Source organism: Heterodontus francisci, chromosome 36 (assembly GCF_036365525.1).
Source record: "Heterodontus francisci isolate sHetFra1 chromosome 36, sHetFra1.hap1, whole genome shotgun sequence".
Lineage (NCBI taxonomy): Eukaryota > Metazoa > Chordata > Chondrichthyes > Heterodontiformes > Heterodontidae > Heterodontus > Heterodontus francisci.
The window spans coordinates 21,708,105-21,996,462 of record NC_090406.1 but is presented as its reverse complement, the minus strand read 5'-3'; the positions used below and the strand labels follow the sequence as shown (position 1 = coordinate 21,996,462).

At 43.1% G+C, this 288,358-nt stretch overlaps 1 protein-coding gene across 4 annotated transcripts; it reads left to right on the top strand.

Annotated features, from left to right (window-relative positions):
• The first annotated feature begins 163,387 nt into the window (after positions 1 to 163,387).
• On the top strand, positions 163,388 to 288,144 carry ap3d1 (adaptor related protein complex 3 subunit delta 1). 4 transcript variants are annotated; one of them, XM_068016310.1, is made up of 34 exons: positions 163,388 to 163,702; positions 193,629 to 193,724; positions 194,531 to 194,611; positions 202,769 to 202,849; positions 202,992 to 203,099; positions 203,201 to 203,330; positions 204,019 to 204,158; positions 205,719 to 205,792; positions 212,396 to 212,445; positions 217,160 to 217,209; positions 217,659 to 217,707; positions 219,881 to 220,026; positions 225,280 to 225,428; positions 225,615 to 225,845; positions 226,559 to 226,790; positions 228,784 to 228,929; positions 234,761 to 234,905; positions 238,212 to 238,283; positions 239,405 to 239,480; positions 244,100 to 244,147; positions 244,874 to 245,070; positions 246,737 to 246,810; positions 250,030 to 250,183; positions 251,578 to 251,709; positions 253,425 to 253,478; positions 256,568 to 256,636; positions 269,330 to 269,470; positions 275,587 to 275,634; positions 278,335 to 278,524; positions 279,536 to 279,624; positions 279,711 to 279,796; positions 282,342 to 282,463; positions 284,760 to 284,839; positions 287,444 to 288,144. In XM_068016310.1, the coding sequence occupies exons 1-34, from the start codon at positions 163,607 to 163,609 to the stop codon at positions 287,540 to 287,542; spliced, it is 3,735 nt and encodes a 1,244-aa protein (XP_067872411.1). In that variant the 5' UTR covers positions 163,388 to 163,606; the 3' UTR covers positions 287,543 to 288,144. The 4 variants fall into 4 exon arrangements, with proteins under 4 accessions (XP_067872411.1, XP_067872413.1, XP_067872412.1 ...); XM_068016312.1 differs by lacking the exon at positions 244,100 to 244,147 and having other exon boundaries at positions 244,889 to 245,070; XM_068016311.1 differs by lacking the exon at positions 244,100 to 244,147.
• The last annotated feature ends 214 nt before the right edge of the window (positions 288,145 to 288,358 follow it).

The following is a 288,358-nucleotide window of genomic DNA, read 5'->3' as shown; positions in this document are numbered from 1 at the left end:
GCAGGCGTATTATTCACAGAATTGCTTGGGCATCTTTTGCACTCTGCGCCCCATCTGAACAATGGGCTACCCAATGTGATATGCTGGCTGCCACCAAGTGTGCTCCTATGGCTCTTTGCAGTTCATGGGGATCTTGACAGCATTGATTGACAGAAAAAAGGAGCATTAATTCTGGTTGTTGTATCCAGCGCTTTCCAGTTTCCTTCTACCAATGTTCAAGATCCAGATCCATGCTATGAGGTAGGTTTATGGAAAGAAGTGCGTTAGATGTGCGTATCTTGTATCCACATACTTCTTTATAACATGTAAATACCTATGCTGATCTTCATAAGCATTGAAAAGACAAGAAGGCCAATGGACTTGGACCTTGCCTAGTCAGAAAGGAAACAGGTGTGATATGCACACAATCACATGATAATTAAGTAAATTCTACATCATTGTAATCATCCTATTTTTAATTGTGTAGACTGCTGCAACTTAGCGAATAAATAAGGCAAAACATAAATGTTATCATATCTCCTTTATTCTGTGAATGATAATATTTGGCAGAATCTCCATTGTACTTCCTATTATTACGAACATGTTAAATGCTAATTATATCTGTTTGCAAAATAGAAATTCTTCCCTTAAAAGCAATAAGGTGCATTTGCTTTTAGGTTAATTTTAGGCTTTTCGACCACTGCATTGATATTTTTGGCAAATCAAGAAAGAAAGAACTTGAATTTACCTTTCATGGCCCTAGCAGAAGTCCCAAAGCACTTCATATCCAATTTTTAAAAATTTTGAAAATTTTTAAAATTATAATCGCTGTTGTAATGTAGACAAATGCAGCAACCAATTTTCACATAGCAAGGGCCAACAATATTTTAAATGATCAGCTGATCTGTTTTGTTGAGGGATAAATATTGGCCAAGACATCAAGAGAACTCCCCTGCTCGTCTTCAAATAATACCATAGGATCTTTTAGATCCGCCTGAGAGGGAAGTTGGGACTTCAGTTTAATGTTTTATCTGAAAGAGGCTGAATGGCCTATGTCCTGTTTCTATACCCTTGTGTACCTCTGATAGTGCATTATTCTGTCTGTCATTCTTCTTTGGGCCTCCTTATCTCGAGAGACAATGGATACGCGCCTGGAGGTGGTCAGTGGTTTGTGAAGCAGCGCCTGGAGTGGCTATACAGGCCAATTCTGGAGTGACAGGCTCTTCCACAGGTGCTGCAGAGAAATTTGTTTGTTGGGGCTGTTGCACAGTTGGCTCTCCCCTTGCGCCTCTGTCTTTTTTCCTGCCAACTACTAAGTCTCTTCGACTCGCCACAATTTAGCCCTGTCTTTATGGCTGCCCGCCAGCTCTGGCGAATGCTGGCAACTGACTCCCACGACTTGTGATCAATGTCACACGATTTCATGTCGCGTTTGCAGACGTCTTTATAACGGAGACATGGACGGCCGGTGGGTCTGATACCAGTGGCGAGCTCGCTGTACAATGTGTCTTTGGGGATCCTGCCATCTTCCATGCGGCTCACATGGCCAAGCCATCTCAAGCGCCGCTGACTCAGTAGTGTGTATAAGCTGGGGGTGTTGGCCGCTTCAAGGACTTCTGTGTTGGAGATATAGTCCTGCCACCCGATGCCAAGTATTCTCCGAAGGCAGCGAAGATGGAATGAATTGAGACGTCGCTCTTGGCTGGCATACGTTGTCCAGGCCTCGCTGCCGTAGAGCAAGGTACTGAGGACACAGGCCTGATACACTCGGACTTTTGTGTTCCGTGTCAGTGCGCCATTTTCCCACACTCTCTTGGCCAGTCTGAACATAGCAGTGGAAGCCTTACCCATGCGCTTGTTGATTTCTGCATCTAGAGACAGGTTACTGGTGATAGTTGAGCCTAGGTAGGTGAACTCTTGAACCACTTCCAGAGCGTGGTCGCCAATATTGATGGATGGAGCATTTCTGACATCCTGCCCCATGATGTTCGTTTTCTTGAGGCTGATGGTTAGGCCAAATTCATTGCAGGCAGACGCAAACCTGTCGATGAGACTCTGCAGGCATTCTTCAGTGTGAGATGTTAAAGCAGCATCGTCAGCAAAGAGGAGTTCTCTGATGAGGACTTTCCGTACTTTGGACTTCGCTCTTAGACGGGCAAGGTTGAACAACCTGCCCCCTGATCTTGTGTGGAGGAAAATTCCTTCTTCAGAGGATTTGAACGCATGTGAAAGCAGCAGGGAGAAGAAAATCCCAAAAAGTGTGGGTGCGAGAACACAGCCCTGTTTCACACCACTCAGGATAGGAAAGGGCTCTGATGAGGAGCCACCATGTTGAATTGTGCCTTTCATATTATCATGGAATGAGGTGATGATACTTAGTAGCTTTGGTGGACATCCGATCTTTTCTAGTAGTCTGAAGAGACCACGTCTGCTGACGAGGTCAAAGGCTTTGGTGAGATCAATGAAAGCAATGTAGAGGGGCATCTGTTGTTCACGGCATTTCTCCTGTATCTGACGAAGGGAGAACAGCATGTCAATAGTCGATCTCTCTGCACGAAAGCCACACTGTGCCTCAGGGTAGACGCGCTCGGCCAGCTTCTGGAGCCTGTTCAGAGCGACTCGAGCAAAGACTTTCCCCACTATGCTGAGCAGGGAGATTCCACGGTAGTTGTTGCAGTCACCGCGGTCACCTTTGTTTTTATATTGTTTTTCTGTCTGTACTGCACAGAAATGTCAGTCTAGATCATGTGCTTGTCTCTGTGCTTGTCCTATGACCTTCTGACTTAAGGCAAGAATGCTACTTCTGAGCCAAGGCTGACATCTGAAGTGCAATAGAAATATTTGGTGAAAATTAAGAACTGTATTATTTTTATACCTACCTCGGCTCAACTATCACCAGTAACTTGTCTCTCGACGCAGAAATCAACAAGCGCATGGGAAAGCCATCCGCTGCTATGTCCAGACTGGCCAAGAGGGTGTGGGAAAGTGGCGCACTGACACGGAACACAAAAGTCCGAGTGCATCAAGCTTGTATCCTCAGTACCTTGCTATAAGGCAGTGAGGCCTGGACAACGTATGTCAGCCAAGAGCGACTTCTCAACTCATTCCATCTTCGTTGCCTCCAGAAAATTCTTGGCATCAGGTGGCAGGACCGTATCTCCAACGCAGAGGTCCTTGAGGCAGCCAACATCCCCAGCATATACACCCTACTGAGCCAGCGGCGCTTGAGATGGCTTGGCCATGTGAGCCACATGGAAGATGGCAGGATCCCCAAGGACGCATTGTACAGCGAGCTCATCACTGGTATAGGATCCACCAGCCGTCCATGTCTCCGCCTTAAAGACGTCTGCAAACACGACATGAAGTCCTATGACATTGATCACAAGTCGTGGGAGTCAGTTGCCAGCAATCGCCGGAGCTGGCAGACAGCCTCAAAGGCGGGGCTAAAGAGTGGCGAGTCGAAGAGACTTAGCAGTTGGCAGGAAAAAAGACAGAAGTGCAAGGAGAGAGCCAACTGCGTAACAACCCCGACAACCAATTATATCTGCAGCGCCTGTGGAAGAGTCTGTCACTCTAGAATTGGCCTTTATAGCCACTCCAGGCACTGCTCCACAAACCACTGACCACCTCCAGGCACTTACCCATTGTCTCTTGAGACAAGGAGGCCAAAGAAGAAGAAGATTATTTTTGAGTTACTTCTTTTCTAAGGGTACAAACCCCTTGTATCTTTCTCTGAGCTCCCTAGTTCACACACTAACTGCAAGTGATGGGACTGGTGAACAACTTTCTCCTGGGTTGCCACAGTGCTGTCCTGATCAAATTAATTGGAATTACATTGAAACGGCCTGATGATGACTCTAATGTTTGCTGTACTGTGGCCATGTATCTACTCTGTGCTCAGCACTGCCTTACAATAAGCACCTAAGATCAGAAGTGCAGCAGTGTAGGAGATTGAGTATGAACTAATGGCCCACTAATCCATGTGGTCCAAGTTACTGTGCTGATACATTATTTATTTGGTATATTTGCACCGTCTCCATAAAAACCTCAGTAAACTGACTAAAATATCAAAAGCTGCGAGGAGGAATGTTTTCCATTGGATCAAATGCTCCTTTCTAATTCTTATTGCAATATTCAAAGAGTGTCCAGGCTGTAGTAAATAGCATCACAAATGACATAACCACAGCAGTTTGTAGTAACTGAGTAAATCATAATTTCCGGATATAGGGATCAAAAGGAACTTGTATGTTTGTTAAACAGATTCCAGCATGTTTAAGCTTTCTATACAAACGTGACTTGCAAATTTTTTCTATTAATTCAATAACATAAAAATAATTAGGGCACTCAAAAACAAAATATTGAGATTGACATGTTCAATCTGTGCCCCCTAGTTCTTGTACCATGAGTTAGTGGGAAGCTTTTCCTTGTCTCACTTATCTAAGCCTGTCATAATCTTGTACACCTCTATTAAGTCTCCCTCAATCTCCTTTGTTCTAAGGACAACAACTCCAGCTTTTCCAACCTAACCTTGTAATTAAAATTCCCCATCCCTGGAACCATTCTGGTAAATCTCTTCCTCACCCTATCAAGGACCCTCACATCCTTCCTGATGTGTGGTGACCAGAACTGGATGCAATCCTCCAGTTGGGGCCTAACCAGAGCTTTATAAAGGTTTAGCATAACTTCCCTGCCTCAATGTTCTTAATGTCTATATTTCTGAAGCCCAAGATCCTAACTCAATATGTCCCGTCACCTTCAAACTTCAATGCACATGCACCCCCAGGTCCTTCAGTTCCTGCACACTCTTTGGGACTGTGCCATTAAGTATATATTGCCAATCCCTATTCCTTCTACCAAAATGTATCACCTCACACTTTTCAGTATTAAATTCCATTATTTCGTATTAAGTGTATGATGTAAAAAAAAATGACAAAAAATTCCAGTGCTGTCCGTGATATATAATTGTGAGACGTGCTGTATGTGGTCTAACCTGCTAACGTCATGGGTATGAAAACCACATCCACCTTAACTAGTGAATATGTACATTCTTGATAATCAACTTAAAAAACATACCAGTTATTCTTGGATTATGAAGGGAAATTTACCAGTCGAAGGATGAATATTTAACTCGTGAAAATCAAAAGTGAAAATACATGCATGTGAGATCAGGATTAGTAGTTCGCAGCAGTATGCGGGATTAATCCTGGATTTCTTTGAGAGATCTCTTTGAAGTTTTTATCAAGAGCAAAATGTCCATAAAATAAATGGAATATCTCAGCAATTAAGTTAGGCCCAGCCATCCTTTCGTTCACAGGGAAAATAATATAACTCTCATGCCTCTACTGCTCATGAACATGTAACCTTTCATAACTGAAAAACTCAGAAACCTTCATACATTTTGGCTATTTAGGGTAGTCAGATTATTGTAAAATAATTTTGAAACTTTCATACTTGTAAGATTATTTACTATTGTTTATGACAGTTTTTAAGTTCAGTCAGATGCTGCAGAAAGGCATCACCTTGATATTTACAAAACGGTATCATTTTGATTAGGATGAGTCAAATGTTTGTTTTATCACTGATTCATCTGTCTTTCAGATATTATCTTTCTCAGCAATTACCGTGATTCAAAGGTGTGGGAGTTTTGGTGTTGTTATTATGACAATGTGATTCTCCTTAACCTGAATCATAGTTTAGCTCCCTACCCACACAAAAAGTGTTGCTTATGACACGTCGATAGACATTGCTCAAGAAAATCTTCCTTTCAGTCAGCTCATATTTTCCGCTTGCAGTTCTTGATCATCTAAGATTCAACATAAATGTAATACAACAGTGATGCCCCACAAAGACCCAAATACCACGGCAGATGATGAAATTTGAATTCAATTAATAAATTTGGAATTTTTTTAAAAAGCTAGTCTAATGGTGACCATGAAACCATTGTCGATTGTTGTAAAAACCCATCTGGAAACATCGTCCCAGCATCTCCCCTGTTAAACCCCATTAGAATTTTTAAAGTTTCAATGAGATCACCTCTCATTTGTCTAAACTCTAGGGAATATAGACCTAGTCTACTCAATCTCTCTTCATAGGACAATCCCCTCAGCCCAGGAATCAGTCTAGTGAATCTTTATTGTACTCCCTCTAAGGCAAGTATATCCTACTTCAGGTAAGGAGACCAAAACTGTACACAGTGATCCAGGTGTGATCTCACCAAGGCCCGATATAATTGCAGTAAGACTTCATTACTCTTGTACTCTAGTCCCTTTATAATAAAGGCTAACATAGCATTTGCCTTCCTAATTGCTTTCTTTATCTGCATGTTAACTTTCTGTCATTCATGTACAAGAACCCTCAGGTCCCTCTGAATACCAACATTTCCCAGTCTCACACCATTTAAAAATATTCTGCTTTTCTATTTTTTCCTCCCAAAGTTGATAATTTCACGCTTCTCCACATGATTTTTTTCATTTATGAAAGCAAATTTTTGAAACTAAGTGAAGAAATTGGTGACAGAATAGAAACATATTGTTAAATGTAAAACATTGCTGACAAATAAATATAGCTTAAACTAGACCTTTCACACAGCATGATAATTACTGTCGAATGAAAATAATAAAACTGCAAACTCTGGAAGCTTGAAATAAAAAGAGAAAATTGTAGAATTACACCAGTGCATTGGTGCCCATAGAGTCAGTAGGCTTCTTAATGCTTCAGATGTACATCATTCATTGGAACTGGAGACTGGAAGATAAGTGAGACCCTTAAAAGGGCGAAAGAAAAAAATGGGAATGAAGCGAACAAGTAAAAGTCACTCATCAGAAATGCAGATTCCTGTCTTGGAAAGGAATTCGTAGGCTAAATAGCCAGCAAAAGAAATATTTGAAGAGTTGTAAAGAGGTGAAATCTGGTTGCATTAAAAGCCATTCAAAGCAAAAAATCACATGAAAATAGTGGGGCAGGGACTTCAAGAGGGCTGTTACGAACTCACAGGACACCATTTTGGTGTGTATGGAGTCTTTAATGAAAACTCTGTAATGGCTGTCTGCAGTCAGAATGCCTCATGGTAGAGGTCACATCACTATGGCAAGCCAGGAGGCATTTTGGTACAGTGTTGCATTTCTATCCCAAACATCCTCCTTTTCATACAAAACAAACAAAAAATATTGCATGCAATATCATTGATACTGTGATTTGTCCAAGTTACCCACTGTTACACAACTGTTCTCTTGCATTAGTAGTTCGTCATTCTTGTCAGTTTCTGCACATGCATTGCACACAGTCATTAAATCGTGCCACTCTCTAATGGTGCGTGTGTGTGTTGTCATTGGTTATTCATCTCGTTGATTTTCCTTCTCCGGCGAGTGTCGTTCCCATGTCACTTGTCGCCATGGTAACTGTTGTTGTTCCATTTCCATTGTTGGGGTACTGTGGACCTCTGGAGCTGATGGTTGTTCTGTGGTCTGTGCACTTGGTGAGTTCTTATCTTCCTGATTGGCCGCCTGCTTTGACAGAACAGCTTCTCCAGTTGTGCGTATGTGTCTGTGGTTGCGGCGGTATATCTTGTTGTTCACTTCCACAACATATGATCGAGGTGACAACTGCTCTACACAGGTCCCAAGTTGCCACTTGGGCTGACTCTTGTTGAGAGCACTGAAAGTCTGTACCCTTACTGGCTCCCCAATGCTCAATTCTGGTAATGGTTTGGCAGTTTTGTCAAAGTGAACTTTGGCTTTCTGCCATTTCACCTTGATATTGTCACTCACACCTGTTACTACTTCTGGCTTCAATGGCTTGTTTGCTATTGGAAGTGTAGTTTAGTTGCGGCGTGACATTAGTCTTTGTACCGAATTACTTTCCATGCCTTTGGTAAATGTGTTTCTCCACTCGAGGATTGCTTTGTATACATCTGTGCCAGATTTGCTCGATTTCTTTATGATTCCTTTGGTGATTTTCACTGTCACCTCAGCCTTTCCATTGGACTGGGGATAGTATGGAGATGATGTATGGTGTTGAATTTCCCAATCCTTTATGAAGCGGCTGAATTCTTTGCTCGTGAACTGCGGGCCATTGTCGGTCATCACAATGTCTGGAATGCTGTAATAACCGAAGTGTGCTTTCAGGCATTCTGCAATCTCACCGGTAGTCATTGAGGTCAGCTGGTCCACCTCCCAGTAATCAGAATAGTAGTCTACGGTGAAAAGATAATCAGTTCCTGTGAGAGCGAAGAGGTCTACTCCCAGGTGCATCCAAGGTGTGTCTGGGATGTCATGTGTCATCAGCAGCTCTTTAGTTTGCTCAGCTTGGTACTCGGTGCACGCACTGCACTGGCTGATGTGGTCCTTGATTTAATTGCTCATGTTTGGCCAGTTGAGCACTTCTCTTGCCTTCCTCAGACTCGACTCAATTCCTTGGTGGCTTGCATGAATGCGCTTTAGCATCTCTCCTCTCAACACTTTAAGGATAATGATTTTATTTCCTTTGTACAAGATACCATCTTGGGCTGTCAATTCATCTCTGTAAGCCCAGTATGCTCTTGTGGCCAGAGGAGTGTCCGTGATGCTGTCAGGCCGTTACTTCTTGCAACACTTGTAGAGTTGCATCTTGTTGGGTAGTTCGCTTGATTTGAGCAAGGCGCTTGTCTGTCAGATTTAATGTCTCTGCTGGGTTGATGACTTCCAGAGCATGTCGAGCTGCAGCTTCACGTTGGATCTGGATGATTTCACACTGTCTAGCATCCTCTACTTTCTTCATAGGGAATGCTGCTCTCGACAGCATGTCAGTGATGTACATCTGTTTCCCTTGCTTGTATGTCACATCCAGATGATAGCTCTGTAACCGGAGTAACATCCTTTGGAGCGATAGTAGCAGCTTGAGGAAAATGCTTTGAGGTGGCTTGTGATCAGACTCGACTGTCACTTTGTCTCTTCCAAGTAAGTATTGATGAAAATGTTCGCAAGCAAAGACAATGGCCAGGCACTCTTTCTCGATCTGACTGTAGCGTCATTCCATTTGCGTTAATGCCCTGGATGCAAATGCAGCCGGTTGTTCTTGCTGCATTGGGGTTGCTCCAAGTCCTGTCTCACTAGCATCACACTGCAGGGTAACTTCATCTTTTATGTCATAATATTTCAGCACTGGCATTGCAGTCACTAGTTGCTTGATTTTAGTGAACGCTGCTTCTTGTTCTGTGCCCCAATACCACTGCACGTCCTTGGCAGTGAGTTAGCGCAATAGTTCATACTCCACCAACAAATTGGGCAAGAATTTTGCTAAATAGTTAACAAATCCAACAAACCGTTGAACTGCTTTTACATCTGTTGGTCGCCACATCGCTGCTACTGCTCTCACCTTTTCGGGACCTGGGCGAAGACATTTTGCTGTCAGTACATGACCTGTGTACTTGACCTCAGGCATCGTTAATTGCAATTTTGTCTTGTTTCGCTTCAGGTTTATCTGACGAGCTCTGTCCAGCAGTCGCACTAGATTTTGATCATGGTCAGCAATGGCTTCTTCCATTGAGTCTCTGCATCCATAAACTAGCAGATCATCCATTATAGCTTCCACTCCGGGACGATCACTAACTATCTCATGCTGTCTGCGTTGATACTCCCCTGGAGCCATGGAAATGCCAAATGGCATGTACAACCATCTGTATTTCCCGAACGGCGTCCAGAATATAATTAGAAAGCTGCTGCTTTCATTCAGCTTCAGTAACCATCCTTCGCATCTAGGGTAGTGAAGAATTTTGCCTTTGCAAGTTGTGGCTAAATTCCTTCAATGGTTGGCGTGGGGTAGTGTGATCTCTTCAGAGCTTTATTTAGATCCTTTGGGTTGATGCAAACTCTCAGCTTTCCATGTTGTTTCACTGCTACCATTGAATATTTTTAAGGCAAAGGTAGATAGATTCTTGATAAGCAAGGGGCTGGAAGATTATTAGGGGTAGGTGGAAATGTTTAGTAATCAGTTCAGCTATGAACTTATTGAATGGCGGAGCAGGCTTGAAGGGCCGAGTGGCCTACCCCTGCTCCTAACTCGTACATTCATATGTTGCTAATCCATTCTGTAGGGGTTGTCACTTTGTTGATTACTCTCTTCTTTTCCAGCTCTTGTATCTTGTCTTTCAGGCTGGCCTTGAGGGCAGCTGGAACCTTCCTCGGCAGATGCTGAATTGGTCTTACCCTCTCATCTACTTCGAGATGATATTCTCCAGGAAGACATCCTAAATCTGTAAACACATCATTGTACTCCTCTAGGATCTGTTCTGCGGTCAGTGATTTAGTGTGCTGCGACATGTTGCAAATCTCTTCACAGAATGAAGGTTATCAATCCAAGCTTTAGACTTACTTCGACTGAGATGAGTGGCTTTTGCTTTCCATCTATGATCTGGAATTCCAGATCATTGTTCTTGTCATTGCAATAGGTTCTCAGAGTAATTTGTCCTCTTGGCACTAGTATGATGCCATCATATAACCTCAACATTACTTTCGAGGGCTTCCTTTTTGGATCGCCATGTTGAGCCACTTTGCACAGGTCTGTGAAGATCATGATGTTGCATGACGCACTGGTGTCTATATGACACTTTATGTTGACTTGATATTCTCCTTCTGCAGTCATCATTCCAACAATCACAATCCATTTATCACCTATCGACCTGACTGAACTAACATGTTGTATGGTGTGTAGTGATTCATCAGAATCTTCAGCTGGCATCTCTCCAGTGGTCATCTGTACCTGCTTGTTGTGCTTCCTTCTAGCCAAACACTTGTGTGCAGAATGATTCAGCTTCTTGCAGTGAGAACACTGCTTTCCCACACTGGACATGCTTTCTTTTCCTGTGCATGATGTCCTTTTCATCCTGCCCTTTGTCTGTGATCTTTCTGTCCTTTCGGCCTGGAATGTCAATCAGCATAATGCAAGGTCTGGTCTGTTCTGCCATGAATATGGTCTAGCTGCTGATTTACAACCTCAGTGCTTCTGCACATGTCAATCACTTTCCTGAGAGTAAGGTTGTCTTCTCTCAGTAGATGTGCTCTCACTCCAGGATATCTTATGCCTGATACAATCCTATCTTCAATTAGATCATCTTTTAGTTGCACAAGTTCACAGGATTCAGCGAGCTGTGTTCATGCAGTCACATATTGATCAATGGACTCTTTTTCACCTTGGGCCCTAATAATAATATTGAACACATAGCGTTCATAGGTTACTTTCACTTGGGGTTCAAAGCATGCCTTCAAGGTATTCAAAATTTCTGCTGTCCATTTTTTTGTTCGTCAGAGAGATTTAGGGTGGTAAACACTTTGTAACAGTCTCTCCCCAACAATGATAAAAGTGTAGCAACTCACAGCCACTTTAGTTTGTTATTAAATCTGTTGCAATTTCATAATTCTGCCATTGCGAGTGGAAAAACTGCCAGTTTTGCTTCATAACACCTTTCCTTTCTACTGGCGCAGCAGAGGAAAATGTGCAGCCATTGCCTTACCCTGTGCTTTCAGCTGTTTCTTTGTTCCTTTTCTGTGGCTTCCTGTGGCTTTTAGCAGTTGTAACCATTCCTGTGGCCTTTGGTCCATAGCTGTGTTTCTTCACTCACTCTCAGCTCCACTCTGACACCATGCTATGAGCTCACAGGACACCAGTCTGGTGTGTACTGAGTCTTTAATGAAAACTCTGTAATGGCTGCCTGCAGTCAGAATGCCTCATGGTAGAGGTCACATGACTACAGCAAGCCAGGAGGCACATTGCTGCAGTATTGCATTTCTTTCCCAAACAAGGGCAGAACATAGTTGCTGAACAAACAAAAGATACGGAGAAGCCTAACATTAGTGAAGTGAAGGATGTACAAAGAGGCATCAGACAGAAAGCGATCGCTAAAGTCAGGCAAGGAAAGGATATGCAATGATTTATAACCAAAGATGAGAATTAAAAGGTTCAATTGCTTCGATTTTGAGAGTCAGTGATACATGAGGAGGACAAGGCTGGAAGGACTTTTGGACTTCAGGCGGGTAAGGGTATTGTTGGTATGTAGCATAATGGCTCTGTTACTGGCCTAGTAATTCAGAGGCTTGGACTAATGATGCAATGACATGAGTTCAAATCCCACCATGGCAGCTAGCAAATTTAAATTTAGTTAATTAAACAAATCTGGAATAAATTAATGGCAGCCATGAAACTACCAGCTTGTTGCAAAAACAAATCTGGTTCAATAATGTCCTTTCAGAAAGGAGATCTGGTTTACCTGGTCTGACCTATATCTGACTCTAGATGTACAGCAATGTGATTGACTCTTAACTGCCTCTGAAATGGCCAAGAAAGCCACTGAGTTGTATTGAACCACTATAATTACAGTCCATCCAGTGTTAACCAAGGCAGTGGACACAACAAATACACAGTCAACCCTGCAAAGTCCTCCTCTCTAAAATCTAGAGACTTGTGCTAAAATTGGGAGAGCTGGTCCACAGACTGGCTAAGCAATAGCCTGACGTAGTCATACTCACCGAATCATACCTTACAGCCAATGTCCCAGACTCCTTCAACACTGTCCCTGTGTTTGTCCATTCCCACCGGCAGGGCAGACCCACCAGAGGTGGTGGCACAGTTGTATACAGTTGGGAGGGAATAGCCCTGGGAGTCCTCGACATTGACTCTGGACCTAATGAAGCCTCAGGTCAAACATGGGGACAACCTAACGATTACCACTTACTGCCCTCCCTCAACTGATGAATCAGTATTTCTCCATATTGAAGATCATTCGGAAGAAGCACCGAGGGTAGCAAGGGCACAAAATGTACTCTGTTCGGGGTACTTCATTGTTCAAGTCAAGAGTGACTCAGTGGCATCGCTACTGACTAAATTGGCTGAGCTCTAAAGCATGTAACTGCCCGACTGTGCCTGTGGCAGGTAGTGAAAGAACCAACACAAGGGAAAAACCTACTCGATCTTGCCGTCACCAATCTACCAGTTGCAGATGCATCTGCCCATGACAGTTTGGTAGGAGTGACCACCCCACAGTCCTTATCAAGATGAAGTCCCATCTTCACACTGACAACACCCTCCATTGTGTTGTGTGGCACTACCATTGTGCTAAATGGAATAGATGAATAACAAATGAAACAGCTCAGAATTGGGCATCCATGAAGCACTGTGGGACAGCAGCAGAATTGTATGCCATCACAATCTGTGCACGCATGGCCTGGCATATCCCTCAATCCACCATTACCATCAAGCCAGGGGACCAACCTTGGTTCAATGAGGAGTGCAGCACAGCATGCCAGGAGCAGCACCAGATGCACCTAAAAATGAGGTGCCAATCTGGTAAGACTATAATACAGGGCTACATGTATGCTAAACAGTGCAAGCATCAGGTTTTAGACAGATATGCGATCCCACAACCAATGGATCAGATCAAAGCTCTGCAGTCCTGCCACATCCAGTTGTGAATGGAGATGGACAATTAAACAACTGATAAAAGGAAGAGGTTCCACAAACATCCCTATCCCCAATGATGGCAGAGCCCAAAACGTAAGTGCAAAACACAGGGCCGAAGTGTTTACAACTATCTTCAGCCAGAAGTATCCAGTGGATGATCCATCTTGACCTCTTCTTGAGGTCTCAACGATCACAGCCAGCTCAATTCACTCCACATGATATCAAGAAATGGCTGAGTGTATTGGATACAGCAAAGGCTATCGGCCCTGTCAACATCCCAGTTGTAATGCTGGACTTGTGCTCCAAACAAGTTGCAGCACGAGCCAAGTTGTTCCAGTACAGCTACAACACTGGCATCTACCCAACAAAGTGAAAAATTGCCCAGATATGTCCTGTCTACAAAAAGCAGGAAAAATCCAATCTGGCCTGTTACCACCTCATCATTTGACTCTCAATCATCAGCAGAGTGATGGAAGTTATTGTTGACAGTAGTATTGTAGTTGCACATACTCACCAATAACTTGCTCACAGTTCTGCCAGGATCAATCGGCTTCAGAACTCTTTAGAGCTTTGGTCCAAACATAGATAAAAGCATTGAATTTCAGAGGTGAGGTGAGAGTGATTGCCTTTGACATCAAGGCAGCATTTGACCGACTATAGCATCAAGGATCCCTAGCAAAATTTAAGTCAATAGGAATCAGGGGAAAACTCTCCACTGGCTGGAGTCATATCTAGAGCAAAGGAAGATTGTTGTGGTTGTTGGAGGCCATTCATCTCAGGGTCAGGACATTGCTATTTGAGTTCCTCAGGGTAGTGGTCCTAGGCCCACCACCTTCAGCTTCTTCATGAATGACCTTCTCTCCACCATAAGGTCAGAAGTAGGGACGTTCGCCGATGATTGCACAATGTTCAGTTCCATTTGCAATTCCTCAGATAATGAAGCAGTCTATGCCCACATGCAGCAAAACATGGACAACCTTCAGGCTTGAGCTAATAAGTGGTAAGTAACATTCACACCATGCCATTGCCAGGCAATGATCATCTCCAATGAGAAAGTGTCTAGCCACCTCCCCTTGACATTGGAGAATTCCCCACCATCTACATTCAGGGGGTCACCACTGAGCAGAAACTCAACTGGATCAGCCACATAAATACTGCGGCTACACGAACAGGTCAGAGTCTAGGCACTCTGTGTTGAATGACTCCTCAAAGCCTGTCCACCATCTAATGGATGGAATACCCTCCACTTAACTGGATGACTCAAGAAGCTCTACAGCATTCAGGTCAAAGCAGCCTGCTTAATTGGTACCCCATCCACCATCTTAAACATTCACTCCTTCTACCACCAACACAGTGTGGCTGCAGTGCGTGCCATTTACAAGATGCACTGCAGCAACTCGCCAACTTCTTCGACAGCACCTCCTAAACCCACAAAGAAAAAGAGCAGCAGGCACATGGAAACACCGCCACCTGTGAGTTCCCCTCCAAGTCACACACCATCCTCACTAGGAAATATTTGGGCTGGATTTTAAAAGCCCACCGCCGATTTTGGCGGTGAACTCAAAAAATGGCAGCCCGCCTGTGCGGGCCGTATGCCAAAGAGTCCCCGCATCGTTTAAATAGCCAGGGCGGCCCGCACCCTCCACCCCACCAATCCCATGGAGGGGGCAGGCTGTCCATTCCCAGCAATGGCGTCAGCTGCCTGTGCACAGGCTCTGGCACCATTTTCAAAGGACAGCTAGTCCTGCCAGTATATTTAAATGTTTAAAGAAGTATCCCCCCAAAATTAAATGAATAAATTTCTTATGCCCCTTTCCCATCCCCACAGTAACAATTATAATAAGTAAGTGCCCTACTGCCCTCAAAAACACTCACCTTTTAAATGTGACCTTTCCCCCACCCCCAGACTGCACAAAGGTTAAGGTTCAACACTTCCCACCATCTCCTACAATCATTACGTGTATTTGACCCCATTCCCCTCCCCACTCCCGCACTGAAAATCCTACCTCCTTCCCCCTCCCCACCAGTGTCAGACGGGAAATGGAAGGTGCAGGAATGCTGGCCGCCGTGCCGAAGTTCGCAGTGGGCCCTCAAGATTGCAGGTGAGTGTATTGTAATTTATTCATTCACTTGATTAACATATATGTTAAGTAGTTTCTGATCACCCAGCGGTGGGGGGGCTGCCATGGATCCTCACCGCCACCTGAAGGATCGGACCGGTCCCTGCCGATGTCAAGGTCCATGGTGGACCTCATCCAGAGCCATTTTCAGGCCCCGCCCCGCCACAGATTACAACGTCGAGGGCTTGTTAAAATCCAGCCCATGGTCTTTCCTTCATCATCACTTGGTCAAAATCCTGGAACTCCCTACCTAACAGCTATGTGGGGAAAGTTACACCACACAGTCTGCAGCAGTTCAAGAAGGTAGCTCATCACCACCTTCTCAAGGGCAATTAGGGATGAGCCATAAATGCTGGCCTTGTCAGCAACACCCACATGCCATGAATTTAAAAAAAATGAGCTGCAGCATTTTGAAGAAGTTGAAGGTTGTGGAAGGTTGACACAGGGAAACCAGAAAGGAGAACTTTAGAGAAGGCGATTAAGGCAATGATAAGGCTTTCAGCAGGTAGGGGAGAGGTGGGGTGTTGGCAACCCATTCCATTGCATTTTCACATTTCAAGGAAATTTTCAGCGATGGTAGGTACAGCCATCAAAGTGTCCATCACAATGGATTTGGACAATGTGGGGCAAAGTTTCAAAATAAGGGGTCTCCCTTTTAAGGTTGAGATGAGGAGGAATTTCTTCTTTCAGTGGGTCATTAATCTTTGGAATTCTCTTCCCCAGAGAGCAGTGGAGGCTGGCTCATTGAATATATTCAAGCTGAGTTTGTCAGATTTTTGATCTACTATGGAGTCAAGGGTTATGGGGGGGCAGGCAGAAAAGTGGAGTTAGGCCACAATCAGATCAGTTCTGATCTTATTGAATGGTGGAGCAGGCTTGAGTGGCCAATTAGCCTACTCATGCCCCTAATTCTTATGATCTTATGATCTGTGCCTCCTAAAACAAAAGTGCATTGTGTCTGAAATTCCAGCTAGGTCTTGGATCCACTTCCTTGCTGTAGCAGATCTATGCATGATGAAGTAGAAAAGGGGTCAAACTCTATGCTGCTTGGATTTTCTTCAGTTTCTCCTCAGTAGGTCTCAGCAGAATTCACACCAGTTGAAAACTAGTGTGAGTCCCATTTAGGCCTCACAAAACACCCAAACGTCCTGCAGAAGGGATTGATTAATTTCAAAAATGGCTCTGCTGGCTCCTATTTGAGCTGAAAAGTCACTCACCTCAAGTATTCTTGAGCTGTTCCAGGCCTCTCCTGTGCCCTCAGTGAGGTGCCCTGCCAATCTTTCTGGCGGCTGATTGGGAACGGCAGCGCGATGCACTCTTACTGGCGTGATGCATCTGTCCCACATATGTAAATCATAGGAAACATAAAATTCAGAGAAAATTTACGACAGAGAAGGAGGCCATTCGGCCCATCATGTCTGTGCCAGTCGACAAAGAGCTAACCAGCTTCCTGTACAAGGTCTATAGCCCTGCAGTCACGGCTGTTCAAGTAGACATCCATGTACTTTGAATATGTGGTGAGAGTTTCTGCTTCTACCATGCTATCAGGCATTGAGTTCCATATCCCTACTACCCGCTGAGTGAAAAAATGTTTCATCATCTCCCCTCTAATCCTTCTACCAATTACTTTAAATCTATGCCGCCTGGTTTTTGACCCCTCTGCTAAGGTAAATGGGTTGTCCTATTTATTCTATGTTGGCCCCTCATAATTTTATACACCTCAATTAAGTCACCCCTCAGCCTTCTCGGTTCCAAGGAAAATAACCTCAATCTATCCAATCCTTCCTCATAGCTAAAATTTTCCAGTCCTGGCAATATCCTAGTAAATCTCTTCTGCACCGTCTCCAGTGTAATCACGTCTTTCCTGTAATGTGAACTGTATTCAGAACTCAAGCTGTGACCTAGCTCGTGTTGTGTACAGTTCGAGCATAACCTCCCTGCATTTATATTCTATGCCTCAGCTAATAAAGGAGAGCATGACATATGCCTTCTTAAGCACCTTATCGATCTATCCTGCTCCCTTTAAGGATCTGTGGACATCTACTCTGTTTCTCCACACCACTCAGTATCCTCCCATTTATTGTCTATTCCCTTGCCTTATTGCACTTCCCAAAATGCATGAACCTACCCTTCTCTGTATTGAATTCCATTTTCCACTTTTCTGCCCAACTGACCAGACTACCTATATTTTCCTGCAGTCTAAAGCTTTCCTCTACACTGCCAACCACATGGTCAATTTGTGTATCACTTGCAAACTTCTTTGTCATACCCCCTACATTTGAGCCTAAATCATTAATATAAACTGCAAAAAGCAAGGGACCGAGTGCTGAGCCCTGCAGAGCCCCATCGCTAATAACCTTCCAGTCGCAACAACACCCATTAATTATTACCCTTTGCTTCCTGCCACTAAGCTAATTTTGGATCCAATTTTCCTCTTCCCTTGGACCCCAAGGACTTGTACTTTATTGACTCACCTGCCACTTGGGATCTTGTCAAAAATGTTGCCAAAATCCATATAGACCACATCCACTGCACTGCCTCATCAACCCAACTTGCCACCTCCTCAAAAAATTCAATCAAGTTAGTCAGACATGACCTTCCCTTAACAAATCCATTCTGATTTTCCTTGATTAATCTAGTCCTTTCTAAATGAAGGTTTGCTCTGTCCCTCAGAATTGATTCCAATAATTTGCCCTCTACCGAAGTTAAGCTAACTGGCCTATAATTACTTGGATTATCCTTTCCTACCTTTTTAAACAATGGTACAATGTTGGCAATCCTCCAATCCTCTGGAACCACTCCTGTAGTCAGGGAGGATTGAAATATGACAGTCAGAGCCTCTGCAATTTCCTCCTTTGTTTATTTTATCAACCTGGGATATATTTCATCTGGGCCTGGCGATTTATCTACTTTCAAAGACATCAAGCCTTTTAGTACTTGCTGTTACAATGTTTATCCCATTCAATATTTCACACTCTTCCTCATTAACTACGATGTCATCATCGGCTGTCTTTTGTGAAGACAGGTGCAAAATATTTATTAAGATCCTTACCCTTAATGACCCTGTCCCCATAATTTGGAACATGTGTTTGGGTGGCTTTAGGATCTGCTCTGCCAGTCTTCTACTGACAGACTGACTCAACTACAATTTCTGGCCTATGTTTTTGAACTCTGCAGAGGCACAGTGATGAATTGCATAGTGATGGCACAGCTCATGAAAATAGTCAGCACCCCCAATCTCTTGGTTGTTGTAGAGAAAATCATAACCTGAAGGGAAAGATTCGCAAGTAGTAGTGGCGGTGCACCCAATCACCAGCTGCAGAGCTGCCTGGAAGACCTTACTTTGAAACTAGTGGGCCATCGCTCCATAGCACCCATTGGAGAGAGTCATTCAAGGGCCAATCCCCATTTAAGTCCGGAAGCTGATGGCTGAGCAGCAGTGGGAAGTGGATCCTGAAGGAATGGCATCCGAGAATTTGTCCAAGACTGGAGAGGTCTAGGCAATGTCATCAAACGGGCTTTGAGGCTGGGCGTCTCAGTGGAGCAGGCATCTGAACAAGTAAGTGTGAAATACTGCACATGCTGGAATGTGACCATGGGCTCACTAGTTAAAGTAAAATGGATGATATTATGGAGTATACTGTCACAGCACCGTGTAGCTTCTGGAGAAGTGAAACATAAGAATTATGGTAAGTACAGAAAGCTGTATAAATGACCAATGAAAATTAATTCTTGACATTACAGCCAGGTGTGGCTGCCAGGCATGACAAAATCATCAGACAGGAAGTAAGTGTGTGCTAGCTGCAAAGCTTTTAACGATACAATATAGTTATATAGATACAGATTGATGGTCATTGAGTTTTTCAAGTATGTCGCTGCTTCAAAACAACACAATCTTCAGGCAGTTTATATGATTTAATATGTTATGACCGACTGCTTAAGACAAAGCCCTCAATCAAAATATATTCTGACTGCAGTGAGAGCAACGCACTGTCAATTCAGTCCTGTCCCTTCACAGATCACCTAACATATCACTTTAAACTTTCCAAATTAAAGAAATTCACAGCCGAATTGAACCATCTATTAACCCCCAAATGAGGCAAACCAAACCAGGTATCTTTAGATCAACAAATTAATTGTTTATTAGAAAAACTAAACTCTTAAACACTACTAAGATATAAACAACATTAAAAAAAAGTGTCCTTTCAGATTTACACTTCCCAATGAACAATGTTCTGATTAAAGTCCACTCGCAGTCTTTCAGGGTCCGATGAGGGAAGAAAAATGTCCAACATCCGAATTTTCAACTCCTCTTTCATCCACCGATGACCTCAGCAGATCAACAACTCACAACCACTTTTCAATGAATCAATTTGGCTTTTGGATTTTGAGGGGTGAAAAAGTGATCAGTCTAAAATTCATCTTCCTTCAGTTTAAATTATCATAGATCTTTGTTCCATTCATGCTGGTCCAGCTGTCTGTGTCTGTGTCTCAACAAACCAGTTAGCCAGTTTTTCAAAAGGCAATCGGCAACATTGTATCTCGTGTCCTTGGTCTCTGAATGGTTGTTGCCGAGTAACCAAAAATGCACTTTGGCTCACAGTCCCTGGGGCTTGTTGCCTTAGCAATGTTGATCCTTTGCTGACTTGATTGGCTAGGGGCGGGCAGACCAAAACGCGCCCTTCACCGAGTTGATGGTCCTCCAGCAACAGTTGATATTTATCTCAGTGTGCATCCCTGGGAACAGCCCTTGGGGTACAGAATCCTGTGTTACAGAGCTGCTTGGGATGAACCTTGACAAAAACCACTGCATCTCTTTCCACACCTGCTTTGCAAAGGCACATTCAAGTGCAGCAGAAGAAGTCAGTGGCTAAGAGTCTTGCGAGCTGCAGATGTTTCCAGGAACAGCGTTCACATTTACTTTGCCCAGACCACAGTTCCTTAGCCAATCATAATTAACTGAAGATGGTGTGGTAGATTTTATGCTGATGTTTATAAGGAAGGTCTGCTTTTTTCAGCATCAGTGGTTCTTAAACAGTTTTCAGCCCAGCTTGCACCTAATTAAAATGTATTGATAACTTATGAATTAAAAAGGCAGGTTTGCTGACAATTTAAAAATAATGGTATTGGTTCACTGCAGTATATTATTTTATGTGAACTCCTGAATGGAAGAAAGTGCTGCTAACAGATTGGTAATTTAAGTAAAATTAGCAATATTTTTATGGATAACTCAAACCCATTATTGTTCAATTTACTGTGTTAATTTATATTTATTGGCAATTTAGAAATATTTATAAAAGCTTTTTATACAATAATAGCATGGTTAATAATAGCTCCAACAGCTCCTAACTGTGGGCAATGATGTTTTGGTGGCAAAAATGTACTCTGAGTTTATTCAGCATACAGGAACTATTGATATCTTTGTATAATAAAAGCAAAATACTGCGGATGCTGAAATCTGAAATAAAAACAAGAAATGCTGGAATCACTCAGCAGGTCTGGCAGCATCTGTGAAAAGAGAAGCAGAGTTAATGTTTTGGGTCAGTGACCCTTCTTCGGAACTAACAAATATTAGAAAAGTCACAGATTATAAGCAAGTGAGGTGGGGGTGGGGCAAGAGATAACAAAGGAGAAGGTGCAGATTGGACAAGGCCACATAGCTGACCAAAAGGTCATGGAGCAAAGGCAAACAATATGTTAATGGTGTGTTGAAAGACAAAGCATTAGTACAGATTAGGTGTTAATACACTGAATATTGAACAGCAGCAAGTGCAAACCTGAAAAAAAACAGTGGGTAAGCAAACTGAACAAACTAAGATGAAATGAAATAAATGCAGAAAAAAATGTAAAAAAGAATGTAAAAAAAGGAAGAAAAAATAACTAAAAATGAAAGTAAAATGGGGGGCTGTCATGCTCTGATATCTTTGTATACTTCGTTTCCTACCTAACAACAGTGGCTATACTTCAAAAGTACGTCATTGGCTGTAAAGCGCTTTGAAACGTCCAGTGGTCATGAAAAGCATTACATACATGCAAATCTTTCTTTCTTTTTTGAGGTTACAATGTTTTTCATTAAAGTATAATATATGAACTGGATTACCTACAGTTGACATAAAAAAATCTAAAACCTTGGTCAGTTATAGCTTTAGTTTTAGATATGCTCTAAGTACTCAAAGTATTATATTCTTATCAAAACTAATTCAGAAACATACATCCATTAAGCCTGTGTGCTATAAATCCAATTCAGGTAACATAAATTCTACATTGAACAATGTGCAGCCTGATTGTTGATCATGATCCTCCAAGCAATCTGTTCAGTTTGTGGTGTTCAAGCTCAGCACCCAATGGAACGGTTCATTTGACTGAGGGAATAATATAAATGAAAGGAAGGAATTTAAGCTTTATATTTTAAACATCAATGGCTTTAATAACCTACGTTTGTCAGCAATTAAAACAGTTTTCTTTGGAATTTGCTTTAGTAAATTAAATTCAAATGGTCATTTCAACAAAATAACATGCTTATCTAATGATTATACAACAGTCATAACATAGAGAGTACTCAGTGAAGGCTACAAGATTAACCTCAATCTGATAAATCTCCCTGTACCACATCTGTTTTACTGTGTGACTTTATAAAATTAATAGTTAACTATCGTGCATTAATTTGATCTCTTTTCATCTAGAAAATAAGATCTTGTTTTGCTTTGTCTTTTTCATTTAAATTCAGTCAGCAGACGTTTAATGGCTTTAAAATGATTAATGGCTGTATTTATAATTGCTTGGATGAAACAGTCTGCCTATTGAGGGGCTAATCATTATCCCAACTCTGTTAAGTGCTACTGCCTTGGAACACATTCCAGATTTTATTCTTTTCAATATATGAAACTCAAGTATTTTGACTGTTTTCTGTTTACAATTGTGCCAGGGAGGTATGCAAAAAGCTTGTTACCATGTAAGTTAATAAGCATTCATACTAAGATTTATTTAACTTCACTGGGGAATATCATAGATTGCTTCTAACATTGTAAGCAATATTAAAACAAATGAAGTCTGGCATGCAATTTTGATTTTCCTTATTTTTTTAGTATTTATTTTTACAAGAACCTGCAGGTGAGCTCTGTGTCCTTTCATTTCAGAATGGATGCCTCTATATGGCAGAGGACAAAGTGACTACTTTGAGTGTGTCCATTCGCAGCATTAGGAAGAGTATTTATAATCAGTGAACAGGCATATACCCAAACTATTTTTCTTCTTGCTCTCTGTCCTTAATACTCTTTGTTATATTCTTGCAATTAATTTTTAGGATCTGTAAATTAAAGAAGTAAACAGACTAAGAACAGACCATACAGATTACAAGCACACAGTTGGCCAATATTACAGAGCACTTAGCCCAACATTAAAGTTCCTCTTTAAGTGGCTCAAATTACATCCAAACCTCACATATGATTTTATTTTAACTGCAAGACTGCACAGCTACTGCTCCCAAACCAATATCTGTGGAGTGTCATGTGCTGTCAGCAGACCAAAGTTAAACTGCTGACCGTACATCATTGCAAGTTGCACTTAGGTCGATGACAAAGAATCACCATCATTTCGTAGTTGGAACTCCGTGTCTGTTAGGGAAGTGACTGGGAGTGACAGACCACTACGAACATTAAAATTCTTGAAGAGCAAATTTTTGCATTTCCCAGGAGGCCCAGTGATCTATTTGGGAACTTTCAAAATGTATCTTCAACCAGGGTGAAATAATATTACATGCAGTCAGATTCAAACTACTGTAAATAGCCTTTTGGCAGGAGTCTTGAATAGATTGGCTTTAGTCCATTCAAGGGTTAGGTCAGGTCCTAATTCCTGCCATTTTCATGTCGATGCTTTCCAGAATCCGTTTCTCAGCAGCTAAAAAGTGGCAGAATAACTGTATCCTAAAATCTGGCAAAGCATATAGGAGAAAAGGGTAACAGTTTATATGACCAACTTAGCAAAGGCCACTTTCAAGTAAGATGAAGGACAAAATTAAATCTTTAGCCCTTGATACACAGCAAGTGGGTCCCGAGGTGGTGACGTCCGGGAATTGGAACAAGCCTAATTCAAGCTTACAGTGATTATATTACTAGACCAATAATCTAGCAAGACTAGACAAATAATCCCATGACATGAGTTCAAATCCCACCACGGTAGCTAAGGGATTTAATTTCAATTAATTAAATAAAAAATTAGTATCAGTTATGGTGACCATGAAACTGCAGGATTGTTATAGAAACCCATCTGGTTCACAGTGACCCTTAGGGAAGGCAATCTGTTGTCCTTACCTGGTCTGGCCTATATGTGACTCCAGACCCACAGCAAATGTGGTTGACTGAAAACTCTGAAATGGCCTCGCAAGCCATTCAGTTGTGTACAAGAAGGTGTCCTACCACCACCTTCTCAAGGGATAGGCAATAAATTCGTTGAAAAGGATTTGAGTGGGATTTATAGTAAATAACTTAAGAAGGGTTAAAATCAAGCTTGCAGCACGGGCTGAAGAGAAAAAGAGATATGTAATAAATCTATTCAAACCAACCTTTAAGCTGTTATTCTTGGCAATTTGGAACAATGGAAGTAACCACTGAATCATCTGTGCCACCTATCTCATCATAGAATATTATGGAGGCCATTTGATCCATTGGGCCCACACTGGCTCTTCGATAAATCTTTCCAATTTGTCCCAATCCCCTACTCTTTCCCTGTCAAATCTGCAAATTTTCCTTTGCAAGTCTATATCTAATTCCCTTTTAAAAGTTACTGCTGAATCCGTTTCCACCACCCTTTCAGGTAGTGCATTCCAACATTATTAGGTCTAGATAACAGTATTAACAATATTCTTTCTGAAAACAACAGGAGTTATGTGTCTAGGAACTCACATCTGGGTGTGTCAGGGGTAGGATGGAGTGGTGGGGTGAGAGATGGATTAATTTTCGCTCTTCTGGCTAGGCCTTGGCCAAGGATGGAGTCCTGGAAGGCCTCAAATAGATCAAAGAGATGTATGTTCAAGGTCAATTCTAACAAAAGCTGCAAGATGCAGCTTAGGCCTAGACTTGAAATTAAAGTGTTAACCAGTCAGATTAAAATGGGGGCTAATGAGCAGGAAAATAAAACAAAGGTGAGTATCCTGTCTGCTAACCAGGATAAAATAGTGTGCTTTCTGGCATTATATGTTATTTGAAGCACTATGGAAGAAATTTAAAAAGTCCGAAATTACTATCCTGTTCTGAATCCTGAATTCTGTAGAATAAATCAGTTTACATTGACGTCATCTCACCAGAGCGTTCATCAGTTTCACCTACTGGATGATTGGACAAGTGCGGGTGAGGATATGTGTAAAGATCACAATGGGGAGAACATATAATCAGGTGGAATGGTGGCGGGGGTGTTCCTGCCACCATCCGCCTCCGCCAAAATTTAGTCCGGGGCAGGGAAGCCTGTGAACAGCCTGCTGCCCCGCCACCATTGAGGATCTTAACTGGGCAATTAATCCCCAATTAAGGGCCTCTTCCTGTTGCAGCCGCAATTGGCCATGCGGAGGGCGCCACACAGGAAGCATGGCTCGAGAAACCGTGCGGACTGCTTCCTGGCTCTGGAGGGGTCTCGAGACACTTGGTGCCTGAAAAAGAGATGGCATCGGGATGGGGGAGGGGGGGGCTTCTGAGAGCCCCCCGCCCTTGCTACCAACCCCACTACACACCTTCCCCCATGACCCCCACCCCACGAGACTCCTCCCGCCCTGACCTACTTGAGGCCTAGGTCCAGCAACGCTCCTTAGCCTCCGGCAGGTGCTCCTCCAGCAGCAGCCACCGGTTCGCAGTGGCGCTGCCGCTCCTGGCCTCTGTTTGGCCAGCAGCTCTCCAAGGGCGGGCCATCCGGCGACAGGGTCCTTGATCCAGTGGAAGGCTCACTAGTGTCCACTTAAGTGCCTGATTGGCACTAGATTTGGCGGGCCTTCCGGAGAAGAGGCGACACAGGGATCTCGGTATCGCTTTTTCCGAGTGTCGAGACTCCCGTCACCAGAATAAAATCCCAGCCAATGTCCAGCTCATCGAATGAGGGGTGCCTTATTGTTATATCCAACTCCCAGCAACCCCCAACCAACTGCCATGTTTTGCTTTCAGCCATCCAGGGATTAGGTAGCTGATTGTGAGGGACAAAGCAGAAACCACTGACGCTAACCCGAGAAAATATCTACACCACACCTGAAGTTTGTAACAAGGATTGTTAGACTGCATTTACAACTGTAGTGCCACTGTAAAACAATTTCACTTTGCACTGACTTGAAGAAGTTCAATTGTAAGAACTCTTTCTCCAGGTAGTATTACACTACTGTGTTCCAGTCTGATCTACCCTGACTCCAGAATTACACTGCATGGTTCATTTTCCAAGGCTCGACTGATGGCTTGTGAAGCTTCAATGATTGGGAGGCAGGTCATGAAGTGTGCACATCCCCTTGAATTTGATCCTGGCCAGATTTTGAGAATTCTCCATCAGGCTAGCTGCCAGTGTCAGGCTAAAACTCTGCTGGGAGCTTATAGTAATTGTTAAAATTAACTGACCTCAGAAAATTGGGCATCATTACTTCAGTGTGATGAGAGCTGGCTTTGTCCAGCGAGCCATTATTAGCTCAGATTTTGCTAGTCTCACAAAAGTAGGACTTACAACCTTAGCATTGGTGTGAAGCTTAGCATTGGCACAACACTTGTAAAGGTAACTGTAAAAGCCATCTGTCTACAGTAGATTCAAAGCCAAGTTGTTGGACTTTCTTGAGGAGACTTAAAAAAAGATTATACGTTTAATAAACAATGCTGCTAACAATAATGTTTATAATTTAGGATTGGCTCACAATAAAGTTCACAGTTTATAGATGTAATTCATTGTTAACCTTTGGATTTTGCCTGAGTTTATAACAGCCCTGCCTTATTAAAATTATTATATTGGCTCAGAACCCGCTTGGGCCTCCTGGTGTAGTTTCACAGTAACTCTGACAAGAGTACAATGGAAAGCCCTGGAATTCAGGAGTTCACTTGGAGTTTCTTGGGAAGCATTTCCTGGGGGCAAACCTCCGCCTGCCTCCAAATATGGTCCCCTGTCTCAAAATAGGTCCCACAAGAAGGACATATTTTTAAAAAAAGAAAATTTTCTCAGCTCAGCAATGCTTCTCAGCAAAGTAGGGTCAGTGGGAGGGCACCTCATTTGAAATGGCCTGCTGGGAGCTGAAGAGGTGGAAAAATAATTTCTTTGGGCGGTAGAGGGGCAGTGCTGGGCACCCCCACCAGACAGTAACGGGCACTGGAGATTCCAGGTTATGTGGGCTGGTGAGCACTTGGGATGCATCTGTTATGTCATGACCACGTGCAATGGGATACCCTCACATTGACATTCCATACTCTACTGGGATCAGCACTGGATGTCGTTACTGGGGACGATCGCGACACAAGTGTCAGGATTACTGCCCGTGGAAATTCAGCACCATTAAGCCTTGTCACACTCATACAAGCAAAATGCAAAAACTGCTTCAATACAGAACTAATTTAAGTTTAACCAGAACAACTAAACCAAATATCCTTCATTTTGATTAAAATGTACCAGCAGCAATATTTGTTAGCTGTTAGTATGCTGAAGTTACTACTTGGCTATCAAGGAAAGTGGCCAGCAGCTGGCAACTTGGTAATCCAAACAAAATTTAGTCTTTCACGTTGATAGAAAGGTTAATTTTAACCTTCAACTTTCTGTGATGACATCACCACAAGCACAATAAGATGCTTTGATTTGTTTCAGTTTTGTGGGGTTTGGGTGTGTCTGACTTTTTGTTTTGTAAACATAAAAATATAGTGTGATAAATCTTACGGCTGGGATTTGAAGCCCCCTCCCCACCCCACCCCACCCCACCCAGTGACAGTGGTGTGTGGAAGGGATTAAAATTAGAAAACTTTAGCTCCTGGCTCCAACCAGCTGGTTTTCTGGTCACAGCGGTTTTTAAGATGGTGAATCAGGCCATTGTCAAGGCTCTCGTAAAAGGCAGGCAGGGGCCTACTTAACATTCAGAAATTGTGGTCTAATGGCATTATCACTACACCAACATAATATTAACATTTTTTACCAAGCCATCGACGTCAGGCTCCATGGCGGGCGAGGGGGTGCTGAAAGATGGGGCCGGCAGCGGTCCGCCACGGAGGCCAATGCCAGGAGGGCGCAGCCGATCCTCCCGGCGGCAGCGAGGCTGCATGGTGGCCCACCCCCACCCCACCCCCTCCCCCGCTGAACAACGGGACCCAGATTGAAATATTTAAATTAATTAAATGCATAAATTTAAATGGACTTACCTGCGATCTTGAGGGCCCACCTCGATCTTTGGCGCGATGACCGGCACTCCCGCGCCTTCAAATCCACATCCGGGGAACGGTGATGTGACACTGGTTATGAAGGGGAGGAGCGAAGATTTTTAGTGCTGGAGGGGGAGGACGGGATCGAATAAACATAATGTAGGAGATGGTTTAAGGGGTGAACTCTAAACTTTGTGCAGTCTGGGGTGGGGGTGTGGAGAAGGTCACATTTAAAAGGTAAGTGTTTTTGGTGGGGGAAAGGGCAAATAATTAATGTAATTGTTTTGGAGGGCGGGAAAGGAGTGTTTAAAATTTATTGGATAAACTTTGGGGGCATTCTTCTTTAAAAGTTAAAATGATCTGGCAGAACTGGCTTCCCTTTAAAAATGGCACCAGCGCCTGCGCACAGGCAGCTGACGCCATTGCCAGAATAGACAGCCCACCCCCTCCACATGATTGCGGGTTTGTGGGGTGGGGGGGGGGGGGGTGCTGTCCCTGCTATATAAATGAGCCACTGTGGGGGAAATTGTGGCGATTCTTCAGTGTGCGGCCTGCATGAGTGGGCTGCCATTTTTTGAGCTCGCCACCGAGATCGATGGCGGGCTCTTAATATCCAGCCCAGTTTGTAGCCTAGCAGCAGAATCACAGTGGAAGGAGCTGATTGGCCAGAAGAGACCAGTGTAAGTTTAAGCAATCTGCTTCTGTTTCAACGCCATGGGCTGAATTCTCTTGGCCCCGTGGTGGCGGGCTTGGAGACGGTGGGTGCGGCAATATAGGGCGAAGCCGCGTTGGGAGGGCTCCCCAACGCATTCCCGCTGTTGTGGGACATTCCCAGGGTTGGCTAGGTAGCGGATTGGCTGCCTGCTCCACGGAGGCAGGCAGCCAATTTACATTTTTAAGGCCCCGATTAAGGGTGATTTTGTAGCCTCGCCGGCATTTTGCGTGCACGGTTGCTTTCCCCCAGTAAAAAGATCGAGGCCTTCATTTATGACTGCTAATTGTACCTGTTTACTGGAAGAGGGAAAGAAGTAAAATAATACAAATTTTGGCAGAACATACGATTGAAAGAGTTCCCAGAGTTAGAATAGTATGGCAGTGCTCTTTATAATGGCAGCACTTCATCATTCAGTGATCTTGTCATGAAATTATGGCTTAGATTAATTAAACAGTGTATTTAAAATAGATCCTGTTTCATTCCTATTTGTTTCTTGTATTGCATTCGCTATATTTACACCAGCTGAGAAGCTGGCAGATTCTAAGCAACAGATGCATGTAGCCACATTCACTACTGGGTGTGGCCACAGAGTTTTGGGATACTGCCAATTTGTTATAATTACAGTCATACATAGCTTGGAGAGAGTGGTGACATGAGTCACATTGGCTGCACACCATCCTGTTTCTTATTTTATGTTTGATAGGTCACAGAGAACATACCGATAAAAGAGTACATTTATAAAAACCCTTGGAGATATTTATAGCTTTCTGGTTTTTTTGACAAATTCTGTGACATTTTCATGAACAAATAAATGCTGAGGCAATCTTGTTACTATTTATAGATTTTAATAGGATTAAATAAGGTAAACTCTAAATTCTTTCAGCCCAGACATTTCTGAAAAAATATTGGGCTGAATTTTTCGAAAAGGTAAGTTGTAAAGCGGGTCCACCCCCACGCGTATGGGCAGCAGGACCTTGGGAGGCATTTTACCAGCAGCAGCCAATTAACAGGCTGCCCACCGCCACTCTGCCCGCCTCCCAGAGCTGCTGACCCAATCAGAGGACCGACAGCTTGGCAACCTCGACAGCACCACCAGTACAGATGGCTGCTGCTGAGGCTGCAGGAAGAAGGGATTGCCCCCATGCTGAAGAGCCCTCAAAGGCAAGGTAAGTTTTTGTTAACCGAGCCGAGGCTAGACACAGGCTCCGGTGATCGGTGGGATGCAACCTCCAGTAGTGGCTCTGAGGGGCCCCTCTGTTTACCATGGAGTGGCCATAAAGGAGGGCACCCCCCACCCCCCCCACCCCCATCTCGGGATCCCGCTGGGAGGCTGCCAGGATTTACCTGGCAGTCTTCCCACTCAGCAACCGCCACTCCCGACGCTGGTAAAAGACCGGCAGGGTTGGGAAGTTGCCGATAATTGGCTAATTAATTGGTTTAATTGGCTGCCCACCTCCAGTCAATTTCTGGCCATTTTCTGAGGTCTCCTGCCTCCCAGCTCATCTCCAGGGGGCTGGTAAAATCCAGCCCATTGTGTCTGAATGATGCACGCTGTTATTAACATGTAAATCAGCCATCAACTCGTGATGAAGAAGTTACCCCATGAATTGTGAATTGCCAAGAATTGCTGGCAACTTGTGCCACTCCGCTGTTAGCTTTGTTAATAACAGCATTTCACCTTTAACCTTCCTTTGATTTTCATGAAGTCGCTGTATTTGCACATTTATTGCACATTGAGCGTGCTACAGAAAATTAAGGCTAGTAATTAACAACGTAATTACTCTTTTAGCAATGTGACAATTGTAACTGACTGCCAATCAACCTCACTTGCCAAGAAAGTGATCAGTTGTAAATGTAGAGTCACACTCGTTCAGATTGTGAATTGTTGATGGAGATTTTTACAATGCCATATTTTAAATTTTTTTTTTAATTCTTAGTTTTCCTTTCTGTCTTTTTTCTCTCTCTTTCTTAGTCCAATCTTTTTTTCCATCTCCTTATTTTTCTTTTTGTACCTGAGTTGACATTGAATTCACCTACTCTAATTTGCTCTCCTTCTCAATCCATTTTTCAATTCTTTAATCTCATTGGTTAGGGAGATAGACTGTTTGTCCCGGTGTTCCCCAAGGGCACGGATATCCTGTTGCTTTTGCTGTGCCATTATCAGTTCACACTTCCAGGAACATTGTGAGAATTTCTTTGGAAAACATAAATGTTCAAGAAAAAGTTTAACAAACAGGGCACACGGTGAGATGGCTGGCTCCAAAATAATCTGGGTGTTTGATTTCCTGGTATGAAATCAGACTTAACTGATAAAAAATTTGCATTTCATGCTGACTGAGCCAAGGAGGAGGGGCAAGAAATACAGGAAACCATCTTTATTACTTTGTAATAAAAACAGAAAGTGCTGGAAATACTCAACAGATCTGGCAGCATCTGTGAAGAGAGAAACAGACTTGATGTTTTGCATCGGAACTGACTCTGCTGTTTTTATTTCAGATTTCCAGCATTCGCAGTATTTTGCTTTTATTACTTTGTAACTGTTTTAGAAATCTTGTTTCCATTTTAATTAACATTTAAATATCCTGCCAGCTATTGCTTCTCTAACTTGGGTGGAAGAGGAGTACTGCCTCTGGCTACACTCTAACATGACCCCCAGCATGAATAACCTCACATCTATTATTATGCCTGTTAATAACATTGCTGTGGGAAAACAGAAGGTAAATCCTGTGCTGAATTTCTTCCACTCAATGCCATCAATGCTAAACATACAGATTTATTCCATGATTGTAACTATAATAGATAAGGGGAACCTGTGGATGTGGTATATTTAGATTTTCAGAAAACTTTTGATAAGATCCCACACAGGAGGTTAGTAAACAAAATTTGAGCATATGGAAGTGTGGGAAGATATTGACACAGATTGAGAACTGGTTAATGGATAGAAAACAGAGAGTAGAAGTAAATGGGTCATTTTCGGATTGGCAGGCTGTGACTAGTGGGGTACCACAAAGATCAGTGCTTGGGCCCCAGCTATTCACAATCTATATCAATGATTTGGATGTGGGGATTAAATGTAATACTTCCAAGTTTGCAGGTGCCACAAAACTAGGTGGAAGTGTGAGTTATGAGGAGAATGCAAAGACACTTCAAGGGGATTTGGAGAGGCTAAGCGAGTCGGCAAAGATTTGGCATATGGAATACAATGTGGAGAAATGTGAGGTTATCCATTTTGGTAGGAAAAACAGAAATACAGAGCATTTCTTAAATGGTGAGAGGCTGAGAAATGTTGAACTTCAAAGGGACTTGGGTGTCCTAACATACAGGTACAGCATGCAATTAAGAAGGCAAATGGTAGGTTGGCCTTTATTACAAGAGGATTTGAATATAGGAGTAAGGATGTCTTACTGCAATTATGTAGAGTCTTGGTGAGACCGCACCTGTGTGCAGTTTTGGTCTCCTTACTTAAGGAAATATATAATAGCCATAGAGGGAATACAATGAAGGTTCACCAAACTAATTCCTGGGATGGAGGGATTGTCCTCTGTGGAAAGAGTAAGTAACTGGGCTTTTATTCTCTGGATTTTAGTAGAATGAGAGGTGATCTCATTCAAACATACAAAATTCTTACAGGACTCAACCGGGTAGATGCAGGAAGGATGTTTCCCCTGACTGGGAGTCTAGAACCAGGGGACACAGTGTCAGAATAAGGGGCAGGCCATTTAGGACTGAGATGAGGAGGAAATTCTTCAGTCAGAGGGTGGTGAATCTTTGGAATTCTCTGCCCTAGAGGGAGGATCAGTCATTGAGTATGTTCAAGACTGAGATTGATAGATTTCTACATATTAAAAATATCAAGGGATACAGGAATAGTGCAGGAAAATGATGTTGAAGTAGAAGATCAGCCATAATCTCATTGAATCGCAGCAATAAATGTTGGCCCAGCCAGTGAGACCAACATCTCCTAAAGGAAATGATCCTATTTCTTATATTCTTATAAAAGTTTCTTGTAGTAATAAAACAAACATGATATTTGCACAGGGAAGCAAATCTTTTTCAATGCATCACAAAGCATCTCCAGTGGCTTTCCCAGTGTGTTATGTGATCCCTCAGCATATACAGAATTGGATTCTCAATGGGACAACATCAAATGTTCCCTTTAAAATGGCAATGTCCAACTTGTATATGACTCTTAAGGTACTTCATTCTCAAGCTTTTCAAGTTTCATCCAATAAATTTCCAGACGTTAAAATTATTCCCAATTTTGTCTGGTAATTGAGAGATTCAGCAAACTATTGATTCTCTACGTCACATTTTTGTGAATTTCAAAAGAATTGTTTTTGTGCTACTTTTTCACTTAGTGCCTGGTATTTTCTGAAATGTTTCTCTTGTTTTACCAGAACACCATCAACAGTAGAAAAAAAAAAGTTAGATAAATATATGTTGAATATATTTTTTTTCTATTCCTTTATGAGATGTTGGTCTCGCTGGCTGGGCTAGAATATATTACCCAACCCTAATTGCTCTTAGGAAGGTGGTGGTGAGCCACCTTCTTAAACCACTATAGTCCATGTGATAAAGGTACTCTCACAGTGCTGTTAGGGATCAAGTTCCAGGATTTTGACCCTGCGACAATGAAGGAATAGCGATATATTTCCAAGTAAGAATGGTGAGTGACTTGGAGAGGAACTTGCAGGTGATGTTCCCATGCACCTGGTGCCCTTGTCCTTATAGACAGTAGAGGTCGTGGGTTTGGTGGGGGGTGTTGTCAAAGAAAATCTTCAAAAGATTAAAATCTTGCCATAGAAATTGGTTCAGGCCAGCCTGCCAGGGAGAACTGGGCATAGAGAACAGTCCCTACATTGGAATGGATAGGCCTGAGACCCAGAATCGAGGGTTCCTCGGGCCTCATTTAAATTAGAATGGTGAGTTACGGAAGCATTCTGGGCATCACCAGCAGCCTGCCGCTGAATCGGCATTGGATTTTGGGCCATTGCATTGCTGGCAGTAACTCCCAGGCACGACTTGAGAAGCAGGAGGAAGGGTCTCAGGAAGGGGGAAAGTGATTGGGAAGGAGGCTGGTGATCAGAATGAGATGGTGGGAGAGAGCCTAGGGGGAGGCAGCAATAGTCTTCGGCACTTCAGTGGAGCTGATAGAATCACACCTTCTCATACCACATTCAGCTTAGTATTTATTAACGAACTTACCCTCATGGTGGTGTTCTCCAGTGGTTCCTTTGAGGATTGCTGGTTAGGCAGCATGTTGACCAGGTCCAATTGTGCTGTAATCGAACTGAACCTGAACACAAGCTCGAGGAACAGCATCTCATTTACCGATTAGGCATGCTACAACCTGCCGGACTGAACATTGAGTTCAATAATTTCAGAGCATGAGGGGCCCCCCCTTTTTATGTTTAGTTATTTTTTCTTTTTTTCCTTTTTCTTTTTAATTTGGTTATTTTATTTTAGTTTTTTTAGTTTGTTTCTACTGTGCCTACCCACTGTTTCCGTTTTTAAAATTTTTTTAATGTTTGTACTTGGAGTGCTTTGTGCTTTACAGTCAATTCACACCCTCTCTGTACTAACACCTTGTCTTTCACCACACCATTAACATACCATTTGCCTTTGTTCCATGACCTTCTGGTCAGTTATTTTCTGTGACCTTGTCCTATCAACACCTTCTCTTTTGTTATCTCTTGCCCCACCGCCCGGTTCACTTGCTTAAAACGTTTTACATTTCTAAAATTTGTCAGTTCTGGTCACTGACCTGAAATGTTAACTCTGCTTCTCGCTCCACAGATGCTGCCAGACCTGCTGAGTATTTCGAACATTTCTTGTTTTTATTTCAGATTTCCAGCATCTGCAGTATTTTGCTTTTATTAACCTGAAGGCCATCTTTGGTCTTGACTTTGCCTATATAAAATAAGAAGCGGGTAAAGATTAATGATAAAGTAGATATGACCAAATAGGTGAGTGAGAGAAATAGATTAGAAGTCTTTATTTGGTGGCTAAAGTTAAATAAAAGTTTATGTGAGTAAGTAAGTAAGAAAGTAGTAACAGATTTTTCAGCTTTAATTGCTGTGATTTAGTTTTGGTCCCGTACTGAAATGTGTTTCCAAAATACAGCTCACAAAAAAAGGCTTGTTCAGCGCTGTTGCTCATTAAAGAGCAATCAAGCCAAATTTGCAGAGTTTTGTTCAGGTTGGGGTAAATACAAGTTAGTTTATGAAGGGCAGGAAATTAAAGTTTAAGCAGGGTACTGGAGAATTAAGGGGAAAAAACAAAGGATGCATATAAATAAATCAACTTGAGTTGACAGAGTCAATCTCACATTTGATGGCAGCTCTCACACTCCAATGAATGAGCTGATAGCTAACAATTTTAGAAAAGCAAAATACTGCAGATGCTGGAAATCTGAAATATAAACAGAAAGTGCTGGAAATCCTCAGCAGGTCAGGCAGCATCTGTGGAGAAAGAAGCAGAGTTAACACTTCAGGTCTGTGATCTTTCATTGGAACTGGAAAAAGTTTTTTTTTTATTTCCAAAATATACTTTATTCATAAAAATATGTAAGAAAAATACATTACCAAACAGTTTCAAACAGCACCAAGTCAAAAAATACAAACAGTGCAAAGGAGATCAGTTTCCTTCAATTCAATCATGAGTTGCCTCACAACCCTTTCATTTCATTTGTCATACCATATACATTTTTACATTTCACACCAAATGAAAATTTTTCCGAGACAGTTCGAGGGGTTTTCCATGGATCCAGCCCCTCCATTCAGCTTGGTGGGGGGACCTTACACAGTGGTCTTTCCCCATTGAGCCTTTGCTGCGGCTGCCCCAAGCTTTAGTGCGTCTCTCAGCGCGTAGTCCTGGACCTTGGAATGTGCCAGTCTGCAACATTCGGTCATGGACAACTCTTTGTGCTGGAAGACCAGCAAGTTTCGGGCAGACCAAAGGGCATCTTTTACCGAATTGATAGTCCTCCAGCAGCAGTTGATGTTTGTGTCGGTGTGCGTCCCTGGGAACAGCCCGTAGAGCACAGACTCCTGTGTTACAGAGCTGCTTGGAATGAACCTCGACAAAAACCGCTGCATTTCTTTCCAGACCTGCTTTCCAAAGACACATTCCAGAAGGAGGTGGCCAACCGTCTCTTTCCCACCACAGCCACCGCGGGGGCATTGTGCGGAGGGGGTGAGACTTCGGGTGTGCAGGAAGGATCTGATGGGGAGGGCCCTTCTCACCACCAGCCAAGCTACATCTTGGTGCTTGTTTGAAAGTTCTGGTGATAAGGCATTCCACCAAATGACTTTGGCGGTCTTTTCGGGGAACCATCCGACACGATCCACCGTCTCCTTTTCCCGTAAGGCCTTGAGGACATTCCGTGCAGTCCACTGCCTGATGGATCGGTGGTCAAAGGTGTTTTTCTGCAGAAACTGCTCCACAAAGGATAGGTGGTACGGCACGGCCCAACTGCATGGAGCGTTCCGCAGCAATGTGACCAGGCCCATCCTTTGCAACACCGGGGACAGATAGAACCTCAGCATGCAGTGACACTTGGAGTTTGCGTACTGGAGGTCTACACACAGCTTGATGCAGCCGCACATGAAGGTGGTCACCAGGATGAGGGTGAGGTTGGGTACATTTTTCCCGCCCTTATCCAGAGGTTTGAACATCGTGTCCCTCCGGACCCGGTCCATTTTAGATCCCCAGATGAAGCGGAAAATGGCACGGGTGACCGCCACAGCGTAGGAGTGGGGTATGGGCCAGATCTGTGCCACGTACAGCAACAACGTGAGCGCCTCGCACCTGATGACCAGGTTCTTACCCACAATGGAGAGATATCGCTGCCCCCACATGCTCAACTTGTGTTGTACCTTGGCTACTCGCTCATTCCAGGTTTTGGTACACGCCCCGGCCCTTCCGAACCATATCCCCAGCACCTTCAGGTTGTCTGACCTGACGGTGAAGGGGACAAAGGATCGGTCAGCCCAGTTCCCAAAGAACATGGCCTCGCTCTTGCCATGGTTAACTTTGACTCCCGAGGCCAGTTCGAACTGGTCGCAGATGCTCATCAGTCTGCGAATGGACAGCGGATCTGAACAGAAGACTGTGACGTCATCCATATACAGGGAGGTTTTCACCTGAGTGCCTCCGCTGCCTGGGATTGTCACCCCTCTTATGCTCACATCCTTCCTAATAGACTCAGCAAAGGGTTCAATACAGCAAACAAACAAGACCGGGGAGAGAGGACAGCCCTGTCTTACTCCAGATTGGATCGGGAAACTTTCCGATTCCCACCCATTGATTGAGACTGCGCTACTGATGTTTGTGTAGAGCAGTTTGATCCAATTGCAGATTCCCTCCCCAAACCCCATTTTGGAAAGCACGTCCATCATGTAGGTGTACGATATCCTGTCAAAAGCCTTCTCCTGGTCCAGGCTGATGAGGCAGGTGTTCACCCTCCTGTCCTGCACGTAGGCGATCGTATCCCTGAGTAGCGCGAGGCTATCGGAGATTTTCCTGCCGGGTACAGTACAGGTCTGATCGCGGTGGATCACCAACTCCAGAGCAGACTTGCCTCAACTGGCTATGACTTTGGACAGAATCTTGTAGTCAACATTAAGCAGTGAGATGGGCTGCCAATTTCTGATTTCTGCCCTCTCCCCCTTCGGCTTGTAGATGAGGGTGATGATGCCTTTCATCATGGATTCTGACATGCTGCCGGCCAGGAGCATACTCTCGAATACTTCCAGCAGGTCCGGGCCGACCCAGTCCCACAGGGCTGAGTACAACTCAACCGGTAAGCCATCGCTTCCGGGAGTTTTACTCGTCTCAAAGGACTCGACGGCCTTTGTCAGCTCGTCCAGAGTTAGCGGCTTGTCCAGTCTCTCCCTCGTGCTGTCATCTAAGACCTCTGTGACAGATGACAGGAAGGACTGGGAGGCTCTGTTGTCTGTGGGCTTCGTGTCCTACAGCCCAGCATAAAAGGATTTGCTGATCCTTAGTATGTCGGACTGCGAAGACGTTACTGAGCCATCCTCTTCCTTCAGGCTGCTGATCACAGAGCTCTGTCTGTGTACCTTTTGGAAGAAGTAACACGAGCACTCATCCTGCTCAATGGAGCGGACTCTGGACCGGAAGATGATCTTGGAGGCCTCCGTGGCAAAGAGCAAGGCCTGATGGCTCTTCACCTCTTGGAGGTCCTCCTTGACCTCGACCCCCATCGACTGCAGCCGGAGCAGATTTTGCATACTTTTCTGGAGTCGGGACATTTCCCTCTGTCTCTCTCTCACCCTCTGAACACCTTTGAGGATAAAGAACCTCTTGATGTTCTCCTTGATCGCTTCCCACCAGTGAACTGGACACTCAAAGAGGGGTTTCATGGTCCTCCAACCTTTGTAATCCCTTTTGAGTTCCTCAACGTTCTCTGGGGTTAGCAGTGTAGCATTGGAACTGGAAAAAGTTAAAGATATAACAAGTTTTATGCAAGGACAGAGGCACAGAAAGTGGGGAGGGGGAAAGAACCTTTATCATAACCTTTGGTTGTAAGGTACCTCCAAGCACTTTACAACCAATTGGTTACTTTGGTAATGACATCATTGTTATGTTAGTAAATGTAGCACCCAATTTGCATATAGCTGGTTTTCACAGCCAGCAAATGAATGAATGAATGACTAAGTAATTTGTTTTCAAGTCGTTGGGTTGGGTGAGGCAGGAATTTTGATCAGGATTTTTAGATACAACACTGAAACAGGTCCTTCGGCCCACCGAGTCTGTGCCGACCATTAACCACCCATTTCTACTAATCCTACACTAATCCCATATTCCTACCACATCCTCACCTGTCCCTATATTCCCCTACCTATACTAGGGGCAATTTATAATGGCCAATTTACCTATCAACCTGCAAGTCTTTTGGCTTGTGGGAGGAAACCGGAGCACCCAGAGGAAACCCACGCAGACACAGGGAAAACTTACAAACTCCACACAGGCAGTACCCAGAATTGAACCTGGGTCGCTGGAGCTGTTAGGCTGCGGTGCTAACCACTGCACCACTGTGTCAGAAGGACTCCCTGTTTTTCTTTGAAGAGTGACATGGGATCTTTTACACCCACTGAGGTTTAACATCTCATCTGAAAGATGGCACCTTTGACAATGCAGCTAAGTGTCAGTGTAGATTACAACCTTGCAACATTCCTACATAACAACAGTGAGTAATAAACTTTAAAATAAGTTTATTAGCTGTAAAGCATGTTGGAACATTGTGAGGTTGTGAAAGGTGCTATATAATTGCAAGTCTTTCTTCCTTTGTTTAGATTATGTGCTCAAGTCTGTACTTGGTCAATTAGACCACAACTTCTGACTGGCAAGCGTTAGCGTTACTCAGTGAGCCAAGCTGACACAGTTAAGTCTGTAATGTTGTAATGTCAATTCACGTCATTTACGCAAGGCATGAATTTCTTAACAGCTCATCAGCCATATAAATACTACAAGAGAAGGTCAAAGGCTGGGGATTCTGCAGTGTGTAACTCACCTCCTGACTCCTCAAAGTCTGTCTGCCATCTACAAGGTACAGTCAGGAGTATGATGGAATACTCTCCACTTGCCTAGATGAGTGCACCTCTAACAACACTCAAGAAGCTCGACACCATCCAAGACAAAGCAGGCCACTTTTTTTATTTTATTTTGGGGGATGTGGATGTTGCTGGCTAGGCCAGCATTTATTGGTCATTCCTAATTGCCCTTGAGAAGGTGGTGGTGAGCTGCCTTCTTGAACTGCTGCAGTCCTTGGGGTGTAGGTGCACCAACAGTGCTGTTAGGAAGGGAGTTCCTGGATTTTGACCCAACAACAGTGAAGGAATGGCGATATAGTTCAGTGGTGGAGGGAGTGAATTTTGAAAGTGGTGGATGGGATGCCTTGTCCTGGATGGTGTCGAGCTTCTTGAGTGTTGTTGGAGTTGCACCCATCCAGGCAAGTGGAGACTATTCCCTCACGTTCCTGACTTGTGCCTTGTAGATGGTAGACAGGCATTGGGGAGACAGCAAGTGAGGTACTTGTCACAGAATTCCTAGTCTCTGACCTGCTCTTATAGCCACAGCATATATGTGGCTGGTTCAGTTCAATTTCTGGTCAATGGCGACCCCCAGGATGTTGATATTGGGAGATTCAGCAATGGTAATGCCATTGAATGTCAAGGGGAAATGGTTAGGTTCTCTTGTTTGCGATAGTCATTGCCTGGCGCTTGTGTGGCATGAATGTTACTTGCCACTTATCAGCCCAAGCCTGAATGTTGTCCGGGTCTTACTGCATATGGACATGGGCTGCTTCAGTATCTGAGGGGTTGCAAATGGTGCTGAACATTGTGCACTCATCAGCGAACATCCCCACTTCTGATCTTCTGATGGAGGGAAGGTCATTGATGAAGCAGCTGAAGATGGTTGGGCCGAGGACACTACCCTGAGGAACTCCTGCAGTTTTGTCCTGGAACTGAGATGATTGATCTCCAAGAACCACAACTATCTTCCTTTGTGCTAGGTATGACTTCAAACAACAAAGAGTTTTCCCCCTGATTCCCACTGACTCCAGTTTTGCTAGGGCTCAGTCAAATGCTGTCTTGATCTCAAGGGCAGTCACTCTCACCGCACCTCTTGAGTTCAGCTCTTTCATCCATGTTTGGACCAACGCTGTAATGAGGTCAGGAACTGCGTGGCCCTGGTGGAACCAAAACTGAGCGTCACTGAGCAGGTTATTGCTGAGCAAGTGCCACTTGATAGCACTGTCGACGTCCCCTTACATCACTTTGCTGATGATCAGGAGTAGACCGATAGGGCGGTAATTGGCCGGGTTGGATTTGTCTTGCTTTTTGTGCACAAGACATACCTGCGCAGTTTTCCACATTGCCAGGTAGATGCCAGCGTTGTAGATGTACTGGAACAGCTTGGCTAGGGGTGCAGCTAGTTCTGGAGCACAGGTCTTCAGAACTGTTGCCAGAACATTGTCAGGGCCCATAGCCTTTGCAGTATCCATTGCCTTCAGTCATTTCTTGCTATCATGTGAAGTGAATCGGATTGGCTGAAGGCTGGCATCTGTGATGCTGGGGACCTCAGGCCGATGAATCATCCACTCGGCACTTCTGGCTGAAGATGAATGCAAATGTTTCAGCCTTGTCTTTTTGCACTGATGTGCTGGGCACCCCATCATTGAGGATAGGGATGTTTTGGAGCCACCTCCTCCTGTCAGTTGTTCAGTTGTCCACCACCATTCATGACTGGATATGGCAGGACTGTAGAGCTTAGATTTGATCCATTGGTTGTGGGATCACTTATACCTGTCTATTGCATGCTGCTTCCGCTTTATGGCATGCAAGTAGTCCTGGGTTGTGGCTTCACCAGGCTAACACATCATTTTTAGGTATGCCTAGTGCTGCTCCTGGCATGCCCTCCTGCACTCTTCATTGAACCAGGGTTGATCCCCCAGCTTGATGTTAATGGTAGAGTGGGCGATATGCTAGGCCATGAGGTTACAGATTGTGGCTTAATACAATTCTGCTGCTGTTCATGGCCCACAGCACCTCACGGATGCCCAGTTTTGATGTGCTAGATCTGTTCGAAATCTATCCCACTTAGCACAGTGGTAGTGCCACATAATACGAAGGAGGGTACCCTCTGTGTGAAGATGGGACTTCGGTCTCCACAAGGTGGTGTGGTGGTCACTCCTACCAATACCCATAGAGTTGTAGTCAAAGAGTTATACAGCACAGAAATAGGTCCTTCGGCCCATCGTGCCCGTGCCAGCCATCAAGCACCTATCTATTCTAATCCCATTTTCCAGCAATTGGCCTGTAGCCTTATATGCTATGGCATTTCAAGTGCTCATCTAAATACTTCTTAAATGTTGTGAGCGTCCCTGCCTCTATCACCCTTTCAGGCAGTTTGTTCCAGATTCCAACCACGCTCTGGATGAAAAAAAATTTCCTCAAATCCCTTCTAAACCTCCTGCCCCTTATTTTAAATCCATGCCCCCGGTTATTGACACCTCCGCTCAGGGAAAAGTTTCCTCCTATCTACCTTATCTATGTCCTTCATTATTTCATATACCTCAATCAGGTCCCTTTCAGCCTTCCCTGCTCTAACGAAAACAACCCTAGCCTATCCAGTCTTTCTTCATAGCAGAAATGCTCCAGCCCAGGAAACATCCTGGTGAATCTCCTCTGTGCCCTCTCCAGTGCAATCACATCCTTCCGATAGTATGGTGACCAGAACTGTACACAGTACTCCAGTTGTAGCCTAACTAGCGTTTTATACAGCTCCATCATAACTTCCCTGCTCATATTCTATGCCCCAGCAAAAAAGGCAAGTATCCCATATACCTTCATAACCACCTTATCTACCTGTACTGCTGTCATCAACAGACGCATCTGCCAGAGGTAGATTGGTGAGGACAAGGTCAAGTATGTTTTTCCCTCTTGTTGGGTCCCTCACCACCTGCCACAGACCCAGTCTAGCAGCTCTTTCCTTTAGGACTCAGCCAGCCCTGTCAGTAGTGGTGATACCCAGCCACTCTTGGTGATGGATATTGAAGTCCACCACTCAGAGTATATTCTGTGCCCCGCTACCCTCAGTGTTTCTTCCAATTGGTGTTCAACATGGAGAAACACTGATTCATCAACCAAGGGGTGGGGTTGGGGGGGGGTGGGGTGCTGCGGGGGAGGCGGTAGGTCATAATCAGCAAGAGGTTTCCTTGCCCATGTTTGACCTGATGCCATGCGAGCTCTAGGGGTCCAGAGTCAATGTCGAGACCTCCCAGGGAAACTCCCTCCCAACTGTACGTCACTGTGCTGCCACCTCTGGTGGGCCTGTCCTACCAGTGGGACAGGACATACCCAGAGATGCTGATGGTGGTGTCTGGGACATTGTCTGAAAGTTATGATACCGTGAGTATGACTACGTCAGGCTGCTGCTTGACTAGTCTGTGAGCCAGCTCTCCCAATTATGGCACAAGCCCCCAAATGTTAATAAGGAGAACTTTGCAGGGTTGACTGGGCTGGGTTTGCCGTTGTCATTTTCGGTGCCTTGGTCAATGCCGGGTGGTTGGTCCATTGAAGTAAAATGGACTCATTATAGGCCTTGGGAATTGGGACGGTGTTTGGAAGAACATTGGTGCTATATGGAATACTGAAAATTGAATTGCCTTTCACATAAAAGCAAGTCATAATGTACACCAATATGTGTAATGACGTTGCTAACTGTGCACATAGAAAAGCACGCATGCTGATATGTGGGTAAATGCAAAATAGTTTGAATATAAATATGTGGTACATATGTGGATTTATTCCTTGTCAGTTACTCTTTGTGGTTAATTTTTCTGCTTTTCCCTGCTGCGTAAGACACCTGGTACAATTTTGCATACATTAACAATCGCAGGTAAACACATAGTACTATCATTCACCAGTTTGGTGCCTCACTAAATAATAAAGTAAATACTTTCTTTCAAGCATCTCTCTCCCACTGGTCTGGCCCTTTCTCCTGGCCTCTTTAACAGCACCAAGTGGTTCCTGCATTCTGTCACCCTGACAGCTTTCAGCATTTCTCAAAAAGCCAGTCTTGTAACAATCTACAAATACTGTGGGCTGGATTTTCAAAGCGCTGCGGGGATTGGCACGAATTGAAGATTGCGTTCCCGTAAGACGTCTCTGGATCCTGACTCCTCTGGAACGTGCTGCGATTTTCAAAGAGAGGACGGTGGTGGTTGTGTGGGGGGGAGGGGGGAGTGGTGAGGAGCCAGGAGCCCATTCACCTCCAATTAAAGGCCTGTTAAGCTCAGTGAGGAGTTTGTTAACAGGCTATGAAGGGCCAAAAGGGAATTTTCAAAGAGGAGAGCAGAAGGACCGAACAGTCACAGAATCACAGAATAATACAGTGCAGAAGAGGCCCTTCAGCCCATCGAGTCTGCACTGATGCATTAAAACACCTGACCTGTCTACCTAATCCCATTTTCCAGCACTTGGCCCATAGCCTTGAATGCTATGATGTGCCAAATGCTCATCCAGGTCCTTTTTAAAGGATGTGAGGCAACCTGCATCTACCACCCTCTCAGGCAGGGCATTCCAGACCGTCACGACCCTCTGGGTAGAAAAGTTTTTCCTCAAGTCCCCCTTAAACCTCCCGCCCCTCACCTTAAACTGTGGCCCCTCATAACTGACCCTTCAACTAAGGGGAACAGCTGCTCCCTATCCACCTTGTCCATGCCCCTCATAATCTTGTACACCTCGATCAGGTCACCCCTCAGTCTTCTCTGCTCCAGCGAAAACAAACCAAGCCTATCCAACCTCTCTTCATAGCTTAAATGTTCCATCCCAGGCAACATCCTGGTGAATCGCCTCTGCACCCCCTCCAATGCAATCACACCTTTCCTATAATGTGGCGACCAGAATTGCACACAGTACTCCAGCTGTGGCCTTACCAAAGTTCTGTACAACTCCAACATGACCTCCCTGCTTTTGTAATCTATGCCTCAATTGATAAAGGCAAGTGTCCCATATGCCTTTTTCACCACCCTATTAAGCTGCCCTTCTGCCTTCAGAGATCTATGGACAAACATGCCAAGGTCCCTTTGTTCCTCGGAACTTCCCAGCGTCAGGCCATTCATTGAATACTTCCATGTCACATTACTCCTTCCAAAGTGTATCACCTCACACTTTTCAGCGTTAAATCCCATCTGCCACTTATCTGCCATTTGACCATCCCGTCTATATCTTCCTGTAACCTAAGACACTCCACCTCACTGTTAACCACTTGGCCAATTTTTGTGTCATCCGCAAACTTACTGATCCTACCCCCCACATAGTCATCTATGTCGTTTATATAAATGACAAACAATAGGGGACCCAGCACAGATCCCTGTGGTACGCCACTGGACACTGGCTTCCAGTCGCTAAAACAGCCGTCTGTCATCACTCTCTGTCTCCTACAGCTATGCTAATTTTGAATCCATCTTATCAAGTTACCTTGTATCCCATATGCATTTGCTTTCTTGATAAGTCTCCCATGTGGGACCTTGTCAAAGGCTTTGCTGAAATCCATGTAAGCTACATCAACTGCACTACCCTCGTCTACACACCTGGTCACATGCTCAAAAAATTCAATCAAATTTGTTAGGCATGACCTCCCTCTGACAAAGCCATGCTGACTATTCCTAATCAAATTTTGCCTCTCCAAGTGGAGATAGATTCACTCCTTCAGAATTTTCTCCAATAATTTCCCTACCACTGACATGAGACTCACTGGTCTGTAGTTCCCTGGCTTATCTCTACAGCCTTTCTTAAATAGTGGGACCACATTAGCTGTTCTCTAGTCCTCTGGCACCTCCCCCATGGCCAGAGAGGAATTAAAAGTTAGGGTCAGAGCCCCTGCAATCTCCACCCTCACCTCACACAGCATCCTGGGACACAAATTGCCCGGACCTGGAGATTTGTCCACTTTTAAGTCTTTCAAAACCTCCAATACCTTGTCACTCCCCATGACAATTTGCTCAAGAAGCTCACAGTCTCTCTCTCTAAGTTCCATATCTACATCCTCATTCTCTTGGGTGAAGACAAATGTGAAGTATTCATTCAACACCCTACCAATGTCCTCTGGCTCCACCCACAAATTTCCCCCTTGGTCCCTGATGGGTCCTACTCTTTCCCTGGTTATCCTCTTCCCATTGATATACTTATAGAATATCTTGGGATTTTCCCTACTTTTACCAGCCAGAGCTTTCTCATATCCCCTCTTTGCTCTCCTAATTGCTTTCTTAAGCTCCATCCTACACTTTCTGTATTCCACTAATGCTTCCATTGATTTGCTCTCCTTGTATTTGCTAAAAGCCTCTCTTTTCCTTCTCATCGTACCCTGAATGTTTCTGGTCATCCATGGTTCTCTGCATGTAAGTGATTAGCTGTTGGGAGCAATGTGGTTGGACATTGTTTGATGTCGATAATTGTTCAAATTGAAAAAAAGTGTGATTGAAACATAGCGCTTCCCCTGCCTTCCTGTCCACCGTTTGGCCATTTGTTTGCCCTGTAATGCTGATGTCCCTCTGATCCACTGCCTGCACCATTCTGCAAGGCAATGGTGAGCACTGTCATGGCTGCTGTCTGCCTTTCAACACAGCAGCCTGGAGCCGCTTCCTACCTCCATGCCAGTCCCAGAACCGCTGATTGTGCTCCACACATGCCCCCGGCCTAATTAGCGTCGCATCGTGGGGTTGGGACGGACCCTGCAATTATCCCGGTGGCAGGGTGCCCACCCCAGAATGAAAATCCAGCCCTGTGTGTCAGAATTAGGAGGCCTGACATATTTCTATCTCGGAATCAACTACAGATTTGCTGTACCACAAACATTACTTTTTTTAACAAAATGGTTAAAAATCAAGCAATTATGTCTTATTATGATAAAGCCAAAGGGACCCTGAACTTAATTACATTCACGCCACACAAGTGCCAGGCAATGACCATCTCCAACAAGAGAGAATCCAACCTTCTCCCCTTGACATTCAATGGCATTACCATTGCTGAATCCCCCACTATCAACATCCTGGGGGTTACCATTGATCAGAAATTGAACTGGACCAGCCATATAAGTACTGTAGCTGCAAGAGCAGGTCAGAGGCTGGGAATTCTGGGAAAGCCTGTTCACCATCTACAAGGCACAAGTCAGGAGTGTGATGGAATACTCTCCACTTGCTTGGATGGGTGCAGCTCCAACAACACTCAAGAAGCTTGACACCATCCAGGATAAAGCAGCCCGCTTGATTGGTACCCCATCCACCACATTTAACATTCACTCTCTTCACCACCGATGCACAGTGTGTACCATCTACAAGATGCACTGCAGCAACTCACCAAAGCTCCTTCGACAGCAGCTTCCAAACCCGTGACCTCAGCCACCTAGAAGAACAAGGACAGCAGATGCATGGGAACACTACCACCTGCAAGTTCCCCTCCCCAGCCACAAACCATCCTGACTTGGAACTGTATTGTCAATCCTTCACTGTCGCTGGGTCAAAATCCTGGAACTCACTAACTAACAGCACTGTTGGTGTAACTACACCCCATGGACTGCAATAGTTCTAGAAGGTGGCTCACCACCACCTTCTCAAGGGTAGTTTGGGATGGGCAATAAATGCTGGCCTGGCCAGGGATGCCCACATCCTGTGAAAAGAATAATAAAATAAATGTTGGTTTCTCAATTTTAAAATCCTCCCTAAATAGCTGCCTGGTTGGTGCATTTGCTTGCATCATTTTATACCACATGACTTTCGGGAAGTCATACCATTTTCCAGTATTAAACTGTGCACCCTGCAAATTTGGTTTGGATCTTTGAAATGCAAAGCTGGATCATCAAGATGAGTACCGCCTGCGCTGGGAATTGGAACAATTTCCAATTAAGGCACTCAGTGTCAGCATCAAGCATTCACAGGTCAGATATAGCACAGTCACCTGCAGAATATTCAACTCCAATAATCGGCCTCAGTAACATTTTCAGAAGAAAGCCATCTAGTGCTCCAGTGCAACGCTTTCCATTCTCACATCACTATTATACTCATCCCTTGCAAGCCCTTGCGTATGTGGGAGTAAGTTTTGTTGGAAAGTTGTATGAAATCTGCTCCTACAGTGCTGTGATATGTCAATGGCAACTCTCCCTGCTGACCCAGTCCAGGCTCTTGCTGCTAATTTTAAACCTCATCCCTGTATCCATGCTGGCAACCTGTCTCTGATTTCAAATCAGAATCAAGTCAACAGGATGGATACAGGGAGAGAAGGTTTTGGAACAGCAGTGAGAGCCAGGAGTGATGTGGGGAAGGAAAGTGGCCATTTAAATATCACAGTGCTGGAGGAGTGGAGAAACAGTGACAGTAACAGCAGGTAAGGGGAGCACTCCGGGACATGTACATTCTTGAGAAGAAAACAAAATAGTTTTTCTTTTCCCGCTGATCCAGTTTTGTGCAGAGGCCTTTCTAAAGTCCAAGTATATCCATGCCCCAAGCATTTTGTGGCCTCTCTGAATAGTATTCACAATTAATATTGGTTCTGTACATATAGTCAAAGAAGATCGAGACTACCAAGCACATATCACATTGTGAGTTTATGTTGAAACATGGAAAAGATGTTCTCAGTCTGGGCTGGATTGAAATCGAGGTCCCAGGGGTGAAAAGCAAGCTGTGCTAATGCACTGCACCACCCAGTCCCCCTTGCCTTCTTGGAATTGAAAACAGTGAGCATCATACAAACCTTCAGTCCCAGATAGATAACAGTCAGTTGTGCCAGGATAATCTAAATATTGTCCTCTAGGGTTTATGTGTAGGGCTATACTGATTTAGTTCTTCACCGGGAGTTACTAAATTACCTGCCTAACGCATGCACATGTTTTCTCAAGAGATTCATTGTTGCTGTTTTACACAATCTGATTTAAACCCTCTGCTTCTTAACCCCAGCCATCTGCAATGTCAAGTGGTCGGATGTTTTACTCTGAACTGCCATTAGAAGACATAATTCAACATGATTTATAATTAACTAGTCTCTGCAATTAAGTTACAAATTTGTAGCAAAAGGATTACTTGCTTTTCAGAAAAAGATGTGTTAAAAAAAATCTTTTGTGGTGGGGGTGGGTAGTTGAGACGGGTGGGATGTGTCAGGTCGCATCCCAAAAGTAGCTGATCATTTCATCAGTGGCCACGTGTTAAAAACATTTTCCTCAAACTGTGACCTTCAGGGATCCAGATCACAACCCAAGCGTAGACCCAAAGGTGGGTTCCACATTCACCAGTTTCTACAAAGTACGTCTGGTTAGAACAAGAGTACTTACGCTGATGTGGCATCAGTTCCCAACTGAGGGTCAAGGAGCAGGAATTTCCAACTTAGGTTGAAATGCCTTTGATTTATACTCTCTGTTACCTCCCATCTAAACAGTGTTTAATTCAATTTGCTACCCTTCTCCTAATTAAGTACCTGTTAATCTTCTCCATAGTCAGTTGTGTTGTACTTAAGGACTTCTAAAAGTGTATGTCCATCATATCCACTGCATTTCCCCCATCTATCATATCTGTCATGTCCTTAAAAACCTTTAGCAGTTTTGTCAAGCATTTGCCTTTTACATGCTAGTTGTCCTTAATTGACGCATGTTAATTTTATCCCATAGTATGGCTTTAGAAGCTTAGTCATTACTGATGTAAGATTGACTGCTCTGTAATTATCTGATCTATCCCTTATGCCCTACTTGAACAGAGATTCTACATTGGAAACTTTCCAGTCTTCTGGCATAACTTCCATTTCTAAGGCTGTTTGAAAGGTTGCATTTGAGCAACTTTTAGCTCAGTTTAAAACACTGCAAATTATTTTTAAAAAGTTTATGCTGTAAAAATAAAATCCTCATGTAAATTCACAATGATCATAAAGTAACACTATTATCTTATTGATGCTTGGCTGGTAAATCAGCATTGAGCTCAACTTTCACTTGTACTTTACAACAATCGGGCAAAGGAATCTCACATCCTCCGCACAATGCCCTCAAGGTGGCTGTGGTGGGGAAGAGATGGTTGCCCACCTCTTTCTGGAATGTGTCTTTGCAAAACAGGTGTGGAAAGAAATGCAGTGGTGTTTGTCGAGGTTCATCCCAAGCAGCTCTGTAACACAGGAGTCTGTGCTCTACGGGCTATTCCCCGGGACGCATACCGAGATAAACATCAACTGCTGCTGGAGGACTATCAATTCGGTTAAAGACGCCCTTTGGTCTGCCTGAAATTTGCTGATCTTCCAGCGCAAAGAGTTGTCCACGACTGAATGTTGCAGACTGGCACATTCCAAGGTCCAGGACTACGTGTTGAAGGACGCACGAAAGCTTGGGGCAGCCGCGGCAAAGGATCAATGGGGAAAGACCACTGTGTAAGGCCCCGCCACCAAGGTAAACTGAGGGGCTGGATCCATGGAAAACCCCTCGAACTGTATCCAGAAAATATTTGTTTGCTGTAAAATGTACATGGCATGTAAAATGAAATGGAAGGGTTGTGAGGCAACTCACTCCTGTATTGAAGGAAACTGATCTCCTTTGCAGTCTTGGTATTGTTTGACTTGGTGCTTTTTGGAACTGTTTTGTAATGTATTTTTTACAGATTTTTATGAATAAATTATATTTGGGGGGAAAAAAAACAATCGGGCTAAGGTTTCCAGGGATAAAAGTAGAGAACAAGAAGTATGTGATACATGATCAGACATTTTCTGTGATGGATACTGATTTAGTTTGTTGGTATGCTGCACAGATCTCCCACCTGGTGCAGCCTCAATTTCAGATGGATCTTCTGAGGGAAAGCATCATGCTGGAAGAATGGGATTGTATTTCTAAATCCGCAGTTATCATTGCCTTTTGAAATACAACAGGGTCTGCCGCCGTGCTGCCTTCCAATGTGTGTGATAAATGATGGATTTAAGTACTACTTTTACCATAATGATATTTCACACCTAAGATATTGTTCAGCCCAGGAGCTAAGTACAAGGTGAATTTTCAATTAGATTTTACACCAGATTGCAGTGAATTTACATGGCTAGAGCCAAAGAAAAAAGCCCTACAATGTGATGAATCATGACCTCAAAAAAGCACTCGACAAAGTTGCACACAAGACGCCAGTATTTATGTTTAAAACAGTGAGGGTTCAAGATAAAACCTGGAGTTGATAAAAAAAAAAGCTGAAGCATAGTAAGCAGCAGGTACTTGTTAGAGGAGTTATGTCAGTGGGGGAGGAGGGATGTTGAGTGGAGTATCATCGAGATTAGTGTTGGGAGTATCTGTTTCTACTTTACATTAATGACGTAAACTGCTTGCATTCTGGTTCCCAAAGCATGGGTCACTACCAGAAACTCCAATGTTAACCTGTTGGATCTGTTAAGGCCAGCACGTAGGAAGACTCAGTAAAAACAAAACACCAGTCTGGCTAATTTATATTGCAGTTGCTGCTGTCGTCGGAAACTGGAAGCAAAAATGTCCCCTGACACCAATATAGAAGCAGCTTTAGATTCAGAAATTCAATGCAAATTGGTCAATTTGCAAATAATATCAGAGTAGGAGGGACAGTTGAATCTGAGGAGGTAGCCTGGGAAATTCAAAATGAGATGCCAAAACACAGAAGTGGAAAATAGATGATGGAATTTAATAAAGCACATGTAAAATTTTACACTGAGGATCAAAAAAATGCACAATGTGAGTGTTGAATTAGCTAAATGTGAAGTTAAAAGAGATCTAGAACTATTAACAGCTTTGACACTGAATATGTCCAAGCAATAGCAATCTATGAAGCAAACAAATACTGAATTATATATATTTTTTTTATTTCCAAAATATACTTTATTCATAAAAATCTGTGAAAAATACATTGCCAAACAGTTTCAAACAGCACCAAGTCAAAAATACAAACAGTGCAAAGGCGGTCAGTTTGCTTCATTACAATCATAAGTTGCCTCACAACCCTTCCATTTCATTTGTCATGCCATTAACATTTTTACATCTTACAGCAAATGAAAATTTTTCCGATACAGTTCGAGGGGTTTCCCATGGATCCTGCCCCTCAGTTCAGCTTGGTGGGGGGACCTTACACTGTGGTCTTTCCCCATTGAGCCTTTGCTGCGGCTGCCCCAAGCTTTAGTGCGTCCCTCAGCACGTAGTCCTGGACCTTGGAATGTGCCAGTCGGCAACATTCGGTGGTGGACAACTCTTTGTGCTGGAAGACCAGCACTTTTCAGGCAGACCAAAGGGCGTCTTTAACCGAATTGATAGTCCTCCAGCAGCAGTTGATGTTTGTCTCGGTGTGCGTCCCTGGGAACAGCCCGTAGAGCACAGACTCCTGTGTTACAGAGCTGCTTGGGATGAACCTCGACAAAAACCACTGCATCTCTTTCCACACCTGCTTCGCAAAGACACATTCCAGGAGGAGGTGGGCAACCGTCTCTTCCCCACCACAGCCACCGCGGAGGCATTGCGCGGAGGGGGCGAGACTTCGGGCGTGCAGGAAGGATCTGACGGGGAGGGCCCTTCTCACCACCAGCCAAGCTACATCTTGGTGCTTGTTTGAAAGTTCTGGTGATGAGGCATTCCGCCAAATGACTTTGGCGGTCTGCTCGGGGAACCATCCGACAGGATCCCCCGTCTCCTTTTCCCGTAGGGCCTTGAGGACATTCCGTGCAGACCACTGCCTGATGGACCGGTGGTCAAAGGTGTTTTCCCGCAGAAACTGCTCCACGAAGGATAGGTGGTACGGCACGGTCCAACTGCATGGAGCGTTCCGCGGCAATGTGACCAGGCCCATCCTTCGCAACACCGGGGACAGATAGAACCTCAGCATGTGACACTTGGAGTTTGCGTACTGGAGGTCTACACACAGTTTGATGCAGCCGCACACGAAGATGGTCATCAGGATGAGGGCCACGTTGGGTACATTTTTCCCGCCCTTATCCAGAGATTTGAACATCGTGTCCCTCCGGATCCGGTCCATTTTAGATCCCCAGATGAAGCGGAGTGTGGCTCGGGTGACTGCCACAGCGCAGGAGTGGGGTATGGGCCAGACCTGCGCCACGTACAGCAACAACGTGAGCGCCTCGCACCTGATGACCAGGTTCTTACCCACAATGGAGAGAGATCGCTGCCCCCACATGCTCAACTTTTGTTGTACCTTGGCTACTCGCTCCTCCCAGGTTTTGATGCACGCCCCGGCCCTTCCGAACCATATCCCCAGCACCTTCAGGTTGTCTGACCTGACGGTGAAGGGGACAAAGGATCGGTCAGCCCAGTTCCCAAAGAACATGGCCTCGCTCTTGCCGTAGTTAACTTTGGCTCCCGAGGCCAGTTCGAACTGGTCGCAGATGTTCATTAGTCTGCGCACGGACAGCGGATCCGAGCAGAAGATGGCGACGTCATCCATGTACAGGGAGGTTTTCACCTGAGTGCCTCCGCTGCCTGGGATTGTCACCCCTCTTATGCTCACATCCTTCCTAATAGACTCAGCAAAGGGTTTAATACAGCAAACAAACAAGACCGGGGAGAGAGGACAGCCCTGTCTGACTCCAGATTGGATCGGGAAACTTTCCGATTCCCACCCATTGATTGAGACTGCGCTACTGATGTTTGTGTAGAGCAGTTTGATCCAATTGCAGATTCCCTCCCCAAACCCCATTTTGGAAAGTACGTCCATCATGTAGGTGTGCGATATCCTGTCAAAAGCCTTCTCCTGGTCCAGGCTGATGAGGCAGGTGTCCACCCTCCTGTCCCGCACGTCGGCGAATGTATCCCTGAGTAGCGCGAGGCTATCAGAGATCTTCCTGCCGGGTACAGTACAGGTCCGATCGGGGTGGATCACCAACTCCAGAGCAGACTTGACTCGACTGGCTATGACTTTGGACAGAATCTTGTGGTCAACATTAAGCAGTGAGATGGGCTGCCAATTTCTGATTTCTGCCCTCTCCCCCTTCGGCTTGTAGATGAGGGTGATGATGCCTTTCCTCATGGATTCTGACATGCTGCCGGCCAGGAGCATACTCTCGTATACTTCCAGCAGGTCCGGGCTGACCCAGTCCCACAGGGCCGAGTACAACTCGACCGGTAAGCCGTCGCTGAATTATATAGCTAAACCAGTAGAATACACACTAGAGGAAGTGATGCTTGAACATTCAGAGCTGGTGAGACCACATCTTGAGTACAGCATCCAGTCCTGGTCACCAGGGTACAAGGGAGGCATTCCACCTCAGCAGAGCAGTGAACAACAAACCTGATCTGCAGCGTCAGAGGATAAAGTAATTAAGAGAGTGAAGGATTTTTTAGCTTTGAAATGCTATCAGTGGCTGCCCCTTATAGAGGTAGATAAGGTGTTAAGTGGCATTGAAAATAGTGGTCTGGAATACTGCTTCATTATAAACAGTGGCATTAGGACAGGGGCAATGGACTTCCAGGCAGGATAGTGGACTCATTTAACAAGCAGTTGGAGACTGTGATTGGGAACTATAGGGTCTGGATTGAAAATCTTCTTGATTTTGGATGTGAGGGATTTTAATTTCAGAAAAATATTGTCTGGACTAGCACTTAACAACTTTGCAGTTGCAAGATTTAAGATTCTGCTGACCCATTGTATTGCATGCAGGAGCAGTATTTGTATTGCTGTGGACAGATGTGCTGGGTGAAGAGTTGGTTTCGCACAACCGTATGAGGAAGAGGCAATAGGGAAAGTGACAATCTGCAAACAATCTTGTGATATTTTCCTACAGGCCAGTACATTTGTGAGACTAAGTCGACCTCGTTCATGGGTCCTGGGAACAGGCCAACTGAAGCCCACCCCAACACACACACTCCCACACCACCACCCCCACCAGTCCTGTCAAGAAATGTTATATGGGGCTGGCAGAGTCATATAAGGTGGGAGGAAGGAAGTTTTAAGATGGAATGCAAAATAAATTTTTTAAATCCTGCAATCACCATAAATGGTAATATAGATCAAAAGAAAAAAAACTTAGTTTTGAAAATATAAAATAAAAATGCAAAATGCTTAAAATACACAGCAGGATGGAGCGTCTTCATCATAATGCCAATATTAAATGTATCAAAATAATAAAAATGAAATTCAGTGCATTATACACAGTGCCACTGTTACACAATCACAATATAACTTGTTCATAATGAATCTCCTGTAGCCCAAAGAAACATAATATGACATTGTTAATCTTTCAGATATTCTTTCTTTATTGCAAGTTATACATCTGAGATGTTCCTAGAAGCCTATTTTGATACTGGGGATAGAAACTGAAACCACAGTTGTTGATTAGTGCTGCTGATTTGCAATTTTGGACTGAAGCCAGAGACTTGCAGTGGCTGACATCAGTCTGTCGTCCTCCATTTTAAAGTCGATGCAACAGCTGTTTGACTGTCTTTTTTCAAATGGATTGCCTTGGCGCTATTCAATTGCCAAACTCAAATCCAGTCCTCTGTAACACAAATGTTATATTTGAAATAAAGAGTAAGGTCACCCTCAGTTCACTGCATGATATTTCCAAGAATAAGAAACATGCCGATGTCTGTTTAAAGGACATGATATTCTGTAGTTGCCAAGAATACAATCTAGTGTGAGAAAATGACGGTGTTAATCTAGGGATTAATCATATCTAACAAATTTAATCTGTTTGAAACGAAAACTATTCGGCAATTTTGAGACAATCATGCAGATGAAAGTTTGAAACTTGTTTCTTTGAATTTTTTTAATTAAATATTATGACTATTTGACTATGCATACCCTCTCTAGCTACTGCTCCATCTCTATCCCTCCTTTCCTCACTAAGGTCCTTGAACATTTTGTTGCTTCCCAGCTTCGTGCTTACCTCTTCCAGAATTCCTTGATTGAATCCCTTCAGCTGGCTTTCCACCCCTGCTACAGCATAGAGGCTGCCATAGTCAAAATCACCAATGATCTCTGTGTCTGAAATCGAGGCACTTTGTCCATATTTGTCCTCCTTGATATCTTTGCGGCATTCAACGCATTCAACCATACTATCCCAGCCAACCACCATATCTGGTCCTCTGTACCTTCCATGGCATCATCCTCATTGGCCAACATTGTAGTATGTCTGCTAGGAGGTCAAGTCAAGTTCCGAACCACAGTTGATCATGTTTGATGGTGGATGTGGCAGCCCATGCTTCATAGTAGTTGCAGCAGCTGGCGTCTAATGACCTGCACTCTGTGAAGACAATTCACCATGGTCATTATGTGTGCCAAGGCCCAGAGATAATGTTGGTGACATGTTTGTAGGTACAGTCAGTCCAGGTAGGTTGTTGACCACCCTGGCATGGCTCCTTTCATGAAGTGGCAATGAAAGCATGACACTGTAACTATAGTGCTTCTCAGGGACAATTTACTAGTACAGTTGGTTGGCCTTCACGTAATGCAATGGTGCCAGTGGGTCCTTCAGCTTCTATTGGGAAGAGGAGCCTCTGTGTGCTTTAATTGGCTGCCAAAGAATGGTGTGCTCAGCACTGTCTACAGATGTGGGGGTGTAAGTAGTGACAGGCAGCATGACCTGCCTGCCATTATTTCTTTGGTTCTCATCTTCTTCCAAGTATCTCAGATTGGAGAGGGCAGCCACAGTGTAAAAACCATTGTTTTCCTGGGAGGCAAGTTTCTTTTTTTGTATTCTTTCATGAATGTGAGTGTCGCTAGCAAGGCCAGCATTTGTTGCCCATCCCTAATTGTCCTTGAGAAGGTAATGGTGTGCCACCTTCTTGAACTGCTGTAGTCCATCTGATGTAGGTACACCCACAGTGCTTAAGGAAGGGAGTTCCAGGTTCTTGACCCAGCAATAGGGAAGGAACGGCGATTTAGACCCTAATCAGAATGATGTGTGATTGGAGGGAAACTTGCAGGTGTTGGTGTTCCTATGCGTCTGCTGCCCTTGTACTTGCAGGTGGTAGAGATCGCCGATTTGGAAGGTGCTGTCAAGGGAACCTTGGTAAGTTGCAGCACTGCTACCATTGTGTGCCGCTGGTGGAGTAAGTGAATGTTTAAGGTGATGGATGGGTTCCAGATCAAGCAGGCTGCTTTGTCTTGGATGGTGTCGAGCTTCTTCAGTGTTGTTGGAGCTGCACTCATCTGGACAATTGGAGAATATTCCATCACATTCTGACTTGTGCCTTGTAGATGGTGGACAGGCTTTGGGGAGTCAGGAGGTGAGTTACTCACGGCAGAATTCCCTGCCTCTGACCTGCTCTTGCAGCCACAGTATTTATGTAGTTGATCCAGTTAAGTTTCTGGTCAATGATAACCGCCAGGATGTTGATGGTGGGGGATTCAGTGATGGTAATGCAGTTGAATGTTGAGGGGAGATGGTTAGATTCTCTTTTGTTGGAGATGGTCAATACCTGGCACTTGTGTGGCACAAATGTTACTTGCCGATCTTTTACCACATCTTTTACAACAATTAGCACAAAGGCTCATGAGAACCAGTGTACCAGGAGGAAAAATAGACAAAGAGGTTAATACATACTTACCATAATTTAACTGTGCACTCTTTTTCCATCCATTCCATTCCGGTTCAAGAAGGCAGCTCACCACCACCTTCTCAAGGGCAATTAGAGATGGGCAATAAATGCTGGCCTAGCCAGTGATGCCCACATCCCATGAACAAGTAGAAAAAACCCCACAATGTCCGGCAGTAATAAAATAAAAGAGAAAATATGACCTAGGGTTTATAGCTTGAGGAATAGAGCACAGGTGGCAGGGATTGGCAGTTAATTTTCAAAAAGCTCTGCACCACCCCCACCTTGAGTATTGTGTACAATTCTGAGCATGACAACACCTGAGCACATCCTGGCCTTGGAGAGAGTGCCAGGAAGGGTAACTCGGCTGATAAACATAATTGAGCATCTGAGCTATGAGGAGAGACTAAGGGTATTGTGGGTGTTTATGTACACTGAAAAAAAATGTTATAAAGGTGAGCTTATCGCCTCCAAAACAATAGGGTCGCTGTTAATGGATAGCCTGTGTGCCTGCACAATGCAGCACTTGTACTTGTACACATGACAGTGTCCAAACGTCAACTCAATGTATAATTTATATCCCAGCAATTCAATGCACAAGCAAGATGTATCACGATTGAATCATTGTAAAATGATTATTTTCCAGTCGTCAGCAGTTGTGTCATACGTGGCTTCCTGAGTCAGCCCTGTGCATTAATCAAACAAACCAGCCCAGAAATGCAAACAAGTTTTAAAGCCTGAAATTTAGAATGATCCCACCTATTAAATTCTGACACGCTCTCTAAAGGGATTATGGGCTCTTGAGTCTTTAAGTTGCAAACTGTAGAAACTACAGGGATTTGCCCCTGCAATTCATTGTCCTGGATGATCATCATGGAAAACAACCTGAACAATCGGTCTCACATTTCAAATCTGTGGGAGGTGTGCTGTGGGCGTAAAGTGGGAGCATCATAACCACAGTGAGAGGGTTTATTTTAATCATTTCTAATAAAATCAGCAGTTAAGAAAAGCAGAAGATTCAGATTTGGCCTGATCTTTAACTCTTAGAAAGCCACTACAGTTTTAAAAATAACCTGATTTCAGTCAAACATTTCTTGCCATGGTTTATACTGATTCATGTTGGTTTAAAACCAGGTAATTAGTAGTTTGTGTTTTTTAGTTTGTCCAAATGGTTAACTGCATCAATGAGCTACACTCTTGCCTCTGAGTAAGAGTGTTGTATGTTCAAGTCCCACTCCAGAGGTTTGAGCATATAATCTAGGCTGAAATGTCAGTGTAGTACTGAGGGAGTGCTGTACTGTCTGAGGTGCAGTCTTTCGGAAGAGACATTAACCTGAGGCCTCAGCTGTCCCCTCAAATAAATATAAAAGATTCCATGGCACTAGTCCAAATAACAGCAGGGCTGTTCTCCCTGGTGTTCTGGCCAATATTTATCCCTGCACCAATATCACTGAAAACAGATTATCTGATTGCTTGTTGGATCTTGCTGTGTGCAAATATGGGGAGGCGGTGGCGTAGTGGTATTGTCACTGGGCTAGTAACCCAGAGACCCAGGGTATTGCCCTGGGGACATGGGTTCAAATCCCACCACAGCAGAAGGTAGAATTTGAATTCAATTAATAAATCTGGAATTAAAAAGCTAGTCTAATGAAGGCCATGAAACCATTGTCAATTGTTGTAAAAAGCATCTGGTTCACTAATGTCCTTTAGGAAGGAAATCTGCTGTCCTTACCTGGTCTGGCCTACATGTAACTCCAGACCCACAGCAATGTGGTTGACTCTTACATGCCCTCTGAAATGGCCTAGCAAGCCACTCAGCTGTATCTAACCACTACGAAGTCAATAAAAAGGAATGAAATCGGACGGACCACCCAGCATCGACCAAGGCACTGGAAACGACAATGGCAAATCCAGCCCTGTTGACCCTGCAAAGTCCTCCTTACTAACATCTGGGGGCTTGTGCCAAAGTTGGGAGAGTTGTCCCACAGACTAGTCAAGCAACAGCCTGACATAGTCATACTCAAGGAATTGTACCTGACAGACAATGTCCCAGACTCTGCCATCACTATCCCCGGGTATGTCCTGTCCCACCGGCAGGACAAATCCAGCAGAGGTGGCAGCACAATGGTATACAGTAGGGAGGGAGTTGCTCCGGGAGTCCTCAACATCGACTCTGGACCCCATGAAGTCTCATAGCATCAGGTCAAACATGGACAATGAAACCTCCTGCTGATTACCACCTACCGCCCTCCCTCGGCTGATGAGTCAGTACTCCTCCATGTTGAACAGCACTTGGAGGAAGCACTGAGGGTGGCAAGGGCACAAAATGTACTCTGGGTGGGGGACTTCAATGTCCACCAAGAGTGGCTTAGTAGCACCACTACTGACCGAGCTGGCGGAGTCCTAAAGGACAGATCTGCTAGACTGGGTATGCAGCAGGTGGTGAGGGAACTGACAAGAAGGGAAAACATACTTGACCTCGTCCTCACCAATCTGCCTGCCACAGATGCATCTGTCCATGACAGTATTGGTAGGAGTGACCACCACACAGTTGTTGTGGAGACGAAGTCCCGCCTTCACATTGAGGATACCCTCCTTCGTGTTGTGTGGCACTACCACCGTGCTAAATGGGATAGATTTCGAACAGATCTAGCAATGCAAAACTGGGCATCCATGAGGCGCTGTGGGCCATCAGCAGCAGCAGAATTGTACTCAACCACAATCTGTAACCTCATGGCCCGGCATATCCCCCACTCTACCATTACCATCAAGCCAGGAGACCAATCCTGGTTCAATGAAGAGTGCAGGAGAGCATGCCAGGAGCAGCACCGGGCATACCTCAAAATGAGGTGTCAACCTGTTGAAGCTACAACACAGGACTATCTGCATGCCAAACTGCGTAAGCAGCATGCGATAGACAGAGCTAAGCATTCCATAACCAACTGATTAGATCTAAGCTCTGCAGTCCTGCCACATCCAGTCGTGAATGGTGGTGGACAATTAAACAACTAACTGGAGGAGGTGGCTCCACAAATATCCCCATCCTCAATGATGGGGGAGCCTAGCACATCAGTACGAAAGATAAGGCTGAAGAATTTGCAACAATCTTCAGCCAGAAATGCCAAGTTGGTGATCCATCTCGGCCTCCTCCTGACGTCCCCAGCATCACAGATGCTAGACTTCAGGCAATTCGATTCACTCCGCATGATATCAAGAAACGACTGAAGACAATGGATACTGCAAAGGCTGTGGGCCCTGACAATACTCCGGCAATAGTACTGAAGACCTGTGCTCCAGAACTTGCCACGCCCCTAGCCAAGCTGTTCCAGTACAGCTACAACACTGGCATCTACCATGCAATGTGGAAAATTGCCCAGGTATGTCCTGTACACAAAAAGCAGGACAAGTCCAACCCAGCCAATTACCGCCCCATCAGTCGACTCTCAATCATCAGTAAAGTGATGGAAGGTGTCATCGACAGTGCCATCAAGCGGCACTTGCTTAGCAATAACCTGCTCAGTGACGCTCAGTTCGGGTTCCGCCAGGGCTACTCAGCTCCTGACCTCATTACAGCCTTGGTTCTAACATGGACAAAAGAGCTGAACTCAAGAGGTGAGGTGAGAGTGACAGCCCTTGACATCAAGGTAGCATTTGACCGAGTATGGTATCAAGGAGCCCTAGCAAAACTGAGGTCAATGGGAATCAGGGGGAAAACCCTCCGCTGGCTGGAGTCATAACTAGCGCAAAGGAAGATGGTTGTGGTTGTTGGAGGTCAATCATCTGAGCTCCAGGACATCACTGCAGGAGTTCCTCAGGCTAGTGTCCTCAGCCCAACCATCTTCAGCTGCTTCATCAATGACCTTCCTTCAATCATAAGGTCAGAAGTGGGGATGTTCGCTGATGATTGCACAATGTTCAGCACCATTCGTGACTCCTCAGATACTGAAGCAGTCCGTGTAAAAATGCAGCAAGTCTTGGACAATATTCAGGCTTGGGCTGATAAGTGGCAAGTAACATTCGCGCCATCTCCAACAAAAGAGAATCTAACCATCTCCCCTTGACATTCAATGGCATTACTATTGCTCAATCCCCCACTATCAACATCCCAGGGGCTACCATTGACCAGAAACTGAACTGGAGTAGCCATATAAATACCATAGCTACAAGAGCAGGTCAGAGGCTAGGAATCCTGCGGCGAGTAACTCACCTCCTGACTCCCCAAAGCCTGTCCACCATCTACAAGGCACAAGTCAGGAGTGTGATGGAACACTCTCCACTTACCTGGATGGGTGCAGCTCCAACAACACTCAAGAAGCTCGACACCATCCAGGACAAAGCAGTCTGCTTGATTGGCACCCCGTCCACAAACATTCACACCCTCTACCACCAACTCACAGTGGCAGCAGTGTGTACCATCTACAAGATGCACTGCAGTAACGCACCAAGGCTCCTTAGACAGCACCTTCCAAACCCGCGACCTCTACCAACTAGAAGGACAAGGGCAGCAAATGCATGGGAACACCACCACCTGCAAGTTCCCCTCTAAGTCACACACCATCCTGACTTGGAACTATATCGCCGTTCCTTCACTGTTGCTGGGTCAAAATCCTGGAACTCCCTTCCTAACAGCACTGTGGGTGTACCTATCCCACATGGACTGCAGCGATTCAAGAAGGCAGCTCACCATTACCTTCTCAAGGGCAATTAGGGATGGGTAATAAATGCTGGCCTGGCCAGTGATGCCCACATCCCATGAATGAATAAAAAAAAAATGGTAGCAGTGACTACGCTTTAAAGGTTGTGAAAGACACAATATAAATGCACCTCTTTCTTTGGACTAAGTGGTGGACTAATCACCTTCAACTCAGCAAATGAGGAAGCTATCACTTGGCTCTGGGGAATCGCATTCGCTAAATAAATAAATTAAAATATAAAATTTAAGGAATTTCTTTCAATAGTTTCCAACACAGGACCACACTGAGATTCATAAACATTGGTTTATTAGGATTAATCTATTCTAGTACATACAAATGTCGAAATTTGAGATGTATTTTGGGACATTTTACATTAAAGATGCTATATAAATGCAAATTGTTGTTGTTAAGTTTGGTTGATTTGTTTTCTGTGCGTAATTATTCCTGTTTCATCCCATCTTTCCAGTTTTTCTGTCATCACACTGGTCATTTTCATCTGGGAAGATGGGATATTCTGAGCACTTCAAACTTCATTCTGATTTAATTTATGCAAGAACTGTCCTTTGTGGGTTGGCAGCAATTTTCCAGCTGAGTTTTCCTCCACCTGGGGTGGAACACATCTCTTGTGTGTGGCACTCCTATTAATAGCCTCAAGGTATAACAAGATCATTCTCTGGCATGAAACAGTTTTTAAGGTAGACAATGGTGAGATTCAAAGCATGTTTTCCAACAAAGGGTGGGTGAGCAACTGTAATTTGTATTGAAGATAAATATTGTGAAACAATGGTTCTTCATCTAGCTAGTTGATCTTGAGTCGGACAGTAGGAAGGTATGACATATGGCCATACTTCTGGGCTAACCAGAGGGCAAAATCAGCCAGGGTTCCTACTCTTATTTGCTATCCAGTGAATCCTGTTGGTACACGAATGCTGGATGATGACTGGATGGGGCTCAACTGTGATGCCTCCACTGCCAAAGTTAGCTTCCTACAGTCATTGTAGAGCCTACACATCTGCACTTGGGTGTGTAAGATTATAACCAGTGCAGGACAAACCTTGGACATGCAATTTCTCAGTGCAACTCAATTCATGTCCCAGAAGCGGTAACTCTCCTCGCTTGCTCTAAGGTGAGACCCATGATCCCCACTACTCAGTGGCTTCATCTACATACATGCACATTATCTGTCAGCTGTGGCTCAGTTGGGAGCACTCTCACTTTTGAATCAGAAGGTTGTGGGATCCAGGACTTGAGCACAAAATTCTAGACTGACACACCAGTGCAGCTCTGAGGGAGTGCTACACTGGTGGAGGTGCCATCTTTTGGATGAGACTTTATACTGAGGTTCCATCTGCCCCTCTGGTGGATGTAAAAAATCATTTGGCACTGATACCTTGGCCAATATTTATCCTCAATCAAATCACAGGTTATCTAGTCATTCTCACATTGCTGTTTGTGGGAGCTTACTGTGCACAAATTGCCTGCCGTATTTCCTACATTACAACAGTGATGACACTTCAAAAGTACTTCATTGACTGTAAAATGCTTTGGGATGTCCTGAGGTTGTGAAAGGTGCAATTTAAATGCAAGTCTTCCTTTTGCCTTGAGGTTCTGCATCTCTTTAGTTTCCCATTCCTAGTATTGGCCGAGATCTTCTTCCATAATCATTTTCAAGCTCATCTTATCCATAACCCCAAGCCACAAAACACTCACCTTACCAGAAAAGTGTAAGAAATTCTTAATTGTTCCCTCCATTTTGTATAGCTGGAGAGCAGTGATAGCTGCTCATGATTGAGCCGAACAAAACTCCTGACCTTGGGTTCAGAGTCATTGAGTATCGCAGGTTGATAGGGTCAAATGTCTTTCAGCATTATGTGTTAAACTTGAGATGAGGTGAATATAGTTATTTTCTTGCCTAATAGGGCTTGCAAGATGCTATCTCAATGCTTCAAATTAAACAGGCATCATTCTGGTTCCTCGTTGCATAAGCACTCAGTTTGATTCTGAAGTATTGCTTTGAATTGAGGCATGCAAGTTGGTAAAATCAGTGAATCCTTTATGTCCCTTCAATGGTTTATGTTATTATTTATACTTAAGCATTTTGGAATGAACCAAAGATATTAATGTTCTTTTATATTTAATTAGACCGATGGGTTTATTGTTAGCCAACAGCCAATTGGCAATCATGAAGGGGGTTTCAAGCTTGTCGTGATCCAAGCTCTGATGTCTGACGAGGATAGGTTTCCTTTCCATACTCTCAATAATAATTAAGGCTTAGTGAAATATGTTTAATGCTGACTACCGTTTTTGGGCACAAGTTCATCAAGTTCGGATGATAAATTCAATTTGAGCTAACTGCTGCTGTCCAATCTGATTATGGGACCAAATCCAACTCGAAATTTCCATTCAAAGTGAGAACTCATCATTAAGGTGATTCATTTACTGAAACTACTTTTAGTAACTAGAAATTTCTTCCTGTTTTTGCCATCTGCATAATCTTTGCCACTGTGCTTACATTAAGTTGTTAGTCACGCTGATTTGTGCTCATACATGCTGCCTGTGGACAGTGGGATCTGACTGCAATTACAATGTGTAAGTCAGCATATTGCATTCAGGGATTGTTCCACATCACGATGCTGCCTCAGCATGAATCACTGTGTTCCGGATAGGTGAGAAGAAAATTGGATAAAAGAACATTGTGGGTAGTGTACCATATTGGTTTAGCAATGTATTGTATCATCAACCTGAAGCATGCAGCTTCATGTCCATGAGTCACCATGCAATGAGCTTTCAATTTTGCTTAAAAGTTGAAGAGAAGGGTTGTTAGCTAACTGCATCTAGGTTGTTCTTGTATACTTCCTAGTAGCTGGTCACAAAGCAATGATTTGAGAGCAGTTGCCTGCCACTCTTCTGGCAGGGGGATACTGTACAGTGTGGCAAGGCGCAAAAGAAAAGAGAAAATAATAAACATAAAGTACAATGTGGAACCTTGCTGGACCCAAGCACAGGTTGGTGTTAGGGCTATAACACTGCAATCCAGTTCTTTGCCCTGTGTCTGTTGGTAGTGCGGTCTTGCAAAATTACCCTTGAGTGTTAACATCAAACACTTGGAGGTCGGGCGTGGATTGCCAAAGATCTCCCTGCTCTGCCCCAACTATATGTCTCAGCTGCAACCTCAGAAGCAACTTTCCTCCTGTATCAGTATGACAATTTTCCATTTCTTACATTAGCCGTCCTGTGACCTCTCTGAGTGAGATTGCTAATTGTCAATTAAGGGGCATTTTTGTGGCCTGGATAAATACCCATAGGAATTAGATTGAGTGCTCAAACCCAATTCAGGTAGGATTCTACAGTTGCCAAACAGGGAAGACTTTCATCACAGCACCCTGGGCTGTATTTTAATGCAGATCATTGTCTAAGTCATAGCTTACTCCTTCTATTTTAATAATTGCATGTGTAACTACATAAAGTATTACATTTTAGTGAGACTGTGGTAAAGGGGAGATTTGCCTGAGTCTGTGTAATGGAGGACAAGATGAATTCCTTTACAGGTGTGTGCTCCAAACTGCCCAATTTTTTGAGCTTTTTTTTTAGTTCTTTTTGGTTCATTTCAATCAGGTTTCCACCCCTGCCACAGTACCAAAACACCTATTATCTAAGTCACAAATAACATCCGAGATGACTGTGATGAGGGCAAACTATCCCTCCTCATCCTTCTCCATTTGTCTGCAACCATCCTCCTCCAACACCTTTCCACGGTTGTCCAGCTGAATGGGATTCCACTCGCCTGGTTCCATTCTTATCTATCTAATCATTGCCAGAGAATCACCTTCAATGGATTCTATTCCCATGCCTCACAGGGATTTATCCTTGGACGCATCCTGTTTCTCATCTACATGCTGCCCCTTTGTGACATGATCCAAAAACACAATTTCACTTTCCACATGATGCTGATGACACCCAGCTTTACCTCACCACTACCTTTCTCAACCCCTCCACTGTCTCTAAATTGTCAGACTGTTATCTGACATCCAGTACTGGATGAGCAGACATTTCCTCCAATTAAATATTGGGAAGACTAAAGCCATTGTTTTTGGCCCCCACCATAATGTCCATTCCCTCGCCGTCGACTCCATCCCTGTCCCTGGCAACCATCTGATGCTCAATCAGACAGTTCGTAACTTTGGTGTCACATTTGACCCTGAGATGAGCTTTAAACCACATCTCCATGGCATCACTAAGACCACCTATTTCCACCTCTGTAATATCGCCTGTCTCTGCCCCTGCCTCAGCTCTTCTGCTGCTGAAACACTCATCCATGCTTTTGTTACTTCCATACTTGACTATTCTAACATTCGAACGCACTCCTGGCCAGCCTCCCACATTCTAACATCTGTAAACCTGAGGTCATCCAAAACTCTGCTGCCCATGTTCTAACTCACACCAAATCCTGTTCACCTATCACCCCGTGCTCACTGAAGTACATTGGCTCCTACTTAAACAACGCCTCAATTTTTAAAATTCTCATCCTGGTTTTCAAATCCCTCCATAGCCTCACCCCTCCCTATCTCTGTAATCTCCTCAAGCCCTATAAACCTCCAAGATATGTCATGTACCCCTCAACATTCAGGACCCAATCCTTGTCATCCTGCAGCCACGTCTCCGTAATGTCTATCAGATCATATTTATTTACTTCAGTGTGCTCTATCAGTTCATCTACTTTGTTATGAATGTTACGTGCACTCAGATACAGAGCCTTTAGTTTTGTCTTGTTATCTCGTAACATCTCGTCTTGACTGTTTGTTCTTAGGTATTTTCTCTCTGTCCCTTCCTGCAATTCTCTGACCTTTAATTTCCCATATTACTATTCTGCTCTCCTGCCTTGACTCTACCCCTTGGTTTGCCACAACTACCCAGGCTTGATCCCTCACCCCGCCACCCCCCCGCCCCCCCGCCTTGTTTAGTTTAAATCCCTCTCTACTTCCCTAGTAATACAGTTTACTGGAACACTGGTCCCAGCATGGTTCAGGTGCAGACCGTCCCAACGGTACAGCCCCCACATTCCCCAGTACTGGTGCCAGTGCCCTATGAACCGTGAACCACAACCCACTTCTCCCACACCAGTCTTTGAGCCACGTATTAATTTCACTAATCTTGTTTCTCAAAATGGAGACGTGTGACCAGTGGTGTTCCACAGGGATCCGTGCTGGGACCACTGTTGTTTGTGATATACATAAATGATTTGGAGGAAAGTATAGGTGGTCTGATTAGCAAGTTTGCAGACGACACTAAGATTGGTGGAGTAGCAGATAGTGAAGGGGACTGTCAGAGAATACAGCAGAATATAGATAGACTGGAGAGTTGGGCAGAGAAATGGCAGATGGAGTTCAATCAGGGCAAATGCGAGGTGATGCATTTTGCAAGATCCAATTCAAGAGTGAACTATACAGTAAATGGAAAAGTCCTGGGGAAAATTGATGTACAGAGAGATTTGGGTGTTCAGGTCCATTGTTCCCTGAAGGTGGCAACGCAGGTCAATAGAGTGGTCAAGAAGGCATACGGCATGCTTTCCTTCATCGGACGGGGTATTGAGTACAAGAGTTGGCAGGTCATGTTACAGTTGTATAGGACTTTGGTTCGGCCACATTTGGAATACTGCGTGCAGTTCTGGTCGCCACATTACCAAAAGGATGTGGATGCTTTGGAGAGGGTGCAGAGGAGGTTCACCAGGATGTTGCCTGGTATGGAGGGCGCTAGCTATGAAGAGAGGTTGAGTAGATTAGGATTATTTTCATTAGAAAGACGGAGGTTGAGGGGGGACCTGATTGAGGTGTACAAAATCATGAGGGGTATAGACAGGGTGGATAGCAAGAAGCTTTTTCCCAGAGTGGGGGATTCAATTACAAGGGGACACGAGCTCAAAGTGAAAGGGGAAAAGTTTAGGGGGGATATGCGTGGAAAGTTCTTTACGCAGAGGGTGGTGGGTGCATGGAACGCATTGCCAGCGGAGGTGGTAGACGCGGGCACGATAGCATCTTTTAAGATGTATCTAGACAGATACATGAATGGGCAGGAAGTAAAGAGATACAGACCCTTAGAAAATAGGCGACAGGTTTAGATAGAGGATTTGGATCGGCGCAGGCTTGGAGGGCCGAAGGGCCTGTTCCTGTGCTGTAATTTTCTTTGTTCTTTGTTCTTTGTTATATCAACATTCCTATAATTCTGGCCTCTTGAGCAGCCAAAGTTTTAAACTCTCCACCATTGGTGGCCGTGTCTCCAGCTGCCTATACTCTAAGCTCTGGAATTCTCTCCCTAAACTTTTGCACCTCTCTAACTCACTTTCTTCCCTTAAGACACGCCTTAAACCCTACTTCTTTGTCCAAGATTTTGGTCATCTACCCTAATATCTCCTTATGTGGCCTGGTGTCATGTTTTGTTTTATAATGCCTCTGTGAAGTGCCTTGGGGCGCCATATAAATACAAGTTGTCATTTTTGTTATCCATTCATGGGGTGTGGGCATTGCTGGCAAGGCTAGCATTTATTACCCATCCCTAGTTGCCCTTCAGAAGGTGGCAGTGAACCACCTTCTTAAATCACTAAAGTCCATGTGGTGAATTCCACAGTCCTGTTAGGTAGGGAGTTCTGGAATTTTGACCTAGCAACAATGAAGGAACAGTGATATATTTCCAGGTCAGGATTTTGTGTGACTTAGAGTGGAATATTTGCTGCACTTTGAGCATAGCCCTAGGAAAATCTCCACATAAAAGTTATCAACAATTCACAAATATCTTTGAAATATCCGTTCTATCTTGAGAGCCATTTGCAGAGCCAAAAACAGCCCTCCAAAAACATAAGAAAACCAAGCACCCATGGAGCCCTCACTTCATTATTTATTTCTGAATAATTAAGCCTTCCTTGCCTTTCCAAGTTCATACTGTCTTCAAGTTTAAACATGTTTCCTGAAATCCTTTGACATGTGGAAGTTAATCGTGTCCATTTGTAATTTTCTAATCGAGAATAAAGGAAATTACTGAACAGTACTCTGTGCCAGCATGTTTTTGTAAAATCACCAATAGTACTTCAGCTCCTCATCTGGAAGGGAAGTTCTTTTTTCCCTTATTCCCAGTCTTGGATTATAATCCTTCACAAGTTTTGATTGGCTCCTGCTATTTTCTTAAGCATCCAATAGTTAATTTGAACAGTAAGTCACAGTTGAGACATCTGAACTTTGATAATTTGTGCCCTGCTTTGTTATATTCCTAAACTACATTCCTTCACATGAAACAGCAGGCTATCCCTGTACTCAAAGATTACTCCTCTTACAGTTTTCCTCAGCATGTTGAGGCTGGTATCTTTGGGGTATCCCATACGATTTTCTCTGGCAGTTCAATACACAACCAATCCTCGGCATTTTAAATCATAGAACAACTTGCCAATGAAATGAAAGTAAAGTTGGCCATTAAAGTATGTGTTGGTGCCAGCACTACTAGTCAATCCAGACTGTTCACTTCCTGAAGATTTATTTCTGGGACAGATCCTTGTGTACTTCTTATGATGTCTGAATAAAGGTTCTCAAACTGATATTGAGAAAAACAGCAGAAAGAGATCCAAGGTTGGGGGAAAGAGGTACAACCACAGGTCACTAATCATTGAATTTTTGGAATGCAGTTTTCATCTTATGTAAATATGTGCAGGTAGAAGTAAAATTGTGCACATGCATGTGCACTGGTCAATAATCTACCACTGCCATTGTTTGTGGACAACCTTATTTTGCACTAGGTCACATAGTATCACCAAAACATTAATAAGAGACGTTGCTCATGGAAGAGTTACGTTCGAGCAACAACAACAACTTGCTTTTACATAGTGCTTTTAACGTAGTAAAACATCCAAGGCTCTTCAGAGGAGTGATTATCAGACAAAAATTTGACATCAAGCCACATAAGAAGATATTAGGACAGATGACCAAAAGCTTGGAAAAAGAGATAGGTTTTAAGGTGCGGCTTAAAGAAGGAGAGAGCGTAGAGAGGTGGAAAAGTTCAGGGAGGGAATTCCAGATCTTAGGACTTAGGTAGCTGAAGACACAGCCACCAATGATGAACCGATTAAAACTGGGAATGCACAAGCGGCTGGTGTTGATGGAGTGCAGAGATCTCAAAGAATTGTGGGGTTGGCAGATGTTGCAGAGATAGAGAGGAGCAAAGCCATGGAGGGATTTGAAAGCAAGGATGAGAATTTCAAAATTGAGGTATTTCTGGATCGGGATCCAATGTTGGTCAGTAAGCACAGGTTGGTGGATGAATGGAACTTGGTTCAGGTTAGGATACAGGCAGAGTTTTGGATCAGCTCAAGTTTATGGACAGTGGAAGAGGACAGGACGGCTAAGAGAGCATTGGAATAGTCAAGTCTAGGGGTAACAAAGGCATGTTTGAGAGTTTCAGCAGCAGATGAGCTGAGACAGAGTAGAGTCAGGCACTTTGGAAGACAGAGATAGAAGTAGATGGTCTTGTTGGCAGAATGGATATGTGGTCAGAGACTCATCTTAGTGTCAAATACAACACCAAGGGCACTAAGGTAATTAAGGGATATGGGGTTGGATGGGAAAGTGAAATTGATGTAGACAACAGGCCATGATCTGATTGAATGAAGGAGCAGACTCAAGGGGCCATATGACCTTCTCTTGCTTCTATAACTTATGTTCTTATAATACATAGTAGGTTATAATAATGTTGGGATGCACAAATATGTGCAATCATTGGACAAAGATTATGAAAAGTTAATTTTGCTGTGGGAACCAAAATATTTTGGACAGCATGAGAGAACAATGAAATGTCCTCTTCAGGACAAAAGAGCAAATACTAAATAAATCTTCTCTTAGGCAGTCCCTCGGATCGAGGATGACTTTCTTCCTCTCCGGTTCGATGGGTTCTGAGATGGCTGATAAGCCCAATGTGTGATCTGTAGATTCTGTCACTTGAGGGGTAGGTGGTGCTTGAAGGTTTAGGTAGCTGAGTAGTTTGGAGGTTTGTGCATTCCCTCCAACACCTCGATTTCGCCTCCACATGTTCCCGACGAAGTCCCTTCCCGAATGAGCTTTCTCCATCGAGGGTGGTCACGAGCCAGGAACTCCCATGAGTCGAGTGAGGTGTTTGTTCTCTTTAGCTCTAAAATACTCTAAAGCATTTCCGCTGTGCTCCTGGGAGTCTCCTGCTGCGACCACGTTCTGAGTAGAACAGCTGCTTCTGGAGTCTGGTGTCAGGCATGCGAACAACATGTAAATGCGTTGGAGGCAGTACAGAGAAGGTTGACTTGACGAATACCTGGAATGGGTGGGCTGTCTTATGAAGAAAGATTGGACAGGCTAGGCTTGTGTCCTCTGGAGTTTACAAGAGTAAGAGGTGACTTGATTGAAACATATAAGATCCTGAGGGGTCTTGACAGGGTGGATGTGGAAAGGATGTTTCCCCTTGTGGGAGAATCTCAAACTGGGGGTCACTGTTTAAAAATAAGGGGTCGCCCATTTAAGACGGAGATGAGGAGAAATTATTTCTTTCTGAGGGTTGTGAGTCTTTGGAATTCTCTTCCTCAAAAAGGCAGTGGAAGCAGTGTCTTTGAATATTTTTAAGGCAGAGGTAGATAGGTTCATGATAAGCAAGGAGGTGGAAGGTTATCGGGGTAGGTGGAAATGTGGAGTAATCAGTTCAGCCATGAACTTATTGAATGGAGGAGCAGGCTCAAGGGGCTGAATGGCCTACTCCTGCTCCTAATTGGTTTAGTCGTACGTTCGTATGTACTTATTTCCCACCCAACGGAGCTGGTTTTGGGTGATTAGTGCCCCAATACTGGGCAGGTTGGCTTGGGAGAGGACATTGCTGTTGGACCGCCTTTCTTGCCACTGGATTTGGAGGATCTTGCGGAGGCACCTCTGGTGATACTTTGCCAGTGCTTTGAGGTGCTTTCTGTAGGTTGTCTCCAAAGCATATAGGAGCACAGGGATCACTGCTGCCAAGTAAACCATGATCTTAGTCTCGGGTTTAAGATGCTGGTCTTCAAATACTTTCTTCCTCAGTCGTCCGAAGGCTGAGCTGGCACATTGGAGGCAATGATGAACCTCGTCATCTATGCCTGCCATCACCGAGATGGGAAATGGTCCATATTTTCCAGGATCTTGCCATTGATCTTGATTGATGCAGGGAGGAGTTGTGCTGTGGAAGCTGGTTGGAAGAGGACTTTCATTTTCTGAGTGTTTAGTGAAAGACCTATTTACTCATATGCTTCAGAGAAGGAGTCAATAATGATCATAATAATAATAATAATAATAATGCTCAGTTTCAGTGAGCACGCACATAAGCATATTCTGCATACGGAAGCTCGACAACTGAGGTTGTAGTGGATTTGATTTTGGATTGAAAGCGGTGTAAGTTGAACAGTTTCCCATCTGTTCTGTAGATTATCTCCATGCCTGCAGGTAGTTTGCTGGTGGTGAGGTGTAGTATTGCAGTGAGGAAAATGGAGAAGAGCGTTGGCACGATGACACAGCCTTGCTAGACTCAAGTCTTCACTGAGCTAGGGTCTGTGGTGGTTCCATTGGTGAGGATCAGTACTTGCATGTCATTGTGGAGCAGATGGAGGATGGTGACAAACTTCTGAGGGCAGCACAATTTGAGTTGGATGCTCCATAAGTCTTCACAGCTTTATTGACTTAAATAAGTACAAGGATCAGCAGGTGTGGGAAGCAAGTGCATGGAATACGTGCATTGAAGAATGTAAGGAATGTAAGGAAAAGGGTGACCAGTCCAAAGACAAATTCCAAAGTAATCAAGGAGGGCTTTTGTCAGCCATTTTCCAATGTTATATCTGGGTACCCAAGATGTCATATATACTTTCCTGAATAGTTTAACAAAAATATTGTGAACTGTAAATTAAACACGAAAAATGGTGACAGGATGCTTTGTAAATATTAGAGCATGGCCGAAAAGGGAAAGATGTAATGTTTAGCTAAAGAAGACTGTTGCATATTGTTATGTATATCCAGAATTGGGAAGATGAATATTGTCACTCTGCTTTTTTTAAATTCTCTCATGGGATGTGAGCATCGCTGGGAAGACCAGCATTTATTGCCCATCCCTAATTGCTCTTGAGAAGGTGGCGGTGAGCCACCTTCTTGAACTGCTGCAGTCCCTCTGGTGTAGGTACACCCACAGTGCTGTTAGGGAGGGAGTTCCAGGATTTTGACCCAGTGACAGTGAAGGAATGGCAATATAGTTCTAAGTCAGGATGGTGTGTGATTTGGAGGGGAACTTGCAGGTGGTGGTGTTTCCATGCATCTGCTGTCCTAGTCCTTCTAGGTGGTAGAGGTTGTGGGTTTGGAAGATGCTGTAAAGGAGTTTTACTGAGTTGCTGAGGTAGATGGTGCACACTGCTGCCACTGTGCACTGGTTGTGCAGGGACCGAATCTTTTGAGTGGCGGATGGGGTGCCGATCAAGCTGGCTGATTTGTCTTGGATGGTGTTCAGCTCCTGGAGTGTTGTGGGAGTTGCATTCATCCAGGCAAGTGGAGAGTATTTCATCACACTCCTGAGTTGTGTCTTGTAGATGGTGGATAATCTTTGAGGAGTCAGAAGGTGAGTTACTAGATGCAAAATTCCCAGCCTCTGGATTGGTCTTGTAGCCACAGTATTTATATGGCTGGTCCAGTTAAGCTTCTGGTCAATGATAACCCCCAGGATGTTGATCATTGGTGGGGAATTCAGCCATGGTAATGTCATTGGATGTCAAGAGCAGATGGTTAGATTCTCTATTGTTGGCGATAGTCATTGCCTGGCACGTGTGTGGCACGAATGTTGCTTGCCACTTATCAGCCAAACCTCAATGTTGTTCAGGTCTTGCTGCATACAGTCACAGACTGCTCTAGTATCTAAGGAGTTGCAAATGGTACTGAACATTGTGCGATCATCAATAAACATTGTCACTTCTGTCCTTATGATGGAGGGAAGGTCATTGATGAAACAGCTAAACATGGTTGGGCCCAGGATATAGCCCTGAGGAACCCTTGCAACAATGTCCCAGGACAACCATCTTCCTTTGTGCTAGGTATGACTCCAACCAGTGGAGAGTTTTCCCTCAATTCCCATGGACTTCAATTTTGCTAAGGCTCCTCGATGCCATACTCAGTCAACTGCTGCCTTGATGTCAAGGGCAGTCACTCTCACCTCACCTCTGGAATTCAGCTCTTTCATCCATGTTTGGACCAAGGCTTTAATGAGATCTGGAGCCAAGTGGTCCTGGTGAAAGCCAAATTGAGCATTGATGAGCAAGTGCCACTTGATAACACGATTGACGACACCTTCCATCACTTTGCTTATGATTGAGAGTAGACCGATGGGGTGGTAATTGGACAGATTGAATTTGCCCTGCTTTTGTGAACTAGTCAACAATGTGGGTAATTTTCCACATTGTTGACTAGATGCCAGTGTTGTAGCTGTACTGGAACAGCTTGGCTTGGGGCACAGCTGGTTTTGGAGTGCAAGTCTTCAGTACAACAGCTGAGATATTGTGAGGGCCCATAGACTTTGTTGTTCAGCTGTTTCTTGGTATCATGTGGAGTGAATTGAATTGGTTGAACACTGGCATCTGTGATGCTGAGGACTGCAGACAGAGGCTAAGATGGATCATCCATTCAGCATTTCTGGTTGAAGCTGGTTGCAAATACTTCAGTCTTGTCTTTTGCACTTTTTCACCAGCATTGAGAATGGGGATGTTTATGAAGCCTCCTCCTCCTGTTGGTTGTTTAATTGTCCACCACCATTCATAACTGGATGTGGAAGGCCTTCAGAATTTTCATCTGATACATTGGTTATAGTATCACTTAGCTCTATGTATCACATGCTGCTTCTGCTGTTTAGCATACATGTGGTCCTATCTTGTAGCTTCACCCAGTTGGCATTTAGGTGTGCCTAGTGCTATTCCTGGCATGTTCTCCAACATTCCCCAATGAATTAGGGTTGGTCCCTTGGCTTGATAGTAATGGTAGAGTGACGGTTATGCCAAACTATGAGGTTACAGATTGCGGTTGAGTATAATTCTGCTGATGATGATGGCCCACTGCGCCTCATAGATGCCCAGATTTGAGTTGAGAGATCTGTTCTGAATCTATTGCACTTAGCATGGAGATCGTGCCACACAACATGATGCAGGATGTCCTTAGTGTGACGATGGGACTTGTCTCTACAAGAATTGTGCAGTGGTCATTCCTACCGATTCTATCATGGACAAATGCATCTGCAACAGGTAGATTGGTGGGGAAGAGGTCAAGCAAGTTTTTGCCTCTTGTTGGTTCTCTCACCACCTGCCGCAGGCCCAGTCTGCCAGATATGTCCTTCAGAACTTGGTCAGTTGGTCAGTAGTGGTGTTACTGAGCCACTTTTGGTGATGGACATTAAAGTCCCCCACCCAGAGTACATTCTGTGCCCTTTCTACCATTAGTGCTTCTTCCAAGTGGTGTTCAAAATAGAGCAGCACTTATTCATCAGCTGAGGGAGGGCGGTAGGTACTAATCAGCAGGAGGTCTCCTTGCGAATTTTTAACCTGATGCCATGAGACTTCATGGGGCCTTCAAGCTTCAGCCAGTAAAAGTACCTCCTGTACTCCCAAATTGCTCTGCTGATCCACAGCAATGATCCTACTTTCAGTCAGAGTGTGATTACTGTTAGTTTATACCAAAATGCATCCTATCACACTTGACTGCTATTTACATCTTTTTATGCCAATTCCTCATCTTATCAATATCCTTTTGCAACTTCCTTGGTCTTCTAAGGAATTAACTGAACTTCCTATCAGCTGCAAATTTCAACATCACTCCCTTTAGATTTATATCCAAATTCTTAATTTCCCAGTGAACAGAAGTGGCCCCAGAATCAAACCCATTTCCAATCAGACTGAAAAATTGCCCCGAACTCCAACTGTGTTTTCTCCTTCCTAACTAACTTTTAATCCATTACGCTATCCTCCCCATATTTCCATCCTATTAATATTCTATTGTAATCTCCTATACAGCACCTGTCAAAGGTTTTTCTGAAGTCCATGCACAAAACTTTAACTGCATTCCCACTGTCTACCACATGTGATTCCTTCTTAAAGAATTCTTTGAAGTTTGTCAGGCCCGTTTATCCCTTTTAAGACCTGCGCTGGTTACTTCTATTTTCTCTTTACCTAGATACATGCTAATTTCATCCTTAATTAAAGACGCTCACATTTTCCCTACCGCAAACTTCCCTGTAATTACCCAGATCAGCTCTCCAGTCTTCCAACACAAGTCCACAATCAATTGATCCTGAAATGTCTGTGGCCTCGGCAACTTCCTTCCTCATCTCCCTCAGGATCCAGGAAACATTCCAACAGGCCACGGCATTTTGTCTTCCTTTAGCCAAATTAACTTATCTAAAGTATTTCTTTTATCCATCATAATGTCACCCATCCCAATCTCAGCCACTTCAGGATACACCTCCTCTCCGATATCCTTCTATTTAGTAAAGTCTGATGCATAGTCCTTATTAAATATCTCCACATATGTTCAATGTGGCAATGATTTTGGCATTCATTAAGTTGAAATCAGTATTTCCACTGTGCTGCAAAAGATCATATACTTCTGTGCAACACTTGTACGCATAACAATGGCTGTGTACCATGTTTTTTTAACCGAAACTGGAAGGTCACAAGCTACTGAGCCTCCTGTCACTGTCAATGAGCATTGAGAAGTCTGGCTCCAACTTGGCAGAGTGTATGGTGCAGAGCTTCCCTTCCCCACAGCCTCTGCTCCATCTCCCTGTTATCCTGCAGACCCAGAGGCACTGTAACTGCAACCCCCATACCTTCGTGTGGACCGGTCACCTAATCCACTGCCCTCCCTGCGAGATTGCAATAACACTCCCTGCCAAGTCAGCAACTCACCACAACACCTCCAGAAACACTCCAGAGTATTTCCAGGTCATAAAGTTTCCCCGTCATTGTCCAGCAATCTGTTCAATGATCTTAGGGTCATAAAACACCCAATAAAGCTGAACGCAGCAAGAACAATGAGATGGATATGAAACAAATATCTGAAGGAACTTTGACTACTTTCAAAATGAGGTAGCATGAACAGGCTTGGATAAGCAATGCTCACAATTCCCATTAAGTTCTTTACACGAAAGCTTTAGACATGGGTTAGGTTGTACTTCTCAGTATGAAGTCTTAAGATGAATGTTTTGGAACAATAAGTGAAGTTAATTAACAGGCATACTACTTAGTTTAGTGATACAGCACTGAAACAGGCCCTTCGGCCCACCGAGTCTGTGCTGACCATCAACCACCCATTTATACTAATCCTACACTAATTCCATATTCCTACCACATCCCCACCTGTCCCTATGTTTCCCTACCACCTACCTATACTAGGGGCAATTTATAATGGCCAATTTACCTATCAACCTGCAAGTCTTTGGCATGTGGGAGGAAACCGGAGCACCCGGAAGAAACCCACACAGACACAGGGAGAACTTGCAAACTCCACACAGGCAGTACCCAGAATTGAACCCGGGTCGCTGGAGCTGTGAGGCTGCAGTGCTAACCACTGCACCACTGTGCCACCCTGTCTCTAGCTTTTTAAATTTGCTGTGAAATAGAGTAAGGACGGCATTATCCAAAGGTGTGCCCGCTAACCCATCGGAGTTCTAATGTTTGCTATGCTGAGATGATGTCTGGGTGCAGACCTGGGAAAATCACCCCAAATAATCTCGATTACTTTTGTGTCTGATTTGAGTATCTCACTTATCAATGTATCGGCTTCCTTTACAAGCATATGTCATTGTTCCTATTAGATGCAGTCTCTAAGCATGGGACAACTTTCATAAAGCTACTGAAAACTGTGGCCATACTGTCACTCCTATATCTATAACTATAGATTCTTGCAGAATAGCTGGTGTCATTATGTAACAATAAATAAGTGAACAAGCAAACAAAACAAAACCCCAAAGCCAAAAAAAAAATGGAAACTGGTTAATCAAATAAATAACTTCAGTATAAATCCTTGAATTTTATTGTTGAATTAAAATTACAAATATTGAAAGCTAAAAATAAACTACGAACATCCCCAAATTCAGTTTAATGTATGACAAGGTCTTAGACTGGCATATTGTATACTTTCCATTCCAACAGAGCCCATCTGTATTATTCATAACCATCAGAGCAATCTCTGGGGATATCATCAGCATCCTGACAATATTAATTGTTACTATGGAGAAGTTCTTAGTGGAGGCCCAGAGGCTTCTCCGCAGGCAGGGCAAATTAATGGAAGGACTACCTCTGGGCCACTCACACACGTCAACCTCCTGTTCAAAGCTGCAAAGGTAGAGGATTTGTCACAGCAACAGATGCCATTTAGCAGACAAACAGGGAACAGGAGAAAATAATGGAGCAAAAATAGTGTTCAGCCAGTGCATAATCTTAACTGTTTTCCACTCCTTCCCCGTCTGGCCCCACAAAGAGAAGTAAAATCTTACTTTTCAGGGATATCACATCTTGATCCCCGTCTGGCTTGCTTTAGCCTTACAGGACTGTTGTAGTGGTTTCCCTATTGGAGCCTGAGCTAACATTCCATCAGACTCTGATTAGCATACGCAAAGAAGGATATCATTGGCTCAGAAAAATCAGATCCGATAGAATCCAGGAAATGTTCTAGCGGGTATGTAACCCAGGGCATTTTAACTGCCCGACCACCCAGTTTCTGTTGGGCAGGTAGGGTTAAATTCCCTGTCAATGGCAAAAAGAATAACATGAAGTGCCAACACAAAAAAGCTTAAGATCTCAATTCTCATATCGTGTTTTACACATAGTTCACTATAAAAAGGATGTTTCTTTGAAACTCCCAAAGGAAGACAGCAAATGAGAGAGCATGTGGGGTTATCATATGGAACAGATATTTTTTAAATGTTCATGCGACGTGACCATCACTGACAAGGCCAGCATTTGTTGCCCATCCCTAACTGCACTAGAGAAGGTGGTAGTGAGCTGCCATATTGAACTGCTGCAGTCCATGTGGTGTAGGCACACCCACAGTGCTGTTGGGAAGGGAGTTCCAGATTTTTGACCCAGTGACAGTGAGGGAGCGGCGATATAGTTCCAAGTCAGGACCGTGTGTGGCTTGGAGGGGAACTTGCAGGTGGTGGTGTTCCCATGCAGCTGTTGCCTTTGTCCGTCTAGGTGGTAGAGGTCACAGGTTTAGAAGGTGCTGTCAAAGGAGCATTGCTGAGTTGCTGCAGTGCATCTTGTGTGTGCTACACACTGCTGCCACTGTGTGCCAGTGGTGGAGTGAGTGAATGTAATGTTTAAGGTGGTGGTTGGGGTGATGATCAAGCGGACTGCTTTGTCCTGAATGGTGTGGAGCTTCTTGAGTGTTGTTGGAGTTGTACCCATCCAGGCAAGTGGAGAGTATTCCATTACACTCCTGGCTTGTGCCTTGTAGATGGTAGACAGGCCAAGGTGAATTACTCGCCAAAGAATTCCCAGCCTCTAAACTGTTCTTGTAGCCATTGTATTTGCATGACTGATCCAGTTAAGTTTCTGGTCAATGGTAACCCCCAGGATGTTGAAAACAGGAGATTCAGCAATGGTAATGCTGTTGAACATCAAGGGGAGATGGTTAGATGCTCTCTTGTCAGAGATGGTCATTGCCTGGTACTTGATATGTTACTTGTCACTTATCAGCCCAAGATTACATGTGTAATGATATAGTATTAGGATTATAAATGTTTCCTTACTTCAGTAAGTGTCATTGGGCCTGATAAATGCGAAGGCTGATGATACAGCATTGTGGTGTATTGTATTATTGGGCAAGGAGGGCCGAGGCACATTCTGCACCCTTTGTCCCTACCTTTTCTAAATGCAGCACTTGGATCCTCCACATTCTGCACAAGACTCATTCTAGCCTCCAAGTTCACTAAATGTAGGGACCTGAGACATAGGCAGAAAGAGGGATGAAGTCCTGCAGGCAGATTTTAGTGAGCGAGGAAAGAAACTAGCAAACAGGACTTTTTTTTAGATTTAGAGATACAGCACTGAAACAGGCCCTTCGGCCCACCGAGTCTGTGCCGACCATTAACCACCCATTTATACTAATCCTACACTACTCCCATATTCCTACCACATCCCCACCTGTCCCTATATTACCCTACCACCTACCTATACCAGGGGCAATTTATAATGACCAATTTACCTATCAACCTGCAAGTCTTTGGCATGTGGGAGGAAACCGGAGCACCCGGAGGAAACCCACGCAGACACAGGGAGAACTTGCAAACTCCACACAGGCAGTACCCAGAACTGAACCCGGATCGCTGGAGCTGTGAGGCTGCGGTGCTAACCACTGCACCACTGTGCCGCCCCCTTCAAAGATAGTAATCTCCAGATTATGCCCTGTGATACATGCTAGTGAGTAGAGAGATAGGAGGATTGAGAAGATGAATGTGTGGCTGAAGAGATGGTGCAGGACGGAGGGCTTTAGATTCCTGAGACACTGAGACTGGTTCTGGGGGAGATGGGACCTGTACAGACCAGACAGGTTGCAACTGAATAGATCTGGGACCAATGTCCTTGTGGAATGATTTGATAGTGCTCTTGGGGGAGGTTTAAACTAACATGGCAGGGAGGTGGAAACCACAAGGTAACATTAGAGAGGTGCACAAAGATTTGGGAGAGACAGATAGCACTAGAGTAATGGGGTCAGAGTAAAAGGGAATGCAATAAGGCCTAAATGGGGTTTACTGTGCACGTAAATGAATGTACAGAGTGTGGTAAATAAAGTTGGTGAGTTGCAGGTGCAGGTAGCCACAAGGGATTATGATGTTGTGGTGATACCAGAGACCTGGCACAAAAAGGGCAGGACTGTATATGAAATATTCCTGGATGCAAGAGTTTGAATTTTGTTCTCTTGTCGGAGGCGAGTTCTTTGGCGTGGGGGGCCGGAGAATCTCCGCGGAGCTGTCCGGCACGAAACCCGGCCCCGTACCACTGTTTGCCGATTTTGTCAGACATGGGGAATTACTGTGATGGCACTGACGACCCGACGCGACAGCATCATCATTTAAATGTTATAAATACCGCTTTAAATAAATGTGAATCTCATTCACAGCATTCCAACAAAGGGTTCTTAATTTTGTGGTTGACGTGTGGCACTCACATGCCTTCAGTTTCTCGACTTTCAAAAGCTGGCGCCACCGAGGTGAGAGTCCTCGGCGTGGCGAAAGGGGAGGTAACCTCACTGGAGTTTTTTTACGGGAAGTGGGGCTTACAGCACCATTGCCGTATGCTGAGTCTGGCAGGGGCTTGAGTCTGAATGGGGGGAAATCTGCAAGGGGCTCATGTGTGAATGGGGGGAAATCTGCAAGGCGCTCGTGTGTGAATGGGGGGATATCTGCAAGGGGCTTGTGTACACAGAGAGACTAGTGCAGGGCTTGCAGCCTTTTAAAGATGGTATCAGCACCTGCTCCAACATCAGTTGGCATTGAGAATGGCATCTCGATTGCCGCCCTCGCTACGTGATTGGGGGGTCTGACTGCTGCCATTATGCAAAATGCCACTGACCTCACAGGTGAGACCTCTGCCATTTTGCACATCTGCCGCTGCCCCAGGTGTTCAGGAAAGTTAGGGAAGGAAAGAAAGGAGGAGTGATGGCAGTATTGATTAAGGATAACATGACAGTCCTGAAGAGAAAGGATGTCCAAGACAGGTCAAGGACAGAATCTATTTGGTTCAAGCGAAGAATCAATAGTGGTACCATGACATACTACTGGCTGTATTCTAGAGGCCACCAAGTAGTGGGAAATATATAGAGGAACAAATTTTCAAAGAAATTGCAGAGAGGTGCAAAAACTAAAAGTAGTTATAATGGGGACTTTAATTATCCTAATATAGACTGGGGTAGTAATAGTGTTAAGGGCAGAGAAGGAGAAGAGTTTCTACATCAGTATGTTTCCAGTCCAATGAGGAAGGACGCATTACTGGATCTGCTTCAAGGGAATGAGGTGGGACATGTGGATCAAATGACAGTCGGGGAACATTTATGGGACAATGATCATAGTATCATAAGGTTTAAGTTAGCTATGGAAAAGGACAAGGAGAAATCAGTGTAAAAATAATTAATTGGGGATGGCCAATTTCACTGGGGTGAGAATGGATCTGGCCCAGGTAAAATGGAATCAAAGATTAGCAGGCAAAACTGTAATTGAACAAAGAGCAGCCTTTAAAGAGGAGATTGTAGTTCAGGTACAGTCGAGGTACATTCCCACGAGGTGGAACAGTAAAACAAACAAAGCCAGAGCTCCCTGGATGACGAAAGAGGTAGAGGGTTGAACTTTCGCCACAGGGCGGGAAACAGGAGCCGGGTTTGTTTTTGGCTCAGAAACCCACCTCCAGTGGGAAACTGATTATAGTTACGATTTTCACTGAAGTGAGCCCTGAATAGATATGGAGATTGGTTTCCTGTTCAATTAGAGCCAGTGGAGGTGGGAACATAGGCGGGCCAGATAACCTGTGGGAATGATTTAGACTCTCCTTGGCAGCCATCACTGAGTCTGCTGGTTGTCCAAAGGGAGAAATCTGCTGATTATACAAAAGCCTTCCCCAGCACCAGAGGGAAGTGAGATGTCACAAGAGAGCCAGAGGCCTGGCACCGGGGGCAGGGCTGCCCCTCGCTTCATCAAGGGCAACCAGGATCTAATATTGGAGGCCGAGAGGGAGAAGAGTGCGGTCCTCTTCCCGGAGGGTAGCAAGAGGAGGCCACCGCAAGACACTGGGGTGTCTTCTTACTCTCTGTTAATGCTTTCCTCTCTTTGCACTGTATAAATGATGGCACATTAAGCCACACATCTGGGACTCCTTTTATTGCTGCCATGACCGGAAAAGTGGTATGAGTTGGTGAAAGAGATAACTGGATCCTCCACGGTGAGGGCAAAGCCTCTGGACAGATGTGCTTCCTTCATTGGTGGTAAGTGATTAGATGTTACAGGCTGTGTCTTCCATGCACATATTAGCACAGGTATCTCAGACTCCCTTCCATGCCGTGCCCCTCAAACTGGATCGGAGGGGCTCAGTTGAAACATTCCTAGATCAGGAGAATCCTGGCATTCATGACATCCTCATAAGCCCTAAAAGCCCCAAGTTGTGCCTGGCCACCTCAATGTGCAGCCAGGGCACCTCTCTGTTCAGCGTCATCTCTCTCCACCACTTCCTCCTCCTTTCTCACCTCACTTCAGAAGCCCAATGGCCTGCTCAATGGTTTTCCTACTTAGCAGGTGGCATTGGTTGTATTGCCTCTGTGCCTCTGTCTGGGACTCCCATAGAGAGGTCAGTAGCAATCTCTTCAAGGGATATCACTTGTCCCCTTGGATCCATCCACAGACTTTGGGGGTTGGAGTGAAGATCCGAGGCAGCCTGGATTGGCGGAGGATGAAGGAGTCATGGCAGCTGTCAGGAAAGCGAGTGCACACTTGGAAGAAGCACTTGTTGTGGCCACAAACCAGTTGGACGTTGAGGGAGTGGAAGCCCTTCCTGTTGATGGATCTCACTGGCCGGTCACTTGGCGCCTTGATGGCCACATGGGCGTAATTGATGATGCCATGCACCTAGGGAAATCCAGTGATGGTGGGGAAAATCAATGCCCTCTGTCTCTGTGAAGCCTCTGTCATGAAATGAATATACTATCCAGCTCTGGCAAAGATGATATCAGTGGCTGGCAAGATGCAGTGGTGTGCAGCTGTTTACGAGATGATCCTTGGAAGGAGCCAGAGGTGGAGAAGTTCAAGGCCACAGTGACTTTGATGGCTACTGACAGGGCATGGTGGCCTGTGCTGTGGGTTGTGAGGTCTTCGGCGACGAGGTCAAAGATCTCTGTGACTATCTGCCTGCAGAGTCGCAGTCTCCTGCAGCACTGGGTCTCGGTCACCTTCAGGTAGCTCCATCTTCAGCGGTAGATTCTGTGAGGATATGACCTATGTTGCCTTCCTGCCCCTCTTTCATCTCCCGTGCCCTCCTGCTGCTCAGTGTTCTACCCTTCCTGCGCATTGTGTTGCCCCTCATCGCAATTGGGACAAAAATCTGACAGTCATGCCCCCATTGCCTTCCTTTTGGACATGTGGCTACCCTATTGTGATTGGCTGCCCTGCCCCCTGCTCTTCTGCCCCCACACTGCCAGGAGGATGATGACCCCATTCAATGCCTTTCAGCCCATCCAGTATCTCAACTACCTCCTCTTTCATCATAACTTTGAAAGCATCTTCTTCCTAGGTAAAGACAGATGCAAAGTACTCATTTAATACCACAGCTATGCCCTCTGCCTCCATGCGTAAATCCTCTTCTTTGACCCTAAACGGCCCTACTCCTCCTATTACCATTCTTTTCCTATTTACATGCCTACAGAAGACTTTTGGATTCCCTTTTATGTTAGCTGCCAGTCTCTTCTCCTACTCTCTTTTTGCACATGCTTCAAAAATTCCACCCTCCCCCTCCAACAAGCTCTTCACGTGCTTTTTAACTGCTTTAATTGGACTCAATGGGGAGGTGAGCAGGATGGCTGTCCCATACTACCCCCACCCCCCCACCCCCGCCCTGGTGATCATTGCCTGCACTGGGAACAGTGTCTTAAAACTGATATGCCAGCCAGCGCCGGTATTTTCGGGCCTCTCCCCACCTCCATTCCCTTGGGTTTAGAGGTTTACAAAGTTATGAGCGGCATGGACAGAGTGGATAGTCAGAAGCTTTTTCCCAGGGTGGAAGAGTCAGTTACTAGGGGACATAGGTTTAAGGTGCAAGGGGCAAAGTTTAGAGGGGATGTGCGAGGCAAGTTTTTTACACAGAGGGTGGTGAGTGCCTGGAACTTGCTGCCAGGGGAGGTGGTGGAAGCAGATACGATAGCGACGTTTAAGAGGCATCTTGACAAATATATGAATAGGAAGGGAATAGAGGGATATGGGCCCCGGAAGTGCAGAAGCTGTTAGTTTAGGTAGGCATCAAGATCGGCGCAGGCTTGGAGGGCCGAATGGGCTGTTCCTGTGCTGTACTTTTCTTTGTTCTTTGTTCTTTGATTGAGGTCTTTGATGAGATAGCAGTGAGGGCTGAAGAGGATAATACAATTGATGTGGTGTACATTGACTTTCAAAAGGTATTTGATAAAATGCCACAAAACAGGCTTGTCAGCAAAGTTGAAGCTCATGGAATAAGAGGGACAGTGACAGCATGGATGTGAAGTTGGCTGAGTAACAGAAAACAGTTGTTTTTTGGACTGGAGGAAGGTGTACAGTGGGGTTTCCCAGGGGTCTGTATTAGGACCACTGTTTTTCCTGATCTATATTAATGACGTAGACTTGGGTGTGCAAGGCACAATTTCAAAATTTGCAGATGACTTGTGAATTGAAAGGAGGATAGTAATAGATTTTAAGAGGACATGGACAAGTTAGTGGAATGGACAGACATGTGGCAGATGAAATTTAGTGCAGAGAAATGCGAAGTGATACATTTAGGTAGGAAGAATGAGGAAAGGCAATATAAAATAAAGGATACAATTCTAAAGGGAGCACAGGATTAAAGGGACCTAAGGGTATATTTGCACAAATCATTGAAGGAGACAGGGCAGGTTGCGAAAGTGGTTAATAAGGCATACGGGATCTTGGGCTTTATAAATGGAATCATAGGGTACAAAAGCTAGAAAGTTATGATGAACCTTTTTAAACATTGGTTTGGCCTAAACTGGAGTGTTGTGTTCAATTCTGGGCGTCATACCTTAGGAAGGATGTGAAGGTATTGGAAAGGGTGCAGAAAAGATTTACAAGAATGGTTCCAGGGATGAGAGATTTCAGTTATGTGGATAGATTGGAGAAGCTGGGGTTGTTCTCCTTAGAGAAAAGAAGACTGAGTGGAGATTTGATAGAGGTGCTCAAAACCATGAGGGGTGGGGAGAGAGTAGATAAGGAGAAACTGTTCCCATTGTCGGAAGAGTCAAAAACCAGAGGGCACCAATTTAAGATGATTGACAAAAGAACCAGAGGCGACGTGAGGAAAAATATTTTTACGCAGTGAATGGTTAGGATCTGGAATGTAATCCCCGAGAGTGTGGTGGTGGAAGATTCAATCGTGGCTTTCAAAAGGGTATTGGATAACTATGTGAACAGAAAAAAATTAACAGGGCTGCAGGGAAAGGACGGGGGACTAGCTGAGTTGTTCTCGCAGAGAGCTCGAACGGACATGACGGGCTGAATGGTCTCCTTCTGTGCTGTAACCATTCTATGATTCTATGGGCTGAATTGTATGGAGTCGGTGGGGGCTCTGACACCAAGCCTAAAAGGTGAGGGGAACCCCACCTCCACCCCTTGGAGACCCCCCGGCTCTATTTAGTGGCACTCAGGCAATTAACTGCCCAGCACTTTTGTCCTTTAAGGATGGGTATCCCACCACCTAGAGCTGCCAACCAATCAGAAGGCCGGCAGTTTAGTAGTATTGGCAGCACCACCAGGAATGGTTGCCACTGCTTGTAATTCCGGAGGCCTGGGACCAGCCCATCGCTGGAGCCCCGGACCTCAGGTAAGCGGGGCCAGTTCACAGGGCCCCATGAGGGAGGGAGGGTGGGCATTCAGGGCAGGTGGGAGGGTGTCTGCGGAGGGGCAGCCTTTGCCACTGGGGATCCTGGATAGGCCACAAATTGCCCACGGAGGAGGCCCCACCACCCAAGCCCACAGGGAGACCACCTTGTTTTACTGGGCGAACTCCCCACTTGGCAGACACTCCCAATAAAATGGCTATTAATTGGCAATTTAAGGGCCTCAATTGGCTTCTGGGCAGGAAGGCCGTCTTCAGCCTTTCCCACCCCCTACAAATTCACATGGAGACGGGAAGGCGACAGGCACTCTGTCCCCTGAACTTCTGTCACTATTTAATGGGCCTCCCTGCCTCCTATCCCATTTCCCAGAGGCCCATAAATTCCAGCCTTTGGTTCTATTCTATGACCTTGTTATAATGCAGTCAATGGGTGGGAACAGCACCCACTAGACTGCATTTCTCTTTATAGTGGGTCCTTCTATGTTGACCTGTTCCTTTGTTTTTAAAGGAGCATTGCTACTGTTGCTTTGATCATGAGCAGCTGATTGTTTTGGCACTGCTTTGGTACTGTAGCATAAATGATGATATTGAAACCTTCCTGATAGGTACTTAAATCTTTATTGCTTGACTGCACAACTATAACTGTTAGAGAGCTGATTACCATCTGGCTATGGGTATTCCTCTGGGCGCACCTCTCTCTACAGGTTCTGGAAGAAGAGAAGTATCAAAGGAGGCCTGCCAGTCATTTGGGATTGCAGCTTATAAATTCTATTTGGATACATTCTTACATTGACATTCATATATACAGGTCCAGGATTACTTAAATGAACCTGTATAAAGAAACCTGCCTGAGTTAACTATGTTCCTGTAGGAAGACATCACTGAACAAAATGTGCATTCCTGCAGGCTTGGAGCCTAGTTCCAGCACAGGGACAGCTTTGTCACTTCCTGTTAAGGTTACAAGTCCTTTGAACTTGTATACAGCAGCCTCATTCCAGGCCTGTGCGAGAAATCTCAGTGATATCTCAATCTTCAGTCCAAAATTGCCTCAAATATATAACTGCTTGCCAGGGCCAAGAATTATATAATTTTTCCTATGGAAAGCAGCCAACAGCAAGAAATAGTCCTACACTTATACCTCTATGGCTGGATCCCACGAGTGCATGGTATAAGTGACTACACATGTGGCCATAAGTGCTCCTAACTCCATTCATGAATAGAAAGGCTGATTGTTCCACCAATGTATAGATGGTCTGTGACCACAGGAACAGGACCATGATGTAAATCCACATTTTCTTGACAGCTAGGTTGGGTCTGTGTAGTTAGCTAGACATCTACTTCTCATGGGCACCAGCAGGAGTAGCAGAAGTGGAACTTGCAGGGAAACATTCTTTAAATAATAGCTGCACATGGCAAGGGATAACACTGAAATGCTGTAATGTAGTCCTGAATGTGAGGATATAAGTATTGAACAAGGAAAAGATACCAGTTATCAGCTTGGGGTAGGCCTTTCAGTTCAGCCCCCTTCATTCCTTCTATTGTCTCCATGATTTCGATGACCTTTCCCCCAGAAAGATATTTTGTGAATCCCAATCTGCTACCTCTGTTTTACGTGCACATGGGAGTCTGTGGGGTGGGGGAGGTGGGGGGGGCGGTGGTGGTGGTGGTTACTAAATCTTCAGACCTCCTCCTCAGGAGATCGACATTGAGGATCATGTTATATGCAGCCTTCTCTTGAAAGCAGATAGAAAAGGATTGTTTTTTTAAATTTGTTTATGGGGATGTGGGCATCACTGGCCAGGCCAGCATTTATTGTCTATCTCTAATTGCCCTTGAGAAGGTGGTGGTGAGATGCCTTCTCGAACCGCTGCAGTCCGTGTGAGGTACACTGCTGTTTGGAAGGGAGTTCCAGGATTTTGACCTAGTGACAGTGGAGGAATGGCGATATAGTTCCAAGTCAGGATGGTGTGTGACATGAATTGTACTGAAGTGCCTACATCAGCAGCTACTTGACTGTGGGAACATGTAAGGAAAATTGTGCTGGCATCGGCCTTGGTGCTGACTTAATGGCCAGTTGTGCTGGCACTGTGAAATGGTGATGTGGCCTTGTGAATCAAAGTGAAATGAGCTTGCCTATGCATTTATAAATTTCAGTAGTTGGCAACACTGCCTGCACTCTCCCTCTTTGAGGCTGTACCAACTTCAGTCAGAAGCAATAAAAAACCTTGGTTAGATAAACTACTAGCCTATTATTTTGTTACATGCATACTGACTTACCTTGGAAATGCTGTAGAAGCCATTAAATTAGTCTGCTCAGTCTCATGATTGTATGTGTGGGCTTGAGTATAAGAGAATATATGGTACTTGGAAGGGAAACTGAAAGTAGCTTTGTGCTTTGGGGAAGCACCTGACCTGGGGGTTGTTGTAAGGTCAGATAAGCTTATGCTGCTGTAGTGAGAACAGTGAACTGAACTCTACAGAAGTCTTTAATAAAATACTTGTTAAATCTTTGTTAAAGTTACAGCTGTGATTTCAGGTGTGATTCATTCCAGTCTGAGATCTGACACTCAGCTGCTCCCAAGTTTGGGCCATAGGTGAGACAAAGGGACATGTTACCCTGCTTCCTTCCATACTGCTCTGATGGTAGGTTTTATATTGCTGGGTGGCCCTCTCCCCAAATACGGGCAACCTTCACCACAGGACCTCCAGTAACTGATCTCTGAATGGTGTCATTCTGCAATAAGCCCATACAACCATAGAACCATACAACCCTAGAAAAATTATGGCACAGAAGGAGGCCATTCAGTCTGTTGTGTCCGTACCGGCCGAAAGAAAAAACATTATCCACCCAATCTAATCCCACCTTCCAGCACCTGGTCCACAGCCTCACAGGTTACAACACATCAAGTGCATGTCCAGGTACCTTTTAAAAGAATTGAGGGTTTCTGCCTCCACCACCATTCCTGGCAGTGAATTCCAGACACCCACCAACCTCTGGGTGAAAAAGTTTTTCCTCATGTCCCCTCTAATCCTTCTACCAATCACCTTAAATCTGTGCCCCCGGTAATTGACCTCTCCGCTAGGGGAAACAGGTCCTTCCTAACTATCTAAGCCCCTCATAATTTTGTACACCTATTAAGTCACCCCTCAGCCTCCTCTGTTCTAGGGAAAACAACCCTAGCCTATCCAATCTTTCCTCATAGCTGTAGCTTTCGAGTCCTGGCAACGTTAAGTCACTCTTGGTAATTAACTGTGATGTCAAGTGACTGGAGCTAGCAGTAATCAACTTAGCCTTCTGATAAGGGAAGGCAATTTCCACATTGTCTGCCTGCTCAGGTGATCGGGCCCTGACCTCAGATACTGTGATATAATCAGGAGAGCATCTCCCAGCCAACCTGGATCCCTGCTCTGCCCCACTTGCTGCAGCAGGGCGGGAGTAAGGAATTTCAGCCTCGGAGCCTTGCAATTAAAACCGAAACTCCTGAACACTACTGCACGTCATGTTTTAAAATCTGACTGACATTTTTATTTTCTCATTTATACCTGCATTGCTGGGTTTTGTAATTTCTTGCAAAAGAAAACAAAAATAAAGAAGTCAAAAAGTACATTTTAGATGAAATTAACAAAGCTTGAAAATTGGTTGGGTGTTAGCATTTTAAAGAAGTAGGCTTAGAAATTCAATGGCGTCCACTTGTTTTTCAGGCACCAAAATGCATCTATGCATTCAATATGGCAGGTAGGGCTCGAGTGCACATTGTGTGCTGGTAGTGCACTGCCCACCATATTGGTCAAGGCAGAAAAAGAGACATCCAGGGTCCATGCCTAAAACAAGCATTCAGCCCTTTGCCTATGTAAATATCCATTACCCCTGCTCTCTGCTTTCTATTTTCTTTAGCTAATTTGCTGCCCATTCAGCTATTTTCCTGTCTCCAAACACCTTAACTTTTGTCATGAGCGTATGGCACCTCATCAAAGGTCTTTTGAAAATCCAAGAATATGGCATTCACTGCATTACCCTGTCTACTCGTTCCATTACCTCTTCGTAGAAAGCATAACTTAACCTTTCAGAATCCACATTAACTTTTTTTTTGTTGTACTTTCTGTTTCGAGATGCTCCTCTATCACTCCTTTCAATATAGATTCCAATATCTTTCACTGATGTTAAGCTGACTGATCTATAGTTCCCAGGTTTTATTTGATCTCTCTTTTTGTATACAGGAACAACATTAGCTGTCCATCCCTCTTCTGATGCTACCCCACTCTTCTCTGGAACTTTTCTATGTAAACCAATGCCTCTGCTACCTCCTCCCTAGTTTCCTTGTGTGTGCTGGGGTGCATACATCCAGACCTGGGATTTTATCCTCTTTTAGTTTTGTCAGATTGTCAATTATCTTTTCCTTTTCTATCCCAACTGTATTAATATTTTTAAGCTCTCCCACTAGTGAGTTTTTATTTTATCATCTTCTTTAGTAAAAACAGAGGCAAAGTAGGTATTCGATACTTCTGCCATTTCTCTGCCATCTTATCTTACTCAACCTTTAGTGGCCTTATTCCTACTTTAATATTGCTTTTGTAATTTATGCATCTATAGAACATGATTATTTCTTTATACATTCCTTGATAATCTGATTTTGTAATTTCTCTTTGCCTTCTGTATTTTTTTAACTTCTCTCTTAAGTTTTTCATATTCCCTTTTGTCCCCTTTCCTTTTGTATCTAAATACTTCTGACATATCTTTTTCTTTAGATTCAATTTTTCCTTTAGTTATTCATCCTTCTTTGGCCTCCTTGTCTCGGGAGACAATGGGTAAGCGCCTGGAGGTGGTCAGTGGTTTGTGAAGCAGCGCCTGGAGTGGCTATAAAGGCCAATTGTAGAGTGACAGACTCTTCCACAGGTGCTGCAGATAAAATTGGTTGTCGGGGCTGTTACACAGTTGGCTCTCCCCTTGCGCTTCTGTCTTTTTTCCTGCCAACAGCTAAGTCTCTTCGACTCGCCACACTTTAGCCCCGCCTTTATGGCTGTCCGCCAATTCTGGCGATCACTGGCAACTGACTCCCACGACTTGTGATCAATGTCATAGGACTTCATGTCAAGTTTGCAAACGTCTTTAAAGTGGAGACATGGATGGTCGGTGGGTTAGATACCAGTGACGAGCTCGCTGTACAATGTGTCCTTGGGGATCCTACCATCTTCCATGCAGCTCACATGGCCAAGCCATCTCAAGCGCCGCTGGCTCAGTAGGGTGTATATGCTGGGGATGTTGGCCGCCTCGAGGACTTCTGTGTTGGAGATATGGTCCTGTCACCTGATGCCAAGGATTCTCCGGATGCAGTGAAGATGGAATGAATTGAGACGGCGCTCTTGGCTGACATACATTGTCCAGGCCTCACTACCGTAGAGCAAGGTACTGAGGACACAGGCTTGATACATTCGGACTTTTGTGTTCCGTGTCAGTGCGTCATTTTCCTACACTCTCTTGGCCAGTCTGGACATAGCAGTGGAAGCCTTTCCCATGTGCTTGTTGATTTCTGCATCGAGAGACAGGTTACTGGTGATAGTTGAGCCTAGATAGGTGAACTCTTGAACCACTTCCAGAGCGTGGTCGCCGATATTGATGGATGGAGCATTTCTGACGTCCAGTCCCATGATGTTCGTTTTCTTGAGGCTGATGGTTAGGCCAAATTCGTTGCAGGCAGCCGCAATCCTGTCGATGAGTCTCTGCAGACACTCTTCAGTGTGAGATGTTAATGCAGCATCGTCAGCAAAGAGGAGTTCCCTGATGAGGACTTTCCGTACTTTGGTCTTTGCCCTTAGACGGGCAAGGTTGAACAACCTGCCACCTGATCTTGTGTGGAGGAAAATTCCTTCTTCTGAAGACTTGAACGCATGTGAGAGCAGCAGGGAGAAGAAGATCCCAAACAGTGTAGGTGCGCGAACACAGCCCTGTTTCATGCCACTCAGGATAGGAAAGGGGTCTGATGAGGCGCCGCTATGCTGAATTGTGCCTTTCATATTGTCATGGAATGAGGTGATGATACTTAGTAGCTTTGGTAGCATGTCCTGTGGTACTGCTCCCTCTTCCCAGCACGGGCAAAGCAGTTCGTAGTGTGCTGAAAGTATAGCAGGCTTGGCACTCTTGATTATTTCAGTGGTAATGCCGTCCTTCCCAGGGGCTTTTCCACTGGCTAGAGAATCAATGGCATCACTGAGTTCCGATTTTGTTGGCCGTACGTCTACCTCATCCATGACTGGCAGAGACTGGGCTGCATTGAGGGTGGCATTGAAGGCATTGAGTTATTCATCCATGGTGCCCATAATTAACTTAGCTTGTTTTTGGCTTTCAGTGAAATACACTTTTTTTGAATTCTATTGATTACCCTTTTAAATATTTCCCACTATTTCTCTGTCTCTTTATTTTTCAAGATTTTCTTCCGGTTTACCATCTTCAGTTCTACCCTCATTTCATCATAATTTGCTCTTTCCAATCTATTATCTTAGTCAATCTTGATCCAAATCTCAAACCTTATGATGTTGTGATCAGTACTACTGAGATGCTCTCCCGCTGTTACTTCTCCGATCTGTTTGCTTCATTACCCATTACGCAATCCAGCAGTGATTCTCTTCTTACAGAAAATGCTGGAAATAGCATTTGTGGAGAGAGAAACAAAGTTAACATTTCAGGGCGTCAGCACTGGAAAAAGTTAGAGATGTAACAAGTTTTAAGCGAGTACAGAGGCAGGGAAAGGGGGGTACAGGGAGGAAAGAACAAAAGGGAAGGTCTGTGATAGGGTGGAAGACAGGAGAGATTAAATGACAAAAAGGATGATGGTGCAAGGCAAAAAGAGATGGTAATGGAACAAGATTATGAAAACCATCGCTCCCATTTTTTGGTAATGATTCTGCTATTGCCACTTACACCTCTCTAAACCCATCTTTTGTTTCTTTATTTGTCCCATTGTGTGATTATTCAGCTGGTCATGAGTATAAAGTTGACTGTACAATTACCTAACAGAGGCTTGATATTCCACAATGACTGCCATCCCTCTTAACTTCTCAAAGCCTCACCAGCACCTACAAGCCTCAAGTTAAGAACACGCTGAAATAATCACCACCCACCTAGATGGGTGCAGGTACAAAATCTTAACACCATCAGGACAAAGCGGTTCACTTGATCAGTGCCCCTGCCACTGGAGTCATTATCAACTCCCTCCACTATACGCACTGTGGCTGCAGTATATACAGTCTGTAGGAATCACTGCAGCAACTCATCAAGATTACTTCAATAGCTCCTCCCTCTAAGCCTGCATTTTTCTAAAAGAAACACAACTCATTTAAGCCTATCCTGATAATTGAGAACCCTGAGCCTGGGTATCATTTTGATCTCTCTGCTTTGTACCTTCTTCAGGACTCTAACAAAAACAGGACACAAAACTCCGTGTGGACCCTCAAGGACTTGTACAGCCTCAGTCTAGAGTTCTGATGAAAGGTCACAGACCTGAAATGTTAACTCTGTTTCTCTCTCCACAAATGCTGCCAGACCTGCTGAGTATTTCCAGCACTTTCTGTTTTTATTTCTGAGTATAGAGTTCTTGGTTTTTATATTATACTATCCTTGCAATTCAACCGAAAGCTCAATGTGACCTCCCAATGGCCTCATCACACTGCTTGTGGGCCTTCAGTAATTTAAATACCTCCATATCTTCCCTCAATCATCTCTTCTTCAGTGAGAAAAGTTCCAGTTTGACAAGTCTATCCTCATGCATTTTATTTTTTCGTCCACTAGTCATTTTGGTAGCTCATCTGTACACCTTTTGAACTCAGCTAAATCCTTTCTACAGTGAGAGTTCCTCAACTGCATACAATACTCCAGGTGTGGCCTAGATTCTATCATTCCTTGGGACAATGCATCAATACATCAACCCACTGTACATTCTTAAGGTTGTGCATTTATTGCATTGAACTTTGCACTCTAATTCCAAATCTTCTCACTTCCTCCTTGATACCAGGATTTGTTCTGCCAATTTAAGTATTGGAAACCAGTTAAGTGATTTGTTACGACGATGTTCAGGGAGGGCTAGATAAATTATGTGATTTGAGACTGAAAACGGCAACTAGAATGCATAACACAGGACCAGAAAAAGTTAAGAAATGGGAGAATTGTAGTTTTATTTTGGCCTGGAAACATTCATGCTGATATATTACTGCCTTCAAGATAAAGAGCAAAGAATGTAATCAAAAACTTCATGCATTTATAAATGTTAGTTGCACACAGCTGAAGTGGCAGTTTTGATAATGGCCTTAAATATGAGATTTCTATGGCACAGCCAACCATATAGAGACTTAAGTTATCCATTTATCAATGTCAATTAATTTTCACCAACTGCATGGGCTGTATGTTTCTTGTTAATGTTTCACCAATCATTGAAAAAGCAATTTCTGAGGGAAGGGGAAGGTGATAATTAAACTCTAGTGCATTTAGCAGTGCTGACATCACTGTGCATAAATTACACTGTTACAATGTGCTTGGAACACATAGGGAGGACAGCTTTCTGAAGAATTGCTTATCTAGGCACAAACAAATCAAAGCAATGCAAGACAGTAAGAATCTGTAACCTGACATTTCCTGACAATATTTTTTTGGCCAACTTTGAACTTTTTAAGTCCAAAGAATAAGCAGCTATACTGTGGGACAGGAAATCTGTTTCATTTAATGACATTGAGTAGAACAGGAGGGAAGGGAAATTAGACTAAACTATGCCATTAATCAAAACCAGAAGCACCAATAGTCAAACATAGCAGAGAATGGAGTAAGCATGCTGTGAATGTAAACAACACATGTATCCTAACAAGAAGCTTATGAATTATTATCTTAGAATGAAAGCATTATGACTGTTTAGTTTAGATTAGATTAGATTAGATTAGAGATACAGCACTGAAACAGGCCCTTCGGCCCACCGAGTCTGTGCCGAACATCAGCCACCCATTTATACTAATCCTACACTAATCCCATATTCCTACCAAACATCCCCACCTGTCCCTATATTTCCCTACCACCTACCTATACTAGTGACAATTTATAATGGCCAATTTACCTATCAATCTGCAAGTCTTTTGGCTTGTGGGAGGAAAGCGGAGCACCCGGAGAAAACCCACGCAGACACAGGGAGAACTTGCAAACTCCACACAGTTTAGAGATACAGCACTGAAACAGGCCCTTCGGCCCACCGTGTCTGTGCCGACCATCAACCACCCATTTATACTAATCCTACACTAATCCCATATTCCTACCACATCCCCACCTGTCCCTATATTTCCCTACCATCTACCTATACTAGGGGTAATTTATAATGGCCAATTAACCCATCAACCTTCAAGTTTTTGGCATGTGGGAGGAAACCCACGCAGACACAGGGAGAACTTGCAAACTCCACACAGGCAGTACCCAGAATTGAACCCAGGTCGCTGGAGCTGTGAGGCTGTGGTGCTAACCACTGCGCCACTGTGCTGCCTGGGAAGCAGGTATTGCCTTGCATAATCTTATGTTCCTGGTTGCTGACCAACATAACAACTCAGTCAGTTGATGTAGTCCACGGTGTTGTATCCAGAGCCTATAAGACCACATTCTATCACCAATGACTCCATGGATTTTTGGAAATCCAGCAATGCAATGAAACTGGCCAGCTGTGTGCTGTTGCTATTCATTGGGAAAGGAAATTATAGTGTTGACCTTGCTCAACAATGCATCAGTTACCTGTTTGATACAACTTTGGACAGAAAATTGGTTGATACTGCAGATGTAACCTGCGCGAGTGAGGAGGGAGATGGAGAAACTGATTTTAATTGCCATTGCCTTTCCGCTGTCACTGAAGTATAAGTGGTCTGATGTTGTCCTGATAGCAGATGGCACAATGCTGCTGTAAAGTTTTTAGTTCTTGTGTCAAAGGTCTTTGGTGATTCAGGAAACTCTGGTAAAGATTTAGGGTATGTCTGGAGTCTCCACCCACCTGCATGGCCTGGGATTACATGGAGCTTCCCCAGCAAGTGTAAATAGTCCTTTACCTGAAGCAGACCCAGTATACCTATTCTAATTAGGCAGGAGGAGCTATTCTTGGCCTCCTACCTTATTCTGTGATTCCATTGCTCATAGGAACATAAGACCAGGAGTAGGCCATTCAGCATATCGAGCCTGCCCTGCCATTCAATATGATCATGGCTGATCATCCACTTCAATGCCTTTTTCCCACATTATCCTCATATCCCCTTAGGTCATTTGTAGTTAGAAATCTGTTAATCTCTGCTTTAAACATACTCAATGACTGAGCTTCCACAGCCCTCTGGGGTAGAGAATTCCAAAGATTCACAACCTCTGAGTAAAGAAATTTCTCCTCATCTCTGTCCTAAGTGGTTTCCCCCTTATTTTGAAATTGTGTCCCCTGGTTCTAGACTCCCCAACCAGGGGAAACATCTTACCTGCATCTAACCTTCTATCCCTTTATGTATTTTGTAGGTATCATTGAGATCACCTCTCATTCTTCAAAACTCCAGATTACAGGCCCAGTTTCCCCAATCTCTCTTCAGAGGATAATTCTACCATCCCAGGAACAAGTCTGGTGAACCTTTGCTGCACTCCCTCTGTGGCAATAATATCCTTCCTAAGGTAAGGGGACCAAAACTGCACACAGCTCTCCAAGTGTGGTCTACTCATGGTTCTATACAATTGAAGCAAGACTTCACTACTCCTGTACTCAAATCCTCTTGCAATAAAGGCTAATGTACCATTATCCTTCCTAATTACTTGCTGCACCTGCATGTTAGCTTTCAGTGACTTATTGACAAGGACACCCAGGTCCCTTTGTACATCTATACTTTCTAATCTCTTACCATTTAAGAAATACTCTGTACATCTGTTCCTCCTACCAAAGTAGATAACCTCACATTTTTCCACATTATATTCCATCTGCCACGTACTTGCCCACTCACTAGGGCTGTCCAAATCCCCTTGAAGCCGTTTTGCATCTTCCTCACAACACACATTCCCATCTAGTGTTGTGTCATCGCGAACTTGGAAATACTACATTGGTCCCCACATCGTTGACATATATTGTGAACAGTTGGGGCCTAAGCACTGATCCCTGCGGTACTCCACTAGTCACAGACTGCCAACACGAGAATGACCTGTTTATTCCTACTCTCTGCTTTCTGCCTGTTAACTAATCCTTAATCCATGCCAGTATATTACCTCTTATCCCATGTGCTTTAATTTTGCTAACCAACCTCCTTGGGGGACTTAATCAGAAGGCTTCTGAAAATCCAAGTATACCATGTCCACCGATCCCCCTTTATCAATTCTGTTAGTAACATCCTCAAAAAACTCCAACAGGTTTGTCAAACATGATTTCCCATTCATAAATCCATGTTGACTATGCCCAATCAGATCATTATTCTCCAAGTGTCCATTTATCACATCCTTTAGAATAGATTCTCGCATTTTCTCAATGACTGATGTAAGGCTAACAGGTCTGTAATTCCCTGTTTTCTCTCTCCCTCCCTTCTTAAATAGTTATCTGACATTTGCAACCTTCCAATCGGCAGGAACTGCTCCGGAATCTATAGAATTTTGGAAGCTGATCACCAATGCATCCATTATTTCCATAGCTACCTCTTTCAACACTCTGGGATATAGAATATCAGGTCCTGGGGACTTATCAACCTTCAGCCCCATTAATTTCTCCGATACAACTGTCTTACTAATACTAATTTCCTTCAAGTCCTCATTCCCCCTAATCCCTTGGATCTCTAATTCTGGGCGATTTCTTGTCTCTTCCTCAGTGAAGACAGACACAAAGTAATCATTTAGCATCTCTGCCATTTCTCTATTCCCCATTATAAATTCTACTGACTCTGCCTGTAATGGACCCACATTTGTCTCAGCCAAACGTTTCCTTTTTACATATCTACAGAAGCTTTTACTGTCCATTTTTATCTTTTTTGCGAGCTTACATTCATATTCTATTCTCCCTTTCTTTATCAGTTTCTTCGTCCTCCTTTGCTGTATTCTAAAATCCTCCCAATCCTCAGGTTTACGACTATTTCTGGCAACCTTATAGGCTTTTTCTTTTAATCTTATACAGTCCTTAACTTCCTTTGATTTCCATGGTTGACTGCCTTTTCTTTTGGGGGTTTTGTGCCTTAAAGGAATGTATAGTTGCTGTAAATTATGTAATATTTCATTAAAGACTATCCATTGCCTATGTACTGTCATACCTTTTAATGTATTTTCCCAATCCAACTCAGCCAATTTGCCCCTCACACCTTCATAATTTCCTTTGTTCAAATTTAACACCCTGGCTTCAGATTGAACTACCTCACTTTCAAACATAATGTGAAATTCTACCATATTATGGTCACTCATCACTAAAGATTCTTTTACAACAAGATTATTAATTAGCCCTTTCTCATTACATAAAACTAGATCTAAAATAGCCTGTTCTCTAGTCAGTTCCTCAACATATTGCTCCAGAAAACTATCCCTAACACACTCCAGAAACTTGTCCTCCACAGCATTAGTGCTCATTAGATTTACCCAGTCTATATGCAGGTTGAATTCACCCATGATTACTGTATTGCCCATGCCACATGCTTCTCTAATCTCCTGATTAATACCATGCCCCACACTACCACTACTGTTTGGTGGCTTATAAACAACTCCTACCAATGTTTGCTGCCCCTTGCTGTTTCTTGGCTCCACCCAAACACATTCCACATTTTGTTCTTCCGATCTGAGATCCTCCCTTACTAATGTACTGATCCCATCCCTTATCAGCGCAACACCACCTCCTTTTCCTTTTTGCCTGTTCTACCTAAATGTCAAATATCCTTGAATATTCAGTTCGCAGTCTTGTTTACCCTGTAGCCACGTTTCTGTATTGGCAATTAGATCATACCCGTTTACCCTATTTGGGCCTTTAAATCATCTACCTTGTTGTGAATGCTGCATGCATTCAGGCAGAGTGCCCTTAACCTTGTCTTCTTTTTTATTCATTCAAGGGATGTGGGTGTCACTGGCTAGGCCAGCATCTATTGCCCATCTCTAATTGCCCTTGAGAAGGTGATGGTGAGCTGTCTAACAGTGCTGTTAGGAAGGGAGTTCCAGGATTTTGACCCAGCGACAGTGAAGGAACAGCGGTATAGTTCCAAGTCAGGATGGTGTGTGATGTGGAGGGGAACTTACTGGTGGTGGTGTTCCCATACATTTGCTGCCCTTGTCCTTCTAGTTGGTAGAGGTCGCGGGTTTGGAAGGTGCTGTCTAAGGAGCCTTGGTGCGTTACTGCAGTGCATCTTGTAGATGGTACACACTGCTGCCACTGTGAGTTGGTGGTAGAGGGTGTGAATGTTTGTGGACGGGGTGCCAATCAAGCAGACTGCTTTGTCCTGGATGGTGTCGAGCTTCTTGAGTGTTGTTGGAGCTGCACCCATCCAGGCAAGTGGAGAGTATTCCATCACACTCCTGACTTGTGCCTTGTAGATGGTGGACAGGCTTTGGGGAGTCAGGAGGTGAGTTACTCGCCGCAGGATTCCTAGCCTCTGACTTGCTCTTGTAGTCACAGTATTTATATGGCTACTCCAGTTCAGTTTCTGGTCAATGGTAGCTCCTAGGATGTTGATAGTGGGGGATTCAGTGATGGTAATGCCATTGAATGTCAAGGGGAGATGGTTAGATTCTCTTTTGTTGGAGATGGTCATTGTCTGGCACTTGTGTGGCGCGAATGTTACTTGCCACTTATCAGCCCAAGCCTGGATATTGTCCAGGTCTTGCTGCATTGCTACACGGACTGCTCCAGTATCTGAGGAGTCACGAATGGTGCTGAACATTGTGCAATCATCAGCGAACATCACTTCTGACCTTATGATTGAAGGAAGATGAAGATGGTTGGGCCTAGGACACTACCCTGAGGAACTCCTGCAGTGATGTCCTGGAGCTGAGATGATTGACCTCCAACAACCACAACTATCTTTCTTTGCGTTTGGTATGACTCCAACCAGCGGAGAGTTTTCCTCATGATTCCCATTGACTCCAGTTTTGCTAGGGCTCCTTGATGCCACACTCAGTCAAATGCTGCCTTGATGTCATGGGCAGTGACTCTCACCTCACCCCTTGTGTTCAGCTCTTTTGTCCATGTTTGAACCAGGGCTATAATGAGGAAAGGATCTGAGTGGCCCTGGCAGAACCCAAACTGAGCGTCACTGAGCAGGGTATTGCTAAGCAAGTGCTGCTTGATGGCACTGTTGATGACTCCTTCCATCACTTTACTGATGATTGAGAGTAGACTGATGGGGCGGTAATTGGCCGGGTTGGACTTGTCCTACTTTTTGTGTACAGGACATACCTGGGCAATTTTCCACATTGCAGGGTAGATGCCAGTGTTGTAGCTGTACTGGAACAGCTTGGCTAGGGACGCGGCAAGTTCTGGAGCACAAGTCTTCAGTACTATTGCCGGAATATTGTCAGGGCCCATAGCCTTTGCAGTATCCAGTGCCTTCACTCGTTTCTTGATATCACGCGGGGTGACTTGAATTGGCTGAAGACTGGCATCTGTGATGCTGGGAGCATCAGGAGGGGACCAAGATGGATCTTCAACTCGGTACTTCCGGCTGAAGATTGTTGCAAATTCTTCAGCCTTATCTTTCGTACTGATGTGCTGGGCTCCGCCATCATTGAGGTTGGGGATATTTGTGGAGCCACCTCCTCCAGTTAGTTGTTTAATTGTCCACCACCATTCACGGCTGGATGTGGCAGGACTGCAGAGCTTAGATCTGATCCATTGGTTATGGGATCGCTTAGCTCTGTCTATCGCATGCTGCTTACACAGTTTGGCATCCAGATAGTCCTGTGTTGTAGCTTCACCAGGTTGACACCTCATTTTGAGGTAAGCCTGGTGCTGCTCCTGGCATGCCCTCCTGCACTCTTCATTGAACTCGGGTTGGTCTCCTGGCTTGATGGTAATGATAGAGTGGGAGATATGCCGGGCCATGAGGCTTTAGATTGTGGTTGAGTAAAATTCTGCTGCTGCTAATGGCCCACAGCGCCTCATGGATGCCCAGTTTTGCATTGCTAGATCTGTTCGAAATCTATCCCATTTAGCACGGTGATAATACCACACAACACAATGGACAGTATCCTCAACGTGAAGGCGGGATTTCGTCTCCACAAGGACTGTGCGGTAGTCACTCCTACCAATATTGTCATAGACAGATGCATCTGCAGCAGGCAGATTGGTGAGGATGAGGTCAAGTATGTTTTCTTGACATTATTCTGCATTCTATGCCTAGTTGATGCTTGCCTTTGTTTTGCCTGCCTTCTAATGTCACTTGCTACTTTTCTACCTCCTGTTACCAGCTTTACTTCCTTCCAATTTGAGCTACCCCTCAGGTTCCCATCCCCCTGACAAGCTAGTTTAAACCCTCCCCAATAGCACTAGCAAATCTCCCTGCGAGGATTTTAGTCCCAGTCCTGTTAACGCGTAGCCCATCCATCTTGTTCAGGTCCCACCTGCCCCAGAACCAGTCCCAATGCCTCAGAATTCTGATGCCCTCCCTCCTACACCAATTCTCCAGCCATGTGTTCAATCGATCAATCCTCCTATTCCTCTGCTCACTTGCACATGGCACTAGGAGTAATCCTGAGATTTCTGCTTTGGAGGTCCTGGTTTGTAATTTCCTTCCTAACTCCCTAAAATCTGCTTTCGGGACTTCATCCCTCTTCCTACCTATGCCATTGGTACTAATGTGGACCATGACCTCTGGCTGTTCACCCTCCCCCAGAAGGATGTCCTGCAGCCGCTCCGTGACATCCTTGACGCTAGCACCAGGGAAACAACACATCATCCTGGAGTCACGTTTACTGCCGCAGAAATGCCAGTCTGATCCCCTATCATTGTTTCTCGTCCACTCTTCTTCCTCCCATTCTGTGCAGCTGAGGCACCCATGGTGCCACGGACTTTGCTCTGGCTGCACTCCCCCAAGGAACCATCGCTCTCACCAGTATCCAAAATGGAAAACCGATTAGCAAGCAAGATAGAGTCAGGACTCCTGCACTGCCTGCCTGGTTCTCAGCCTGCCTGGCGGTCACCCATTCCCTCTCTGCCTGCATGCTCCTAACCTAGGGTGTGACCACCTCCCTAAAGGTGCTATGCATGTAGTCCTCTGCCTCACGGATACACAACAGTGACTCCAGCCGCCGCTCGAGTTCCGAAACCCGGAGCTCAAGCTTCTGCAGCTGGTGACACTTCCTGCAGATGTGCTTGTCCAGGACACGTGGTGTGTCCAAGACTTCCCACATGCTACAGGCTGTACATTCCACTTGACCGAGCTGACCTGCCATACCGTAACTTTAAAAACTTTTTATTACAATGAGAAGTAAAATAACTTACCAGTTACTCACTAATCAACTTCTTCCCCTGTACCAAAGAGAGAGGCAGCTACTGGAGGCTGAAAGAAAGTAGAAGAAAGAAAGAAAGGAGCCCCTCCGTCACGCACCAAACTCCCACTTTACACTCTGTGCACTCAAATTTATTTTCTTCTTAATTTATAGTTCCCCTCCTTACCGAACTCCCTCAATTACCAAACTCCCTGCTTAATACTCTGTGCCCTCCAGCAGCACTCATTTAGCATCCCAGCATAGGGGGCACTTGTGGAAAGGTGGTACAAAGATTCATTCCAAAGAAACTGCAGTTGTCCTTAGGAAAACGCTTAGCAAATTAAAGATCTTTTTTCCATTCCCCCAATTGTACCCCCCTCCCCACCCCCACCCCCCCACCCCCAGTAACCACCACCACCTCCCAAGAATGATCCAAAGCACCTGGGACTTTCTGGCTGCTTGTCTGCAGCAAGGAGAAAGTCCCAATCCCAAAGGCCTATCCGAGAAGCCTGCAACTGCATTCACATTTTCTACTAGATTTTTGGTGTGAGGCCTAGCCAGGGGTTAGGACTGCAGCTAGACATCCCCCAGGACTTTCACATATCGCTGGGGAGGAAAAATGTGAGAAGCTTCCCTGTCACAGGTGTCCATTGGACAGAAAGGAAAATCTCCCCTAATAATTTCTGATTCGCATTAAAACAGTGACTATACTTGAAAAATATTTGGCTATAAAGTTCTCTGGGACTTCCTGAGGTCATGAAAGGCATGATATAAATGCAAGTTCTTTCGTCTTTCTTAATTTGGTCAGTGTATAGTACAACGAAACAACTTCAAAATTTTATTCTTCTTTCAGTCAGGGTTTGCCACTAAAAACATTCCAGTGGCTATTACTCAGTTATAGCAAGATGCCATCAGTGCCAAAGCAAACATTTTGGGCTATTCTCTGCCACTGGAGTGTTACATTAATAGCAATTTTAAAAACTTTTTGCAAGTTCTAACCTTTGAACTCAATAAGAATGCAATATAGTGCAATGTCAAGACAATGACTAATATCTCTCATGATTATTTGCTCCACTTACTCCATATTAAGTCTGTTTTTGGACACCACTAGTGAACATTGAAGTCTAGAATATCACTAGATTCTCTCTGCAGGAAGTGTGCCACCAAATTTGAATGTTTTATTCAGCTTAGTAAAAATGATGCACATGAAACTACTTTGCAGTTGTTGTTAACACAGCAATAATGTCTTACTGTCAAAGAAACAAGTGGATAATTAGGACCTGGTCAGTGGAACTACTCAGATGTCTCCCAATAGTTGACACATTTTTACATTGTTTTCTATGTTATTATGAGAGCTTTTTCTAGGTCTGTGAACATTGATTAACCTGATCAATGGAGAAAAATTGAGAGGCTACCTTTCCAGTCATGCACTCTGACCTACCTGATTTTTCAAGAATATCATACAATTCTAAAACATAAGGCGGGTACATGGAGTTGAGATGCAGGCCAGTCATGAATTAATTGAAAGGCAGAGCAGGCACAAAGGGCTGAATGGCCGACTGCTTTTCCTGTGTTACTAAGTTCCTGTTTTTCTCATATGCACTGCATCCAGGTATTCAAGTGCACCCCAGGTGCTGATCCAAGTAAATCCCCAGTAAGTCCAATATTCTGGATTCTTATCCTCCTGTGCTGTGGATTTCAGCCATGTGTCCAAATTAAAAAAGGTTAGATTGCTCTTTTCATCCAATTTACCATTCCCACCCTCTTTACCACTCAGGCAGATTCTATACCCGTTCCTTGTTGGGTGGGGGGCATATTGTTTGCGCTGGTATAATTTCCATTAGCAATAGTCGCAGAAATATAAATTGTACAGAGTATTCTGTAGACAGTTACTTCTGATAGGAAATCAGCACTATCCACCAAGAGGAACATCCAGGCAAATATAGTTAACAATTCAGTAGCTATAACAAATGCTCCATCCATTAGTTTTGGCGACCACGCTCTGGAAGTGGTTCAAGAGTTCACCTACCTAGGCTCAATTATCACCAGTAACCTGTCTCTAGATGCAGAAATCAACAAGTGCATGGGAAAGGCTTCTACTGCTATGTCCAGACTGGCCAAGAGAGTGTGGGAAAATGGCACACTGACACGGAACACAAAAGTCCGAGTGTATCAAGCCTGTGTCGTCAATACCTTGCTCTATGGCAGCGAGGCCTGGACAACGTATGTCAGCCAAGAGCGACGTCTCAATTCATTCCATCTTCGCTGCCTCTGGAGAATACTTGGCATCAGGTGGCAGGACCGTATCTCCAACACAGAAGTCCTCGAGGCGGCCAACATCCCCAGCTTATACACACTACTGAGTCATCGGCGCTTGAGATGGCTTGGCCATGTGAGCCGCATGGAAGATGGCAGGATCCCCAAAGACACATTGTACAGTGAGCTCGCCACTGGTATCAGACCCACCGGCCGTCCATGTCTCCGCTTTAAAGATGTCTGCAAACGCGACATGAAGTCCTGTGACATTGATCACAAGTCGTGGGAGTCAGTTGCCAGCGTTCGCCAGAGCTGGCAGGCAGCCATAAAGGCGGGGCTAAAGTGTGGCGAGTCGAAGAGACTTAGCAGTTGGCAGGAAAAAAGACAGAGGCGCAAGGGGAGAGCCAACTGTGTAACAGCCCCGACAAACAAATTTTTCTGCAGCACCTGTGGAAGAGCCTGTCACTCTAGAATTGGCCTTTATAGCCACTCCAGGCGCTGCTCCATACACCACTGACCACCTCCAGGCGCTCACCCATTGTCTCTCGAGACAAGGAGGCCAAAGAAGAGCTATAATAATAATACGTAGTTTTTGTTTGTCCACACTTTTCTGATTGGTCAGTGGGTTGATTTGGTGGGCAGAGCCTGCTGCGCACAGAAGTGCATAGGGTGCAAGGAGGTCTGGAGCATGTGAGGTACATATTGTATGAATTCAGGAGTCACAGAGAGCAGCTAAATTCAGACATTGCAAAGCAGCCCCATTGTTATATTTTTATTTGTTTCAAATAATTTTATTGTCTTTTTCTCTAGCTGGTCAAAAACTCTGCAGCTGACAGACCAGGCAAGCCTCAGACCTGGCTCCTCAGGCACGAACAAAGCCCCTGTGGCCAGGAAAGGCCAGAGCCTGCCTGATGTGACTCTCCCATCTGATTTTCCGCTCTCCCTGCCCCTTTTCATTCTCGCTCCATCCCACCTCCCCCCACAGATGGGAGACATTTCAACTTCTTCTGATGAATGTAGGCTGAGAGATCAGAAGCAGGGAGCAGGGCTCGAAGCTGTGGTTTTCCGCATGCTCTTTGGCAATCTTGCCAAAAAAAAAACTTACTTTTCTGTGAGCTTTAGTTAGTGGTTGTGGCTTTGAGGCATCGCTGCTCTGATGTGGTGTCGACTGGGCACATGTGGTTGCCAACGGTTGCTGGCAAAGGCAGCAGCAGCAGCGTTGTGGGGGATTGGTTGGTGAAGAAAAAGAGCAGCAGAAGGCAAGGGGAGCCCAACAACAAAGTTACCCTGGCTGGAGAGATTGGGGTGGGGGTTGGAAAATTACATGGGTGGGGTGGGGGGGGGGTGACGGCATGGTGGGGGTAATGGTATCATAGTTGGGGGGAAGGCATGGGGGGGAATGCATGGGAGGTATGGAATAGCATAGGAAGACAGGGTGGGATGGGGGATGGGATGGGCATTATATGAGAGGGATGAAAAGAATGCAATGGGTGTGGCATGAGAGGGATGGCATGGGATGGATAGAATGACATGGGATGGGGCCTTAAAGAGGTTCTGTTGCAATAAAGATACTAATTTCACCTCAAATGTTTTGCCAGTTTCTGCTTGTTTAATTTTAATTCACCTGTTTCTTATGTTCATTGAAGCTCTGTCTGGTCGTTGACATGGACATTTAAGATCCCTTGGAAATATTAGAAGAAGAGTTGGGAATTCTCTTGAATTTGGGCCAACAGTACTCCCGCAACTAACGGGTTAACAGGTTAATTGGTCAGTCATCTCACTGCTGTTTGTGGGATTTTGCTGTATACAAAATTATTTTTGTATTTTTCAATATAACAATCACTTCAAAACAGTTCATTGCATTTGAGACTTTGAGTGCTTTGAGACATGTAAAAAGCACTATGTAAAGGGAATTTTTTTTTCCAAATAGTTGTTTTTTCAGACAGCACAGATATATTGACAAATATTTACTTGATACATGAAAAATATGCAGAAATTTAAAAATTCTGACCAAAACTGAAAGACTGTTGAAGCCATTGCTGATCAAATGAACACAGCACCCCCTTGAGAATATTTCAACTGATAACATCAAGTAAACTCAGCCAAAATCTGACAGAGCACATATTGAAGTAGTTACACAACTTTTTAAATATTTGTGAGGTATTTGCTCCCTATCACAGAGTTACTATTATGTGATGATAGATCTGTAACATACAACATTAATGCTTTAACCAACTTTGACACTTAGCACCATTTTAATGCTGTTGTGTAAATGGCCAAGTTGGCTATTCAGATCTGAAGTTACACAACATAAGTATTTACAAGGTTTTATCAGCTGCTTTCCTTTTAAGTTTGATCAGTATATAATTCAAATTATAGAGCTATTAAACCCAATGATAAATTGGATCAAACAGAGTTTAGCTGTTTCAGCATAATGTGCTTTGGTATTTGCTGAGTAGACTAAGTGCTAGTTATGCAGCTTTCTGACGTATAAAAGAATGAATTAACGTACCTCCAAAACACTAGACAATATTCTCATCACCAAACAGGTCAGTTTGGGGAAAAAAGGTGGAATGCACATGACAAGAAGATGTACTTAATAGTTGTCATTAGTCTGTGCAATGTTTTCATTTCAACACACTTATTATTACTCTGATAACCGTGTGTAGATTTATGAATGTAAACTGATATCAGAATTATTTTTTATTTGTTCATGGGATGTGGCCATCGCTAGTAAGACCAGCATTTATTGCCCATCCCTAATTGCCCTTGAGAAGATAGTGGTGAGCTGCTTTCTTGAACCGCTACAGTCCTTGGGGTGTAGATACACCAACAGTGCTGTTAGGAAGGGAGTTCCAGGATTTTGACACAGCGACAGTGAAGGAATGGCGATATAGTTCCAAATCAGGATTGTGAGTGGCTTGGAGGGAAACTTGCAACTGGTGGTGTTCCCATGCAACTGCTGCCCTTGTCCTTCTAGGTGGTAGAGGTCACGGGTTTGAAAGGTGCTGTCGAAGGAGCCTTGGTGGGTTGCTGTAGTGCATCTTGTGAATGGTACACACTGCTGTCACTGTGCATCGGTGGTGAAAGTGTGAATGTTGAAGGTGGTAAATGGAGTGCCAATCAAGCAGGCTGCTCTGTGCTGGATAGTGTTGAGCTTCTTGAGTGTTGTTGGAGCTGCACCCATCCAGGCAAGTGGAGATTATTCCATCACACTCCTGACTTGTGCCTTGTAGATGGTGGACTGGCATGGGGAAGACAGCAGGTGAGTTACTCACTGCAGAATTCGCACTCTCTGACCTGCTCTTGTAGCCATGGTATTTATATGGCTGGTCCTGGCTCAGTTTCTGGCCAATGGTGGCCCCCACGATGTTGATAATGGGGATTCAGCGATGGTACTGTCATTGAACATTAAGGGGAGATTAGATTCTCTCATGATGGAGATGGTCATTGCCTGGCACTTGTGTGACATGAATGTTACTTACCACTTATTACTCCAAGCCTGGATGTTGTCCAGGTCTTACTGCATCTGGACACGGGCTGCTTCAGTATCTGAGGAATTGTGAATGCTGCTGAACATTGTGCAATCATCAGCGAACATCTCCACTTCTGACCTTATGATGGAGGGACGGTCATTGATGTAGCAGCTGAAGATGGTTGAGCCTAGGACATTACCCTGAGGAACTCCTGCAGTGATGTCCTGGACTGAGATGATTGACCTCCAACAGCCACAAACATCTTCCTTTGTGTTAGGTACGACTCCAACCAGTGGAGAGGTTTCCCCCTGATTCCCATTGACTCCAGTTTTGCTAGAGCTCCTTGATGCCATGCTCGGTCAAATGCTGCCTTGGTAGTCACTGTCACTTCACCTCTGGAGTTCAGCTCTTTCGTCGATGTTTGGACCAAGGCTGTAATGAGGTTATGGACTGAATGGCCCTGGCAGAACCCAAATTGAGCATCAGTGAGAAGGTTATTGCTGAGTAAATCTTCTTGATTGCACTGTCGACAACCCCTTCCATAACTTTGATGATCGAGAGTAGACTGATAGTGCGGTAATTGGCCGGGTTAGGTTTGTCCAGCTTTTTGTGGACAGGACATACCTGGGCAATTTTCCACTTTGCCAGGTATATGCCAGTGTTGTAGCTGGCCTGGAACAGCTTGGCTTGGGGTGCAGCTAGTTCTGGAGCACAGGTCTTCAGTACTATTACCAGAATATTGTCAGGGCCCAGAGCCTTTGTAGTATCCAGTGCCTTCTTGATGTCACATGGAGTGAATTGGATTGGCTGAAGACTGGCATCTGTGATGCTGGGGACTTCAGGAGGAGGGTGGGATGCAAATGCTTCAGCCTTATCTTTTGCACTGATGTGCTGGGTTCCCCCATTGCTGAGGATGGGGATATTTGTTGGGCCACCTCCTCCTGTTATTTGTTTAATCGCCCACCACCATTCACGACTGGATGTGGCAGGACAGCAGAGCTTAGATCTGATCCATTGGTTGTCTTTCACATGCTGCTTACACTGTTTGGCATGCAAGTAGTCCTGTGTTGTAGCTTCACCACGCTGACACCTCATTTTTAGGTATGCCTGGTGCTGCTTCTGGCATGTCCTCCTGCACTTTACATTAAACCAGGGTTGGTCCCCCGGCTTGATAATGATGGTAGAATGTTGATATGCTGGGCCATGAGGTTACAGATTGTGGTTGAATACAATTCTGCTGCTGCTGATGGCCCACTGCGCCTTATGGATGCCCGGTTTTGAGCTGTTAAATCTGTTCGAAATCTATCCCATTTAGCACGGTGGTAGTGCCATGCAACACGATGGTGGGTATACTCAGTGTGAAGAAAGGGCTTTGTCTCCACAAGGACTGTGCAGTAGTCACTCCTACCAATACTATCATCGACAGATGCACCTGCGACAGGTAGATTGGTGAGGACGAGGTCAAGTATGGTTTTCCCTCTTGTTGGTTCCTTCACCATCTGCTGCAGACCCGATCTAACAAATTTGTCCTTTAGGACTCGGCCAGCTTGGTCAGTAGTAGTGCTACTGAGCCACTCTTGGTAATGGTGATTGAAGTCTTCCACTCAGAGTACATTCTGTGCCCTTGCGACCCTCACTGCTTCTTTCATTTGGTGTTCAACATGGAGAAACACTGATCATCAGCCGGTGGGGGTGGGGGGGTCTGTAGGTGGTAATCAGCAGGAGGTTTCCTTGCCAGTTTTTGACCTGATGCCATGGGGCTACATGGGGTCTGGAATCAATGTTGAGGATTCCTGGGAAAACTCCCCCCCGAATGTATACCGTTGTGCCACCACCTCTGGTGGGTCTGTCCTAGCGGTGGGACAGGACATACCCAGGGATAGTGATGGTGGTGTCTGGTCTGGCCTACTTGTGACTCCTGACCCACAGCAATGTAGCTGACTCTTACATGCCCTCTTAAATGGCTGGGACATATTTTGTAAGGTATAATTCCTTGAGTATGACAATGTCAGGATGTTTCTTGTCTAGTCTGTGGGACAGCTCTCCCAATTTTGGCACAAGCCTCCAGATACTAGGAAGGAGTACTTTTCAGGATCGACAAGGCTGGTTTTGCCATTGTCGTTTCCAGTCCCTAGGTTGATGTCAGGTGGTCTGTCCGGTTTCATTCCTTTTCTTACACTTCATTGCGGTCTGATACAACTGAGTGGCTTGCTAGGCCATTTCAGAGTCAACCACGTTGCTGTGGGTCAGGAGTCACATGTAGGCCAGACCAGGAAAGGATGGAAGATTCCTTTCCCTAAAGGACATTAGTGAACCAGATGGGTTTTTACAACAATCAACAATGGTTTCATGGTCACTATTAGACTAGGTTTTAAATCCAAATTTATTAATTGAATTCAAATTTCACTGTGGTGGGATTCAAACTCATGTCCCCAAGGCATTAGCCTGGGCCTCTGAATTACTAGTCCAGTGACATAACCACTTCGTCACCGCTTCCCCTATTTAATATTGACAAAAAGCCACACACATTTTTAAAGCAGTTTGTTAAAGCTGTGATTGTTCATCCAACTTTTAACCTTAATCCAACTAAATCTAATGTAAATAATACATGGCCCAATGTTCTCCACATGGATGCCAACATTACTAACATGAGCATACAGCATCTTAATAGCTGACACAAACGAACATCTACTTCTGCACACTTTGTAATGAACATAAAGGGGCTTTATCATATCACACGACTCATGAAGGTTTGGGCCCAATCACTTTATTTCTTAAATTTAGTCTAGTTGGTTTAGATTTTGTTGTGAATCATCAATCAATTGTACAGCCTTTCATTGGCTGGTCACTTGACGTATCTCCATGTAATTTAATTATCATCATGCAATTCAGCAGTATTGCCATCAAGCAATTTGAAATGTTTCAATGTTTACATTAAAATTTTTCATAATTAAAATAATGCAGTTATACATTTTAAAAACTTTTGCTATCATTTTTACTTTTATGAATTTTTAAAATATCCATATTCAAACAGGTTTACTGATGGCGAGGAGTAAGTTTACATTACATTCATGGGCTCAATAAAGCCCTATTAATCATGATCAATAGTTTGATACCCAGGCCAAAGCTCTTTAGACCAGGAAGGATTCAGAGCTGAAGTGAGGAGGTCATGGTTGAGGTTATTCAATTGACATCAGCATTCCTGGGTTAAGGAAGGAAAATAAAAATCTACTAATGTTCCTAGTCTGGATCGATGTCCAGCAACGCCTCCTGGAAAGTGCACGTATGTGGATGCTGGGTGAAGATAGCATTGAGAAGAATGTGGTATCCCTGTAGTCAAAAGGCCTGCCAGCATTCACTGGATAGACTCGCAAAAGAAACCAGAGACTGAGTGACAGCCATTAAACCACTCCCAGTGTCTGAAACAGCCTTCAGGAGAGGGAAAAATTGAGAAAAAAAGAATTTATTGGTCTTGAAAGAAGAAAGAAAGGAATTTGCATTTATAAAGCACCTATCATAACTTCAAGACATCCCAGCTAATGAGGTACTTTGGAAGTGAAGTAGTTATTATAATGGAGGGAAACACAGCCACTAATTTGCACACAAGGTCCTACAAACAGCACTGAGACAAAATGTATCCCCGTGAGGATGCATCTTGGGCTCACTGATGGCTGGTAACAGCAGCTCAAGCTTCCCATTGTGGCTCAGCTGGTTAAGCCAGTGTGTAACTGAGCCATACAGACCAAAATGTGGCCGGGTGGGGACTCCCAATCTGAGCTGAGTTGGTTGATCTCAGCTGAAGTGGCAGGAAAATAGTCTGGAGTAGAATTGCCATCAGAGTTTGCTGAGGCCATCACAAAGGATAAGTAAAAGCAAAATACTGCAGATGCTGGAAATCTGAAATAAAAACAGAAAGTGCTGGAAATACTCAGCAGGTCTGGGAGCATCTGTGGAGAGAGAAGCAGAGTTAACATTTCAGGTCTGTGACCTTTCATCAGAACTGGCAAAGGTTCGAACTATAATAGGTTTTAAGCAAGTGAAGCAGGGGTTGGTGGGGGCGGAGGGGAAGAGAACAAAAGGGACAGTGTGTGATAGGGCAGGAGAGATTAACTGACAAGGAGGTCACGGGGCAAAGGCAAAGGGAATGTGCTAATTGTGTGGTGAAAGACAAAGCATTAGTGCAGAAAGAGCGTTAATAACAGAATAATGAACAGCTCTGCCCAAAAGCACAAACATGAAAAACCACGTTTAAGGCAGGCACATGGTAAAAACATGATAAAATAACATAAAATAATAATTGCGTTGATCCATCAGGAAGGATGCGAGCATAAGAGGGGTGACAATCCCAAACAGCGGAGGCACTCAGGTCAAAGCCTCCCTGTACATGACTGACGTCACCGTCTTCTGCTTGGATCCACTGTCTGTTTGCAGGCTGATGAGGATCTGCAACCAGTTCGAACTGTCCTCTGGAGCCAAAGTAAATCGTGGCAAGAGCGAGGCCATGTTCTTTGGGAACTGGGCCGACCGATCCTTTGTTCCCTTCGCCTTCAGGTCAGACTACCTGAAGGTGCTGGGGATATGGTTCAGTGGGGCTGGGGTGTGCACCAAAAGCTGGGAGGAGTGTGTAGCCATGGTAAACCGGGAACTGGGCATGTGGGAGTGACGCACCTCTCCATTGCAGGTAAGAACCTGGTCTTCAGGTGTTCACGGTGTTGCTGAACTTGGCGCAGGTCTGGCCCATACCCCACTCCTTCGCCGTGGTGGTTACTGGTGCCATATACCGCTTTATCTGGAGATCAAAAATGAACCATGTCCACAGGGACACACTGTTCAAACCTCTAGATAAAGGGGGAAAAAGGTACCCAACATCGCCCTCATCCTGATGACCACCTTTGTGTGCGGCTGCATCAAGCTGTGCGTAGTACCCCAGTACGCAAACACCAGGTGTCATGAAGTGCTGAGGTTCTATCTGTCCCCGGTGTTGCAAAGGATGGTCTGGCCACATTGCCGTGGAATGCTCCATTCCGTTGGACCATGCCGTACCACCTATCCCTTGTGGAAAAATTTGTACAGAGAAACATCTTTGAGCGCAAGTCCATCAGGCAGTGGTCTGCACGTAATGTCCTCGAGACCCTGCGGGAAAAGGAGATGGTGGATCCTGTTGGGTGATTCCCCAAGCAAACTGTCAAACCCATTTGGCAGAATGCGTCATCACCAGAACTTTCAAACAAGCACCAAGACGTAGCTTGGCTGGCGGTGAGAAGGGCCCTCCCTGTCAGATCCTTCCTGCATGCCCAGAGTCTCACCACCTCCACACGCTGCCCTTGAGGTGGCTGTGGTGGGGAAGAGACCATCGTCCACTTCCTTCTGGAATGTGCCTCTTTGCAAAGCACATCTGGAAAGAGATGCAGTGGTTTTTGTCAAGGCTAGTCCTGAGTCTGTGCTCTACGGTCTGTACCCGGGGACGCACACCGAGATAAAGATCAACTGCTGCTGGAGGACCATCAACTCGGTGAAAGACACTCTTTGGTCTGCCCAAAACTTGCTGATCTTCCAATGCAAAGGGTTGTCCACGATGGAGTGTTGCAGACTGGCACATTCCAAGGTCCAGGACTACATGTTGAGGGGTGCGCTAAAGCTTGGGGCAGCCGCCTCAAAGGCTCAATGGGGAAAGACCTCCCACTTTGCAAGCTCCTCCCACCATAGGGGCTGGAACCTGTGTAAAACCCCTCGGGCTCTATGCACCAAAAAATGTTTTTGCGATGTAACGCCAATGTACATTGTATATAAAATGGAATGGCAAGAGTTGTGAGGCACCTCACGTTCTGTATTGAAGGAATCTGGTCTCTATTGCACTTTCTGAAATATCAAATTTGAACTGTTTTATAATGAATTTTTTACAAATTTTTATGAATAAAGTATATTTTTGGGGGGGGAAAAGCCATCTGAGTGCTCCTGATCTCCTGCTGTAACTTTGATGGAAGATCTGCGGAAAGCCCAGAGAAACAGCTTTGTACTGATGTTCTGCCGAAGTTGTGGTGGGTGATTGGAAGAACCTTGTGAAAATTCTACTTCCCTGTCTCTTCTCTTTGCAGAGGCTGAGCTGACCTGCTGTGTATTTCTAGCAATTTTTGTTTTCAAATTTCTGGTATTTGTAGTTTTCTTTCTTATTATTTAGCTGAGGTGGCAGTAGAAGCCTCAGTGATAGGGAGGGGACAATCAACCATGAACATTAGGCGGCTGTATACTTTCACATACAAATTACTAAGTTAAGGTAGCAACTTACATATCAACTCTAAACTTGTTTAAATCACACATACTATGTAACTTTTCTGTTGCCCAAATGTTGCATTTACAAAACTTTGTTATCCAGTTGTGATTTTATCTTCTGTTGTGTTGCCTCAGCATTCTTTTGTCTATGTTCTTTTGTCAGTGTTTATGCTATGGGAGGATGTTACTATAATTAGATAACAATGGACCTCAAACCAATGAATTGTGAGCTTCGAACCCAGCCTCAACCGACAGTCAAGATCTCTTGACCTTTATTGAACAGTTTCTGTCAGTTCAGGGCTGAGTGGTGTGGCAGAAGCACCCTTCATCTGGGGGCTTGAGAAGAAAAACTGTCACAGTCTGTTGTACCCCACAGTAACACAGGTACTGCCAAGTGATTGTTGAATGGCATTAGAAAAGGCAGCATAGCAGGGAGGGTGGGATCAAACTCCAGCGAAAAGCGTAAGGAAGGAATAATACAATTCTAACTCTAAATATGGAATCTGATTTGTAACTTTTGATTGCTATTTCCAAACTGAGAGTAAAGAATAAAGTGGAATAAAAATATAGCTGCGCAGTTTAACCAGTGATGTTTGCTGCCCTCTAGTGAACAGAATAACTGCTGTTTCTTCCCGTGACATTAAAATTTCTGCTTATAACTCAGTGGACCCACAAGTCAGCAACACCCTGACTGGAGCCGCAATGTTGCCAGTGCTTCACGTCTTTGATGTCAGCTTTTCAACTCTGTTTCCATATTATGATTTCTACAGTACAGGTGGCCATCACAGTTGGTGAAGACAATGAAGACACTGTCAAAAATGTCTTTCACCAGTAGCGTGACTCGATGCAAACATCTGGAGAAACGTGGATCTGAACAGGCAATTCCAAGTAGCAGGAAGGTATATTAATGTGAGCCCAGAGGCATTTCTCTAAATTCTGCAAAGCAAGCTGACCTTTGGATGTAAAGCTACTGTGGACCGTTTGTTGACATTAACTACATCCATTTTGCACCAAACTGGCACCACCTTATTTTGACTCCTCTGGAGACCATTCAAACAGGAGATAGTTGGCATTATGATAAATTAACATGCGGAACCATACATTTGAGTCAGTTATCCTATACAGGGGTGTAAATGCACAGAAATGTGAGCAAAATGCGATACCGGAGGCTGTGCTTCAATGGTGTAGGGATGGCACTGAGGTCCTATATGAGCTTCAGTATTGTTTATGTAGGATCCTCTTAATGGGAGGATTGCAGATAATCACTGGACACATATTAATTGTTTCAAAAGGTTCACTGAAATTCTATGCAGAACGCATTATTTTCTTTATTAACTTTAAACTTGCCTCATCTATTTCAGACTCTGAAATGTTTCTAATGTTTCTCTTGACCGTGTACTTCTGTTAATAATAACAGTGACAGTGGTCACTATACTGCCGGATACTGCTATTACATTACAAGCCTCTTATTTGTGGGAGTATTTGTCGCAAGCTGAAGCAACTGGATTTGAATTCACCCATTGTCAGCCTCTTGTGGTTTTCTGTAATCGTTGACCTATTATCACTGTGTTTTTCTGTCGCTGTGTCTTCAATAAAGAACATTCTCTGCAATGATCGTTTTGTTTTCCCGGGGTTGCTGATGCTGCCTTTCAGAGCACTCCATGGGAATGTGTCAATATTTGCAGAGGTTGCCGACACAGAAACTTTGAAAACCACTGCTCCTAACCAATGTTCCCACTAAGCTACGCAGGTGCATGGCCACACAGCAGCCGGGAAGTAACCACACAGGCCTTGTTCCGTGATAAATACTGTGTTTGCATGGCGTGGCTGCACCTCAGTAAACTACATTTTAAAGGGAACATTGCTCTCAACTGAGATGTGCAAAATTGGAAGCTACATTGTCCACTATAATAGAGGGGAACCGACCACAACAACACCAACTTATATTTATATAATGGCCTTTAAAAGAATAAAACTTTCCAAGGCGTTTCATGGGAGCATTATAAAACAAAATATGACACTTAGCCACATAGGACATATTAGATTAGATGACCAAAGACTTGGTCAAAGAGATAGGTTTTAAGGAGTGTCCTAAAGGAGGAAAGTGAGTTGGAGAGGCAGGGAGGGTATTCTAGAGCTTGGGACTGAGGCAACTGAAGGCATGGCCACCAATGGTGAAACAATTGAACTCAGGGATGCTCAAGAGGCCAGAATTAAAGGAGTGCAGATATCTCGGAGGGTTGTGAGGTTGGAGGAGATTACAGCAATAGGCAGGAAGTGGGGGTGGGGGGGGTGGGGGTGGGTGTGGGTGTGGTGCAACCATGGAGGGATTTGAAAACAAGGCTGAGAATCATGATGTTGCTTGACTGGGAGCCAATGTAGGTCAGTGAGCACTGAGGTGATAGGGGAACAGGACTTGGTGCAAGTTAAGACATGGGCAGCAGAGTTTTGGATGACCTCAAGTTTAGAGAGGGTAGAATATGGGAGACCATCCAGGAGTGCGTTGAGATAGTCACCACATAGTGAGAAATAGAAATCAGTGGATAACCAAGAATCTCCAAAATTTGCTTTTGTACTTTATGTACCAGAACAAAGGCAAAAAAAACCAAGAACAACAAAATACACATGACACTGTTTTATTTACGAAGAAAAGTAAGTGAAATAAAATTTATAAAAGGAACACAGGCGCATAATGTGGTTCCATCTTGCACAAGATTTTGTCCTGGAAAAATCCCAGCAAATAAAGCCTTTGTGTATGCACAAAGTTTCCAGTTTAATCCTAAACTTAGCTGTGACCACCAGAGGGCACACTTTACATGACACATTTCAAAAACAAGAAAGCCATTTCAAATAAATTGCTGTGAAATTTGCAATGGAATGGTTTGCCTTTAAAGTGTTTTCTTCCTTTCTAATTACCCCACCAATGCACCACAACATTTTAAGTTTTACTTTGGACTTGGAGCAGATTTACAAACTCTGAACTGACACACGGACATAATTGGGTCGTATTTCCGCTTTGGGCGCAACCCAGTGTAAATTGAGACCAAAAATCACACCAGCTTTGAGAAGTGTTTGTTTCCTAAAGTTTCCACTCAAACTCATTTGCATAACGCCAAATGCAAAATCTGCCATGACCCAGCACAATTGGGCAACCTTTCAGAATGTAACTTCTTAAAAAAATTTATTCTGAAAAATACTCCTTGATATATTTAGGAGTGGTATCTAGGTGATACAACTGAAAATGGGTTTATCATAAAAAACAAGCATTTTTAATCACAGTGCCAATCCACCATCTGTGTGTAAGCCAATTTTGAATCACTGAAAATGACCTTTCAAAACTGTACAGAACAGTTTGCTAGTTATATTGGATCACAGTGGTCAGTTTTGTAGTCAATTAAAAAAAAGATTTTAAAATATGTCTGTTCGTGTCCTGGTGCCCCCCAAAACAGTTTATTTTTTAGAACCTCCTCAAATGCTTGCAAACAGGTGCAATTAGCAGAAACTCGCCAAGGTGATTAATGCCATCTGGGGTCATGGTTAATGTTGTGGGTGGGACTGGCTCCTAGCGCAATGCTTTTTAAACTAACTCAAATGATTGCTGAAACTCGAGTTCTGTTGAATGTAATCTGCAATTAAAATGCTGCACTCTTTTGCACTGGTTTGGCCAATTTTGGGTGAATTAAGCCAAAGAAATCAACAAAACCAAATGGAAACTCCAGACCATTCTCTGAATGAGGAACTGATTGCATGAAAAACTTTGTATGTTTGGAAAGAAAGGGATCCGGAAGAGTTGTGTATTCTGCTGTGGTGTTACTTACGAATTCTTTTCTAAGTCTGTCCGTATGCTTGTCATCCACGATTTATTTTTCCATTTTGCTCTCTTTCTTTAATTGTCCTACTTTTTCTGTATCTCTTTCTTTCTATAGTTTGCCGCTTTCTCTTGCTTTGTCTCATCATATATTTCTGGTCTATGACTATCTTCAGTTGTCTCCTTACTTTGTTTTTTTTGTATACTCCTTACTCTCTCCGCCACACTTCCTCTCTAAACGTCCTTTTTGCTCTATTTCTGTATCTGCACCACGCTGTACATTGTCATAGAGAGTCATAACGCCATTTATGGCACAGAAGGAGGCCATTCAGCCCATCGAGTCCATGCCAGCTCTCCACAGAGCTATGCTTTCAATCCCACTCCCTGGCTCAGTCCCCATAGCCCTGTAAGTCTCTTTCTCTCAGGTGGCCATCCAACTTCCTCTTGAAGTCATTGATCATCTCCACCTCCACCACCCTTGTGGGCAGCGAGTTCCAGGTCATTACCACCCGCTGTGTAAAAAAAGTGCTTCCTCACATGCCCCCTGCATCTTTTGCCCAAAACTTTCAATCTATGTAATGCATTTTCTCTCCCTGTTTTCTATGTCTCACACCGTCTCCTTTTCCTCTGACTTGTCAGGAGATCTGAAGGCTGAATTAGGTTCCAATCCTGTGATAAACAGAGAAAAGACCGCGGACCAGATTCTTGTCCTCTGTACTGCCCCTGAAGATGCCTCTTGTTATTTTCCTTCCCTCACTTATTTCAAGGAGAAGAGGTCAGATGTTTGACCCTCAATTGCCCTGCTACAGTAAAATGATGGCAGGGGATGGGGGCTAGAAAAACTGCACAGTTTCACTGCTTCCCCACTGAAATACTGCTGCCCTTAAGCAGCAGTCCTTGCTAAAAGAGCAGCAAGAATCATGCTGGTGGAAGAGGGCCTGATAGTGGTCATGTCTCCCCCTTTATGTCCCCATATCTGCAGCAAGTAGCTCAGGCAGGCCTTTCTTCCAAAATTTAAAAATAAATGTTTAGAGTCCTTCTGCCCGCTTTGATTGTTCTGGCATTTCTTTCTGGTGCTGCAGTGAGTGTCCTGCTCTAGTGCCACTGAGTTTTCTTAGCTGTGGCAATGACAGGTTTCCTCTGTGTGGTGAAAATACCACAAGAAGTGGGACTAAACGGACATCTCTTTGAAAGAGCCAGTACAGCCACGATGGGCCGAATGGCCACCTTCTGTGTTATAGGATTCGATGAGAAGCCTACAAATAGGACTGACCTCGCAAAATGGATGGGGTCACAGTGGGGCAGTGAGTGGGTGTCCTACCCTACCAGGCCCCCTAGACAAACGAGCCTCTTTCTGAGAATGGTTACTCCCTCCTCTCTTTCTGCTTGTCTCTCTTTCCCTTTGCTTTTCTATCTTCTCCTGCAATTCTGATCCTCTTTCCTAATTCACTACATTCCTTTTATTTTCTCCTTCACCCTGTTATCTCTATCTTCATTCAATTTTGTTTCACTTTCCTCCAGTTTCATTTTTTTCTCCCACTCCAGTCATTCCATCACCCATATTCTCTCCTTTACCTCTGTTTCTCTCCGCCCCTCCACTTCTTTTCTCCCTTTCCCCTCTTTCTTCTATTTTCCCTTTTTCTCTTCTATTTGTCTTAGCGACAATTTCTGCCTCTGTTTCCTGCCACATTCATATTGGCACAAATATAGAGGTGGGGAGTGGGCTGGGTTACTGAAGCAACTGAGAAACCAGGAAAATGTTCTCAGATGTAATTGGATGAGTGGGGAATGATCCATAGCTTTGGTCTCTCACTCTGTGATCTGATCAGGTTTTACAACAAAGCAGCGTTACTGTACTCTTGCTACATCCTTCTGCCTGGCCACTGTCCCAGACTGAACTGGATTGTTCATAACCTCAGCATACTATTTCATTCAAGTTGATCTTCAGAGCCCATATCCTCTCCATCATAAAAACATTGGGTTGGATTTTATTCCAGCGATGGGGGTCCTGGCAATGGGCCAGAAGGCAGGGGGAGACCCCACCTCAGCCCTCCAATGGACACCCATTGCAATTCCATGGCAAGCAGCCAATTAACTGTCCGCCATCAGGGATGCCGTCCCTTTAAGGGGCAACTCCCGCCTACAGAGCTGCTGGCCAATCAGAGGGCCGGCATCTCTGCAGACCAGCAACACCACAGGAAAGTGGGGCTAGGGTCGCTAGGGCCAGTCAGGCAAGCCCTGGTGACGGGGGGGGGGAGGGGAGCGGGGACAGAGTGGTGGGGGGGGGAGAGTGGGAGGGGTTAGTGAGGACAGTGGGGGCTTGGAAGGCCTTCCGGCAGCCATAGATTTCCCCCAAAGGAGGGACCCCGACCCCGCTAGGAGGCTGCCAGGTCTCACCTGGTGGCTGTTGTATTACCTCTTTCTAGATTAATACAAACAAAGCTGAAGCGCAGGCATAAAGGTTGAGCTTTAATGAAAACTTATTGCTGCTTCAGCTTACGCCTGCTAACTAATTGTGCAAGAGAACTGAATCACATGATATTGCATCACTTCCTGTGATGACATACATATTAGCATAAATATATATTTAAATGATTATATTGAGCATACTAATAAATACATTATCACAACAGCAGCGTTTCCACGTGGTGGCGGGCCCCTGCATCTTCCATAAAATTGGAGCTGAGACGGGAAGGGCCCCTTAAGTGGCCTTTAATTGGCCACTTAAGGGCCTCAAGTGGCCTGGGGTAGGAAGGTCGTCCTTTGCCTTCCCTGCCCCGGACAAAATGGAAGGGGTTAAGACAACATCGGTTACGGCACCCCTTGCCATTTTGTGAGCCCATCACCCCGCTTCCGTTCCTGTCTCCAAGCACGGGATAAAATCCTGACCATTATCATTGACTTATGTAACATCACTTTATCATTCGCCTTACCTCAGCCCATCTGCTACTGAAAACCTGTGGCACTGACAGATTTACTTACTTCAATTATTTCCTGTCCAGACTCTTATCCTCCACCGTCCATAAACTTTAGCAAATTGACCACTTTGCTGCCTCTATCTTAACCCACACCAAGTCTTGCTTTCCCATCATTCCTGTTCCAGCTGACCTTCATTGACTTCCAGTGCCTCAACAGTCTTAAGTTTAAAACTCTTATACTTGTGTTTAAGTTCCTCCATGGCCTTGTCCCTCACTATCTGTGTGACATCCTTCATCCCTACTTACTGCCTCCGCCACACTCACTGTTCCTAACTCAAGCCTTTTGTTTGCCACTTTTCTTTCACTAACCATTAACAGCTGTGGCTTCACCCTGGCTAGATCCAATTCTCTGAAATCCCCTTTGTAAACCCCTCTTCTTCTTTACTTCACTCCTTAAAAACCACCTCTGACCAAGCTTTTTGTCACCTTCCTGATTTCCCCTTTTTTGGCTTGGCATTCATTTTTCCTCAGGTCTGTGAAGCACCTTGGAATTTGTTTCTCTGCTGAGAGCACCATACAAATGCAGGATGTTGTTAAACATCATGGGTGGAATTTCCTGAATAGTCTCTGCTGAAACAGTAGGACCATTAGCAGGTCAGGAATCCATTGACAGCTGGTGCAGTCTGTGCCGAGGTTCTTTAACTGAGCCATAGCACCAGCAGCCTCCAGGTTCCCCATCCAATCAAAGAGGGCAAGAGGGATGACACTCTCGGGCCGGGATTTTATCCGGGCAACAGGGGTCTCAGCGTTCATCAAAAGCGCCGCCGAGAACCCCACATCACCCCTTCTGCGGGAGGCCTGCTGAATCAGTGTCAATTAGGCATTTAACTGGACAGCAGCGGGCCTTCCGTGGGATCAAGGACCCTGCGGACAGAGGTCCCGCCCTCTGAGAGCTGCCAGCCAATTGGAGACCAGCAGCTCTTTAACTTAGCATCGCATCCGCAGAGGCCTGAGTCCAAGGAGCGGCGCTGGACCCAGGCCACAGGTAGGTCAGGGCGGGCTGAGTCTCGTGGAGTAAGGGTCGTGAGGGAGGAGTTTGTAGGGGGTTCGGCAGCAAGGGCAGAGGGGTGGCTCTCAGCGGGTGCCCCCCTTCCCGATGCCGGGTTCCTTGTTCAGTCACTGTGTCTTTTAACGAGGTGCCCCACCCCCACCCAGAGCCAGCAAGCAATACGCATGGTTTTTCTTGCCGCGTTTCCGTGTGGCGACAGGCCTCCCAGCACTTGGCTAATTGCAGCAGCGGCAGGGTGAAACCCTTAATTGGGCTTTAATTGCCCACATAAGGGCCTCAATTGGTGGCAGGGTGGGAAGGTCATTCACAGGCCTTCCCGCCTCAGACCTAATTTCAGCAGAGGCGGGAAGGTGGCAGGATTTCCCCCCACCTGATTATATGCTTTCCCCACCCCCAAACCCACCATACAGGAAAGCATAAAATGCCCCCCCCACCCCCGCCCCCGGATCTGTCAAAGGTTGTAGACAGGTCAAAAAGGACAACGAGAGATCGCTTACCTTTGTCACGGTCACGTAGGATTTCATTGATAGAAATGATTCTTTAAATTGTGATTTTTGTTTATTATGTTTAGTGTTAATGGCCCTGAAATTCCATAGTGGTTTTACCACTCATTTCCTACCATAACTCTGCCAGGAGATCGATGGTGCTCCCAAGGATATTGTGTAAATTGCTGAAAACAAAGTTACTGCGGGAGACTCGTCAAACCCTAATGGAATTTAGGGCCAATATTATCGCATTAAAGCCAATCTACATAGGAATATATAAATTAGGAGCAGAAATAGGCCATTCAGCTGCTCGAGCTTGCTCTGCCATTCAACAAAAACATGGCTGATCTGATATAACCTCAACTCCACATTCCCGCCTACCCCCGATAACCTTCCACCCCCTTGCTTATCAACATTCTATCTACCTCTGCCTTTAAAATATTCAAAGACTCTGCTTCCACCCCCTTTTGAGGAAGAGAGTTCCAAAGACTCACGACCCTCAGAGAGAAAGAATTTCTCCTCATCGCTGTCTTAAATGGGTGACCCCTTATTTTTAAACAGTGACCCCGAATTCTAGATTCTCCCACAACAGGAAACATCCTTTCCACATCCACCCTGTCAAGACCCCTCAGAATCTTATATGTTTCAATCAAGTCGCCTCTTACTGTTCTAAACGCCAGCGGATATAAGCCTAGCCTGTCCAATCTTTCCTCATAAGACAACCCGTCCATTCTAGATATTGTCTAGTAAACCTTCTCTGATCTGCTTCCAACACATTTACATCCTTCTGTAATAAAAGCAAAATACTAAGGATGCTGGAAATCTGAAATAAAAACAAGAAATGCTGGAACCACTCAGCAGTTCTGGCAGCATCTGTGGAAAGAGAAGCAGAGTTAACGTTTCGGGTCCACCCGTTCGGATATTACATCCTTCTGTACACAGTTCTCCAGATGTGGTCTCACCAATGCCCTGTAGCATAACCTCCCTACTTTTGTATTCAGTGCCCCTTGCAATAAATGGTAACATTCTATTAGCTTTCCTAATTACATGCTGTACCTGCATACTAACCTTTTGTGATTCATGCACTAGGACACCCAGATCCCTCTGCATCTCAGAGCTCGGCAATCTCTCACCATTTAGATAATATGCTTCTTTTTTATTCTTCCTGCCAAAATGGACAATTTCACATTTTCCCACATTGTACTCCATTTGCCAGATCTTTGCCCATTCACTTAACCTATCTACATCCCTTTGTAAACTTCTTATGTCCTCTTCACAACATACTTTGCTACCTATCTTTGTGTCATCAGCAAATTTAGCAACCATACCTTTGCTCCCTTCATCCAAGTCATTTATATAAATTGTAAAACATTAAGGCCCCAACACTGATCCCTGTGGCACACTACTCATTACATCTTGCCAACCAGAAAATGACTCATTTATGCCTACTCTCTGCTTCCTGTTAGCTAGCCAGTCTTCTATCCATGGTCTGACATTTGGTGAGCTTTATTATTATAATGTCGATGCTATTTTCAGCATTACAGTGTGTGAGCTGAAAATAAACAAAATCACATGGCCCAGGGAGACTAGAACTCCCTGGAACTTTCAACAATCTAAGTGTTAAGCTGGTGCTATATTTGTTGCAGTATTGTGCATCTTTCAGCACTTCAGAAATTGTGTTATCTCTTCATAAAATGGCAGCCAGGTTTTCCAACAACTGCTGGATTCAATGACAAAACAAAATTATATTTTTGTATTTGATGTACAATTTAATTGCTACAAACTATTCAGCTTTAAAAAGTAGCCTCCTAAGTGAATTATTCTTCATTGTTATTTTCATCAGCTATGCTCATTTTCTCAAGTTCCTGATTTCCACGCCTTACAGCAATAAGTTTAAATAAGTCAAGTAAACATCTGATTGGATCTCCTAACTTACCACAGGCCTAAGGAGCGGAACGTGCAAAGTCAATGGCTTTCCATTAATTATATGTGGTTACCGAAATATTGTATTATATTAATTATATGTGGCTGTCGAAAGAGTCTTTATGCCCAACAGTCTGAAAATAGAAAAGTAAAATACTGTAGATGCTGGAAATCTGATATAAAAACAGAGAATGCTAGAAATACTCAGCAGGTCAAGCAGCTTCTGTGGAGGGGGAAACAGAGTTAACATTTCAGGTCAATAACCTTTCTTCAGAAAGTTCCGATGAAAGGTCATCAACTTAAATTGGTAACACTGTTTACAGATGCTGCTCGACCTGCTGACTCTGAAAATAGGCCTCTTTAAACGCTGCTGTGTGAAGCTAACATTTTTATTTTGCAGTGTTTTGAGATGTTTCTATGCAACATGAGTGAAGTGTAGCAGCTGCAACATATTTTTAGTTTTAATTATCACTTCTGTAAACTGTTATACACAGGATGTGTAAAGTCACAATCATTATCATTTTCAAATGAGTTCAAGCTGTGCATATATTTTCACTGGGTTTACAAAAACCTTTAGATTAGAAATCATTATAAATGAGTTTAAAATCTAATGTTTCATCAGTACACATAAGCTTCCTTTCCCCTCTGTTTAACCGTACTTCATTTCTGCTCTATGGCTTTTCCTCCTTCTCCCCTTCCTTTGATTTATTCTGAACTTTCCCTACTCTCTCCTTTTTCCTCTGGTCAACATACTATCTTCCTGCCAGTCTCAGAGTGTTAATGACAGAATAATGAGCAGCTCTGTCCACATGAAAAACAGGTAAAACAGGTATTAGATAGGCTGTCTATACTTAAAGTTGATAAAGCACCAGGACACATCCAAGAATACTAAGGGAAGTGAGAGTGGAAATTGCAGAAACACTGGCCATAATTTTCCAGTCATCCTTAGACTCGGGTGGTGCCAGAGGACTGGAGAATTGCAAATGTTACACCCTTGTTCAAAAAAGGGTGTAAAGATAAGCCCAGCAACTACAGGCTAGTCAGCTTAACTTCAGTGGTGGAGAAACTTCTAGAAACAATAATTTAGGACAAAATTAATAGGCACATGGACAAATGCAGGTTAATAAAGGAAGGCCAGCATGGATTTATCAAGGGAAAATCATATTTAACTAACTTACTGGAGTTTTTTTGAAGAGGTAACAGAGAGGATTGATGAGGGCAATGCTGTTGTATTACAGCATTGTGTACATGGACTTCCAGAAGGCATTTGATACAATGTTGCACAACAGACTTGTGAGCAAAGTTATAGCTCATGGAATAAAAGAGATAGTAGCAACATGGATACAAAATTGGCTGTGTGACAGGAAACAGAAAGTAGTGATTTTTGGATGTTTTTCAGGCTGAAGGAAGGTTTGTAGTGGAGTTCCCCAGGAGTCAATGTTGGGACCCTTGCTCTTCCTGATATATATTAATGAACTAGACCTTGGTGTACAGGGCACAATTTCAAAATTTGCGGATAATATGAAACTTGGAACCAATGTGAACTGTGAAGAGGATAGTGTAGAACTTCAAAAGGACATAGACGAGTTGGTGGAATGGGCGGACAAGTGGCAGATGAAATTCAATGTGGAGAAAAATAAAGGGTACAACTCTAAAGGGAGTGCAGGAGCAGAGGGACCTGTGTATATATGTGCATAAGTCATTGAAAGTGGCAGGACAGGTTGAGAGAGTGGTTAATAAAGCATACAGTATCCTAAGTTTTATTAATAGGGGCATAGAGTACAAGAGCAAGGAAATTTTGCTAAACTTGTATAAGAGTTCAACTTCAGCTGGAGTGTTGTGTCCAGTTCTGGGTGCCACACTTTAGGAAAGATGAGAAGGATTGGAGAGAGTGCAGAAAAGATTCACAAGAATTGTTCCAGGGAAGAGGAACTTAAGTTATGAAGATAGATTGGAGAAGTTGAGACTGTTTTCCTTGGAGAAGAGAAAGCTGAGAGGTGATATGATAGAGGTATTCAAAATCATGAGGGGTTTGGACAGAGTAGATAGAGAGAAAATGCTCCCACTCATGAAAGGATTGTGAACAAGTGGGCACAGATTTAAAGTAATTGGCAAAAGAAGCAAAAGTGACATGAGGAAAAACTTTTTCACAAAGCGAGTGGTTAGGATCTGGAATGCACTGCCTGAGAGTGTGGTGGAGGCAGATTCAATTGAAGCATTCAAAAGGGAATTAGACTGTAATCTAAAAATGAAGAATGTGCAGGGTTATGGGGCGAAGGCAGGGGAATGGCACTAAGTGAATTGCTCATTTGGAGAGCTGGTGCAGACACGATGGGCCAATGACCTCCTTCTGTGCTGTAACAGTTCTGTGATTCTGTTGTATGGTGTGAATGTTACTTTGGATGCTTTTGTAAACTAAAGAATGTGTAAATTGCATTAGAGATAGTCTTGACTATGAAGAATAGTGTTTAACAGGTGACAAAGTTTTGTGGTACTGTAAACCAGGGTTGTCCAATAAACAGCACTTGGGCCTGGATCCAGCCCACCAAAGGTTTCCATCTGGTTTGTGGGTGTGAACTGTACCCGGGGCCATCCTCATCCTCGCCAGGGCTCCGTGACTGGAGATGGGAAATTTCCAATTGTCTTCTTCTTGCAGACTGGCCTTTTTAAAAACATTGCACTGAGTTTCACAGCTGACAGCTACTGAAGCAGGAACGCACTTCTCAACTTTGACAGATTCAAGGTTTTCTGACTTTTTTTAAAGCCCACTGGAAAACCTCGAATCTGTCCAATGTTGGGAAGCACAGCTATCAGCTGTGAAACCCAGCGCAATGTTTTTAAACAAGTTGAGCAACCACAAAGCTGAATGCTTGCGTTCAATGCAACTCAGAGAGAGAGAGAGAGAAGGGTGAAACAAAGAGAGAGGGGAACGGGGGGTGGTGGGGGGGGTGCGATTGGTGAGGGTGCGGTGAACACAGAGAGAGCAAGGGAACAGAAAAAGAGAGAGGGGGGTAACAGAGCGGGGGGGAACAGAGAGAGAGTGGGCAACAAAGACAGAGGGGTAACAGAGAGAGAGGAGGGAGAACAAAGGGTAAGGGGGTGAAAGAGAGAGAGAGGGGAGAAAACAGAGAGAGAGAGAGGGCAACAGAGAGAGAGAGATAGGGAAAAACAGAGAGGGAGGGAACAGAGAGTGAGGGGGACAGAGAGTGAGGGGAACAGAGAGAGAGAGGCAGAGAGCAGGGGGGTGCTAGAGGAGGGGGGAACACAGAGAGCGAGGACAACACAGAGAGGGTGGGAACAACAGAGAGAGGGGGAACACAGGGAGAGAGAGAGAGACAGAGAAAGAAATCAAGATCAGTCCTGATGGATGGACATCTATCCAGAATACTCTGCATCGCTACATCAAGTGTGTGGACAGTGATTGACTACTTAAGCAAGCAAAAACAATCCCAGAAATGTCACTAAATCAATTTTCAATATCGTGACGAGAAAGTGAGTCAATAAATTAGTCTTCTCATTTAAAGCTTCTTCACAAAAATGCACATTTGTTGTTGTTTTTATTAGTAAGATCATTTTTAATGAACGCCTTTATCTTTCAAAATTTGCTCACCGGTCCCTGGGGCCGAGCCAAAATCGTAACGCGGCCCTTCGCCTAAAAAGGTTGGACAACTCTGTTGTAAATCATTGCACATCTCTTTTGACAGATGTCAATAAAAGTTAAAACCAGGAGAGATGTATGATGGGTAGCTGATTCGCTCTCACTTGTTTTTATACTATTGCCGAAAGTCAAAATGACCCCCATTGAGTTTGAATCCAGACCAGAATTATAGGATGACTATCATTTCCCACTGCTAATTGCCATGGATCATTTGACATGAAGCTGGGTAATTTCAGTCCAGTTTTTTGTATCTGTTGGTTCACAGCACAATGTTATTTTGTCACAAAGTTAGCAGTTTCAATCAGAAGCCAAAAATGTAAAGAGCATACAGGTTCATTTAAGGTTGGCCTTAAAGCAGCTTATTGGACAGTATTGCGGAACATTACTTTGCATTAAACTCATGCTGCACCAACCTGTGAGTGCAAAATGGTGAAAATGTTTGATTTCACAGTGCTAACTTAATTTTGTACATAGAGGACAGAATTCCCCTTCTCCAGTTCATTTCTCAATGAAAACTCACCATAAATACAATGACAATCTTGAGCAGAAATTTGTTCCTATCTTTTTCTGTACACAAGGTGATAATGGCAGCATATGTAAAATCTATTGATTTACCCCCATATTAATGTGGCATTTGCCTCTCTTGTTTTTATTTAGAGATACAGCACTGAAACAGGCCCTTCGGCCCACCGAGTCTGTGCCAACCATCAACCACCCATTTATACTAATCCTATTACCCTCTCACATCCCCACAATTCCCCTACCTATACTAGGGGCAATTTATAATGGACAATTTACCTATCAACCTGCAAGTCTTTGGCTGTGGGAGGAAACTGGAGCACCCGGCGAAAACCCACGCGGTCACAGGGAGAACTTGCAAACTCCGCACAGGCAGTACCCAGAATTGGACCCGGGTCGCTGGAGCTGTGAGGCTGTGGTGCTAACCACTGTGCCACTGTGCCGCCCCTAAAATTGTAATGACAGCAGTCCAAATATCCAATTTCCTTATCTTTCTGAATCACTCAGACGTTTACCATGAAACCTCAGGGGTCAAATGCAAAGTTTAAATCTCAGTTATCTTTAACTTGCTTATGTTTCAAGTTAATTTTCAGCACAGATCAAAGTGCTTTGATTTTGCATTACCCAACAATGAGGATACAAAGTTGGGAAAAACTTTCCAAACCTCATGGCCCACAAAATAAAAATAGAACAAGCCAATGAATAAAAGGTTTAAGCACAAATTGGATTATGCCTTTGGAGACCAAGTTAGCATGTAACCCTAGTGTTACAGTTTTGGCACCAGTAGATTATGCCACACCATCAAACACAAACTGTAACACAACAAATTAATAAATCTGAGCTTGAATTTAGATATTTGACTGAAAAAAACAAACCTGGTGGCAAGCACTTCAAAATGTAGGCAGCCATAAAAAAATCAAGAAATCCTGGAAGAAGAGAGATTTATGTTGTATAAAAATAGCATAAAACCATATCTGGTACCACACAAAGCCCTTCTAAACTGAAGGAGACAAGGAACTGAATCTAGAAAACCTTCTCCTTGAATATTTTAATAATGTAAAAATGTAGCTGTATTTCCATTACAAGATGGCACCCCTGTCCACTAGATTTCTGACCCTAGAACTTTCTTGGCTTTTCTCAGCTCCCAATACCAGCAGTGATCATTGAAGCCTCTCTTGATAAAAATGGTGAAGATGTTGGCACCGGCTGGAAGCCCACCACCTTTTTATGTAAATCATATGTGTTTCGAAAAACAAATTTTAAAAACACCATGCAGAGGAATATGTCAGACCATAAAGCTGCAGTCTAGATTAGCCTATTTAAAATTCATGATATTATCTTGCAACTTCTACCGTCATTCTCTGCTTCATAATGAGATTGATTTGTGTTGCAACACTAATGGTTACCAGCAGAGGCATTCCGGGGCTGCTGCACTTACTGCAGAGGTTTAATATCTATTGGCATAAACATAATGTTATATTTGAGAAAGCCAGTTGGTGAAGGAGCCAACCTTTACACACGTTTATAAGCATTTATTTACAAGAGTTACACATTACAAGCAGACACCTCCTAACCCAACAACCACAGTTCTAGGAGCACAAGCCAATCTCCAGTTAATGCCCACTACCTGCATACAATTAAACACAATCAATATACACTTAATACACTATGGCTTACATCTTGTGACAAGTCAAATGTTTCTACTTGCGATACCAGTCAAGGGGACAATTAAAATGGAGCGTGAGGACTTGCCACCTCCTTTCCTGCTTCGATCTGGCCAACTGCAATTTTAAACTGAAGGTGGAAAGGACACCCATTGTAAACTGGCAGAGTCCTCTTCAAATATGCATTGGGCTCTGATGATGGCATTGGGCTCTGATGATGTCATTGGGCCCAAATCTGCTAATTTGACTTGAGGCCTGAGCAGTGAAGAAGTGAAGAATTGGCGTCCTCACCAGGTAAAACCTGCTAAGAACCCAGATTGTAAGAGCTTTTATAAGTACATAAAAAGGAAGAGAGTAGCTAAAGTAGACATTGGTCACTTAGAGGCAGAGACAGGAGAAATCAACAGGGGGAATGAGGAAATGGCGTAGGCATTGAACAAATATTTTGTGTCTGTCTTCACAGTAGAAGACACAAATTACATTCCAGAAATAGGCAGTAACCTAGGGGCTAAAAAGAGTGAGGAAATTAAGGATGTTGATATCTGTCGAGAAAAAGTATTGGAGAAACTTGAGGGACTAAAATCTGACAAGTCCCCGGGAGCAGATGGCCTACATTCTAGGGTTCTAAAAGAGATAGCTACAGAGATAGTGGATGCGCTGGCTATGATTTTCCAGAATTCCTTAAGTTCAGGAATGGTCCCGTCAGATTAGAAATTGGCAAATGTTACGCCAGTTTTCAAGAAAGGAGGTAGAGAGAAAACAGGGAACTACAGGCCAGTTAGCCTAAAATCAGTTGTCAGGTAGATGCTGGAAACTATTATTAAAGAAGCCTTAACATTGCACTTGGAAAAGCAGAGTATGATTAGAACAAGTCAGCATGGTTTTATTAAAAGGAGATCCTGTTTGACAAATTTATTAGAGATTTTTGAGGATGTAACTATAGGGTAGATAAAGGGGAACCAGTAGATGTAGTATATCTGGATTTTCAAAAGGCTTTCGATAAGGTGGCACATGAAAGATTAATAGGCAAGATAAGGGCTCATGGTGTTGGGAGTAATATATTAATGTGGATAGAGGATTGGTTAACAGACAGGAAGCAGAGAGTGGGCATAAATAAGGCATTTTCAAGTTGGCAGGCAATGAACAGTGGAGTGCCGTAAGGATCAGTGCTGGAGCCTCAGCTATTTACACTCTATATTAATGACTTGGATGAAGAGACAGAGAGTAATGTCAATAAGTTTACTGATGATACAAAGCTCAGTGGAAAGATAAGCTGTAGGGAGGATGCAAAGAGGCTGCAAAGAGATATGGACAGATTAAGTGAGTGGGCAACAAGATGGCAAATGGAGTATAATGTAGGGAAGTGTGAAGTTGTTCACTTTGGTCATAAAAATCGAAAAGCAGAGTATTTTTAAAAGGTGTGAAACTGGTAAGTGTTGATGTTCAGAGCGACTTGGGGGTACTCGTACAAGGAACGCACAAAGTTAACATGCAGGTGCAGCAGGCTATTAGGAAGGCAAATGGCATGTTGGCCTTTATTTCAAGGGGGTTGGAGTACAGGAATAAAGAAATCTCACTAAAATTGTTCAGGGCTTTGGTGAGACTGCACCTGGAATACTGTGTGCAGTTTTGATCTCCACATTTAAGGAAGGATATACTTGCACTGGAGGCATTGCAGCAAAGATTTACTAAATTGGTCCCTGGGATGAGGGGGTTGTCCTATGATGAGAGGCTGAGTAAATTGGGCCTACATTCTCTGGAGTTTAGTAGAATGAGAGGCGATCTAATTGAGACTGATTCTGAAAAGGCTTGATAGGGTAGAAGCTGAGAGATTGTTCCCACTGATCATTCGAATGTAGAATATGGGGACACAGTCCCAGGTTAAGGGGTCAATCATTCAGGACTGAGATAAGGAGAAATTACTTCACTCAAAGGGTTGTGAATCTTTGGAATATGCTACCCCAGAGGGTTGTGGATACTCCATCATTGAATACATTTAAGGCTGGGATAGATAGATTTTTGGTCTCGTAGGATCAATGGATATGGGTAGTGGGCAGGCAAGTGGAATTAAGCCCAAGATCAGCCATGATCGTATTGAATGGCAGAGCAGGCTCGATGGGCCATATGGTCTACTTCTGCTCCTATTTCTTGTGTTCTTGTGTTTTTGTCAGCCATTCCCTTTGCCTCGTTTCTGCCCAGGAATCAAAATTGAGCCCAAAATTTTGCTCTTGAATGAAGCATATATGAAAAACCTTCTTACTTGCAGGTATACCTGCCCTGCTTTTTTACTTTCTCTTTTTCTAATTTCTGCCAAAATAATGAGAACCAAATTATCAATAAAGAAAGCAGGACAGCAGAAAATTCAGTTTGTTATGAGTGCTTCTATATTTTTAAGCTTTTTTTTTTGAGGACTCATGTATTTTAGAGCTGGACATTGGTTTATTTTGGGAAAACTGAAAAGACTTCATGGATGGGTTTTTACCAGGGCCACTGAGAGGTCTGGATTTGAAAACAAACACTTACTGAAAGGCACCTATTTTCAAATAATTACCCAGCAGTGGTTGTTTTTGACTTGGGGAAGATGTTTACAGTGAAGTGACAGGTCAAGATTCATAGAGATCAGGAGGCTAGTCTCCTGTGACATTGGTGCTGCTTCCATATATATAATGTATAGTACACCAAATCCATATCAAGTCCAGGTCTAATCATTGCCATATCAGAGTAAATATGATTGTGAGAGATGTTTAATGCTAGTGTGATAGTGAGTTCACCTTAATACCGCAAGTGTAGAATTCCGAATAAGTAACTTGTTAAGACCGAGGTGGGAGTGAGTTGGGATATGGACAATAGTTTGAAAAGACAGTTGGAGAAAACTTGCCAAGAAGAACAAACCACCCCAACTCAGTCTGTTCCAGCTCTTTGAAAAAAAACCTGCCAGTTTTCCATCTCGTGAGAAGCTGAGAAACAAGTGTAAGAAGACTGACATTGTTGCCACATTTCTGTTGTAAGGCCTGTTTGAAACCTCTGTTGCTGCAATTTTCCTGGAAAGCCTACCCAAACTGATCTTCAACATTGCCTGAAAAGAACTGTTGTAGGAAGATCCCAGTGACAGCCGTCTATACGCATTTGGGACACCAAAGCAAAACAAAGAACAACATTCCATATCTTCTCTTTCTTTTTCAAGAATTAGCAAGTATTTAACCCAAGGGTATTTTTGTCTTTTTTTTTTGTAATAGAGCTCTGACACGCAAATTCCTTTATTTTTCCAGTTAGGTGGTGTGTGTGTGTGTGTGTGTGTGTGTGTGTCTGTGTGTGTGTGTGTCTGTGTCTGTGTCTGTGTCTGTGTGTGTGTGTGTGTGTGTGTGTGTGTGTGTATGAGGAGCTAAGGTTAAAAAGGGAACTCTAATATATCAATCTGTGCTTTACTTCATTACTGGTTAAGACTTGTTTTGTAATAAACAGATAATTTTGTTGTTTATTAAAGAAACCTGGTTGGTGTGTTTTATTGTGGAAAAATAGTGTATATGGTTGACCATAAGTGGGAATATTTAAATATATGTTGTGACCTGTGGAGAAGTGGAACTAGAATAAACAGTGCACTCCTCCCGCCTCGGACATGACAAGTTACTTATTCAGAATTCTACACAAGTGGTATTAAGGTGAACTCAATATCACACAAGCGTTAGACTTCTCTCACAATCATATTTACTCTAATACAGCAATAATTAGACCTGGGCTTGATATGGATTTGGTGTACTATACATTATATATATGGAAGCAGCACCTGCCTCACAAATACTGTAAAATGGGAGAGGGAGGAGATTGAAAAATTACCCAGCCAGGAGAACTGATATGTTAAATTCCAATTATATCCTTTTATTCTGAAAGATAGCATCTGAGCAGAGTTAGGCTACGCAGACAGATGTTTACTGACCTAGAAACCATGTTAAAATTCAGAGTGATTTGAAAACTCATTCTGTAATGGCATCTGCATTAAACCTGGATGTTCACATTTTTCTGAGTGTATTCACCCTCAAATTTTTCTCCCATTTTACTCTGTTCAGCCTTCCTGGACCATGGTACATATGACCAAGAGGATCAGCAACTGATTCGCAGACCTCAAGGAATGACTCTTTAAAATTTGTTCCCTTTCTCCTGGCATCTGCTTTTCACCTGTTTAAAACAATACATAACATGGTAAAGCCACTGGAGTCAAGTAGCAGAGTTGGTGTTGGAAAAGCTGGGCCTCGCACACCAGCTGTTGTTTTCTCTGCTACGAAGAAATGTTGCATCTTTGCAATAGTAGGTGCTCTTCTGCGATTGGGACAGAGGCTTTTTTTTAATGGAGCAAGGTAGAAGAAGATTTGCTTGGCTCCTGGCCTTGTATAGCATTAGAGTGCTCGATGGCAATGAAGGGCAAGTGTTCCATTCCCCAGGAATGATGTTCCTTGCTTTAAGGAATTTATAAAAAATAATAAAAGCATGCTGTGATTATTTATTTGCTGTCAATAAAATATTACAGTCTGTTCCCTAAAAATGGCTCAACTATTTTTGTCAGAGCCATAGGGTCATGTGTTCAAGCCCTAAAACCCAAGCACATAATACAAGTTCACACTTCAATGCAGTGACTGAGCAAGTGTTGCACTGTCAGAGGTGTCATCTTTTGGATGAGATGTGAAACAAAAGTCCTGTCTGCCCTTTGAGGTGTTTGTAAAAGATCCTCTGGCAGTATTTTAAGGAAGAGCAGGGGAGTTCTCCCTGCATCCTGGCCAACATTTATCCTTCATCCAACATCACTAAAACAGATGATCTGGTTATTTTCTGTATGCAAATTGCTGAGGCTGCTCCTACATTAAAACAGTGTCCTAACTTCAAAAAGTACTAATCGGCTGGAATTTTACAGTGGGCATGGGTGCCCCATCCACTGGCCAGAAAGTCAGTGGTGAGCCTGCCTCTGCCAGGCCTGGGGATCCAGACTGGATTTTAGGCTCCCCAGGCCCTTAATTGGGGCAGGAAATCCCACCTAATGGAGTTGCCCTCCAATCAGCGGCCCGGCAGCTCTTAGTCCCAACAGTGCCAACGGGAGCGGTGGCCATTGCTGGGACTACACCCAGCTTCAGGACGAATATGAAGGACGGCCCCAGAAAAAAGGTAAGTTTTTAGGGCCTCGCTGGGGACTATCAGTCGAGCCCCTGCGAGGCAAGTGAGGTCGGTTAGGGTGCAGGGGGTGTGTTGTGCGTTGAGGCCGGTTGGGGCTTGGGGGTGGCCCTCCATGTGGCACAGGGTGCCCAATCAGGAGGACCTGCCCCCCAGTCCACAAGAAAGCCACCTAGTTTCATGAGGCGGGCTTTCTGAGGCCTCAGTCGCCCATCTGCCAAGCGTAAACTACCCGTGGTGGGGAGGCGGGGCCCTTAAGTGGCAGTTAACTGGCCACTTAAGGGCCTTGATTGGCCTGAGGCGGGCGGGCCGTTTCTCACTGCCGCCACCCTGTGTAAATTGGCAGTAGAGGTGGGAGCGGGTGAGGAAGGGCATCCCCAGCCTCCCACTCCATATTATGCCCCCCCAACCCCCCGCCAACAGCCCGCTCTTTTGGGGGGCATAAAATTTCGGCCTTCGACTCTGAAGTGCTTTGAGTCACCCTCAGGTCCTGAAAGATGATATATAAATGTAAATTCTATTTTTCTTTCTTTTGTCTTGTGTGTAGATCTACTAATCCCCATGCACTGCATATTATACATGTTAAATAAGTGTAAATGAGGTGCTGCCTTTGTTTGTCCAGCTTTTGATATAGTTCATTGTTTGCTTAGGTAAGGATCAGTCACTGAGGGTAAACGCTAGATCAAATGCTATTTTGTCTCACTTTTCAAATTGAGCTTTTTTTCCCTAAGAACAAAATTAGTCAAGGGTGATGGTTTGGCATTTTTTCCCCCAGCTGGCATTGAACAGTTCCTCACATTTATTTTCTTCACAAACTAAGGCCAACGGTCTGTATATACAGTCCTGTTACGACTATGCTGTTACTGTTCAGATACCAACACATGGCTTGTACTGAGATGGGAAAGATACTTAGTTCATGTACAGGATTCATGTGCCAACCTGATTCTAGCAGGCACTCCTCCAATACCCCCTGCCCCTCAGCCCATGTGCAAACATGTGCCCCTGCTGTGGAGGATTCCAGAATGTGTGTTCCCAAGCTTTATACTTTTCCATCTTACACTTGGAGTAATTCGTACCTTTCTTCTACTAGCTATCCTGAATATACCTTCAGCTTTTTTATGAAGAGTAATGAAAACTGCCCTTGCTTTGCAGAGCTTAATAATTGTATTTGAACAGTGTGTGTCATCTGTCAAAAGTCTGTAGAGCCACTGCCATTTTGTTTTTTATATATCTGAACAATCTTTAATATAAGCCAAGGGACAGCCGGTACCCTGATTAGATGATTCTTCTGCAGATAAGTGTTCAGATGTTGGTCGTTAATAACAGGGTTTTATTAAACATACAAAACCTATCTAGCAAAAGATTGAAAATGTTCTTGCAATTGAAATACTCTAAATATCTTACAATGTATAAAAATGCCTTTGATTTATACCAGAATAAAATAACACAATAACTCTATCAGATGGATTTCTATGTGCTCTTGTTGCATTATTTTAAAAATGTGGAATATTCTCACTGGCAAAAAAAAATCATGTGTAAAACCATAATTGATTGATATGGTATTTTAATAAAAAATGCAGCTGCCAAAATTGGATCCATATCACTTGCAGCTTTTATAGAAATAATACTCAACCAGACCTGGAACTGCATACTTTCATGGCAAGCTCAAACTCCTTACTCTTAGCAGTCTTTTCATTTCATCAAGATGTCCAGATTTAAACTGTAATTCACAATATTAGAAGTTAGAGATCTCACTTTATTCAATGAGGCACATCATTTTACAGTATGTAGTGAACAACACTTGAGTTGGAGCGACATCAAATCATTAATTTCTTGGCAAAGGACTGCTCAATTTCCAGGCACAAAGGTCGTTCTTTATTTCTGCCACTTAAAAGAAACTGACCCCTGGTTTTAACCTAATCCGCCTCATTTGCAGGTTCTGGTCGGATAATGCTTTTAAAACCTTTTTAAATGTTGCTATCCATTGCCTTAAATGGAGAGTAAAATTGGGTGCGTATTTAATTGGAGTCTAATCTGAAAGTCCACTGTAGTCTCCCGGTCAGTCAGGTTAAAATCAAGTCGCTAAAATAAAAGCAAAATACAGCAGAGGCTGGAAATCTGAAATAAAAACAAAAAATGCTGGAAATACTCAGCAGGTCTGCAGCATCTGTGGAGACAGAAGCAGAGTTAACCTTTCAGGTCAGTGACCCTTCATCAGAACTCACTTTAGTAACCCCCAGAATAAAACAGACCGAACCAGGTATCTTTAGACAACAACAAATTAACTATTTATTAATAAACTAAATCTTAACACTATTAAGATAAACCTATGTCTAAAGACCTTAAAACGTCTTACTAAACCTAAGCCTCCCCATGTACACGCACATACATTCAAAAACTAACAATGGTTAACCGGTTTTTAAAAGATTGTATTTTTTAGGAACAGAGTAAATATTTGGGCTGTAAGTCCTGGTGAGTTACAATCCTGGTTGGTCAGGTGTCCCAGATTAGAACAATCAGATGTCACTCGAAGTCTCCAGGTGAATTCGGTGAAACAGTCTTTCAATAGATAGGCATTTGAAGCACTTCAGTTGCAGCAGGCATCACAAAGTTCTTTTAACAAGGAGTATAGGCACAGGTCTATTTGGATTCTAAAATTGGTAGTTTTTCAGTAGAAGCTTTACTGAGAATTCTAACAAACACAAACAAACACCAGAGACTCTCTCTTGAAGGCAAATGTTCTTTTTCCAGGGTTTTGTTTCTCTCCTTAGGCAATAACACAGCCTGTAATTCAGTGTAGTTTTTCTGCTAAGAGAAATAGACAGCTTCTTCCTTCAGAGCACACTTCGCTGGACTCTAGTTCAGACCGGTTGAAACCAGTCTTTATCCAAGTCAAAGTGCACCATGTGACCTTCTCTCTCTCCTGCTGTGACCTAGGAAACTGGTACAGCTGCTAGCACACAGTTCTCAGTCTTCAAGGCACACTGTTTTTAAACAAAGTCTTAAAGGCACACAGTTTTAAACATATGAGAAAAAAAAGTTCTGTGACAGTTTCCCTTTCCTATTTTCTCCCCCCTGCTTTCAGAAGGTGCTTTCTGACCATATTTACTGCAACAGAACTACAAGCATTGACCAGAAGGCATCTTTTGGGCTTCTGGTTTTTCATCCAGTGGTGTAGCAGTAAATCTTGAAATACGTCTACTCTACATCATGTATGGGATTGTTTGCTTAGCAGCCTGGGGGGCAAATTTGCCACCTTTTCTCATCGCATTGTGACCTTCAACTTTCCATGTTTATTTACTTGCACACCATCTTCATCTCCTATCCCCGACCTGGATCTGTGAATAGTTATGCAAATGAGCTCACCGAGGAAATTTGAGTTCCGTCAGCACTTTACCATTCTGGCAGGAATAATACCAATTCTTAACCACTTAGAAATGACTTATACCAGTCGTCATAAGTTATCCCTTATGCATGGGAAAGCAGACAAATATTATGGAGAACTTTGATGACTTTATTTGGAATGTGGCTTGTAAGTTAGTTAAGTTTTATAACCTAGTGAATTCTGGTGCATTTATTGTTTCTTCTGCTGTATTAGCAGCCATCAAATGGGAATGGGTGCTGAGCTGCTCTGTAACTTGCTTGCAGACATCATACCTGCACATTTCTGAGACTGATGAATGGTTCTTCACAACAATCACATGCTGTAGCACTAAATCAAGCAGCAAGTCTGAAAAACACCACACTGACATAAAGCAATGCTGTTCCAGTGAAAATACTGCTTCCATTCTCCAGAGTACAGCAACAACAATGTATAGTAGGCATATGTGCCATATAGGACCCTCTTGTTAGTCATCATTAGTCTCAATTACATTATGTTACAGCAAATTCTTGAGGCAAACATGATGTGTAGACTGTAATCCATAAAGGGGCCAATAAGCAATCAGTAATAGTTGCTCCATGGGTTGGATTATATTTAGAAGTGGATTTGATTTGTTTTACAGCTAGATGTCAGACCCCACAGGAATAAACCATACTATTCTCTATGAATATTGAGCCATAAGGTGGATCCATTAACAAATAGGAGGATGTCACAGAATCATACAGTGTTCTAGAATTATAGGAAATGTATAGCACAGAAGGAAGCCATTTGGCCCATTGTGTCTGTGCTGGTCAAAAAGGAGCTATCCAGCCTAATCTCACTTTCCAGCTCTTGGTCCGGAGCTTTGTCGGTTACGTCACTTCAGGTGCATATCCAGGTTCTGCCTCTAGCACCCTTTCAAGGCAGTGAGTTCCAAACTCCCAGCGTTCTCTGGGTGAAAATGTTCTCCTCAACTCCCCTTGAATCCTTCTAACAGTTACTTTAAATCTATACTGCTGGTTATTGAGTTATCTGCTAAGGGAAATTGTTCCTTCTGTTCCGGCCAAGTGGTAAGGGATGTGGGTGGTTCCCACTGTTTAACTCCCAACTGACCGCAGCAAGTGTTTGGGTTACTAGAGTTCTAACCCCTTTGTGTTTTATTTGTCAAATAAACAGACAGCGACAGATTTTTTTGTAGGTTTAAAACAGAAGATTATTTATTGAGCAATATTAATTCCTGAAATGGTCACAATGGCACACACACACACACACACAAGAAGAGATTGGTAGAGAGGAAAAGGGTAAGTGGTTTGAAATGAGGTAGGTTTTTGGGATTCACGGTAAACCTGTTGAATCTTCTTGGAGGTCAATTTCTCTTTTAAAGCCGCAAGCCTGGGTGTTATAGATTTCTCTAGTAGCTGAGTCTTCAATCTAGAGATGGGGGATCACCTTCAGTTCTCTGCTGCACAAACTGAAGTATAGAATTCACAGCAGGGCACCTTCTTTTGGTTTTGTTGGATTTCTCCCAGCTCTCAGCTGGACAGGCTTTCGTGATGTTTGTCATGGTTCTCTCACTCTCTCTCTTTCTCTCTGGACGGCTACTTTTTAAGGTCAAAAATCTCTTACATCTTGCCTCTGTTGGGAGTCATAGATCCCTCTCTTTGTGGTGACTGACAATGGTTCAGGATGTGGCTACTTCACATTTTCTTTGTTTCAGAAGAACCCATTCAATTCAGAAATGGCTCTTGATGAGTTCAGGATGGGTGTTATTGACACCTCTTAGCTTAGAATGTATCCATTTGTCCTTACCAGACTGTAAGACAGTTTGAATATACAGGTTTGAGCTTCAGTGTCCATTTTGCAGCATATTGTCCACTTCTTAAATGAAATGTTAATTTTTATAACTCTTCAATTTGGGTTCGGTATTTCAATCGTTGCATGTCACATGAGCGTAACACTTCCTATCCACTCCATGTATTCCCCTCATAATGTTGTACACCTCAAATAAATCTCCCCTTAGCCTCCTCTGTTCCAATGACAACAACCCCAACGTATCCTTCATAGTTATATTTTTCCAGTCTTGGCAACGTCCTCATAAATCTCCTCTGTACCTCTCTAGTACGATCACACCTTTCCTGTGATGCGGTGACTAGAACTGCATGCAATACTCTAGTTGTGACCGAACTAGTCTTTTACACAGTTCTAGCATATCCTACCTGCTCTTATATTTTATGCCTCAGCTAATAAGGAAAATATTCCTTATGCCTTCTTAACCACCTGTCTACTTGTCCTGCTACCTCTAGGAATCTGTGGACAGGTACTCCAAAATCCCTCTGTTCCTCTACCATTCTCAGTGTACTATTGTTGTGCATTCCCTTGCCTTAATAGCCCTCCTCAAATGCAGTAGTTCACACTTCTCCGGATTGAACTCTATTTGCCACTTTTCTGCTCGTTTTCAGTCTGTTGATATCTTCCTGCAATCTGCAACTTTCTTCCTCATTAACAATTACATTTTTTGTATCATCTGCAAACTTCTTAATCATGCCCCCTACCTTTAAATCTAAATCATTGATATATACCACAAAAAGTACTGAGCCTTCCAGTCACATAAAAACCCATCAACAAGAGCTACTTGTCACTGATGCAATTTTGGATCCAACTTGCCACTTTTCGCTGGCTCCCGTGGGCTTTTACTTTTCTGGCCAGTCTTCCCCACGGGACCTTGTCAAAAGTCTTGCTAAAATCGATGTAGACTACATCAAACATGCTAGCTTCGACTCTCCTTTTTATCTCTTCAAAATATTCAATTAAGTTAATTGTCACAGACTTGAATCATTTTTTCTCCTCGGATTAAAAACTGTGCGTGTGCCTGTAAGACAGTTAAAAACAGTGCATATTTAAGGGAGAGAAGATTCTAGAAATCTGGAGACACAGTGTACCATACCTGCATTTTTGGTTACCCTGAGCAACAGCAGTAGAGAGAAAGGTCACATGGGATGATGTGTCCATTTGACTATGTGTGGAACTGGCAGGGACCGGTTTGAATCTGTTGGTTCTGAGAGACTTTTCCAGTGAGGTGATCTAAAGAAGGGAGCTATTTTATTCTCTCTAAAGAAAAATTCTACAAAGATACAAGCCAAGTTAATTCCCTGAGTAAGGAAGAAAAGCTTTTTTTTTTCAACAAATTATTTGGGTTGCTGTGCTCATCGTTGAAAGAACTGTTTAATGCGACTGCAGTTGAACTGTTAAATGCCTATCAAGAACAGAGTATTTTCATCAAATCCGGATGAAAACTCCAAGTGAATTTTGATTATCTTCACATCAGAAGACCTCATTCACCAGAAATGTAAAATCTTAAAAATTATACTTTTAAAAACCAATTAATTGTTAATGTTTTTAATGTATGTGCGTGAATGCGGGATTAAATTAATTAGATTAAATTAAGAAGTTATAAGAATTTTAGACATGGGTTTATCTTAATAGTGTTTAAGATTTAGTTTTCTTTTAATTAATAGATAATTTGTTGTTGTCTATAGATACCTGCTTTGGTCTGCTTCAGTGAGGGGATACTAGAGTGCTTAATTTGGCTGTTTTTTTTCCCGATTTGGTGAAAGTTTAATAATATGCTGTGACCTGTGGAGTGACGGGACTGAATTAACAGAGCGTTGCTCCCACCTCGGTCATAACATAGTGAAAGACAAATTTTCCTTAAGAAATCTGTCGGTGCCTTTCTAAATGATCAGTATAATACTGTCCCTCAGAATTTATTTCCAATAATTTGCCCACCACTGAGGTTAGGCTGAATAGCCTATAAGTACTTGGTTTATCCCTTTCTAGCTTTTTAATAAACATTACAACGCTAGAAATCTTCCAGTTCCCTGGCACCTTCCCTGTAGCTCGAGAGGACTGGAAAATGATGGTCACTATTTCCTCCCTTGCTTCTCTGAACAGCCTTGGATACATTTGATCTGGGCCTGGTATTTATTGACTTTCAAAGATGCTAAATCCCTTAATATTTCCTCTTTCACTATGTTTACCTCTCCAATATTAAACACTCCTCCACTTCATATTTACTGGTCATTTGTGGTCTTTCCTGGTAAATTTGTTGATAAATACAGATTCCAAATGACTCATTCGGGGCCTAATTTTTGCAATTATGCTTAACTCCATTTCACTTCAGTCACAAAGATCTGCTCGCTTATTTGAAAAGAATTGTTGTTGAATGAGCAGTTTGTCTGAACAGGGTATATGAGAGATGGACTATAGAATTAGTTTGAAGATATCTTTGATTGGTATTAATTATGTGTTTAATTGTATGCAGGTGGTAGGCATTAACTCGAGATTCACTTGAGTCCCTATAAATAGGAGTAGACTGAAACCATGCAGGTTGGGTATGAGTTGCATGTTTGTAATGTGTGGCCAGGATTTTACGGCCCCCAAACAAGTGGTCTGGTAGTGGGGAAGGGGGTAAAATTGAGTGGGAGGCGGGGGGGTGGGGGGCCATCCCCAACCCCTCCCACCCCCGCTGCAATTTTACGTGGGGCGGCGTGGCGAAAAATACCCTGCTTGCCCCAGGCCAATCATGTCCCTTAAGTGGCCAATTAACTGGCACTGAAGGGCCTCCTCCCACCGCCGCTGGTATTTTACTCTCGGTGGCCAGATGGCAAAAGCCTCAGGAACCCCGCCTGGTAAAACCTGCTGATTGGCCGGCAGCTCCATTAGGCAGGACTTCCTGCCTCAAGGAGGTGTAAGTCCAGCCAAGGCCAATAAAAGGCTGGGCGAGCGAAAAATTCCGGCTTCACAGAATTGAGTTTAACATACAAAATCAGCTGCTGTAAATTCCACTTTCATGTCCTGTGCAGAATAAAACAGGCAGGAGTCTGCTTTAAGGATAGTAATACTTCTTGTGGCTCAGAAGAGATATATATATATATACATTCTATTGTATCACATCCAGTCTATCTGTGATCCTTGATAAATATTTCACTTTGCAAGGTGAATATGACTCACCTTGACTTTGTAAGCCAGCCTCACCTGTAGAAATACCTAAAGGACACGGCTGACCATAACATATTGCAAAAGGGCACAGTCTTCATGAAGTGCTTGACAAACTCTTTTAGTTGTGTCATATTACAATAATATTGCTGGAATACAATTATACAACATTACATTTTTTTCTTTTAGTTTTAGTTATTAGCAAGAGAAAAACTGTTGATTTAATGTCTATGTAATGATGAGGGCTGCATTCATCACTCCGATCAACTGCTGAGGCTTTCGACTTGTGTGGCTCACGGCTCAGGAGGCTGTGCATAAGTTACAATTAAACTCAGACACCACATAGTTAGAGTCAGAACTGGTTACATTGTGCAATTAATTTTTTTTAGAGATACAGCACTGAAACAGGCCCTTCAGCCCACTGACCATCAACCACCCATTTATACTAATCCTGTATTAATCCCATATTCCCGACCACATCCCCACCTTCCCTCAATTCTCCTACCACCGACCTACACTAAGGACAATTTACAATGGCCCATTTACCTATCAACCTGCAAGTCTTTGGCTGCGGGAGTAAACTGGAGTACCCGGTTGAAACCCACGCAGTCACAGGGAGAACTTACAAACTCCGGACACGCAGTACCCAGAACCGAACCCAGGTTGCTGGAGCTATGAGGCAGCAGTGTTAACCACTGCACCACTATTTTCGAAGAGAACTCTCTCAGCTTTTGCACCCTGTGTTCACTGATTTCACAAAGTGTTGGATCTTCAGTTATTTCAGAATCATGGAATTGTTACAGCACAGAAGGAGGCCAGTCGGCCCATCGTGTCCGCACCAGCTCTCTGAAAGAACAACTCCCTCAGTTCCATTCCCCTGCCTTCTCCCTGTAACACTGCATATTCTTCCTTTTCATATAACAGTTTAATTTCCTGTTGAATGCTTCAATTGAACCTACCTCCACCACCTTCTCAGGCAGCGCGGTCCAGACCTGATCCACTCACTACATGAAAAGTTTTTCATCATGTCATTTTTGCTTCTCTTACCAAATACTTTAAATCTGTGCCTTCTAATTCTTGATCCTTTCACGAGTGGGAAGTTTCTCCCTATCTACTCTGTCCAGACCCCTCATGATTTTGAATACCACTATCAAATCACCTCTCAGCCTTCTCTTCTCCAAGAAAAACAGTCCTAACTTCTCCAATCTATCTTCATAACTGAAATTCCTCATCCCTGGAACAGTTTTCATGAATCTTTTCTGTACTTTCTTCAATGCCCTCACATCTTTCCTCAGAATTGGACGCAATACTCCAGCTGAGGCCAAACTAGCGTCTTATACAAGTTCAACATAACTTCCTTGCTCTTGTACTCTATGCCCCTATTAATAAAGCCCAGGATACTGTATGCTTTATTAACCGCTCTCTCAATGTTAGTTAGGCCACAGCTGGAGTACTGCATACAGTTCTGGTGGCCACACTATCGGAAGGATGTGATTGCACTGGAGAGGGTGCAGAGGAGAGTCACCAGGATGCTGCCTGGGCTGGAGCATTTCAGCTATGAAGAGAGACTGGATAGGCTAGGGTTGTTTTCCTTAGAGCATAGAAGACTGAGGGAAGAGGGTGGTTGAAATCTGGAACATACTGCCTGAAGCAGTGGTAGAGGCAGGAACCCTCACAACATTTAAGAAGTATCTAGATGAGCACTTGAAACGCCATAGCATACAAGGCTACAGGCCAAGTGCTGAAAAATGGGATTATAATAGATAGGTGCTTGATGGGGACACTGTGGAGCATCCACGAGTTGGTGAGTATCATGGACAGCACATATAGAGAGGTGGTCACACCGCAAGCTCAGATTCCACAGGCAGGAGGGGAATGTGTGACCACCAGGCAGAGCAAGAGGACTAGACAGGCAGTTCATGAATCTCCTGTGGCTATTCCCCTGCAAAACAGATATACTGCTTTGGATACTGTTGGGGGGAATGGCCTCTCAGGGGAAAGCAGCAACAGCCCAATTCATCGCACCATGGTTGGTTCTGCTGCACAGGGGAGGAGTAAAAAGTGTGGGAATGCAGTAGTTATAGGGGATTCAATTGTAAGGGGAAAAGATAGGCATTTCTAAGGCCGCAAAGGAGACTCCAGGATGGTATGTTGCCTCCCTGGTGCTAGGGTCAAGGATGTCTCAGAGCGGTTACAGGACATTCTGAAGGAGGAGAGTGAACAGCCAGTGGTCGTGGTGCACATTGGTACAAACGACATTGGTTAAAAAAAAAGGATGAGGTCCTAAAAGCAGAATATAGGGAACTAGGAAGTAAGTTGAAAAGCAGGACCTCAAATGTAGTGATCTCAGGATTACTACCAGTGCCACGTGCTAGTCAGAGTAGAAATAGTAGGATATATCGGATGAATACGTGGCTGAAGAGGTGGTGTGAGGGGGAGGGTTTTAGATTCCTGGGGCATTGGGACCAGTTCTGGGGGAGGTGGGACCAGTACAAACTGGACAGGTTACACCTGGGCAGGACTAGGACTGATGTCCTAGAGGGAGTATTTGCTAGAGTGGTTGGGGAGGGTTTAAACTAAAATGGCAGGGAGCTGGGAACCTTTGAAAGGAGTCAGAGGAGGGGGGATCAAAGACAAGAACAAAAGACACTAAGGGGAATAAGAAAAGTGATAGGCAGAGAAATCAAGGGCCAGAATCAAACAGGGCCACAGAGACAAATAGTGGGACGGGGACAAGTAATGTTAAAAAGACAAGCCTTAAGGGTGTGTGCTTTAACGCGCGGAGCATTCACAATAAAGTGGATGAATTAATCGCTCAAATAGATGTAAATGGGTATGATATAGTCGGAATTACGGAGACATGGCTACAAGGTGACCAGGGATGGGAATTGAATATCCAGGGATATTCAGTATTTGGAAGGATAGACAAAAAGCAAAAGGTGGTGGAGTTGCATTGCTGGTTAAAGAGGAAATTAACGCAATAGTGAGGAAAGATATTAGCTCTGATGATGTGGAAGCTGTATGGGTAGAGCTGAGAAACACTAAGGGGCAAAAAACGTTAGTGGGGGTTGTATATAGACCCCCAAACTGTAGTGGTGATGTTGGGAATGGCATTAAACAGGAAATTAGAGACGCATGTGATAAAGGAACATCTGTAATTATGGGTGACCTTGATCTGCATATAGATTGGACAAATCAAATTAGTCACAATACCTTAGAGGAGGAATTCTTGGAGTGTATACGGGATGGTTTTCTGGACCAATACATTGAGGAACCAGCTAGAGAACAGGCCATCCTAGACTGGGTTTTGTGCAATGAGAGAGGAATAATTGAAAATCTAGTGGTGCGAGACCCCTTGGGGATGAGCGACCATAATATAATAGAATTCTTCATCTAGATGGAAAGTGACATAGTTGATTCTGAGACAAGGGTTCTGAATCTTAGTAAAGGAAACTATGAAGGTATGAGGCGCGAGTTGGCTATGACGGATTGGGAAATGTTACTTAAAGGGATGACAGTGGATAGGCAATGGCAAACATTTAAAGAGCACGTGGATGAACTGCAACAATTGTTTATCCCTGTCTGGCGCAAAAGTAAAATGGGGAAGGTAGCCAAACCCTGGCTTACAAGGGAAATTAGAGATAGCATTAGATTCAAGAAAGAGGCATATAAATTTGCCACGAAAAACAACAGACCTGAGGATTGGATGCAGTTTAGAATTCAGCAAAGGAGGACCAAGAGATTGATTAAGAAGGGGAAAATAGAGTACGAGAGCAATCTTGTGGGGAACATAAAAACTGACTGTAAAAGTTTCTATAGGTATGTGAAGAGAAGAAGATTGGTGAAGACAAATGTAGGTCCCTTACAGTCAGAAACAGGGGAATTTATTATGGGGAATAAAGAAACGGCTGACCAACTAAATGCATACTTTGGTTCTGTCTTCACGAAGGAGGACATAAATATCATACCAGAAATGTTGGGGAACACAGGTCTTAGTGACAGAGAGGAACTGAAAGAATTCAGTATTAGTAGAGAAATGGTGTTGTGAAAATTGATGGGATTGGAGGCCAATAAATCCCCAGAGCCTGCTGGTATGCATCCCAGAGTACTTAAGGAAGTGGCCCGACAAATAGTGAATGCATTGGTGGTCATCTTCCAAGATTCTATTTACTCTGGAACAGGTCCTACAGATTGGAGGGTAGCTATTGTAACCCCACTATTTAAAAAGGGAGGCAGAGAGAAAGCAGGGAATTATAGACCAGTCAGTCTGACATCGGTAGTGAGGAAAATTCTAGAGTTCATTATCAAAGATTTTATAGCAGAGCACTTGGAGAACAGTGGTAGAATCGGGCAGAGTCAGCATGGATTTACGAAAGGGAAATCATGCTTGACAGGTAAATTGGCCATTGTAAATTGCCCCTAATATAGGTAGGTGGTAGGGGAATATAGGGACAGGTGAGGATGTGGTAGGAATATGGGATTAGTGTAGGATTAGTATAAATGGGTGGTCGGCACAGACTCGGTGGGCCGAAGGGCCTGTTTCAGTGCTGTATCTCTAAATCAAATCAAATCAAATCTATTAGAATTCTTCGAGGATGTAACTAGTAGAATTGATGAGGGGGAGCCAGTGGATGTGGTTTATTTGGACTTTCAGAAGGCTTTCGACAAAGTTCCACATAAGAGATTAGCGTGTAACGTGTAAAATTAAAGCGCATGGGACTGGGGTAGTGTATTGCAATGGATAGAAAATTGGTTGGCGGACAGGAAACAAAGAGTGGGCATAAATGAGTCTTTTTCCGAATGGCAGGCAGTGACTAGTGGGGTACCGCAGGGATCAGTGCTAGGACCCCAGCTATTCACAATATACATTAATGATTTAGATGAGGGAACTAAATGTAATATTTCCAAATTTGCTGTTGACACAAAACTGGGTGGGATGGTGAGTTGTGAGGAGGATGCAAAGAGGCTGCAGGGTGATTTGGACAAGTTGAGTGAGTGGGCTAATGCATGGCAGGTGCAGTATAATGTGGATAAATGTTAGGTTATCCACTTTGGTAGCAAAAACAGGAAGGCAGATTATTATTTGAATGGCTATAAACTGAGAGAGGGGATTATGCAGTGAAACCTGGGTGTTCTCGTACTCAAGTCGCTGAAGGTAAGCATGCAGGTGCAACAGGCGGTAAAAAAGGCAAATACTATGTTGGCCTTCATGGCGAGAGGATTCGAGTACAGGAGCAGGGATGTCTTGCTGCAATTATACAGGGCCTTGGTGAGACCACACTTGGCATATTGTGTGCAGTTTTGGTCTCCTTATCTGAGGAAGGATGTTCTTGCTATAGAGGGAATGCAGCGAAGGTTTACTAGACTGATTCCTGGGATGGCGAGACTGACGTATGAGGAGAGATTGAATCGGTTAGGATATTCGCTGGAGTTCAGAAGAGTGAGGGAGGATCTCATAGAAACCTATAAAATTCTGACAGGACATGACAGGGTAGATGCAGGAAGGATGTTCCCGATGGAGGGGGAGTCCAGAACCAGGGGTCATAGTCTAAGGATACAGGGTAAACCTTTCAGGATTGAGATGAGGAGAAATTTCTTCACCCAGAGAGTGGTGAGCCTGTGGAATTCGCTGCACAGAAAGCAGTTGAGGCTAAGACTTTGTATGTTTTCAAGGAGTTAGATATAGCACTTGGGTCTAAAGGGATCAAATGGTATGGGGAGAAAGCGGGAACAGGTTACTGATTTGGATGATCAGCCATGATCATAATGAATGGCGGAGCAGGCTCGAAGGGCCGAATGGCCTACTCCTGCTCCTATTTTCTATGTTTCTATGGCCGGCACAGACACAATAGGCCAAAGGACCAGTTTCTGTGCTGTATAACTCTATGAGTCTGTGACTCTAACCTGTCCTGCCACCTTCCATGACTTATGCTCATATGAAAGGCTTATTAAAGAGTGAAAAGATCAAGCTCCAATTCTATCCTTCACTGCCTGGCTTCACGGAACAGAACAATTAGCAGCTGTTTTTGAGTTTAACATGCAAAATCAGCTGCTGTAAATTCCACTTTCATGTACAATGTAGAATAAAACAGGCTGGAGTCTGCTTTCAGGATATTAATAGTTCTCGTGGCTCAGAAGACATTAATAGCTCCTGCACCCTCTTTTAGAATTGTACCCTTTATTCTATATTGTCTCTCCATGTTCTTCCTGCCAAAATGAATCACTTCACATTTCTCTGCATTAAACTTCATCTGTAACCTGTCTGCTCATTCCACCAACTTGTCTATGTCCTTTTGAAGTTCTACAGTATCCTCCTCACAGTTCACAATGCTTTCAAGTTTCATATCATCTGCAAAGTGTGAAATCGTGCCATGTCCACCAAGGTCTAGGTCATTAATATATATCAGGAAAAGCAAGGTTCCCAACACTGATCCCTGGAGAACTCCACTACAAACCTTCTTCCAGCCAATTTCGTATCCATATTGCTACTGTCTCTCTTACTCCATGAGCTACAAGTTTGCTCACAAGGCTGTTGTGTGGCATTTTATCAGATGCCTTTTGGATGTCAATGTACATCACATCAACTGCATTGTCCTCATCAACCCTCTCTGTTACCTCCTCAAAAAACTCCAGCAAGTTAAACATGATTTTCCCTTAAGAAATCCATGCTGGCTTTCTTTAATTAACTTTCATTTGTCCACGTGACCATTGATTTTGTCCCGAATTATTTTTTAAAGAAGTTTCCCCACCACCTAAGTGAAACTGACTGGCCTGTAGTTGCTGGGCTTATCTTTACACCCTTTTTTTGAACAAGGGTGAGACGTTTGCAATTCTCCAGTCCTCTGGCATCACCCCCTAGTCTAAGGAAGACTGAAAAATTATGGCCAGTACCTCTGCGATTTCCATCCTCACTTCCCTCAGTATCCTTGGATGCATCTCATCTGGCCCTGGGTGCTTTATTCATTTTAAGTACAGACAACCTGTCTAATAAATCCTCTTTATCAATTTTAAACTCCTCTTGTGTCTGACTTATCTCTTCTTTCAACATTACCTGGGTTGTATCTTCTTCCTTGGTAAAGACAGATGCAAAGTACTCATTTAATATCTCAGCTATGCCCTCTGCCTCCATGTGTTATCTGTTTTCTGGTCTCTAATTGGCCCCACTCCTCCTTTTACCACCCTTTTACTATTTATATGCCAAGAGAAAACTTTGGGATTTCCTTTAATGTTAGCTGCCAGTCTCTTTCTATGCTCTCTGCTCTCTCTTTGCTTCTCTTATTTGCTTTTTCACTTCCCCTCTGGACCTTCTATATTCAGCCTGGTTTTCAAATAGTATTTTCTACCTGGCATCTGTCATAAGCACATTTTTTCTTCTTTATCTTAATCTCTACCTCTTTTGTCATCCAGGGAGCTCTGGATGTGTTTCTCTATGTTTCTTCAAGGAATATACCTCGACTGTGCCCAACCTATCTCTTCTTTGAAGGTAGCCCATTGTTCAGCTACCGGTTTTCCTGACAGCTTTTGACTCCAATTTATTCACCCCAGCTCCATTCTTACCCCATTGAAGTTGACTTTCCCTCAGTTAATTATTCTTATCCTGGATTGCTCTTTGTTCTTTTCCATAGTCAGCCTAAACCTTAAGATACAATGATCACTATCTCCCCAGTGCTCTCCTACTAATACTTGATCCACTTGGCCCAGTTCATTTCCAAGAACCAGGTCTATCAGTGCCTCCATTTTGTTGTTCTAAGGAAAAGAGACAGAAAGAAAAATACATACAGCAAATGCCAGGGAAGATGATGGATATTTTGCCAACAGTTGTGTGTAATCAGAATTCCCCCTCCTCCCCAACTGAGCTTTAAAACTGGACTTTGTGGAGTATGTGGAAGGAACCCCAAACCCCCATGGACACTAGTACTGTGAATGAGAGCCAAACCGCAACACACACAGAGGCAGGCTGCATTCCAATGTGTCAATTTCAAATATTCCCACATCACAACAGAACTGATACTGTTTAAGAACCCAAATTTGGTACATTATCATAACAGTGACACAGGATAACTGCCATCATGTAACTCAATTAAGTAACTGGGGAGACCATTGTTACAACTAACCAGCCCAGACCACAGCATTCACTCCTGTCAAGACAGGAGAGAAACCTTTTCATGTATATCAGCTCTGGAGCCTGGAATACCTCACCTTGGTGGAGTTCATTGATCACGGTCATGGAAATAACATCAGCACTGAGTGTATCTGTCTGGACCAGACAGGTAACAGACAAAAGAGATTAAAAGCTGCTAAGCGCTGACCATCCTGCAGGATGGCTTCAGGAGATGTGTTTATGCTATTTCGATAAGGATCATTATAAAAAGGACAAGATTGAAGGGTTTGGCGCTGCAGTCAAGAAGGAGGGTCAGGAACGGTCAACCTGGCTCATGGACCTACAAATTCTCACTGAAAAGACCAACCGTGTGGAGGATTGTAAGTTATCAGCCAAATACAAGGGGTATTTGGGGCTGAGAGTTTAAAACAATTTTAAGTGTAACAACTAAATCCTGGGAGGATTTGGGTTTTGAATTGATTGAGTTTGGAGCAGGAACATGGAGATTTGCCTGTGATTTCTCGAAAAAGGTTTATCTTATAAGTCATGGTGACTTGTGTGTTTGGGTGGGAGCCGAGGTTAAATCGTGGAAGGATCTAAATCGGACTAACCAATCAAGGTGTTGTGTGGTGTCCTTTAAATTTGTTTAGAGGTCTTTGTATCAGGGTGTTAGGAGGGTTTTAATAAACATGTTTGTGGTTCAGCCCAACCCTGTGTCTGTGCAATTTGTCCTTTATAAAATCCTAAAGTCAAGAACCATCAGTAAGGGGGAAACGGGAGCAGGAAACTCTTACAGTAGAACTGCTGGAAATAGTTGTGCTGCTCATACTGACCCATTAGGGATGGAGGTTAAAAAACTGACATTCTTACAACATTTGAAACACGTTGGAAAAGTTCTCGCCAAACACCAATTAAATTCATTATCTGGAGGGGGCAATCCAATTAAAGTAGATTACAGGTAGGTTTCTATATTTTTCTTTCCCGTCTTTATGACATTGAGTCTTTCTCCAGCATGGTTCCATGGGTACCAATAGCACTCGAGTATATCACAAAAATCATAACTTTTCATGTGTAAGTCTCAGCAGTGAGTGTGGCATATTATTTGTCTATGGATGGTATCACAGCCGACCCTGATCTTGTCCTCACCTGCTATCCAAACAACAACAACTAGCATTTATGTGGAACTTTTAATGTAGGAAAAAGTGCCCTTCCCCACAAGGATCACTTGATAGGAAGTGGAAGAAGAAATCCTGCATTATTATTGGAATAGTGGCCTGCAGTGTCCAATCAGCTTATCATTATTAGTAAATAATTTGTTTGTAACATTATTGAAGAGGTTTATGCCGTGCTGTCAAGATGCTAAACTGTGACAATAACTGGTCTGCTATGATTGTTTCCATGCCGTTCTCTGAAATTCATCACCGGCAATCAATATGTGACTTGAGAGAAAATATCAGTATTCCCATGTGTTTGTACTTCTTCTCATTGTGCAACAAATAGTTCAGTGAGATGCAGAGGAATAGTTGATGGTATCCCAGAACTGCTTCCTTCTTCTTGTGTTTGCAATCTATGCCGTTCTTGTTGATTATAGATCAAGGCTGGCAAAACTGAGGAAATGTTGAGTGAAAATCATGTTAATAAAAAATACCACTGACGACAAACCCGTAAGCTTAAATGTGTTTACTTTTTAAGAAACACTGTTACCTTTTCAGGCTTTCACCAGATATTTCACTCGTGCAAAACATCATTCCTCGAAACCCAGAGTGTGACTTTATACACATAATATCTGTCTTGCATTATTGTGCAGGGGTTGTACAGAAACTCTTGTTCCTGTAATAGCTCACTGAAATTGACATGACTCCTTTTGTCTTCAGCTAGCAGATAATAACTACTCTGCCATACAGTATGACTTAAGCTATAAACAACGAAGCAGCTTTATTCAAAGTAATGGTTAAACAGAAGCATAAATTCACCCAGTAGATTTCATTCGATTAAACAATTTCTAACTTATTCCTCTTAACATCCATAATGTAATTTATACATCAACACAAAATCTCCACCATCTATCTTGATGGGCTCTGAAAGATTGGGAAAATTCTGCCTAGGATATACATCTCATACCCATTGTGTTCTTCATATTACTACCAGCATTACTACCTGAACAGCTGTGCATAATCGAGGTGACTAAATCTGAGGAGCTGGCTAAGATTCATCCAAGTATCCATAAGAAAATAAAGGGGGAAATTGCAGGAATTCTGGAACACATCTTCCAGAAATCACTGAATACTGGAGATGTGCCTGCTTCCACACAAACTTTCCCCATAACTCCGGCTCGGCTCCCGGATCCTGATTCCGATCCCAGCAGTAGTACACCATTGTAAAAGGAACAATGATGGGAGCTGATGCAATGTTTTATTACCTGCACCCCCTCCCCCGCCCCCGTCCCACTCCCAGCTCACCCCCTCGTACCCCCTTCCCAGCTCCCCACTAGCACCATCTTCCCCTCGCACCCCCTCCCCCTGCACCCCTCTCCCCTACCCCCTGCAGCCCCCCTCTCAGCTCCCCCCGCATCCCCTTCCCTTCCATCCACCTCCTCCCACCAGCATCCACCTACCCCTGTGTAGGAGCCCCAACAACCCCACTGCCTTGTGGGCGTCTCGGGAGAGATCAAGGCTAAGGGAGTAAACCCTAACAGAAAATCCGGAGCGGAACCCCGAAGGCGGTCGTGTGTCACCTTTGGCATGTTTCCGGCAGTTCCTGTAGCCATACTGGTGCCAAACGTCGTGCTCTGCACTCCCTTGGACCCCACCAGGAAGGCCGAGAGGGGGGTTTTGATGCTTGGGCAACTCACAACCTCCATACATCGGCCCAGGCATGCGCCATGGAGAGGTCACTCCATAGTCGCCTCACAGCGACCATATCAACACGGAAGGCAGCAGTTACGGGTTATAAGTCCAGCTCAATTGGCATAGAGATTGGGCGCCACGGGTTGCCTTTGTCGGCGGGAGAGGTCATCGCATCTCACTGAACAGCTACCGCCCACCTCAAATCGGGCAGCCCCCGGTCAGTAAGGTTCTGTCCCGCCACAGTCCACCTGCTTCAATGGGTACTTGGAGCTGAGGGTCATTGCCCGAAAAGTGGACTGTAACACCGCACCAAACAGCACGACCAAAAAAGTAAAGAAGGTACCAGCCCTTCATTTTGCAAGCTGGAATGTCAGAACTATGTGTCCTGGCCTGTCGGATGACTTTACACAAATCAACGATTCTCGGAAGACCGCCATCATCAACAACGAGCTCAGTAGACTCAATGTGGACATTGCAGCACTTCAGGAGACACGCCTCCCTGCGAGCGGATCTCTAAGAGAGCAAGACTACACCTTCTTCTGGCAGGGTAGGGATCCTGAAGAACCAAGACAGCATGGAGTGGGCTTCGCCATCAGAAACTCTTTGCTCAGTATGATAAAGCCACCCTCAAATGGCTCGGAACGCATACTGTCCATCCAACTATTCACCGCCTCTGGTATAGTACACCTACTCAGCATCTATGCTCCAACACTCTGCTCCCCACCTGAAGCTAAAGACCAGTTCTATGAGGAACTCCATAATATCATTAGTAGCATCCCCAACACCGAACACCTTTTCCTGCTGGGGGACTTTAATGCCAGGGTTGGGGCTGACCATGACTCATGGCCTTCCTGCCTTGGGCGCTTTGGCATTGGAAGGATGAATGAGAATGGACAGAGACTGCTTGAGTTGTGTACCTGTCGTAACCTCTACATCACCAACTCATTCTTTCACACTAAACCCTGTCACCAGGTTTCTTGGAGGCACCCAAGATCACGTTGTTGGCACCAGCTGGACCTCATCGTTACAAGGCGAGCCTCTTTAAACAGTGTTCAAATCACATGCAGCTTCCACAGTGTGGACTGCGACACTGACCACTCCCTGGTGTGCAGAAAGGTTAGCCTCAAACCAAAGAAGCTGCATCACTCCAAGCAGAAGGGCCGCCCGCGCATCAACACTAGCAGAATTTCTCATCCACAGCTGTTACGCAAGTTTCTAAATTCACTTGAAAAAGCCCTTCAAAACACTCCCACAGGGGATGCAGAGACCAAGTGGGCCCACATCAGAGACGCCATCTATGACTCAGCAATGACCACCTATGGCAATTGTGTGAAGCGGAATGCAGACTGGTTTCAATCTCACATTGAAGAGCTGGAACCTGTCACAGCCGCTAAGCGCATTGCACTGCTGAACTACAAGAAAGCCCCCAGCGAGTTAACATCCGTAGCACTTAAAGCTGCCAGAAGCGCTGCACAAAGAACAGCCAGGCGCTGTGCAAATGACTACTGGCAACACCTATGCAGTCATATCCAGCTGGCCTCTGACACAGGAAATATCAGAGGGATGTATGATAGCATTAAGAGAGCTTTTGGGCCAACCGTCAAGAAGATTGCCCCCCTCAAATCTAAATCGGGGACACAATCACTGACCAACGCAAACAAATGGACCGCTGGGTGAAGCACTACCTAGAACTGTACTCCAGGGAAAATGTTGTCACTGAGACTGCCCTCAATGCAACCCTGTCTCTGCCAGTCATGGATGAGCTGGATGAACAGCCAACAAAATCGGAACTCAGTGATGCCATTGACTCTCTAGCCAGCGGAAAAGCCCCTGAGAAGGATGGCATTACCCCTGAAACCATCAAGAGTGCCAAGCCTGCTATACTTTCAGCTCTGCACGAACTGCTTTGCCTTGCTGGGATGAGGGAGCAGCACCACAGGACATGCGCGATGCCAATATCATCACCCTCTATAAGAACAAGGGTGACCACGGTGACTGCAACAACTACCGTGGAATATCCCTGCTCAGTATAGTGGGGAAGGTCTTCGCTCGTGTCACTTTAAACAGGCTCCAGAAGCTGGCTGAGCGTGTCTATCCTGAGGCACAGTGTGGCTTTCGAGCAGAGAGATCCACCATTGACATGCTGTTCTCGCTTCGCCAGCTACAGGAGAAATGCCGTGAACAACAGATGCCCCTCTACGTTGCTTTCATTGATCTCACCAAAGCCTTTGACCTCGTCAGCAGAAGTGGTCTCTTCAGACTACTAGAAAAGATTGGATGCCCACCAAAGCTACTAAGGATCATCATCTCATTCCATGACAATATGAAAGGCACAATTCAGCATAGCGGCGGCACCTCATCAGACCCCTTTCCTATCCTGAGTGGCGTGAAACAGGGCTGTGTTCTCGCACCTACACTGTTTGGGATCTTCTTCTCCCTGCTGCTCTCACATGCGTTCAAGTCTTCAGAAGAAGGAATTTTCCTCCACTCAAGATCAGGTGGCAGGTTGTTCAACCTTGCCCGTCTAAAAGCGAAGACCAAAGTACGAAAAGTCCTGATCAGGGAACTCCTCTTTGTTGACGATGCTGCATTAACATCCCACACTGAAGAGTGTCTGCAGAGACTCATCGACAGGTTTGCGGCTGCCTGCAATGAATTTGGCCTAACCATCAGCCTCAAGAAAACGAACATCATGGGACAGGACGTCAGAAATGCCCCATCTATCAATATCGGCGATCACACTCTGGAAGTGGTTCAAGAGTTCACCTACCTAGGCTCAACTATCACCAGTAACCTGTCTCTCGATGCAGAATTAAACAAGCGCTTGGGAAAGGCTTCCTCTGCTATGTCCAGACTGGCCAAGAGAGTGTGGGAAAATGGCGCACTGACACAGAACACAAAAGTCCAAGTGTATCAAGCCTATGTCCTCAGTACCTTGCTCTATGGCAGCGAGGCCTGGACAACGTACGTCAGCCAAGAGCGACGTCTCAATTCATTCCATCTTCGCTGCCTCCGGAGAATCCTTGGCATCAGGTGGCAGGACCCTATCTCCAACACAGAAGTCCTCGAGGCGGCCAACCCTAACCCTACTAAGCCAGCAGCGCCTGAGATGGCTTGGCCATGTGAGCCGCATGGAAGATGGCAGGATCCCCAAGGACACATTGTACAGCGAGCTTGTCACTGGTACCAGACCCACCAGCCGTCAATGGCTCCGCTTTAAAGTCATCAGCAAACGTGACATGAAGTCCTGTGACATTGATCACAAGTCGTGGGAGTCAGTTGCCAGCGATCGCCAGAGCTGGCGGGCAACCATAAAGGCGGGGCTAAAGCGTGGCGGGTCGAAGAGACTTAGCAGTTGGCAGGAAAAAAGACAGAAGCGCAAGGAGAGAGCCAACTGTGTAACAGCCCCGACAACCAATTTTATCTGCAGCACCTGTGGAAGAGTCTGTCACTCTAGAATTGGCCTTTATAGCCACTCGAGGCGCTGCTCCACAAACCACTGACCACCTCCAGGCGCTTACCCATTGTCTCTCGAGACAAGGAGGCCAAAGACCCATTGTGTTATGACCTCGGTGGGAAGAGTGCACTGTCGTTTCTAGTTCCACTTCTCCACAGGTCACAACATATATTTAAATGTTTACCCAGATACCAAAGCGGTCAATCTACTCTTTATCCCAGAATAAAATACACCAACCAGGTTTTGTGAATAAACAACAAAATTCCCAGTTTATTATAAAACAAGACTTAACCAGCAACGAAGCAAAGCATTAACACACAGACTGAAATATGGAGGTTCCCTTTTTAAATTCCCCACACACAAACTCACACTGAAAAAAGTACAGAAATTCTCTCTCTGCATTGGTTTGTTACCAAAAAAAAAGACAAACAAGAATACTTTGGCCAAATACCTGCTAATTCTTAAAGAAAAAAGAGAAGATATGGAAAGATGTCAGTTGTCCCTTTTGGTCCGGTGTCCCAAATATGCGTAGACAGCTGTCATTGGGATCTTCCTAGAGCAGTTCTTTTCAGGCGATGTTGAGGATCAGTTTGGCAGGCTTTCAGGTGAAATTTGGCAACAGGGGTTTCTGGCAGGCCTTTCAGGAGGAATTCAGCATCAATTTCTCTATTTCATACGCTCGCTTCTAAGAGCTTCTCAAAGAGATGGAAAAGCTGGCAGGCTTTTCAAAGAGATGGAACGGGCTGAGCTCGGGTTTTGTCTTTGGCAGGTTGATTTTCAAAAAACTCCTTTCAAAACACAGTCCACACCCCAACTCACTGTCCAAAGTGAAACCAAAACAATATCTCAAGTGTCAGAGTAAACGTTTCGGGTCAGTGACCCTTCTTCGGAACTGACCCGAAACGTTAACTCTGCTTCTCTTTCCACAGATGCTGCCAGACCTGCTGAGTGATTCCAGCATTTCTTGTTTTTGTTTCAGATTTCCAGCATCCGCAGTATTTTGCTTTTATCTCAAGTGTCAGGCCTCCTGACCCTTCTAAATCTTGATCTGTTACTTCGCTGTAAACAGCTTTCCCAGGTCAAAAAGTCCCCGATGGGTACCTATCTGAAGACAGGTGACTTCAAGCAAGGGTTGTTTACAAACCAAGTCCAAAAGACCTTCCAATGACCTGTTAAAAAAAAACACAAATCCAGCATCTATGGAATCCTTTTCAGGTTTAAAACACAAGTCCTCAAAAAAATTTAACAAAAAATGGAAGCACTGTGTAAAAATGTTTTTGGGAGATCTCTGCCTGTTTTAGTAGTTTAGTGAGGTGTTCGGGCAGTGGAGGGATCTTGTATCGAACGTGACTACATACTGCTGGATGCCTCCTACTGAGTCATTGATATCGAGGTGGATAACCTTTACATTAACAATTGGAACTATCCTCTCATTAGCAATCTGGACCTCAGTGCTGGGTTTAAAGCAGAATGTCCGATCAGTCACAGGACACCAGGTGTCATAGTGAACCCCATACTGGTCCACCCCTGTGGTGACACAGTAGGTACCGTTACCGGAATATGCTGATGGCCGGCGGCCATCACCTCCATCGTGTAAATCATCGGCTCTGCCACTTCAGATCTGAGCCCACACACCGGTCGGTTAAACATGTTCAGATGCATACGGCATGCTTGCCTTCATCGGTCGGGGCATAGAGTATAAAAATTGGCAAGTCATGCTGCAGCTGTACAGAACCTTAGTTCGGCCACACTTAGAATATTGCGTGCAATTCTGGTCGCCACACTACCAGAAGGACGTGGAGGCTTTGGAGAGGGTGCAGGAGAGGTTTACCAGGATGTTTCCTGGTCTGGAGGGCATTAGCTATGAGGAGAGGTTGGATAAACTCGGATTGTTTTCACTGGAACGACGGAGGTGGAGGGGCGACATGATAGAGGTTTACAAAGTTATGAGTGGCATGGACAGAGTGGATAATCAGAAGCTTTTTCCCAGGGTGGGAAGAGTCAGTTACTTGGGGACATAGGTTTAAGGTGCGAGGGGATGTGTGAGGCAAGTTCTTTACACAGAGGGTGGTGAGTGCCTGGAACTTGCTGCCGGGGGAGGTGGTGGAAGCAGGTACGATAGCGACGTTTAAGAGGCATCTTGACAAATACATGAATAGGATGGGAATAGAGGGATACGGTCCCCGGAAGTGCAGAAGGTTTTAGTTTAGACAGGCATCAAGATCGGCGCAGGCTTGGAGGGCCGAATGGCCTGTTCCTGTGCTGTACTGTTCTTTGTTCTTTGTTCACTCTCGGAACAATTGAAGTCCAAAACTGAGATACAAGACACAAGAAGATATCTTCCATAGTTACACAAATCTTGGCAATTTAAAGTGATGGCCTGTTGAACTCTATCCAGATGCTCAATTCAAACCTATTTGCATGTCTTAACAAACCCTTTACTTAAATTAAAAGCAAAACAGTGCAAATGCTTGAAATCTAAAATAAAATTAGAAAGTGCTGGAAATAGTCAACAGGACACAGACCTGAAACGTTAACTTTGTTTCTCTCTCCACAGATGCTGTCAATCCTGCTAAGCATTTCCAGCACTTTCTGCCTTTACTTAAATTGATTGATTTCAGGACAAAGGAAAACATCTATGTGTTTAGTGGTTTCCCTCTGTATTTGCAATAAATATGTATCAACTAAAATAAGTTGGCAGAGATACTAAATTTAAAGTGACTAGTCACGTCTTGTAAAGAGATATTGGCCCATTTTGTGGTCAGTATTTCTTTTATTCATTCATGGGATGTGGGTGTCACTGGCCAGGCCAGCATTTATTGCCCATCCCTAATTGTCCTTGAGAAGGTGGTGGTGAACTGAGTGGCTTGCTAGACCATTTCAGAGAACATGTAAGAGTCAACCACATTGCAGTGGGTCTGGAATCATATGTAGGCCAGACCAGGTAAGGACAGCAGATTTCCTAAAGGACATTAGTGAACCAGATGGGTTTTTACAACAATTGACAATAGTTTCATAGCCATCATTAGACTAGCTTTTTAATTCCAGATTTATTAATTGAATTCAAATTCAACCATCTGCTGTGGTGGGATTCGAACCCATGTCCCCAGAGCAATAACTCTAGGTCTCTGGGTTACTAGTCCAGTGACAATACCACAACGCCACCACCTCCCCCTATGAAATGATGATACTCACCAAAGACCGCAAAGATAGATACCCCAAAGATCCAGCAGTCTCTGTGGCAAGGCCTTCACCTTTGCTAACATTACTTTGAATTTTGTCAAGCCAAGGGGATCTCTAGGCATGCAGCAACAGTGATATCATCAAGCAGGTTAAGCAGGCAATTACATTGAAATATTCTCACGGACGGCAGATCGAGAAATAAAATGCACTGATTATTCTTCACTTTTAATAAATTTTACGGAGACCAAGATAAGTGATTTGGACATACAGATTAGAAGCTGAAATATTTTTTTATTTTTATTTAGAGATACAGGCCCTTCGGCCCACCGAGTCTGTACCGACCAACAATCACCCATTTATACTAACCGTACAGTAATCCCATATTCCCTACCACCTACCTACACTAGGGGCAACTTACAATGGCCAATTTACCTATCAACAGTCTTTGGCTGTGGGAGGAAACCGGAGCACCCGGCGAAAACCCACGCGGTCACAGGGAGAACTTGCAAACTCCACACAGGCAGTACCCAGAATCGAACCCAGGTCCCTGGAGCTGTGAGGCTACAGTGCTAACCACTGCAGCACTGTGCCGCCCCAAAATATCACAAACAAATTTCAAGAAAACATATAAAAACCTTGGCATTTTTATCAGAACAGAAACATTTGATATTACCCAAATAAGAAATTCGTTTTCCAGGGTAAGAGAGGTTCTTCAGCAGCAGTACACAATTAAAAACCCAGTTACACCTCATTAACGAGGTGTAACTGTTTCAGGAGTTTTTAACAGCAATATTACAGTGTAAAAGGGGAAATTCTTGTCTGTTCAATGATTTCTAATTAATTTCATTTGCGAGGACCACAAAAGCACATCATACAGAAATGCTTAAAATCACTGATAGCAACTTCAGGAATTTTACATTTAACTGTACATGTGCAGACTCAACAACAACTTATATTTATAGAGTGCCTTTACTGTAGTAAAACGTCCCAAGGCGCTTCACAGGAGCATCATAAAACAAAGTATGACCCTGAGCCACAAAAAGAGTCATTAAGTCAGATAACCATAAGCTTGGTCAAAAAGGTAGGTTTTAGGGAGTGTGTTAAAGGAGGAAAGTGAGGTGGAGAGAGGGTATTCCAGAGCTTAGGGCCCAGGCAACTGAAAGCGTGGCCACCAATGGAGGAGCGATTAAAATCAGGGATGCACAAGAGACCAGAATTAGAGCAGCACAGATATATTGGAGGATTGTGGGGCTGGAGGAGATTATAGAGATAGGGAGGGGCGAGACCATGGAGGGATTTGAAAACAAGGATGAGAATTTTTAAATCAAGACATTGCTTGACTGGGAGACGATATAGGCTAGCAAGCACAGGGGTGAGAGGTGATTGGGACTTGGTTTCAGACATAGGCAGCAGATTCCAGAAGTTCCTTTCAGTTTCAGAGAAGTAGTGACAGTGAACACTTTTTCCTAGTCATTATTACTGGAAAATCTTGGTCGATAAGAAATGAAGACTTTAAGTTTTGAAAATCAGTGTGTGACACTTGTCAAGTCACCATAAATCTCGGTCCCAATAGCCATTCCACCATTTTAGTTTAATTGCCCTGTCCCAATTCAGCACCACACAATCCAGCCAAGATGTTAAAGAAAATCAGAAAACTACACTGGTACTTCATGTGGCCAGGTTTCCCCATTTTTCAGATGGGGCTGGCAGTTCTGGAGGAGCTTGGGGAAAGAAAGATTGTGTGAAGCATAAATAATAATGATAATAAAAGGAATGACAATCATTGTCAAGCCCTCAGTGCTCTTTGCTGATGCTATGAGGGGGGCTGACCCCGCCCCCTCTCTCCCCTCCCCGGCCCGCAGTTGGTCACCTGACTCCAGCCCGGCTGCAGCCGCCATTTTCTGTTGCTATCCGGAGCCTGTGCGAAGGTGAGAGCGGCCCCGAGGGCGCAGGCAAGCAGCACACAGCCGCTATTGGCCGGCTCCTCACCTCCTTTTGACAACTACATATTTAAAAACTGGCATGTCTCGTAGTACCGGCAATCGGTGAAGGGAGAGAGATTTAAAGCGAAAAGAGGGAGCAGTTGGAGCGGTGAACATGGCTCTGAAAATCGTGAAAGGCAGCATTGACCGAATGTTTGACAAGAATTTGCAGGACCTGGTACGTGGCATCAGGAACCATAAGGATGACGAGGTGAGTTCGAGCTTTGCTGCAGCCACCATCTTCCCGCAGCAATCGCGGCCCCACAGTCGAGAAGGAGGAGGGCAAAGAAACACAAGAGAAGTAACTACAAATTAGACGTGAATCCAGCCGAGGCCTAGCAATGATAGCAACGGGACAAACGCGTCTTTCCCCACCCTCCCCTCGGGTTGGCACTCGGGAGAGTTCGTTTCCGCCTGGAAACTGAGCTGTGGCCTCCGTGCTGCTGCTGCTGTCTGTACCTCGCAAGAGGCTGCAGCTCCTTTGCTCCTCTTCTGACCTACATTTCTTCTACCTGGCATTTCGTTTCCTTGTAAAACAAACGTTCTCTTTTTAAATAAAATGCTAAAGACTACTGTAAAATTATCTCCCATTGCCCCCCGAAAAGTTACAATTAATTTTGGTCAATTTAGTAACTGACAGTTAAGGGTCCAGGTGTGTTTGGTCCATCAGCTGATGCTTTTGCTGACACTTGGGCGTTTGGTAACCCGATAGTCGAGGGACATGTTCAGCTTCTGACTTTTCTCTCATCTCATTGTTAACCCAGTAATGCAAGAGTTTGCATTAGGTTTTTAATACTATAAACGTTTAAATAGGGTTTTCAAGTCATGTTGGAGTGTTGTAATCTTGAGTTTCGGTGATTGACTTTTGTTTTGTCAAATTATGTGGGCACCTTTGTTCAGTGTATAAAAATGAAGGTGGTAAACTATTCTGGAGAGTATTTGTATCCTGATTAAAGACTGGTTAATAAATATGGCATGAATTCCAATTAAAATTAAATGAATTACTCACATTTTAATCCTTGTTTATATACTGGTACTGTACCTGCAGCTGTTATTTTTTACATTGTTTCAGCTAATAGCCAAATTAACCTGGTTCCCCACTATACTGCAGCAGACCAGAGAATCGTTATCAAAATAGACACTGTTCCCATCTGAAAACTTACAGTTCTAACAGTGAGATAAATAGCCCCCATTCACCCAAGTTCAATGAAGCTTACTGTAGTAAGTTGAGTACAGCTATACTTGATCTGGATAGTCAGCCACGTTGTGCTCACTCTACCGTTACTGAGTTTGTATTTCAGTTTTAGGATCAAATTTTTTTTGCTTTAAAATAGTGAATGGGATGTTTAAAAATTTGAAGTCTTTGACTTGCCAATTGACCACACTTGCAAATTTCAAGCAAGATTATAATCCCATTGTATATTAAGTCCAACAAAAATTGAGAATGTTTAGAACCGTGTAGCTGAAGGTTGAACCATATCTGTTTATTAAGGAGTGTATTGGATTACAGATTTTTGGAAGAAGTTCCTATAGTTTTCCCTTTTTTTTTCTCCCAAGGGATTGTGTGATGGGGAGGGTGAGATGGGTTTAATGGTGTATCATTTGCAGCATGTTGGGATGGTACAAGCTTGCTGGACCAATTGATGTTTTCATGTCTTGTTTTGTATATTTATTTATACTGTGTACCAGCTATGTCTCAGTTGGTAGCTCTCTACCCTTTGAGTCAGAAGGTTCTTGAGCACAGATGTTGAGGCTGACACTCCACTGCAGTACTGCGGGAGTGCTGCACTGTCGGAGGTGCCGTCTTTCGGATGAGACGTTAAACCGATGCCCTGTCTGTCCTCTGGGGTGGCATGAAAAATCCCATGGTACTATTTTGGAGAGCAGGGGAGTTAACCCTGGTAACCTGGCCAATATTTATTCTTCAATAAACATTATAGATTATTTGGTCATTATCACATTGCTATTTGCTTCACAAACCACTGACCACCTCCAGGCGCTTACCCATTGTCTCTGGAGACAAGGAGGCCAAAGAAAGAGAGAATGAATTTGTGGGAGTTTGCCTTGCTGTGCACAAATTAACTGCCATGTTTCCTGCATTATAACAGTGACTTCACTTCAAAAGTACTTTATAGCTTTAAAGCATTTTGAGACCTCCGATGGTTGTGAAAGGTGCTATAACAATGCAAGTCTCTTCTAAGTTTGAAGGAAATTTTTTTTATTTATGGTGTATTCATCAGAGATAGAAACATTCTATAGTCTAAGGAAATGCTATTTGGGAGCTGGGGATTGGTGAATTTAATCAGTTTGAGAGAAGATGTATGAATGCCAAAAAGGAAGAATGCAAGTTTCGCCGCATAGTTGATGGGTTGGGTGAGGGAGATGGAAGAGAAAGAAAGATGGACTTTTTGATCGCAAGTTGCTGCTTATGTTAATTTTTTAATTAACAGAACAAAATCATTTTCAAGGGATATAATCAAAACGAGTAAGTCAAATCTGAATGTGTTAAAATTGTTAGCAAAGTCAATGTGTATTGTCCAAATTAAAATTGAGTTGTCAACAATAATTTGATATTTAGGTTTCCAGTCATAACCTTTGCAATTGCTTTGCATTTTGAGTAACTATATTCATCGGAATGATTGCATAATTCCAAAAGCTGTGAAGTCACCTGCAGCTGGGATTTCCAACTGCAGCCTTTGAGCCCCAAAGTCTGGCTGTCCAGCTTGAAGTTTAAGCAATTCAATACTAATAGAACTTGCATTTCTTACTTACTGGGGTATCCTGTTTCATTTTTGTGGGTCTGAGGAAAGGGCTGTTTTTAGTGTGTTTACCTCATTTGGTGAACCTATGCTACCAGTTGAAATAGGCAAGTTTTTGGGAATATGCACTTAAACTTTATGCAGGTTCCTGAAGCTCCATTTAGCCATGGTTCTATGAAGCAGAGGGAATTACAAGGATCAGAGAAAGAAAAGGGCAGTGGAATGAGTTTTGGATTGCTCTAGCAAAGCACCAGCTCAAACTTGATGAACCTGCACTGTGAAATTTTCAGCTTATGTGGTTCTTTACAGCCTATATTAAAAAAAAAAGCCTGGATATCACAAGCAAACTGGGACATATTACATTCTACTCTGAATAAGGAGTATGCAATTGTCTCATCATGCATGGGATTAATGTAGGATTAGTGTAAATGGGTGGTTGTTGGTCGGCACAGACTTGGTGGGCCGAAGGGCCTGTTTCAGTGCTGTATCTCTAAATAAAAAAAAAATTAGCTCTATCGCAAACCATTTACATTTAATTGACATGACTGTGTGTTGTCCGCAAGTATTGTTTATTGACATATTCTAGGGCTGCAGTTATATGACAATGTCTGTCAGTGCAAAAGTGATAATAGCCAGATTGGCAATCTGACTCACCAAATGCATTTTAAACCTGAGTAGTACACTTCTTTCTTGTAAATGGTCTCATCTCCCCTGTGTCATGCACAAGCTACTGCAATTTTGAACTGCCTTTTAGTGCAGAACTGCAGGTTGGAGGCCTGCATCACATCATGCAAACTGCATCAGACTGGTCTGTGTAATGTATCTGCATTTTAGGTTACTACTGATCAGAATCGTGCACTTTAGCAAAGCACCCAATGTTGAATGTGGTTAACTTTATAGTTGAGCCTGAAGGAACTTCTGGTAGTTTTGCAAAATCATCATTGTGATTTAGAATACTTCCTGTGAAATTTTTTTGTATCTGTTCATGGAATGTGGGTGTGGCTGGCAAAGCCAGCATTTCTTGCCCATCCCTAATTCCCCTTAAGGTGGTTGTGATCCCCTGCAGTCCATCTGGTGCGGGTGCACCCACAGTGCTGTTAGGGAGGGAGTTCCAGGATTTTTATCCAGTGACACTGAAGGAACAGTAATATATTTCCAAGTCAGGATGATGTATGGCTTGGAGAGGAGCTTGCAGATGGTAGTGGTCACACGCATCTGCTGCCTTATCCTAGGTGGTAGAGGTTGTGGGTTTGGGAGGTCCTGTCGTAGGAGGCGTGGTGAGTTGCTTTCGTCCAACTTGTATTATGGTACACACTGCTGCCACTGTGCGTCAGTGGTGGAGGGAGTGAATACTTAAGGTGATGCATGGGGTGCCAATCAAGCAAGCTGCGTTCTAGATAGTGTTGAGCTTCCTGAGTTTTGGAGCCGCACTCATCCAGGCAAGTGGAGAGTATTCCATCATGTTCCTGACTTGTTCCTTGTAGATGGTGGACAGGCTTTGGGCATCACACACAATTCCCAGCCTCTGATTGGCTTTTGTAGCCACAGTATTTGTGTGGCTGCTCCAGTTGAGTTTCTGGTCAATGGTAACCCCCAGGTTGATGGGGGATTCAGTGTTGATAATGCCACTAAATGTAAAGGGGAGATGGTTAGATTCTATCTTGTAGGGGATGATCATTGCCTGGCAAATGCGCTTTTGCAACTTATCAGCCCAAGCTGAATATTGTCCAGGTCTTGTTGCATATGGACATGGACTGCTTCAGTATCTGAGGAGTTGTGAATGGTGCAATCATCAGCGAACATCCCCACTTCTGACATGATGGAGGGAAGGTCATTGAAGAAGCAGCTGAAGAGGCTTAGGGCACTACCCTGAGGAACTCCTGCAGCAATGTCCTGGGACTGAGCTAATTGCCTCCAACAGCCACAACCATCTTCCTTTGTGCTAGATATGACTCCAACCAGTGGAGAGATTTCCCCTTGATTCCCATTGACTTCAGTTTGGCTAGGGCCATGTGATGCCACCCTCGGTCAAATACTGCCTTGATGTCGAGGGCAATCATTCTCCCCTCACCTCTTGAGTTCAGCTTTTTTGTTCATGTTTGGACCAAGGCTGTAATGAGGTCAGGAGCCGAGTGGCTGTGGGAAGCATTCGCTACTTGTGATGACATTTGGAAGGAATTCTGATTTTAAAAGGTCTGTCCCTAACTTGTGGTTTGCAGTTTTGACGCGCAGGCAAAGGAATTTGGTTGTCTTTCTTGTTGTTTATTGTTCTAATGCCAGAACCACCAAACCTTTTCATAAATGTGGTGACCTGATATACTCAGTTCAGTTTGGATATTTAAAGCAACTCTAATGTCCTGGTGGGCTGAGTTTTCAAATTCATTACAAATGAAATTCAAAATTATGATTTTATGTGTGAAGCCTTCTGTGTTGACTAGGATTGATGGGGCCTGAGTAACTTGCGTTCTTTGTGGTTAAGGCAGTTTGCAGCTCAAAGTAGTTGGATCTCAGTCCTGAATGACAGTGATTTCTGCTAAGCAATTTTCTGAAGCCTAGTATACTGGAACTTGGGGAAGTAAAACCTGAAAGTAGAAGTGCAAGAAATGGTAGTTAGTTCTGGGATTCAGGCACTGTGAGAAATGAAGGTAAAACTTTTAAGTTTTAAGTTCCGCATATTATTTGGAAACACAGAAGCTTGTTTTTTGTGCAGTTGTGGCATATGTTGGCGCCGTGGAGATCAAAATATTTAATAATTCTAAACTGTGCCACAATCCTAGTAACTTGGCCATTCTCCCTTTTCCAATTGTGCTCTTAGTCACTTAGTACCGTACTCCTCAGAACTTTTATGTGCATGAAATGTTGCACCCAAAGTATCTGAACTAGGTTAGCATTTGTCTAAATAGAGTAATAAATCAACATGATAAGGTACATTCCAATATGTTAATTTTTATTGTAAGGTGACAGCCTTAAGACGAGAGACTTGAAGAATTGTAAAAATTTTGTGAAGAGAATTAACGGCCATTGAAAACATCTGAGGTGGTGGGGGGGAATTTGACTTTTCCACGAACATCTATATTGAGGTCCAAAGTCAGTGCATAGTCTTTGGGAAAACTAATTTCATTAATTCATCTTTAGTTTGCATTCAGCACTGACATTTTTACCAGGTTCAGTATTAATGACAAGCTTCTAAGTGGCTGTATATGTGACCAGTAGTTTTTTCTAAAAATGCACAGAACCAGATAACTAAATTCCAGAAGTGAATTTCAGTGAGATGACTCACTCCTTTTTCATAGCATAGACATGGCAAGTTGGCTTTTTACAGATTTTATTGGATGATAGCTATACAACAATGTCTGAATTTTATGCATATTTTCTTGAAACACAATGCAGGCTGAGATTTTTTTAAAATAATTATTTCTTTAGAATTGGTTATTTTCTGTATGCTTGTGATATCAAGCCTTAACGGATGCAGAGGAATAGCACAGTTTAGTGTGGCTTTGAATATTTTTCAAAGAATTGTGTCTGTTGGTGCATACAGCTTAATCTGCTTGGATATTTTGGCATTTTAGCATGTCGCATTAATTTTTCCCATCATGACCAAGATTATTGTTACCTAATCACTTTTATGATCTCTTTTTCTTCTCACACTCTGTATCACCTTGTCCTTTCATAATTTTTTTTTTTAAATTGCGCATCTGTTAAACATTTCTGGAGATGGTTGCATAGGCGAAGAACATGTCTGGTAAGGACATAGGAATAGGAGCAGAGACAAGAAAGCATAATTTTGTATTTGTTTACTCCAAACCTTGGTGACAGAGGTACTTTCAGTTATAAATGTGATATGATTGTAAACTGCATTGTAAATTCTCAGCTCCATCCTGTGTTGCTGTGATTCAAACATTAAGCACATGTAGAAATTACAACATTAAACAGGCTATTAGGTTCAACTTGTCCATGTCGGCATTTGCCTTCCACATGAGCAAATGTTCTTCAGTCTCCTGTTGCAAGCTTCTGGTGTGGCCTCAAAGATGTGTGAAAGTTTTCTTGGATGCAAGTTATGCTTTACTTAACAGGAACCAGTATTGTATTGCTTTCAGTAGCGCAATTTCTTGACGAATGTGTAAACTGTTATGTGAGCAGGTTGTAGTTTTTTTTCTAATGATAGCAAGATACTTTTTTGGTAAAACTTCTGTAATGCCATTTGCAACTTTGAACTTCAGTGTGCAATAAGACAGAGTATGTATAACCCCAAACTCCTCCTGGGAAAATAAATAACTCAAACTGGAAATTTTGAGCTACGAAGTATAAATCAATGTATTGTGACATTAAAGAGAAGCAAGACTTAACACCATATTTGATTAGATTATAAAAACCTCCTATAATCTCTGCGTCCCATGCAAAACTGAAAAAGTGAACTTGTGAGTAGAGAACAATGTGCCATCTTCTTCTTTCTTTTGGGCCTCCTTATCTCGAGAGACAATGGATACGCGCCTGGAGGTGGTCAGTGGTTTGTGAAGCAGCGCCTGGAGTGGCTATAAAGGCCAATTCTGGAGTGACAGGCTCTTCCACAGGTGCTGCAGAGAAACATTCTACCTAGATTGGCAGGTTCTGGCTATAAAGCTACTAATGAAAAGTAGTTACAGGCACAGTCTGACTAGTTTTCCTGATATGTTTACAATTCCAGGACAACACACAGCTTGCACAAAAAAATGATAACTTTCCCCAGTAGGTAAGCAATTCCAAATAATGAGTTCTGGCTTATTCCCATAGCCCAGTATTCAATATCAACTAATTCTAGCACCGTGGTCAATGTTGTGTTGATTGTCAATTGAGCAGTCCACCTAGACATGGCTGATTTGCCTGTATTTCAAGGCATCCAGCAAAATCAACTCAGATTTCCCCTAAAATACAGTCGAGAAATTTATTGAAGTGGCTACAAAGCTGACACGCTACAGACTCTTAAGTACAGTCTATTTTAATATTGCTTCATTATGATGTGAAATAATATTGATCCATCCATCACAGATGACCCGTTAAGTGCTGGTAGCTTTGAATTTCATTCCTTTTTACAAAAATCTATGATAAAAGCTGTTAAAAACTTAGAATCTACATCATGAGGAAAAACTTGTAATATCTCAATTACTGCTGCCTTCCATTGCAATGGTAGTTACACTAGTGAAGGGCAGAAGATTAAATTCAATAAGACCCACACAATCATGATTGAAATTCATACACTCAGATGTCGATGTTTTGAGGGGAAAAATAAGAAAAGTTACTGTTGTGCATTGTGTGCAAAAAAACTAATGCAATAGAAAGATATAATTCTTAAGTGTCTATTAACTGGTAAATTTTCTAGCTGGAATTTTGATCTGCGTGGACCCATTTGTGCATACTCTACTGTATTTGTGACAAGTTAACCAATCTGATCTGTGGGACTGGTAATTATAATGGTAAAGAAAACAACACTGTCGCAATTTTGTACTTTGTGTTTATTCTGACTTACCAATCTATAGCTATGTTATCTATTTTCTTTTCGCTATTGTGAAGGGTTTCTGAGGGAGAAGGACAAGTCTGTCTTGCAATATGATTGGAGCCCACTTTTTTTGAACTAATAAATTATGAACCAAGTTTTGGAAGTTGAGAGCTAGATACAACTTCAAATTAAACTGGTTTCAATAGTGCCCACTAGTTATAAAACAAAAAGTTGAAAAAACAAATGGTCTTGAAAAATTTGTTTTACAGTTAATTTTGAGTTGTCAAAGCTAAGATCAAGTTATTAGAAATAGTGGCTTAATGAAATTATTTAATGGGAAAATAGGCGATCCCTAATTTCTTTTAACTGAATCTTTTCCAGATTGGTAGCTGTTTGTATTTTTTTTTGAGGAGTGCTACTGAAATAAGCAAGAAATGATTTGGCTTTCTCTTTTTGTGCGTTTGTTTTATAAGATGGCTTCTGTCCGCTTTGCCTCTGTGTGCACTAGTTGAGCTGAACTTCTGATCCCATATCAGCTTCATCACAAATACCACCTATTTCCACCTCCATAACCTCTGCCAAACTCTCTCCACTTGCTAATGAAACCCTCTTTCATAATTTAGTCACCTTTCACATCAATTACTGGCCTCTGAAAACTTCAAGTTCTTCCAAAACTCTTCCCATTACCCTGTTTTCACTGAGGTGCGTTGTTGGCCTCCAATCTCCCGACAGTGCACATTTAAAATTATTAACCCTGTGTTTCATTTCTCCCCCCCCCCCCCAAACAGGCTTGTTTTATTCTAAGTTTCAGACATCTTGGTAAAATCCATTTGACATTTTATCATTTAATTGCTTTACTGCTGACTCTTTTTTTCTATTTTAAATTCATGCTATGCCAATCCATCATAGCAAAAATTGGCAGTGGAAGATAAAAATTGACAAATTCAAATGCAAAACCAAATAGCATAAAATATATTGGAAGCCTATTCAAATTATAGGGATTCCAATACCCTTTTGTCTTAAAAAGGAAAGAGGTTCTCCTTTCTGTGGGCTTCATGAATTGAGCCATATTCTGTTGCATGTTGTCAACTATTCTGTGCTTGGGAAATTTCTGTTTGAAGTTGAGCCCAGTATTAAACTGTAGTTTGCTAAGCAATAATTTCAACCTGACCCAATTGGATGCAAAATCTTTCACCTTTAGTGTTTTGCTTAATATTGAGTTTATGTTGAAAATGCTGTTGAATAATTTGAGGTGCATCAGTGGTGAATGATGGCACATTGACATTTTAGTGCCAAGTGCGGCAGATATCTTTGTGGTAATTTTTTTAATCTGCAACAGCGTAGTCAGTGACTTTCTTGCATCGAATTCTGACTTGGGAAGTAGTGTGGCTCCTACATGTGTCTGTTAAGGCAGTAACTTCTGGTTAATCCAAGAACCATTGATCCTTTTTCTTTATCTTTCTGGCACACGAGGTCTGTTAATATTCAAATAAAAAATGGTCTTTTATAAACTTGTGCATTGGCTAAGGAAATTAATTTTCATCCTAAAGCTGTAAAAACATAAGTGGCAGAATAATAGGTCTGGAGAAAACCTTCTGACCTCATCTGAGGAAATTGGATTCCTGCCTGTTTGGTAGCACTGTTTTCTTTTTCACTGCTTTGAATTGGGCAACACTTGGCCAAATTCCCAAACTGATATATGGGAGGTTCCCTGTCTCTGCTCAGTGACGCCTTGATGACATAGTAATGATCAGAATCCTATCATTGGGGTATGATTAGGGTGAACAGGCATGCCGTCGTACTGTGACATATTGCTGCTTTTGTTATATAGGCCACAAGTCATTCAAACGGTACATTATCAGCACAAACCGAGCTTCCAAAAGAGAAAATTAGTGAAAAGGCTCTGCAAAGCTGCAATCAACATGGGTTAGTTGGTTTGTTCTTGACGGAGCTGTGCAATGGAGCCTTCTTAACTGGATGGGAAGAAAGCAACTGAAGGTCTAGTCGAGATTAACCATGTACCCAGTTTAAAAAAAAAAAATTGAAGAATTCTAATGGAGACTTTTTTTTTAAAACCCACATTACCAAATCTGATTCCTATTTTTGCATTAGGTGTAGAGGAATTTTGTTTGGATTTTCAAATTACATTGAAGCAAAAAATGAATTTGCATTGTCATAACTTTCAGTATCTCGGGGGTGGAAATCAAATATTTTGTTCTCAAACTTGTAACATAGAATTATTTTAATTTGTGAAAACCTGTTGAAGTCTTTCTCCTTGTCTCAGCACAATTTCTTTTTTAAATGTTGCAGTTGTGAACTGAATCAGTTTGCAACCTACCTTTAGGTAGTAAGTTTGTCAGTGTCCTTGCAGAAGTTTTTTTTAAAGAGCCCTGACAAAATAGGGACTTGAATTAAAATAGTTGTATATCTTATTCCAAGAATTCAATTTTGATAAATTTCCATTGTTCAATTTTTAACTTATCTGCAAGAAGCAATTTTTTTTCAAATTGAAGTGTAGTATCAAAAGTAGAATTTCAGTAGCGCAAGAAAAGCTACTTAGAGTTTGCTTGCTTACGTATTTTGTTATCTGCAGCAGCTGGTTTCCAATGCTCGGTGAAAATAAGGAAAAGTCAATATAAAGTTTCAGTGGAAGATTTGAGCTCTCTTTTGGATTCTATTTAGTCCAACAATGTTCCAGACACTGCCAACACCATCCCTGGGTATGTCCTGTCCCACTGGCAGGACAGACCCAGCAGAGGTGGCAGCACAGTGGTATACATTCAGGAGGGAGTTGCCCTGGGAGTCCTCAACATCGACTCTGGACCCCGTGAAGTCTCATGGTATCAGGTCAAACATGGACAAGGAAACCTTTTGCTGATTACCACCTACCGTCCTCCCTCAGCTGATGAGTCAGTACTCCATGTTGAACAGCATTTGGAGGAAGCACTGAGGGTGGCAAGGGCACAGAATCTACTCTGGGTGGGGGACTTCCATGTCCATCATCAAGAGTGCCTCGGTAGCACCATTATTGACCGAGCTAGCCGAGTCCTAAAGGACATAGTTGCTAGACTGGGTATGTGGCAGGTGGTCAGGGAAAAACATACTTTACCTCGTCCTCACCAATCTGCCTGCATCTGTCCATGACTGTATTGGTAGGAGTGACCACCACACAGTTCTTGGGACATTGTCCTGCCTTCACATTGAGGATACCCTCCATCGTGTTGTGTGGCACTACCACCATTCTAAATGGGATAGATTTCGAACAGATCTAGCAATGCAAAACTGGGCATCCATGTGGCGCTGTGGGCCATCAGCAGCAATAGAATTATACTCAACCACAATCTGTAACCTCATGGCCCGGCATATCCCCCAATCTACCATCTCCATCAAGCCAGGAGACCAACCCTGGTTCAATGAACAGTGCAGGAGGGCGTGCCAGGAGCAGCACCAGGTATACCTCAAAATGAGGAGTCAACCCGGTGAAGCGACAGCACAGGACTACTTGCATGCCAAACTGCATAAGCAGCATGCGATAGACAGAGCTATGCGATCCCACCAACCAACGGATCAGATCTAAGCTCTACAGTCCTGCCACATCCAGCTGTGAATTGTGGTGGACAATTGAACAACTAACTGAAGGAGGTGGCTCCACAAATATCCCCATCTTCGATGATGGGGGAGCCCAGCACATCAGTGCGAAAGATAAGGCAGAAGCACTTGCAACCATCTTCAGCCAGAAGTGCCGAGTTGATGATTCATCTTGGCCTCCTCCTGAAGTCCCCAGCATCAAAGATGCCAGTCTTCAGCCAATTTGATTCACTCCGTGTGATATCAAGAAACGACTGAAGGCACTGGATACTGCAAAGGCTATGGGCCCTGACCATATTCCGGCAATAGTACTGAAGACCTGTGCTCCAGAACTTGTTGCAATCCAAACCAAGCTGTTCCAGTACAGCTACAACGCTGGCAACTACCCAGCAATGTAGAAAATTGCCCAGGTATGTCCTGTACAGAAAAAGCAGGACAGTCCAACCCAGCCAATTACCGCCCCATCAGCCTACTCTCAATCATCAGTAAAGTGATGGAAGGTGTCATCAACAGTGCCATCAAGCGGCACTTGCTTAGCAATAACCTGCTCAGTGACGCTCAGCTTGGGTTCCGCCAGGGCCACTCAGCTCCTGACCTCATTACAGCCTTGGTTCAAACATGGACAAAAGAGCTGAACTCAAGAGATGAGGTGAGAGTGACTGCCCATGACATCAAGGCAGCATTTGACCGAGTATGGTATCAAGGAGCCCTAGCAAAACTGAGGTCATTGGGAATCGGGGGGGAAACACTCCGCTGGTTGGAGTCATACCTAGCGCAAAGGAAGATGGTTGTGGTTGTTGGAGGTCAATCATCTGAGCTCCAGGACATCACTGCAGGAGTTCCTCAGGCTAGTGTCCTCAGCCCAACCATCTTCAGCTGCTTCATCAATGACCTTCCTTCTATCATAAGGTCAGAAGTGGGGATGTTCGCTGATGATTGCACAATGTTCACCATTCGTGACTCCTCAGATACTGAAGCAGTCAGTGTAGAAATGCAGCAAGACTTGGACAATGTCCAGGCTTGGGCTGATCAGTGGCAAGTAACATTTGTGCCACATAAGTGCCAGGCAATGACCATCTCCAACAAGAGAGAATCTAACCATCTCCCCTAGACATTCAACGGCATTACCATTACTGAATCCCCCACTATCAACATCCTAGGGGCTACCATTGGCCAGAAACTCAACTGGAGTAGCCATTTAAATACTGTGGCTACAAGAGCAGGTCAGAGGCTAGGAATCCTGCGGTGAGTAACTCACTTCCTGACTCCCCAAAGCCTGTCCACCATCTACAAGGCGCAAGTCAGGAGTGTGATGGAATACTCTCCACTTGCCTGGATGGGTGCAGCTCCAACAACATTCAAGAAGCTCGACACCATCCAGGATAAAGCAGCCCACTTGATTGGCACCTCATCCACAAACATTCACTCCCTCCACCACCGATGCACAGTGGCAGCAGTGTGCACCATCTACAAAATGCACTGCAAAAACGCACCAAGGCTCCTTAGACAGCACCTTCCAAACCTGTGACCTCTACCAACTAGAAGGACAAGCAAATGCATGGGAACACCACCTGCAAGTTCTCCTCCAAGTCACAAACCATCCTGACTTGGAACTATATTGCTGTTCCTTCACTGGTGCTGGGTCAAAATCCTGGAACTCCCTCCAGGACTGTGGGTGTACCTACCTCACATGGACTGCAGCAGTTCAAGAAGGCAGCTCACCACGACCACCTCAAGGGCAATTAGGGATGGGCAATAAATGCTGGCTTGACCAGCGATGCCCACATCCCATGAATGAATAAAAAAAAAGATCAGTTCTTCAGGGCAATCTTAAATGCTGCTTCAACGCAATGCAATTGGCTTCTGTTAATGCATTCCACTGTGCATCTTGCACTACTACAGCGCTGTTGCACATTGTTTATCGAGGTAAAACAAGTAAATATCATTGTGTAGTTAATTAGGGTGAAATATCAGTTTGGAAATGTTCAATCGTTGTCTTCATTTTCTTCAGTGTTCTTATTGAAATGTTGCCACTGAAGTGCTGCTTTGAGTTTCTGGAAGAATTAAGGCTGGATTGATGCTGGTACAGGACATTGTAGTGAACCAATTTGAGCAGTAGGGTTCAGAGCGATAAATCACAGGAAGTTTGCATATTCCTCGGATGTTTGGCTCTTTTAAGTGGTGAATTGTTTAACTATTAAATACTTGCTCTTAAATGTTCTCCACGTCTGTACATTACTGGGCACTATATGGATTAAGAAACCTGGAGCTGACTGCTGAATAGGTGTGGTTTGCTGATCATCTGCCAGTACTTCCAGCTTCCTGAATGCGATATCCATTGTGTGTCTCAGCCCCATACCCAATCGAGAGTCTTTTTAAGCTGGTAGCACTTGGCTCTGCCACCGAGTAGTGCCATCCTTATGTCTAGAGTTTCCTAATTATACGTGACTCTCTATGCACATATATCTGCAAGTATTATGAAATTTATAAATTAGTATGTCTGCTGTAGCCCAATAAAGAGTATGTGTTAACTTCAGTAACACAATTAAAAGAACATGACCCTGTTTTTCATAATCACATGCTTTCTGAATTTTGGGATGTTAACTATATTGCCATGGTTTGAGTTGTAATAACTGTCTGAAATGTGATCTACCTTCCATTTAACAAGATATCATGGGTTGCTCACAGTAGGCCTCTGGATTTCACAAGGATTGAAATGCCATAGTTACACTTCCATTCAACTGCAACATGAGCTGTTTTGTTGTCTTGGCTCATGCTGATAGTGTAGTATCAATTTTCTTTAACAGTGGTGGTTGTGAGAGATTTGAAGTAAAATTGTCGCTTAATTTTGAAAGTTGGCTTCCTGTTTGACTATCCACCAACATAAATATATGAAAGCTCCATAAAATGTTTGAGTTGCATTCTATAAGCTTCTGTAGTGGTATCATTGCTGTTCATGATTTACATATGGTTTCGATGAGGATATTAATGAAACCATTCTTAAATTTGCTCTACACAAATATGTAAATGGGGTTTAGTGATTAAGACCAAACCAGTAGGTTGTAGGCTTATTTAGACACATTAAATGGGCTTCAGTATATCTGGTGCCTTTGAATGTGGACAAATGCAGTCTTATACTTTTGGGGTGAGGAAACTCGAGCATATTTGTCTTACACTGGTTACTGACTAAAGATGATTGATCAAGATGATGTGCTGGGAGTAACTAATGAAAAACAAAAGATCAAGGACGTTGATCAGGTTGACCATTGATAACTCTTTAAAAGGCGCTTAAGCTGTGTGATGCTTGTGTAGAAAGGTAATGGGATTTGTTACATTGCGCGTACCATCAAGTACAAAACAAGTAGTGCTCTGGAGTTCTGTGTTCAATTTTGGTTCCTGCAAGTACTGAGGAATAGGTTTCAGAAGAGCGCAATCATAACACCTAGTCTCAGTTACCATGTCAGCTCCAAGAGTTAATTTACTTTGGAGAATACAGGTTTGGAAGATGTATGATTTGAGGTTTTTGAATATGATTGCATCCATTCTGATTTGATGCATTTTTTGAGACTAGAAATTTTAGAATGGGGGGAGTAACAAATTTTTTCATTATTCATTAGTGGGATGTGGGCATTGCCAGCATTTACTGCCCATCCCTAATTGCCCTTGAGAAGGTAGTGGTGAGCAGTCCATGTGATGTAGGTATACCTGCAGTGCTGTTGGTAGGGAGTTCTGTAGGTGAAAATTTAACTTCAGTGCAGAAAACATTCATTGTTCTCCAACAGACCAATGTGCAGTGCAGTGAACAATTGTAGTCCTTCAAAAGGTAAGGTTACAAGGTTCCTGAGCAGAGAATTGTTTGTTGTAGTACATAAAGTATGTTTACAAGCAGTCTTGGAGCTAGCTTGATTGCCTTACTGAGCTGAAATTAAGGAGTTGGAATTTTCCAGAACATTTCCAGAATAGGATAACAGTATATTTTTCTTTTTTTTGTTCTCAGGAAATTGTGGCTTGGGAGTAGGTTGGTGGTACATGAGTTTGTTGCATTTTCTGGGTGATGCAGGTTTGATGGCATTTCTGGTCTTCTCTCTCCTTTTCATATGTTAGTATTTCCATGTTACTTGTCCTTACAAGCATAGAAAATAGGAGCAGCATTCGGCCCTTGGAGCCTGTTGCGCCATTCATTTATGATCATGGCTGATCATTCAACTCAGTAGCCTCTTCCCGCTTTCGCCTTATACCCTTTGATCCCTTTCCCCCCAAAAGCTATATCTAACTCCTTCTTGAAAACATACAATGTTTTGGCCTCACTTGCTTTCTGTGGTAGCGAATTCCACAGGCTCACCACTCTCTGGGTGAAGAAATTTCTCCTCATCTCAGTCCTGAAAGGTTTACCCCATACCCTTAGACTATGACCCCTGTTTCTGGACTCCCCCCACCATCGGGAACATCCTTCCTACATCTACCCTGTCAAGTCCTGTTAGAATTTTATAGGTTTCTATGAGATTCCCCTCACTCTCCTGAACGCCAGCGAATATAATCTTAACCGACTGAATCTCTCCTCGTATATCAGTCCCACCATCCCAGGAATCAGTCTGGTAAACCTTCGCTACACTCCCTCTATAGCAAGAACATCCTTCCTCAGATAAGGAAACCAAAACTGCACACATTCTGGGTGTGGCCTCACCAAGGCCCTGTATAATTGCAGCAAGGCATCCCTGCTCCTGTATTCTAATCCTGTCGCTGTCAAGGCCAACATATCATTTGCCTTTTTTACCGCCTGTTGCATCTGCATGCTTGCCTTCAGCAACTGGTGTACGAGATCACCCAGGTCTCGCTGCATAGTCCCCTCTCTCCGTTTATAGCCGTTCAGATAATCTGCCTTCCTGTTTTTGCTACCAAAGTGGATAACCTCACATTTATCCACATTATACTGCATCTGCCATGCATTAGCCCACTCACTCAACTTGTCCAAATCACTCTGAAGCCTCTCTGCATCCTCTTCGCAACTCACCCTCCCACCCAGTTTTGTGACATCTGCAAATTTGGAGATATTACATTTAGTTCCCTCATCTAAATCATGAATGTATATTGTGAATAGCTGGGGTCCTGGCACTGATCCCTGCGGTACCCCACTAGTCACTGCCTGCCATTCGGAAAAAGACCCATTTATCCCTACTCTTTGTTTCCTGTCCGCCAACCAGTTTTCTATCCTTCGCAATACACTACCCCCAATCCCATGTGCTTTAATTTTACATGCTTCTCTCTTATGTGGGACTTTGTTGAAAGCCTTCTGAACGTCCACTGGCTGCCCCTCATCAACTCTACTAGTTACATCCTCGAAGAATTCTAGTAGATTTGTCAAGCATGATTTTCCTTTCGTAAATCCATGCTGACTCTGCCTGATTCTACCATTGTTTTCCAAGTGCTCTGCTATAAAATCTTTGATAATGGCCTCTAGAATTTTCCCCACTACTGACGTCAGGCTGACTGGTCTATAATCCCTGCTTTCTCTCTACCTCCCTTTTTAAATAGTGGGGTTACAATAGCTACCCTCCAATCTGTAGGAACTGTTCCAGCGTCTATAGAATCTTGGAAGATGACCACCAATGCATCCACTATTTCTAGGGCCACTTCCTTAAGTGCTCTGGGATGCATACCATCAGGCCCTGGGGATTTATTGGCCTTCAATCCCATCAATTTTCCCAACACCGTTTCTCTACTAATACTGATTTCTTTCAGTTCCTCTCTCTCACTAAGCCCTGTGTTCCCCAACATTTCTGGTATGATATTTGTATCCTCCTTTGTGAAGACAGAACCAAAGTATGCATTTAGTTGGTCAGCCATTTCTTTATTCCCCATAATAAATTCCCCTGTTTCTGACTGTAAGGGACCTACATTTGTCTTCACCAATCTTTTTCTCTTCACATACCTATAGAAACTTTTACAGTCTGTTTTTATGTTCCCTGCAAGCTTGCTCTCGTACTCTATTTTCCCCTTCTTAATCAATCCCTTGGTCCTCCTTTGCTGAATTCTAAACTGCTCCCAATCCTCAGGTCTGTTTTTCTTCGCAAATTTATATGCCTCTTCCTTGGATCTAATGCTATCTCTAATTTCCCTTGTAAGCCATGGTTTGGCTACCTTTCCCATTTTACTTTTGTGCCAGACAGGGATAAACAATTGTTGCAGTTCATCCATGCGCTCTTTAAATGTTTGCCATTGCCTATCCACAGTCATCCCTTTTAAGTAATGTTTCCCTATCCGTCATGGAAAACTTGCGCATCATACCTTCGTAGTTTCCTTTACTAAGATTCAGAACCCTTGTCTCAGAATCAACTACGTTGCCCTCCATCTTGATGAAGAATTCTATCATATGGTCGCTCATCCCCAAGGGGTCTCGCACAACTAGATTGTCACTTATTCCCTTCTCATTACACAATACCCAGTCTAGGATGGCCTGTTCTCTAATATAATATATAAAAACAAGAAATGCTGGAACTATTCGACAGTTCTGACAGCATCTGTGGAGAGAGAAGTAGAGTTAACGTTTCAGGTCAGTGACCCGTCTTCAGAACTCTCGACTATCAGTTCTGAAGAAGGGTCACTGACCTGAAGCTTTAACTCTGCTTCTCTCTCCACAGATGCTGCCAGACCCTGCTGAATATTTCCAGCATTTCTTGTTTTTATTTCAGATTTCCAGCATCTGCAGTATTTTGCTTTTATTATATGGCCTGTTCTTTCGATGGTTCCTCAACGTATTGGTCCAGAAAACCATTCCGTATGCACTCCAAGAATTCCTCCTCTACGGTATTGTGACTAATTTGATTTGCCCAATCTATATGCAGATCAAGGTCACCCATAATTACAGATGTTCCTTTATCACATGCGTCTCTAATTTCCTGTTTAATGCCATTCCCAACATCACCACTACAGTTTGGGGGTCTATATACAACCCCCACTAACGTTTTTTGCCCCTTAGTGTTTCTCAGCTCTACCCATACAGATTCCACATCGTCAGATCTAATATCTTTCCTCATTATTGCGTTCATTTCCTCTTTAACCAGCAATGCAACTCCACTGCCTTTTGCTTTTTGTCTTTCCTTCCTAAATACTGACTATCCCTGGATATTCAATTCCCATCCCTGGTCACCTTGCAGCCATGTCTCCGTAATCCCGACTATATCATACCAGTTTACATCTTTTTGCCCGATTAATTCATCCACTTTATTGCGAATGCTCCGTGCATTAAGGCACAAAGCCTGAAGGCTTGTCTTATTAACATTATTTGGCCCCTTCCCACTATTTTTCTCTCTGGCCCTTGATTTCTCTACCTATCACTTTTCTTTTTCCCCTTACTGTCTTTTGTTCTTGTCTTTGATTCCCCCTCCTCTGACTCCTTGCACAAGTTCCCATCCCCCTGTCATTTTAGTTTAAATCCTCCCCCGCCACTTAGCAAATACTCCCTCTAGGACATCAGTCCCGGTCCTGCCCAGGTGTAACCCGTCCAGTTTGTACTGGTCCCACCTCCCCCAGAACTGGTCCCAATGCTCCAGGAATCTAAAACCCTCCCCCTCACACCTTCTCTTCAGCCAAGTATTCATCCGATATATCCTGCTATTTCTACTCTGACTAGTACTTGGCACTGGTAGTAATCCTGAGATCACTACCTTTTTGAGGTCCTAGTTTTCAACTTCCTAGCTCCCTATATTCTGCTTTTAGGACCTCCATCCTTTTTTTTTTTACCCATGTGTACCATGACCACTGGCTGTTCACCCTTCCCTTCAGAATGTCCTGTAACCGCTCTGAGGCATCCTTGACCCTAGCACAAGGGAGGCAACATACCATTTTGGAGTCTCGTTTGCAGCCACAGAAATGCCTCTCTATTCCCCTTACAATTGAATTCGCTATAACTATTGCATTCCCACACTTTTTACTCCTCCCCTGTGCAGCAGAGCCAACCGTGGTGCAGCGAATTGGGCTGTTGCTGCTTGCCCCTGAGAGGCCATTTCCCCCAACAGTATCCAAAGCAGTATACCTGTTTTGCAGGGGAATAGCCACAGGAAATTCCTGAACTGCCTACCTAATCCTCCTGCATTGCCTGGTGGTCAACCATTCCCCTCCTGCCTGTGGGGTTTGAGCCTGCGGTGTGACCACTCCTCTATACGTGCTATCCACAATTGATCTATTTGATAGTTGCAAATATACAGTTTGCTGTGGGATAACATTTGCAGCACACTGTTAGAATTGATTGTGCTCAGCATTGTCTCTGAAATAGTTTGTGTATATGTGAAGAGAGGGTAGTCCTAAATAATACAGAATATTTTATCTTCACTGTTTCGTGTGGATGATGTCACCAACATTCCGATCATTGGTATTCATGGTTGGCAGCTTTCTGTCTAGTCAAGATGATTGACACGCAGCAAGCAATCCATTTAGGAGGGGTGTCTTCCCTTGGTGCACATTTGATGGCTGTGAAGGTCAGTCCTTGAGATGCAGGTTTTGCCACAAGTGCTACATGAGAAGCTGCCAAATGACACTGTTAGTTGTTTTTGACATTGGTGTCTGTCGCCAAGCTGCTGTCGTAATTGGCCATTGTGGTAGTGCATACCAGTCCACAGGATGTGTTCCTATTTCCCCCTTTCCCCAGCTAGTGACTCCCAGGTGCAATAGTCAACATTTAAGGCCTTCATATCATGCTTGCAAGCATTCTTGAAGCAGAGCTTTGGGTGCCCCACCGGTCGTCTGGCCCTGCTACCTCACCATACAGAAGGTCCTTGGGTACACAACCGTCTTCCATCCTGCTGATGTGTCTGATCCACCGGAGCCTCCTCTGTTTGATTAGTGTCAGCACACTTGGCAGCTCTGCCTTTGAGAGGACTGCCGCATTTGTGATTTTTGCCTTCCCATGATATACACATAATGCGGCGCAGACAGCGAAGATGGAAATTATTGAGCTTTTTCCTGGTAGCTGTAAGTTGCCCATGTTTCACAGCCATCTCGCAAGGTGCTGAGAACGCTGCCTTTATAAACCATCAGCTTGGTCCTAAAGGTCAGCTTGGTGTTAACTCATGGCGTTTTGAGAGTTGGCCAATGCTTTCCCTATGGGTGTATTGGGCTCTGCATCAAGAGACACAATGTGTCGCCGTGGACCCAAGGTAGCAGAATTTGCTAACCACTTACAGTCGGAGGTGGGGGGGGGGGCGTGTTTAGTGTGATCGGGGTGGAAATGCAACACTTTGTTCCATGACCGCGGTCATCTTGACAGTTTTCAAGGAGAACAAGTTGCAGGCATGGGAGAGACAGTCCATGAGTCTTTGTAGCTGAGTTTCCATATGAGCAACTAGTGCAGCATAATCAGCATTGAGGAATTCTCTGATGCAGACACAATGAGTTTTTGTCTTCTCTTTCAGCCTTGATAGATTGTGGCACTTAGCATCTGACCTAGTGTGCAAGTAGACTCCTTCCATATCTGCAGGGAAGGCAAAGGTCAGGAGCATGGTGATGATGATGTCAGAGTGAGGGCAAGAACTCAACCCTGTTTCGCTCCATTCTTCACTCCAAAACTGTTGTAAGTGGAGCCATCAAACTGTGCATTGCATGTTGTCATGGAAGGAGTGAATGAGACTGAGGAACTTCGTAGGACAACCAGTTTTTCCCAAAATCTTGTAGAGCCCTATTCTGAGGGTGTTGAATATAAGGTAACGAGGTATATGTTGTGTAGATGGGAAGAGAGAGCAGTCTTTAATACAGAATATTTTAACTTTAATGTATCGTCTGTGATGTCATAACATTCTGATCATTGGAGTTACTCCAAATATTGGAGCTAATATTTAAACACAACATTCTCAACTTGATTTAACAGTTTCTAAGCACTTGTGCTGTATTCATATTTGGTTTTAGTATCATGAAATAAGTTAACCAGCTTATTTTTTTTAATGCATATTCTTAACCATGTCAGCTGTGGCCCAGTTGGTAGCCCCCGAGTCAGAAGGTTGTGGGTTCAAATGGCACACCAGGACTTGAGCACAAAAAACAAGGCTGACACTCCAGTGCAGCACCGAGGGAGTGTTGCACTGTCGGAGGTGCTATTTTTTGGTTGAGACAATAACCTGAAGTCCCCATCTGCTCTCAAGTGGATGTAAAAGATCCAATGGCACTATTCAAGGAAGAGCAGGGGAGTTATTCACAGTGTCCTGGCCAATATTTATCCCTCAGTTAACATCTCAGAAACAGATTATGTGGGTCATTATCACATTGCTGTTTGTGGGAGCTTGCTGTGTGCAAACTGGCTGCTATGTTTCCTGCATTACAACAGTGACTACACTTCAAAAGTACTCGATGGTCTGTAAAGTGCTTTGGGGCATCCTGTGGTCGTGCAAGGTGCTGTATCAATTTAAGCCTTTCTTTTTCTTTAACAATATGCAGACAAGTGTAAGGTAAGATTTATAGCCAACTTTGGCACTGACTATTCATTTGAGAAATCTAAATTCAAAGACGGATTTTGCACTAAATTAATTGGCCAATTTTAATTTAGCAGTGTAAATAACCCATCAAATTGGGAGTTTACTGTGAAACCATTTGAATTAAGTGACTTTGAGTATTATCTAAACAACCCTAACCTTGTCTCTGCAATTGTTAAATTAGTGGTTCTGGATTTTCTTGGCAACTTACTTTCTATTCAGTTATGTATTTCAAGTGTCTAATGCCTAATTTTGCAGATAACTGAAGCTGCTCCTTGCTGGAGAGCGCAGTTGTAATTATGCCTTGCAAGGACAAATTCTTTTGTTATAGGTAAATGTTTCAGCTGTGTTCTTGTTTGCATTGCTTGATGCAGTGAATATATAAGAGCTTCAGTTTTGGATGAATGCTATCAAACCGATTGTCTCACAGAGCTTACAGAAGGGTGCATTGGGGTAGTCAAGAAGAGTATGCTGTTGGGGGAAGGGGCTGATTTGATGGACCCTTGGTTTGGCTGGATCAGAGGTTACCAAAATGATTTTAAATATGTAATGGGGTTGGGATATTACCTGTTCCAGCTGTTGCATGGTTATTTCAAATCAAAGAGCAGCGCAGAAAGCCTTACAAGAACCTTGGAGTGAGACCTGGGAAGGAAAATGAGCAGTGTAGAAGCAGGCCATCAGATATATCACTTGCAGCAGAATGTAGAATAAAAATAACAAGATAATACATAGAACCTACTGAACTGCACAATTAGTCCATACTTACTACTGAGGAATGAACAATGGATTGCCTGAGAGCATAAGGGCGTCCTGCACTTTTAGAGCCATTGTTGGCTGCAATCTAGATGCACAGAAAAGCGAACAGGCTTGTAGACCCTATGATCTGATCCTGTGCTTGCAGGACCTACTGAACAGTGAGCAACTCCCTACCCCCATTTGTATAACAGTCATTACTAACCAGCTATCACTGATAACTGCAAGCCGGTGTACCGTTACCACATTGTGGTTGAAAATAACCCACAAATATGAATGCAGTATCTGTGGGATGTCTGCTAGTTGGCAAGTGTAATGCATGGACTCCACCTGGAACATGATCCACGAGGCAGTCTGGAACCCATTCCTCTAAGTTCACATGACCTACAGACCTCTTGGACCACCCTCAAGGAAATCAGTGGAACCATGAAGTAATCAAGTTAGTTATTTGTTGGAGTAACCTATAATACTTGTCCAAGACCAATGCTGTCCAAAATTTAGACTAAAATACTGTGTAGTTTAGTTTCTGGGGATGTACAGTCGTTGGGGGAAAAATGCAACTTTATGGAATTTAATTGGCTTATTTAACTACATAAAGCTCTGAAATTATAAGTATGCAGTCCAATAAATGCTTGTAGTAAAAACAGGAAATGCTGGAAATATTCAGGTCTGGCAGCATCTGTGGAGACAGAGCAGTGTTAGTGTTTCAGGTCTGTGACCTTCAGAACTGGGAAAGGTTAAAAAATAATTAAGTTTTAAGCAAGTGAAGGGGATTGGGGGGGCAAGGGGTGGTTGGTGGGCATCAGAACAAAAGAGAATGTGAGTGATAGGGCAGGAGAGATTAAATAACAAAGCTGTCCTGGGACAAATGCAAAGTGTGTTAATGCATGTGGTGAAAGACAACGCATTAGCCCAGTGGAACAATGCTTTGTCTTTTGCCGCAAGCATTAACACACTCTTTGCCTTTGTCCCAGGACAGCTTTGTTATTGAATCTCTCCTGCCCTATCACTCACATTCTCTTTAGTTCTGATGCCCACCAACCGCTCCCCCCTCACCTGCTTAAAACCCAATTCTTGACTAACCTTTGCCAGTTCTGATGAAAGGTCACAGACCTGAAATGTTAACTCTGATTCTCTCCCCACAGATGCTGCCAGACCTGCTGAGTATTTCCAGCAGTTTCTGTTTTTATTTCAGATTCCCAGAATCTGAAGTATTCTTTTATTTAATTGCATGGAGTATCCATATTAAAGTACCTTAAACCAAACCAGCATTTGTATGTACATGTAGGATGTAAATGCATTTAATACACATTAACAGATTCCCCCTAATATCAGTGACTGAATTATAGGAGTGGTGGTTGGGTCTAGAAATGAGTGCGTGCATGCACCTCTTCCACTGAAAAGATTTGGAAAGGAAGTTTTAAGAGATCTCTCCATGGTTGAACTTTTTAAAAAATTGATTCCAGGAAAATAAGTAGAAGTAATATTTTCCTTACCCATGGTATTAAATGAATTTGCTCCTCTCAAAAAAAAAGCATAGGTAAATCTTTCCATTAAAAATGTAGAGTTGCAGTTCTTCCTCTGTGCACATCTGCTCAAAGTATGGGTTTTGAACAGATAATATCAAGGAATATTACAGAACTTGGGTTAAAATTATAATTTTTATTTGTCACCAATCCTTACTACAGTATTTAATGTTATCAAAACTTTCTATTTAGGAGCATAGGCGCAAGAGTAGGCCATTCAGCCCATTGAATCTGCCCCGCCATTCAGTATGATCATGGCTGATCATCTACTTTAAATGCCTTTTTCCGACACTATCCTCCTATCTCCTTTTGTCATTTTGTATTTAGAAATCTGTCAATCTCTGCTTTAAACATATTCAATGATTGAGCTTCCACAGGCCTCTGGGGTAGAGAATTCCCAAAGATTCACAACCCTCTGAGTAAAGAAATTTCTCCTCAGCTCTGTCCTAAGTGGCTTCCCCCTGGTTCTACACACTCCAACCAGGGGAAACATCTTCGCTGCATCTACCCTGTCTATCCCTTCAAGTATTTTGTAGGTTTCAATGAAATCACCTCTCATTCTTCGAAACTCCAGAGAATACAGGCCCAGTTTCCACAATTTGTCTTCATAGGACAGTCCCGCCATCCCAGGAACAAGTCTGGTGAACCTTCGTTGCGCTCCCTCTATGGCAATAATATCCTTCCTAAGGTAAGGGGACCAAAACTGCACACAGTACTCCAGGTGCGGTCTAATCAAAGTTCTATACAATTGAAGCAAGACTTTACTACTCCAGTACTCTCATTCTCTTGCAATAAAGGGTAACATACCATTAGCCTTGCTTGCTCCACTTGCATCTTAGCTTTCAGTGACTTGTTGACCAGGACACCCAGGTCCCTTTGTACATCTACACTTTCTAATCTCTTACCATTTAAGAAATACTCCACCTGTTCCTCCTACCAAAGTGGATACCTCACATTTTTCCACATTATATTCCATCTGCCACGTTCTTGCCCACTCACCAAGTCTGTCCAAATTCCCTCAAAGCTGCTTTGCCTCTTCCTCACAACACCCATTTCACCTAGGTCTGTGTCATCCACGAACTTGGAAATACTACATTTGGTCCCCACATCCAAATCATTGATATATATTGTGAACAGCTGGGACCCAAGCACTGATCCCTGCAGTACCTCATTAGTCATAGCCTGCCAACGCGAGAATTACCCTTTTATTCCTACACTCCGCTTTCTGCATGTTAACCAATCTTAATCCATGCCAGTATATTACCTCTTATCCCATGTGCTTTAATTTTGCTCACTATGGAGGATTTGATCAGAAGCCTTCCGGAAATCCGATTATACCGCACCCACCGACTCCCCTTTATCAATTCTGTTAGTAACATCCTCAAAAAAACAAAAAAGGGTTTGTCAAACATGATTTCCCATTCATAAATCCATGTTGACTATGCCCAATCAGATCATTATTCTCCAAGTGTCCATTTATCACATCCTTTAGAATAGGTTCTTGCATTTTCTCAACAACTGATGGAAGGCTAACAGGTCTGTGATTCCCTGTTTTCTGTCTCCCTCCCTTCTTAAATAGTGGGGTGACATTTGCGACCTTCCAATCTGGAGGAATCTATAGAATTTTGGAACATGATCAATGCATCCACCATCTCCATAGCTACCTCTTTTTCCACACTCTGGGATGTAGAATATCAGGCCCTGGGGACTTGGCAACTTTCAGCCCCAATAATTTTTACAATACAATCATCTTAACTTTATATGTATTTAAATCAGGACTTGTACTCAAAATCATTGCAAACTTGAATGACAGAATACTTCAATGTCGTTGCTTGTTTATACGAATTTGTCTATCTCCTATCATTTATCCATTGGGCATTTTTTCCTTCTCTGTAGCGTTCCTTTTGCTGGCAACAATTTAACTGAACTAATACTCCTGAAGGTCCTACAATAGATTTTCCCTCAAATCTAAACACATATTGGATGGGAGTTTATTTTGAGTCTGGATGATCCTAACTCCCTCTATCTCGCATAAACTAGTGTTTAAAATCAAAACTTTTAGTGTTCTCTCTCTCAGCCCCGTGGCTGCGTTAAGGACCTGGTACCTGAGGCTCCCATCTGATTCGTGCAGGAGCCTCATGTATTTGCACTAATGAGGGTCAAATCCTCTTTGAATAGATGGGACCCCAAAGCCATTTTTACAACCACCTGTGAGTGTCCATTTTTCTGGTTAAAAACTGATGGATCAGCAGCAGATGCCCTCCAAGTAAGTTTTTCTTAAACATATATGGAGTCAGGTGATGCAGGCGTTATCGGCTCCCATCCTTCTGTGTTGCTGAAATCTTCGCCCCACCCCCACCCCCCACACACAGTTGTACTGACCTGAGTGCATTGAGCTCCGCTATCTCAATTGCCAGCTCCCAATTAAATCACGCCCAACCATTAAAATGGTTTGTTGCTGTTCCTGCAGTTGAAATGTGATTTTACTTTTTAATATACTTCCCAAATGGAATATTTTCAAGCTGCCGAATCGAAATGATCTTCATGGTAACCGTTGGAAATTTTGGGTCTGCACTAGATGGTGTCTGGCTTCAACGTCGTTGTTCACATAAGCTAGCCTAATAGGCAGGCCAGTGGCAAATGGAATTTAATACAAAGTGTGAGGTGTTGTGTTTCGGCAGAAGGGCTAGTGAGAGACAGTGTAGACTTAATGGCACATGTTGAAGAGCGTGCAGGGACAACAGTCGGGGGTGCATGTGCATAGCTATTTGAAGGTGGCAGGGCATATTGAGAGAGTGGTTATCAAAGCATATGGGATCTTGACTTTCATAAATAGAGGTATTGAGTTGTGTTGAACCTTCATAAAGCTCTGGTTCGGCCACACTCAGTGTTCCATCCAGTTCTGGGAAGGATGTAAGGGTCCTTGAGAGGGTGCAGAGGAGATTTACCAGAATGGCTCCAAGAAAGAGGGATTTTTAGCTGCAAGGTTAGGTTGGAGAAGCTAGGATTGCTGTCCTTGGAGCAAAGGAGATTGAGAGGACATTTTAGTAGAGATGTACAAGATTATGACAGGTTTGGGTAGGGAAGACGAGGGAAAAACTGTTGCCATTCACTGATGGTACAAGGGCTAATTACTTCAAAAGGAAATTGGATGGCCACTTAAAGGAAATAAACTTGCAGGGCTACAGGGATTGTGTGGGGGTGGGGGGACTGACTGAATAGCTCTGTGGGGAGCTGGCATGGACTGGATGGGTCGAATAGCCTCTTTCTGTGCCGTAAATGATTCTATTCTGAGGACTTGGCAAGAGATGCAGGGGGAATATGAGGAAGAACTTTTTTACGAATGAGTGGTAATGACTTGGAACTCTCTGCCTACAAGGGTTCTGGAAGTGGGGACAGTCAGTGGTTTCAAAAGGAAATGGATAGTCACTTGAAGGAAATAAAATGGCAGGCCAGCAGAGATAGGGCAGAGGAATGGGACTGAATGGATTGCTCTAGCGAGAGTGACAGACTCAAAGGGCGAATGGCCGCCTTCTGTGCCGTAAACGACACTGACGTTTTGACGCAGACCTTGGATCCACTCTGACCGAAAGAGTTTATTGCCTGATATCTAGCTAAAGGATCATATGGCCTTGGGCCATAAGAATAAAGCATCTCTCTGTGTACTGGATACAGTGATCTTCATGCTGCTTGGTGAATGTATTGTCTTTCAAACTGGGGTTGATGAGCACTCCAGTGAGATGAGACCAATTGTTAACTAAGGTATTGATTTATTTTACGTCAAGTCTATAAATGCACAGAATGGCTTTCAGTCAATTTTCATCAATTGAGTGTTCTTCATAAATGGGGATATTAATAAAAATGAGACTGCACCTTTAGATATTTACTCAACTTGCTTTACAAATCTCTGAATTGACTGGTACAGTCTTGGGAAGGAAAACCTTCATGTCTCACTTGCCATTCCAGTCTGAAACTGTCCCAGTATGGGAACACGCAATTTTGAGTTGGCTTGGCATACTGTCGAGTTTATCCTAAACATTTCCTAAAGGCTCTGTCTCTCCTTTCTCCTCTCCCCCCCCCCCCCCCCCCCCCCAATTTAACCAGCTTTCAACAACACAATATGAAATAAACCAAAGGCCAAGTAAGAAATCTCCCATGTTCTAGTGTCTCTGAATTCTTGTCATAACTCACTATCCCCCAGCCTCCTGGACATAATCCACTCTTCATTTATCCCCAGGATGATGGATATGTGACTGACAAGTTTGACCATATGGCAAAAGCCAGCAAAGCACACATTAGTTTGTCTCCTCATCCTGTGACTTCTCTTGTTTCAGCTGAAATCAAAAGAGGAAGCATTACAACCCTAAATCTATATTTCAATCCACTAAAGACATTGATAGGCTGGGATGCTTGTTTCAAATAATGTGCCTTTTTTGACTAAGCAGGTTTCCAATTAAGTTTTGAATTATATTGCACTTGTGGACATAATGTACAGTAAATGTTAATGATTTGCCTTTTATATAACATGTTTCCCAATTATATTATTGTCATCACAGCTATGAAACTGGACAGCCTTGTGTAGTGACAGTAGTGTTGGGTCTGGAACATGGGCTGCAGAAATCCAGTAACCTTGGATTAATAGTCCAAGATGCACCATTTAAAGATTAACAACAAGAGCAACAACTTGTATTTATATAGCACCTTTAATGTAATAAAACCTCATAACACACTTTGCAGGAGCATTATGAAGCAAAATTGGACACCAAGGCACATTGGGCAATATAAGGGCAGATGACCACAAGCTTGGTCAAAGAGTTAGATTTTAAGGAGTGTGTTGAAGGAGGAGAGAGAGGTTGAGAAGTTTATTGAGGGAATTCCAGAACTCAGCCTAGGCAGCGGAAAGCACAGCCACCAATGAGGGTAACTTGAGGGAGGGACAGTTGGGTGATTTTAGAGCTGCAAATAGGCAACTTTAGTGATGGCGCAGATATGTTGTCAGAAGCTTATCCCAGTCAAATGTCACACCAAGGTTGCGAACAGCCTGGCTCCGCCTCAGACAGTTGCCAGGGAGAGGGATGGAGTCAGGAGCTAAGGAGTGGCATTTAAAGCAGGACCAAAGTCAAAGGCTTTGGTCTTCCCAGTATTTAGTTAGGGAAATTTCTGCTCATCCAGTACGGGATGTTAGACAAACAGTCTGATAATTTAGGAACAGTGGAAGAGCTGGGTGTCGTCGACTAAACATTATGACGGTGATTTTAATAACCAGTGGCAGCCACATATCAGTTATTTAATCACACTTGCCCTTATAATTCAGTGTTTTTTTAATACCTATTTGGGCTCCTATTCCTTTTCAGAGGAGGCACTTGGGCTGTTTAGTTGTGCACTTACATTGCACAAGCAGTTTTGGATGGTTTTTGTCACATGCTGTTAGCTGATGCAAGTGAGTCACTTTATAATGTGCTCACTTAAAATAAAAGAATCAAAGTAGATAACTTTTCCTGTTTAATTTTCGAAATACTGTCCTGTAACAATTTTGCCTAACTGCTCAATGTGGTTGCTGATATTTCTTAATTGTTTTCAGGCCAAATACATTTCACAGTGCATTGATGAAATAAAACAGGAGCTGAAGCAGGACAATATTGCAGTCAAGGCCAATGCAGTCATCAAGCTTGCATATGTAAGTACAGCATATCAAATTTGAGAAATGTCCTACCCAAATAAAATAAATTGTACTGAGATTGTGGCAGTGTGTATATGTATGTATTTAGTTAAATTTAATACAACTGGAATAAATCATGTCCTTTTGGTAAAGTGTTGTATTTGTGTGCAGTTTCTAAGATTACTATATCATTGCTGTTTTATGTTTTGTGCATTATTCAATTCCTGCAGCCTTCTTGACGTGATTAACATGATCAAGTAATTGAAATTGTTGTCTTCACCCCCACCTCGCCCATTCCCCACTCCTCAAGTGCTAAATATTGCTAAAGCACATTCTGTCGTATTTTGCTTTCATGAAATGTTGGGAATTTTGCTTTGTAGCATCACTAATTATAGCATAAATGCACCATGATCTAGTTAGGGCTCTAATGTGACAATGAAGCAGATTGATGCATCCTGGATATGGGAGTTTCAGTCTGTTTTTGCTCTGGAGTCAATTCAGGCCTTGACACCTGATTTACACTGAACAAGTTTAACTTTGGTGCAAAACTGAGACCAACATGAAACGTATAATAGAATTGCATCATTGTGCGAGCCGGAATTCTGGAGAGGAGCCTTTTTAGCTGGCTATTGTTTAGTTTAGTTTTACTTTTTCAAAAGAAGAATTCTGTGGGGAATCTTAAAAAATAAAATGTATTGAAACTAATCCCTTGTGGGTTTCCTTCTTGGAGGTTTTCATTGTTTTGATTAATTATTACTTTTTAAGTTAGGTAAAGTACTTAAAAAAAAAAATAAATAAATAAATAATTATTTTCTCCACAACAGTTGCAGATGCTGGGTTATGACATCAGCTGGGCTGCCTTCAACATTATAGAAGTAATGAGTTCATCTAAGTTTACATTCAAGGTAGAAGTGCCTTTTTTCTATGAATGCAGTACATATGTAGTTTATTGATGTAAATTGCAGTTCTCTTGCCAATTAGCCAACTATGAACTACCAGAATATTATACTAGCATGTTTTTATCTGTTGGAAATTCAGCTTGAGGTTTACAAATATTGGCAAATAGCGAAATTTATGTACCATGCCATATTTATTTTAACTTTTCCTTTCCCCTCATGTCTCATTGTTCTGTGGGGAAAAATCTTTGCGAGATAGTTCGAAAAGTTCACTGCCAGTTCCATATTCGCGAAAGCCAAAATTTGATTTGTTCCCCATCTGTTAGTGGTAGTGATACAGATGTTGCGTTCCTATTTGGAAGCGTTCTGTAGGATGTTTCTGCTGCTAAATCTGCTTGTAAAGCTTTGGTGTTGGCCTCATAATTATGGTTAAGCTTTTGAGATTGACATAACTGCACGAGTTACTGTTTCCACTGTGAGCACAATCAGCAATCCAGGTGCACATGAGCTCAAAGTGGAGCTAGTTGTTCCAAGCGAAGTTATAGTTCAAGTTTCTGCTCAAACGTATTTGTTTAAACGAGCATAAAATCTTCCATGAACCAGCTCAATTAGACAGCCTTTTGGAATGTAATTGTTCGTAACATTTTAATGCAAGGGAAAAAAATTATTTCTTGATGTGTTTCATGGTAACGTTGTGCAGTTTTATCATTACAGCTGAAAAATGGGTATATCACAAAGAGGCATTTTAAAAAGGTGTCATCTACCCATGGGTAACCTGATTTTAAATAATTGATTTTAAAAAGCTATACATGTTTCTAGTTTCATTGATGTATAATAGTTCATTGGTAAATTTAAATACTTTTCAGTATTCAAAAGCTTTTAGAAGATGCCTATTCATGTCCTTGTGACAAAAAAGCTTAATTATAAGACCCTCTTTGAAGGGCCACAGACAAGCACAATTAGCAGATGTTTGTCATGTTCATTAATTATGGGTGTGGCTAGTTTTGTGGGCAGGGCTTGGCTTCGAGTGCGTTAGTATTTTGTTTTAAACCAACATGTAAGATTTCAGAAACTCCAATTTGTGCTTGAAATTCGGTCATCTTTTTCACTGGTTTAGCCAATTTTGGGCACATTGTGATGCAAACCAGTGAAATCTCCTGGCAACTCTACCTCCACATCTCTAATATATTAAAAGTCTTACCTATTATATGCACTTCCTTTACTTCCAGAAAGTAACTGTTCCTGTCATGCCATGCCTGGCTTTCACCATATATTAAGCTCTTTACATCATCAAGGTAAATGGTGCTCTGTTCCACCAAATTGAGGTTTATTAAGCTGGCATCCATTGTCTCTTGCAACTCCCACCAAAAACGGACTGTTGTAAATGTTCATCAATTTTGCGTTTTGTTGTAGTTATTTTAAATTAAGCATCCATCATGGTGTCCTATGGTGTGCATTGGCCTGATCTGTCATTGCCTGCGTTCTTGTGCCAGCAGGTTTAGCTGGATCCTCTCTGACTTCCAAATGTTGGCCTATAGTCCAGACCCTCCCACAACCTTAAAGGACCAAAATATAGAGGGAAGTAGAATAGGAGGGAGAGAAAAGCAGAGGAGGATGAAAACTGAAAAAGGGGAGAGAAAGACAAGGGAAGGAGGTGAGAAAGAAAGCGAGGACTAGATAGTCAATGATAACTGGTCTGTGGCTGCGCCCAGATCAAACCTCATTCCCATAGGTAAAGGAGAAGAATAAGAGCAGACAAGCAGGAAAAGAATGAGAAAGCAGGAATCCCAATGATGCAGTGGAGAGGGAAGCGGCAGAAAATGGTGCTGGGGATAGTAAAAGGGAATGGAGTGACTTTGAGACCAAGTGACTGAATGTGATCCATTGCAATATGCGTGTCTACCCTTTTTGCCATCCTGATATGAATCTGCCAATTTGTCTGGCTATTCCTTGCCATAAATCACCACGCCAAGTCCCAGGAACGATCCATTCCTGGTCATCGGCTGTATCTTCCTTCTCCCATCCTCTCTGCTGAGTGAAATGTACAGCCTGTGGCATGTGGGAAGTCATGGACGTGCCATGTGTCCTAGACAAACACATCTGCAGGAAGTGTCACTGTCTGCACAAGCTTGAGCTCCTGATTTCAGAACTCGAGCAGCGGCTGGAGTCATTTTTGTGCATCCGCGAGACGAAGGACTACGTGGATAGCACCTTTAGGGAGCTGGTCACACCTCAGGTTAGGAGCATGTAGGCAGATATGGCATGGGTGACTGCCAGGCAGTCTTAAGAGAACCAGGCAGGTAGTGCAGCAGTCCCCTGATATGATCTCACTTGCTAATTGTTTTTCCATTTTGGTTGCTGGTGAGGAGTGCAGTCAAAGCCAAGTTTGTGGCACCACAGGTGGCTCAGCTGCACAGGAGGGGTGGAAGAAGAGTGGAAGAGCAGTAGTGATAGGGAATTTGTTAGGGGAGCAGACAGGCGTTTCTGTGGCAGTTAACGTGACTGCAGGATGGTGTGTTGCCTCTCTGGTGCTGGGGTCAAGGATGTTACGGGGCGGTTGCAGGACATTTTTCTGGGGGAGGGTGACCAGCCAGGGGTCGAGGTCCACATTGGTACCAATGACATAGCTAAGAAGGGGGATGAGGTCCTGAAAGCGGTTTTTATGGAGCTAGGAAGATTAAAAAGTAGGACCTCAAAAGCATAATCTCATTACTCCCAGTCCCATGTGCAAGTGAGCATAGGAATAGGAGAATTGAGTCATTGAACACTTGGCTGGAGAACTGGTGTAGGAGGGAGGGCATCAGATTTCTGAGAGATTGGGACTGGTTCTGGGGCAAGTGGGACCTGTACAAGACAGACTGGTTGCATCTTAGCAGGACTGGGACGAATATCCTTGCAGGGAGATTTGCTAGTGCTGCTGGGGAGGGTTTAAACTAAATTGTCAGGGGGATGGGAACCTGAACCTGAGGGAAGCAAAACTGGTAACTTGTCAGGTGTGTTGGAACCGGGGACAAGTATTGGAGAGGAATACCAAGGGGCCCAGAATACTGGGGGAGATAGATACCTCGTGAGGAGAGAATAGTAAGTTATTCGGTGGGGTCAGAGTAAGGGAGAAAGTAATGAAGTCTGAATCAGGGTGAATATGCATGTATGTGAATTAATGGAGTGTGGCTAATAAGACTGGTGAGGTATAGGTGCAGATTGCCATGTGGCTATAACAGAGACCTGGCTCAAAGAAGGGCAGGACTGGGTGTTAAATATTCCTGGATACAAGGTGTTCAGGAAAAATAGGGAAGGGAAAAAAGGGGGAGGGGTGGCGATATTGATTAAGGAGAGCACTGCAGTGCTGGAGAAAAAGGATGTCCCAGAGGGGCCGAGGACACAATCAATTTGGTCAGAGCTAAGGAACAAAAAAGGTACGGTTACATTGCTTGGTGTTGTCTATAGATCACCAGCTAGTGGGAAGGATGTGGGGAAACAAATTTGCAAGGAAATTAGAGGTGCAAAAATTATATGGTAGTTATTATGGGGGACTTCAATTATCCAAACATAGACTGGGATAATAGTGTAAAGGGCAGTGAGGGGCAAGAGTTCCTAGAGTGTATTGAGGAAAATTTTCTACAATAGTATGTTGCTAGTACAATGAGAAAAGAGGCGCTCCTAGACCTACTTCATGAGAATGAGGTGGGCCAAGTGTATCAAGTATAAGTAGGAGAGCATTTAGGGGATAGTGATCATTGTATCCTAAGTTTTCGGCTGATTATGGAAAAGGAAAAAGGAATAATTAATTGAGGGAAAGCCAACTTCAGTGGGTTAAGAATAGAGCTGGGGTGAATAAATTGAACGCGTATCCAGTCAAAGGCTGGCAGGAAAATGATGGGCTACCTTCAAAGAGGAGATAGTTCGGGCACAGTCAAGGTATGTCCCCTTGAAGGGGAAAAGTAGGACAAACAAATCCAGAGCTCCCTGGGTGACAAAAGAGGTAGAGATTAAGATAAGGAAGAAAAAATGTGCTTATGATAGATGCCAGGTAGAAAATATTATTGAGAACCAGGCTGAATATAGAAGGTCCAGAGGGGAAGTGAAAAAGCAAATGAGAAGCAAAATGAGAGCATGAAAAGAGTCTGGCAGCCAGCATTAAAGGAAATCCCGAAGTTTTCTACAGGCATATAAATAGTAAAAGGGTGGTAAAAGGAGGAGTGGAACCAGAAAGGGGATTAACACAAGGAGGCAGAGGGCATAGCTGAGGTATTAAATGAATACTTTGCATTAGTCTTTACTAAGGAAGAAGATGCAACCCAGGCACTTTTGAAAGACGAGTTAAGTCACACTAGAGGAGTTTAAAATTGATAAAAGAGGAAGTATAAGATAGGCTGTCTGTACTTAAAGTGGATATTGCACCAGGACCAGATGAGATGCATCCAAGGATACTGAGGGAAGTGAGGGTGGAAATCGCAGAGGCACTGGCCATAATTTTTCAGGCTTCTTTAGACTCTTGGATGGTGCTCTTGGACTGGAGAATTGCAAATGTTACACCCTTGTTCAAAAAAGGGTGAAAAGATAAGTCCAGCAACTACAGGCCAATCAGTTTAACTTCGGTGGTAGGAAAACTTCTAGAAAAAATAATTCGGGACGATATCCGTTGTCATATGGACAAATGGGGGTTAATTGAAGAAAGCCGGCGTGGATTTCTTCAGGGAAAATCATGTTTAACTAACTTGCTGGAGTTTTTAGAGGAGGTAACAGAGGGTTGATGAGGGCAATGTTGTTGATGTGATGTACATGGACTTTTCAAAAGGCATTTGATACAGTGCCACACAACAGACTTGTGAGAAAACTTGGAGCTCATGGAATAAAAGAGACGGCAGCAGCATGGATACAAAATTGGCTGAGTGACAGGAAACAAAGAGTAGTGGTTAATGGATGTCTTTCGGACTGGAGGAAGGTTTGTAGTGGAGTTCCCCAGGCATCAGTGTTGGGACCCTTGCTTTTCCTGATATATATTAATGACCTAGACCTTGGTGTACAGGGCACAATTTCAAAGTTTGTAGATGATCGAAAACTTGGAAGCATTGTGAACTGTGAGGAGGATAGTTTAGAACTTCAAAAGGACATAGACAAGTTGGTGGAATGGGCCAACAGGTGGCAAATGAAGTTCAATGCAGAGAAATGTGAAGTGATTCATTTTGGTAGGCAGAACATGGAGACAATATAGAATAAAGGGTACAATTCTAAAAGGGGTGCAGGAGCAGAGAGATCTAGGTGTATATGTGCATGAGTCTGTGAAGGTGGCAGGGCAGGTTGAGAGAGTGGTTAATAAAGCATACACTATCCTCTGCTTCATTAATAGGGGCATAAAGTACAAGAGCCAAGGAAGTTATGTTGAACGTGCATAAGACACTAGTTTGGCCTCAGCTGGAGTATTGCGTCTAGTTCTGGGCACCGTACTTTAGGAAAGACGTGAGGGAACTGGGGAGTACAGAAAAGATGAGAGTGGTTCCAGGGATGAGGGACTTCAGTTATGAAGATACAGTGGAGAAGTTAGGACTCTTTTCCTTGGAAAAGAGAAGGCTGAGAGGTGATTTGGTAGAGGTCAAAATCATGAGGGGTCTGGACAGAGTAGATATAGAGAAACTGTTCCCACTTGTGAAAGGATCGAGAACGAGAGGGCACAGATTTAATGTATTTGGTAAGAGAAGCAAAAGTCAGATGAGGAAAAACTTTTCCACGCAGCAAGTGGTTAAGGTCTGGAATGTACTGCCTGAGAACGTGGTGGAGGCAGGTACAGTTGAAGAATTCAAAAGGGAATTGGACTAATAAGAAATTGAAGAATGTGCAGTGTTATGGGAGAAGGCAGGGGAATGGAACTGAGGGAGTTGCTTTTTCAGAGAGCCTTTGTGGACACAATGGGTTGAATGGCTGCCTTCTGCACTGTAACGATTCTGTGATACCTTGGACACTGGCTAGAAACCAGTTTTAAGTGCAAAAATCAGTTTAAATACTGTACTTGCAAGCAGTGCTCCCTCATCCCAGTGCTCTGGGGCTTCCTCCCTTGTCCTATCAAACTCTTCATTGCTTATGGTCATAGAGCCTTCCTTTGGTACCTGACCTGAATGCTCCAGTCTCCAGTACTTGCAAATTCTAACAAGTTTGCTCAGTGCCCTACCTCCTGCGGAAAGTTAATGATGATTGTAATAGAGAATATGTTAATGTTTATTTTTAGGTAGTTAATTGAAGGAAAGAGAAATGAAGGGATATGGGAATAACAACTAGTATTTATATAGTTGCATTAACATAGTAATAAGTCTAAGGTGTTTCACAGGAGCATTAACAAACAAAATTTGACACTGGGCCACATAAGGAGATATTGGGGCAGATGACCAAAAGCTTGGTCAAAGAGGTAGGTTTTAAAGTGCCTCATAAAGGAGCAAAGAGATGGAGAAGTTTAGGGAGGGAATTCGAGAGCTCAAGTCCTAGTCAAATGAAGACACAACTGCCCGTGGTGGGGCAATTATAATTGGGATGCGCAAGAGGCCAGAATTGGATGAGTACTAAAGTGTCGAAGGGCTGGAGGAGGTTAGAAATAGTGAGGGGTGAGGCCGTGGGATTTGAAAATTGAGAATTTTAACATGAAGGCATTGCTCAACATAGGTCAGCGAGCGCAGGGGTGATTGGTGGATGGGATGGTGCGTGTTAGGATTATGGCTTATGTAGAGGTTAAACACTAATATGTATTGATGAACTGAACAGCCTGTTGCTGTTATTTCTGTAATAACCCTTGGTCATAGCACATTCTGTATTACATCCAGTTTACTCCACCTATGGTCAATGTAAGTGAAGAGGTACTTGTGTATTTTATTCTAAATCACCACTCCCTTCATTTCTGACTTTGTAGAATATGGAAACTGAGATTTTAGCTTTTATATTCATTTGCTTTTAGTCCTCATATCCAATGTAACATTTGCTATTTACTTTTCAAGTATATCAGTGATACCATAGAATAATATATTTTGCATTACATTGGATGTATTCCTCCTGTTGCAACATATATGACGCAATGAGCAAGTCTGAGGTCTGCCAGTATGTTTGAAATCTCAATACAGTACCTTGCTATTGCACAAGTTAGAAGCACCCCAGTCACATTGAGCTTCAGGTTCTGGCAAATGCTGTCATGGGGTGGTACTGGTTCTTCTGCTTAACAGTGGGCAGCATAGTGTAATGGGTCTTGGGGCTGCTTTTTGAGTCCTGGTGGAAATGGGATCCATCTTTACAAGATATGGTCTATTTTTAAAACTTGTAGCCTTAGCTTTCAATATTGACCGTAAAGATGCAGATGTTGCTTTGCACTTCTAAGTTCTGACAAGTACCCTTAATTAAGTGGATATTTTCCCACTTATACCTGAGAAGCTCGGGTTTCGCTGGCATTCGTGGTTCTGAACAGATTATAAACTATGCTGCCTTCTGGCAATTTAACCTCCCAATCTCAACTCAACTTGTATCTGCAACCACATTGCTGCTGTCTCAGCACAGTTGGTCATGGGTCTGTTGTGGTTACCCGCCAGTTGGATAATGCAGCTTAGGTTCATTTTTAAGGCACTGAGTGAATTTTTCAACTCTACTATTTCAGCGCATGTAAAATGATGGAAATTTGTGTTTATGCAGTTTTTTGACTCTCCAAATTAAAACCATTTTGGTCAGCAGTATTAGCAAGGTTTCAACAAGTTGCAGTCTTACTCAGCCTTTATTTAGATCTGTAAGTTGCTTCTCACTCTATCTATTTAAGCTTGGTTTTGTTTCTTGAAAGAAATTCATGTTCTCAGTTGGTATTCTTCTAAACAGATCTAAGCAGGTAAAAGCCATAAAAATTAATTAATTGATTTAAGCATGGGTATCACTGAAAGAAATAAAAGCAAAATACTGCCGATGCTGGAAATCTGAAATAAAAACAGTAAGTGTTGGAAATACTCGGCAGGTCTGGCAGCATCTGTGGAGAGAGAAGCAGAGGTAACATTTCAGGTCTATGACCTTTCATCAGAATGGCCAGATCTGCTGAGTATTTCCTGCACTTTGTTTTTATTATCACTAAAAGAAATGCTGATTTATACTGCTGTGAAATATATTAAAATCTTTGCAGATTGTTTTTGATCATCTGTTTTTCCTTTGCAGAGAATAGGGTATCTGGCTGCCTCTCAGTGTTTTTATGAAGGAACTGATGTAATCATGTTGACAACTAATCAGATTCGTAAGGTCAGTCAAGAGATGATATGTGGGTTTTGAAGTGAATATGAATTGGAGGTTGTGGTGAATAATCAAAATAAAATTGTAACTTTTTTTAATTTGCCCGCACGTTACTATTAATTGTGATGAAATGTTTTTACTGTGTACACAGGACCTCAGCAGCCCAAACCAGTATGATACTGGAGTTGCTTTGACTGGCTTATCATGTTTTGTTACCCCAGATCTTGCCAGGGATTTGGCAAATGACATTATGACACTGGTGAGTTGTTTTGGATTTGAAACTTAGCGTTTGAGGAATTCCTTGTTGGATCACTGTACTTATACTCGTACACTAACAGCATGCACTACTTTGGTCCACAGATGTCTCATACAAAGCCTTACATCAGAAAGAAAGCTGTGCTTATTATGTACAAGGTGTTCCTTAAATATCCAGAATCCCTGCGACCTGCCTTCCCACGCCTTAAAGAGAAGCTGGAGGATCCCGATTCTGGTGTGTTAATTGTCTTTTTCACAAGATGCGATACCAAACTGTGCCTATGAAATTGCACACATTATTTTAGCATCTTTGTCATCATATAGCAATATTTTAGACACCAGCCGTGCAGATGAAGAAATCCATAGCAGTGCATCTGTATGTAGAACTTGGAATTGCTGTAATAGTATTTTGCGACACTATTGTATCAACTGTCACTTAAGTAAAATGCTAGAGAAGACTAAGCTGAATTATGTATCTTAAGGAATGATTCTATTGAAAGTTTAGTTCCAACTTTGGAACTTAATTTAAAGCAGAGATTCATTCTAATTTATTAGTTCAGCACTTCATAGAATTGACTTCAATCTACTTAAGGTGGGTAAAATTTGAGATATTTGCATTGATCTGTCATACTACCCTAATTGTGCAATGCTTGTAGTAGTCCCAAGTGTTAAATGGCATATGGAAGTAATTATGGGGTATTTTCTTTATCTCTCACTAGTTTATATATTTTAAATGTCTCAACTGATATTTTATTCCCTTTTATAATAAAATTGCAAGTACTGCACAGAATCTCAAACCGAATTTACACAGGGACAACAACATATTCCAAGGGAGTGGTTAAAGGTGATACCAGACCTGACCACTATTCAAGTTGCTTGCTATAGTCATTCAATGTAGATTATTACCTCTGTCTGTCTTGCAGGTGTTCAGTCTGCTGCTGTGAATGTTATCTGTGAGCTTGCCCGACGCAATCCGAAAAATTATCTTTCCCTTGCTCCATTGTTCTTCAAGCTAATGACATCATCAACTAATAACTGGGTCCTCATTAAAATAATCAAACTAGTAAGTTTCAATGATCTGTTCGTAAAATATTTAGGAAATAGATTAGGGAAAATACAGGTCAGTAATTGCAGCCCAGTTTCTCTAAAGAGGCTCTCCCATAGGATGTGGGGGACTACTTGTTTGTTGTAATGCTGCGTGGTCATTAATCTTCATTTTGGTGGTTAAATGGTGGCTCTGACACGAGAAATGTAAATATAGTTTGCAAATCCTGTATTTGGCTTGTTACTGCACCATGTAATGTATAATCAATGCAATAAAATGTAATCTCTTGGAGCTAACATGAGTCATTATATTATACAGTTTAATTTTTGTGTTTTCTACTTGCAAAAGGATTTGAATTAAATGTAGCAGAAATAATTTTATTCTAATGAACTATGGTACCAATTGAGCAGGTCAGAAGTCACACATTGTTTTTTGCTCACTAAATTTTATAACATTGAACTTTTTTTTTAGTTTTTCTAAAACATTCAACTGTTTAACGTGCTGCAAGCTAATTAAATGCAAAATCTAGTTAATCTAGACAAGATGGAATGATGTGAGTTTAAGACTGGTTTTAGATTGTGATAGAGTATATAGAGGGCATGTGTCTTTGGTTTTACTTACCAAGCACAAATTGTGTATGACTTTATGCAGTTTATTATTTTCTGTTCATTAAAAGATGAGTTTGAGATGATAAAACTGTAATTTATGATTGTGAGAACGTCAATGTTTTTCTCACATTGGAATTTACTGAAGCAGGGTTTTCACTTGGATAATTAGAATCATTGCCCCCAATAAGGTGTGACTTAGTTTGCCAGGATTGTGAAATTAAAGATGGGGAATGTAAGCATGCTGACGAAAATATTTTCCTCTAAGGTCTCAGAATTTGGCATGAACAATTATGAAAATGTGAAGTTGGGGGCAGGTACACAGTGGCAAATAGGTTTTTTGGGTTGAAACCCAGGTTGGTGTCACACTGATTACATGGTAATTCAAATAATTTATTCTGGGGGATATGTAGGGAGGTCTAGAATCAACAACTGTGATGCAGAGAAATCTGTATGTCATATAGGAATATTACAGTAAAAACTTCTTTATGCAGCTCATGGAAGGTCTCCTGTGGCAAAAAATGAATACGATAGAATTATTGAACGAGAGGGTTCCTGATGGCATTAAACAATCAAACTATCAGTAAATGGAGGGAATACCAGCAAATCTGATTCTGCAGAGCAAGTGGAAAATAATTCCAAAGAAATTATGCTGAATCTTCAGTTCCTTTAGCAATCGCAACCTAATTTGCCAGATTTTAAAATGGCTTGTATGCAATAATCTATGGACTGTGTTCACCGCCATTTGACCTGGTTCTATTGGTGATATTGAGGGTATTATTGTGGAAATGGAACCAACTAGACTGTTAGAACCTTGTGTTATTTAATACTGAAATGCTCAAGACAGTACTTAGTACAAGATTTCGTTAAGTTTTCAAATTGTCTGTTGACTTTAAGTGACAGTTTATATGCTGATTATATGTACAGCTAGAGTGAGCTTGTCATATTGTGTTAACACCTTCTTTTCTGTTAGTTCGGAGCCCTTACCCCACTTGAGCCACGGCTGGGGAAGAAACTCATCGAACCACTGACCAATTTAATACACAGGTTAGTAGTTGCATATCATGGTCACTTTTTTCACTTGGGTTATTTATCCAACTGTGTAACAGCCCCGACAAACAAATTTTTCTGCAGCACCGGTGGAAGAGCCTGTCACTCTAGAATTGGCCTTCATAGCCACTCCAGGCGCTGCTCCACAAACCACTGACCACCTCCAGGCGCTTACCCATTGTCTCTCGAGATAAGGAGGCCAAAGAAGAAGATTTATCCACCTAAGACTGTTTGCTTATTTTGAGTCTCATGATGTGCAGAAGACTAAATTGGCATTGTTCAGCTTGCTTGCCAATATTAATAATTAACTTGAGTTCAGCGCGATCAAATCTTCCAGTAATACAACTATTACCAAAATCTCCAATATAATTTCCAAACACATTCTTGTTTGTGTGCTGAACTCTAAAATAACATTGTATTGCAATAGGATATCTGAAAATTTACTGAAGGAGTTCTTTGCCAAAAGGATAATGCAGCCTGAAGTTGAAGAGATTCCTGAAATGCCATGCCTATCTTTGAAAATTAGATTTAGTCATGTGCTTTTGGAAACTGCCATAATAAACTAGTTGTACAGATGCCGTTTCATTTGAGGATATGATTTGCATGAAATATCCTATTACTTATGACAGTCACCATTTTGTGATTTCAACAACCTTTTAGTTTTGTGTAAACCTCCAGGGTGAATGCTTTAAAGTTTTGTAGCTTTTTATTAGAAGCACGTTGGTAATGTTATGGAATTACTTCCATTGTTAAATTTTGAGGTCTTTTCTTTTATGCTAGCGAGTATAGAAATAGGAGAATAGCACAGATGAATGTGTGGCTTAAAAGTTGGTGCAGGAGGGAGGGTTTTAGATTACTGGACCACTGGGACCGTTTCTGGGGAAGGTGGGACCTGTACAAGCGGGACGGTCTACATCTGAACCAGAGGGGGGCTAACATCCTTGCTGGCGGGTTTGCTAGTGCTGTTGGAAGGAGTTTAAACTAATTTTGGCAGGGGGAGGGGACGCAGACTCCTAGCAGAATAGGGACACAGCTAAACACAGGAAAGCAAACAAGTCAGAGGGAATACAGCGGAAGTAAGTTTCAAGGGAGTAAGACCAAGATGGTTGGCCTCTAATTTAATGCCAGAAGTATTACAGGTAAAACGGATGAGTTAAGGGCAAGGATTGACACTTGGAATTGTGATATAGTAGCCATCATGGAGACATGGTTGAGAGAGGGGCAGGATTGGCAGCTCAATATCCAGGATATAGAATCTTCAGGCGAAACAGAGGAGGGGGGGAGGGGGCATTGCAATATTAGTTAAGGAATCAGTTACTGCAGTAAGGAGAGATGATATCTTGGAGGGGGCATCAAATGAAGCTTTATGGGTAGAGTTTAGGAATAAAAAAGGGACAGCCACATTGCTAGATGTTTATTATAGACCCCCAGATAGTCAGCGGGAAATTGAGGAGGAAATATGTGCGCAATTTGCAGAGTTGTGTAAAAATAATAATAGGGTAATTATATTAGGTGATTTCAACTTTCCCAACATTAATTGGGATAGTCATCGTGTTAAGGGCTTGGATGGAGTGAAGTTCTTAAAATATATACAGGAGAACTTTTTAGCTCAATATGTGGAGGATCCAACAAGGGAGGGTGCAGTGCTGGACCTAATTCTGGGGAATGAAGCCGGACAGGTGGTTGATGTGTTGGTGGGGGAGCATTTTGGTGATAGCGACCACAGCATGGTACAATTTAAGCTAGTTATGGAGAAAGAAATAGACAAGTTGCAAAAAAAGGTTTTGGATTGGGGGAGAGCGAATTTTAGTAAAAATAAGGCAGGATCTGGCCAAGGTAGACTGGAAAGAGTTACTTGTTGGAAAATCTACAGAAGAGCAGTGGGGGGCATTCAAAAAGGAAATGGGGAGGGTACAGGCCCAACATATTCCCTCTAGGGTGATAGGTAGGTGCAACAAGCCCAGAGAACCATGGGTGACCAGAAAAGTTCACGGTACGATGAGAAGGAAAAGAGAGACTTTTAGCAAATACAAGGAGAGCAAATCAATGGAAGCATTAGTGGAGTACAGAAAGTGTAGGATGGAGCTTAAGAAAGCAATTAGGAGAGCAAAGAGGGGATATGAGAAAGCTCTGGCTGGTAAAAGTAGGGGAAATCCCAAGATATTCTATAAGTATATCAATGGGAAGAGGATAACCAGGGTAAGAGTAGGACCCATTCGGGACCAAGGGGGAAATCTGTGCGTGAAGCCAGAGGACATTGGTAGGGTGTTGAACAAATACTTCACATCTGTCTTCACCCAAGAGAACGAGGGTGTAGATATGGAACTCGGAGAGAGACTGTGAGGTTCTTGAGCAAATTGTCATAGGGAGTGACAAGGTATTGGAGGTTTTGGAAGGCTTAAAAGTGGACAAATCTCCAGGTCCGGACGATTTGTGTCCCAGGATATGAGGTGACGGTGGAGATTGCAGGGGCTCTGACCCAAATTTTTAATTCCTCTCTGGCCACGGGGGAGGTGCCAGAGGACTGGAGAACAGCTAATGTCCCACTATTGAAGAGAGGTTTTAGAGATAAGCCAGGGAACTACAGACCAGTGAGTCTCACTTCAGTGGTAGGGAAACTATTGGAGAAAATGCTGAAGGAGAGAATCTATCTCCACTTGGAGAGGCAAAATTTTGATTGGGAATAGTCAGCAGGGCTTTGTCAGAGGGAGGTCATGCCTAACAAATTTGATTGAATTTTTTGAGCATGTGACCAGGTGTGTAGATGAGGGTAGTGCAGTTGATGTAGTTTACATGGATTTCAGCAAAGCCTTTGACAAGGTCCCACATGGGAGACTTGTCAAGAAAGTAAATGCACATGGGATACAGGGTAACTTGATAAGGTGGATTCAATATTGGCTTAGCTGTAGGAGACAGAGTGTGATGACAGACGGCTGTTTTAGTGACTGGAAGCCAGTGTCCAGTGGCGTACCACAGGGATCTGTGCTGGGTCCCCTATTGTTCGTCATTTATATAAACGACATAGATGACTATGTGGGGGGGGTAGGATCAGTAAGTTCGCGGATGACAGATTGGTCGAGTGGTTAACAGTGAGGTTGCGTGTCTTGGGGTACAGGAAGATATAGACGGGATGGTCAAATGGGCAGAAAAGTGGCAGATGGAATTTAACCCTGAAAAGTGAGAGGTGATGCACTTTGGAAGGAGTAATGTGACATGGAAGTATTCAATGAATGGCCTGACACTGGGAAGTTCTGAGGAACAAAGGGACCTTGGTGTGTTTGTCCATAGATCTCTGATGGCGGACGGGCAGGTTAATAGGGTGGTGAAAAAGGCATATGGGACACTTGCCTTTATCAATCGAGGCATAGATTACAAAAGCAGGGAGGTCATGTTGGAGTTATATTGAACTTTGGTAAGGCCACAGCTGGAGTACTGTGTGCAATTCTGGTCGCCACATTATAGGAAGGATGTGATTGCACTGGGGAGGGTGCAGAGGCGATTCACCAGGATGTTGCCTGGGATGGAACATTTAAGCTATGAAGAGAGGTTGGATAGGCTTGGGTTGTTTTCGCTGGAGCAGAGAAGACTGAGGGGTGACCTGATCCAGGTGTACAAGATTATGAGGGGCATGGACAAGGTGGATAGGGAGCAGCTGTTTCCCTTAGTTGAAGTGTCAGTTACGAGGGGTCACAAGTTCAAGGTGAGGGGCGGGAGGTTTAAGGGGGATTTGAGGAAGAACTTTTTTACCCAGAGAGTGGTGATGGTTTGGAATGCACTGCCTGGGAGGGTGGTAGAGGCGGGTTGCCTCACATCCTTTTAAAAAGTACCTGGATGAGCAGTTGGCACGTCATAACATTCAAGGCTATGGGCCAAGTGCTGGCAAATGGGATTAGGTAGACAGGTCAAGTGTCTTTAATGCATCGGTGCAGATTCAATGGGCCAAGGGGCCTCTTCTGCACTGTATTCTGTGAAAACTGAAAAAAGGATTCTACAGATGCTGGACTTTGTTATTTTTCCAAAAAAAAATAATCGTAAGGTCTTTTGGACTTGGTTTATAAACAGCCCTTACTGGAAGTCGCCTGTCTTTATATAATTACCCAGCAGGGTTTTTTTGACTTGGAGAAGACAAAAGTGAAAGGTCAAGATTTATTGGGGTCAGGAAGCTTAACTCTTGAGGTTGTCTTTGGTTTTGTTTTGGACAGTCAGTTGGAGTTTTAAACATCAACCTGAAGGACAAAACCCCAGCTCGCCCTGTTCCATCTCTTTGAAAAGCCTGCCAGTTTTTCTAACCCTTTGAGAAGCTCTTAGAAGCGAGTGTAAGAAATAGAGAAGTTGATGTTGCATTCCTCCTGAACGGCATGCCTGAAACCCCAGTTGCTGCATTTCCCCTGAGATGGTGGAGGAGCAGGCTAGGTAAATCTTCACCACCTGAACAAATGGCTCCAGAGAAAGATCCCAGCTGTCGATGCAGGGTTGGGATGCCAAACTTAAAAAAAAAAAGACATCTGACATCTTTCTGTATCTCTTTTACCTTCAAGAATTAACAAATATTTGGTCTTAAGTATTCCTTTTTCTGTATTTTTAATAGAGCTCTGAAGAGAAAATCTTTATTCTTCGGTTTGTGTGTGTATGTGAGAATTTTACCAGCCCCCTTACCCCCGATGTCGGTGGGGGATCCCCAGAAAATACCTCTGGGAGAGGCCCGCCATGTGCCTCAAGGCTGGGGAGGCCCCACTCCATTTTACTGACGGCGGCAAGGCCTCACGGCAGCCCCCCTACCCCCAACCTCACAGTGATGGTGACTTAATTTAAAATATTAATAAATTTTAATGAATGACTAATGACTTACCTTGTAGTGACAGCCACCCCACACTGATATTTTGGCTGATTGCCAGAACTCCCGTGCCTTCAGATCTCTGTTCGGAGGGGCATAACACTGGTGGGGAGGGGGGGGAGATGAGTGAAGTTTTCTGCAGAGGGAGAGGGGAAAACTGTTCCCGTCAGTTGCGGCAATGGTGCAAAGGGATTGAGGGTCAACTTTTTAGTGAAGGTTGAGGTGGGGTAGGTAGGACATCTGAACTTTTTTTTTGTAACGAGAAGGCAGTTTGCATATTGCTCATAGGCGTTGGAAGAGAGGATTCAAAGTGCAGTCAATTTTTTTTTTTGACAGCGGGACCTTTAAAAATGTGATTCTCACTGAACGGCTTGGAGCCCTATAAAAGTCGCAGCGGCACCGGACAGCAGGGGTGGGTGTTCCGCCCCCTCCATGTTAATGAGCCACCACGTGAAATATCGCAGTGGCTCTGCAGCGCACATCATGCGTGCGCTGCGCCTCTTTTGAAGTTTTATTCAAAGCTGGAAACATCTCTGCCTTGGTTGGTGTGTTTCATTCTGGGATAATGAGTAGAGTCAATGATTGACCATATCGGTAACTGGGTGAACATTTAAATATATGTTGTGATCTGTGGAGAAGTGGAACGAGAAACAGTGCACTCCTCCCGTCTTTGTCGTAACAGTAATAAGTCAGTAATATAGCCAGAAGCTTCTATATTGCATAGAATTTCACCTTCACTTTATTCAACTAACTTTGTTCACCTTCCTCTCTTAGCAGAAAATGTCAAAGGTTTCGTGGCAAGAATTTGCCTTATTGTGATTGAGGCAAATCTGAGTTATTGGTTGGTTGGTTTCCTGAAGTGAATTTCATGTTTAGTGAATGGATAAGGTTTCGTGTAGTCAGGATTAATCATTGCTGCTTTCATTATCACATTTGGGAATTGTTGCATAACATTGCCAGTTCATAGCCTGGAAGGCGTTTTATTCATTGGTAATTTGTTATTTACAATCACTATTTATATAAGGAGGTGTCCATGCCCTCGTTTTGAAGGTGAAACCTGTGGTTCTCTTGTAACAAAATCTTTCTCAAATTACTTCATGTATTGTGGCCCAGAGGAAGGATGGAAGAAGAGTCGTGGGGATGGGAGAGGCAGTGAAGGGCCAAGAAAGGGTTGGAAATGCACAAATTCAAATGTGTTTTATCCATGGCCTGTTGCAAGTTACAGATAACTTTGTGTGTGAATTCTCCTAATATCCACCCATTGTGTGCAATGTCATTCAATTGCTTGAACTTCAAACAGCACTTGAGTGGTGGTGCAGTTTTGAGCTGAAGAGAGAACAGTGCCAGTGGGAAAATGGAGGGGCATTAACATCTAGTCTGTCTGCTTCTGTTGCAGTTTCAATCAAGAATTGAAAATGGAACGATAGATGGCAAAAGTAATAACATGAAATTTGCAGGAAGGTCAACTATGATAGGATGAGATTGGAGAGGGGGTGCCATGCCAACTTGCAAGGAAGGGGGAGCAACATGCCAGATCAGTAAAAGATTAAGAAACCTGCACTGTCTCAAAAGTGGTCTTGTATGTGGACTTTAGACTGTATGATGAGAAATTGAGTGACCAATGAAGAAAAAGGTTCAAGACACCTCTATTAGTTGATGCACTGCACATACAGCAAAAATGCATTATGATCCTACTTGTATGAAATCTGACCTGATATCAAATTTTCTATATGTTAAGTGAAGAAAATACTTTCTTTTCTTTGCAGCACCTCAGCCATGTCCCTTTTGTATGAATGTGTGAACACCGTGATAGCAGGTAATAAATACATTCTCTGGTGATCTGAAGTGCTTTCGCTTTGCAGTGCAAAAAGCTGTTAACTAAGGGGTTAAATGAATAGATGCTGATCTGTTAAATCAAATGGCTACATGTGTATTTAGTTGTCATACATAAACTTTGCAAAGTCCATTTCTAGTTTGTACCTAATTCCACTTTGGATCTGAAAAGGATAGAATAGGATACTTTGTAAATGCTGAAAACAGTGGACTTTGTTAGGAAAGGTTGGCCTTTGAGGGAGTGCAGCATAGATTTAGCAGAATGATCCCTTAATTCCAAGCATTAAATTACAAGGAGAAATATCACAAACTTGTGTTGCATTTTATGGAATAAAATTAAGTGGTGATTTGATGGAAGTTTTCAAGATATTAAAGGGAACAGATGGGGTAGATAGAAACTATTTCTGCTGCTTGCAGTGTAGGACATAGTCAAAAAAATTGGATCCAGACCTTGAAGGGTTAAAATTAAGGAACACTTTTATACACAAAAGGTGGTCTAAGTTTGTAACTTCCTTTTGCAAATGGCAGTTGATCATTTGTTAAACGTTAAAATTTGTAAATTTTGGTTCACCAAAGTTATTAAGAGCTACGGGGCAAAGGCAGGTAAATGCAGTTAGGTTGCAGATCAGCCATGGATCTCATTGAATGGCAGAACAGGCTCCAGGGGCTAAATGGTCTATGTACAAGATTTTTTTAAGTTGAATATATTTGAGATGCTGCATCATTGTCAAAACACTGAATCATGGAAAGAGATTAAGTTAAGAAGCAAATGTTTACTGGAAAGCAAGGAGGAAGTTAACATTGATGAAAGCATAAAAACTTGGAGAAATGTGCTAAGAATACACAAATACATATGGACAAAGTTTTTTTTAAAAAAAAATCAAATTTAAGAAGTAGACCATTGTCATGGTGCAACAGGTTCCAAAAATGTACAATCAGTATTTCAAAAGATCACTGCTCCAGTTTGTTCTAAATTTGTGAAAGTCCCTTATTCACTTAGCTTTATTGTGACTTGGCTTAAATAGATTGATGTAGATTTAAGGTACGTGGTTGCCAGCTGTGGAGTACTTTAGCAGAAGCGGGAAGCCATTTTGTAGAACTCTGTTAGCTTGGCATTCTTGTCTCTAAGGGAGATTATGGGTTGATTTCCAACTGCAGGACTTGAGCACACGTCATTGCAGTGCTAACTACCTCGTTAGTGATGCTGTCTTTTGTATAAGGTGTTACTAGGGGACATAAGTTTAAGGTGCGAGGGGCAAAGTTTAGAGGGGATGTGCGAGGCAAGTTTTTTTTTTTTTTTTTTTTTACACAGAGGGTGGTGAGTGCCTGGAACTTGCTGCCAGGGGAGGTGGTGGAAGCAGATACGATAGCGACGTTTAAGAGACATCTTGACAAATATATGAATAAGGGAGTAGAGGGATATGGGCCCCGGAAGTGCAGGTGTTAGTTTAGGCAGGCATCAAGATCGGCGCAGGCTTGGAGGGCCGAATGGCCTGTTGCTGTGCTGTACTGTTCTTTGTTCTTTGTAAACCAAGACTCTTTCTACATGTTGAGGTGGACTTGAAGTATCTCGTGGAATTATTTGGAAGAATAACAGTGAAGTTCTCCTGGCCAACAATTATTCCTCAACCAACACCACCAAAACAGATTCTGTTCATTCATCTCATGGCTTTTCATGGGACCTTGGTGCGTGCAAATTGGCTGCCATGTTTGCCTACATAAATGATTGCACTTGCTGAACATCCCAAGGATGTAAAAAATTGCTTCTTTTCTCCTCTACCAACCATCTTATTAAACTCCTGTCCCTGAGCTCTCCACCCTCAACTCCAGCAAGTGTGATGAGCTCATGGACTTCATTCGCATTAAGATGAAGATCATCTGTTCAGCTGCCTCTGCTGCAAATTCAGCTTCCCCTTGCCGACCAAGTCAAACCTCCTCCAACGAACTCCCTGCCTAAGCCTTGAATCTGTCTTTTTCTAGTTTCACTCTTGTCTTCCTTCGTGCCCTCTTTAAACTCCAGCCCTGAAGCCTGTCTCTCTCGACCCTATTCCTTCTAAACTGCTAACTCTGACTTCCTTCCCTGGCACTTATACTAGCTAACATCGTAAAAATTCCATCTCCTCGGGTAGTTCCCCCTTTTCAAAACTACCGTTATCACTCCCGCCTGGAAAAACCCACCCTGAAACGTCTTTGTAAACCATCACCCGTCTCCAAAGTCCTTGAACATTTTGTCGTTTCCTCAGTCCATGCCTATCGTTCCTGTAACTCCATGTATAAATCTGTCCCATCAGCATTTAGCCACTGCCCGTAGCATGGATAGAGAATTGGCTAACTAACAGGAAACAGTCAGGATAAATGGGGTAGTTTCAGGTTGGCAAACTAACTAGTGGAGTGCCACAAGCATCAGTGCTGAGGCCTCAACTGTTGACACTCTATATCAATGAACTGGATGAAGGGACCGAGTGTTTTACCAAATCTGCTTTTGATACAAAGATAGGTAGGAAAGCAAGTTGTGAGGAGGACACTGTCTGCAAAGGGGTATGTATTGGTTAAGTGAGTTGACAAAAAATTGGCACACCGTATAATGTGGGAAAATGTGAGGTTGTGCACTTTGGCAGGAAGAATAGAAAAGCAGAAAATTATTGAAATGGAGAGAGACTACAGAATGCTGTGGTGTAGATAGGTGTGGGTGTTCTTGTACCTGAATCTCAAAAGTTAACGTGGGGATACAGCAAGTAATAAGGAAGGCAAATAGAATGTTGCCTTTATTGCAAAGGAATATAAATTTGGGCAAGTTTTGCTACAACTCTACAGGGTATTAGTGAGGCTGCACAGGGAGTTTTGTGTACAATTTTGCTCTCTTACCCGAGGAGGGATGTGCTTGCACTGGAGGCAGATCAGAGAAGGTTCACTCGGCTGATTCCTGGGATGAAGGGGTTATCTTAAGAAAGGTTGAGCAGGTTGGGCCTATACTTATTGCAGTTTAGAAGAATGAGAGGTGATCTTACTAAAAGGTACAAGAATCTGAGGGGGCTTGACAAGCTTGATGTTTGAAAGAATGTTTCCCCTCAGGAACTGGGGCCCACTGGTTAAAAATAAGGGGTGTCTCATTTAAGATGGAAATGAGGAGGAATTTATTGAGGGTCATTAAATCTTTGAAATTTTCTTCCCCAAAGAACAGTGAAAGCTGGGAGTTAGATTTTTCATCTGCAAGGGAGTCAGGGTTATGGGGGACTGGCAGGAAAGTGGAATTAAGGCCATAGTCAGCTCAGTCATGACCTTATTCAATGACAGAGCAGGCTCGAAGGCTGAGTGGACTGCTCCTGTTCCTATTTCTAGCACTGAAGGAAGGCACTCTAATCAGTCACAAATAATGTGCTTTGTGACTGAGCATGGCATATTACCTTTTCCTTATCTTCTCAAACTTTCTGCAGCCTTTAACATGATCAACAATACCATCCATCTTTATCTCCTTTCTCCCATTGTCCAGCTCAATGGAGTTCTCCTCAGTTCTAATATTAGCTATTCAATTGTTGCCGGAGCATCTCTGGCAGTGGCTTCTCTTTCTACTCCTGCATCACCACCTCAAGATTCCCCAAGGATCTAACCTTGGCCCCTCCTCTGTCCCTCAGTAACATTATCCAAACATATTGGGTAATCTTCCACATGTATGCTGATGACAGCCAGATCTACCTTTCCATCACCCCTCTCAATTCCCCCCATTACCTCTTGTGATACTGCTAATCCAACGTCCACTCTTGGATCAGCCACAATTTTCTCCACCTAATTACTGCTGAGATCAAAACTACATTTTGGTCACCGCTACAATATTGATTCAGTACCTTTCTTGTCTGTTGTCTCAGGTTGAACCAGATTGTTCACAACCTTGCTTCTTATTTGACCCTAACTGAGGTGCTAACCTATATTCTTTCCATTACCAAAACCAACTACATACAACAGATGAGATCATACGGGATCCTCTGTTTTATAAATTGAGAAAGTAAAGAAACAGTACCAAACACAGTCAGAATTGTGTTCAGTTTTCGATCCTTTAGAAAGGGTATCAAAGCTATGGCAAGCTTGTGACACCAAACACATTAAATATGAAGAGACTGAAGAAGCTGGGACTCTTTTTTTTTCTTTAAAAGAGATGAGTAAGAGTATAACTGTACTTGTGAGGAGAGAGGAATAACTGTTTCCACTGATCAAGCCTGAGAATTGGCAAAATAACAGGGTAGAGGTTATGAAAATGTAACTACTCGTGTTTGGACATGGAATGCGATGTAAGCATAATCTATTGAAGATTTTCAGAGGGCCGTGGATAAAAATGTGAAGAGAGATTTAAAAGGGGTGTTGGGAAAAGGCAGTAGAAGGAGTTACTGGACAGCTATGTCATTGAACCAACTGAATTTCTGTGGTATGAAATTCTACATTTTGAGATGCTCTTGGCACCTCTTGCATGCATAATTCATATTTGTGCACTTCTGAATTGAGACTCTCATCTTTCATTCTAATGGTGTATTCTCAATTGTATAATCAGTACACATACAAATGATTTACACTGTTTGAAGCAGGTCTCTTTGCCCAAAATTTCTCCTTCAATGTAAAGTATTAAGAACAGCTGCACTGAGCTATTGAACTCATTGCTTTTGTAGAAAAAATGTTAGACTGGGACTAATATTTTATTTCTTCTGCAGTTCTCATCTCTCTATCGACTGGAATGCCGAATCACAGTGCAAGCATCCAGGTGACCTTTTATCAAAATATAATATTCTCTGTCAAAATATGTTGCTTTGAGTATGCGCATTTATATAATTCTTAAACCAATAACTTGAACTCCAATTTTTCATTTGAGGCTCCTTTTCTGAGGTACCAGTTGACTTGGTGCATTTAAAAGATGGAGTTTTAGATGGACTTCAATAAATTATTTTCACTGTCCTGCCAATGATTTTTATATTCATGATACCAGTTAACAATTAAATGTTGTAGTCCTTTGCAAAGTCTTAAGGATATGTTACTTAAATTTCTCATTTATTGCAGGTTAATTGTGCAGCTGAGCGCAATGCCTTGTAACAAGCTTAATATTATAGGTTCTGATTTTGTACCTTTGGTACTTTGTTCTGCTTGACCATTGCAGATTATTCATGATATGCCACTTATTGCTGCAAACGTGACATACTTTTGTTTTCTATTCAGCTGTGTGTGCAGAAATTGCGAATTCTCATTGAAGATTCTGACCAAAACTGTAAGTGGGTAGTCGTATTGTGCTGTTATATATTTTTTTTAATTTTAAATATTCCACCTTTTGAATCCTTGTCTTTGTTTCCTTCAGTTGAGCTGAAAAGGCTGCTAAAACAATGTGCTTCTCAGACAATGGGCTTCACCTCCATCGGTGCCAAGCCATAGTTGGGCAACATTCATGCTACTTTGGTGTTGACATGCTGGACTTTTCTCGATGAGCTGCTTTTCCATCAAAGTGCTCTTACCTCCTGGTCCAAACTTGAATTGTCAGATGTTACCCATTGCAGATGATGATTTTTAATTTTATGGTCAATGCTTGTTTCTGAGATTTGGTTCCTTAACAGTGATTCTCAAACTTTTTTTGTTGAAGGACCCTTTTACAATAGATTAGGAATAACAGACCGCCCCCCCCACCCCCACAACATTTAAATTTAAATATTATAAAATACTCGTAATATGAAAATGCTGCATGTAAACAGTGTTTTAATACTTTTGAGATAACAAGTATTTTATTTTATTTTTTATTTAGAGATACAGCACTGAAACAGGCCCTTCGGCCCACCGAGTCTGTGCCGACCAACAACCACCCATTTATACTAACCCTACAGTAATCCCATATGCCCTACCACCTACCTACACTAGGGGCAGTTTATAACAGCCAATTTACCTATCACCTGCAAGTCTTTGGCGGTGGGAGGAAACCGGAGCACCCGGAGGAAACCCACGCAGACACAGGGAGAACTTGCAAACTCCGCACAGACAGTACCCAGAATTGAACCCGGGTCCCTGGAGCTGTGAGGCTGCGGTGCTAACCACTGCGCCACTGTGCCGCAACTTAGAGTCGCAATTTGAGGACTGTTTGGCTGATAGACAGTGATGAGATAGACCAGACAAACCAGAGATAAAGGACAAATTTTGCTGCACTAACATTCTAGTGCAAGATAACTGAAATGCTTTAATGTGGTTAAAGAATGCCTGTTACTGTCTCGCATACCACATCAGTTCACATCCAGTGCAAGCAGCTATTGGGGCGGCACAGTGGCGCAGTGGTTAGCACCGCAGCCTCACATCTCCAAGGACCCAGATTCGATTCCGGGTACTGCCTGTGTGGAGTTTGCAAGTTCTCCCTGTGTCTGCGTGGGTTTTCTTCGGGTGCTCCGGTTTCCTCCCACAAGCCAAAAGACTTGCTGGTTAATAGGTAAATTGGCCATTATAAATTGCCCCTTGTATAGGTAGGTGGTAGGGAAATATAGGGACAGGTGGGGATGTTTGGTAGGAATATGAGATTAGTGTAGGATTAGTTTGGATGCGTGGTTGATGTTCGGCACGGACTCGGTGGGCCGAAGGGCCTGTTTCAGTGCTGTATCTCTAATCTAATCTAAAAAAATTGGCCAAATCAGGAACAGCAGTCTCTTGCCCCATTTAGATGTTCAGGCTCAAATCAAATTATTTTAATTAAAAATAACTTCTCTTAAACATAAGAATTTCCTCACTCCACTTCTATTAGAGTACTCACTTGAATGTGACATTCTCAGGAATATTTTACAGACCTATGCAAATGCAGTTCAGTTCTTCAGAGTTACTTAATCATTCAGGGAATTTACATTGTTGCAACATAGTGGAAGATTAAAGCAAGTGAAACTTAGCTTTTCCATGATACAAGTATTAGACCGACTAGAGATTAATATAAACTGAAAATGCTTATTATGATAGCATTCACTCATTTCATGAGTCCAAATTGAATGCACCCGAGTAGCTGGCCTCCCACCTTGCCTCCCCTCCTGCCGAAAGTAAATGTGAAACTGAGTGCAGAAAACTATAGCGGCTGAGGCGCCCATCATTGAGAAGAAAGGCGAGTATTCAGGAGCTTCAGTGGCCATCTTGTTATCTGCCTGTATGGGACTAACACTAACTGTGTTAATAGGTGGCTTTTTTTTTCTTTCTCCCCAACCTTTTGTTTTTCTTTCTCGCCCACAAGAGATTATTTTACAGGGCCCAGTTTGAGAACTACTGCCTTAACAGGAACCTAATGCTGTTCAGATAGCAAATCAGATCCTGGACTTAAGTAACTGTTCAAAAACCTCTTGCCATGATAGGTAACTTTTTTCTCCCCTACGGTATTACTTTATATTGTAATTATTATGTCCAGTTGTCAAGGATTCTGAACTGTCTTGCAGTGAAGTACCTGGGTTTGCTGGCCATGTCGAAAATTTTGAAGACTCATCCGAAGTCTGTACAATCTCACAAGGATCTTATTTTACAATGTTTGGACGACAAAGATGAATCTATACGACTCAGAGCTTTAGATCTTCTGTATGGAATGGTAATTGAATATTATCTTTTACAGACTAGATGTATTTCTGTCCAGCTTTTAATGAACCAAATGGAAATTTCAGTGATACAAAACAAAATACTGCGGATGCTCGAAATCTAGAATAGAAAAAGGAAATGCTGGAATTACTTAGCAGGTCAGGCAGCAATAGTGGAGCAAGAAACTATTAACGTTTCAGGTCTATGACATTTTGCCAGAACTGCATAAACTCAGATGTAACAGGTTTTAAGCCAGTGCAAGGAGGGGGGAAGGGAATAACAAAAGGGAAGGTCAGTAATCTGGAAAGTAGGAGAGATAAATAACAAAAAGGATGATGATGCAAGGCAAAAGAAGATGGTTATTGGGCAAGTAAAAATACAAAAGATCGGTTTAGAGGAGGCGTAAATGGGAATAGCAGAAGCATTAGCAACCGATTCTGTCTGGAAAAAATCATGGCAGAGGTATGATCTGAAATTGCTGAACTCGGAGTCTGGAAGGCTCTAAAGTACCTAATAAACAGACGAGGTTCTATTCCTTGAGCTTGTGTTGTGCTTCTTTGGAACAGACTAAGACGCTAAGATCAGAGTGGGAGTGGGGTGGAGATTTAAAATGACAGACGAAGGGAAGCTCGGGGTCATGCTTTTGGCCTGAATATGGTATTCTGAAAAGTGGTCGCCCAATCTGTGCAATGTAACATAGTCTGCAGCGGATACAGTATAGTAAATGGAAAGAAATACAAGTAAATCACTGTTTCACCTGGAAGGAGTGTTTGGGCCATGGGCAGTGGGAATGGAGGAGGTAAAAGGGCAAGTGTCGCATCTCCTGAGATAGCGGTTGGCGATGGCAAGGAAGAGTTGGTGATGGGACTGTGTTAAACCGAGGGAAAAGTGGAAATTGGAAGCTAATGATGAAATTTTCCAGTTTGGGGTGAGAGCAGGAAATGGCATTGATATAGTCATCAATGTACTGGGTAAAGGTGGTGATGAAGGGGACCTAAGTAGGACTGGAACAAAGAATGTTCCACACTTCCCACTGAAGAACAGGCTTATCTGGGACCCATGTGGGTTCCCATAGCAATATCTTTTGTGAAGAGAAATTGAGTGGAGTAAAAGGAAAAGTGTGTTCTGACATTGAGCAATTCAGCCTGGCAGAGGAGGGCGGTAATAAAATTGGAGTGAAGGAAATTCTTGTATCTATTGCAAGTTATTTTTTAAAATTATAGTAATAGCCCATTTTGAACTTGTTAACTATCTAAATGGGGTGAGACACTGTTACTGATTTAGCTCGTAGCTGCATGTACTGGATGTCATCTGTGAATGATTGGGTATATGTGCCAGTAACAGGCAATCTTGAACCATATGAAAGCGGTTCAGTTGGCCTGAGCTACAATGTTAGTGCAGAAACACTTGTCCTTTATCTCTGGCTTGTCTGGTCTATTTCATCACTGTCTGCATTGGTGAAACAGTCCTCAAATTGCTACTCTTAAATAAATACCTATTTTCTTAAAAATATGATTAGAACACTGTTGGCATGTATTTTCATATTAGGAGGATTATGTAAATGGCGCTCTGTGATTAATCCATTTGCAAAGGGGTCCTTCACCAGAAATGTTTGACGATATCAATGCCATTTCCTGCTCTCACAGTGTTGAGGGATGTGATCTGATTGGGCCTTTTTTCAAGGAAGGAGTGATGGGGGATGGAGGTGCAGAAGGATTGGCGCCATGGTGAAAAGGAGGCGGTTAGGGCCAGGAAACTGTTAGAGGTGGAGGGTGTCCGAAGAGTCTCAGATGTAAGTGTGAAGGGACTGGACAAGGGAAGAGAAAATAAAGTCGAGATGGGAAGAAATCACTGGGACAAGAACAGGCTGAAACAATGGGTCTAACAGGGCAGTCCTGTCTCTGGATCTTGGGAAGAAGATGGAGGTTTTGGCAGGGTTGAGGGACTGAGACTGGAGGCTTTGGAGGGAACATCTCCAGAGGAGATGAGGTCAGTGACGACCTTAGAGACGATGATTTGATGTCCGGTGGTGGATTCATAGTCCAGGTGGATGTAGGAGGATAATATTTGCGCCACACAGGTGCCAGGCAATTACCATCTCCCCTTGACATTCAATGGCATTACAATCGCTGAATCCCTACTATCAACATCCTAGGAGTTACCATTGACCAGAAACTGCACTGTAGTAGTTCTATAAATACCGTGGCTACAAGAGCATGTCAGAGGCTAGGAATCCTGCGGCGAGTAACTCTCCTCCTGTCTCCCCAAAGCCTGTCCACCATCTACAAAGCACAAGTCAGGAGTGTGATGGAATACTCTCCACTTGCCTGGATGGGTGCAGCTCCAACAACACTCAAGAAGCTCGACACCATCCAGGACAAAGCAGCCCACTTGATTGGCACCCCATCCACAAACATTCACTCCCTCCACCTCCGATGCACAATGGCAGCAGTATGTACCATCTACAAGATGCACTGCAGCAAAGCATCAAGGCTCCTCAGACAGCACCTTCCAAACCCAGGACCTCTACCAACTAGAAGGACAAGGGCAGCAAATGCATGGCAGCAACACCACCACCTGCAAGTTCCCCCCCCAAGTCACGCACCATCCTGACTTGGAACTATATTGCCGTTCCTTCACTGTTGCTGGGTCAAAATCCTGGAACTCCCTTCCTAACAGCACTCAGGGTGAACCTACCTCACATGGACTGGAGCAGTTCAAGAAGGCAGCTCACCACCACCTTCTCATGGGCAATTAAGGATGGGCAATAAATACTGGCCTGGCCAGCGATGCCCACATCCCATGAATGAATTTTCTTTAAAAAATTTAAAAATAAAAGCAAAATACTATAGATGCTGGAAATCTGAGGTAAAAACTAAGTGCTGGAAATATTCTGGTCAGGTGGCATCTATGGAGAGAGAAGTAGAGTTAACTTTTCAGGTCTGTGACCTTTCATCAGAATGTTCTGATGAAAGGTCACAGACCTGAAATGTTAACTCTACTTCTCTCTCTCCACAGATACTGCCTGACCTGCTGAGTATTTCCAGCACTTAGTTTTTATTTTGGAGGTGGGGGGAGTTGTCACAGAGTTGGTGCTCAGGCTCCACAAGGTCAAGGCTGCTTCGTCGAAGAATGACAGCGCTACTCTTGTCAGCAGGTTTAATGGCGATGTAAGAGTTGGACCTGAGAACGGTGTGCTGCAAGTTCAAAGAAGTAGGTCAGGCTGAGTGAGTGGAGCAGAGAAATTGAAATGGTCGATGTCACACCAGTTGGCAGTGAAAAGATTTAGAGAGAGAAAGAGGCCAGAGGGAGGGTTCCAGATGGAAAGAGAATTCTGAAGATGAGAAGGTCTGTTGTGTGGGGTTAAAACTCATGGCTAGAGAAGTGATGGAAGAAGAGCTCAGCATTGTGCAAGGGTCAACTTGTTGAGGTGGGGATGTAATGGGATGGAACTGGGGCCTTTGCTGAAGACTGATAGTTCAGGGTCAGAGGGGATAATGAAAACACAACGAAGGATGAGAATGGAAGAATGGGTGGTGTCAGTGGAAAGTGAAGGGGAAAAAGATCCAGAGATGTGTTGATATCCAAGATTGGTGAAGTTTGCAATCCTTGACACATGAAAGGAAGAGAAAAAGTTGTTAAATCACGGGATGAAGTGGAACTGCAGACTAGGATACCTTTGAGCTAATGAGTTGATGCTGGAGAGAGGTCAAAAGTGTGCATGTGATGGTGCATGGCATTTGAGCGTGGAAAATTTCAGTGCAGTGTGCTAACCAAGTACTTGGGTCAATATGTTTGGCCTTCTAAGTAGTAAGTCTGTTTGTTTAAGATGTGTGCATTGATTAAACTTAAATCTGAGGTAATAGTCCAGTAGTTCATCCAGGCATGCATTTTAGGCTCGCACATGAAAATTGGCCACTTACATGTTGCGTTAGAAGGCTGCCAGCACCTGTTGAACTCTACTCCAGCATTAATGGGAACCTTCACTTGAAGAGCAAAGCAGAGAAAATTGGGACTTAAATTGACTGTTGTGGAAAGGTGTAGTTGTCATGTGTTCCACTGAACTTTCCGAGAATCCTAAATGTTAAATTGAGAAATATCTACACATTTTATAGTGCACTTCAGTCACTTTTATTGCATGGCTTCATGCTTAAGCACTGCCTATTAAAGGCAGCCTTTGGTGTAGACTTGTGGAACACTTACTTATTTAGTTCCAGTTCTGTGGGGGGTGGGTTTCATGTAAACACGGCACGCAGCCATTTAGGGTAATGTTGGGTTTGCATCTTTGTATTTTTGCTGAAATATATTTGAGGATTGAATGATGTTCAGAGTTGTTCAGGGGATGTTGTGCAGTTATTCATTTAGCTCAGAATTACTTGCAACCAACTTTACCATGGACTCTCCCACACTTAATGGTGACTATTTCCAACAAATTTATTATGAACTAAATTGTCATTTCTTGTTTACCAATTGTGTAAAACCATAGCTGTTCTTCATATTTAATCCAAGTGAAAGTTTATTCAGCATGCAATTAAAATCCTGTGTATTTTTCTGTAAATATTGCAGGTACAAATTTCAAAACCAACATTTTATTCACCCAACTTAATTATTATAATCTGTACAAGTATGATTCTATATTTGATTGACATGCCAGTTCTCAATGGTAGCTCTTTAGAATCATAACATGTATGCATATTAAGTAAATGGTTAATTTCAATTGCAAACAGTTGGATACCCAACATACTGAAGTCACTAATCAACCTATAAATACAAGCATCATTCCTTAATTCATATCAGGACTACCGTCTGTAATGAAAGATGTAGACGAACCACTAAAGATTAGTGGTAGTGTTCTCTGTAATTCTAGAAAAATTAACATTGGTGACTCAGCCTTTTATTTGTGCTTTCTGGTTTCTCAGTTATTAATAATCTTGAATTTTCTAAATTGATTTTAATGCTTTTACTAGTAATAGACCAAGCGCACCTTTCTTTTTCGTAACCAGTTATTTCTATAATCTGCAGATTTATAAATTTTTAATAGTTTGGAGTGGGCAAGCAGATTTCACGAGCATAAGAGTAAGAAGCAAAAAAATCAGACTTTGGGTTTAATCAGTTCTGGATTAGAAATAAAAATGGAATCTAGTTTTCATTTAAGATGATCCTATTTTGGTATGACATGTTCACCACTGGGTGCATATTGTGATGTAAACAGTGAAATACTCAGTTTGATTTGTTTGCACTTAAGTTTTTCTTCAAATATTGGTAGGTTTCAAAGAAGAACTTGATGGAAATAGTTAAGAAATTAATGATTCACGTAGATAAAGCAGAGGGCACAACGTATAGAGATGAACTCCTCACAAAAATCATTGACATTTGCAGCCAGTCCAACTATCAGTACATCACCAATTTTGAATGGTGAGTTCTCAGCCACTGTAAAATGTTTTTTTTTACATTGCTTATCCCTATCTCTCCAAGCTTAAAAGTTTTGCTTTTATTTAAACTGCCCAAAGGTTTGGCAAATGGTGGTTAAGTTATTGTTGAGCCATGTTTATCTTCAGAATAAGTCTCTGATCAGATATGCTTCATATTTTTAAAATACAGGTATATTAGCATCCTGGTAGAACTGACTCGATTGGAAGGAACACGACATGGCCACCTAATTGCATCACAAATGCTTGATGTAGCTATCCGTGTGAAGGCTATCCGGGGGTTCGCAGTGTCGCAGATGGCAATGTTGTTAGATAATGGCCATCTGCTTGCTGGCAATATGCAAAGAAATGGTATCTGTGAAGTACTATATGCTGCTGCATGGATCTGTGGCGAATTCTCAGAGTATGTACTGCCTAAAATACCATTTTTTTAAAAAAAAATTTAAGGCTGCTTTGTAGTGGTTCCATTTACTTCTGTGCTCAAGATGAAGGATTTTTGTACTGGCAAATGGAACACTTCGCATTTCAGGCTCTTGATATCCATATTGTGCATCCCCAGGTCATGTCTGCAAACTAGATGCAAAGTTTCATTATGCTGTGCAATCACAACGTTCTTCCTTAAAAGAGCCTACCGCCCCCTCTCGTCCACTGCACCAGTCTGATATTTTACTATTTCCCACAATAGCCATCTTGGGCCTGTCAAATGCTATTGCTGAATTTGGGCCAGTTTTGTCTTGTAATCCCATGGTGTATAGGAACTGCACAGACTCATTCCATTAAATGTTGTGCAAGGTTTTAGAACTGCATTCTGGTCAATTTTGTTAAGAGACATTGATTGAAAAATCGCCTCGACCAGAACTATTTCGCAGCAACAGGAGTAGACAGTTCAGTCCCTTGAGCCTGTTCTATCATTCAATCTGATCTTGGCTGATCAGTACCCCTCAACATTTATCTACTTTTGTCCCATGTTCCTTGATGCCTTTACCTAACAAAAATCTTTGGATCTCAGTCACAGAGCATTCCCTTTACCACTACTGTCTCTTACCTTTACCAACTAATTAGCAACCGGTTTCAGAAATTTAGTGTACAAACAGTTCTAACTTGTGTGTTTTACAGATATCTTCAAGAGCCTAATCAAACATTGGAAGCTATGCTTAAGTCCAAAGTCACAACACTGCCAGGACATATCCAGGCAGTTTACGTACAGAATGCTGGAAAGCTGTATGCATCAGTTTTGCAACAAAATGAGCAAGCTGGCGACAAGGAAGCTGCTCAGGAAATAACACAAATGTTGATTGACAAGCTACCCCAATTTGTTCAGAATGCAGACCTTGAAGTGCAGGAGCGGGTATGTGAGAAGCCTTTACTTTCAGCACAAACAATGTAATAGTTTCACTGTGCCCATCATTTGAGTATTTTATTTATAGATACAGCACTGAAACAGGCCCTTTGGCCCACTGAGTCTGTGCTGACCATCAACTGCCCATTTATACTAACCCTACATTAATCCCATATTCTTTACCACATCCCCACCTTCCCTCAATTCTCCTACGACCTACCTACACTAGGGGCAATTGACAATGGCCAATTTACCTCTCAACCTGCAAGTCTTTGGCTGTGGGAGGAAACCGGAGCAGCCGACGGAAACCCACGCGGTCACAGGGAGAACTTGCAAACTCCGCACAGGCCAAACCTGTTCCTAGAACCAAACCCGGGTCGCTGGAGCTGTGAGGCTGTGGTGCTAACCACTGTGCCACATGTATTCTTCCTTTACTCTTATAAATTTGCTTTGAAAGTTACATATACTTAGCTTTGGATGGTACCCAAAAGCAAAATGTTAATCCATTGAATAAATGTACATTTTTTTTTTCTTACTTTTACCCATCTCTTTTGAAAACATTGATCTGTTGTTGGATTGTGGGAACCAGTCATCATCTGATATATTGCTTGAACAGATATTATTTGTGCATGATTCTTAACCATGTTTAAGACTATTCAGTCACTAGTGATATCATTGCCAAGCATTGCTTTCTTCCTCTGACACCACACATACCTCCAGCAAAGGCTGCTTAGTTGGAACTCTGGATGAAATTTTTTCTGTTGATTAATAGAGGCACTGTGGTGATGTGTAGCATCCCTATCGTTCCCTTGGCTGACTGGGCACTGAACCTCATACTTTCTGACTGCTAGTTGTAGTAGATTTGGTTTAAAGTCATTAGTTCTCTCTATTTGTGCACTCATCTTTAACGTAACCGTGGTAGGGTAGACAGTCCTGCGGAGAATGACAGGGACAGTTGCCTTTTTGAAGAAACTTTCATTCTTCCTTCTGTTTGGTTATGTATTTGATCTTGCAAAAATCTTGTTACTTTTCTTCTAGCGTTCTAATAAAATCTGTTTGCATGGTTAAAATTTATTTTTGTTTCTGTGAAGCGCTTGGAACGGTTTATTACGTTAAAGGCACAATATAAATATGTTGTACTTAAACAAGAATGCATGACTGCAGCTTTAGCTTTGAGAACTAAATGGTTAAGTTCTTCAAAACAGCCATCAATTTTTCTGTTAGAGTGGCATGCATATCATTGAAGCTGTTGTATAATTGTATTTGGAGAATTTAGGAAATTTGGGATATATGTCATCTCCTGCACAAAATCTCATTCTCTTTCCCTCTGCCAATTATTTCTGTCCTAGTCAAGGTTAACTGGATTCCAGCACCACATTGGATGACTAGAGATTCGTATTTATTTGTTTGAATCCATCTTGGGTCTTGCCCCACCACTATGTCTGACTGTACTCAATGAATCAATGCAACGTGTGTCCTAATAATATAGTAACCATTGCCCATATATGGATCTTTATGCTTAAAGACAACGCATAACGTGAGAAAATTAGGAAAGTAACTGCCTGTTCCTGACAGTAATGCAATAGTTTTAGTAATGCGTGCTGCTAAATCAATAGATTTTAATATGTAGTTCCTCCTAATTGCAGGGACGTCATTTTTGCTCCTGCTAGGAATTTGGGCAGGCTTGTGAAACTGGTTATGGTGGCTCATGCCTTTGACCAGAAAACTTAGTGGTTTTGAGCTATGTTCATGTTAGACACACCTACTTCTTTTTGTCTGGCTGTGCTTCATGAGCAGTAGTCTCTGCTCTGGTACCTTCATTGTTCTCTGTTCCCAGACAACACCAAATATATTTGCTTGTGAATTCCCCACAGCTGGTGGTTCAAATCTTTACTCTTTTACATATGCAAGTAATTTGATCTAAATAGGAATCACATGACATCAGTGTCCTACAGATATTCATCTGTAAGTCTCATATGCTTGACTTTTTTTTATCTTTCAGGCTTCCTGTATTCTTCAGCTGATAAAATACATACAAAAGCTTCAAGCTAAGGATGTCCCTGTAGCAGAAGAAGTGATGGCTTTGTTTGCTGGAGAACTTAATCCTGTTGCTCATAAAGCACAGAAGAAAGTCCCATTGCCAGATGGGTGAGACCTCTATTTTCAGCATTTCAACAGTATCAGTGCCAATTTAAAGAACTAAGCTTTTTATACTTGTGCTGATCTTTTCTGTGATCTAAACAAATGGCTGTTGTTCCGACCAGGTGAGAAGGGTGTCTAGGGGTCTTTTACTGTCTTCACCTGGTCTTATTGTAACAGGGTTTAATTTTAAACGCACCGTGTTTTGAGCTCCCCCTTTGAGTTCTGTTCACAGCTTTCCAGTTATAAGGCAAAGAAATTAGCACACCATGTTTTCTTTAAGTTTAAAAAAGAAAAGTGAAATTTATTAAACCTTAACCTTAAACGCTAATAAGGTTGACGCCTACGGATATACGCCACACCCACGCTAGCATGCACACACGATACATGTACGTAAATAAGGACAGGAAAGAACAGAAGAAAAATAAAATGGAGAGGTTTGAGGCAGTCTCTAAAAGGGGTTTCTTGTTACTTTTTCCGTGTTTCTAGCTTGCCATAGTGTCCTTGATTGCAGACAGCTCTTACTTTTTGTTGCGGCCCAGTACTCTTAAACCTTGTTCACAGTAGGAGACTTTTCTGTTTTGGGGTTCATATGTCTTTCGTGGTTTCCGAAGCTGGTGAGAGCGAGATGAGAGCAGACAGAAGAGAGGGGTTCTCAGTCCAGGAGCGGGCCGGGGGTGGTCGGGGGAGCGGAGAAGGCCTGGGGGGGAGCGGAGCGGCCCGCGATTGGGCGAGCGAACGGGCTGGTGACGGAGGGAAGCGGAGCGGCCGGAGACAGCAGTGGGGGGAGGGAGGAGGAGTGTGTTTTTCTGCGCATGCGCCATAATCTTGCAACGGCAAAAGACGCACCGGCCGGTCCCCGCACCCGGCGACACCAAGGTTTTCAGCCACTCGCTCCCCGCGGCTCTCTACGTCCTCTCGCTTCTGGCCCCCTCCACCCAGCCATTCCCTCCAGCTGCAGATCCCCCATCCAGCCGCTTTCTCCCTACTTCTCAACTGTACTTCAGGCATTGCAGCTGTCTGGTCCCTGCCTTTTGCATCCCCCTCTTCAGGAACTTCTGGATTTAACTCCCTCCCACTGCACCCCCTCCCTCTCCACCTCCCTCTCTCTCCACCTCCCCCAATGCGTGGCTCTCTATTCCATTACTGTATTGTCCATGTGAAGAAGGCAAAGTCACAAGAGTCTGAGCTCAGTCTATTTTTTTTTTAGTTTTAGAGATACAGCACTGAAACAGGCCCTTCGGCCCACCGTGTCTGTGCCAACCATTAACCACCCATTTTATACTAATCCTACACTAATCCCATATTCCTACCACGTCCCCACCTGTCCCTATATTTCCCTACCACCTACCTATACTAGGGGCAATTTATAATGGCCAATTAACCTATCAACCTGCAAGTCTTTGGCATGTGGGAGGAAACCGGAGCACCCGGAGGTAACCCACGCAGACACAGGGAGAACTTGCAAACTCCACACAGGCAGTACCCAGAATTGAACCCGGGTCGCTGGAGCTGTGAGGCTGCGGTGCTAACCACTGCGCCACTGTTCCCCAAATGCATCCCAATGTGCACTCCCACTTTATCCATAATTGCAAGGTTCCTTTCCACATCGTGATCAGCTCCGCAGCATGATCCAGTTGCCTTCGTTGCTTGGATGCTGACCTTGCGTCTCAAGGATTGTTTTCTCAACGGCATGTTTTACATGAAAAGAAATAAGGAAAGAACATCAGTGTCAAAGCTTCCCCCCCTCCAATGAAATTACTGTTGAGCATGCTTTATGTTCTGCAGTAAAGGTATGTACTGACAACACTGCCAATGAATCACTTAGTACCCACCTCAGCTGTAGGAGTCAGGATGGTTCAATGCTGCTCTCAGGGAAAACATGAATGATGTGAGGGTGCTGGAAAAAGAAGCACATTTCTTTTTAGACTATGAACATAAAGCAGGCCGTTTAGCCCAGCTGTTCCCTGCTAGTGGTTATGCTACTCCTGCGCCTTCCCATCCGTTCCCATTTAATCCTGCCCATTACGATCAGCATTACCTTCCATTTCTTTTGCTCTTATCTACCTTTGCCTTAAAGCAACATTGAGATGGAGAACGGTGTGGCTGCACTCCCACCTTGCCAGTTGTGTACACAGCAAGAGCATTCACATTTGTGCTACCACTGGACACGGCATGCTTGTTTCTTTTTGTGCTCAGTCTCTTCTTGCTGAATGTACCCAAATTCATTGGACGCCCTCTCTACTTGACAGGCAGCAGCTGGCAATTGCGGAGTCTCACAAGGCTCTGCATGGTTGTTTCAAGGGCAGATGGGGAAACAGGTGGCTGTGTGTCCATGTGCAGGAGCAGGTGGCTGTGTGTCCATGTGCACTGCTCTGATGGGTGCAGGAACAGAGCAACTTACAACAGGAACTGGAGCACATGTACTGCCTGCGCACAGCCCCAGACAATGGAAAGGGTTTTAGTGCAGTGCAGTGGACTGGAGCACAGTGGCGCAGTGGTTAGCACTGCAGCGTCACAGCTCCAGTGACCCGCGTTCAATTCTGGGTACTGCCTGTGTGGAGTTTGCAAGTTCTCTGTGTCTACGTGGGTTTCCTCCGGGTGCTCCGGTTTCCTCCCACAAGCCAAAAGACTTGCAGGTTGGGAGGTAAATTGGCCATTATAAATTGCCCCTTGTATAGGTAGGTGGTAGGGAAATATAGGGACAGGTGGGGATGTGGTAGGAATATGGGATTAGTGTAGGATTAGTATAAATGGATGGTTGATGGTCGGCGCAGACTCGGTGGGCTGAAGGGCCTGTTTCAGTGCTGTATCTCTAAAACTAAAATTAAAACTAAAAACTAAAACATGTACTGCCTGCACACAGCCCCAGACAATGGAAAGGATTTTTAGTGCAGTGCAGTGGACTGGAGCACATGCAGTGCCCCAGAAAATGGAAATGTTTTCAGAGCAACTTACCTTGGAGCAATCTCCTCTTTCTGTTAAAAATGAAGCAGACTGAAATCTTCAAAACGACTAAATAATTCCGAGAAAATGCTCAACAAAACCTCTCCTCCTTCCACTTTCAGAAACTCGCGCCGAAGCTTGACGCATGTGTGACTAACCGAAGGTTGACGCATGCGTGAATACCCATTGGCGTTGCAAAAAGCGCATGCGCAGAGGCCGACCAGGCGCATTGCCCGAAGATGCACATGTCACACGATGACGTCATTGGCGCATGCGCTAACCAGTCCTGGCAAGCTGGAACGCAGCGCATGCGCAGAGAGCAGGAGACCGTCTGCGCGTGTGCGCACTGCGGTGCAGCCTGATGACGTTAGTGGCGGCCAGCATTGTCAGGAATCACGTTGTTGAAATAGTTGAGTTGTAACCTTTCATTGTTGAATGTTGTAGCTCCCCTACAGACTCAAAGGTCAAAGGCCAGTGAAATACTGAACTCAAGTAGCAAATTCCTAGGTTCAGTTGAGTCTCCACCGTGTTAACTGTTTTCATCGAGGAGCATTCCTGCACTAGGAAAGGAGATCGGCCCAAATTCCTGCCTTTGTTAACATGTTGAAGGTGGACATTTGGGCGAAAGTGACAACAGACTATTAGCTTTGATGTCCCAATAGTTGAGTAGTAGCTTACACCCTATCTAGGCTCATAAATGAAAAATTGTCTCTTGGGTGAAAGTACTGGAGATGGTCAGTGTCCACAGAACTGTAACCCAGCATCTTGAGTGAAGAAAAAATGTAGTTGAGTGGAATGGGACAAGTCTATACACAACAGCAACTATGTTTGAACCTCTTAATTTATTATGGCAGTCCTGTGAACCACAGAACTTAATTACCTTTCCCCTATGCTCACTGATATAGATGTTTTCTTCTATACAAACACATTTTCCCCTCGATTTTAAAAACTGCTATTGTCACCTCCTTCCTTAAAAGGACCAGCCTTGTGCACACCCCCGCACCCCTTGTCCTTCCAACAACACACTAACCTCAATTTTCCTTGGTTTGACTTTTGACCACTTAACGCTCCTTTTTGGGGTTTAGCCAAACAGGACTGACAATTAAACCAGTTTATCTGTCCATTCCAGAGCAAAGTACATAATGCTTTATGCATTCATTCAGTTTGCCCAGCACATTCATGTGTAAATACCACGTTCTTATACCTAGTGATCAATGATCCACCAGTTGTCCGGCCTGTTAATACAAGTACTTTCCATGCCTAACCTGTTAACTTCCAGGGTATACCAATTTCCTCTTGCTCCAACATGCTTTCCTTGGTCTGTACAAAGAAAAGGATGATGAGCCTTTAGGATTAATCCCTGGACTACTAAATCTGACAATATTTAAAACATAGCACTTAAATTGAAAAAGTTGTTCTGGGCCAAATAGATGAAAATCCCAAACAGGACAGATGGTAACCAATGTGTGATAATTCAGAAGAAATCTAGATCGGCTAAGTTGGTAGGGAGGACGACATGAGCGTAAACTCGTGAGACTCTGGGAAGAGTAGGATGATGAAAGCTTTGTTGAGATCTTCAGGGTTTATGTGGGTATGGATTGAGCAAAGTTTGTCTTTTGACACTGCATTCTAGGACTAGGGTACACAGTTTAAAGTTAAGAATATCAAAATAGGAAATTTAGGCAACACTTTTTTGGATGATGAGATTATGAACAGTTGGCTGGCAAGGGTGTTTTTTAAAACTAATGGGATGAATTTGTATTAGGCAAGCTAACAGTGGATCAGTTACAGAGTCACAGTAAGAATGCTGATTTGGAGATAGCCAATATGCAGTCAGTGGTTGGTGTTTTTGAGATGCAAGGAGGAAAATGAATATCTGAAAGGCACATACTGAGGCATTCTTACCCTTTCTCAAATTGAGATCCATGCTTCTTGGAGTATCAGGAATTGAGCTGGGAGAGAAGTTGTGGAAGAGCCTGTAAAAGTAGAATTAATTCTTGGGCCAGTTTTTTGTCAAGTTTAATTATGTAGTCATCAGGTCCAGGGCCCCACTTAGTCTGACAAGAATCTATGGCTCAGAGAGACTACTCAGTTGACATTAGTGCAGCCAAATAATCTCTCTCCTCCCACCCCACCAACCTTCCTCCTTTTCATGCTCCAGAATCACTAGGCAAAGTTGACACTGGTTACGGCAAATGCCTTGTGAACATCCCTGGATTCTGACTTGGAGAATTTAGAATAAAGCTAGTTAAATTCACAGTTAATTTAGGATGACAAAATCAACTGTTCCTTGAATTCACTGCGGGAATGTTGCCACTATTTTATTTCCTGAAGATGTAACCAGAAGATGTCTTTGTTTACTTTCATTTTCCCAGTATAGAACTTCTATGAATTGAATAAGACATTTGGTTTCTTCCCACACGAACAATCAAATGTGAGTCTGTTTCCTATTGTGCCTCCCACAGGGCATGTAGGATCTCAAATCTGATGAGCCTTGTGAGCAGGTTTAAGTTGAGAAATCCTCTCCCCTCAGAAGCGAAAGCCTCCTTCCTTACTGGAGATGATATGAGCACCTTGATCAATTCTTGACAAAACTAGGTCCTAAGGATGTATTTGTACTTCAGGAAAACTACTAAGGAATGCCACATCATACAGAGAAACTGCAGAATGCCTGGAGGATGGTAGTGCTCTAGCTCCTTTAGAACTTGGCATGTCATTGTGGTAGCATATACATGAATTGCACTGGTCTTCAAAGATGGAGTAAGCCTCCAAGATGACCATTGTGTATGGCCTTGCCTATCTGTCAAAGATGACACATGAAGGCAAAATATGGATTTTATACATGTGTACAGGCACTAGATGAGAAGTTTTAATTGACCTTTCTCCCTCTCCAGGCTAGATCTTGATGCCTGGATCAATGATGCACCTTCAGAAAGCTCTTCAGAAGATGAAAACCCTAAGAAAATGATCTTCCACGAGGAAGAACAAAGAAATGTCAGACATAGACAACCGGAATTGGATGAAGATGAGCTTGCTAGGGTAACTGCTGTCTTCATATTCTTCTAAAAAGAAAACAGAAACCCTTGACCACTGTTGTGTTTAACTATGCCCTATCCCAATCTTTCCACCTTTGCAAATCTTGGAATGCATCATTGCTAGTCCATTCAGTATCCTTCACTTTCATCAATCTGGACTCTGCCGTATCCACAATATTGAGACTTCCATGGTCAAAGACCATAGAACCAGAGAAAACTTAAGGCACAGAAAGAGGCCATTCAGCCCATCATGTCTGCGCCAGCTGAAAAAAAAATAGTGGCCCATTCTAATCCCACCTTCCAGCACCTGGACACTGATGCCATTCTTGCATTGCCAATTGACAGTGGTAATCCTTGACCTTTTCACAGCACTTGATTCAAATTGATCAATTGATCCTTTCCACCATATCTGCATTGTGGCCTACTTTATATGGCACCTATCTCTTTTTTTTGTCTACATGCTGCTCTTGGCAGTATCATTTGGAGCCATGGGGCAACTTCTGCATGTTAACTGACAATCAGATTTATTTCTCTGCTATCACTGACTCCTCAACCATCGATGTATGTTGAACACTCTAGCAATTATCGACAGGAACTTAAATTTATATAGTGCCTTTAATGTAATAAAATGTCCCATGGTGCTTTACAGGACAATTATAAAGCAAAGTATGAGACTGAGCCACAAAAGGAGATATTTGGTCAGATGACCAAAATCTTGGTCAAAGAGTTACGTTTTAAGGAGTTTCTTAAAGGAGGAAAATGAGGTGGAAAGGTAAAGGAGGGTATTCCGGAGTTGGGAGCCTAGGCATGGCCACCACTGGTAGAGCGATTTAAAATCAGGGATGTGCAAGAGGCCAGAATTAGAGGAGCGCAGATATCTTGGAGGGTTGTGGAGCTGGAAGAGATTACAGAAAAAGAGGGGCGAGGCCATGAAGGGATTTGAAAACAAGGGTGAAAATTTTAAAATCAAGATGTTGCTTGACTGGGAGCCAGTGTAGTTCAGCGACCACACAGGTGATGGGGGAGCGGAGCTTGGTGCGAGTTAAGACATGGAGAGCAGAGCTTTGGATTGTTTGGAGAGTAGAATGTGGAAGACCAGCCAAGAGTGCATTGGAATAGTCAAGTCTACAGGTAACTAAGGCAGGAATGAGGGTTTCAGCAGCAAATGAGCTCAGACAGGGACGAAGTTGGGCGATGTTATGGATGTGGAAATAGGCAGTCTTAGTGATGGCACGAATATGGGGTCCCTACCTTGTTTCGGGGTCAAATGTGACACCAAGATTGTGAACAGGTCGGTTTAACCTCAAACTGTTGCCAGGAATAGGAATGTAGTCAGTAGCTAGAGAAGAGAGTTCGGGGACTGAAAGCATTAGTTTCAGTCTTCCCAATATTTAATTGGAGGAAATTTCTGCTCATTGAGTATTGCTAAAATAAGCAAAGGTTTCTTAAAACTCTGCTTTTACAAGACCAAAGCCATCTAAACTCCACACATTACCACCTGATTTCATTTTTTTCCCCAAATTTCTTCAGACCCATCCCCATGACAATATTGGTGTCTTGTTTGACCTTGAACTGAGGTCCAATCTTTAAATTTTTGCTGCCAAGACTGCCTATTTCTACTTCTGCAATGTGCCTACCTCTACCTCAGCATGTATCACCTCCAGTCTCAGTTATTTTCATGCTTTCCTAGTCAGCCTCCTGAGTATTGCCCTTGCTCAAATTGCAGCTTGAACAAAATTCCTGCACTAAGTCAATTACCTTCTGCTCATCAAACTTCAATGGCTCCCTCCCTGTCTTTGTCAATTTCTAAATCCTTGTCCCTCCATATCTCAACAACCTCATTCAGCCCTATGAATTCCTACAAACATTCTATTGTTCCAACGTTGACCTCTTATTCAGTCATTTGTTTTGATCAGTACAGGACACTTTTCGGTGCAGCACATTAAGCCAATTAGACCCCTACAATTTGGAATGCTGTAACCAGACATCTTCACCTCACTAGTCCTCTCCCCCTCTATCAAAATCTACCTCTTTGAGCACCAGCCCAATCCTCTGCCACCTATTCTTGGTCCTGATTGAGTTCACCCAGCTGCTCCATATTAAGTGTGAATTATTTATTGGAAATCCACTTGGACCAAAAAGTTACCTGAAATGACATGTCTCAATGTTATGCACTTAACCCAAGATGTGTATTTTCCTCTTAGTTGCTGTTTTTAGATCCAGTGCTGGCATATGTCGAATCTGTATATTTTTTTTAAAAAGCATATCCGTTCTACCGGTACTGTAATCCAAACTGCCCAAAGTTGGGGAGTATATCTCTTTACTTTTGTACCTTATTGAGTTATTTACTCGTGACTATTAATAATTTCAAATTCGATTTCTAAAGAAAAATGCTGTATACATTGTCTGTCTTTGTCCCTGTGTGATCTGCTAAAACTTTCATTTTAGTGTTTCAGCTCCAGGCTTGACTTCTTCAGAGCTGCTCTTGGCAGCCTCCTGAACTCCACCTAAACTCCAACTCATCCAAATCTACATTACGTGCAGTCTATTCCACGCTACTACAAAATGACCTATCATCCCAGTCCTCATTGACCTTGATTTGGTTTTTCCATTCCTCTGCATTGACTTTAAAATCCTCATTCCCATTTACAAATACCACCATAGCATTGCCCAGTCTAGCATCCAAGTTCACACCCAAGTCTAGCTTATTATGCATCACCCCCTCCTTTGGTGCGCAGCTGGTTGTGTGTCTTTAACCATCACAGCATACCATCTGGAAGCGTTCTCGTAAACCCTTCAGCCCAGCTGCATCTTTTTATTCTCTCATGGGATGTGGCTGTCGCTGGCTAAGCCAGCATTTATTGCCCTCGAAGGTGGTGGTGAGCTGCCATAAGTTTCTTCAAAAGCTCATTCTTCAAACAAGTCATCCTAATCAATCTTAACTGTTCTAACACTGCTTGATGTTTGTTCCCCTCCCCTTTTGTGTAGTATCTTGATGTGTTTCTCTTTACCTTTGGTTGATTGAGAGGTGTGTGTATGTATGTATGTATATATAATATAGATATATTCTATAATCTATTTTCTGTGTGTGTGTGTGCGCTCTCTGTCACATGAATGTCTTTTTTATAATGACCTTGTGGGTTATCAGTACCTCCCAAACCACCAACCCCACCCCACCCCCATTTTCTTCCAGACTGCTTTGCTGTGATCAATCACTTCCATGGGGAGTTTTAAGTCCAGAGCCTTTAAGCCGAAATGAAACTTCAAACAAAATGTAATTTGTGATTTATAAAATTTGTTTGCTTCCTAGCGGCGAGAAGTAAGAAAACAAGAACAGGCAAACAATCCATTTTACATCAAGAGTTCTCCATCTCCTCAGAAGGTAACTTGACTACACGTAATTTTATGCCTGCTTCTTGTATTTTCTCACGTCATATCATGAAAGATCTTCCACTCCTCCTTAGGGTGGCAGGTGGGTGGTTATGTGGCAGACTAAACGCACTGTATGTGGCTTCAGTGTTTATCTTGGCTGACAGGCAAAAAAAGATGAGAGCTTGTAGATAAAACAAGAGCTCTTCCCTAATGGTTTGATGGGATGAGACAGAGCCAAGTGTTAGCCTAAGCCATACAGAGTGGGAGGCTCAAAGATACATTCCTTAGCTCATCTCATCGACAGCAGCATTTGGGGTGTCATAGTTTGTATTGGTGTCCTTGAGCTGAAAAAGGGTAGAAATCAGCCAGTATTTCCGTCCTAATTTCTGTAACTGACTGGATAGAATGTGCACAAATATGGATGTTGGCTATGAACAGGATTGGACATGCATCTTTGATAATGGCTGAGATCCACAGCTGCTGGCAGTTGCTCCCTGGCCTTGGACATGAATAAAAACTTGGACAAGTTGTTGAAGGGTTGCTAGTGTCTGTGGGGCATTCCTCAACAAAGGTCAAGGCATATAGGAGGAAAGGGGGGAAATTGGCATGGAGAGCAGCTAAAATAGTAAATGTAAACATTTGCTTTAGTCCTGTAGTATAATGTTTGAAAGAATGATTTTTTAAAAAGAAATTGGATGGGCACTTGAGCGGCAATAACTTGCAGGCTACAGGGATAGAGTAGGGTAATAGGACTGACTCGAATTGTTCTACAGAGAGCTGGCATGGACTTGATGGGTCGAATGCCTGCCTCCTATGCCGTAATGGCTCTGACTAAATGTTTTCGGTAGTAAGCTTATGAAGTGATGCTTGTTTTTCAGCTATTGGAAATAAGTTCAACATCACAACAGACAAAGATGTCAATTGTGATTTAATTAGTATATTTTGTTCTTGGAACAGTTGTACAGTAGTAATTGTACATGGGCTAAACTGAGAAATGTGTTTCATTTGATAGTCATGTGAAGCTTTTCCATTTATGCTAATGTTTTAAAAGGCAGCAACTCATATTAAACCATAAATATGAGAAGATATTGATTTAATTTGCTGAACAGCTGCTATTTTGTTTGATTCTAGAATTACCAAGACGCTAGTGGTGTGGACCACATACCTGTGGTGCAGATCGATCTTACAGTACCATTGAGAGTACCAGGTAATTGATGCAACTATTAGTTATCTAGCTTCCATCTATTGCAAGTAAGAAGTATTTGCTGTACGTTACACTGGTGATCGGTTTTTATACCCCAAGTCTGTCAGCTAAACAGTGTCAAATTGGTAGAGCCCTTGTGAAGCTGCTTTCCCTCAAGTCCAAGATTCCACAATAGATGATCATTGAGCTGACATTGCTAGTGTGATTTGCTTACTAAATTTATTTACCAGGGAAGAACACTGTTTTTACTCTGCCACAAGTACCATTCTGCACCTGTCATGCATGAGTAACAACAGAGTCATTGAGTTATACAGCACAGAAACAGGCCCTTCGGCCCAACGCGTCTGTGCCGACCAAGCACCCATCCAATCTAATCCCATTTTCCCGCACTTGGCCCTTAGCCTTGTATGCTATGTCGTTTCAGGTGCTCACCTAAATACTAAAATATTGTGAGGGTTCCTGCCTCTACCACCCCTTCAGGCAGTGTGTTCCAGGTTCCAGCCCCCCTCTGGGTGAAAAATTTTTTCCTCAACTCCCCTCTAAACCTCCTGCTCCTTGCCTTAAATCTATGCCCTTTGGTTATTGACCCCTTCGCTAAGGGAAAAAGTTTCTACCTATCCACCCTATCTATGCCCCTCATAATTTTGTGCACCTCAATCAGGTCCCCCCTCAGCCTTCTCCGCTCCAAGGAAAACAACCCCAGCCTATCCAGTCTCTCCTCATAGCTGAAATGCTGCAGCCCAGGCAACATCCTGGTGAATCTCCTCTGCACCCTCTCCAGTGCAATCACATCCTTCCTATAATGTGGTGACCAGAACAGCCTAACTAGTGTTTTATACAGCTCCAGCATAATCGCCCTGCTCTTATATTCTATGCCTCAGCTAATAAAGGTAAGGATCCCATATGCATTCCTAACCACCTTATCTACCTGTGCTGCTGCCTTCAATGATCTAAGGACAAGTACACCAAGGTCCCTCTGACCCTCTGTACTCCCTAGGGTCATGCCATCCATTTTATATTCCCTTGCCTTTAGTCCTCCCACAGCGCATCACCTCACACGTAAGCTTTAAATTCCATCTGCCACTGCTCTGCCCATCTCACCAGCCCAACTATATCGCCCTGTAATCTAAGGCTATCCTGCTCACTGTCCACGACACGACCAATTTTTGTGTCATCTGCGAACTTACTGATCATACCTCCTATATTCACGTCTAAATCATTAATGTACACTACAAACAGTAAGGGTCCCAGCACCGATCCCTGATGTACACCACTGGTCACAGGCCTCCACTCGCAAAAGCAGCCCTCAACCATCACCCTCTGCCTCCTTCCCTAAGCCAGTTTTGGATCCAATTTGCCAATTACCCTGGATCCCATGGGCTCTTACCTTCTTAATCAATCTCCCATGCAGGACCTTATCAAAAGCCATACTGAAGTCCGTGTAGACCACATCAACTGCCCTACCCTCATCTACGCATCTAGTCACTTCCTCGAAAAATTCAATCAAATTTGTTAGACACGCGCCCCCCCCCCCCCCCCGACAAAGCCATGCTGACTATCCCTAATCAATCCCTGCCTTTCCAAGTGGAGATTAGTCATATCTTTTTCCAGTAGTTTCCCTACCACTGACATTAGACTCACTGGCCTATAATTACCCGGTTAATCCCTACTACCCTTCTTGAATAATGGTACCACATTCACTGTCCTCCAGTCCTCTGGTACCTCTCCTGTGGCCAGAGAGAATTTGAAAATTTGTGTCAGAGCCCCTGCTATCTCCTCCCTTGCCTCACATAGCAGCTTGGGATGCATCTCATCTGGGCCTGGGGATTTATCCACCTTTAAGCCCGTTTAAACAGCTAAAAGTTCCTCCTTTTCAGTGCTGATTTGTTCGAGTATATCACAATCCCCCTACCTGATCTCTACACCTACATTGTCCTTCTCCATAGTGAACACAGATGAAAACTAATCATTCAAAACCTCACCTATGTCCTCCGGCTCTGCATGCAGATTGCCACTTTGCTCCCTAATGGGCCCCACTCTTTCCCTGGTTATCCTCTTGCCCTTAACATACTTATAAAACGTCTTGGGATTTTCCTTTATCTTGTCTGCCAGTGATTTTTCATGCCCCCTTTTCGCTCTCCTAATTACTGTTTTAAGTACCCCCCTGCACTTTCAATACTCCTCTAGGGCCTCTGCTGTTTTCAGTGCTCTGAATCTGCCATAAGCCTCTTTTTTTTTTTTTCCTTCTTCAATCCTTTATATCCCTTGACATCCAGGGTCCCTGGACTTTTTGGTGCTGCTCTTTACCTTTACGGGAACATGTTGAACATACGGGACCTGAACACACACACTTTCCTTGCTGAATGACTCCCACTGGTCTGATGTAGACCTTCCTACAAGAAGCTGCCCCCAGTCTGTTTTATCATACTGAAATCTGCCTTCCCCTAATTCAGTACTTTTATTTCCCATTCCCTCTATTTCCTTTTCCATAACTGCCTTAAATCTTAGAGTTATGGTCACTATCCCCGAAATGCTCTCCCATTGCCACTTCTACCACTTGTCCGGCTTCATTCCCTCGGATTAGGTCCAGAACGCCCCTCCTCTTGTAGGATTCTCTACGTGATGGCTCAAAAAGCTCTCCTGAATGCACTTTAAGAATTCCACCCCCTTTAAGCCTTTTGCACTAATATTACCACCTCTAATATGGGGGAATTTGAAATTCCCTAGTATTATTATCCTATTTTTGCACCTCTGAGACTTGGCTCTGAGACATAGCTGCTCCTGTATCTCTCCTTGACTCTTTGGAAGCCTGCAGTACACTCCCAGCCAAGTGATTGCCCCCTTTTTGTTTATAAGTTCTACCCATATGGCCTCATTAGAGGAACCTTCTAAGATATCATCCCTCCTTGCTGCAGTGATTGACTCCTTGATCAGTGCAATTCCACCTCTTTTACACCCTCCCCTATCATGTCTGAAGATTCTATACCCTGTAATATTGAGCTGCCAGTCCTGCCCTTCCCTCAACCATGTCTCAGTGATAGCAATAATATCATATTCCCATGTGTTAATCAACATTGCCAATTCATCTGTCTTACTGGTAAGACTCCTTGCATTAAAATAGATACAATCCAGCCTTGCATTATTAGCTTGAGCCTTAACAGGTCTATATTTACTCTGCCCTCCAGACTGACTTCGTTTCTCTTCTATATTTGATTGAATATCACCCCCTACTGTACCTCCACTCTGTATCTCATCCCCCTGCCAAATTAGTTTAAACTCCGCCCCCAACAGCACTAGCAAAGCTCCCAGCAAGGATGTTGGTCCCGCTCTGGTTCAGGTGCTACCTGTCTAATTTGTACAGATTCCACCTTTGCCAGAAACCGGCCTAGTGATCCAGGAAACTAAAGCCTTCTCTCCTGTACCATCTCTTCAGCCACACATTCATCAGCTCTAACCACCTATTCCTATACTCACTAGCCTGTGGCACCAGGAGAAACCCAGAGATACAACCTTTTTTGAGGTCCTACTCTTCAATCTGCTACCTAGCTCCGTAAATTCTTTTTGCAGGACCCCTCTTTCTACCTTTGTCATTGGTACCAGTGTGGACCTCGACCTTGGGCTGTGCACCCTCTCCTTCCAGAATACTCTGTAGCCGCTCGGTGATATCCATGACCCTTGTACCAGGGAGGCAACATACCATCCTGGAATCACGTCTGCGACCACAAAAATGCCTGTCTTTTCCTCTAACCATAGAATCCCCTACCACTATTGCATTCTTGTCCCTTTTTTCTCCATCCCAGCGCAGCTGAGTCACTCATGATGTTCCGGTTATGACTTTCTGTGCACTCTCCAGAGGAACCCTCTTTCCCATCGGTACTCAGAACTGAATATCGATTAGAAAGTGGGATGTCCTCTGGGAACTCCTGAACTACCTGCCCTGACTTCTTTGTCTGTCTGGCAGCCACCCAGGCCCCGCCCCGCACCTCCCCCCCCCCCCCCACCCCTGGACTATGCTCGCCTCAGCACTGGGTTGACTACCTCCTGCAACGTGCCATCCACGTAGTCCTCCACCTCGCGGATGTGCCACAGTAACTCCAGCCGCTGCTCGAGCACCAAAATCTGAAGCTCAAGCTTCTGCATCCGGAGACACTTTCTGCAGATATGTTCACCAAGATCACATGGCACATCCACAACTTCCCACATTGCACAGGAGGCACTTTCCGCTTGGCCGAGCTACCCTGCCATTCCTTAACTTTACAATGCAATTTTACAGTGTAAAAACTTACCAGCTATTTACAATCAGCTTTTATCCCCTGGAGCTTTTGAGGCTGAGAAAGAAAGAAAAGAAGGAGACCAAAGAGCACCTTCTACTGCCCCCAGCCAGCGAAAATACCCACACTCAACCCACAGCCTCACTCTGTGCAAGCAGCACTAGTACAGCTAGTAATTAATAATTTATAGGTAGCTATCCTGGAGCTTTAATTTAAAAGGTACCTTTTTTTTTTTTACTCCAATCTATCTCAGCTATCCACATGCAATAAAAGCTGCCGCTCACCGACCAATCAGCCCATCGAATTTCAGTGATGTCACTATTAGTTTTTTTTTTCACTTAATCCAAACAGAGCGTGCGCAAAAACAGTCCGAGAGCCTGCCACTGCCCCGGATGTCAGGTAGGTGAGGGGCCTCGAACCCCGCTCTTTCTTTTATAACTCTTTGGCCCTGTTCCTTCCCGGTCCACTGCTGCCCGCCGCTGCTCCAGGCGTCAGGTAAGTGAAGGGCCTTGAGTCCCGCTCTTTGTTTTATAGCTCTTCTCCAGCCCTGTTCCTTCCAGGTCCGCCACTGCCCTGGACGTCAGGTAAGTGAAGAGCCTCGAGCCCTGCTCTTTCTTATATAGCTGTTTTCCGGCCCTGTTCCTTCCAGGTCTGTCGCTGCCCTGGACATCAGGTAAGTCAGAAGATGCTGCCACCAAGTAAGAGAAATGTGTGCAAGATCGCAAAGATTCTTGGAGCTGGGGGTATAGCAGAAAGAGAGGGTGATAGATCTGCAGCACTTGTTGACCAGAATATTATGTGTTATATTATCCAATCGTCTGTATACTATTTAATCAGAATTTCAGAGAAAATGGTTAGCTGCTCTCAAAAGCTTGAAAATGGGTGCATTAGAGCTGACAATTTTCTGATTTGTGTAATTGTGGGCTAACTTCTCAATTTCAATTTTCTTCAGTCTTGATTACAACTGATTTTTCTTTTTTGATGAATAAATGAGTGTGAAATGGCTCACAAATTGTGATGTGCAAGAGGATTTATGCAGTTGCCCTTTTTGCTGTGTGTCTCTGCACAATTATAGTCATGTGTACCATGTTCAGGTGCAGTGATTTGTTGTATTGATGTGCATAGGAATGCCTTTGTCAGATCAGTATCTTAAACTGGAAGAAGAACGCAGGCAACAGCAGAAACAGGATAGACAGAAAAAGAAGAAAAAACAAAAGAGAGACAAGAAAGGCAAACGGCGTCATGATTCACTTCACACTGAAAGTGATGAAGACATTGCTCCAGTTCATCATGTCGACATTATCACAGAAGAAATGCCAGAGGTTAGTAGTTAAAAGATTGACTTTATCATTCTGTGCTGCTAAAAGCAGATGAATTTAAGTAATTGACAATCCATTTAACAAATGATGGAAGAATTTGAGGTATGAGCACTGTGTAGACCCTTAAAACTCCTAAAAAGCAATTTGCCAGTCATCAAACAAAATGTTCACAAAATTCACAAATCACATCTATGGATGTATCCAATGATGCTGCTGACATGATCTAATTAAATTGACAGGGCACATAGGGCAATTATTTGCAACCCAAGATCATCATTAATTGCAGTATTACATAACTGGGGATAGAAGAGAGTTATGTTAGTGCAGTCTTGAAGAGGTTTTGCACTGTTTGATCTTTGGATGAGATATTAAATCAAGGTAGCCACTGTGCAAGCTGATGTTTAAAATCGCATGCACTTTTCAAAGAAGAGCAAGGAGTTTAGGTGTATCAGCTAACCTTGATCCAGTATCACCAAAGAAATAAATTAGCTGGTCATCTACTGCCATTCTATTTGAGGAAATCTTGATGTGTAAGTCATTGAATATCAGCTTTTGTGTGAAGTACTTTGACATATTTTTCAGAAAATGATAGAGCCATATATACAGGTGGATCTTTTTCTTTTCCTTTTCTCTCTCACATGCTCTTGATCTGGATCACCCATTACTTTTTGCTTTTTTGCCTTCTTGCTGTGTTGAGCACTGTCACAGGCATGCTCTTCGTCATGTGCGCGCTTGCTCGTGCACATGCTTTCTCTGTTTGCTGTCTTACAATTAGTGACATATGCATGCGTTCTTTTTCTCAAGTTCTGTAATTTTGTTCTCCTGTATTTATGCTGTTGAGCTCATGCCTTCAATGTGAATTTTAATAATGTTTGAGGAAGCGTTTTTTTACAATTTCAAATTCTTTCCAAATACCAAATATTTAGCAATTTTGATTATTTTCTAAGTCAGCATGTATATTGTGTGAATTCTATAGACTGGAATGCTGTAGAAGTACTGGATAAATACAGTAGGTCCATGCTGATGCGCACAGATGCGTTGCCAAAGTCAATATATTATTCATAACTTTCATTATGTTAAAGTACTCAAAAGTATTCCCATAAATTAGATTGTTTGTAAATCTTTAGAATGAGTTTATTACCTTAATTCTTGCAGATCCCTTTTCAGGTTTCATTGAAGCGGATTTTTTTCATAGTAGTTGCCAAATTAAAGAACATAACTTCCAAGCTTGTGCCTCTGTCTCTTTTTAAAATTATTTCTCTGGTACCATCTTCATCAACATAACATTTGCAAAATTTCCTCCATAGAACCCCATCTCCCTTCATTTCAACTGTTACTTCTATCTCATGGCTGCCTCCATATCACATATGTAAATTAATTTGTGTTAATGTTTTAACATATTTGGCTGGATCACAAGTGCTACACTGATACTTCATATGGAAGTGAAATGAATAGTATGGGGGCAGGGGAAGAAATCAGTGGCAAATGATCACAGGGACGAGTTATGTTTGGTACTTTTTTTTTTAAAAACACTTTTATTGATGCATTCACTACGATGCTTTTTTTCATCTCTAGCAGAAGGCAACTCTTAATGTCACCATTTTTTAAAAAAGCCTTTCACACTGAACTTGAACCACTACACAATTCAATATTTTTGGGTTTTGTTTAGAATGCCTTGCCTAGTGATGATGATGATAAAGATCCAAATGATCCATACAAAGCACTGGATATTGATTTGGATAAGTAAGTATACATTTGTTGTTTGGTATTGTCACAAAGCCCAGTAACGATGAACATTTATTCTGTTTGCAGCTGACAGTTACAGAAGTTGCTTAAAACAAATTATTCGTGGTCTGCTACATGTTCAGGTAATTAATAAACCAGTGTTGGCCGTGGGTCCGTTGGTCAGCACTCTTGGCCGCTGAGTCAGAAAGTTCTCTGTTCAAGTCCCACTACAGGACTTGAGCACAAAAATCAAGGCTGACATTTCAGTGCAGTGTTGAGGGACTGCTGCAGTGTCAGAGGCGCCATCTTTCGGATGCGATGTTAAACTGAGGCTCCATGTGCTCTCAGTTGGATATAAAAGATCCCATCGCACTATTTTGAAGAATAGCAGGTGTCCTGGCCAATATTTATTCCCTCAATCAGCATCACAAAGACAGATTATCTGGTTTTTATTACATTGACATTTGTGGGGGCTTGCTGTGTGCAAATTGGCTGCTGTTCATCTGTTAATTGTGTATCAATTCTTTAATTATATGCAAGTGGTGAGAGTTAATTGGGGTCTTTCATGAGCACTTATAAGCAGACACTTACTGAGACTGATGGAGGTTTTTGAGTGAGGAGCTACATGTTTGTAATCCTTTTACTGTGTGCACCAAATGTGCAGTTGAGTAGAGATAAGCTCCAGCATCATTCTTCCACAACAGGCTTTCTTATATTTAACAGTTATGTTTCCCACGTTACTGCGCTTCTAAAGTACTTCATTGACCATAAAGCGCTTTGGGATGTCCTGTGTTCATGTAAGGCTCCATATAAATGCACATCTTTTACAAGTATGATCACAAGTGGATCATTCTCAGGTACTGGGGTTCACTATCGTTCAGTTTGCCTGAATAAGTACATTTTGTATGTTAACTATGTTTACTCAATTTTTGTGCATTGTAATTAATCACTATGCCGGTATTTTTTTCTCAGAAAATTTGAGTCTTTTCCCCTATGTATTCATATTTGCAAACAGAAATTATTGGAATTTATACTTCTAGTATATCAAATTGTGATACTTTAGAAAAAGCTATGATTTTATACCTCTTCCTCTCCCATTTTTTGGATGTCTTTTGCCCCTCTTTAGATCTAGTTCTCTCTTTCTCTTCCTTTCCTTGCCATTTTATCACTTCTAACAGAATTTTGACTGGCCAAGTTTGCGTTCTCGAGCTGCCTGTCTGGTATTGCAGAGCTGACTCTCTCTCTTTTCGTTCCCACCTCCTTTATCCCTCGATTTGTTCGACCCTTGCTCCATATCTCCCTCAGCAGCCCAGCCATGATCAAATGTTTGCCACGTGGGAAATTGCAAAGCACACGAACAGTATTAAGTGGATTTCCTATATTGAAGGGTTGTATTGAGACTGTACCAGTTAAAACAGGTTGACAAAAGTAATTTTAAATTAATATTACATATGTAAACTCCATATAATTCGAACTAAACATGAATGTTTGTTTTAAAGATGTGTGGATGCATTTTAAAATATATTTGTGAATGCATTGGTGAACCTTTGAACAAGAGTTTGCTTTACATGTATGCACATACAGGATTTGACAGATACTAATGTTCCACTGTACCTGCTCACCTGCCCGATCTTAACCTAACATCACAATTGTAGCAATATTACGCCTCTGGACATGCAACCTTTCTTCAACAAAACTATTGATTCCATATGTAACTACAGTAATTGCAAAATGAATGCCAACACAACCATTTTTAAAATCCGTGCTTAGTAAGTTTTATATTTGCTCCAAAATGCATATCACTGATCTGTAGTTGTTTAATGAGTGCTGTGACACTTTCTCTTTTTCTCTCCCTCCACACTTAATATGCCACTCCATTTTTCTTCCTGTCATTCTTTCTGTCTGTCTTTTTACTGCTCGCACAACCATCATCTTTGTGTCCCAACAAAAGTCTAAATCCTATGAAAAAAGGAAGGTATGTAAAGTGTAATGCTTTGTGTTTTTAAAATTTGTGATCTTTTATCAATTTGACTTGGAGGTGGATTTGATTGTTTTTGAAGATTTAACCCTTTGATAACTGCCCAGTAATCTACTTTTTTTAACATACAGTAAAAATGGCTTTGTTCATTAAAGCTACATGTTGGCAAATGTAATAAAATTTCATGCTATTTGGTATTTGCTTGAGGCATTCAACTTCGCAGTTTCAGTAGTCAAAGGGTTAAACTTGTGATGTTGTATGCCGTATAGTTACTGATGTTCAGTGAAAACTGCATCAGTAAATTACACTAGAAAACTATGGAATGGTTGAAATTCTTAGTTCTGGATTTTGGGTGTTTTTAATGCATCTCCCAATATCACAGTATGGGCTGTTTTTATATTCTGGTTATATCCATTAACCCTAAGTCATTACTTGCATAACAATTGTTGGAATACTTGATAAGGGCTTTGTTTCTTGCAATTCTCTGTTCTTTGTGAAGTGGGTATGCTGGTATTGAGTGTTTCTCAAATACTGATTTGTTTAAGAACTAAACCTACGCTTTCAGATTTTCTCCAAGTTTGATAAACTTTCCTGACCTCCTTTGGAAATTTGTAAATGCTTCATGCTATTTGTGCTTGATTGTGTGCATTAACTAGTTCCCTGTTGCTTTCTGATCTTAACCAGCTTTTTCATGTTCTGAAATTTCTCAAGGAAACTGGCCATTCATTACAATACTTGGCAGTAATTTTTAAAATGCTTTATCCCTTCCCTCTGTCCTCTAATGCTTTGTAACGACTACACCCAGAAACACTAGTGTTCCCTTTATTATCAATAATTCAAATTGTGCAAATCAATGTTAAATTGCCTGATTTCTGTACTTTGAATTGGTCTTAAATGGAAAGTTGGAAAGCTGTAATGGCTAGGAAAACATATAATTCTCACTCTCAAAATTACATGCATTGGTCAGGCTTGATCAGTAACATGTTTTCAGCAGGTTCAAGATTTTTTCCAAATGTGGATGTGCTGAGAACTGTATATCAACTGTCTATTGCGGATGTTACTTTGGATTTTCCTAGTTGTGTTCACCTCAACACAGCTAGGTTGTTCTGTGAATGAATTGTAGAAACATGTTTTTTGTGTGATGGTTTGGTGAAACTAAAAGTATGGAGCAGTGAGTGGAAATCCAAAACTTTCTTTATCATTTTATTCAACCTTATCGTCTCTTAATTGTACAATTTCATTTCTATGATATTTTAAAGGCCTTTGACAGATAATGAAAAACTGCCTGTGAGGACACATCGAGTAACTGAAAAGAAGTCACCAGAAGTTGAAGTTGCCCCAGTAGAGGAAAAAAGCAAAAAACCTAACAAGACCAAGAAAGAAAAAGACAAAAAGAAGGATAAAGAGAAAAGGGTAAACTAAACTCTTTTGAATTTTGAATAGTTTATGGAATTGTGTAGGTCCCTGGTGCTATTCTAAGGTGGCTTAATTTAGAACAATGCTGATTCTTTAGCCATAATGATGTCTGAATGGTGCATCTCTATTGGATGGCATCATCATGTAGTATAGTGGGTTAACCAAATATTCTCTGAATCTCAGGGATCCATTTCAAATCCAGCCTGGACTATGTGGTGCAAATGTGACAGCAAAATACCTCAAACAAGTTGCACTTGAGTGCAAAACTACAGCACAAACTTAACTATAACTCCAAACATAATTTCGGCGAACTATCTATCTGGCACCCGATGGCTGCAATAGTTAATGTCCATGTTACATAGGTATAGTGGGGATGCTGCTCTAAAGTTGAAGTTCAGGCACATTGTTGGAGGGGAGGAGAGCAGAGGGACAAGCTTTATGCAATAACTAGCCTGTGTTAATGACCTGAAAATGTTTGGTGAACAAATGTGAAAGAGTCAACAAAATTATAACTTTCCTTCTGAGCTTTAACTAGCATTTTAAACTGTATTCCAGCATTAAATTATACGATTATTATAAAATTTAATTATTTACTTTAGACACTGGGTATTAATTCTAGTCTATCATTAGTTTCAATAGAGGGTATAATTCTTGGACATGTAAATAATGGTTTTATTGGGTGTCCTTGGTTACTTGTGTTACAGTCATGAGCTAAGCTAAATAAAGCCTGAGATGCAAAGGAGTGCTCTTATGATGCTCAAAGTTTCTGCTTCCTTTTAGCCATGTTGGAGAATTCATTATTGATTGTTGCCATTTTTAGAACAGCAAGAATTTGCTCTTAATTTTTAATCATTGGACTTCTTATTCCTTAGGCCATGTGTTGTAGGAATGTGTTGCTATTTAGGAACTACTAACACTTACCATTTCTCCATGAAAGTTTGGTGCATTTTTTCTTTGTGGTGGTTTGGTAGCATTTGTACAACTTTTCATAATTTATTGGAAGCACATTCAAGTTGTATTAGTTAAATCTCTAAGTGTTATAATTTACAATAACCATCCTTGTCATGCTCTGGTTAAGTACAAGTATCTTTAGATTTAAAAGAAATACATGAACATGATATATTTGCCACCTGGTTTTAGTTTTATAGCAAGTCAACTCTTGTTGAGTAAGGTTTGCCTGATTAAATATTTAGGTTTGATTCTGTAGCACTGTAGCTTTCCAAGCCAAGCAGCAGGCAAGATATGCCAGACTGCTCACTGTGGAAGAGCACACTTAATGAGTTGGAATCGTGGTGACAGCCCTGGCCTGCTGGCTGGGGAGAATTGAGTTATATTCGTCACACACATGATTAATGCGTTATGTTTTTGTGCTGTCTGTTGCCTTGGTACAGAAAATTAGAGAGAAAGTTAGCAACAAACATAAGAAGTCTTATGAAAATGCAGAGAATGAGCATGCTGCACGCAAGGAAGAAATTACTACACCTACCTCCAAAGAGGAAGAAAATGAAAAACCCACAGGAGAGGTCAGTGCTGCATTGTATATTTGACAAATAGCCCTTCAACATTTAATTGCTAAATAAAAATTTTAAAAATATAAATTTATTCCACAACTGGATGAACTTGATTATCAGTTCGCTTTTCCACTGAAGCTCTCGCTGATTCATAACGTAAGTTCGCATTCCACTTCAACATTTGAGTGCACATTCTTGGCTGATACTTCAGTGCACCAATGTTAGAGGTGCCAACCTTTGGATAAGACAAAATCAAAGGTTGGTCTGCTCAGGCAGGTGGTTGTAAAAGTTAGCTTGGCAGTATTTGAATTCTCCAGCCCTACAACGCTCCAAACTCTCCATTCCACCAATTCTGGCCTCTTGTGCGTTGTCTGTCATCCTTGTACCGTTGGTTGGCATGCTTTCAGTAGTCTAGACTCTGTGCTCTGGAAATCGCCACCTAACCCTATTCAATGACCTCTCCTTTCAAGACCCTCAAAACTCTTGTGTTTGACCAACCTATAAGGTAGGAAGGTACAGGGAGAGAATTTCCAAGTGTGGGTTTGAGGCGGCTGAAGGCACAGCTCCCAGTTATATGACAGAAGGAGAGGGGAAACTTGGAACCAGAATCAGAAATGCAGAGTTTGGGGAGTAGGTTATGGAGCTGAAGAAGGTTAAGAAGAATACAAGAAGGCCCCTGAAGGAATACAAAGAGAATGAGTATTTCAAATTTAAGGTGTTGAGGGATCTGGAACCAGTGATGAGCAAGGGCAGTAGTGATGGGTGAATGGGACTGGGTGCAGAATCAGATACAGGCAGCCAAGCTTTGGCTGAGCGGAACTTTAGTTAAGTTTGCAGATGGGAGGCTGACTAGGAGAGCACTGGAATAATTGAGAGTGAAAGTGACACAGGCATAGATGAGGGTTTCAGTAGGAGATGGGCTGAGGTAGGGCTGGAGCCAGTTGATATGGAGGTGGAAGTAGGCAGTCAGTATAATGGAGAAGGTTTGGAGTTGAAAATTCAGCTCTGGTTGCATAGGATGCCTAAGTTGTGAACAGTCAGTTTTAGCCTAAGACGGTGACTTGGGACTGAGATGGAATCGATGGTGAAGGTACGGAGTTTGTGGCAAGAGCCAAAGACCATAGCTTCCGTCACCAACGTTTAGCTGGAGGAAATTACAAGACGCGGTGGTCAACAAGAACAGATATAGTGGTTGAGAGGGAGAGCTGAGTGCCTTCGGCATACGTGTAGAAGCTGACACCATGTCTGCCAATGTGTCTGAGGGGCCACATGTACCTGAGGAAGAGCGAAGATCAAGGATAGATCCTTAGGCAGTTCCAGAGGTTATAGTGCAAGTTGAAGCCGTTGCTTTAGGTGCCCTGGTTCTGATTGTACAGAATGAGTAGAACTAAGCAAGGGTAATCCCACTCAGCTGGACAACAGAAGAGAGACATTGATACAGGATGAAGTTGTCAACCTAGACCAAGGCTACAGATTGGTCAAGGCAGGAAAATGATTCAGAGCCACAGTCAGAGTAGTTCATCTGTGAATTTTCTTAGGGCCGTTTCAGTGCTGTGGCAGAGATGAAAACCTGATTGAAGAAGTCAAACAAGGATTTGAGTCAAAGCCCCTTGCTGTTTGTCTTTTGTATTCTCTCATCTATCTGTGTAGTTTTAACTTTATGTTCCATAATCAGAAATGTTGAGTAATCTTCCTGGAATATTTTCTTTGCTTTTTTTTCTGTTAAGGTATCCGATCTGGACTTCTGGTTATCTAATGCACCAATACAAAGCAAATCACAGGTCAGTATAATTGGGAGTCTATTCATATATTAAGCAGTTACTCATTTTGGATTGTACTTCCCAAGCCAAGTAATTGCAAAGGATTACAACTAACTTCTCAAACATAGGTAGCCAATTTTTATAGTAATTTTTAGAGTGGGAATAGAGTTCTGTGTAGTGTCTGCATTTATTTATTGTACAGTAATTTTAAGATTGAGAGAACAGTTTTGAAATTTATTGGCAAAGACGGCTAATGAAAATTGTAACCTGTAATGTGAAAGGCTAGCAGGATGGGCAGATAAGTGGCAGACGGAATTCAAAGTAGAAAAAATATTAAGTTTTAGAAATGAGAAGAGCCAGAAAATACACCTTTAGTTGTAAGATTTTAAATTAAGTAGGGCAATAAAAGAACCTTGTTTTGCAGATTAATGGTCCTTTAAAACTTGCATTGCAAGTAAATAAGGCAAGTGAAAGCCATGATTTTGTATCTAGAAGATATAAATAGATGGTATACAAAAATTGGTTGGTCGTACTAAACCAGTACAGAACCTTAGACTATTTTCTATAGTTTAGGTAACCCCCATTAATTAAGATATAAAAATAGTGAACAAGAATTCACTAGAATGTTGCCAGGAATGAGGGTTACAATTTTGTTAAGATACCTTACAAGATGGGGTTTGCTTTCCACTAGAACTGGAAAGGTTAAGAGCTATTCGATAGAGGTGTTCAAATTGATGAAACATTGTATCGGTAAATAATAGTGGAATGTTTCCACTTTTTGTTGAGTAACAAGAGCATAAATTCTAAGATAATCGCAAAAACCATTGAAGCGAAGGTTAGAAAGTATTTTGTCACACAAATGCAGCACAGTGGCGCAGTGGTTAGCACCGCAGCCTCACAGCTCCAGCGATCCAGGTTCAGTTCTGGGTACTGCCTGTGCGGAGTTTGTAAGTTCTCCCTGTGTCTGCGTGGGTTTTCGCCGGGTGCTCCGGTTTCCTCCCACAGCCAAAGACTTGCAGGTTGATAGGTAAATTGGCCATTATAAATTGCCCCTAGTATAGGTAGGGGGATGTGGTAAGAATATGGGATTAATATAGGATTAATATAAATGGGTGGTTGATGGTAAGCACAGACTCGGTGGGCCGAAGGGCCTGTTTCAGTGCTGTATATCTAAATAAATAAATAATATAAATGGTACTTCAAATCTGCAACAAACCTTTGAGGCAGAATTCATGAATGCCTGTGGGGGGGAAAAAATCTAAATTTCTTGTAAAAAGATTATTAAAGGATAAGAGCGGCAAACAGGAGACTAAGTGACTTGTGGAGAGGGACACAATGGGCAGAGATTTGATGGACCTGTTTTTGAGTTGTAATATTACTAACCCATCAAGTAAGAATGACCATTTTATCTATTTTTGAAGTATGAGGTTAAAATGATGCATTTGAATTATTATTGTATGTAGTTGTATAACTGGAAATGAAAAATATAACCAAGAACTTTACTACCATAATGTACTCTGGGAGGGCTTCAATGTCCATAACTAAATGTGGCTCAGTAGCACCAGTACTCTCCATGCTGGCCAAGTCCTGAAGGACACATCTGCCTGATTAGACCTACAGCAGGTCGTGAGAGAACCAACAAAAAGGAAAAACCGACTTCACCTCACCTTCACCAGTCTACATGTCGCAGATGCATGCGTCCACGACAGTATTGGTAGGAATGACCACTACACAGTTCTTGTGGAGACGAAATCCTGTCTCCACAATGCGGATACTGTCTGTCATGTTGTTTGGCACTACCATGGTGCTAAATGGAATAGATTCAGAACACATCCAGCAGCTCAAAACTGGGTCTCCATGAGGCATTGTGGGCCATCAGCAACAGCAGAGTTGTATTCAACAAAAATCTGTAAACTCATGCTTGGCATCTCCCTGACTCTACCACTACCATCAAGCCAAGGAATCGACCCTGGTTCAGTAAGGAGCAGCATCAGGCATACCCAAAAAATGAGGTGCCAACCTGGTGAAAGTACAACACAGGACTACATGCATGCTTACTAGCAGAAGCAGCATGTAATAGACTCCCCAAAGCCTGTCCATCTACAAGGCACAAGTCAGGAGTGTGATGGAATATTCTCCATTTGCCTGGATGTGTGCAGCTCCAACAACACTCGAAACTTAGTTGCACCCAGGACCAAGCAACCCGTTGATCGTCCCTTCATATACCACTTTAAACATCAACTCCCTCCTCCAGCGCACAGTGGCTGCATCATGTACTGTACACAGATGCATTACAGCAACTCGCCAAGCCTCCTTGGATAGCACCTTCCAAACACACGATTTCTACCGCCTACAAGGACAAGGGCAGCAGGCAAATGGGAACACCATAAACTGCAAGTTCCCCTCCGAGCCACATGCCACCCTGACTTGGGTCTTAATCGACATTGCTTCACTGTCGCTGGTTCAAAATCCTGGAACTCTTCTCCCTACCCGCCCCCACCGCACCATGGGTGTACCGTCACCACATGGACTGCAACAGTTCAAGAAGTTGGCTCGCAATGACCTTCTCGAGGGCAATTAGGGATGATCAACAAAACTGTCTAAACTGTTACTAATGCAGTGGGCCTGCTTGTGCTCCTTCAAAATTGTATAACTATATGCAAGAGGGAGATTTATACTCTGGAATTAACATTTCTGGCACAGTGTGCAGTTCCGGTACTGAACTCTCAACTGAGGTTGAGAGTTCAAATTCCATCACTAGTAGTTGTGAAATTGAATTCAATACATCTAACACCTAATCTAATGACAAAAAAGTACCATTAAAGCTGGTTGTTGCAACAACCCACGTGATTTACTTGTGTACTTTAAGTAAAAGAACCTGCCAGCTTAGTAAGCAATGCTAGGTGTACCTAGGAAGGGGAAATAGATATACTTTTGCAGGTATCGCCCACAATCTGAAAGCAAATATTTTAAAATCTGGCAATAATGGGGCAGTATAGGTACTGGTACGCTGACTTGAAGTTGTGCTGGTTGATTTCCAGTAACGAAAATTGTTTTATTGTAATGCAGATGATATTCAGCAGTTGAAAAATTCTGATATCTTTTTGCAGCCTGAACCACTTAGGAATGAAGTGGCTTCTGAACCGGAAGAGACATTAAAAGAAAAAGAAGAGGATGCAGTAAGTACCCATTTCTCCAGAGATTGATTTGGCAACTGCTGGTTGTCTTTAGCTATTTTATACTAAAGCACAAGTGTTAAAAATGTTAAAAAAAAAAGTATGAGCTCAAAATTTCCATGAGGAAGTTCTCTGTGATTCTGGTGCTACTCATTCAAGTATGAATACTTCATGCAGTAAATTTAGTACTACTTCCAGTTCATCAAACTTGATCAATTACCTCCCTGGGATCCTTTTGATAATGTTAGGATTTGTCATTCTGTTCTTAATTGTCAATGAAATAATTTAACCTTCGTTTTTCACATGTCTTGGGGTTACTTCATTTTATCAGGTTCAGTTCCTTTTGAAAATGGTTTGCTTGAAAGCAGTTGTTGCTGGGATAAACTCTTCACATTACTAAGTAACCATTAAAAGTATTAGCACAAGTAGAATTTAATGCACATGCAATACTAAATTCAGCAGCATAACCCTTGGATTGCTTTGACCTTGTTTTTCAAAAACTTAAATATTCTGGAATATAAACTATTAGAAAATTATTCAAGATAATATGCAAGTAAGTACATGGTCATGAATATATGGCAGCCTAGTTTTATGTAGAAATTTAAGGGCTAAACAAGTCATAACCAGTGTTCCCTCTAATCTCCCTTTTGTGCGTGGACCCTTTAAGACTGCCGTGCATGAACGCATCTTAAGTGATCTGCAACTTGTGCACAGCCTGTCCCCTACACAGCGCATTCCCATGAGAACATAACATGAGAAATGGGAGTAGAGCATATGGCCCCTCGAGCCAGCTCCACCATTTAATAAGATCATGACTGATCTTTTGCCTTCTGCTTCCCAATTGTTGTGCATCCACACACCTGCACAGTTTAGAGAGTAAGCTGGCCATAACCCATCAATGTTACAAGCGCAAACAACTTCCGTTTATATAGGAAAACATCGATAGGTGCTTCATGGAGGTGTGTTCAGAAAATTAACGCGAAATTAAAGGCGCAGATAATAGCGGCGACCAAAGGTTTAGTCAGAGGTGGGCTTTAAGGAAAGTCTTGAAGGAGGTGGTTGTGGAAGGAAATCTCAGCGTCAGGTCTCAATAGCTGAAGTCAAAGGTTAAAAAGTATGCAGCACAGGAATTTGGCAGTGTTAAAGGATATTATTTAAATGCAAGTAAATAAAGCCAATGAGCTGAGGGCACATGGCAAGATTATATCGTTACTATAACGGGAACTTGGCTTAAAGAGGGGCAGGAATGGCAACTCGGCATCCCTGGATGTTGAGTTTTCAGGCGGGATAGAGAGGGAGATTAAAAAAGGAGGGGGTGTAGCATTATTATTTAAGGAATTAATAACACCTTTGAGGAGAGGTGATATGCTAAATGAATCATCAAATGAGGCCATATGGGTAGAGCTCAAATAAAAGGGCAGCCACACTACTAGGAGTGTACTATAGACCCCCAAATAGTGAGAGGGAGGTAGAAGAACAAATATGTTGGCAGATTTCTGAATGCAAAAACTATAGGGCATTGATAGTTGGGGATTTCAACTACCCTAATATCAGCTGGGATACAAACAGTGTGAAGGGCACAGAGGGGACAAAATTCTTGAACTACATTCAAGGGAACTTTTTTAGCTAGCACGTAACTTTTTTTTTTTTATTTCCAAAATATACTTTATTCATAAAAATCTGTAAAAATTACATTGCCAAACAGTTTCCAAACAGCACCAAAAAATACAAACATTGCAAGGGAGATCAGTTTCCTTCAATACTGTCATGAGTTTCTTCCCAACCCTTCCGTTTCACAATTGTCATGTCAATTACAGTTTTACATTTACAGCAATTGAGAATATTAACGATACAGTTCGAGGGGTTTCCCATGGATCCAGCCCCTCAGTCCAGCTTGGTGGGGGAACCTTACACTGTGGTCTTTCCCCATTGAGCCTTTGCTGCGGCTGCCCCAAGCTTTAGTACGTCCCTCAGCACGTAGTCCTGGACCTTGGAATGTGCCAGTCTGCAACATTCGGTGGTGGACAACTCTTTGCGCTGGAAGACCAGCAAGTTTCGGGCAGACCAAAGGGCGTCTTTCACCGAATTGATAGTCCTCCAGCAGCAGTTGATGTTTGTCTCTGTGTGCGTCCCTGGGAACAGCCCGTAGAGCACAGACTCCTGTGTTACAGAGCTGCTTGGGATGAACCTGGACAAAAACCACTGCATCTCTTTCCACACCTGCTTTGCAAAGGCACATTCCAGGAGGAGGTGGGCGACCGTCTCTTCCCCACCACAGCCAACGCGGGGGCACTGGGCGGAGGGGGCGAGACTTCGGGTGTGCATGAAGGATCTGACGGGGAGGGCCCTTCTCACCACCAGCCAAGCTACGTCTTGGTGCTTGTTTGAAAGTTCTGGTGATGAGGCATTCCGCCAAATGACTTTGACGGTCTGCTCGGGGAACCATCCGACAGGATCCACCGTCTCCTTTTCCCGTAGGGCCTTGAGGACATTCCGTGCAGACCACTGCCTGATGGACTGGTGGGCAAAGGTGTTTTCCCGCAGAAACTGCTCCACGAAGGATAGGTGGTACGGCACCGCCCAACTGCACAGAGCGTTCCGCGGCAATGTGACCAGGCCCATCCTTCGCAACACCGGGGACAGATAGAACCTCAGCACGTAGTGACACTTGGAGTTTGCGTACTGGGGATCTGCAGACAGCTTGATGCAGCTGCACACGAAGGTGGTCATCAGGATGAGGGCCACGTTGGGTACATTTTTCCCGCCCTTGTCCAGAGATTTGAACATCGTGTCCCTCCGGACCCGGTCCATTTTAGATCCCCAGACGAAGCGGAAAATGGCTTGGGTGACTGCCACGGCGCAGGAGTGGGGTATGGGCCAGACCTGCGCCACGTAGAGCAACAACGTGAGCGCCTCGCACCTGATGACCAGGTTCTTACCCACAATGGAGAGAGATCGCTGCCCCCACATGCCCAACTTTTGTCGTACCTTGGCTACTCGCTCCTCCCATGTTTTGGTGCACGCCCCGGCCCTTCCGAACCATATCCCCAGCACCTTCAGGTAATCTGACCTGACGGTGAAGGGGACAAAGGATCGGTCAGCCCAGTTGCCAAAGAACATGGCCTCGCTCTTGCCGTGGTTAACTTTGGCTCCCGAGGCCAGTTCGAACTGGTCGCAGATGCTCATCAGTCTGCGCACGGACAGCGGATCCAAGCAGAAAACGGCAACGTCATCCATGTACAGGGAGGTTTTGACCTGAGTGCCTCCGCTGCCAGGGATTGTCACCCCTCTTATGCTCGCATCCTTCCTAATAGACTCAGCAAAGGGTTCGTTACAGCAAACAAACAAGACTGGGGACAGAGGACAGCCCTGTCTGACTCCAGATTTGATCGGGAAACTTTCAGATTCCCACCCGTTGATTGAGACTGCGCTACTGATGTTTGTGTAGAGCAGTTGGATCCAATTGCAGATTCCCTCCCCAAACCCCATTTTGGAAAGCACGTCCATCATGTAGGTGTGCGATATCCTGTTAAAAGCCTTCTCCTGGTCCAGGCTGATGAGGCAGGTGTCCACCCTCCTGTCCCGTACGTAGGCGATCGTATCCCTGAGTAGCGCGAGACTATCAGAGATCTTCCTGCCGGGTACAGTACAGGTCTAGCGCGTAACAAGGCTAATGAGAGGGGGCAAAGCTCTAGATTTAGTCTTCAGAAATGAAGCTTGTTAAGTGGAGGAACTAACAGTGGGTGACCATTTTGGAGATAGTGACCATAATCCAGCAAGTTTTTGCATAATCATGGAAAAGGACAAAGATAAAACAGGAATAAAAGTTCTAAATTGGGAGAAGGCAAATTTTAAGAAACTGAGGTGACCTGGTACTAGTGGACAGGATACAGCTACTTGAAGGAAAATCAGTGGCAAACCAATGGGAGCCATTCAAAAGCGAGATACTACAGGTACAGTGTAGGCATGTCCCCACAAAGATGAAGGGTGGTACTGCCGAATCTAGAGCACCTTGGCTATTTAGAAGCTTACAGGGTAAATTAAAGCAGAGAAAGAAAGCTTACGACAATCACAAAAATCTTAATACTTTTGAAAGCGTAGAGGAGTATTGAAAGTGCAGGGATGAAGTAAAAAAAGATATTACAAAAGCAAAGAGAGGACATGAAAAATTATTAACAGGTAAAATCAAAGAAAACCCAAAGATGTTTCATCAGTACATTAAGAACAAGAGGATAACTAAGGAAAGGTTAGGGTCTATCAGAGATGCACAAGGGAATGTTTGCGTGGGTGCAGAAGATATGGGCAAGGTTCTTAATGAGATTTTTGTCTCTGTCTTCACAAAGGAGAGGGTTGATGTAGATGTTGTAGTTAAAAGAGGAGGAGTGTGAAGTATTACATATGATCAGCATAATGAGAGAGGAAGTACCGGAGGGTCTGACATTCTTGAAAGGGGATAAATCGTCAGGGCTGGATGGATTGCATCCCAGATTGTTGAAGGAGGCCAGGGAAGAAATAGCGGATGCTCTGAGGATCATCTTTAAATCCTCACTAGTTACAGGAGAGATAACAGATGATTGGAGGTCAGCGAACATCGTAACATAGGCCAAATATTATAGGCCGGTCAATCTGACCTCGGTGGTGGCTAAATTGTTAGAATCAATTCTGAGGGACGGGATAAACTGCCACTTAGAAAGGCACGGATTAATCAGGGATAGTCAGCATGGATTTGTTAAGGGAAGGTCATGTCTTAGTAACTTAATTGAGTTTTTTAAGGAAGTAGCAAGAAGGATTGATGAGGGTAGTGCATTGGATGTGGTCTCCATGGATTTTAGTAAGGCATTTGGCAAGGTCCCACATGGCAGACTGGTCAGTAAAATGAAAGCCCATGCGATACAGGGGAATGTGGCAGGTTGGATCCAGAATTGGCTCAGGGCCAGGAAACAAAGGGTAGTGGTTGACTGATGTTTTTGTGAATGGAAAGCTGTTTCCAGTGAAGTTCCACAGGGCTCAATGTTGGGTCCCTTGCTGTTCGTGGTATATATTAATGATTTGGACTTAAATGTAGGAGGCATGATTGGGAAATTTGCTGATGACACAAAAATTGGCCATTTAAGAGGTTCCCGCTCCTGTTTCTCCCCCCCCCTTTACTGATGATTCTTGATTTTAGGATTTTATAAAGGGCAAATTGCATGGACACAGGGTTAGGCTGAACCACAAATTTCTTTATTTAAAAAAAAAAAGCAATACACTTCCTAAAACCCTGTTACAAAGACCTCTAACTAATCTAAAGGACACCACACGACACCTTGATTAGTTAGTCCAAGTTAAATCCCTCCACGATTAAACCTCTGCGCTCACCCAAACACAAGTCACCACAACTTATAAAATAAACCTTTTGAAAAACCACAGGCAAAACCCCAAATTCACTCAATTCGAACCCCAAACCCTCCCAGGATTTGGTTGATGCACTTAAAATTGTTTTAAAACTCTTAGCCCCAAATACCCCTTGGATTTGGCTGATCACTTACAATCCCTCCACGCAGTTGGTCCTTCCGTTGCAAATTGTAGGTCCATGAGCCAGGTTGACCGTTACTGACCCTTCTTCTCGACTGCAGCCCCCACAGAATAAACCCCTTCGAGTGAAAAACTTGTAATCACCCACACACCAATGTAGATAGTAGGCTAATAGGCCTGTACCTGAGAAGACCAGTCCCTGTTCTTCACATAACTGCAGCGCCATACCCTTAGATCTTGTCCTTTTTATGATGATCCTTATTGAAATATCATGAACACATCTCCTGAAGCCATCCTGCTGGATGGTCAGCACGTAACACCTTTTAATCTCTTTCCTCTGTTAACTGCCTGGTCCAGACAGATCCATTTAGTGCTGATGTGATTTCCCTGACCGAGAACCATGAACTCCTCCACGGTGAGGTAACCCAGGCTCTAGAGCTAATATCCATGAAAGAGGTTTCTCTCCTGTCTTGACAGGAGTGAATGCTGTGCTCCGGGGCCAGTTAGTTGTGATAATGGCCTCCCCAATCACTTAACATGATAGCAGTTATGCTGTGTCACTGTTATGATAATGCCCCAAATACCAGTCTTTTAACAGTATCAGTTCTGCTGTAATGTTGGAATGTTTGAAAATTGACTCATTGGAATGCAGCCTGCCTCAGAGTGCTTTGTGTTGAGGTTTGGCTCTTATTCACAGTACTATTGTCTGTAGGGGTTGCGGTTCCTTCCCCATACTCCACAAAGTCCGGTTGTGGGGGGGAGAAATTCCAATCCCACATCTCGTCCCTTTAATATCTCTTTTTTTTTACGAGAGATATTGCCTCCGAGGAAATCTTCTGTTCCGTTACGGGAATTGTGAGCCTCAGCCAAATTACTATCTATGCATCAGAATCCATTATCAAAACCCCTTCTTAACCATTTCCCAATGTTTTGCCTTTTGTTTTTTTTGTTTCGGTTTACACAACAAACATAACGCATACAATATTATAATCATTTGTCCGATCGTGAACACGTGTGAAGCAATTTGAATCCAGGAGGGAATTTCAATGCTGAAACCAATATTCCACCAGGGTGGGGAGGCTATTTCCCTAATATCATTCCCATGTCTCTGTTCAAGAGTGTAGTAGTGCTTTTGAGACAGTTCCACCTCCTTCACCAATTTTGTGAGGTGCTCTGGCAGGGATGGAATATCATATCCAAAGTGGGCTATGTATTCTTGGAGGTTTGGGAGAGCACTGCCTACGGTGAGGTTCATCGAGGTATGATCCCAGATGGGGATTATCCTTTCCTGCAAAAACTGAACCTCCATCGGGGGCTTAAAACAAAAGGTTGGGTCTTGGATGAGGCACCAAGTGTCATTGTGTATCCTATACTGGTAGTGGCACAGTAGGTTCCGTTACTCTCGTATGCAACCTGGGGAGGGACATGGTCCTGAGCCATCACCTCCGTAGTACAGTTGACAGGCTGTGTACTTTCAGACTCAAACCCACATACTGGTCGGTCAAAGTCATTTAGGTGATATGGACACAACACTTCATGTGCGCCTCTTCCCAGACACCCCTTCAGATCAGTGCCAATCAGAGTTCCCCCACTTAGCCACATAAACCCCTTGGTTCTTCCTTCCACCACTTGTTCCAACTCAATTTCACACACCCCACCCCACCCCTTTGTCCCTGTAATCCATCTGTGTGTTGCTCCCCAATCTTTCCCAATCCCCGAATTCATCATCCTTCGCCTCGTCTGTCTTATGTAACCCACGGGGATGCTTCCCCAATATTCTAAGCCATCTGTCCAATTACTGTGTTCCCCCTTCCTGTCTAACAGGGCGGGGTCTCGTGTGGCTTGGGGTTGGTGTGCGGGGAGGCATCCAAGGCACCCTGTGTTGAGGTGTCCGACTGCTCCTCCTTACCACCCTTCTGTCTGGGTCCTCGTCCTCATCCCAGAACACAGGGGAAGAACTCACATTCCTCAGGCTCATGATTGTACCTTTGGCCCTGATTTGTTTTACTTTCCTTTCCTCAGAGTCAGAGTTTACATTGGTTAATATGGAACCATTTTATCCGTTTCTGGAGCCGCACTGCATATACCTTGGGGCTCGCCTTGTCCACGATACTGTACGGCCCCATATACAACTGATCAAATGTTCCTACCCAGGAATAATTCCTCACCATGACCTGGTCTCCTACCTTCCACTCCTGTACTCTCTGTGGCTCCAGCAGCATTTTGTTCTTTTGCTGGCTCCCCATATTATTCACTGCCTCCCAATGGATTTCCCTCAGGGTCTCATAAAGATCCTTTACAAACCTATCCCGATTGATATCTCTAGTCTGGGTTTCGGTCAGGACTGGTACCAATACATGAGTCGGGGTCCGCATCACCCTCCTGGTCATCAGTTCGTGTGGAGAGTGCCCTGTGCTTTTTGAGAGGCTGGCCCTGATATTCATTAGGATTAGGGGCAGGACCTCGTCCCACTTCTTTGGGTGCTCCCCTATCTCTTTCCTGAGCCTTTCCTTTAGGGTTCGGTACATCCTTTCTACTATACCTGACGACTGAGGGTTGTGGGCGACATGCCATTTCCCCGTATCCCTAACAGCTTCAGGGTGACCTGCATAACATGTCCTGTGAAATGGCTCCCCTGATCTGACTCCACTATCTGAGGCAGTCACAATCGGGAGAACATGTCCTTTACCAGGATCCTAGCAGTGACCAATGCTGTGGCTGTTCACCTTGGAGACCTGCTGCGGATAGGAGTACGGCCCGGCGCAAGACTTGCACCTTCTCCCCCAGATTTTCAAGGGCCAGCGAGAGCTCACCGGACGCTGCTGGAACTGCAGCGCTTTCCAAGGCACGGGCCCCTCTCTCGGGGCGAACCCATTTGAGGGCGCCCTGCCCTTCACAAAGAGAACTCTCCCCAGGGCTCCCGCCAGCTTCTCCAGGATCATTTGCGTTACTGCACTGGACGCCGCAAGGCGCCTATCTCCGCCACTCCGGATTCGGGGATCTGAACCCCTTTCAATCGGCTGAGGGCAACGGAGGCCATCGCCCGTCCCTTCAGAACAGCGTTCGCCTATCTCTTGGGAGCGACTGACCCATGTTCAACTGCTGTTCACATGGAGTCTTTCTCCATGTTCCGATTGGCCATGTAGTTGATAGTGAAGAGGACAGCTATAGATTCCAGAAAGATACCAATGGTTTGGTTGAGTGTGTGGAAGAGTGGCAAATGGAACTCAATCCAGAAATATGTGTGGTAATATGTTTGGAGAGGGCAAATAAAGCAAGGGGATACACAATAAACAGGAGGATATTGAGAGGGTGGAAGAAGTGAGCGACTTTGGAGTGTATGTCCACAGGTCCCTGAAGGTGGCAGGACAGGTAGATAGAGTGGTGAAGAAGGCATATGGAATGCTTTCCTTTATTGGCCGAGGTATAGAGTTCAAAAGCGGGGATCTAATGCTGGAACTGTATAAAATACTGGTTAGGTCACAGTACAAGTATTACGTACAGTTCTGGTCACCACATTACAGAAAGGATATAATTGCTCTGGAGAGAGTACAGAGGAGATTTACAGGAATGTTGCCAGGACTCTCAAGTTGCAGCTGTGAGACAAAATTGGATAGGCTAGGGTCAGAGGAAGTTGAGGGGTGACTTAATAAAGGTGTACAAAATTATGAGGGGGCTAGATAGAGTTGACAGGAAGGACCTGTTTCCCCTAGTGGAGAGGTCAGTTGCCAGGGGGCACAGATTTAAGATGATTGGTAGAAGGATTAGAGGGGACATGAGGAAAAACATTTTTACCCAGAGGGTGGTGGGTGTCTGGAATTCACTGTCAGGAATGGTGGTGGAGGCAGAAACACTCAATTCTTTTAAAAGTGAAGTTAAAACTGAAGTGCTGTAACCGGCAAGGCTATGGACCAGTTGCTGGAAAGTGGGATTAGATTGGGTGGCTAGTTTTTTTTTCAGCCGGCACGGGCACGACAGGCTGAATGGCCTCCTTCTGTGCTTAATTTTTCTATGGCTCGAAGTCGTGGTCATCAGTTGTAGGGCAAAAGGAATGGGGTAAGGCGTAAATGGCCAGGATCAGAGAAACAGTGGATGGAGGGGCAGTTGGTTGTACTGCTGGAGGAGGTTATGGAGAGGGGAAGGAGTGAGACCATGAAGGGATTTAACAGGGTTGAGAGTTTTATATTGGGAGACTGGGAGCCATTATAGGTCACTGAAGACAGGGTGACTGATGAGTGGGATTTGTTGCAGGGTAGGGCAACAGAGTTTTAGGTGAGCTGAAGTTTATGGAAAATCAAAGGTGAGATGTCAACCACGAGTGCATTGGAATAGTTATATTTGGAGACGACTGAAATACTCTGGCTCTGCTCAGTTTGCTGCTGGGACCAAGTAAAGGCAGTCCTGCTGAGCTGGACAATGGAAGAGTTACTGGAGGGTAGTCATATGGTCAGCCTTCTCTAAGACTGTATAGAGGTCAGGGAGGATAATGTACCACAGTCATAGATGCCTGGGGATTTGGTGTGGATCTTTTCAATGCTGTGGCAGGCGTGAAAATTTATATTGGAGAGATTTAAACAGGGAATACAGGAAAGATCAGTACAATTTGGGAGGTGACTACATATTCAAGTACTTTGGGAGTTTGTAGAGGAAGGATAGTTTATATGAACGGGGGTTGAGGATGTATTCTTTGGGGTGGGGTGGAGGTGATCATGGTTTTAAAAAAAAAAAAAGTGGGGAGGAATTGTACCTGAGGGGGCAGAGTGTCATTTACAATGTCAGCTGGTAGGAGTATCCGGAAGGGAATAGGGTCAAAGGTGGAGGAAATGTATCTTGTGGACAAAATATGCTTGGAAAACACTTAAGATGAGATGGGGAAACTTGAGAAAAACATAAGTTTGTGGTTAGGGCATGTAAATTAGTACAAGACTAACTTGTGTATCAGAATATGAGGTTTGGTCAACAGTTTGAGGTTCTGAAAAAAGCTGCATTTGTTCACAACGAAGTCGCTAGGTGGCACATGTGCAGATGCAGCCTCATCGAATGAAACGTCACTGTCTGCGACATCTCCAGCAGCTGCCAATAATAAAGATGATGTTGCTCAATCTGTCACAAAAAAAACTGAAACCCACACCCCCTAAATGGCTGCAATCACCACCTCCATCCTACCCCCAACAGTACCCTGTTTAGTCCTGCCATCGTGCTTCTCTTTGCCACTCCCTCCCGCACCCCTCTACTCGCTCCCTGCCTCACCACTGCCTGCCCTCAGCTGCTCATCGTTGGACCCCTCCCCCGGCTGCGCTCTCCCCGCATCGCTCCATCACCCCTCAGTCGCTCGTTCCCAACCTCTTCTCAGGGAGGCACAGCAGGGGGCAGTTGGCCGATGGGGGAGGTTGCGGCGAGGCAGGAAGCGAGAGGTCGAGGTGGGGGAAGCAGCAAGGCCAGGAGGGAGTGGTCGAGGCGGGAAATGATTGACGGGGTGGGGGGAGGTGTGGTGAAGCAGCGAGGCGGGAAGCAAGCGGCCGAAGCGAGGCACTTTTGGGGAGTGGAGGCGACAATTGCAGCCATTGAGGAGGCAATGCTCTGACGTCATTACGTCTGGCGTTATTGCGTGGTGACGTCAATACGCGTGTGCGCAGATTCAAGCTGGCAAATAGTCGGACGCACTGATAACGCCAGCGATCGCTCTGCACATTCTCTGCGTTGTCAGGGGACACTTTTTTTTTAAGTTACCTTTTTAAAGGATCATAAATCCATTTTTGTGTTTCATTTTAATTGTGCTGCTGAGTTGTGTTGGATATTCCAGTAAATTTAAGTAACATATATCTCAAAATACTTTGCCAAAATTTTTGTAATTACACATTGCAAATTAGTGAAAAATGTTTGAATGTAAATAAGACCAAGCATACAATAAAATAGGGACTTCAGTTTATTAAGTTCAGTTGGTGATGTAGCTAAGTGTGTTAGCTCAACAGTTCCACCAACGGGAATTTTATTATTCACTAGTTATTTTCAAAGCACATGTCAAATCACAACCTGAAATTCATCATGGTTTAGTACAGTCGCCAGTGGTTATAGCAGGCACATTTGTGCAAGCGCGATTCACCTGTTGTGTGTGATGGCTGGTGTAACAGTAAAGAAATACATGTTTGAAATATACTAATAAAAAGGTACTGCGTGAATGTTAGAATCACCCAGTTTTGAGGCACCGCACCTAAATTGTTTTTGGACTGTCAGCCCGGGGAGAGACTCAAACTAACTTCAAGAGTGACAAGTCTGAATTTCTCCCATTCCTTATTCTTGTAACAGACTCCATCCTTAAGGGATTAATAAATAAAGTTTATCTAAAACTTCGCTTGGGCAGTGTTTGTGTTCCTCTTACCCATTAATTCTAATCCACAATCAGTTTATAATCTCAGGACATGATTTCTGGCACCACTGATACTCTGGAATAGAAGGGCAAATGTTAATGTTTGACGGACTCTTTTTTTGGCAAGTGATCACCATTTTTAACATGTTATTGCCTGGAAGTCATTTCAATTCTTAAATTGGATGTTGCCACAAAACTTTCTGTTTTGACAAAAGGTCTGCTGTTGTCTGCTACAAGCACTTATCAATAAGAAGCTGCAGATTCCAGATGGATTTAGCCTTGTGCCGTTATGCTAGCTACAATTTGCAGAACATGATGTAAATTAAGAGGTTAAACTTAAAAATAATTTATTTTTGCTGTTCTTGGGTATCAGATTGAATTAAAAAAATATATTTGGACCAGCAAGGAAAAAAAATGAACTTTTCTTTTTCTGCCCAAAATAAACTGAGCGCTGAACATATTGTTGTTCTATTCTGGAAAGCCAGTTGGTGAAGGATAATATTGGAGCTAATCGTTACTCAGACTTACATTTATTTACAGAGTGAAATATTACAAACATGCACTTCCTAACTCAACCACATCACAATTCAGTAAATGTCTCTTTATGTGCATTTAACTGAAACCCTAATTAATGCCCTCCACCAGCATATAATTAAACACAATTGATGTACCATTAAGTTATATCTAGCTTTTGGAAATTGACGTTGCTGCACATGGATTATGGTTGTCACTTTTGCTTGTTTTAAATGTGCACCTGTTTTAAGTGGTGAGGCCTATATTAAGATTTTCTGATTGCTGTGCCATTACTGATTTAGAAATTGTCAAAGCACAAGAAGAAGAAACATAAGAAAGATAAGACAAAGGAAGAAAAGAAATCAAAGAAAAAGAAACACCACAGTGAGGACGAGGCTCCAGAGTCTGTTCAGAATGGTAGCTTGGATGATGAGCCCTTACCGGTATGTTAATTTGTATGCTGTAGCAGGTTTGGAGGTTTAGGGTGATGGTGATCCTTCTATACAGAGGTATTAAAATAAATGCTATTGAATCAACATTGTGGGTATTAATTTTGTGTTTTTGTTGCTGTTCCCCTGCTGTGAGGTCCTGCAATACTCGTTTTCATAAGGGAATGAGATAAATTGGAAACCGTTTCAAAATATTTAAATTTGCAGACCATAATGAATAACACGTTATTTAAGTCAAGCAGCAGTATGTTTTAAATATTAAAAGTAACCTTCAGTTTCTGAAGGTTTTTTTTAAGGTTTACATTTTTTTTGAGGCATACTCTTTTTTTTCCTGCCCATTTGAGTCTGTCTGAACCCCACACACATTTGAGTGAGGGTGGGGTAATTCATTCTCTTGCAGTCTTTAATGACAATGTTAAGTCTGCCCAAATGGTTTTGCAATCCATTTAATGCCTGAATTAAGGCAGAAAATGTGTTTGAGACCTGTGAAAGGATGTACAGTAGTTGATTTAAATCTAGAAAACCTAACCCAAAGAAATGGAGCATTATCTTTATGACCAGTCACTTTTGAAAGTCTTCCTTCTGAAGACTAATGTTTAATGTATCTATAGCAGCGAGGTTTCAAACTCAGTTGAAAACATGGCTTGGTTGAATGTTTTGTCCTAAATATGCCAAGAAAAACCTGGCCATTTTATATGATCCTGTATTCCCAGAAATAGTGTTTAAAAAATGAAAACTATTCTGGATGATGGAAATCTGAAATAGTCATAGAGGTAGATACAGCACCGAAACAGACCCTTTGGCCCACCGAGTCCGTGCCGACCACCATTTATACTAATCCTGCATTAATCCCATTTTCCCTCTCACATCCCCACCTTCCCTCAATTCTACCACCAACCTACACTAGGGGCAATTTTTACAATGGCCAATTTGCCTATCAACCTGCAAGTCTTTGGCATGTGGGGAGAAACCCACGCGGTCACAGGGAGAATTTGCAAACTCCACACAGGCAGTACCCAGAACCGAATTCTGGTCGCTGGAGCTGTGAGGCTGCGGTGCTAACCACTCCGCCACTGTGCCTGGCAATACTCAGCAGGTCAGGCAGCATCTGTGCCAAGATAAAGTTTAATGTTTCAGATGAATGACCTTTCACCAAAAATAGAAAAAAGTTAGATATCTAACAGGTTTTGAACAAGTATGGGGGTCGGGGGAGTTGAAGAACAAAAGGGAAGGTAGGAGAGATGAACTTATAGAAGGGATGATGGTGCAAGGCAAAAGGAGATGAGACAAGTATAGGGGACATGTAAATGGAAATAGAATCAGTACCTCCAACAGCTGTCCAAAAAAAAATGGGGCTAGAGGTTATGATCTGAAATGATTTCCATCAGTGTGGAGTCCAGAAGTCTACAAAGTTCCTAATCAAAAGATGAGGTGCTGTCCTTTGAGCTTTCATTGGAGCAATTTAGCAGCCAGAAGTCAAAGTTTGAATAGGGTGGAGAATTAAAATGACAGGCGACTGGAAGCTTATGATCATGCTTGCAGACTGAATGGAGGTGTTCTGCAATCAACCAGTCTACATTTGGTCTCCCCAATATAGAGGAGACTGCATTGTGAGTGGCAAATATAGTTTACTAAATTGGAAGAAGTACAAGTAAATCACTTTTTCACCTGGAAGGAGTATTTGGAGCCCTGGACCATGGGCAAGAGAGGAGCTAAAGGGCAGTTGTTGCATTACTTGAAATTGCACAGGGAGGTGCCCTGGGAAGGGGTTGTTCAGGTGATTGGTGTGTGGAGCAGGTTGTCATGGAGGGAACAGTCCCTTTTGGGATGCTGAAAGGGGAGGAAAGAGCTACTGTATTTTGTGGCATCACACTGGAAGTGGCAGAGAATGTTCCATTTGAATGTGGAGGCTGGTGGATTGAAGGTGAAGGCAAGCAGAAGTCCTGTCATGGTTCTGAAAGGGAGTGGAATGGGTGAGAGCAGTAGTGTGGAAAATGGAATGGAATTGGACACTGGAGGCCCCTCTCAATCATGGTGAAGGGGAATCGTTGGTTGAGGAAAAAGGAAAATCTACTGCAAGTCTTTGACTGAAGAATATCCTTCACTCTACCGTTACAATCAAGTCAAGGAATCAACCCTGGTTCAATGAGGAATGCAGGAAAGCATGCCAGGAGCAGCAGCACAAATATCTAAAAATGAGGTGCCAATCTGGTGAAACTACAACACAGGACTACATGTATGCAGAACAATGGAAGCAGGATGTGACACAGCTTAGTGATATGCACCTGTATGGCTTCTCATAGTAACACCTTTTTATTTGGAGGAAGTGAGTGGAGTCCAAGGAGAACTTCTTCAATGTAAGAACAAGTTCAGCCAGGTGAAGGAGGATGGTGGTGGATGGGGACTGATTGGGTCTCTCTTCAAAGAAGAGGAGAGCCGTTGGGTTGTCCTGGTGAGTGATTGGGCGTCCACGATTAGGAAGAGATGGTCAGGACCACAAAACCGGAAACTCTTTGTTACGGAGGGCATCTGAAGAGTCGCAAGTGTAGACGAGAGACTAGACAAAGAGAGAAAAGAATAGTCGGTGGAATGAAACCAGTTCCGTGGGGCAAGAACAGGCTGAAACAAGGAGTTTACCGGGGCAGTCCTGTTTGTGAATCTTGGGAAGGAGGTAGGAGTGGGCAGTGTGGGTATGGGGGACTGAGATTCGAGGCTGCAGAGGGAATGATCTCCAGAGGAGATGAGGTCAGTAATGGTTTTGGAAACGACGGTTTGATATTTGGGAAGGTAGGAGGAGCTGCCAGGGTTGGTGCTCAGCCTCCTTGAGGTTGAGGTCAGTTTGCAAAACTACAACAGCGCCACCCTTGTCAGCAGATTTTTTTGACTGTTTTGGGTTGGACCTAAGAATGGTGTGCTGCAAGTTCAGTTGGAAGTAGGTTAGAGTGACTAAGGAGACCAGTGAAATTGAGAGGGCTGATGTCATAATGGCAGTTTGCAATGAAATCATCTAGCCTAGAGAGGCTAAGAGGTCAGAGGGAGGGGTACAGGTAGAACAAGAATTGTGAAGACTGGAAGAGAGTCTGCTGGGTGGGGGCTGGTGTACTTTTATGGCCAAAGAACTGGGTGTGGAGATGAAGGCAGTTGAAGAGCTAATTGTCATGCTAAGCTGAATTCTTTGAGCTGGGGGCGTAAGGGGATTAAGCTGAGGCTTTTGCTACGGATTCACAGACGGGAAGGTAAAAGCAACACCGAGAAAACGACTAGGGATGCTTTAGAAGAAGGGATGGGTTCTGAAGAAAGTGATGGACAAGGAGGAGCAAGAGGGTCATTGGTATCCAAGAGTTGTTGAAGCTTGTGATCCTTGACAGCTGAAAGGAACAAAAAACTCTTGAAGCATTGGTGAGGTGAATATTGGAATGTAACTGTGGATCAGCGCAATTTTGATAGAAAATGAGATGGTGCTGCTGAAGAGAGGTTGAAAGACTGCATGTGGCGGCACATGACATTGAGCCTGGATCTTGGGATGCAGTGAGAGAAGTGGTTCGAAGAATGCTGAATGTCATGGAGACCTCAATCATGGATGGATCCAAAACATGAATGGCAGAATTCTAGTTGCAATAAGTTAGGGCCGAAGATGATTGCTGAAGAAAGATGTGGCTGTGAAAGCGAGTTTTGATCAGCTATCTACCAAAAGAGAAACAAAGTAATGACCGTTAACAAGTAAAACAGACAAATAAAAGTCCTGTCTGAAAGAAGAGCAGAAGTTTACGGTGTGCATTCCTGGAAGAAAAATGGCAGTGAGCTACACAATAATAGAAAAACCAGCAAATGCAGATGCTGGATATTATGATTAAACTTAGCTCACAAGAATTGTGTTAAATGTCAAGTGTTTCTGAAATTCTCATGTCCTGGGGATATTGAAGTTTTGGAAAGGGGATAAAGAAGGACAGCAAAATAATTCCCGGTTTATAATACCTTGTTTAACCAGATAGACGCAACTAGCTGGGTCTATAACTTCAGAGAAGTAGGGGTGATGAAATTGAGATGTATGAAATAATGAGCGGGCTAGAGTGTTTATGTAGATTTCAACTGGATAGATTGGAAAGGACCAGGGATCATGCTGATAAGTTATTTAAGAACAGAGCTATGTTGGATGTTAGGTTGTTCTTTTCTGAGAATAGTGGACCTGTGAAATAATTTGGCAGCTTGTCCCAGGAACGATAATTTACTCTTCCTTCAAGCAAGAACTGGGACTGTTTGTGGTTGGGATGGGCTTCATCTCGCATAAGAAATTGATGCTATGTGATGTATAAAACACTGGTTCGGCCTCAACTGAAGTATTGTGTCCAGTTCTGGACACCACGCTTTAGGAAAGATGTGAAGGCATTAGAGAGGGTGCAGAAAAATTTCATGAGAATGGTTCCAAGGATGAGGGACTTAAGTTACATGGATAGACTGGCAAAGCTGAGGCTTTTCTCCTTGGAGAAGGGAAGGTTGAGGAGAGATTTGATAGAGGTGCTCAAAATGATGAGGGGTCTGGACAGAGTAGATTGGGAGAAACTGTTCCCATTGGAAGCATTGTGAACTGTGAGGAGGATAGTGTAGAACTGCAAAAGGACATAGACAAGTCAGTGGAATGGTGGGGGGGCGGTGGATAGGTGGCAGATGAAGTTCATTGCAGAGAAATGTGAAGTGATTCATTGAAGGTGGCAGGACAGGTTGAGAGCACGGTTAGTAAAGCATACAGTCTCCTGGGTTTTATTAGTAGGGGCATAGAGTACAAGAACAAGGAAGTTACATTGATCTTGTATAAGACATTTGTTTGGCCTCAGCTGGAGTATTGCATCCAGTTCTGGGCACTGCACTTCAGGAAAGATGTGAGGGCATTGGAGAGAATACAGAAACGATTCACAAGAATGGTTCCAGGGATGTTGCACTTCAGTTATGAAGATAGATTGGAGAAGTCAGGACTGTTTTCCTTGGAGAAAAGAAGGCTGAGAGGAGATTTGATAGAGATATTCAAAAATTCAAAACCATGAGGGGTCTGGACAGAATAGATAGGGAGAAACTGTTCCCACTTGCAAAATGATCAAGAACAAGAGGGCACAGATTTCAAGTAACGGGTAAGAGAAGCAAAAGCGACATGAGGAAAATCTTTATCACGCAGCAAGTGGTTAAGGTCTGGATTGCACTGCCTGAGGGTGTGGTGGAGGCAGGTTCAATTGAAGCATTCGAAGGGAATTAGACTGTTAAAAGGAAGAATATGCAGGGAGAAGGCAGGGGAATGACACTAAGTGAATTGCTCTTTTGGAGCGCCAGTGTGGATACGATGGGCCGAATGACCACCTTTTGTGTTGTGATTGGCTGAAGGGTAGAAAATCAGAGGAAAACAATTTAAGGTGATTGGTAAAAGAAGCAAAGGCGACATGAGGAAAAGCCTTTTTATGCAACAAATGGGTAGGATTTGGAATGCACTGCCTGACTGTGTGGTGGAGGCAGATTCATTTGTGGCTTTCACAAAGGAATTGGACAATTACCTCAAGAAAAAATTAATTGCATCAGCAAAATCGGCAGCAAGCAGAACAAAACTTACTCCAAAATTCTGTTTGAGCTGGTCAACAAGCACCAGCACATTTCTCCAGACAGATGTACATCGTGTTCCAAGACCTGGATGCTGCTAATGCTGGCTGGAATAGCACCACCTTCTGATCCAGAGCATTCCTAAATGATCACTGTAATAAAAAATTAATGGAAAAAGGTGGGATAGTGGGACTCGGGGAGTTGCTTTTGCAGAGTCCCAGCACGGACACGACGGGCCCAATAACCACCACCTGTGCTGTAACCATTCTGAGAGTCTAAAACAGAGTCATTATCTTCTGGACTAGCTTGAATTGCCTAAGGTGGTAAGAGGAGTTTTACTATTTCTCTCCTCCACCCAACCCCGCCCTGGCCCTCCTCCCAAATTGGCTTGTGTTTTCTTGCCCCTTCCAGGAGATTACAGGACTGCAAATTACAACTGTGTTGGACAGACTGGATAAACCAGTGGGTCTTTTTCTGCCTGTCATCTTTGTATATTCGTATATCCTACTGATGATTTTCATATTTTACAGCCAATGTCCAACTACTGCCTTCTAGCAGAAAATTCCTATGTTAAAATGGTGAGTACCATAATATCTCATTATAAATTGTTAGAGTATTTTTATACAAGATGTATTTTATATGAAGCATTACATTTTTTGAAATAGCTCCAGAATAATATTGCTTCAATGTTTCCTGCGTTATTTCATCCCTACTCTTACCAGTTTGCATTTCTTGCCTTCAGGTGGGAGAACTTGCATGGTTTAGTTTGTGGCTTGTTCTGTACATCTGTGCACCATTCAGTTACAGCTAGCAGATTTTTTAAAATGCAGATGATTCTATAACATTTTCAGTATATAACAAATAGGTAAAAGATTGTGATGCACTGTAGTACAGCTTATGTAACCATCCATTTGCAAACAATGTACAATTGATTAGTATACCACCCCAGAATTCTAACTGTAGAGACATTTAAACCAATAGAAATATGTGAAATGTAAATGCAAGATTCACATGTTTGTCATTCTGTACTGTTGAGCAATGAAAAGCTGCACATTGAGATGGAGCTTTAGCAGAGAAAAATAGTCCTTGATGATTGGAGTATGAGAATGGCAAGCAAGGCAATTGATCCACAACTGTATAACATGAGAGCACAGGCCCTTAGTCATTAACTCAACAACAACTTATATTTATACAGCACCCATTAAAATAATAAAACTTCTCAAGATGCTTTACAGGGGCATTATAAAACAAAGTATGACACCAAGCCACAAAAGGAGATATTGGGTTGAATTTTACACCGCCCCAGCGGGTCAGTTGGTGGTATGGGGGCGGCGTAAAATTGAGCAGGAGGCTCCGGGAGGCCTACATGCCCCGCTTCCGCCTCCGGTCAAGGTTACGGCGGTCGGGCGTGGGGGGAAACGGCCCACCCACCCGTGGTCAATCAAGGCCCTTAAGTAACCACTTAAGGGCCCATGCTCTCCTCCATAGATATTTTACCCTTGCCAAGCGGGCATGCTGGGGATGTGAAAAGCCGCCCAATGATAGCTGCTGGCCTTTCCGCGCCCTGGGGGGCGGGGGGGGGGGGTGCATGGCAGTCAGGCACAGGGTGCCCAATTGAGTGCCACCCCAGTCTTCCAGCTCAACCCCGGGACCCAAGACTCCGCCCCCCCCCCCCCCCCCCCCGCCCCCGCACAAAACTACCACTCCTGCCTCACCAGGGAAGGACCGATTTCCCCTGGTGAGGCATGCCCAACTTGCTCACTCTCCAGGGTCCATTGCGTCGGCTGGGCTGTAGTCCCAGCAGTGGCCACCACTCCCGGTGGCACTGCTGGGACTAAGAGCTGCTGGCCTGCTGATTGGCCAACAGTTCACTGAGGCGGGACCTCCTCCCTCAAGTGGGTGGAAGTCCCACCCCGGGACACTTAAAGTGCGGGGACCTGTTGGTGGTGAATTCCTGTCCGCCCAAGGTAGAATTCAGCCCATTGGGTCAGATGAGCTTGGTCAAAGAGGTAGGTTTTAAGGAGTGTTTTAAAGGAGGAAAGTGAGGTGGAGGCGGAGAGGTATAGGGAGAGTATTCCAGAGCTTGGGGCCGAGCCAACTCCTTTCATTTTTTTCCTTCACCCACAGCTTGTTTCGTCAGTCACCGACTGTTGTAAGATGTTTGTTCAGGGAAATCACGGTTTTGGAAAGGGAGTTTTGCAAACTTGATAAATTCATATTTCATCATTTTGTGTTTTTTTTTTAAGTGTCTGCAGTACCAGTTGTGCCTATAGGTGGTTCCATGAAGGGTATTTTCAGTATTAAATGCCTACCCTGTGATGTTCGGTACAAAGTACTCCCCAGCATTTGGTTTTGGCAGTGAAACTTCCCATATAGCTCCACAAAAGTACTGTTCTTTGTTAAGAGTGCTGTGTTATTTGCAGCCTTACTGCAATCAGTCTGTTCCAGTAAGTAGATAGTATGTAAAAGCTCTTTTTATTAACCTGCTGTACAGAAACCTCTCTACCTGAAAAGGCAATGTCCAAATTTATTACTGGAATTTTAAACTGCATCATATCCAGCATCCCTTTCTCAGCCCTCGTCGCCCCAATTTCGATGGAAAATGCTACAGCTTCAATTAGCAGAACCTCAGACTTTACCAGCATTCACAGGCAAGCTAGAACCATTCCCCCCCACCTCCCCCACCCCACCATGGAAATGCAAAAACTTGACTCCAAAGGACAAATTTCGGAGGTCTAATTAGAATAGAACACCACTCTTACCCATTGCCACTGAGTGGGAAATCCAGGGATTTCATTTTTCCACCCCACCCCAAACAGCACAAAGTCAATCCTCTAATAGGTCAATTAAACCCAGTGCAATTCCGCACACTTAAATTAAAACCATGTGATCAGCAGCATGTAACACAGTCTGAGTTGGGGAGAAGAATGAAGATTGTGAGATTTCCACCGCTAATTTGAATGGGATTCAAATGCCATCAAATTCCCTCTGCCGCCATCCCCAGTCCCAACCAACCCATCAAGAAAATACGGACTTGGCAATGACAGTTGAACCCCTTCAACCCCCTAGCTAAGAAGGTTTGCTACCTCATCTTGTCTCCGTCCGGTTCTGTTATTTTTGTCTCCCTTTCTACTGCCACTGTTCCTCCTTGAGCAACGTACTGTACTTGGTCTTTATTCTCCATGTGCAATGCCATGGGAGATTGATTAGTGTATTACGTGTTTGTACTAAAATGATTAAATACAAAAACCAGTTGTATTTTTTGAACTATTTATTAGATGTATGATATTCAAGGAAATCTTCAGGATGGAAGTCAAGTGGTTGTATCAGTTATCTTTGAAAATCGAAGTAGTGGTTATCTCAAATCAATGGAGTTCAATGTTTTGGACTCTCTCAACACTAAACTGGTTCGTTCAGAAGGGTCCTCTACACATGATGGTATATCCGTTCCTTTCCAGCTTCCACCAGGTAAGACATTTCATTGATTGTTATAACATGATGAATAATTTTATTTGCTTCGAGGGTTATATTTTGAGATAACTCTTAACTATTTGAGCATTGCTGTAGAAATTGATTTTAAACTTCTAAGTATGACCACAATCTAAATGCCCGAAGAGCAAACCTATTCTACAACTACAAAGGGGAATTTAAAAAAAAAAAAACTGCTGTTGCCAGAAATCTGAAATAAAAATTGAAAAAAAGAATCAGCTCAGTTTCCATCTGTGAAGAGAAAAGGCAGCTTAATGTTTTGGGTCCTTGGGGAGGATCTCATTGCTTTCTGGATTTTGACTGCCCTGTGCATTTCTCCATTTTCTAATTTCATTTTATATCCCACTGAGTTGTACGTTTTCTTACACCTTGTTCAAGTATGTTTTTAACAGTAATGGACAAGTTGCTGTCGTTCACTTCTTCTTGTCACTTCCTGTATGTAATATACCTGAACAATAAACTTTTTGGTGGTGATGATGCACTATCTTTACTTATACAGTCTATCACCATTTTTTATTGCCATGCTTCTTTTGTTTTCCTATATGTCAGTGGAGGAGCCCACGCACCACAGGAGAAAAGGGACAGTAGTCTGTATAACCCGTAACAGTAGAACTGCATCCATGTTGGGCTGCAACGCAAGCCATTTTTTATTACTTGTTCATGGGACGTGTGAGTCACTGGCAAGGCCCATCCCTAACTGCCCTTGACCACAGCCTTGAACTGCTGCAGTCTCCCACAGAACTGTTTGGTAGGGAGTTCCACGATTTTCAGCCAGTGGCAGTGAAGCAACAGCAATACATTTTCAATGCAGGATGGTGTAACTTGGAGGGGAACTTGCAGAGTTCTTGGGTTGTGATGAAATTCTGAAACCATTTAGGCATTGTATATTTCTGGGTGCATAGTAGATTTACTTCAATTGATCACTGTTGGATTATATTTAGCTGTCATGTTAGAAAACTAGCCTGTTGGAATTGCATTTTGTTTTTGTAGAAGTTTCAAATGAAGCTCGGTTTGTGTTTACTGTGGAAAGCATAGTCATGCCACAGAAGCTGAAAGGAACACTTGCATTTATAGTAAAAGTAAGTTCAATCATTGGCTAATTTTTCTGTTTCTGTATTTTCTTTGCATTATTTTCAGTCTTTCATATAACTATTTTTTTTTCCAGACAGATGATGGATCTTCTCATGAAAAACTTGATTTTAAGTTACACTTCACTTGCACTTCGTACATGATCACAACGCCTTGTTATAGGTTTGTTTTCAAATTCTTCTGTTTTACTGGGAAAGTTTTGCTTAATGAAAACATCAGGGGATTCAAAAACAGTTCAAACAAGAATGATACTTCATTTTAACAGTATCATCTCTTCATGACCATATAATTAAGTCACTGAAGTAAGAACAGAAAAGTCAAGCATGCAATCAAGATCTGAAGTGAAAGACAGGTTAATGTTTTAGGTGAAATCCTTCATCAGAACCATAAAACCCTGTGCTAACAGTGTAGATGCAGCTAGCTAATGAAAAACTTGTACTTTGCGTCACACGATAACCTGATTGTTTGCAACTTTTGGGTAAATGAACATTTATTCTGTTTCCAGTTACTTGTAGTGAAGTACTTTTTGCAGTTAGAGTCATAGTTATACAGCACAGAAACGGGCCCTTCAGCCCACTGTATCCGCGCCAGCCATTAAGCCTGTCTATTCTAATCCCATTTTCCGGCACTTGGCCCTTAGCCTTGTATGCTGTGGCGTTGCAAGTGCCTATCTAAATACTACTTAAATGTTGTGAGGGTTCCTGCCTCTACCACCCCTTCAGGCAGTGTGTTCCAGATTCCAACTACCCGCTGGGTGAAAAAATCTTTCCTCAAATCCCCTCTAAACTCCTGCCCCTTACTTTAAATCTATGCCCCCTGGTTATTGCCACCTTCGCTAAAGGAAAAAGTTTCTTCCTATCTATCCTGTCAATGCCCCTCATAATTCCTCAGCCTTCTCTGCTGTAAGAAAAACAACCCCAGAGATCCAGTCTCTCTTCATAACTGAGATGCTCCAGCCCAGGCAACCTCCTGGTGAATCTCCTCTGCACCCTCTCCAGTGCAATCACATCCTTCCTATAGTGTGGCGACCAGAACTGTACACAGTACCCCAGCTGTGGCCTAACTAGTGTTTTATACAGCTCCATCATAACCTCCCTGCTCTTATATTCTATGCCTCGGCTAATAAAGGCAAGTATCCCATATGCCTTCCTAACCACCTTATCTATCTGTGCTGCAGCCTTCAGTGATCTATGGACAAGTACACCAAGGTCCCTCTGACCCTTGTACTTCCATGGGTCCTACCATCCATTGTATATTCCCTTGCCTTGTTAATCCTTCCAAAATGCATCACCTCACACTTTTCTCAGGACTAAATTCCATTTGCCACTTACCAGCCCATCTATGTTGTCCTGTAATCTAAGGCTATCCTCCTCGCTATTTACGACACCACCAATTTTTGTGTCATCTGCGAACTTACTGATCATACCTCCTATATTCATATCTAAATCATTAATGTACATTACAAACAGTAAGGGTCCCGGCACCGATCCCTGCACACATCATAGATCTTTGTCTTCTAGTGGGTGGTATGATGTGGTGGCATGCCACTTCAGTTTTACTGGTAAATAAGTAACACAACTAGTGGTATTTTGTTCATTTATTGAAAGCTATGCTTTTGTAAGTCCACAATCCTTCAATAGAAGCATCCTGTTCTTCCTGTCTTTTATCTTGTTCGTTTAATTCCTGGTATTTGTATCTGGAATAATTGCTTAGTATCATAATGATATTGGCTAGGAGTGTCTGCAGCAATAAAATAGCTCCAATATTTCTTGTACCCAGCATCCTCAGTGTTTGTGAGCTGTTGAAAGTTTTTTTAAAACATATTTAACAACTCTAATTAAATTGAAGAAATTGGCAGGACTTTGTTAAAGGTCTGTTGATTGAAAGATAAACAATTAGGGACTTGCAGCACCAAACTTGGTCAGGGCTCATGGTTAGCTCCTAGCTTATGACACAACACCTATGTAACTGGTAATATAAATCTGATAATTTGAGTTTATGACAGTAAAAGCAGGCATAATGTATATTAATTGGAGTATACCAGCAAATGCTGTAATGTAATTTGGTGGTTATGGTACTGGGCAAGCAACCACTGACAAGTTGTAACTTCAATAAATTTAATTTGTACACAAACAAGTGAAAGAAGCTGCACGAGAGCTGCTTTTTATTTTTTTTGGTTCAACACCCAGCTAGTCCACTAAAGTCGTTCATGGAAGGGAATCTGTCACCCCTTCCTGGCCTGGTCTAAATGTGATTCTAGTTACACTACATAATTGACCCTTAATGCCCAGTTAAGTAGTCTTGCAGGCCTCTCAGTTAGTAAGACGATCACTTCTCAAAGATGTCCACAACCTTGGGGAACTAAGGATAGGCAATAAATGTAGCCTTGCCAGCTACTAAGAACAACAGCAGATGTTTCACGTTTTAAGTATTCTTCAAACTGGACAAGAATTCACTGGCTACAATGATGCCAATGTAGGGGATAAGTAATGGCAAATTGAGTAAGTGCAGGTAAACTTTCTTTTAAAAGAAAAGTTTTCTGATGAGGGTAGTAGTTGGTATTTTTTTCATTCTCAGTGTATGCTCAAGTTGTGCTACTTGCATTGACATTCTCTCATTGCCTTACAAACTTGTCCTTTCTTCCTTTCACCGATAGGTTCTTGATTACAGAGTACCATTTCTAAATGCTTCCTCTTTACTTTTGCAGTGACGCATTTGCAAAATTGCTAGAATCTGGTGAACTAAAGATGAGTTCAATAAAAGTAGATGGAATAAGTATTTCCTTCCAGCTCCTTTTGGCAAAGATTTGTTTTCATCACCACTTCTCAGGTACTTCTTTCTGTACACAGGATTGTTTTGCTGTTTTCACATTTCAAGATTCCTTTAAATGTTAATGGCCTGTATACAGCTGACTTTGTCCTTTTAAGAGTTGGTTTCAGATAAACTGAATGGAAATCACAGCTCTACAATGTGCCAGCTGATCAATTCAGAGCCATTGTGGAACATTCAAAGCCCACAGAAAATGTACTTGGACTTTCACATGTGAACGTTGCAGTGAAAGCTGAAAGAAGCAAGTATTCTAGTGGCTGAATGCTGTTCTCTGCCGTCAACTTACTTCATGTGGACAAAATGTTTTTGGAATACCAGTGGCACCCAGCTGTTTTATTTTGTCCACCACAAAGTACTTTCTTGCATCGTTGAAAACAAGTTTACTTGACACATTCAGTTTCCAACGAATGCAATGGTTGTATTTACTGCATCCAAACGCTGGCTCCTGCTGAAATTGGCTGAATCCAGTGCATTTTTTTGTGTGGTACATTTGACACTAACATAATTTTTAGTGCCCAGGATGCATTCCAACTTAACCTAGCCATTGTCATGTAAAAATGCATCATCAGAGTTTATCTCTCACTAAGCAATTGTAATGGAGCCACAATAGCGCTCTTTACACAGTGGGTTAAGGGTTGCTGATTTTGCCTATCTGCCTGAGACTGATGCTCTTAATCTCCTCTTGGAGATTGAGGGTTTGTTCTTGCCAAAATAATGAAGAATAAAACTGCCCTAGCAGTCTGTTAGTAATACATTTACAATTATAGCAATGTACTTGCATTATTAATGGGTATTAAGTATATCCAGCAAGGTTCAGACCGACACTATATTCAATCCATTCTGCTTCATATGCTCAGTGTATGTTCATTTGCATTAGTTACATTGACATTTTTTTGAATAGAACTATATGGACCAGTTTTTAAGTTGCTACTCATAATGGACTTCAAAGGCTACCTCAAAATTCTGACAACGTGCTTCATTCTGATACAGCTACATAAATCACACCTAAAGCATGTCATTACTTTTCAGACTGTAATAAATTAATTCTCTTTTTTTTTCTCTCTTGCTCTCTCTTCTGGACTTGCCCTCCAAATGCGTGCATATTAAGAGATCCATCATTCAGTGGAAATGCTAACTGGCCTGCTGCTGGAACATGAGCTCCAACGTTGAAACTTTGGTCATTCTCAAATCACAGAATTGTTGCAGCACAGAAGGAGGCCATTCGGCCTTTCATGTCTGCACCAGCTCTCCGAATGAGCAATTCTCCTAGTGCTAAGCCCCCACCTTCTCGCCATAATCCTGCACATTCTTCCTTTTTCATATAACAGTCTAATTCCCTTTTGAATGCCTGGATTGAACCTGCCTCCAGTACACACTCAGGCAGTGCATTCCAGATCCTAACCACTAGTTGCGTAAATAGTTTTTCCTCATGTCGTCATTGCTTCCTTTTGTCAATTACCTTAAATCTGTGCCCCCTCGTTCTTGATCCTTTCACGAGTGTGGACAGTTTTTTTCTATCTACTTTGTCCAGACCCCTCCTGATTTTGAATGCCTCTATCAAATCTTTCAGCCGCCTTTTCAAGGAAAACAGTCCTAACTTCTCCAATATATCTTCAGGTTTGGTGTTCTATCTGGACTTCTCTGACCCACACACAATAATAAACTGATGCTTTTGCCATTCATCGACCTATCTCGATAATGGGGCATCTGAGGAAGTGCATGTGCATCAGATGCTAAGTTGACAAGGCTATTGTGAGGAAATGAAACCAGTTGGAGTGTATCATTTATCTTCAGATTACCAAAAAAAGCCTCTAATAAAGCTGCTATTTTACTGCTTGCTGCCTACCTATCTATTGGTGCAGAGAGCCCTCCAGTTAAATCTTGTTTGTGTATAATGTTGGCTCATTATCTCCTGAAGAATGCAGTATTTTGATTGAAACTCTATATGTTGAGTTTTAGATTATAAAATGAAAGAGCCTTTTCTCTCCAAATCCCATTCCAGAAATATCAATTTTCTGGAACTATCTGCAGCCATCTCTTAGCCTCTTGTGCTTTGTTAAAAAATGCTGCAAAATAGTTTCATAATATTTATAGATTTTCTACTTTAACCTTTGTTAGTACAGTCTATATCTTGTAATTTTTTTTAAATGGATGATGGAAAAGTGCAGTGAGTTTGTAACTACATTTTAAAAAGTGTGAAATTCTGCTTCACTGGAAAATGTCATGTCTTATATTAGTGATTTTGAAATCGTACATTGTGATAGCGTGTGTGAAATCTTTCTTTCCATCCTCACAGTCGTGGAACGAATCAATTCATGTGCATCTATGTATAGCCGCTCTATCCAGGGTCATCACATGTGTCTTTTGGTGAAAATGGTGAGTATGAGCCTATAACTCGAACATTGTGATGTATCCTTGCCAGAATCCTTTTCACTTGTGTATCATCCTTGACCTCCATCAATTTCTGAAAGCTAGGAGGTGACTCCAATAGTTTAAGCCCATCAACAGAATTTAGTCACTTGTAAGTTGGCTTTTCTAATCAATTACTTTTAGACCTGGAAATGCATGAAACTGCCTGCATATCCTGTTTGTGTGCATCATGTTTATCTCACAGACCTCTTGTTTGGTTGACTTCTGCAGGATGCCACCACAATCTTCATTGCTCTTTTTGAAAGGGAGGAATCTGGAGATTTATGCTGTTTCCAAATTTGCTGAAGAGTAAAACCTAACCTAACATTTCTTTGGAAACCACGTAGAACTTGGCCTATTTATGCTTTAAATGCATTGGTTTGTTTCAGAATCAAGAAGACAGTGCAAACTTAGTAGAAATAGATTATGTATTTAGAAACAATGCTGTTTTCAAGATGTTCACTGTGTTTTTGGGAGCCTGAAGTACCAGTTTCAATTCAGAATTTTAAAGTTTGTGTAATACTTTGTAAGTACTCTTAACTGCCCCAATGCAATTGATTTGTCTGTTCATTCTACTGTTGGCAGATATCACCCATGTTACCCCTAGCTGGAAACTGTAAGAGACCAGCTACGTTAGGTCTTCGTTGTGAGAGCTATTCTGCAAATATAGGCAACAAGTCTGCCCATGGGAGGCTGACATCAGTAGTGGGAAAAATGCTAGAGTCCATTATAAAAGACGTAATAGCAGAGCACTTGGAAAACAATGACACGATCGGAGAAAGTCAACATGGATTTGCGAAAGGGAAATCATGCTTGACAAATCTACTGGAATTTTTTGAAGATGTAACTATAGAATAGATATGGGACATCCAGTGGATGTGGTGTATTTGGACTTTCAGAAGGCTTTCGATAAGGTCCCACATAAGAGATTAGCGTGCAAAATTAAAGCACATGGGATTGGGGGTAAGGATAGAGGATATTGGATCTTGTTGGATAGAGAACTGGCTGGCAGACAGGAAACAAAGAGTAGGAATAAACACGTCTTTTTCCGAGTGGCAGGCAGTGACTAGTGGGGTACCGCAAGGATCAGTGCTAGGACCCCAGCTATTCACAATATATATTAATGATATAGATGAGGGAATTAAATGTAATATATCCAAGTTTGCAGACAACACAAAGCTGGGTGGGAGTGCAAGCTGTGAGGAGGATGCGGAGAAGCTCCAGTTGATTTGGACAGGTTTAGTGAGTGGGCAAATACATGGCAGATGCAGTATAATGTGGATAAATGTGAAGTTATCCATTTTGGTGGCAAAAACAGGAAGACAGATTATTATCTGAACGGGAGTAGATTGGGAAAGGGGGAGGTGCAACAAGACCTGGGTGTCTTTGTGCACCAGTCGCTGAAAGTAAGCTTGCAGATGCAGCAGGCAGTTAAGAAGGCAAATGGTATGTTGGCCTTCATAGCAAGAGGATTCGAGTACAGGAGCAGAGATGTCTTGCTGCAGTTATACAAGGCCTTGGTGAGACTGAACCTTGAGTGTTGTGTGCAGTTTTGGTCTCCTTATCTGAGAAAGGATGTTCTTGCTATGGAGGGAGTGCAGTGAAGGCTCACCAGACTGATTCCTGGGATGGCAGGACTGATGTATGAAGAGAGATTGGGTCAATTAGGCTTGTATTCGCTAGAGTTTAAAAGAATGAGAGGGGATCTCATAGAAACCTACAAATTCTAACAGGACTGGGCAGACTAGATGCAGGAAGGATGTTCCCGATGGCGGGTGAGTCCAGGACCAGGGGTCATAGTCTAAGGATAAGGGATAAGCCATTTAGGACTGAAATGAGGAGAGATTTCTTCACCCAGAGAGTGGTGAACCTGTGGAATTCTCTACCACGGAAATCAGTTGAGGCCAAATTATTAAATATGTTCAAGAAAGAGTTAGATATAGTTCTTAGGGCTAAAGAGATACGGGGAGAAAACGGAAACAGGGTACTGAGTTTGGATGATCAGCCATGATCTTATTGAATGGCGGAGCAGGCTCAAAGGGCCGAATGGCCTGCTCCTGCTATTTTTCTATATCTCATTGTAAGAGCAAGTATCCATGTCCCATATGCCAATCCTGGTCTTATTCCCACTGTTTTATAATTTTACTGATATTCTCCCCTCTTCCGACTCATACTGGAATAAAGTTCCAAAAAATGTCAGCAGCCCATCAGTATCTCACCCACGTGGGTATCCTTTTAAGACGAGATAGTTGAGTTTTAGGCTTTTCAATCACAAAAGACATCACAGCTGAGCAAGCACATAAATCAGTCGTGTTGAGACTGGTTGCAGTACCCCTGCCATTGCCCTGGCACAGACAAATGATAACGCTTGGTCTTAATAGTTCAAGGTTACACTGGGTTGCATTTGTCAACTTAATTAGGGGAGCTCAAGATTTTGTCAAGTATTTTTCAGACTGAAATTTTGAATATGAAAGTAAACTTTATCAAGTTAGAGATTTATCTTATAAAAGTGTGAACTGACCTCTCTGCATTTATACTAAGTGTGAAGCTTTACCATTTTATTTTAAATAGGGTGATAGCTCCGTCTCTGTGGATGGGAAATGCAGTGATTCTACCCTTCTTGGAAACCTACTTGATGAATTGAAGCAGACATTGACAGAAAAGTGCTGAGCTGTTGTAAATCATACTAGAACTGTATTATGTTTTCCCCTGAAAGCATGAGCTACTTAACACAAGGCATGTGAATTATTTATCTTCACAGTCATTTGCAATTAGACATCCTAATCACGTATTCAAGGTTTTTTTGAGTTTTTCTGGCCACTACTCCACATACAGTTTCACCACAATCTCGTAACGCAGACGTGTGTATATACTGGTTACTGAGACCAGCACCGTTCAAATGTCCAGACTCCTAGAGTGTATTGAACCAGTTTGTGTATTTCAAATTGATACTGCATTCCTGAAGAATTGAACTGTAGTGATGCTGTGCGAGCAGCTGTGAACCCAAAGTAGTCTGCCAGTCCTGTCAGACACTGAACATTTACTTTAAATTTGTCTTAATTAAATGTTTATTCCAAAAATAATGGTGTTTTGTTTGATGGTCAAAACTGTCAATTTAGCATGTAGAGCTCTCATAGAATCCTGTGTGTTGATTCTCGGGTTTTGAACAAAGTGTTTAAAATTATTTACTATCAACATTCCCTCTTGGAGATTAAAAAATGACAAGCTGCTGTATCTTTTGTGTCGATAAACCAATAAAAATGTAAAACCTTCTGTTGACTTCCTTTTTTTAAAAAAAGTGCCACCTGTTGCCATTTATTTTTCATTCTATTGTGCAGCAGGTGCCTTCTGTCGTCACCTAATTTGCCATGCAATCAGGCAAATGTTTTTGAACTTATTACATCATTTCCCAGTGTATAGGAAACCTTTTACTGAAGTAGAAAGACCACACCTGATCAAAAACAAGTGTTTGATTGTCTGCCTTGT

What these genes read in the sequence shown, in the direction of transcription:
- ap3d1 (XM_068016310.1), top strand. Translation starts at nt 163,607, where the DNA reads ATGGCTCTGAAAATCGTGAAAGGCAGCATTGACCGAATGTTTGACAAG. An exon ending in CATCTAAGTTTACATTCAAG is followed by an intron (nt 194,612 to 202,768) that starts GTAGAAGTGCCT and finishes TTTCCTTTGCAG; the next exon opens with AGAATAGGGTATCTGGCTGC. An exon ending in AGTACCATTGAGAGTACCAG is followed by an intron (nt 239,481 to 244,099) that starts GTAATTGATGCA and finishes TAATCCAAACAG; the next exon opens with AGCGTGCGCAAAAACAGTCC.